At 61.9% G+C, this 243,793-nt stretch overlaps 4 protein-coding genes across 14 annotated transcripts; 3 read left to right on the top strand and 1 right to left on the bottom strand.

The window, feature by feature from the left end:
- The first annotated feature begins 5,716 nt into the window (after positions 1–5,716).
- On the top strand, positions 5,717–121,713 carry KCNH2 (potassium voltage-gated channel subfamily H member 2). 5 transcript variants are annotated; one of them, XM_074985370.1, is made up of 15 exons: positions 5,718–6,156; positions 8,399–8,629; positions 15,951–16,115; positions 16,858–17,307; positions 18,810–19,024; positions 73,567–73,992; positions 93,400–93,787; positions 94,573–94,772; positions 102,996–103,248; positions 104,176–104,369; positions 108,766–108,865; positions 109,555–109,794; positions 112,030–112,216; positions 113,025–113,147; positions 120,218–121,713. In XM_074985370.1, exons 1-15 carry the CDS (start codon positions 6,081–6,083, stop codon positions 120,522–120,524), a joined length of 3,555 nt encoding a protein of 1,184 aa, XP_074841471.1. In that variant the 5' UTR covers positions 5,718–6,080; the 3' UTR covers positions 120,525–121,713. The 5 variants fall into 5 exon arrangements, with proteins under 5 accessions (XP_074841474.1, XP_074841471.1, XP_074841470.1 ...); XM_074985369.1 differs by having other exon boundaries at positions 109,552–109,794; XM_074985371.1 differs by having other exon boundaries at positions 5,719–6,156; positions 109,552–109,794; positions 112,982–113,147.
- A 583-nt stretch (positions 121,714–122,296) lies between these two features.
- Positions 122,297–131,389, bottom strand: AOC1 (amine oxidase copper containing 1). The gene is made up of 4 exons (XM_074985538.1): positions 129,853–131,389; positions 125,374–125,662; positions 124,784–124,916; positions 122,297–122,572 (listed from the first exon to the last, which is right to left on the bottom strand). Exons 1-4 carry the CDS (start codon positions 131,387–131,389, stop codon positions 122,297–122,299), a joined length of 2,235 nt encoding a protein of 744 aa, XP_074841639.1.
- Positions 131,390–179,701: 48,312 nt separating this feature from the next.
- LOC142008974 (transmembrane protein 176A-like) lies at positions 179,702–190,519 on the top strand. 5 transcript variants are annotated; one of them, XM_074986362.1, is made up of 8 exons: positions 179,702–179,961; positions 181,355–181,402; positions 183,623–183,850; positions 186,677–186,787; positions 187,586–187,642; positions 188,234–188,440; positions 189,289–189,399; positions 190,173–190,519. In XM_074986362.1, exons 3-8 carry the CDS (start codon positions 183,635–183,637, stop codon positions 190,263–190,265), a joined length of 795 nt encoding a protein of 264 aa, XP_074842463.1. In that variant the 5' UTR covers positions 179,702–179,961; positions 181,355–181,402; positions 183,623–183,634; the 3' UTR covers positions 190,266–190,519. The 5 variants fall into 5 exon arrangements, with proteins under 5 accessions (XP_074842463.1, XP_074842461.1, XP_074842462.1 ...); XM_074986360.1 differs by having other exon boundaries at positions 181,338–181,402; XM_074986361.1 differs by having other exon boundaries at positions 181,265–181,402.
- Positions 190,520–208,159: 17,640 nt separating this feature from the next.
- On the top strand, positions 208,160–227,379 carry LOC142008206 (zinc finger protein 783-like). 3 transcript variants are annotated; one of them, XM_074985330.1, is made up of 8 exons: positions 208,160–208,271; positions 208,762–208,888; positions 211,828–211,985; positions 219,243–219,363; positions 219,792–219,887; positions 220,167–220,521; positions 225,221–225,801; positions 226,651–227,379. In XM_074985330.1, exons 1-8 carry the CDS (start codon positions 208,248–208,250, stop codon positions 226,896–226,898), a joined length of 1,710 nt encoding a protein of 569 aa, XP_074841431.1. In that variant the 5' UTR covers positions 208,160–208,247; the 3' UTR covers positions 226,899–227,379. The 3 variants fall into 3 exon arrangements, with proteins under 3 accessions (XP_074841431.1, XP_074841430.1, XP_074841432.1); XM_074985329.1 differs by having other exon boundaries at positions 220,164–220,521; XM_074985331.1 differs by lacking the exons at positions 225,221–225,801; positions 226,651–227,379 and having other exon boundaries at positions 220,164–222,058.
- The last annotated feature ends 16,414 nt before the right edge of the window (positions 227,380–243,793 follow it).

Here is a 243,793-nt window from a genome sequence, read left to right as displayed (position 1 = left end):
TGCTGAGTGAGAGTCACTCCTGGCAGCGGACAGGGTGCAGTGCAGGGAGATCCCTGAACCCCATCACAGTTGGATATTATGGAAAACTCCTTCCCAGGCGGGAGGTGAAGCCCTGGAATGCGTTGCCTGGAGAGGTTTTGGATTCTCCGTTCCTGGAGGCGTTTAAGTCCCGGCTGGCGTGGTTGAGGTGGAGCTGGTCCACGTTTGAGCAGGGCATCAGCCTGATGGCTCCTGAGGTCCCTTCCAAGCTAATTGAGTCTGTGACCTGGGCTCCAGGCACGCAGTGAACTGCGGGGGCGAGAGCTGCCTTGGCCCTGCTAGTCTCCAGGCTGCCTTGTGGCTCCTGCTAGCTCGCCAGAGACGCTGATCTTGTCAGGATTACCTGGTGCCATGGAGTGGGGGATCCCCAGGCCCTGCCCCACCCACAGGCAGAGGGGAACAGACGGGTTATGGGGCAACCGGGACCCAGCACAGAACAGACTTGTCAGCACAGGGCCCTGCCGTCAGCACCATCCATGTTGGGGAGAGGGGCCCAGAGGGGTCCCCAAGCCAGACCCTCGCACTCCCCCTCCCTCCAGCCAGAGATACTGTCCCACCCACCAGCCCAGCTCCAATTCCACCCAGCCAGGCCCCTCCTCCTGCATTTGTTGTGTTCCCTGGGGAGAGAGGGGTCTCCTGGTGGCCTGGGTTACAAAGAGCGGGTGTGGGGGGGCACTAAGTACAGGTGAGATGTCCTCACTCTCAAGCGCCCATCTCCAGCTGGGCACTGAGGCAGCCCCGGTGTTACAGGACAGTCGGAAAGACAAGCCGCCACCATGAGGAAGAGACTCCCCTCCTTGCCTGAGCTGGGCTTTGGGGGAAGCCTGTGTCCCAGCGTGCCCGGTGGGGTGCACAGTGCAGGCTAGCGCCTGGGGCTGCAGCTGTCGCAGCAGGCCCTGCACCCCGACCTGCCTCAGCGAGGGTGCGGGCGGGAGCGCTCGGCAACTCCCGCAGCTCAGTGCCCCTCGGTGCGGTGCTCCGGCTGCGGCGTGCCGGCAGCCCTGCCCCAGGGGCTCTTGGTGAACACCCAGCGCACGGACAGGCAGAGGGCTGCGGGGGAGCGGGACAGGCAGGCCTGCCTTGGGCTGGGATCGGAGCTGCCCCGGTGTTGTGGCTAGGGCCAAGGCCACGTCGCTGCAGAGCAGCATCCGCTGGCCTGTTTGCACAGCCCAGTCCCAGGGCGCTGCTGCCGTGTCCTCTGTGCAGGGAGCTCTGGCTGGTAGCAACTGCGTCTCCCCCGGGGAGCTGCTGCCATGGCTCCAGCAGCATCCCGCTGGCATAGGCCTCCCAGCACGTCGGGCACAGGACCGAGGGCACCCCGGGCCTCCCAGCGTAGTGCTTGGGCTGCTGGGGCCACATGATCGGGGGCTCTGCTGCCAGCCCCTGGGTCCCAGCTCCCAGCCCTGCACACGGGGCCTTTGCTCCTGCCTCAGCTGGGGGCAGAGGTGCACTGAGGGTCGGGGCTCAGCTCCCCACTGGTAAAATGTTCCCACACCGCTGGAGGAGGTGGTGCCTGTGGGGAGGTGCTGGGTGCCCGGGGTGGGGGCTGGGAGCTTGCGAGGACACGCTGGTTGCCCGGGGCAGAGGAGTGCGAACTTGTTGGGACGTGCTGGACGCAAGCGTAGACACATCTTTGGTTTAAGTATCAGAGAGGTCGTCGTGTTAGTCTGGGTCGTCTAAAATGACAGGCAGTCCTGTGGCACCTCACAGACTGACCGATGTTTTGGAGCATGAGTGTTCGTGGGCACAGACCCGCTTCATGAGGTGCATGAGTGGGGGGTTCCAGGGGAGGGTTTAAAGAGGGGGTCTCATCAAGGGCAGGGCCGGAGCTGACAAGGTCTGGTCAGTTGGGGGATGTGGCCCATTGTCAGTAGCTAATGTGGAGGTGTGAACCTCAAGAGCGGAGTGTGATGGGGTTCTGAGGTCCCCTAAGCTCTGCACCCTGTCCGCAGGCAGGAGAGTCTCTCACTCAGCAGGAAAACAGCAGGTTTATTAGCCGACAGGACACAGCATCGTACAGAGGAGTCAGTACAGCCGGCAGAGACAGCCAGTCCAATCCATGTTGGGGAGAGGAGGCCCCGAGGGGGCCCCAGAGCTGGGGTCTGGCCCCCTCCTTTGTCTCTCTCTCCCAGCCCAGACTAACTGCTTCCCAACTCCCAGTTCCAATTCAAACCCCTCAGGCTCCACCTCCTCCTTTGTCTGCAGTACAAAGGTGTTACCTGGTCGTCAGGGTTACCCTCAGCAGGAGCCCCACACCCTCTGTGAGCCACTCACATACACACAGGTATCCCCCACTCCATCACATGGAGAAACTGCGTTAGTAATTGGCCATTCCCCTCTCTTGATGTTCACTACTCCGCATTAGCTGCTAGTAACGGGCCACATCCCCCGACTGACCAGACCTTGTCAGCTCCGGGCCTGCCCTTGATGAGACCCCCTCTTTAAACCCTCCCCTGGAACCCCCCACTCATGCACCTCATGAAGCGGGTCTGTGCCCACGAATGCTCATGCTCCAAAACGTCTGTCAGTCTGTGAGGTGCCACAGGACTGCTTGTCATTTTGGTTTTAACTATTTTCTCACTGGAGTTTTTAAATATTTTATCAAGTCATTTTAGGTATCTTTGTATTAAGCCCTGTTCTGCAGAAATTTCGTACCTATTTCATTTAGAGGGAGCAATTATTGGTAACGGCAACAAGAAAGGAGTTTGTGCGTAATATATCATATGCATATGATGTGTTGATTGCTGTATGTGTATTGCCAATATATGTGGCGTTTTGCCTTTTCCCCCTGGAAAGATCCTGTGCAGTACTTTTCAGTACAGTGCCCGACGGCCCCTGGGGACATGCTGGGTGCAGGACATGGGGGGTACCACAAGCAGCAGGCTGAGCTCCACCGGGGCTCACCTGGCGGATGGGGGTGGCACGTACTCGGCAAAGCTGGCTGGTCTGGTCTGGGCTGGGGCAGTGCTCAAGGCCAGAGGGGCTTCGGATGGGAGCAGTGCAGGGGATGGAGTTGCTGCCTGGGGGGCTGGAGGGGGCTGGGAGGCAGTGCCTGGCTGGGGGCCAGAGGGGGTGGACAGGGCTGGTTGTCACAGAGTGAGGGGTCCCCAGGCTGGCAGACAGAGGTGACTCTCACTTAGCAGAACAGACAGGTTATGGGCAATGGGTACAGCACAGCACAGACTTGTCAGCACAGGAACCAGGAGCCATCAGTACCACCCAGCGGGGAGAGGGGCCAGAGGGGTCCTGGAGCCAGGCCTGGCCCCCCTCCCTCTCCAGCCACAGACACTGCCCCACCCCACAGCCCCAGCTCCAGTTCAAACCATCCAGGCCCCTCTTCCCACCTTTGTCCTGTTTTGGGATGGGGTGGGGTGGGGCTGGGGGGAGAAAGGGGTCCCCTGGTTGCCTGGGTTACAAGGTGCCTGGAGGACTTGTGAGAAGTCATCACAGGGAAACTCCCCTCCCCACCAAGCACTGATGCTGTGCCTGGGGAAACTGAGGCACCTGGCAGGGCAGTAGGAGACATGCGCAGCCTACCCAAGGGATAACGTCCTCACACGCCCCTGTGTGACACTGAGATGGGTTGCCAGGCTGGGTGGGTAAGCTAGGGGCAGTGCCAGGATGGGGACTAACTGGGGCATTAGGGTTCAGTGGGGGGAGATGTGGTGCCGGGCTGGGGGGTAGCTGGGGGCTGGAGGGGTTCAGTGGGGGTGGGATGTGGTGCTGGGCTGGCAGGGGAGCTGGGGGCCATAGGGTGCAGTGGGGGGCTGGGATGCACTGGGGAGGGAGCTAGGGGTAGAAGGGGGCTCAGTGGCAGGGGGAGGTGGTGCTGGGCTGGGGGTGGGAGGTGGTGCTGGGTTGCAAGGGGAGCTGGGCCCACAGGGTTCAGTGGGGGGAGGTGGTGCCAGGCTGGTGGGGTTCAGCAGGGGCAGGGGGTGCCAGGCTGGTCGGGGAGCTGGGCCTGGAGGTGTTCAGTGGTGGGAGGTGGTGCTGGGCTGGGTGGAGGCTGGGCCCGGAGAGGTTCAGTAGGGGGGAGGCGGTGCCAGGCTGGTGGGTAACGGGCCCGGAGGGTTCAGCGGGGCTGTGGGGGCAGTGCCGGGCTGGGGGGAGACCTGGGCCTGGAGGGGTTCAGCGGGGGGGGATGCGGTGCTGGGCTGGGGGGGAGCTTGGCCCGGAGGGGTTCAGCGGAGGGAGGTGGTGCTGAGCTGGGGGCGGAGCTGGGCCCAGAGGGGTTCAGTTGGGGGAGCTGGTGCTGAGCTGGGGGCGGAGCTGGGTCCGGAGGGGTTCAGCTGGGGGTTGTGGTGCCAGGCTGGTGGGGGAGCTGGGCCCGCAGGGTTCAGCAGGGGAAGTGGTGCCGGGTTGGTGCGGGGGGGAGCTGGGCCCAGAGGGTTCAGCGGGGCTGTGGGGGTGGTGCTGGGCTGGGAGGGGCTGGGCCCAGAGGGTTCAGCAAGGGGAGGTGGTGCCAGGCTTGCGGGGAGCTGGGCCCAGACGGGTTTGGGGGGGTGGAAGTGTTGCCAGACTGGTGGGGGAGCTGAGTCCGGAGGGGTTCAGTGGGGGGGTGCAGTGCCAGGCTGGGGGGTAACGGGCCCGGAGGGTTTAGTGGGGCTGTGGCGACGGTGCCGGGTTGAGGGCGGAGATGGGCCTGGAGGGTTCAGCGGGGGGAGGTGGTGCCAGGCTGGTGGGGGAGCTGGGACTGGAGGGGTTCAGCAGGGGGAAGCGGTGCCGGGTTGGGCGGGGGAGCTGGGCTGGGAGGCATTCAGCGGAGCCGTGGGGGTGGTGCTGGGCTGGGAGGGGCTGGGCCCGGAGGGTTCAGTGGGGTGTGGGGGCAGTGCCAGGCTGGGTGGGGAGCTGGGCCTGGAGCGTTCAGCGGCAGGAGGTGGTGCCAGGCTAAGGGGGAGCTGGGCCCGGAGGGGTTCAGCGGGGGGAGGTGGTGCCGGGCTGGAGGGGGAGCTGGGCCCAGAGGGATTCAGCGGGGGGAGGTGGTGCCAGGCTAGGGGGGAGCTGGGCCCGGAGGGGTTCAGCGGGGGGAGGTGGTGCTGGGCCCGGAGGGGTTCAGCGGGGGGAGGTGGTGCCAGGCTAGGGGGGAGGTGGGCCTGGAGGGGTTTGGGGGGGTGGAAGTGGTGCTGGGCTGGGGGGGAAGCTGGGCCCGGAGGGGTTCAGCGGGGGGAGGTGGTGCCGGGCTGGGGGGGAGCTGGGCCCAGAGGGGTTCAGCAGGGGGAGGTGGTGCCAGGCTGGGGGGGAGCTGGGCCCAGAGGGGTTCAGCGGGGGAAGGTGGTGCCGGGCTGGGGGGGGAGCTGGGCCCGGAGGGGTTCAGCGGGGGGAGGTGGTGCCAGGCTGGGGAGGAGCTGGGCCCGGAGGGGTTCAGCGGGGGGAGGTGGTGCCAGGCTGGGGGGGAGCTGGGCCCAGAGGGGTTCAGCGGGGGAAGGTGGTGCCGGGCTGGGGGGGGAGCTGGGCCCGGAGGGGTTCAGCGGGGGGAGGTGGTGCCAGGCTGGGGGGGAGCTGGGCCCGGAGGGGTTTGGGAGGGGGAGGTGGTGCCAGGTTGGAGGCGGAGCTGGGCCCAGAGGGGTTCGGGGGGGGATGCGGTGCCCGGCTGGGGGGTAACGGGGCCGAGGGGGAGGGGCGGGGCGGGGCCGGGCTGGGGGCGGAGCACCGGCGGCGGCGGCGGAGGGGAGGCGAAGGGCCCCGCTGTCCCTGCGCCCCACGGCCAGGAGGCTGCGCGGGGCGCGGCCATTGACTGCTGGCGCTGCGGGCTCCGCTCCCCGCCGTGCCTAAATAAGGGGCGCTGCGGGCTCCGCGCCGCGCCGGGCCGGGGCTGCACTGCAGGTGCACGGCCGCCGCTCCCCGCCCCAGCCCCAGCCCCAGCCCCAGCCCCAGCCCGGCTCTCCGCCCCGGGCCCGGCGGCGCAGCCCCAGCGCAGCGCGCCCGGCCCCGCCTCCCCTCCCCTCCCCTGGCCTGGCCGCGGGGAGCCGCCCGAGCCGAGCGCAGCGCCGCGGGGCCCCGGTTCCGCCGGGCCGGGCCGGGGCGCCCATGGGCTGAGCAGGATGCCCGTGCGGCGGGGGCACGTCGCCCCACAAAACACCTTTCTGGACACCATCATCCGCAAGTTCGAGGGGCAGAGTGAGTGCGGGGGGGCTGAACGGGGGGCGCGCCGGGGGGGGGGGCTGAATGGGGGGCGCCCCGTGTGTTCGCGTCCCGGGTGCGTCTGCTCCTGTGTTGGGGTGTGGGGGGCGCTTGGGGTGCCCCAGGTGGGGGTATACACGTGCAGGGTGGGAGCCCAGCGGGGAAGGGTGCATGTGTGCAGTGGGGGGTGCCCCAGGTGGGGTGTGTGCCGGGGGGGGGAGGTGCCTGTGCGGGGGGTGCCCCAGGTTGTGGTGTGTGCTGGGGGGGGTGTCTGCACAGGGGGTGCCCCAGGGGGAGGTGCCTGTGCTGGGGGTTGCCCCAGGTGGGTGCCCTGGGGTTGGGGCTGTGCTTGAGCGGGGTGCATCCCGCTCAAAGGGTGCCTGGGACAGAAGCGTGTGGCCCAGTGTATATGAAAGGCTGCGTCAGGGGAAATGGGGTCAGTTGTTCCTGGTTGGGCTGATGTGCCAGGGGGGTGGGGGGTGGCGCAGCGTGGCGCACAGCCCCGGTAGAGGCCCAGGCCCTGCCCCTTGGGACACTCATGCAGCTGTGTGCCAAGAGTCTCTCTGTGCCCAGTGGAGATCCCTCCTCTGCCAGCCTAGCACCCTGCATGCCAGCAGGGCGAGAGAGGCCCTTGTGGAGACTGACACTGTGGGGCTGGGTTCTGTGCCTCAGTTTCCCAGGCCGTAGGCTGGGCCTGAGCCCTGCGTGCTGTGGAGGTGCCTCTGAGGAGGGCTCTGGGGAGAGGAGGTGTCACTGGGCGGCGGGAGAATCCGTCTCTGGCTGGAGCCAGCAGCCCGGCCTTGGACATGGGGCTGGTACTCTGCCAAGAGTCAGGGACCTGGGCGTGCACCAGCCACCAGCGCAGGTGTGGGGCTGTTGGCTGCTGGTGCCCCTGGGGGTGAACGCTGCCCCCTTGTGGGGTGGGCACTGGGGCTGGGTGCCGTGTGGGGCAGCTCTGGGGCATGGCAGGCAATGCCTGGGCTGGGTGTGCATGGGGGTGTTAGTGGTGGTCCTGTGGGGGCATCTCCCTACGCCCTGGTGCGAGTGCCCTGGGGCCGGGCTGGGATTTCCGTCTCTTGGCAGCAGCGGTGCCAGGCTGGGGACATCCTGGGCCACAAGCATTTTGCACGGGCAGAGAGCTGCTGCCCCTGGGCACAGGTCGGGTGCGGCCAGAGACCCCGGGCAGGGGGAGCTGCTCCTGGACGCCTGTGTTGGCCTGCCTGCAGCTGGGGAAGCAGCTTGCAGGCACCAGGCCTTGAGCGGGTTGTTTATCCGCAGCCTGCAGCTGCTGGCTCCGAGGGGCTGGCAGGTCTGAGCTCACAAGGGCTCCTGCAGAGGCAGGGAGTAAACACGCACCCTAGATGCTGCCGTGGCCGGGGACAGCGGAGGGAAGGCCCAGAGCTGGGAAAGCCGGGAATTGGCAGCTGGGTTGGGGGACCACCAGCAGAGGGGGTGTGGACTCAAGGCTAGAGGGGCGCTAGCTGAGGCAGGGGGGCTCGGGCAGAGCTGGGTGTGTCAGGGCTGGGGGGGAGTCCTGGGGGCGCTGGCTGGGGCAGGGGGGCTTGGGCAGAGCTGGGTGTGTCAGGGCCGGAGGGTCCTGGGGGTGCTGGCCGGGGCGGGGGGCTTGGGCAGAGCTGTGTGTGTGTCAGGGCTGGGGAGGGTCCTGGGGGTGCTGGTCAGGGCGGGGGGCTCCGGCAGAGCTGTGTGTGTGTCAGGGCTGGTGGGGGGGCCCTGGGGGTGCTGGCCGGGGCGGGGGGCTTGGGCAGAGCTGTGTGTGTGTCAGGGCTGGGGAGGGTCCTGGGGGTGCTGGTCAGGGCGGGGGGCTCCGGCAGAGCTGTGTGTCTGGGCCAGGGGGAGTCGTGGGGGCGCTGGCCAGGGTGGGGGGGGCTCAGGCAGAGCTGTGCGTGTGTCAGGGCCAGGGGGAGTCGTGGGGGCGCTGGCCAGGGCGGGGGGCTCCGACAGAGCTGTGTGTGTGTCAGGGCTGGGGGGGGCCCTGGGGGTGCTGGTCAGGGTGGGGGGCTCCGGCAGAGCTGTGTGTGTGTCAGGGCCAGGGGGAGTCCTGGGGGCGCTGGCCAGGGCAGGTGGCTGAGGCAGCGCGCGCGTGTGTGTGTGTGTGTGTGTGTCAGTCAGGGCTGGGGGCTGGTCAGGGTGGGAGCCGGGCTTCTTCTGCAGGGGAGCCCCACCAGGCTGCCCTCAGGCCACGCCAGCTCTGCCCGCCCCTGACGCCCACTCCCCGCAGGCCGGAAGTTCATCATCGCCAACGCCCGGGTGGAGAACTGCGCTGTGATCTACTGCAACGATGGCTTCTGCCAGCTGTGCGGCTACTCGCGGGCCGAGGTCATGCAGAAGCCCTGCACCTGTGAGTTCCTGTACGGCCCTCGCACCCAGCGCCGTGCCGCTGCCCAGATCGCCCAGGCCCTGCTGGGCTCCGAGGAGCGCAAGGTGGAGATCTGCTTCTACCGCAAGGACGGTAGGGACCCGCGCCGGGCAGGGCAGGGCAGGGCCGTGCCCCTGCGCGATGGAGGGTGCACTGTGTCGTGGGGGGTTGTGCCGTGCCGTGCCATGCAAGCCCCCCGGCTGGACGCTGGGGTGGTGCTCCGGCCCTGCCCAGTGCTGAGCCGTGTGGTCTGGCAGGGCAGGCCCGGCTCCTTGCTGGGCACCTGGTGACCCATGTGAACAGCCTCTCGGGGGTCCGAGCGAATCGGCAGCCTTCTCCCTGCGGCCGGGGGCTCCGCTCCACCCCTGAGCCTCAGCCTCTTGGCAGGCTGTCCCCTGCCCCCCGGCTCTCCAGGCCTGCAGCTCCTCAGGCCGTGCCTCCCTGCCGCGGGCGCCGAGAGCCACCCCTTCAGCTCGCGCCGTTCTCGGGGCAGCTCCCAGGACGCGTCTGAGTGGGGTGAGGCTGGCGCTGGGCCAGGACCAGGGCTGGGTGGATTGCCCCCCTTCCTGCTCCTCACGGGCGCCCGGCCTGCGGGTTTGGCCCTGCCCTGCAGGCTGCCTGCTTGGTGTGTGCCAGGGGCCTGGGTGTGCCATGCGCACATCGAGCTGCTGATGGAGGGGTGGCAGGCCGGCTGCTTGGCTGCATGTCCACCCTGCTGGCATCTCCCTTCCCCGCCGCCCGCGCTTGTCCTGCCCAGGGTCAGGCTGCGGCTGCTGGGCGTGGCCTGGACCGTGCTGAAGTGCAGCCAGCTCTGGGTAGGAGGGCTGCCTCCGGCTGCGTGCACCTCGCCATAGCCGGGGCTCGCTGTGGAGGCTGTGCTGGCCGGGCTCAGCAGAAGGGCGCTGAGATACACACGCAGCCTGCACAGCGGGGGGCCGCGTGGGAGCTGTGGCCCAGGATCAGGGCCTTTGCTTGGGGCTGGGCCCCTCCTGCCGGCCCCATGTGAGCAGGGCCTGGAGCACGTCCCTCCCACGCCAGGTGTCTCTGCTCTGGCCCAGGCAGCTGTCTACGGCTCTCCAGCCTTCCCCGTTCCGGCCAGCCGTGTAAACAGAGCTGGGTCCCAGCTGCCGGCCCCTCTTGGCTCTGCGCCCGCGGGCGGGGCCTCAGGGCAGTGGGGCCTGGACACTTCAGCCCCATTCCTGCCCCGGGCTGGGGCGTCGGGCGCAGGCCAGGAACTGCTCCCCCTCGCCCGGAGCCCGGCTGGGACGGTAGCAGTGCCGGGCGGGGAGCTGGGGCGGCGATGGGGCGACTGGGACCTGGCACTGAAGAGACTCGTCAGCCCAGACACCGGGAGCTGTCAGTACCGTCCGTCTGGGGAGGGGGGCTGGGCCCTGCCACTGCCCCGCTTCCCGAGCCAGCTGCGAGCGCCCACGTCCCAGCCGGGCTCCCCCTCCTCCCTCTGTGCCTTGCGCCGGGCGGAAAGGTGGCACCCGCTGGCCCAGCTCCGGCGCCTCCCCGCTCCGTGGGACCCCAGCACTGCTGCACCCGGGGTCAGGAGAACTCCCAGGACGTGCCTGGGTGACTCAGGGCCTTGCTTCCCAGTGGGCTCTGGGCCACCTGCCCCAGGACACGGGGCTCAGCCTGGGAGGGTGTGTGGTGCCCCCTGGTCCCCCCAGCCCTGCAGGGGCCGGCGCCACTGTTCCCTGAGCTCTTCCCACCCGGTGTGAGCAGCCCCCTGCAGCCAGGCCGGGCCAGGCTGTGCTGCGCCTGCGCCAGAGCAGCGCAGACCTGGCTCTTGGGCCAGTGCAGCAAGGGGGGGCGGAGGGGGGCCTGAGGCTCAGGCCGCGGGCAGGGAGGGGTGACTGGGGGGATGAGACCAGGGGTGAGGCTGTTGCTGGGGACCAGAGCTGAGGGCAGGTTGGGGCTGGCTGGCACCCTCCCACCCCCCACGGGCCCTGGCCTGGGCCCTCCCCTTGTGGTCCTCCAGCCCCACCCGCTGGGGGGGACCTGTGCCCTGGCAGAGCGCTGGAGAGTGGGCTGGGTGCCCTGGGCCCGTGCGCCGGGCTGGAGCTGTCTTACTCAGGGGAGGGCAAGGCCCCGGCTGAGGGCCGCTGGCGGGGGCGAGCCGGCCCTGGTACAGCGGGTGGCGAAGGCTCGCGCGCCTGGCGGCTCCGGGTGCCGGCCGGGTGGGGGAGGCGCCGAGATGCTCCGGCCTCGGGACGGCTCGGGGCGGGGTCTGGCTGCTCGCCGACCTGGTTCGGTGGTGCCGGGAAAGGGGCTTTCCAACTTGAGCAACTCCCGCTGCAGCCGCCCGGCCTGGGGCGAGGGGCTGCCCTCTCCACCGTGTGGGGGCCCCGGGGCTCACGCCCTTTGTGCTATGCCCTGTGGGGCAGAGGGCTGGGCTGCCCCCCTCGTGCAGAGCCCAGCACTGGGCTGGGAGCTGTGGGCATGGTGGGTGGGCTCTCCCCCGGCCTCTGACAGCTGCGTGTCCAGCTGCTGCAGCTCTGGGCAGCGTTGCTGCAGCCGGCCAGGCAGGCTGCAAATGCACACGGCCTGGCGGGGGGAGGGACGGGCAGGGAGCTGGGCCCTGAGCCTGCGGCAGGGACTGGGCCGGCTCCTGGGACGCCCTGGGGCTGTGTGGGGGTGCAGGCTGCCCAGGCCAGGAGGGGAGCTCTGATCCCCGACACGAGCCGCAGGGAAACAGGCAGGGCGAGGGCGCAGTGAAGCCAGGGTGGGGTCGCCGGGCTCTGAGCGCACCTGGCGCCAGGCCTCCCACTCCTGCTGTCCCAGAACCAATGGGTGGGGCTCTGTCCCGGTTGTGCCAGGTTCCGCCCCCAGGGTCTCCTCCGCCCCCCTGAGCCCCGGTCTCGCCGCTCCCCAGCTCGGCCCTCCGGCTGCAGCCCCACCCCTCGCCCTGCGAGGTCACGTCGGGGATCGGGGCCCTCGCGCGGCACAGTGCGGTGCGGCACAGCCCGGTGCAGTCCTTGGCTGGCGCGCGGCCGGGGGCCCTTAGGGCAGCCCGGGGAAGGAAGGATGGAGCAGAGGCTGTCCTGGCCACCCACAAGCCGGCCCGGCTACAGGGAGCCCCTGGGACCCCTCCTGCCGGCCGGCCGGCCTTGTTCCAGCTCCCAGCACGCGTGCCGCTCGCCCTTTGGCGCAGCCAGCGAAATGCTGCTCGGCCCCAGCAAGGGGGTCCCTCTCCCCAGCCTGGCCCCTGCACTGAGATGGGATTGAGGCCTGTGTGCGGCCAGGCAAGGGGGCAGCTGGCCCCGTCTCAGAGGCGGTGCCACATGGTCGGGGCGTGGTCAGCCTAAGCATGGGCTGGTGTGAGATAGCAGCATCGCTCCCGGCTTGGCCCGGCCCTGCCCCTCTCCGCTGGGACGCCGTGCTGCACGTGGGGAAACTGAGGCACGTGGGCTTCAGAACCACGGTGCGAAGCATTCCCCGTTTGTCCCTGCCTCGCTCCCTGGGTGACCCGGCACAGCCGTGCTGGTGTCACGCCTCCGGGTCCCCCCAGTGCTGGCACCGCGCTGGGCTCCGGCTGGCTGAAGGGCACCGCCCTGCCCGCCGGGCTGGTGGCTCTGAAGGGCCTGGCCCTGCGGGCTGCGGGGCCCACGTGGGCTGGCTCGGCAGCAGCAGCTGCACCTGCCCTGTGGTCCCAGGAAGCGGACCCCGGCTATTTATAGCAGAGCCAGACAGAGCTGCCCTGGCGTGATTGACGGTGCCTGCCCACGCCGATTGCTTCCAGGAGCCTGAAGCACTGGGGGTGCAGGGCGTGGGGCTCCGTCCCCCCGGGTCAGCGCGGCCCTGTGGGGGGGGCAGGGCGTGGGGCTCCGTCCCCCCGGGTCAGCGCGGCCCTGTGGTGGGGGCAGGGCGTGGGGCTCCGTCCCCCCGGGTCAGCGCGGCCCTGTGGGGGGGGCAGGGCGTGGGGCTCTGTCCCCCCGGGTCAGCGCGGCCCTGTGGGGGGGCAGGGCGTGGGGCTCTGTCCCCCCGGGTCAGCGCGGCCCTGTGGGGGGGCAGGGCGTGGGGCTCTGTCCCCCTGGGTCAGCGTGGCCCTGTGGGGGGGCAGGGCACGGGGCTCCGTCCCCCGGGTCAGCGTGGCAGTGGGGGGACCGGGGAGTCGGGCTGTGTCCCCTGGTCAGTGCGGTGCTGGGGGTTTCGGGGTGTGGGGCAGGCAGCGCAGTGCTGGAGGCGTACTTGGGGGTCTGGGGAGTGGGGCTGTGTCCCCTGGTCAGCGCGGCACTGGGGGGTCAGGGAGTGGGCAGGCAGCGCGGTGCTGTGGGGCGCTGGGGAGTGGGGCAGGCGGCGCTGGGGGGGGTCAGGTCTCCGGGGGCTTGGAGTGGGGCAGGCAGTGCTGGGGGTCGGGGAGTGGGGCAGGCAGCGTGGCGCTGGGGGGGGTCGGAGCGCTGGGGGGGTCGGGGAGTGGGGCAGGCGGGGGCGCTGGGGGGGTCGCAGTGCTGGGGGGTCGGGGAGTGGGGCAGGCAGTGCGGCGCGGGGGGGGTTTGCGGCGCTGGGGGGGTTTGCAGTGCTGGGGGGGCCGGGCAGTGGGGCAGGCAGCGCGGCGCTGGGAGAGGCCAGGCTGTGGGGCAGGTGGCGTGGCTGAGGAATCGTGCCGGGCGCGAAGCATCCCTAGAAGGAAAAGCCCCACACGTCGGGCTGGTCCCCCTCCCGATGGGCCGTCCGCTCCTGACACAGGGTCACCGGCCTGCGGGGGGGCTGGTCCTGCCCCACGGAGCCTCCAGGGGGCTGGCTTGCAGCGTGTGGGCCCCAGTCCCGTCCTCCTCCCCAGCAGTGGGGAGCTGGGGCTGGTGAGGGAGGGCTGGGCTGGTGCCCAGGGGCCAGGCTGTGGCGCAGGCCCTGCGGTTGGCAGCTCCGGGCATGGCGGCGGCGGCTGCCGCCTCCTGTGTTTTGGCTGCCGCGTGCGGCACTCGGCTGGCGGGGGAGCTGCTGCCGCCGCCGCCGCCTTTCCCTGCCGAGCGCAGCGGGGAGCCCCCGGGCGCGGCCCCAGCAACCTCCTCGCACTGCAGGCAGCCGGAGGCAGCGCTCAGCCGTGGGGTGCGCGGCTCTGCCTGGCAGCCCCACCTGGGGGCCACGTGCCCTCCTGCTCCGAGCCGCGAGGACCTGGGGCTGTGCGTGAGTCCTGCTGCCCGTAGCAGCCCGAGCAGGGCCTGGTCACTGGGCACTGCCCCGGTTCCTGGCAGGCGCTGGGAGTTACCGGTGTGGCTGCCCCGGGGGGAGGCTGCCCCAGGCCCTGTGCAGCCCAGGAGCAGGGCAAGGAGTGGGGCTGGCAGTGGGGCACTCTCTGGCTCGGGCAGCAGCGGGAGGGTGGGGGCCTGGCCCCTCTCCTGGGCTGACCCGTCTGGGGTACGCAGTGTCCCTGTCGCCCCATCGCTCTCCTGTGCTCCCTGCTGGCTGCTGCCCCCTCTGGGAGCAGGGGCCGGGCCCCCCACAGCTCGCTGACATGCCCCGGGCCGGGCGTCTGGCACCGCCGACCTGCAGCCTGGGCCATGGGGGCGTTGGCAGAGACCAGCAGCTGCCGTGGGGCTGCGTGTGGGGTCGGTGCTGGGTAGGGCCTGCCATCTGCTGGCTAAAGGTGGAAGTGCTGCCAGGGTTCCCATGGGCCTGGCAGAGAGCTCTGCGGCCCCATGCCGGCCTGGGCACCAGCCAGCCATGCCCTGAGTGACTCTCCTAACGTCTGCAGAAGCCCTCATCCCCCAAACCCCACCCCAGAGCAGGGAGAGAACCCAGGAGTCCTGGCTTCCCCCCCCCCCCGCTTTAACCACCAGCCCACGCTGCCCTCCCAGAGCAGTGGGAGAACCCAGGAGTCCTGGTTCCTGCCCCACCAGCAGACCACACTGCCCTCTCCCCTGAACTGGGGAGAGAACCCAGGAGTCCTGGCTGTGGGGCTGCGTGGGGGATGGCTGTGGGGCTGGACAGGGCAGGCAGGCGCAGGTGGGCGGGGAGCCGGCTGTGGGGCTGGACAGGGCAGGCAGGCGCAGGCGGGCGGGGAGCCGGGCTGTGGGGCAGGCAGGCGGGGAGCTGGGTGTGGGGCTGGACAGGGCAGGCAGGCGCAGGCGGGCGGGGAGCCGGGCTGTGGGGCAGGCAGGCGGGGAGCTGGGTGTGGGGCTGGACAGGGCAGGCAGGCGCAGGCGGGCGGGGAGCCGGGCTGTGGGGCTGGACAGGGCAGGCAGGCGCAGGCGGGCGGGGAGCCGGGCTGTGGGGCAGGCAGGCGGGGAGCTGGGTGTGGGGCTGGACAGGGCAGGCAGGCGCAGGCGGGCGGGGAGCCGGGCTGTGGGGCAGGCAGGCGGGGAGCTGGGTGTGGGGCTGGACAGGGCAGGCAGGCGCAGGCGGGCGGGGAGCTGGGTGTGGGGCTGGACAGGGCAGGCAGGCGCAGGTGGGTGGGGAGCCGGGGTGTGGGGCTGGACAGGGCGGGCAGGCGCAGGCGGGCGGGGAGCTGGGTGTGGGGCTGGACAGGGCGGGCAGGCGCAGGCGGGGAGCTGGGTGTGGGGCTGGACAGGGCGGGCAGGCGCAGGCGGGTGGGGAGCTGGGTGTGGGGCTGGACAGGGCAGGCAGGTGCAGGTGGGTGGGGAGCCGGGGTGTGGGGCTGGACAGGGCAGGCAGGCGCAGGCGGGCGGGGAGCCGGGGTGTGGGGCTGGACAGGGCGGGCAGGCGCAGGCGGGCGGGGAGCCGGGGTGTGGGGCTGGACAGGGCGGGCAGGCGCAGGCGGGCGGGGAGCTGGGTGTGGGGCTGGACAGGGCAGGCAGGTGCAGGTGGGTGGGGAGCCGGGGTGTGGGGCTGGACAGGGCAGGCAGGCGCAGGCGGGCGGGGAGCCGGGGTGTGGGGCTGGACAGGGCGGGCAGGCGCAGGCGGGCGGGGAGCCGGGCTGTGGGGCAGGCAGGCGGGGAGCTGGGTGTGGGGCTGGACAGGGCGGGCAGGCGCAGGCGGGGAGCTGGGTGTGGGGCTGGACAGGGCGGGCAGGCGCAGGCGGGGAGCTGGGTGTGGGGCTGGACAGGGCGGGCAGGCGCAGGCGGGGAGCTGGGTGTGGGGCTGGACAGGGCAGGCAGGTGCAGGTGGGTGGGGAGCCGGGGTGTGGGGCTGGACAGGGCAGGCAGGCGCAGGCGGGCGGGGAGCCGGGGTGTGGGGCTGGACAGGGCGGGCAGGCGCAGGCGGGCGGGGAGCCGGGCTGTGGGGCAGGCAGGCGGGGAGCTGGGTGTGGGGCTGGACAGGGCGGGCAGGCGCAGGCGGGGAGCTGGGTGTGGGGCTGGACAGGGCGGGCAGGCGCAGGCGGGTGGGGAGCTGGGTGTGGGGCTGGACAGGGCGGGCAGGCGCAGGCGGGCGGGGAGCTGGGCGCTGGCAAGGGGGCGCGGGCTGGGCAGAGGCCAGGGCTGGGCCTGACCCTGTTGGTGCCCCACAGGCAGCTGCTTCCTGTGCCTGGTGGACGTGGTGCCAGTGAAGAACGAGGACGGGGCCGTGATCATGTTCATCCTCAACTTCGAGCTGGTGATGGAGACGGAGCTGCGGCGCTCCCCGGCCAAGGGCACCAACCACTGGGTGGCCCCCGCCAGCTGGTTCCCGGCAGGTGGGCCCCTCTGCCCCCGGCTGGAGAGGGAGGGACTGGGGCAGCTGGGCCTGGCACGAGGAGTGGGGAGCTCGCAGCCCCGCAGGATGGGGCCAGCCTGGCCGTGGGGTGGCACCTCCCAGCGCTTTGCTTGCCCCTGGCCTGGCCCTTCCTTAGCAGGGCCCTGTGGCACCCACGGGGGGCTGGGCACGGCGAGGCCATTGGCCCCTCGCCCTCTGCTGGGCGCTCTCCAGAACCCCCCTCAGTGGAGTGGCCCTTCTTGGGGGCCAGGCCTCCTCCTGAGCTGCCAGCACCTGGCTCTGCTGAGGGCCCCTTGGGAGCCCCCCTCCCCGGGGGAGCTGCACCCCTCCCTCTGCCTGACCCAGCGCAGCCACCCCACCCCACCTAGCAGTTCTCAGGTCTTGGGGCTGCCCCCTCCCCGTGGGCCCGGGCTGCTCCCCGTCCCATCCCATCCAGCTACCCCTCTCCCAGCCAAGCCCTTTCCGTCCCCTCCCCTGCCCTGCCCCGCCCCGTCTGAGGTCCTAGCGAACCCTGGGTCCTCCCTCCTTTGTTCCGTGGCTGGAGCTGTCTCCGCTGGCCAGAGCAGCTTCTCCCGAGCCGGACTCCTCCCGGTCACAGGTGTGTGGGTCACACCCAGCCCTCTGCACCAGCAGCCCCTTGCCTGCCCACCCCCAGCACACGAGGAAACTGAGGCACACCCAGTGCTGGTGCCGAGCCCTAAGGAAATCCCCTTCCTCCACAGGGCGCGCCAAGTCCTTCAGGCTGAAGCTGCCGGCGCTGCTGGCGCTCACGGCCAGCAAGCAGTCGCTGCCCCCGGCGGCCCCGGACGGCGTGGTCGTGGACTTCTCCAAGCCCAGCACCGAGTCGGGGGCCCCTGACGACAGCCCCTCCTCCCGGGAGAACAGCTGCCTGGGGGGCTCCCAGCCGGAGGAGCGCCAGGCCCTGGTGGAGCTGGGGGAGGGACGGTGCCCGCTTGGTGAGGCCGGCCTGGAGCCCCCAGTCACCCACTCGTCGCCCCGCGCCGACAGGGACCGCCTCCGCCTGGACGCGGCGTCCTTCTCCAACTGCAGCCTGGCGCGCAGCCGGTCCCGCGAGAGCTGCCACAGCGTACGGCGCGCCTCCTCCGTCGACGACATCGAGGCCATGAAGGGCGAGGGCGACAGGCGGGGACGCAGCCGCCAGGGCAGCACAGGTACGGCCCCGCACCCCCCAAACCCTGCCGGGCAGGGCACAGCCGCCAGGGGAGCACAGGTACGGCCCCCCACCCCCCAAACCCTGCCGGGCAGGGCACAGCCGCCAGGGGAGCACAGGTACGGCTCCCCCCCTACCCCCTCCGGGCAGGGCACAGCCGCCAGGGCAGCCCGGGTACAGCCCCCCACCCCCCAAACCCTGCCGGGCAGGGCACAGCCGCCAGGGCAGCCCGGGTACAGCCTGCCCCCACACAAGCACAGTTACACAGGTGCACCCACACACTGTTCCACAGTACACACCCAGCGCCCCTGTGCTCCAGCAGGGACGTAGGGACTGCTGTTACCTGGTGTGCTGGGGGGGGGGAGAGAGAGAGAGAGAGAGAGAGTGAGTGAGTGTGTGTGTGAGTGTGTGCGTGTGTGGCTCACACAGGGTGGGGGGCTCCTGCTGGGGGTAATCTGGCGCCCAGGTGGCACCTCTGGGCTGCAGAGAAAGCGGGAGGTGGAGCCTGAGGGGTTTGAATTGGAACTGGGAGTTGGGAGCAGTTAGTCGGGGCTGGGAGAGAGAGAGACAAAGGAGGGGGCCAGGCCCTGGCTCCGGGGGCCCCTTGGGGCCTCCTCTCCCCAACATGGCTGGGACTGGCTGTCTCTGCCGGCTGCACTGACTCCTCTGTACCACGCCGTGCCCTGTCGGCTAATAAACCCGCTGTTCTCGTGCCGAGTGAGAGTCACTCCTGCCTGCGGCCGGGTACAGAGCCTGGGGACCCCTGTACCCATCACACCTGTTCAGCCCCAGCCCCCGCATGCCTTGGGGAGGGCAGTCGTCAAAGCAGGGGCTGTGCCGCTCGGCCTGAGGGCGCAGGGCAGGTGTAACGAGCTGTTCCCACTCGCCAGAGGCTCTGCGGGGGGTCGGAGACTGGGGCAGGGAACGTGGTGGCGTGAACCCCCTTGGGTGCGGCGCGCGAAGGGGTCGCCGTGTGGCAGCAGAGGGGATCTCGGGGCTGGGGCGGTTCAGAAATGGGCCAGAGGAGCCCAGAGGGTTTTGTCAGCCGCCAGAGGAGGGCAACCGATCGGACAGGGACGCTCAGCGCAGAGCAGACGCCGGGGGCTGGTGTGACTGGTGTGGAAACGCCTGGCTGGTGCCTAGAGAAGTGACTCACTCCTGCCTGAGACACGGGGACCCGGGGTCACCCCATGGAGGGAGCAGGCAGCAGGTTCCCAACAATCCAGCCAGGTGGGGACTCCCTGCCCGAGGGGGTGAGGACTGGGACTCTGACAGGGCTCGGAAAGCTGCTCGGGGGCCGGCCCCTCAGTGCCTGGCGGCCAGGCTGGGCTGGGCTGGGCAGGGCCGGCGCCCTGGCCTCCGGCTGTCAGAGGCTGGGCACGGGGGACAGGCGGGATGGCTGGCTGCTCTCACCGGCTCAGTCCCGCGGGTGTCGGGCGCTGGGCGAGAGGGGCTGGCGCCGAACCAGGCCGGCCGGGCTCACGTCGGCGCTCTCGCCCGCAGGGGCCATGAACAACATGCGGAGCAGCCTGCTCAGTTCCACCTCCGACTCAGACCTGATGCGCTACCGCGCCATCAGCAGGATCCCGCAGATCACCCTCAACTTCGTGGACTTCAAGGCGGAGGGGTTCCTGTCGACGCCCTCCGGCGAGAGGGAGATCATCGCGCCCACCAGGCTGAAGGACCGGACGCACAACGTCACCGAGAAGGTCACCCAGGTAGGGGCTGGTTGGAGCGGCAGTGTGTTCTGGTGCCGTAGGGCCGGGCACAGGGCCTGGTGCCGTGTTCTGGTGCAGTGGGGCCGGGCGCAGGGCCTGGTGCCGTGTTCTGGTGCAGTGGGGCCGGGCGCAGGGCCTGGTGCCGTGTTCTGGTGCTGTAGGGCCGGGCGCAGGGCCTGGTGCCGTGTTCTGGTGCCGTAGGGCCGGGCGCAGGGCCTGGTGCCGTGTTCTGGTGCCGTAGGGCCGGGTGCAGGGCTTGGTGCTCTGTTCTGGTGCAGTGGGGCCAGGCGGTGCTGGCTGGGGTCAGGCGCAGGGCCGGGTGCCGTGTTCTGGTGCAGTGGGGCCGGGCGCAGGGCCTGGTGCCGTGTTGTGGTGCAGTGGGGCCGGGCGGTGCTGGCTGGGGCCGGGTGCAGGGCCTGGTGCCGTGTTCTGGTGCAGTGGGGCCGGGCGGGGCTGGCTGGGGACAGGCGCTGGGCCGGGTGCCATGTTCTGGTGCAGTGGGGCCGGGTGCCGTGTTCTGGTGCAGTGGGGCCGGGCGGTGCTGGCTGGGGCCGGGCGCAGGGCCTGGTGCCGTGTTCTGGTGCAGTGGGGCCGGGCGGTGCTGGCTGGGGCCTGGGGCCGTGTTCTGGTGCAGTGGGGCCGGGAGGGGCTGGCTGGCGACAGGCGCAGGGCCTGGTGCCATGTTCTGGTGCAGTGGGGCCGGGTGCCGTGTTCTGGTGCAGTGGGGCCGGGCGGTGCTGGCTGGGGCCGGGCGCAGGGCCTGGTGCCGTGTTCTGGTGCAGTGGGGCCGGGCGGTGCCGGCTGGGGCCGGGCGCAGGGCCCGGTGCCGTGTTCTGGTGCAGTGGGGCCGGGCGGTGCTGCCTGGGGCCGTGTTCTGGTGCAGTGGGGCCGGGTGCCGTGTTCTGGTGGAGTGGGGCCGGGCGGGGCTGGCTGGGGACAGGCGCAGAGCCTGGTGCCATGTTCTGGTGCAGTGGGGCCGGGTGCCGTGTTCTGGTGCAGTGGGGCCGGGCGGTGCTGGCTGGGGCCGGGCGCAGGGCCTGGTGCCGTGTTCTGGTGCAGTGGGGCTGGGTGCCGTGTTCTGGTGCAGTGGGGCCGGGCGGTGCTGGCTGGGGACGGGCGCAGGGCCTGGTGCCGTGTTCTGGTGCAGTGGGGCCGGGCGGTGCTGGCTGGGGCCGGGCGCAGGGCCCGGTGCTGTGTTCTGGTGCAGTGGGGCCGGGCGGTGCTGCCTGGGGCCGTGTTCTGGTGCAGTGGGGCCGGGCGGGGCTGGCTGGGGACAGGCGCAGAGCCTGGTGCCATGTTCTGGTGCAGTGGGGCCAGGTGCCGTGTTCTGGTGCAGTGGGGCCGGGCGGTGCTGGCTGGGGCCGGGCGCAGGGCCTGGTGCCGTGTTCTGGTGCAGCGGGGCTGGGTGCCGTGTTCTGGTGCAGTGGGGCCGGGCGGTGCTGGCTGGGGTCGGGCGCAGGGCCTGGTGCCGTGTTCTGGTGCAGTGGGGCCGGGCGCAGGGCCTGGTGCCGTGTTCTGGTGCAGTGGGGCTGGGTGCCGTGTTCTGGTGCAGTGGGGCCGGGCGGTGCTGGCTGGGGCCGGGCGCAGGGCCTGGTGCTGTGTTCTGGTGCAGTGGGGCCGGGCAGTGCTGACTGGGGCCGGGCGCAGAGCCTGGTGCCGTGTTCTGGTGCAGTGGGGCCGGGCGGTGCTGGTTGGGGCCGGGCGCAGAGCCTGGTGCCGTGTTCTGGTGCAGTGGGGCCGGGCGGTGCTGGCTGGGGCCGGGCGCAGAGCCTGGTGCCGTGTTCTGGTGCAGTGGGGCCGGGCGGTGCTGGCTGGGGCCGAGTGCAGGGCCTGGGGCCGTGTTCTGGTGCAGTGGGGCCGGGCGGGGCTGGCTGGGGACAGGCGCAGGGCCTGGTGCCATCGTCTGGTGCAGTGGGGCCGGGTGCCGTGTTCTGGTGCAGTGGGGCCGGGCGGTGCTGGCTGGGGCCGGGCGCAGGGCTTGGTGCCGTGTTCTGGTGCAGTGGGGCCGGGCGGTGCTGGCTGGGGCCTGGTGCCGTGTTCTGGTGCAGTGGGGCCTGGTGCCGTGTTCTGGTGCAGTGGGGCTGGGCGGTGCTGGCTGGGGCCGGGCGCAGGGCTTGGTGCCGTGTTCTGGTGCAGTGGGGCCGGGCGGTGCTGGCTGGGGCCTGGGGCCGTGTTCTGGTGCAGTGGGGCCGGGCGGGGCTGGCTGGGGACAGGCGCAGGGCCTGGTGCCATGTTCTGGTTCAGTGGGGCCGGGTGCCGTGTTCTGGTGCAGTGGGGCCGGGCGGTGCTGGCTGGGGCTGGGCGCAGGGCCTGGTGCTGTGTTCTGGTGCAGTGGGGCCGGGCGGTGCTGGCTGGGGCCGTGTTCTGGTGCAGTGGGGCCGGGCGGGGCTGGCTGGCGACAGGCGCAGGGCCGGGTGCCATGTTCTGGTGCAGTGGGGCCGGGTGCCGTTTTCTGGTGCAGTGGGGCCGGGCGGTGCTGGCTGGGGCCGGGCGCAGGGCCTGGTGCCGTGTTCTGGTGCAGTGGAGCTGGGCGCAGGGCCTGGTGCCGTGTTCTGGTGCAGTGGGGCCGGGCGGTGCTGGCTGGGGCCGGGCGCAGGGCCTGGTGCCGTGTTCTGGTGCAGTGGGGCCGGGCGGGGCTGGCTGGGGACAGGCGCAGAGCCTGGTGCCATGTTCTGGTGCAGTGGGGCCGGGTGCCGTGTTCTGGTGCAGTGGGAACGGGCGGTGCTGGCTGGGGCCGGGCGCAGGGCCTGGTGCCGTGTTCTGGTGCAGTGGGGCTGGGTGCCGTGTTCTGGTGCAGTGGGGCCGGGCGGTGCTGGCTGAGGCCGGGCGCAGGGCCTGGTGCCGTGTTCTGGTGCAGTGGGGCTGGGCGGGGCGGGCTGGGGCCAGGCACAGGGCTTGGTGCCATGTTCTGGTGCAGTGGGGCTGGGTGCCGTGTTCTGGTGCAGTGGGGCCGGGCAGTGCTGGCTGGGGCCGGGCGCAGGGCCTGGTGCCGTGTTCTGGTGCAGTGGGGCTGGGTGCCGTGTTCTGGTGCAGTGGGGCCGGGCGGTGCTAGCTGGGGCCGGGCGCAGGGCCTGGTGCCGTGTTCTGGTGGAGTGGGGCCGGGCGCAGGGCCTGGTGCCGTGTTCTGGTGCAGTGGGGCTGGGCGCAGGGCCTGGTGCCGTGTTCTGGTGCAGTGGGGCCGGGCGGTGCTGGCTGGGACCGGGCCCAGGGCCCGGTGCCATGTTCTGGTGCAGTGGGGCCGGGCGGGGCTGGCTGGGGACAGGCGCAGGGCCTGGTGCCATGTTCTGGTGCAGTGGGGCCGGGCGCAGGGCCTGGTGCCGTGGGGCCGGGCGGTGCTGGCTGGGGCCGGGCGCAGGGCCTGGTGCCGTGTTCTGGTGCAGTGGGGCCGGGCGGTGCTGGCTGGGGCCGGGCGCAGGGCCTGGTGCCGGCTGGGGCCAGGCGCAGGGCTTGGTGCCATGTTCTGGTGCAGTGGGGCCGGGCAGTGCTGGCTGGGGCCGGGCGCAGGGCCTGGTGCCGTGTTCTGGTGCAGTGGGGCCGGGCGGTGCTGGCTGGGGCCGGGCGCAGGGCCTGGTGCCGTGTTGTGGTGCAGTGGGGCCGGGCGGTGCTGGCTGGGGCCGGGCGCAGGGCCTGGTGCCGGCTGGGGCCAGGCGCAGGGCTTGGTGCCATGTTCTGGTGCAGTGGGGCTGGGTGCCATGTTCTGGTGCAGTGGGGCCGGGCGGTGCTGGCTGGGGCCGGGCGCAGGGCCTGGTGCCGTGTTCTGGTGCAGTGGGGCCGGGCGGTGCTGGCTGGGGCCGGGCGCAGGGCCTGGTGCCGTGTTCTGGTGCAGTGGGGCTGGGCGGGGCCGGCTGGGGCCAGGCGCAGGGCCTGGTGCCGGCTGGGGCCAGGCGCAGGGCTTGGTGCCATGTTCTGGTGCAGTGGGGCTGGGTGCCATGTTCTGGTGCAGTGGGGCCGGGCAGTGCTGGCTGGGGCCGGGCGCAGGGCCTGGTGCCGTGTTCTGGTGCAGTGGGGCCGGGCGCAGGGCCTGGTGCCGTGTTCTGGTGCAGTGGGGCTGGGCGGGGCTGGCTGGGGCCAGGCGCAGGGCTTGGTGCCATGTTCTGGTGCAGTGGGGCCGGGCAGTGCTGGCTGGGGCCGGGCGCAGGGCCTGGTGCCGTGTTCTGGTGCAGTGGGGCCGGGCGCAGGGCCTTGTGCCGTGTTCTGGTGCAGTGGGGCCGGGCGGGGCTGGCTGGGGCCAGGCGCAGGGCCTGGTGCCGTGTTCTGGTGCAGTGGGGCCGGGCGCAGGGCCTGGTGCCGTGTTCTGGTGCAGTGGGGCCGGGCGGTGCTGGCTGGGGCCGGGCGCAGGGCCTGGTGCCGTGTTCTGGTGCAGTGGGGCCGGGCGCTGCTGGCTGGGGCCGGGCGCAGGGCCTGGTGCCGTGTTGTGGTGCAGTGGGGCCGGGCGGTGCTGGCTGGGGCCGGGCGCAGGGCCTGGTGCCGGCTGGGGCCAGGCGCAGGGCTTGGTGCCATGTTCTGGTGCAGTGGGGCTGGGTGCCATGTTCTGGTGCAGTGGGGCCGGGCGGTGCTGGCTGGGGCCGGGCGCAGGGCCTGGTGCCGTGTTCTGGTGCAGTGGGGCCGGGCGGTGCTGGCTGGGGCCGGGCGCAGGGCCTGGTGCCGTGTTCTGGTGCAGTGGGGCTGGGCGGGGCCGGCTGGGGCCAGGCGCAGGGCCTGGTGCCGGCTGGGGCCAGGCGCAGGGCTTGGTGCCATGTTCTGGTGCAGTGGGGCTGGGTGCCATGTTCTGGTGCAGTGGGGCCGGGCAGTGCTGGCTGGGGCCGGGCGCAGGGCCTGGTGCCGTGTTCTGGTGCAGTGGGGCCGGGCGCAGGGCCTGGTGCCGTGTTCTGGTGCAGTGGGGCTGGGCGGGGCTGGCTGGGGCCAGGCGCAGGGCTTGGTGCCATGTTCTGGTGCAGTGGGGCCGGGCAGTGCTGGCTGGGGCCGGGCGCAGGGCCTGGTGCCGTGTTCTGGTGCAGTGGGGCCGGGCGCAGGGCCTTGTGCCGTGTTCTGGTGCAGTGGGGCCGGGCGGGGCTGGCTGGGGCCAGGCGCAGGGCCTGGTGCCGTGTTCTGGTGCAGTGGGGCCGGGCGCAGGGCCTGGTGCCGTGTTCTGGTGCAGTGGGGCCGGGCGGGGCTGGCTGGGGCCGGGCGCAGAGCCTGGTGCCGTGTTCTGGTGCAGTGGGGCCGGGCGGTGCTGGCTGGGGCCGGGCGCAGGGCCTGGTGCCGTGTTCTGGTGCAGTGGGGCCGGGCGGTGCTGGCTGGGGCCGGGCGCAGGGCCTGGTGCCGTGTTCTGGTGCAGTGGGGCCGGGCGGTGCTGGCTGGGGCCGGGCGCAGGGCCTGGTGCCGTGTTCTGGTGGGCTGGGAGGTGCAGCTGCCACATGCTGGCTGGGGCGAGATGTGGGACCAGCGGCTCTGAGCAGTGGGCGGGAGCGGGTCGTGTCCAGCAGTAGCTGGCCGAAGCAGAGCAGCGAAGTAAGTGGCAGAGGACAACCAATGGGGCAAACAACAGTCCTGGGATGTGGAAGGCAGCAGCTCCCTGGTGCGGTACGGACGGGGTGTGCCCAGCGCTCTGTGCTCTACGTGCCGGCTGGGGCTGGGGGCTGGGGTGCAGCGCACAAACCTGGGGTCCCCCAGACCTCGCCAGTGTCCGCGTGCCGCATGCAATGGGAGCTGGGCCTGGGACTGCGGTAGCGCAGCACTTAGCTGGTCCGTTCCCTTCGTCTTCCTTCCAGCCCAGGGATCCCACCATGCTGGGACCTCAGGGGGTCATCGAGTCCAGCCCCCTGCTTCAAGCAGGGTCAACCCCACTAAGTCAGCCCAGCCGGGACTTAGAAACCTCCAGGGATGGAGAATCCACCACCTCTCCAGGCAACGTGTCCCAGTGCCTCACCTCCCACCTGGGGAAGGAGCTTTTCCTAATATCCAGCCTACAACTCCCCCTCTGTAACTTCAGCCCATTGCGCCTTGTTCTGCCGTCTGACACCCCTGAGAACAGCCTCTCTCCAGCCTGTTTTGAGCCCCCTTCAGGAAGTTGAAGGCTGCTATCAAATCTCCCCCCAGTCTTCTCTTCTCCAAATTAAATAAGCCCAAATCCCTCAGCCTCTCCTTGTAGGTCGTGTTCCAGCCCCTTAATTGTTTTTGTTGCCCTCCACTGGACCCTTTCGAATGCGTCCACCTCCTCTCTATATGGGGGGCCCAGAACTGGACACAATATTCCGGATGTGGCCTCACCAGTGCCAAGCAGAGGGGAATAACCACTTCTCTAGCTCTGCTGGAAATGCTCCTCCTAATGCCCCCCAATATGCTGTTAGCCATCTTGGCTACAAGGGCCCCCTGTTTACTCACAGCCAACCTCTCATCCACCGTAATCTCCAGGTTCTTTTCTGCTGCACTGCTGCTGAGCCAGTCAGTCCCCAGCCTGTAACAGTGCCTGGGATTCTTCCCTCCCAGGTGCAGGACTCTGCACCTCTCCTTGTTGAACCTCATCAGATTTCTTTTGGCCCAGTCCTCCAATTTATCCAGGTCCCTCTGGATTCTCTCTCTACCCTCCAACGTAGCTACCTCTCCACCTAGTTTTGTGTCATCCACAAATTTGCGGAGGTTGCAACCCAGTCCCTCATCCAGGCCATGAATAAAGGTGCTGTGCAACACTGGCTCCAGAACTGATCCTTGGGGCTCTCCACTCGAAACCGACTGCCAACCTGACACTGAGCCATTGACCATCACCTGTTGGGGCTGACTCTCTCGCCAGCTTTCTATCCATCTTAGAGCCCAGTATCCAATCCTAACTTCCTCAGTTTACAGGCAAGAATGTAGTGGGAGACCATATCAAAAGCCTTGCTGAAGTCAAGGTATATCGCATCCACTGACTTCCCCATTCCCACAGAGCTTGTTACCTCGTCATAGAAGCTAATCAGATCGGTCAGGCCGGACTTGCCAGGAATGAATCCATGTTGACTACTCTCGATCACTTTCCCCTCTTCCAAGTGCTTCAAAATGGATTCCTTGCGGATCTAATCCATGCTTTTCCCAGGGACTGAGGTGAGGCTGACTGGTCTATAGTTCCATGGATTGTCCTTCTTTCCTTGTTTAAAGATGGGCACTACGTTTGCCTTTTTCCAGTCATCCGGGATATCTCCTGATCTCCAGGAGTTTTCAGAGATGATGGCCAAAGGCTCTGCAATGACCTCTGCCAATTCCCGCAGTACCCTGGGATGCATTAAATCTGGACCCATGGACTTGTGTATACAGAAAACAGAGCCCCTGGGGCCTGCTTGGCCTGATGGCCCAGTGTAGCATCACACACAGAGGGTCGCCTGGGTAGGGCAGGGGAGGCGGCTGGCCTCAGGGCAGAGCCGCATGAAGAGGTGCGTGTGGCTGGAGCCAGAGCAGGGCCTGCAGCCCCCCCCGTGGGCCTTGGCCAAGCCAGGCCCTGGCAGTGACCCAAAGAGTTGTATATACAGTGGACCAAGGCCAAGTGCTCAGTGGATGCTGGACCCAATACCCCAGGGTGGCTCTGTGAGCTGCTCGGCTGGAGGGATCAGAGCAGGGCTTGATGGGAAGCACGTGGAGTGGACTGGGGACTTGGCAGGGAGCACCAGCCTGCTGTGAGCGGGGCAGGGACCCAGTGGCGGGGCGGGGGGGCGCGCCCTGGGCTGTGAGAGGTGCTGGGGGCTCAGCAGGCAGTGATGACTTGTGCAGTGTTGGAGTTTTTCTGAGCACTGCTGAGAGGAGCAAACCTGGGGGAATTGAGTAACAGCGGGTTTATTAGCTGACAGGACACAGCGTCGTACAGAGGAGTCAGTGCAGCCGGCAGAGACAGCCAGTCCCAGCCATGCTGGGGAGAGGAGGCCCCGAGGGGCCCCAGAGCCGGGGCCTTGCCCCCTCCTTGGTCTCTCTCTCTCCCAGCCCAGACGCACTGCTCCCAACTCCCAGTTCCAATTCAAACCCATCAGGCTCCACCTCCTCCTTTGTCTGCAGCCCAGAGGTGTCACCTGGTTGCCAGGTTACCCCCAGCAGGAGCCCCACAACCTATGTGACACACTCTCTCTCTCCATCACATCTCTCCACCCTTCCAGACCGAACTGAGCGGGGTCACTCTGCCGGTGACCTGGCGAAGTTCAGGGCCCTTCCTGCATGAATTGGCTGTACCCTCGGTGCTCCCCTTGATGTGCACCACCTCCACGTCGTAATCCTGCCCGGGGAGGTTCCACATCGGGAGCTTGGCATAGAATCATAGAAGAGTAGGACTGGAAGGGACCTCGAGAGGCCATTGAGTCCAGCCCCCTGCCCTCATGGCAGGACCAAGCACTTTCTAGACCATCCCTGAAAGCCATCTATCTAACCTCTTCTTAAATAGCTCCAGTGATGGAGATTCTACCATCTCCCTTGGCAATTCGTTCCAGTGTTTGATCACCCTGTGCGGGGGAGGGCATGTGTGGGTCAGGCTGGATGTGAGAGACAAGCAGAGCAGCTCCCAGTGGCTAAGGATGACCCTGGGGCTACAACTGGCAGGTAACACCTCTGCCCTGAACAAAGAGGAGGGAGGAGCCGAGCTGGTTTTTTGAATCGGGGGTGGCAGTTAGGAAGCTGGGGAAAGAGGAGCTGGAAGGCAGCCAGCCGGAGGAGGGGGAAAGCTACACCCCAGAGGGGCACCCCTCGGGGTCTTCTCCCCAGGACGGGTTGGAAGGACTGTCCCTGGCTGCTGTACTGTTGCTTCTGTGAGAAACTGGGCATCTGTTGCCTCATAAACCTCCTGTTGTACCTGCTGAGTGAGAGTCACTCCTGCCAGCGGACGGGGTGCAGTGCAGGGGGACCCCTGAACCCCATCACACCCTGACAGTTAGGAACTTTTTCCTAATGTCCAACCTGAACCTCCCCTGCTGCAATTTAAGTCCATTGCCTCTTGTTCTGTCCTCAGAGGCCAAGAAGAACAAGTTCCCTCCCTCTGCCTTATGACACCCTTTTAGATACCTGAAAACTGCTATCACGTCCCCCCTCAATCTTCTCTTTTCCAAACTAAACAAGCCCAATTCTTTCAGCCTTTCTTCATAGGTCATGTTCTCTAGACCTTTGATCATTCTTGTTGCTCTCCTCTGGACCCTCTCCAATTTCTCCACATCCTTCCTGAACTGCGGTGCCCAGAACTGGACACAATACTCCAGCTGAGGCCTAACCAGCGCAGAGTAGAGCGGGAGAACGACTTCTCGTGTCTTGTTCACAACACACCTGTTAATGCATCTGTGGTGGAGTGGGGGATACCTGTGTGTATGTGTGTGGCTCACAGAGGGTGGGCGGCTCCTGCCGAGGGTAACCCTGACAACCAGGTAACACCTTTATACTGCAGACAAAGGAGGAGGTGGAGCCTGAGAGGTTTGAATTGGAACTGGGAGTTGGAAGCAGTTAGTCTGGGCTGGGAGAGAGAGAGAGAGAGAGAGACAAAGGAGGGGGCAAGGCCCCAGCTCTGGGGGGCCCCTCGGGACCTCCTCTCCCCAACATGGATTGGACTGGCTGTCTCTGCCTGCTGTACTGACTCCTCTGTATAATGCTGTGTCCTGTCGGCTAATAAACCTGCTGTTCTCCTGCTGAGTGAGAGTCACTCCTGCCTGTGGACAGGGTGCAGAGCTTGGGGGACCCCAGAACCCCATCACACTGGTGTTAGAAGTGGGATGTTCTGCACCCCGAGGATGGAGCATCCAGCAGTAAGTGACCGGGGCCCCGGAAGAAGAAGAGGGGCCTGCGAGACCCACGTCTGCTGACGGGCAGTGAGGTGCAGTTCCCCAAGGCGGAGGGGCCTGTGGCCAAACCCAAGCAACTGCGGTCGTGGTCCTCGAGAGGGGGTGTCACACCCGAGGAGGGGTTACTCCTGGGAATCTGTTGGAGTCGGTCCCAGAAGGTGGAGGGGCTGAGAGCCCAACCCCCAGGAACAAGTGACCCCTGAGGAGGCTGACGCTGAATGAGTTCTTCCCAAGACAGGGTGCTCATGGTCCCTGAGAGCGGGTGTCAGACTGAAGAAGGGGTTCCGCTGGGAGTCTGTTGGAGTCAGTCCCAGAGGGCGGAGGGGCCTACGGCCTAACCCTGGGCAGCTTGTGACCCGCAAGGAGCCTGGCACACTGAAGGGATTCTTCCAGGAATCGTGGGGTGCAGAGGGCATCAGCCTGAGAGCCTGCAACCACGCTGAGCAACTCCGCTGTGAAGTGGCAGCACCTGGAAACCGAATCGAGATTAAAGAAGCTGGACAAGGCAGTGTGGATGTGCAATGGCAGAGCTGAGGGTTAAGGAAAATCCTGCAGAGGTGAGCCTGGATCAGGGCAGGAAACCCTGGACTGCCTGGAGCTCTGAACCGAGTGGCCTGCCACAGCTCAAGGAGGGAAGGAGCGATTCCAACCCATCATCTACGAGTGGCCAAGACAGACCTGCGGAGAGTTTTCCAGGCCTGGGCCGAGGAAGGTGCCTGTGTGTCTGTGCAGGAAAGCAGCTTGTCCACTGGGAATGGCAAGTTGTCTGTGAGAGAAGCTGCTTCACCTTCTGTGTGTGTGTGGAGACCAGCCGGGGAGCTGGGACAAAGGAGAGAGTGTCTCCCATTGTCTGTCTGTGTTGAACAGCAGCAGCAGCCTGGGGAGAGAGCAGAGCCTGCGTTTCGAAAAGGTGCCAATGAGGAAACTAGCCCATTGTCTGAGGAAGATTCACCAGCCTGGGGTGGCTGGAGAAGGAACCACCAGGAAAGAGCATTCCAGGTGTGTCTCTGAATCCAGCCATGGGGGCTGGAACAGAGGGAATGGCTCTGGGATGGGCAGTGGTATCCCTGCTAAGGACACTGGTCCTTGGTGCAAGAAAAGTGCTTCTGCTTCTGGGGAAGTGAATCCTTTGCCTGAGCCTGTGGGGGCTCGAGATGGAGCCAAGATCCCAAAGCTGGATCTGAGGGCAGCTGAAGCCCGGATGGGAAGTGGGCCTGCCTCTGTCTCTCTCAGGGGGGATGATGCTTTAACTCGGTCTGATCCAGTTAGTATCATCAGGGAATCCCAGAGACCAGACGATTCTGGTACTTGTTCTTTGCCTGATGCTGAGGTGTTACTGGGAAGGGGTGAGAGGACTCTGTCCTACCAGAGTCATCCTCTCGCCAGGACACAAGAACAGATGGGCAATGGAGTTACGCTGACTGATGAAGATAAAGGAGCTGGTAGCAGAAGGGAGAAAAGGGACCCTGACCTTCTGTCCGGTGGTACTGGCTGTCTGCCTGGAGGGGGATTACGTGGGAATCTGCCTGATGGGCCAGAAGTGATCCTGGGTGTAGGTGAACCCCAGGAGCTGGTTGTGGCTCAAGGGAGCAGTGCCCCTGTGGAGCCAGACAGGGGTGAGTTATTGTTTGGGGGAGCTCTTGAGGAAGAGAATTTCCCTGAAACTTTTCCTGACCCGTCTGTGGGGACTGCAGAAAATGGGAGTGAGGTGGAGGAGAGTGAACAGGAAAGGTGCTTGTCTGTAAGAGCCAGAGCAGCCCTTTGCTTGGGGAGACGTTTGTTTCAGCCCCTGATGGCCAGGACCTGCCTGAGTGTGAAACCACTGGCTGTGCTCTGCAAGGGTCCAAAGCAGGCAGGGTAAAAGTTTCTCAGGAATTGGAAGTTGATGCAAGTAAAGTGAAAACTATCAGGGAATGTGAGCAGCCCTGTGAGAACCAAGTAAAACAGCTGCACAGTCAGTCTCTGTAGGATGCAGGAGAGGTTCAGCAATTCCCCATCTCCAGATGGTGGAAACACTTATATTCTTATACTGGACTCCACTTCTGATTCCATGGGGAGGCAGTAGTTGGAGGGGGAAGGACAAAGGAGCTGTGGTCCTGGTGGGCCAGTGAGGGATAAACAGGGATTCCTCCATGTGGATTCTGCATGTGGGACTCACAAAACAACTCTCAGAAAGCAGTTTGGTTTGCAAATTTCCAGGCTGGCTGGGAGGGGGCCGTCTCCCTGAGATCATCAATGGCCCAGCTCTTGTTAGAAGGGAGGGCACAGCCAGAGAGATCAAATTTCCACCCCAGGGGGCAAGAGAGAAGATTAGAACTTGATGGTGCTAAGAAAGGCCTCAGCCATTTATCCCCAAAATACCAGATTCTCAAGGATGTTGCACAAAGGTTGTGGTCTACCAAAGAGCAACGTAAATGTACAGTTGCAATGGGTTTGTTCTGTTACTCACGCTGACTGCTGTAACCAGTGGGTGCTGCTACCAAAAGCTGTAGAATTGTACCATGCACTGAATGTTTGGAAAGAGCCATGTGACATGATGACATTGATGTAGAAGCATGAATTGTGCGTTGAAGGAGTCTGTAACTCTAAAATGTCACCATTGTTCCCTGTAACTAGTCTTGCAACCTCTCACATGAGGAGGAACATTCCAAACTTATTGTGTGGCATGGACGGGAAAACTGAGGCACACAACCATTTTGGTGGTCTGGCTAAATGCCAAGGGTGGAAGCATTTGTACCTTCCTTTACTGGACTGTAACTGAATTCCAGACATTGGTTGAAGCAGCTGTATGGACTGGTGGGCAGGGCCCAGACCACAAAAGAACTATTTAATCTGTTGGTGCTGCAGCATCTGTATGGGCTCTGCCTGCCCGACTTGAGAACGTGGCTGATGGACCAGAGACAGAAGCAGGGAGACCAACCAACCTGAGGGAACTAAAGGGACTTGCCCAGCTGCATCACATGAAAAGGGCCAATACCAAGCTCCTGAGTTGGAGCCTCCCCCAGCAAGATTATGACGTGGAGGTGGTGCACATCGAGGGGAGCACTAAGGGTGCAGCTGATGCCCAGTCCCGAGGGGAGGGCCCCAAACTTCCCCAGGTCACTGGCTGAGTGACTACGCTCAGTTCGGTCTGGAAGTGGGAAGAGATGTGATGGAGTGGGGGATACCTGTGTGTGTGTGTGTGTGTGTGTGGCTCACAGAGGGTGTGGGGCTCCTGCTGAGGGTAACCCTGACAACCAGGTAACACCTTTGTACTGCAGACAAAGGAGGAGGTGGAGCCTGAGGGGTTTGAATTGGAACTGGGAGTTGGAAGCAGTTAATCTGGGCTGGGAGAGAGAGAGAGAGAGACCAAGGATGGGGCAAGGCCCCAGCTCTGGGGGCCCCTCGCGGCCTCCTCTCCCCAACATGGATTGGACTGGCTGTCTCTGCCTGCTCTACTGACTCCTCTGTACGATGCTGTGTCCTGTCGGCTAATAAACCTGCTGTTTTCCTGGTGAGTGAGAGACTCTCCTGCCTGCGGACAGGGTGCAGAGCTTGGGGGACCCCAAAACCCCATCACAGCATCTTAGAATCATGTTTGCTTTTTTTGCAACAGCATCACACTGTTGACTCATATTTAGCTTGTGGTCCACTATAACCCCTAGATCCCTTTCTGCTGTACTCATTCCTAGGCAGTCCTTTCCCATTCTGTATGTGTGACACTGATTGTTCCTTCCTAAGTGGAGCACTTTGCATTTGTCCTTTATTAAACTTCATCCTGTTTATCTCAGCCCATTTCTCCAGTTTATCCAGATCCTTTTGAATTACAACCCTATCCTCCAAAGCAGTTGCAACCCCTCCCAGCTTGGTATCATCTGCAAACTTAATAAGTGTACTTTCTATGTCAATATCTAAATCGTTAATGAAGATATTGAACAGAACCCATCCTAAAACAGACCCCTGTGGAACCCCACTTGTTATACTTTTCCAGCAGGATTGAGCACCATTAACAACTACTCTCTGGTTACGGTTGTCCAGCCAGTTGTTCACCCACCTTATAGTAGCCCCATCTAAGTTGTATTTGCATAGTTTATTGATCAGTATATTATGTGAGACCGTGTCAAATGCTTTACTGAAGTCTAGGTATACCACGTCCACCGCTTCTCCCTTATCCACAGGGCTCGTTATTCTATCAAAGAAAGCTATTAGATTGGTTTGACATGATCTGTTTTTAACAAAACCATGCTGGCTGTTCCCTATCACCTTACCACCTTCCAAGTGCTTGCAGATGATTTCTTTAATGACCTGCTCCATTATCTTTCCTGGCACAGAAGTTAAGCTGACTGGCCTGTAGTTTCCCAGGTTATTCTTGTTCCCCTTTTTATAAATGGGTACTATATTTGCCCTTTTCCAGTCTTCTGGAATCTCTCCCGTCTCCCACGATTTTCCAAAAATGATTGCTAAAGGCTCAGATACCTCTTCTATCAGCTCCGTGAGGATTCTAGGATGCATTTCATCAGGCCCTGGTGATTTGCAGACATCTAATTTTTCTAAGTAAATTTTAATTTGTTCTTTTCTTATTTCAACTTCTAAACCTACCCCTTTTTCACTAGCATTCTCTGTGTCAGGCATTCGTTCAGATTTCTCAGTGAAGACCGAAACAAAGAAATCATTAAACATCTCCTGGCATTTCCAAATTTCCTGTTACTGTTTCTCCCTCCTCACTGACCAATGGCCCTACCCTCTCCTTGGTCTTCCTCTTGTTACCAATGTATTTGTAAAAAGCCTTCTTGTTTCCCTTTATGCTTGTAGCTAGTTTGAGCTCATTTTGTGCCTTAGCCTTTCTAATCTTGCTCCTGCATGCTCGTGTTGTTTGCCTATATTCGTCCTTTGTAATTTGTCCTAGTTTCCATTTCTTATACGATTCCTTTTTCATTTTGAGATCATGCAAGGTCTCCTGGTTAAGCCAAGGCAGTCTTTTGCCATGTTTTATATCTTTCCTAAGCAGCGGGATAGCTTGCTTTTGGGCTCTTAATAATGTCCCTTTTGAAAAACTGCCAACTCTCCTCAGCATTTTTTCCCCTCAGTTTAGCTTCCCATGGGACCTTACCTACCAGCTGTCTGAGTTTACCAAAATCTGCCTTCCTGAAATCCATTATCTCTATTGTACTGTTTTCCCTTCTACCCTTCCTTAGAATTGTAAACTCTATGATTTCATGATCACTTTCACCCAAGCATCCTTCCACTTTCAAATTCTCAATAATTTCCTCCCTATTTGTTAAAATTAAATCTAGAACAGCTTCCCCCCGCTAGCTTTTTCAACCTTTTGGAATAAAAAGTTGTCTGCAATGCAATCCAAGAATTTATTGGACAGTCTGTCCCCTGCTGTATTAGTTTCCCAACATATACCTGGATAGTTGAAGTCCCCCTTCACCACCAAATTCTGGGCCCTGGATGATTTTGTTAGTTGTTTGAAGAAAGCCTCATCCACCTCTTCCACCCAGCTAGGGGGCCTGTAGTAGATGCCTAGTAGGACCTCATCCTTGTTTTTTACTCCTCTGAGTCTAACCCAGGGACTTTCAACCCGTCCATCTCCTACGTCCATCTCCACCTCTGTCCAAGTGTGTACATTTAATATACAAGGCAACACCTCCTCCCTTCTTTCCCTGCCTGTCGTTCCTAAGCAGGCTGTAGCCTTCAATAGCAACATTCCAATCGTGAGTATTAGCCCACCAAGTTTCTGTGATGCCAACGATATCATAGTTGTATTCATTTATTAGTACTTCCAATTCTTCTTGCTTATTTCCCATACTTCTTGCATTTGTATATAGGCATCTCAGACATTGATTTGGTCTTGCCTCCCAGTTTTGCCCTGGCCCTCTTTTTACTCTCCCAGTGTAGCCCTTACTCCCTCCCATTTCAAGTTCTTCTCCCAGGTATCCATGCTCTCCACTTACCTGCAGGCTTTGCTCCCCTGCCCCCGTCGAACCTAGTTTTAAAGCCCTCCTCACTAGGTTAGCCAGCCTGTGTCCGAATATGGTCTTCCCCCTCCTCGAAAGGTGAACGCCATCTCTGCCTAGCAGTCCTTCCCGGAAAAGGATCCCGTAGTCAAAGAAACCAAAGCCTTCCCGGCGACACCATCTACGCAACCAAGCATTCACCTCCAGGATACACCTGTCTCTGCCTGGGCCCCTGCCTCTGACAGGCAGGATTGAAGAGATGCCACCTGCACCCCAAACCCCTTCACCCATGCCCCCAGAGCCCTGAAGTCACTCTTGACCTGCTCAGCATCACACCTTGCAGTATCATTAGTGCCCACATGGATGAGAAGCATGGGATAGTAGTCAGAGGGCTGGATAATCCTCGACAACGCCTGCGTAACGTGTTGGATACGGGCCCCCGGCAGGCAGCACACCTCCCGAGAGGAAATGTCAGGGCGACAGATGGGCGCCTCCGTCCCCCTCAGAAGAGGGTCTCCGACCACCACTACTCTGCGTTTCCTTCTTGCAGGGGTGGCAGGAGACTTCCCAGCCTCGGGGGTACGAGGCTTCTCCTCTTCTGTACTGGGCGACTCATCTCCTGTATCGAGTGCAGCATAACGGTTTTCCAGTACCACGGTGGGAGGGTTCTGAGCAGGGGTGGGACACTGCCTGCTGCCAGAAGTAACCAGCTGCCAGTGTCCACCCTGGTCCACCTCCTCCAGTGGTTTATCAGCCGTCCTGTGCACTGGGACAGTTACCTCCGCAGTCTCCACCTGAATACTATCCAGGAACCGCTCATGGACTCGGATACTCCTCAACCTGGCCACCTCCTCCTGTAGCTCCCCCACCTGCTGCCTGAGAGATTCCACCAGCAGGCACCTTCCACACTGAATATTCCCCTCAGCCTGGGTATCAGTGAGTGGGAACGGCAAGCCACAGTCCTTGCAGAACCACACCAGGATCTGGGTAGAAACATACATGGTCAGGCAGCCTGTCTGGCTACAGCCACAAGTGGAGGAGGCAGCAGTAGTGCTGGCACAGGTGTTGCGGGTCTTCCTAACCATTACAGTCCTCTGTCACACTCCCTCCCAAACTCCCTCTTAAACTCCCCTGTCAGCAGCTCCCTGTCCGCTTCGCTCTCTTGGCCCCTTTCATGTGATGCAGCCGGGCAAGTCCCTTTAGTTCCCTCGGGTTGGTCGGTCTCCCTGCTTCAGTCTCTGGTCCATCAGCCACGTTCTCCAGTCAGGCAGGCAGAGCCCATACAGCTGCTGCAGCACCAACAGATCAAACAGTTCTCTGGTCTGGGCCCTGCCCCGTCTGCCCACCCGTCCATACAGCTGCTCCAGCAAAGGCTTGGAATTCAGTTACAGTCCGGTAAGGGAAGGTACAAATGGTTTCCACCCTTGGCATTTAGCCAGACCACCAAAATGGCTGTGTGCCTCAGTTTCCCCTTCTGTGCCACACAGTAGGTCTGGAATGTTCCTTCTCATGTGAGAGTTTGCAAGACTAGTTACAGGGAACAACAGTGACATTTCAGAATTACAAACTTCAACACAGAATTCATGCTTATACATCAATGTCATCATGTTAGATGGCTCTTTCCAACCCTTCAGTACATGGTACAATTCTACAGCTTTTGGTAGCAGCACCCACTGGTTACAGCAGTCAGCGTGAATAACAAGAACAAGCCCATTGCAACTGTACATTTACGTTGCTCTTTGGTAGACCCCAACCTTTGTGTAACATCCTCCAGAGTCTTGCATTTTGGGCGAAAACCATCAAGTTCTAACTTCTAACAAGAGCTGGGCCATGGATGATCCTCAGGATGACTTCCCCCTCCCAGCCAGTCTGGAAATTTGCAAACCAAACTGCTCTAAAGTGCTACTGGACTGCTTTTTGTTTTGATAGTATATAAACTAGTACGGCTCCCTCTGTGTTGCTTTCTGAAAGTTGCTTTGTGAGTCTGACTCTCATAATCCACATGGAGGAATCCCTGTTTATCCCTGACTGGCCCACCAGGCCCAAAGCTCCTTTGTCCTTCCACCTCCAACTCCTGCCGCCCCGTGGAATCAGAAGTCGAATCCAGTATGAGAATATAAGTGTTTCCACCATCTGGAGATGGGGAATTGCTGGCGCTCTCCTGCATCCTACAGAGATTCACTGTGCAGCTGTTTTACTTGGTTCTCACAGGGCTGCTCACATTCCCTGAGAGTTTTCACTTTACTTGGACCAACTTCCAGTTGCTGAGAAACCTTCACCCTGCCTGCTTTGGATCCTGTCATGGCTCCTTCCCTGCTCTAGCGAGACAAATGCAGAAGTGGGGGCCAGCAAAAGTACCTCCAAAACCTCATCTGCCAGGTTTTGGTATAAACTTCCCTCCCAAAAGCCTTAGATTTTGGGGATAAAATTCACTGCCACCACCCAAGTAACAAGGAAACCAGGGAGAGACGACTTGGGAAATCTCAGCCCCAAAAGTAAAACACCAGGACACAGACATTAACCGATACCAGGTTAATAAAAAGAAAACGAGAGAACTTTTATTATTACAGCAGTGTTCGTGCTGCGAGCCTCAGGGCTAGATTGAAGAGTCACAAAGTAAAACACATGGGGAGTCTCCACCATCAGCCTAGAACTTAGTTACAAGGAGAGGAAAAAGTGCCCAGACATCAGACCCCACTTCCTAAACCATAAAACAATAAAGCCTAATGGATTTATCTAAACTTTCCCCGACTTACAGAAGAGTGGAGGGCCTGTTCTTGGAGGGAGATACTCTGTGTCTGTCTCCCTCATGGCTGGAAGGAAGGAACAGAGGACAGAAGAAGGGAGGAGCCAAAAAATTCAATTCTTACCTACATTCCTAAAGGCCAACCCCACCTGGCTAAGGCGGTTAACCCCATTTACTCCCAGGCTGCTGGCGAACCCTCATGATCGTGACTGACCCTTCCAGAGCACAGCCAGTGATTTCACACTCAGGCAGGTCCTGGCCATGAGGAACAGAAAGAATCTTCTCCCCAGGCAAAGGGCTGCTCTGGCTCTTACAGACAAGCACCTTTCCTGTCCACTCTCCTTCACCTCACTCCCATTTTTTTGCAGTCCCCACAGACGGGTCAGGAAAAGTCTCAGCGAAATTCTCTTCCTCAAGAGCTCCCCCAAACAACAACTCACCTTTGTCTGGCCCCACAGGGGCACTGCTCCCTTGAGCCACAACCAGCTCCTGGGTTTCACCTACGCCCAGGATCACTTCTGGCCCAGTAGGCAGATTCCCACGTAATCCCCCTCCAGGCAGACAGCCAGTACCACCGGACAGAAGGTCAGGATCCCTTTCCTCCCTTCTGCGACCAGCTTCTTTATCTTCATCAGGCAGCGTAACTCCATTGCCCGTCTGCTCTTCTTGTGTCCTGGCTGGACGACGACTCTGGTAGGACAGAGTCCTCTCACCCCCTCCCACTAACACCTCAGCATCAGGAAAAGAACAAGTACCAGAATAATCTGGTTTCTGGGATGGCCTGATGATACTAACTGGATCAGACCGAGTTAAAGCATCATCCCCCCTGAGAGACACAGAGGCAGGCCCACTTCCCATCTGGGCTTCAGCTGCCCTCAGATCCAGCTCTGGGATCTTGGTCCCATCTCGAGCCCCCACAGGCTCAGGCAAAGGATTCACTTCCCCAGAAGCAGAAACACCCTGTCTTGCACCAAGGACCAGCGTCCTTATGAGGCCAGAAGCCTGGGGAACTAGCGGGAAGAATTGGAGGCCCTGACATAGTCAAACAAGTATGAGGTGTTTGGAATAACGGAGACTTTGTGGGACAATTCGCATAACTGGAGCACAGTCACGGAAGGTGTGATGGGGTTCAGGGGTCCCCCTGCACTGCACCCCGTCCGCTGGCAGGAGAGACACTCACTCAGCAGGTACAACAGGAGGTTTATTAGGCAACAGATGTCCAGTTTCTCACAGAAGCGACAGTGCAGCAGCCAGAGACAGTCCTTCCAACCTGTCCTGGGGAGAGGACCCCGAGCGGTGCCCCTCTGGGGTGTAGCTTCCCCCTCCTCAGGCTGGCTGCCTTCCAGCTCTCCCTTTTCCTAGCCTCAAACTGCCACCCCCGATTCAAAACCCAGCTCAGCTCCTCCCTGCTCTTTGTTCAGTGCAGAGGTGTTACCTGCCACTTGTAGCCCCAGGGTCATCCTTAGCCACTGGGAGCTGCTGCTTGCCTCAGACATCCAGCCTGACTCACACATGCACTCCCCCCACCCCATCACATCTCTCCCCCCTTCCAGACCGAACTGAGCGGGGTCACTTAGCCAGTGACCTGCGGAAGTTCGGGGCCCTCCCTGCGTGACAGGGCATCGGCTATGGTGTTGTTGTTCCCCTTGACGTGGACCACCTCCATGTCGTAGTCCTGCAGGAGCAGACTCCACCGCAGGAGCTTGGCGTTGGCCCCTTTCATGTGATGCAGCCAGGTCAGGGGTGAGTGATCGGTGTACACGGTGAAACGCCGTCCAAACAGGTACGGCTGCAGCTTCCCCAGCGCCCACACCATGGCCAGACATTCCTTCTCTATGGCTGCGTAGTTCTGCTCCCGGGGCAGCAGCTTCTTACTCAGGTACACGATGGGGTGTTTCTCCCCCTTGTCGTTCACCTGCATTAGCACAGCCCCCAGCCCCACGTCTGAGGCATCGGTGAACAGCAGGAAGGGCTTGTTGAAGTCTGGATTTGCCAGCACTGGGGCCCTGACCAGAGCCTCCTTCAGCGCGCAGAGGGCCTCTTGGCACTGCTCGGTCCAGACCACCTTGTCAGGCTTTCCCTTTTTACACAGCTCCGTGAGGGGGGCTGCGATGGAGCTAAAGTGGGGCACAAACCTCTGGTAGTTCCCCTCCATCCCAATGAAGGCCTGGACCTGCTTCTTAGTCTGGGGTGTTGGCCAATCTCTGACAGCCTCCACTTTAGCTGGCTCTGGCTTTAAGCAGCCGCTGCCCACCTTGTGGCCCAGGTAGGTCACCTCAGCCATCCCCACCTTGCACTTCCCTGCCTTGATAGTCAGACCAGCCTTCTGGAGTCGGTCCAGCACCTGCTTGACCTGGGACACATGGTCCTCCCACGTCTGGCTGAAGATGCAAATGTCGTCCATGTAAGCCAGGGCAAAGCTCTCCATCCCTTTCAGTAGCTGGTCCACCAGACGCTGGAAGGTAGCGGGTGCCCCCTTGAGGCCAAAGGACAGGACCAGGAACTCGTAGAGCCCCACAGGGGTGAAGAAAGCCGACTTGAGCCGGGCATCTTGGTCTAATGGCACTTGCCAGTACCCCTTGGTGAGGTCTATGGTGGTGAGGTAACGGGCTCCCCCCAGCTTGTCTAAAAGGTCATCAGGTCTGGGCATGGGGTAGGCGTCCGATACGGTGATGGCGTTAAGCTTGCGATAGTCCACACAAAACCGAACAGACGCATCTTTTTTAGGGACTAACACCACGGGAGAGGCCCAGGGGCTGGACGAGGGTTGGATCACCCCCAGAGCCAGCATGTCTTCAACCTCCCGCTCTATGTCCTGAGCCGTCCTCCCTGTGGCTCTGAATGGCACACACTTGATAGGGGCGTGGGTGCCTCTCTCTATTCGGTGGACAGCCAGGTCAGTGCGTCCGGGTCTGTCAGAGAACAGCTGTTGATGCGAATGCAGCACCTCCTTGATCTCCGTCTGCTGGGCAGGGGTCAGCTGGTCTGAGAGGGGAATAGACTCCAGCAAGGAGCCGGCTCCAGTCCTTGTGAGTAAATCCACCAAGGGATCACCCCCTGCCCCTCCCAGTGTCTGCACATGGACAGCACCAAGTTCTCCCTGTCCCAGTAAGGTTTCATCATGTTCACATGATAGACCCGGTGGCTGTGGGCCCGGTTCGACAGTTCCACCACATAATTCACGTCATTTAGCTGTTTGACGACCTTGAAGGGCCCATCCCAGGCCTCTTGCAGCTTTTTCTGCCGCACAGATACAAGGACCATCACTTGGTCCCCGGTGGCATAGGCTCGGGCCCTGGCGTTACGGTTATACCAGACCTTTTGCTTCCTTTGGGCCATGGAGAGGTTCTCCCTGGCCAGGCCCATGAGCTCGGTGAGTTTTTCCCGGAAGGTCAGTACATACTGTACCACTGACTCCCCTTCAGGAGAGGCCGTCCCCTCCCACTCTTCTCTGCGCAAGTCCAAGGGTCCCTGTACCTTCCTTCCGTACAGCAGGTCAAATGGGGAGAACCCTGTGGATTCCTGGGGCACCTCCCTGTATGCAAACAGCAGGTGGGGTAAGTACTTGTCCCAGTCATGGGGGTATTGATTCATGAAGGTTCTCAGCATCTGCTTCAGAGTCCCATTGAACCTCTCCACCAGCCCATTGGTCTGCGGGTGGTAGGCTGTGGCCCAGGTGTGCCGGACCCTGCGCTTGTCCCACAAGCTTTGCAGCAGGGCCGACATGAAGTTGGACCCCTGATCTGTGAGGACCTTCTTGGGGAACCCCACTCTGCTGAAAATGGACAGCAGTGCATCTGCCACGGTGTCAGCATCGATAGAGGTCAAGGCCACTGCTTCTGGGTATCGCGTGGCAAAATCTACCACCACCAAAATATATTTCTTCCCTGAACGCGTTGGCTTGCTGAAGGGTCCCACTATGTCTATAGCCACTTTCTGTAAAGGCTCCTCTATGATGGGCAGTGGCCTCAGGGCAGCTTTCCCCTTGTCCCGGGTCTTCCCCACCCTCTGGCAGGGATCGCAGGATAGGCAATACAGACAGACAGCTGCAAAGATCCCTGGCCAAAAAAAGTTCTGTAACAACCTTCTCCTGGTGCGGTGGATCTCCTGGTGTCCTGCAAGCGGGACATCATGGGCTAGGTACAACAACCTGCGCCGGTACTTTTGGGGGACCACCAGTTGCCTCTGGACCTTCCATGGCTCCGCTTTGCATCTTGGAGCCCATTCCCGGTACAGGAATCCCTTTTCCCACAGGAATCTCTCCCTGCAGCCCTCCCCCAGCTGTGGAGCTGGGCTGAGACTGGCCAGTTCCCTCAGCTTCTGCAAGGAGGGGTCTCTCTGCTGCTCTGCCTGGAACTCTTCCGCTGGGGCAGGGGCGGATGCTACTTCCCCATCCCTGCCTGGCTCCAGCACCCCTGGCCTGTGAGATCTGGTTTTTGGGGGCCCCCTTTCTCTCAGGGTTGGCCCCTGTGGCTCCTGTGACTTTGGCTGGGCCTGTACCCCTGAATCTGGGGAGCGCACCCCTTGTTTTCTTTGGCTACGGGTCAGGACCAGGGCACGAGGGCGTTCACCTGGCCAGTTCTCCAGGTCACCTCCCATCAGTACATCCGCCGGCAAATGGCTGTGCACGCCCACTTCCTTGGGGCCTTCCTTCTTCCCCCATTTCAGGTGCACCCTCGCCATGGGCACCTTGAAAGGGGTCCCATCAATTCCTGTTATCGTCAGGTGGGAATCGGGTATCATGCAGCCCGGTGCCACCACCCCGGGTCGGGCCAGCGTCACGTCAGCGCCTGTGTCCCAGAACCCCGTGACCTTTTTCCCGTCTACCTCGAGGTGTTTGAGACACTTGCTCCACAGAGGCATTGCCGCCCCCACTCTGTAAACTGACCTCTGAGCATTTGGTCCCCCTGAGGAGCTGGTCTGTGGGGCGGACTCGGCCTAATCCGAGTGCCCATTGTTAGCACCACCTGCCTTGGCCGCCAGCCCCTGTGGCTTCTGGGACCCCACCCAGTTGACTGCATGACCCCCCGGCCTGCTCAACCTGTCTGGGAGCCTGGGGCACTGGGCTGCTCTATGCCCCTTTCGCCCACAGCGATAACAGCCTGGGTCGTGTTGTGTCCCTCTGGCCGGCTGCTCTGTCCGGGCTCTGCTTGGCTCTCTGGGGGGTGGGTGGCCGGCCCCTCTTTCCTGGGCTTGCCCAAGAGGTGGTCCCCTCTGTCGTACAGTTAGGGACCGGTCTCTCTGAGATTCTCGGTCTCTCCAGGACTCCCTCTCCCTCCGGGACTCCCTCTCTTTGGGGGGGTCACTTTCAAACCTGGCCCGGCTGTTTGTGAAGTCATCTGCCAGTTTCCCTGCATCGTGTGAGTCCCCTGGCTTCCGGTCCACCAGCCGCACCCTCAGGTCAGGTGAGCACATCTCGTAGAATCGCTCCACGACCGCCAGCTCGATCAGGTCCTCTACGGACTGGACTCCCATTTCGAATGCCCACTTCTGGTAGTATTGCCTCAGGCGGGCGGTTGTATCTACATGGGTTTCCTCTGGCCTCTTCTGCGCCTCCTGGAACCTCTTCTTGTACATCTCCGGAGTCAGCCCGAACTTATGCAGCAGGGCCTGTTTGAACCGTTCATAGTCCCCAGGCTGCAGCCCCTCCAGCTGGCTGAGCACCGCTGCGGCCTTCTGGCCCAGCAAGGGGGTGAGGTGCCGGAGCCACTCATCTGGGGGAACCTCATGCAACTCACAGGCTCGCTGAAAGGCGGTAAGGAACTCGTCCATGTCCCCTGGGTCCTGACACTGGGCCAGCACGTGCGTCTCCAAGTGACTGGCCACCCCGAGCCGCCTGGCCCTCTCCCTGCTTACCGCAGCTGGGGCCTCTTGGCGTCTCGCCTTTGCCATGGCTCGGTCATGCTCCTGCTCTCGCTCTCTCTCCTCCCGCTGTCTCTCTTGTAGCTGGTGCTCGTGCTCACGCTCTCTTTCCCGTTCCTGGCGCTCGTGTTCCCTCCGCCATTCCTGGCGCTCGTGTTCCCTCTGCTGTTCCTGGGCTTCCGGTTCCTTTAATTTCACCTCGAGCGCCGGCCGTCGCAGCTCTGCGGCGGGGGACTCTGCCCGTGATGGACCACCGCTAGCTGAGCGCGACCTGGCGGGCACCGCGTCTGTCTGACGGCGTCGAGCCCCTGCTCCTGTCGGAGAATCCGAAACTCTTCCCGAGGCTGACCGGCCACTTTCTGCCAGGACAGGCTCTGCCCCCCCAGATCGGTCATTCTCTTCCAGCTGGGCAATCAGCTGAGCCTTGGTCTCCTTCCCCACGGTCAGGCCCCTCTCTCTGCACAGCTCCGCTAGGTCTGCCTTCAGGAGTCGGGTATAATCCATCTCCCCGCTATCTCCCGAGGTATCCACTCACCAGCAGCAGCTGCAGGAATGGCTCTGTTCCCCCTCTGGCTCTTGTGAGATTCCTTCCTTCTCTTGCGCTCAATCAGCCACTGCTGGGAGCTTATCTGTGGGTGCAGTGCATCCCACTTCTGACACCAGTGTGATGGGGTTCAGGGGTCCCCCTGCACTGCACCCCGTCCGCTGGCAGGAGTGACACTCTCACTCATCAGGTACCACAGGAGGTTTATGAGGCAACAGATGCCCAGTTTCTCACAGAAGCGACAGTACAGCCGGCAGAGACAGTCCTTCCAACCCGTCCTGGGGAGAGGAACCCGAGGGCTGCCCCTCTGGGGTGTAGCTTTCCCCCTTCTCAGGCTGGCAGCCTTCCAGCTCTCCCTTTTCCTAGCCTCAAACGGCCGCCCCCGATTCAAAACCCAGCTCAGCTCCTCCCTCCTCTTTGTTCAGGGCAGAGGTGTTACCTGCCAGTTGTAGCCCCAGGGTCATCCTTAGCCACTGGGAGCTGCTGCTTGCCTCAGACATCCAGCCTGACTCACACATGCACTCCCCCCACTTCATCACAGAAGGTTATAAATTGTTCAGGAAGGACAGACGGTAGAAGAGGAGGAGGAGTTGCGCTCTATGTGAGGGAGCAGTATGATTGCTCAGAGCTCCAGTGTGAGGAAGGAGAAAATCCGGTTGAGTGTCTTTGGTTTAAACTCAGAGGTGGAAGTAACAGAGGTGATGCTGTAGTTGGTGTCTGTTACAGACCACCAGATCAGGGAGAGGAGATAGATGAGGCTTTCTTCAGGTAGCTTAGTGAAGCTTCCAAATCACAGGCCCTGGTTCTCATGGGAGACTTGAATCATCCGGACATTTGTTGGGAGACTAATACAGCAGCACACAGACAATCCAGGAAGTTTTTGGAGAATGTTGGGGATAACTTCTTGGTACAAGGGCTGAAGGAGCTGACCAGGGGCCCTGCGCAACTTGACCCGTTGCTCACAAACAGGGAAGAACTAGTAGAAGAAATAGAAGTGGGAGGGAACCTGGGCTGCAGCGACCATGAGATCGTAGACTTCAGGATCTGGACAAAAGGAAGAAGGGTGAGTAGTAACATACAGACCCTTGATTTCAGAAGAGCAGACTTTGACTCCCTAAGAGACCGGATGAGCAGGATCCCTTGGGAAACGAAGATGAAGGGGAAAAGAGTTGAAGAGAAACAACAACCACTGTGCCAACAGCTACTGGCTCGAGCTGTGCAGCAGCATCCAGACCAGTGCTGACTCTGGTAACCTCAGGGGAATGTACGAGAGCATCAAGAAGGTGTTAGGACCCATCCAGAACAAGATGGCACCTCTGAAATCCAAATCTGGTGAAGTCATCGCTGACAAAGCCAAACAGATGGAGCGCTGGGTCGAGCACTACTCCGAGCTGTACTCATGCGAGAACATTGTGGTCAACTCAGCCCTCGATGCCATCGAACTCTTACCAGTAATGGATGAACTGGACCAGGAACCAACTGTGGATGAACTGAAGAGAGCCATCGACAGCACTGCAGTAGGAAAGGCCCCGGGCCAGGATGGTGAACCACCAGAGGTGATCAAGTGTGCCGCGGACACGCTCCTGGAACCCCTGCGTGAGCTACTGTGCCTGTGCTGGAGAGAGGGTGAGGTTCCACAGGATATGCGCGACGCTAACATCGTAACCTTGTATAAGAACAAAGGAGACAGAAGCGACTGCAACAATTACTGTGGAATCTCCCTCCTAAGCATCACTGGTAAACTGTTCGCTCGCGTCATCCTCAGCAGACTCCAGAAGATTGCTGAGAGGGTGTACCCCGAATCGCAGTGCGGATTCCGCGCAGAGAGGTCTACCGTTGACATGGTCTTCTCTCTGAGGCAGCTGCAGGAGAAATGCAGGGAGCAGCGGAAGCCACTCTACATAGCCTTCATTGACCTGACCAAGGCCTTCGACTTGGTCAGCAGGGATGGACTGTTCAAACTGCTCCACAAGATAGGCTGTCCTCCACGGTTACTCAGGATGATCCAGTCTTTCCACGAAGACATGAGAGGAACCGTCCAATATGACAGCACATTATCGGATGTTTTCAGCATCAGGAACGGCATTAAACAAGGATGTGTCCTGGCTCCGACACTGTTCGGGATCTTCTTCGTGCTCCTCTTTAAACTCTCCTTTGGATCTTCAACAGAGGGCATCTTGCTGCACACAAGATCTGACGGGAAACTGTTTAATCTTGCAAGGCTGAAAGCTAAATCTCAGGTGCGGGAAGTCCTCATCAGAGAGATGCTGTTCGCAGATGACGCTGCTGTTGTGTCACACACAGAAGACCAGCTTCAAAAACTGCTGGATCGGTTCTCCAAAGCGTGCAAGGACTTTGGGCTCTCCATCAGCCTAAAGAAGACAAACGTACTTGCTCAGGACGTTGCTGTTTCTCCATCGATCAGCATTGACAACTATACGTTAGAGGTCGTCCACGAGTTCGTTTACCTCGGGTCCACCATCACTGACACCCTGTCGTTGGACACAGAGCTAAATAGGAGAATCGGTAAAGCGGCCACAACTCTGTCCAGACTCAGCTAGAGAGTGTGGAATAACAACAAGCTGTACGCTCACACCAAAATGCAAGTCTACAGAGCCTGCATCCTCAGCACCCTCCTTTACGGCAGCGAGACTTGGACCCTGTACACCCGCCAGGAAAAGAAGCTGAACGTCTTCCACTTGCGCTGCCTCAGGCGCATCCTTGGAGTGAAAGAGTGTCCAACACTACCATCCTTGAGCAAGCTGGAATCCCAACCATGCACACCCTCCTCAGGCAGCGTCGACTCCGCTGGCTTGGCCACGTCCACAGGACGAATGATGGAAGGATCCCAAAAGACATCCTGTATGGCGAGCTAGCCTCTGGCAAAAGACCTCCTGGACACCCCCAGCTGCACTACAAAGATGTTTGCAAGAGAGACCTCAGGGAGGGAGGCATCAAGCCAGACAGCTGGGAGGAGCTGGCAGACGATCGCAGCAGGTGGAGGCAGGAACTATACAAGGGCCTTCAGAAGGGTGAGTTGAGGATCAGGCAGCTAGCAGAGAAGCGAGCCCACAGAAAGCACAGCAAGGACCTGCCAGACACCCATTACACATGCAAGAGATGCAGCAAGGACTGTCACTCTCATGTGGGTCTTCACAGTCACAGCTGACGCTGCAAATGAGGATGCCAAACAACTACGAAGGGTGCGATCCATAGTCTACATAGACTGAAGGATGCTGCTACTACTACTACTGAAGGCACAGGAGCAAACAATCCCGCTGCATAGTAAGAAAAGCAAACATGGTAGGCAACCAGCTTGGCTTAATGGGGAAATCCTTAGTCAGCTTAAATTCAAAAAGGATGCATACAAGAAATGGAAATGTGGGCAGCTGACTAAGGAGGAGTATAAACATACGGCTGGAGAACGCCGGACAGTAATCAGGAAAGCAAAAGCACAGCTGGAACTGCAGCTGGCAAGGGATGTGAAGAGTAACAAGAAGGTTTTCTACAGGCATGTGAACAATAAACGGACTATCAGGGAAGGTGCGGGGCCATTACTGGATGAGGGAGGTAACCTAGTGACAGATGATGCAGGAAAAGCTGAAGTACTCACTCAGTGCTTTTTTTTTTTTTTTGCCTCAGTCTTCACGGACAAAGTCAACTTCCCCATGACGGTCCCAGACGATGCAGTGTGGGAAGGTGGAGGGCAGCCATCTGTGGGGAAGGAACAAGTTCTGAGCTATGTAGAAAAACTAGATGTACACAAATCCATGGGTCTGGATTTAATGCACCCCAGGGTACTGAGGTAATTGTCAGAGGTCATTGCTGAACCTTTGGCCATTATCCTTGAAGACTCTCATAGATCAGAGGAGATCCCAGATGACTGGAAGAAGGCAAACGCAGTGCCCATCTTTAAAAAAGGAAAGAAGGACAATCCAGGGAACTATAGACCCATCGGCCTTACCTCAATCCGTGGGAAAATAATGGAGGAAATCCTTAAGGAGTCTGTTTTGGAGCACTTGGAAGAGGGGAAAGTGATCAAAAGTAGCCAACATGGATTCACCAGGGGCAAGTCCTGCCTGACCAATCTGATTAGCTTCTATGACGAGGTAACAAGCTCTGTGGACATGTGGAAGTCAGTGGACGTGATATACATTGACTTCAGCAAGGCTTTTGATACCGTCTCCCACAACATTCTTGTCCATAAGTTAAGGAAATATGGATTGGATCCTTGGACTATAAGATGGATAGAAAGCTGGCTTGATGGTTGGTTGGGCCCAATGGGTAGTGGTCAATGGCTCAATATCTGGATGGTGGTCTGTTTCAAGTGGTTCTGGGGCCGGTGTTTGTTCAACATCTTTATTAACGACCTGGATGAGGGACTGGGTTGCACCCTCAGCAAGTTTGCGGATGACACAGAACTAGGGGGAGAGGTAGATACATTGGAGGGTAGAGAGAGAATCCAGGGTGAGCTGGATAAATTGGAGGCCTGCGCCAAAAGAAATCTGATGCGGTTCAATAAGGAGAAGTGTAGAGTCCCGCATCTAGGGCAGAAGAATCCCAGGCATTGTTACAGGGTGGGGATCGACTGGCTCAGCAGCAGTACAATGGAAAGGGACCTAGGGGGGTTATGGTGGATGAAAGGCTGGATATGAGTAAATAGTGTGCCCTTGTAGCCAAGAAGGCTAGCGGCATACTGGGGGGCATTAGGAGGAGCATTTCGAGCAGATCTAGAGAAGTAGTTATTCCTCTTTATTCGGCACTGGTGAGGCCACATCTGGAATATTGTGTCCAGTTTTGGGCCCCCAGTATAAAAAGGATGTGGATTTGCTGGAGCAGGTTCAGCGAAGGGCAACAAAAATAATTAAGGGTCTGGAGCACAAGACCTATGAGGAGAGGCTGAGGGATCTGGGCTTGTTTAGTTTACAGAAGAGAAGACTTAGAGGTGATTTAATAGCAGCCTTCACCTTCCTGAAGGGGAGCTCTAAAGAGGAGGGTGAGAAACTGTTCTCAGTGGTGTCAGATGGCAGAACAAGGCGCAATGGTCTGAAGTTACAGAGGGGGAGGAGCAGGTTGGATATTAGGAAAAACTACTTCCCCAGGCGGCTGGTGAAGCACTGGGATGTGTTGACTAGAGAGGTGGTGGATTCTCTATCCCTGGAGGTTTTTAAGTCCCGGCTGGACGAGGTCTTGGCTGGGATGACTTAGTGGGGGTTGATCCTGCTTGAAGCAGGGGGCTGGACTAGATGACCTCCTGAGGTTCCTTCCAGCCCTGGGATTCTGTGGATGCCACTGCCCATCCCAGAGCCATTCCCTGTGTTCCAGCCCCCATGGCTGGATTCAGAGTCACATCTAGATTCAGAGTTGCACACACGTATCCCCCACTACATCACACCGGGCAACATGCAGCCCAGCCTGGAGCCCTTCACTATGTCACCATCCCCATTCCACACTGCACAGCTGTCGCCAGGCCGGGCAGCCAGAAACCACCCAGCAACCCCTTCTGACACTCCAGCTCCCTTGGGGCTGCAGCCTGGCCCCTCCTCACACAGGGGAGAGATGTGATAGAGTGAGGGGGGGGTGTGTGTGTGTGTGTGTCACAGAGGTTGTGGGGCTCCTGCTGGGGGTAACCTGGTGCCCAGGTGACACCTCTAGGCTGCAGGCAAAGGGGGAGGTGGAGCCTGAGGGGTTTGAACTGGAACTGGGAGGTGGAAGCAGTGAGTCTGGGCTGGGACAGAGAGAGAGACAAAGGAGGGGGCCCGGCTCTGGCTCCGGCTCCGGCCCCGGCTCTGGCTCTGGGGCCCCTTGGGGCCTCCTCTCCCCAGCATGGCTGGGACTGGCTGTCTCTGCCGGCTGCACTGACTCCTCTGTACGACGCTGTGTCCTGTCAGCTAATAAACCCGCTGTTCTGCTGCTGAGTGAGAGTCACTCCTGCCTGCGGCCGGGTGCGGAGCTTGGCAGCCCCTGAACCCCATCACAAGACGGGATGGAAACCAATTGCCCCCCATCTATACTGGTTGTTCCCATCGCAAAGGCCCAGCCACATCCCGGCCAGCGTTTCGCTCAGACCTGGCCCCAGCGCATGCGCTGGGCCCGTCCCTGAGACGAGCAGCTGAAGAGTTATTAATAGAAGGAAAAGGGTTGGAGGTGAATTGTTAAAACAGACAGTAATAGCCGGGGAGGCGTCAGACGCCAACGGGCTCTGAGCCCAGGGCTGCTGCTGCTGAAAATGGTTAAAGCTGCCACATTAGGTGCAGCAGTCGCACAGGCCGTGGTGCCGGCTGCGGCGGGGGGAGTCGGCGGCTCTCCTACAAGTCTCTGGATACGCCCTTCGCTGGCCGGGTCAGCCCCCCTTCCGGCGCCGTTCCCAGCAGGGGGCTCCTGCCGCCCCCAGACCCCTTCCATGCTGGGCAGAGGCCACAGGGCGATTGGAGCAATGTCTGGGGCTGCAGCTGCTGTCCGGGGGGTGGCCCAGGGCTCCTCGAGGGGGCAAGGGCAGCGCGACGTGAGGAGCTCCTGAGGGGACCAGGAACGCACCCAGCGTGTGCACACACTGAACCCCGCAGCACTTGTACACCATGCACCTGGCTGCACTTCTGAGAGCGTGATTGTGCGGTAGTGGGGGGTGCGTGTGTGCGTGTGGGGCTCACAGGGGGTGGGGGGCTCCTGCTGGGGGTAACCTGGCGCCCAGGTGACACCTCTGGGCTGCAGCCAAAGGGGGAGGTGGAGCCTGAGGGGTTTAATTGGAACTGGGAGTTGGAAGCAGTGAGTCTGGGCTGGGAGAGAGAGAGACCAAGGAGGGGGCCAGGCCTCAGCTCTGGGGCCCCTCAGGGCCTCCTCTCCCCAGCATGGCTGGGACTGGCTGTCTCTGCCGGCTGCACTGACTCCTCTGTACGACGCTGTGTCCTGTCGGCTAATAAACCTGCTGTTCTCCTGCTGAGTGAGAGTCACTCCTGCCTGCGGCCGGCTGCAGAGCCTGGGGGACCCCAGAACCCCATCACACTCCTGCCTGTGGATGGGTGCAGAGCTTGGGGACCCCTGAACCCCATCACACTGCTGCCTGTGGATGGGTGCAGAGCTTGGGGACCCCTGAACCCCATCACACTCCTGCCTGTGGATGGGTGCAGAGCTTGGGGACCCCTGAACCCCATCACACTCCTGCCTGTGGATGGGTGCAGAGCTTGGGGACCCTTGAACCCCCTCACACTCCTTCCTGTGGATGGGTGCAGAGCTTGGGGACCCCTGAACCCCATCACACTCCTGCCTGTGGATGGGTGCAGAGCTTGGGGACCCTTGAACCCCCTCACACTCCTGCCTGCAGACGGGGTGCAGAGCCTGGGAACCCCTGAACCCCCTCACACTCCTGCCTGTGGATGGGTGCAGAGCTTGGGGACCCCTGAACCCCACCACACTGCTGCCTGCGGATGGGTGCAGCTCCTGGGGACCCCGAGCCCATCGCAGTGATGCGTGCCTCTGCTGATGGCTGTGCAGGGGCAGCGCAGGAGCTGAGTCTGGAATGGGCCTACCTCTGAGTTAGCCCCACTACCAGGGCCTTGCTGCCCTCAGCGCCCCTCCTCTTCCATCCTGAGCCTGCTGCCCCCGGCCTGCTGCCCCTGCACCCACCCTCCTGCCCCGCGGGAGTGCTGCCCACCCCCCGCCACCCCTGACCTGCTGTCCTACCTGCTGCTCCCCCACCCCACTGCCCTCTGTCCTGGACCCGCTGCTCTTGTGCTGAGCTGGGGGTGTCCCCTGAGCTGCAGTGGCCACAGCAGCCCCAGGCCCTGCCTCTGGCACAGAGGGCTCTGGGCTCAGCACGGCTCTGCTGGGGTTTCTCTGCAGCTGGCCAGAGACCTCCGTCCCTCCTCCAGTGCCTTAGCTCAGCCGGCGGGGCTGGGGGGAGCTGGGTCCCGGGGGCGTTGGGTTTCCAGCCTGCCCGGGGCCGGCTCACCTCCCGCTGCGGGGTCGGGTTGCTGAGGGCAGCAGTGTGGGGCCTGCAAGTGTGGCTATTGTGCGTGAGTCAGGGATACGGCTGGCACACGCCTACCAATCCAGTTTCAGGGCAGGACAGGGCCAGCTGGTGTGGGCCAGGTGAGTGCCGCCTGGGCTGCCGAGGGCGAGAGGAGCCCCAGCCCTGGGCTGGCTGCCAGTCCTGCCGCTGGACATGAGGGCACCAGGACCTAAGTGCTGACTGCCTGCTCTGCGACGGGCATGTCTGCCCCCTGGGCACCCCATGGCGCCCGAGCTCCCTGGCCAAAGCCCTGCTCCCCCAGCCTGGGGTACCAGCCCTGCTCCTGGGTGCCTCTGCAGGTGGGTGCTGGCTCGGGGTGTGGGGTGGTCATGTGCATCTGCAGTGGGTGTTTGTGGGTCTGTGTGTGGGGGTGTGTGTGCAGGCATGGTTGTGTATCTGGAGGGGTGTTTGTGGGTCTGTGCATGGGGGGTGTGCATGGTGTGTTTGTGAGTCTGCGTGTGGAGGGTGTGCATGGTGTGGTTGTGTATCTGGAGGGGTGTTTGTGGGTCTGTGCATGTGGGGTGTGCATGGTGTGGTTGTGAGTCTGCGTGTGGGGGGTGTGCATGGTGTGGTTGTGTATCTGGAGGGGTGTTTGTGGGTCTGTGCATGGCGTGGTTGTGAGTCTGTGCGTGTGGGGGGTGTGCATGGTGTGGTTGTGTATCTGGAGGGGTGTTTGTGGGTCTGTGCATGGGGGGGTGTACATGGTGTGTTTGTGAGTCTGCATGTGGGGGGTGTGCATGGTGTGGTTGTGTATCTGGAGGGGTGTTTGTGGGTCTGTGCATGGGGGGTGTGCATGGCGTTTGTGAGTCTGCGTGTGGGGGTGTGCATGGTGTGGTTGTTTATCTGGAATGGTGTTTGGGTCTGTGGGGAGTGTGTCCATGGCATGTTTGTGAGTCTGTGCGTGTGGGGGGTGTGCGTGGCATGGTTGTGTTTCTAGAGGGGTGTTTGTGGGTCTGTGCATGGGGGGTGTGCATGGTGTGGTTGTGTAGCTGGAAGGGTGTTTGGGTCTGTGTGGGGGTGTGTGCCTGGCGTGTTTGTGAGTCTGTGCGTATGGGGGGTGTGCGTGGCGTGGTTGTGTTTCTAGAGGGGTGTTTGTGGGTCTGTGCATGGGGGGTGTGCATGGTGTGGTTGTGTAGCTGGAAGGGTGTTTGGGTCTGTGTGGGGGTGTGTGCCTGGTGTGTTTGTGAGTCTGCGTGTGGGGGTTGTGCATGGCATGTTTGTGAGTCTGTGCGTGTGGGGGGTGTGCATGGCGTGGTTGTGTAGCTGGAGGGGTTTTTGTGGGTCTGTGCATGGTGTGGTTGTGTAGCTGGACAGTTGTATGCGGCTCTGTGTGCATGTGTGGGTGGGGTGGTTGCTTGTACCTGTAGGGAGTGTTTGTGGCTCTGTGGGTGTGTGCACCCCCCACAGTCCAGTACCCCCTGCTGAGCCCCACCCCACTCTCTGCACAGCCCCAGCCTCCCCTAGTGCCCCAGCCGCCCCAGCCCTGCACAATCACAGCTTCCCGCAGGGCAGCCCCTGACTGTGCCGGGCTGGGGCGGGCGGCAGGGCACGGGGGGAGCCCCAGGCTGTGCCGGGCGGCAGGGCAGGGGGGAGCCCCAGGCTGGGGCGGGCGGCAGGGCACGGGGGGAGCCCCAGGCTGGGGCGGGCGGCAGGGCAGGGGGGAGCCCCAGGCTGTGCCGGGCGGCAGGGCAGGGGGGAGCCCCAGGCTGGGGCGGGCGGCAGGGCACGGGGGGAACCAGCGCTAGCCTGGCGCAGACGGGCTCTGGCCCATGCAGTGCCGCTGGAGCCAGCGCTATGGGGGGTTCCTTGCTCCCGCAGGCCCCCAGCTGCCCCTCTTAAAGGGATAGTGCCGTGGGGCAGCCGGTGGCAACCATGGAGACTCCTGCAGGCCCCCGGCTCTGCCCCAGGCCCCTGCCCCCTTGCTGCGACCCAACCCCCCATGTCCTGTACCACACAGACACACATGCTGCCCTGTGCCCTGCCCTGCCCCGACCTGCCCGGAGTGGGACAGGAGCCCTGCCTGGACCTCTCTGGGGACGGCCTGGGGGGGCACTGCCCCAGAGGGAGGTACCTGGAGTCCATCCTATGCAGGGCTGCCTGCAGGAGACCCCATCCTGGGACTTCAGCTGCTCAGGCTCTCGCGCACACGTGGGGGGGGCACGGGCAGGCTCTCGCACGTGGGCGGGTGGGGGAGGCTCTTATACGGGGGGGCAGGCTCTCACCTGCAGGGCACGGGCAGGCTGTCACACGCATGTGCGGGGGGCACGGGCAGGCTCTCGCACGTGGGCGGGTGGGGGAGGCTCTTATACGGGGGGCAGGCTCTCACCTGCAGGGCACGGGCAGGCTCTCGCACGTGGGGGTGTGTGGAGAGGCTCTCACATGGGGGGCAGGCTCTCTCCTGCAGGGCACGGGCAGGCTCTCGCACGCACGTGGGGAGGCACAGGCAGGCTCTCGCACGTGGGGGTGTGTGGGGAGGCTCTCTCACACGCGGGGAGGCACGGGCAGGCTCTCTCACACGCGGGGGGGCATGGGCAGGCTCTCACACGTGGGGCAGCCAGGCTCTCACCTGCAGGGCACGGGCAGGCTCTAGCACGTGGGGGTGTGTGGAGAGGCTCTCACACGTGGGGCAGCCAGGCTCTCTCCTGCAGGGCACGGGCAGGCTGTCGCACGCATGCACGGGGGACACGGGCAGGCTGTTGCACATGGGGGGGCGTGGGGAGGCTCTCATGTGGGGGGGGCCAGACTCCCACCTGCAGGGCACGGGCAGGCTCTCGCACGCACGTGGGGAGGCACGGGCAGGCTCTCGCACGTGGGGGTGTGTGGGGAGGCTCTCTCACACGCGGGGGGGCATGGGCAGGCTCTCGCATGTGGGGGGGCATGGGGAGGCTCTCGCACGCGGGGGGGGCGTGGGCAGGCTCTCACACGTGGGGCAGCCAGGCTCTCACCTGCAGGGCACGGGCAGGCTCTAGCACGTGGGGGTGCGTGGGGAGGCTCTCGCACGCCCGTGGGGGGGCACAGGCGGGTTCTTGCACTGATACACCTGGCTACGCACACACCTCTGCAGAGGTGGAGAACTGCAATCTCAGCCAGTGCTGTGAGCTCCTGGCTGGGGCAGGCACATGCCCACGGTCCCTGTGGGGCTCCCTACACACATGCCCTGTGCCCTGGTGGGGGACTCCCCCGCTGCTGCCGCACACGCGCTCTCCTGCGTACAGCCAGCTGGCCTCCTCACCCCAGCGACAGCCTGCACCAGGCTCCTCAACCCCCTTTGCCCACCCCTTGGTCTCACCCCAGACGCTCCTGGGCTGCTGCCCTGCCCCAGCTGCCAGCGGCTCTGCTCGGGCCCCTCTTGCCAGTGCCTGCAGGCTCCCTGGAGCCATCCCTCTCCCTGGGGACAGGACTAGCCTCCCTTCGCCCCAGCACCACGGAAGAGCCGGGGGCAGCGGGCCCAGGGGTGCTTCCCCAAGAGGGGCCGGGGGGCGGTCACCGGCCCGGAGCCCGGCTGTCTCAGGGTTAACGGCGGCAGGGTGGAGGGTGCCGGGTCTGGCCCAGCGCCTGCTGGCTTTTCTGCTGCTGTGAGAGCGGAGCAGGCTGGGTAAAATTTCCGCCCCAATAATTTTCCTCTGCACTCTTGGCGGTGCGGCTCTGGCTGGCTGCGGCGCTGTCAGTCGCGCCGTCCTGTCTCCCCACGGGGAGCTGCCCACAGCTGGCTCTGCACAGCCGCGCAGTGGGTGCCCCCGGGCATGTGGCTTGGGGTGAGCTGGACGCCGCACCATGGGCTCAGCCTGGCGCCCAGGGCAGACGTGAGGATGCTGGCTCCCCTCCTGCAGCTGCTCCAGGAGTTCTCCGGCCACCCCAGCGCCACCCCCCAGGCCAGAGCGGGCCCCATGCCCGCCATCTCCCTGGGTGGCACTTGCCTGTGCCTGAAAGGCGATGCCCCCTGCAGAGCTGGGCAGGGCCGGGAGGAGAAGGTAGGGCCTGTCCCCTCGAGGGGCGTGGCTCCCACCCTGGGGAGCGGCTGGTGTGGGGGGGGACATGGTAGGGCCTGTCCCCTCGAGGGGCACGGCTCCCACCCTGGGGAGCGGCTGGGGGCAGGACGTGGCCCAGGGCCTGTCCCCTCGAGGGGCGTGGCTCCCACCCTGGGGAGCGGCTGGGGGCGGGACGTGGCCCAGGGCCTGTCCCCTCGAGGGGCGCAGTTCCCACCCTGGGGAGCGGCTGGGGGCGGGACGTGGCCCAGGGCCTGTCCCCTCCAGGGGCGCGGCTCCCACCCTGGGGAGCGGCTGGGGGCGGGACGTGGCCCAGGGCCTGTCCCCTCGAGGGGCGCGGCTCCCACCCTGGGGAGCGGCTGGTGTGGGGGGGGACGTGGTAGGGCCTGTCCCCTCGAGGGGCACGGCTCCCACCCTGGGGAGCGGCTGGGGGCAGGACGTGGCCCAGGGCCTGTCCCCTCGAGGGGCGCGGCTCCCACCCTGGGGAGCGGCTGGTGTGGGGGGGGACGTGGTAGGGCCTGTCTCCTTGAGGGGCGCAGTTCCCACCCTGGGGAGCGGCTGGGGGCGGGACGTGGCCCAGGGCCTGTCCCCTCCAGGGGCGCGGCTCCCACCCTGGGGCGCGGCTGGGAGGTGGGGTGGGACCACGGCCTGTCCCCTCGGGGGGCGCCAGCTCCCATCCAGCACTGGGACTGGCGTCTGGATGGCTTTGGGTGAGGAGACTCCCCTGGCTGTGCTCTGAGTCCTGCCCAGCCCCGCGCCAGGCTCTGCACGTGCAGCTGCCCTGAGGCGCCAGGCCGGATGGGAGTGTATTCAGAGAGAGCTGCATTTGCACCCGGTTTTGGGTTGTTAGCTGAACCCGCCCAGGCTGGACTGCTGGGGCAGAGTGAGAGGCACTGGCAGAGCTGGGGGGCTAACGCCCAGGGCTGGGCTGGCAGGGACTGTGGGTCGGGAGTTGGGGGCACCGGTGGAGCAGTTCTGGCTGCTCTGGGCCGAGCCCGGCAGACCCTGCAGCAGCCTGCGATTTGCTGCCGTGGAGCCTGCTGCGTCTGCGGCCAGCAGGCGTGGGGGAAGGGGGAGCTGCCATGCTGGGGAGTTCATTGGTGAGGGGGCCAGGGGTGGGGGCAGCTTATTCCTTTTCCGGTGTGGCCAGCACCAAGGGCCGATGCTGTGTCACGGAGGGTCCTGTCGGGTGGGCTCTGATGGGGCCTGGGGCGTTTTGGGGGGCTGTAAGGTTTTGGGGGTTTCTGGGTACAGCTGAGGGCACCAACCCAGGGAAACTTGCTTAAATCTGGGCCAGTTACAGCCCGGTCTGGGATTTCCTGCTCACCGAGGCAGATCCACGCAGCCTCCACAGCCCCCCTGGCCAGCCAGAGCCACCCCAGCAAACCCCCAGACTGCCCAGCCGCTTCAGACGCCCACCCAGTGCCCCCCGCTCCTCAGGGGAGAGGTGGGTAAAACCCATTTCACCAACTCCACGCAGATTCTTCCAGCCCCCAAAGGGTCCAGCCCCAGCCCCAGCCCCAGCCCCAGCTCCAGCTCAGGATGTACACGGACCCGACCCACATCACCGTGCTGGGCCAACCTTTACAATCTAACGTCTAAAGGTTTAGTACCAAAGGAAGGAAGAAGCTGGGGGGAGACCTGTTAGTGGTACTTTACATACATCGATTGCAGCTACAGGTGCCGCCAGCGACGTTCTGTGCTGATTTCTGGAGAGTCTCTGAGGACACCCCAGGAGTGGGACCCCCGGTCACACAGGCGCAGTTCATGCAGGCCGGAGAGTGAGGACTGGCCACTGCCAGGCCATCGGTTAGCTGAGGGAAAACTCCTCTCTTCCATAGGCAGTGGAGGGTCACCTGGGCAGGTGGCCGCTGGTCGCTGCCCGCACGGCCCCAGCCGTTTCCATCGTCTGCCCAATCAAGGTCTGGGCGTCCGATCTCAACCCACTGCTCGGCCCAGGTCGCCTGACGGGGGCTGGTCGCACCTCCCATCGGAACGTTTCTGGTCCGGGTACAACGCCAGTAGCTGTAACTCCTCCTGCGAGCGGGGTGCAGACGTACAGTCACACGGACAGGCTCAGGGCGTCGCCAGCTTTCAGCAGACCCCTCACTTGGACCCCCCAGCGCAAGATTTGGCGCCGCGATGTGCAACGGTCACAGAAACAGCTTCCTAATTGTTGGGACGCTCCCGTAATGTCCCAAGGGGCCTGGGGGAGCCGCTGCGGGCCGGGTGCTGGGCAGGGGCCGTGTTTGGGGTCTGGCCAAGGGGAGCAGGGGCTGCTGGCTCTGAACCCAGCCGGGGGGAGGTCTGGGCTCCAGGCAGGGGTGGATGACATGTCCCTTCCCCTGGCTCACTGCAGGCAGGCAGCCGGCATGGGGGGGGCGCTCTCCCGCTGGGGCTGTACCAGGAGAGGCCCTCGGGGTTGTGGGGAAAGCAGTGGAGCAGGGCCGAGGGGCGCAGAGGGGCTGATGTACCTGGGCTGGGGGAGCAGGGGCTGGGCCAGCTGCTCCAGTGAGATCTGGATACTGTGGGGCCTCCTGCCGGGTCTCCCTGTACCCGTGTCAGACCCTGTACCCTGCCACTTGGCCCTGCCAGCGCCCTGCGTTTCCCCCCAGAGTTGCAGGCAGGGATCGCTCGGCCCCTGGGCCTGGCTGGCTCTGCGGTCCTGGGCTGGAGAAGAGCAGCCCTCTTTGCTCGAGCTGTTTGCCTGCTTGGTGTCCGGTTCCATGCCCTGGGGAGAGCGTCTCCGCTCCCCATGTGCCCCAGGCTGGGGTGGGGGCTCGGGTTTGCAGGGGGCTCGGGGCGGCTGGGTTCCGGGGCACTGTGTGTAGGTTTGTCTGCAGGGGGCTGGGGCTGGGCAGGGTCCAGTAACAAGTTCGAGGCGCCGCCTGTCCAGAGCTCAGCATCTGGCTCCCCTGCGTGCTTGGCACAGACCTCTGAGCGAGGGCGCCAGTGAGGAGCCAGGGCAGAGCTGGGGGGCTGTGACGGGGGACCGGGCTGCACTTGTTAGTACAGGGGGCAGGGGTGCACCCCTTCACACAGGGCCCTGCTGCGGGTATGGGGTCCCTGCAGCTCTCCCTGGCCTGGCCAACTTACTGAAGGGAGGCTGGAGAGAGGCTGTTCACAGTGGTCACGGATGGCAGAACACGGAACAATGGTCTCAAGTTGCGGTTGGGAAGGTCCAGGTTGAACATTAGGAAAAACTTTTTCACTAGGAGGCTGGTGAAGCATTGGAATGTTCTACCCAGGGACGTAGTGGAGTCTCCATCCCTGGAGGTGTTTAAGTCTCTCCTAGACAAAGCCCTGGCGGGGCTGATCTGATGGGTTTGGCCCTGCTTAGAGCAGGGGGTTGGGACTTGATGGCTTTTTTAGGTCTCTTCCAGCTCTATTGTTCTATGATTCTACGAATATCTTCATCAATGATTTAGATATTGGCATAGACACTACGCTTATTAAGTTTGCAGATGATCCCAAGCTGGGAGGGGTTGCAACTGCTTTGGAGGATAGGGTCATACTTCAAAATGATCTGGACAAATAGGAGAAATGGTCTGAGGTAAACAGGAGGAAGCTTAATAAAGACAAATGCAAAGTGCTCCAGTTAGGAAGGAAGGATCAGTTTCACACATACAGAATGGAGAGAGACTGCCTAGGAAGGAGAATGGCAGAAAGGGATCTAGGGGTTATAATGAACTACAAGCTAAATATGAGTCAACAGTGTGATGCTGTAGCAATAAAAGCAAACATGATTCTGGGATGCATTAACAGGTGTGTTGTGAACAAGACACGAGAAGTCGTTCTCCCGCTCTACTCTGCGCTGGTTAGGCCTCAGCTGGAGTATTGTGTCCGGTTCTGGGCACCGCAGTTCAAGAAAGATGTGGAGAAACTAGAGAGGGTCCAGAAAAGAGAGGCAAGAATGATTAAAGGTCTAGAGAACATGACCTATGAAGAAAGGCTGAAAGAACTGGGCTTGGAAAAGAGGAGATTGAGGGGAGACATGATAGTGGTTTTCAGGCATCTAAAAGGGTGTCATAAGGAGGGAGAAAACTTGCTCTTCTTTGCCTCTGAGGATAGAACAAGAGGCAATGGGCTTAAACTGCAGCAAGGGAGGTTTGGGTTGGACATTAGGAAAAAGTTCCTAACTGTCAGGGTGGTCAAACGGGAATAAATTGCCAAGGGAGGTTGTGGAATCTGCATCACTGGAGATATTTAAGAACAGGTTAGACAGATGTCTATCAGGGATGGTTTAGACAGTACTTGGTCCTGCCATTGGGGCAGGGGGCTGGACTCGATGGCCTCCTGAGGTCCCATCCAGTCCTAGTGTTCTATGAGTCTATGATTCTCAGACCCCAGAGCCTGGCGAAGAGCACAGCCTGGCAGTGCCGGATGCGTCACCTGCCATAGGGCCTGGCGAGTGGTGGCGGGGCGGTGCTGGGCCATCGCCCCTTCCCAGGCCTCCGGGGCGTTTGTCTCCAGGCAGTTCTTGGGAGACCAGCAATGCCCAGACAATCCAGGAAGTTTTTGGAGAAGGCTGGGGATAACTTCCTGGTACAAGTGCTGATGGAGCCGACCAGGCCCATGTGCAGCTTGACCTGCTGCTGACAAACAGGGAAGAACTAGTAGGAGAAACAGAAGCGGGTGGCAACCTGGGCTGCAGCGACCACGAGATGGTAGAGTTCAGGATCCTGATGAAAGGAAGAAGGATGAGCAGTAATATAGAGATGCTTGATTTCAGAAGAGCCGACTACGACTCCCTGAGAGAGCTGACGGGCAGGCTCCCCTGGGAAGCTGATATGAAGGGGAAAGGAGTTCAGGAGACCTGCCAGTACAGAAGCCTTGTAGAAAGCACAGGATCAAAACATCCTGATGTTCAGCCAGAAAAGCAAATATGGCAGGCGATCAGCTTGGCTTAACAGAGAAGTCCTTGGTCAGCTTAAACTCCAAAAATGATGCGTATAAGAGCTGGAAACGTGGACAGCTGACTAAGGAGGAGTATAAACATATGGCTGGAGAATGCCGGGCAGTAATCAGGAAAGCGAAAGCAAAAGTGGAACTGCAGCTGGCAAGGGATGTGAAGGGCACCAAGAAGGGTTTCTACAGGCATGTTAACAAGCAGAGGGTTATCGGGGGATGTGGGGCTCTTACTGGATGAGGGAGGTAACCTAGTGACATGATGTGGGAAAAGCTGAAGCACTCAACGCTTTTTTTGCCTCAGTCTTCATGGACAGGGTCAGCTCCCACACTACAGCGCTAGGCAGTGCAGTATGGGAAGCGGGGAGGCAGCCCTTTGTGGGGAAACAACAGGTTATGGGATATTTAGAAAAGTTACACACACAGATCTGTGGGTCTGGATTTAATGCACCCAAGGGTGCTGAGGGGATTGGCAGATGTCATTGCAGAGCCTTTGCCCATCTTTTGAAAACTCATGGAGCTCAGGAGAGGTGCTGCCTGATTGGAAAAAGGCAAATGTGGTGCCTGCCTTTAAAAAAGGAGAGAAGGACAATCCAGGGAACTACAGACCGGTCAGCCTCAGCTCAGTCCCCGGAAAAATCATGGAGGGGATCCTCAAGGAATTTATTTTGAAGCAGTTGGAAGGCTCATAAGCAGCAGACGTAGATTCAGGGAATCCTCAGCTTTCATTAGACACGCTCTGCCCCCAGCCCAGTATTTGGGCCAGTAGATACACCGGAACCATAAAACGGCCTCCGTGTCCAACGTAAAAATCCAGTCATGTGACAAGTATCAGAGAGGAGCCGTGTTAGTCTGTAGCTTGGAGAACAGCAACAAGTCTTGTGGCACCTTATAGACTAACAGATATTCTGGAGCATAAGCTTTTGTGGGCAAAGACCTGCTTCGTCAGATGCACGAGGGTGGAGAGAGGCTGTTCTCAGTGGTGTCAGGTGGCAGAACAAGGAGCAATGGTCTGATGTTACAGAGGGAGAGGAGCAGGTTGGATATTAGGAAAAACCCTTTCCCCAGGCGGGAGGTGAAGCACTGGAATGCGTTGCCTGGAGAGGTGGTGGATTCTCCACCCCTGGAGGTGTTTAAGTCCCGGCTGGGCTGCCTTAGTGGGGGTTGGTCCTGCTTTGGGCAGGGGCTGGACTAGATGACCTCCTGAGGTCCCCTCCCGCCCCAGGGTTGTGGGAGTCCATCCCCCCTCACAATGTGCTGCACAGCCTGTTTCAGACGGGGGGGGCAGAAGAGCTGCTGCACTGTGCAGGAGAGGGCACCAGCTGCCACGAGAACCCAGCTCTTTGAGGCGGGGAAGATGACCCGCGACTGCTGAGTCCGGCAGCTTCCTGACTCGCGGCACCTGGGAGCGACGGGCCTGGCCGCTTTCCCTCTCTCACCAGTGGGAGTGGAGCGGCCCGGCACGCCTGGCACCGTACTGGTGTGAGTCGGGGGTGTTGACCCCCGTGCGTGCGGAGTGAATGCCTGGCTATGCCCCGGCCATCGGTGGTGTGCCCCTCCACAGGCGGGCCCAGCCACCAGCTGGTCTGGCAATGGAGCAAACAGTGGAGGGTCCCTCCGCGGGAGGAGCCCGGCTGTCGGGGTGCAGGCGAGTCTGGCGCTAATGACGCAGCCGAGGTTTCCTGCGCGGCTGCGTGTGCTGAACCTGGTTCTGGTGAGGGAGAAGGCGGTTCTGGGAGCAGATGGCGGTTGCTGGCAGAGCCCTCGGCAGTGTGAAGAACGCGGGGGCCGTGCAGTGGCTCCCAGAGCCCGAGCGACTGGCACTTGCCAGGAGGACCGGAGCGAGGCTGTGCTGCTGTCCCTTAGCAGGGCCTGCGTGCCTCACCCTCCTGCCAAAGCCCCCAGGCTGCGGGGCCGGCGAAGGCCAGCTTGTGGGTGCTGACTGGCCGGCACCGCCCCTGCTGCAGGGCCACCATGGCTGAACTTGTCGACAGTGCCCAGCTGCCAGGCCGTGCAGTGCGGGAGGGGCCTGGGCCAGGGGAGCAGCTGCTGGGGTGTCCCAGAGCCAGGCAGCAGCTCATGCACCTCGCCTGGCAGTGCTGGGGCTCTGCTGGCCCCAGGCAGCATGCAGCACGTCACCCGCCCTCCCCAGCCCCCTCCTGCAGCAGGGTGCAGTGTCAGGTCAGGAGCTGCCTCGGGCTGAGCACAGGCTGCTGCTGGGAGCAGACAGAGCTGCAGGGACCCCCCGCAGTAGCGCCTTGTGGAAGGTCTGCTCCCCAGACCCCCCATCAGCCTCCCCTTCCTACTGCCCAAACACAGGCCAGTGAGTCGGGCCCTCGCCAGCCATGGGCACTGCTCCTGCCCACCCCTGCAGCCCTGACAGACCCGGCCTGCATGCAGCCCCAATACCAGGGGCAGCTAACTGCCCACCACACCCACCTGTCCACCCCTGCAGCCCTGATGGCTCCCTGCTCAGGGAGGGGGGCTCAGTGGGTAGCGCCAGGGAAAGGGGGCTCAGCTGGTGGTGCCAGGGAAAGGGTACTTGGTGGGTGTCACCGAGGGAAGGGGGCTCGGCGGGCGGCACTCGCGGAAGGGGACTCGGCCAGCGGCACTCGGGGAAGGGGGCTCGGCGGGCGGCACTCGGGGAAGGGCTCGGCGGGTGGCATTGGGAAAGGGGGCTCGGCGGGCGGCACTTGCGGAAGGGGGCTCAGCGGGCGGCACTTGGGGGAGGGCTCGGCGGGTGGCACTCGCAGAAGGGGGCTCGGCAGGCGGCACTCGCAGAAGGGGGCTCAGCGGGCGGCACTCGCAGAAGGGGACTCGGCGGGTGACATTGGGAAAGGGGGCTCGGCGGGCGGCACTCGCAGAAGGGGGCTCGGCGGGTGGCATTGGGAAAGGGGGCTCGGCCAGCGGCACTCGGGGAAGGGGGCTCAGCGGGCGGCACTCGGGGGAGGGCTCGGCGGGTGGCATTGGGAAAGGGGGCTCGGCGGGCGGCACTCGTGGAAGGGGGCTCGGCAGGCGGCACTCGGGGAAGGGGGCTCGGCGGGCGGCACTCGGGGGAGGGCTCGGCGGGCAGCAATCGCAGAAGGGGGCTCGGCGGGTGGCACTCGGGGAAGGGGGCTCGGCGGGCGGCACTCGGGGAAGGGGGCTGGGCGGGCGGCACTCGCAGAAGGGGGCTCGGCAGGCGGCACTCGGTGAAGGGCTCGGCAGGCGGCACTCGGGGAAGGGGGCTCGGCGGACGGCACTCAGGGGAGGGCTCGGCGGGTGGCATTGGGAAAGGGGGCTCGGCAGGGGGCACTCGCGGAAGGGGGCTCGGCAGGCGGCACTCGGGGAAGGGGGCTCGGCGGGCGGCACGCGGGGGAGGGCTTGGCGGGCAGCACTCGCAGAAGGGGGCTCGGCAGGCGGCACTCGGGGAAGGGGGCTCGGCAGGTGGCACTCGGGGAAGGGGGCTCGGCGGGTGGCACTCGGTGAAGGGCTCGGCAGGCGGCACTCGTGGAAGGGGGCTCGGCAGCGGCACTTGCGGAAGGGGGCTCGGCGGGTGGCACTCGGGGAAGGGGGCTCAGCAAGCGGCACCCGGTGAAGGGCTCGGCGGGCGGCACTCGGTGAAGGGCTCGGCGGGCGGCACTCGCGGAAGGGGGCTCAGCGGGTGGCACTTGCGGAAGGGGGCTTGGCAGGCGGCACTCGGTGAAGGTCTCGGCGGGCGGCACTCGCGGAAGGGGTTTCGGCAGGCGGCACTTGGTGAAGGGCTCGGCGGGCGGCACTCAGTGAAGGGGGCTCAGTGGGAGGCACTCGGGGAAGGGGGCTCAGCGGGTGGCACTCGGGGAAGGGGGCTCAGGCGGTGGTGCTCAGGGATGAGGGCTCGGCGGGCGGCATTCGGTGAAGGGGGCTCGGTGGGCGGCACTCGCGGAAGGGGGCTCGGCAGGCGGGACTCGGTGAAGGGCTCAGCGGGCGGCACTCGGGGAAGGGGGCTTGGCGGGCGGCACTCGCGGAAGGGGGCTCGGCGGGCGGCACTCGGTGAAGGGCTCAGTGGGCGGCACTCGGGGAAGGGGGCTTGGCGGGCGGCACTCGCGGAAGGGGGCTCGGCGGGCGGCACTCGGTGAAGGGCTCAGCGGGTGGCACTCGGGGAAGGGGGCTCAGGCGGTGGTGCTCAGGGATGAGGGCTCGGCGGGCGGCACTCGCGGAAGGGGGCTCGGCAGGCGGGACTCGGTGAAGGGCTCAGCGGGCGGCACTCGGGGAAGGGGGCTTGGCGGGCGGCACTCGCGGAAGGGGGCTCGGTGAGCGGCACTCGGTGAAGGGCTCAGTGGGCAGCACTCGCGGAAGGGGGCTCGGCGGGCGGCACTCGGGGAAGGGCTCGGGGAAGGGCTCGGCGGGCGGCACTCGGGGAAGGGGGCTCAGCGGGCAGCACTCGGGGGAGGGTTCGGCGGGCGGCGCTCATTGAAGGGCTCGGCGGGCGGCACTCGGTGAAGGGCTCGGCAGGCGGCGCTCAGTGAAGGGCTTGGCAGGCGGCACTTGCGGAAGGGGGCTCGGCGGGCGGCACTCGGTGAAGGGCTCGGCGGGCGGCACTCGCGGAAGGGGGCTCGGCAGGCGGGACTCGGTGAAGGGCTCAGCGGGCGGCACTCGGGGAAGGGGGCTTGGCGGGCGGCACTCGCGGAAGGGGGCTCGGCGGGCGGCACTCGGTGAAGGGCTCAGTGGGCGGCACTCGGGGAAGGGGGCTCGGCAGGCGGCACTCGGGGAAGGGCTCGGGGAAGGGCTCGGCGGGCGGCACTCGGGGGAGGGCTCGGCGGGCGGCGCTCATTGAAGGGCTCGGCGGGCGGCACTCGGTGAAGGGCTCGGCAGGCGGCACTTGCGGAAGGGGGCTCGGCGGGCGGCACTCGGGGGAGGGCTCGGCGGGCGACACTCAGTGAAGTGCTCGGTGGGCGGCACTCGTGGAAGAGGGCTCGGCGGGCGGCACTCGGTGAAGGGGGCTCAGTGGGTGGTGCTCAGGGATGAGGGCTCGGTGGGTGGCACTCGGTGAAGGGCTCGGCGGGCGGCACTCGAGGAAGGGGTTTCGGTGGGCGGCACTTGCGGAAGGGGGCTCGGTGGGCGGCACTCGGTGAAGGGGGCTCAGTGGTGCTCAAGTACGAGGGCTTGGCGGGCGGCACTCGCGGAAGGGGGCTCGGCGGGCGGCACTCGCTGAAAGGGGCTCGGTGGTGCTCAGGGATGAGGGCTCGGTGGGCGGCACTCGGTGAAGGGCTCGGCGGGCGGCACTCGCGGAAGGGGGCTCGGCGGGCGGCACTCGGTGAAGGGCTCGGCGGGCGGCACTCGGGGAAGGGGGCTCGGCGGGCGGCACTCGCGGAAGGGGGCTCGGCGGGCGGCACTCGGTGAAGGGCTCGGCGGGTGGTGCTCAGGGATGAGGGCTCGGCGGGCGGCACTCGCGGAAGGGGGCTCGGCGGGCGGCACTCGGGGAAGGGGGCTCGGCGGGCGGCACTCGCGGAAGGGGGCTCGGCGGGCGGCACTCGGTGAAGGGCTCGGCGGGTGGTGCTCAGGGATGAGGGCTCGGCGGGCGGCACTCGCGGAAGGGGGCTCGGCGGGCGGCACTCGGGGAAGGGGGTTCGGCGGGCGGCACTCGGTGAAGGGCTCGGCGGGCGGCACTCGGGGAAGGGGGCTCGGCGGGCGGCACTTGGTGAAGGGCTCGGCGGGCGGCACTCGGTGAAGGGCTCGGCGGGTGGTGCTCAGGGATGAGGGCTCGGCGGGCGGCACTCGCGGAAGGGGGCTCGGCGGGCGGCACTCGGGGAAGGGGGTTCAGCGGGTGGCACTCGGTGAAGGGCTCGGCGGGCGGCACTCGGGGAAGGGGGCTCGGCGGGCGGCACTTGGTGAAGGGCTCGGCGGGCGGCACTCGCGGAAGGGGGTTCGGCGGGCGGCACTTGGTGAAGGGGGCTCAGTGGTGCTCAAGTACAAGGGCTTGGCGGGCGGCACTCGCTGAAAGGGGCTCGGTGATGCTCAGGGATGAGGGCTCGGTGGGCGGCACTCGGTGAAGGGCTCGGCGGGCGGCACTCGGGGAAGGGGGCTCGGCGGGCGGCACTCAGTGAAGTGCTCGGTGGGCGGCACTCGTGGAAGGGGGCTCGGCGGGCGGCACTCGGTGAAGGGGGCTCAGTGGGTGGTGCTCAGGGATGAGGGCTCGGCGGGTGGCACTCGGTGAAGGGCTCGGCGGGCGGCACTCAGGGAAGGGGTTTCGGTGGGCGGCACTTGCGGAAGGGGGCTCGGTGGGCGGCACTCGGTGAAGGGGGCTCAGTGGTGCTCAAGTACGAGGGCTTGGCGGGCGGCACTCGCGGAAGGGGGCTCGGCGGGCAGCACTCGCTGAAAGGGGCTCGGTGGTGCTCAGGGATGAGGGCTCGGCGGGCGGCACTCGCGGAAGGGGGCTCGGCGGGCGGCACTCGGGGAAGGGGGCTCGGCGGGCGGCACTCGCGGAAGGGGGCTCGGCGGGCGGCACTCGGTGAAGGGCTCGGCGGGTGGTGCTCAGGGATGAGGGCTCGGCGGGCGGCACTCGCGGAAGGGGGCTCGGCGGGCGGCACTCGGGGAAGGGGGTTCGGCGGGCGGCACTCGGTGAAGGGCTCGGCGGGCGGCACTCGGGGAAGGGGGCTCGGCGGGCGGCACTTGGTGAAGGGCTCGGCGGGCGGCACTCGGTGAAGGGCTCGGCGGGTGGTGCTCAGGGATGAGGGCTCGGCGGGCGGCACTCGCGGAAGGGGGCTCGGCGGGCGGCACTCGGGGAAGGGGGTTCAGCGGGTGGCACTCGGTGAAGGGCTCGGCGGGCGGCACTCGGGGAAGGGGGCTCGGCGGGCGGCACTTGGTGAAGGGCTCGGCGGGCGGCACTCGCGGAAGGGGGTTCGGCGGGCGGCACTTGGTGAAGGGGGCTCAGTGGTGCTCAAGTACAAGGGCTTGGCGGGCGGCACTCGCTGAAAGGGGCTCGGTGGTGCTCAGGGATGAGGGCTCGGTGGGCGGCACTCGGTGAAGGGCTCGGCGGGCGGCACTCGGGGAAGGGGGCTCGGCGGGCGGCACTCAGTGAAGTGCTCGGTGGGCGGCACTCGTGGAAGGGGGCTCGGCGGGCGGCACTCGGTGAAGGGGGCTCAGTGGGTGGTGCTCAGGGATGAGGGCTCGGCGGGTGGCACTCGGTGAAGGGCTCGGCGGGCGGCACTCAGGGAAGGGGTTTCGGTGGGCGGCACTTGCGGAAGGGGGCTCGGTGGGCGGCACTCGGTGAAGGGGGCTCAGTGGTGCTCAAGTACGAGGGCTTGGCGGGCGGCACTCGCGGAAGGGGGCTCGGCGGGCAGCACTCGCTGAAAGGGGCTCGGTGGTGCTCAGGGATGAGGGCTCGGTGGGCGGCACTCGGTGAAGGGCTCGGCGGGCGGCACTCGGGGAAGGGGGCTCGGCGGGTGGCACTCGCGGAAGGGGGTTCGGCGGGCGGCACTCGTTGAAGGGCTCAGCGGGCGGCACTCGGGGAAGGGGGCTCGGTGGGTGGTGCTCGGGGAAGGGGGCTCGGCGGGCGGCACTCGGGGAAGGGGGCTCGGCGGGCGGCGCTCAGTGAAGGGCTCGGCGGGCGGCACTCGCGGAAGGGGGTTCGGCGGGCGGCACTTGGTGAAGGGCTCGGCGGGCAGCACTCGTGGAAGGGGGCTCGGCGGGCGGCACTCGCGGAAGGGGGTTCGGCGGGCGGCACTCGTTGAAGGGCTCAGCGGGCGGCACTCGGGGAAGGGGGCTGGGTGGGCGGCACTCGCAGAAGGGGGCTCGGCAGGCGGCACTCGGGGAAGGGGGCTCGGCGGACGGCACTCGGGGGAGGGCTCGGCGGGTGGCATTGGGAAAGGGGGCTCGGCGGGCGGCACTCATGGAAGGTGGCTCGGCAGGGGGCACTCGCGGAAGGGGGCTCGGCAGGCGGCACTCGGGGAAGGGGGCTCGGTGGACGGCACGCGGGAGAGGGCTTGGCGGGCAGCACTCGCAGAAGGGGGCTCGGCAGGCGGCACTCGGGGAAGGGGGCTCGGCAGGTGGCACTCGGGGAAGGGGGCTCGGCGGGCGGCACTCGTTGAAGGGCTCGGTAGGCGGCACTCGTGGAAGGGGGCTCGGCAGCGGCACTTGCGGAAGGGGGCTCGGCGGGTGGCACTCGGGGAAGGGGGCTCAGCAAGCAGCACTCGGTGAAGGGCTCGGCGGGCGGCACTCGCGGAAGGGGGCTCGGCGGGTGGCACTTGCGGAAGGGGGCTTGGCAGGCGGCACTCGGTGAAGGTCTCGGCGGGCGGCACTCGCGGAAGGGGTTTCGGCAGGCGGCACTTGGTGAAGGGCTCGGCGGGCGGCACTCAGTGAAGGGGGCTCAGCGGGAGGCACTCGGGGAAGGGGGCTCAGCGGGTGGCACTCGGGGAAGGGGGCTCAGGCGGTGGTGCTCAGGGATGAGGGCTCGGCGGGCGGCACTCGGTGAAGGGGGCTCGGCGGGCGGCACTCGCGGAAGGGGGCTCGTCAGGCGGGACTCGGTGAAGGGCTCAGCGGGCGGCACTCGGGGAAGGGGGCTTGGCGGGCGGCACTCGCGGAAGGGGGCTCGGCGAGCGGCACTCGGTGAAGGGCTCAGTGGGCAGCACTCGCGGAAGGGGGCTCGGCGGGCGGCACTCGGGGAAGGGCTCGGGGAAGGGCTCGGCGGGCGGCACTCGGGGAAGGGGGCTCAGCGGGCAGCACTCGGGGGAGGGCTCGGCGGGCGGCGCTCATTGAAGGGCTCGGCGGGCGGCACTCGGTGAAGGGCTCGGCAGGCGGCGCTCAGTGAAGGGCTTGGCAGGCGTCACTTGCGGAAGGGGGCTCGGCGGGCGGCACTCGGTGAAGGGCTCGGCGGGCGGCACTCGCGGAAGGGGTCTCGGCAGGCGGGACTCGGTGAAGGGCTCAGCGGGCGGCACTCGGGGAAGGGGGCTTGGCGGGCGGCACTCGCGGAAGGGGGCTCGGCGGGCGGCACTCGGTGAAGGGCTCAGTGGGCGGCACTCGGGGAAGGGGGCTCGGCGGGCGGCACTCGGGGAAGGGCTCGGGGAAGGGCTCGGCGGGCGGCACTCGGGGGAGGGCTCGGCGGGCGGCGCTCATTGAAGGGCTCGGCGGGCGGCACTCGGTGAAGGGCTCGGCAGGCGGCACTTGCGGAAGGGGGCTCGGCGGGCGGCACTCGGGGGAGGGCTCGGCGGGCGACACTCAGTGAAGTGCTCGGTGGGCGGCACTCGTGGAAGGGGGCTCGGCGGGCGGCACTCGGTGAAGGGGGCTCAGTGGGTGGTGCTCAGGGATGAGGGCTCGGCGGGTGGCACTCGGTGAAGGGCTCGGCGGGCGGCACTCAGGGAAGGGGTTTCGGTGGGCGGCACTTGCGGAAGGGGGCTCGGTGGGCGGCACTCGGTGAAGGGGGCTCAGTGGTGCTCAAGTACGAGGGCTTGGCGGGCGGCACTCGCGGAAGGGGGCTCGGCGGGCAGCACTCGCTGAAAGGGGCTCGGTGGTGCTCAGGGATGAGGGCTCGGTGGGCGGCACTCGGTGAAGGGCTCGGCGGGCGGCACTCGGGGAAGGGGGCTCGGCGGGTGGCACTCGCGGAAGGGGGTTCGGCGGGCGGCACTCGTTGAAGGGCTCAGCGGGCGGCACTCGGGGAAGGGGGCTCGGTGGGTGGTGCTCGGGGAAGGGGGCTCGGCGGGCGGCACTCGGGGAAGGGGGCTCGGCGGGCGGCGCTCAGTGAAGGGCTCGGCGGGCGGCACTCGCGGAAGGGGGTTCGGCGGGCGGCACTTGGTGAAGGGCTCGGCGGGCAGCACTCGTGGAAGGGGGCTCGGCGGGCGGCACTCGCGGAAGGGGGTTCGGCGGGCGGCACTCGTTGAAGGGCTCAGCGGGCGGCACTCGGGGAAGGGGGCTGGGTGGGCGGCACTCGCAGAAGGGGGCTCGGCAGGCGGCACTCGGGGAAGGGGGCTCGGCGGACGGCACTCGGGGGAGGGCTCGGCGGGTGGCATTGGGAAAGGGGGCTCGGCGGGCGGCACTCATGGAAGGTGGCTCGGCAGGGGGCACTCGCGGAAGGGGGCTCGGCAGGCGGCACTCGGGGAAGGGGGCTCGGTGGACGGCACGCGGGAGAGGGCTTGGCGGGCAGCACTCGCAGAAGGGGGCTCGGCAGGCGGCACTCGGGGAAGGGGGCTCGGCAGGTGGCACTCGGGGAAGGGGGCTCGGCGGGCGGCACTCGTTGAAGGGCTCGGTAGGCGGCACTCGTGGAAGGGGGCTCGGCAGCGGCACTTGCGGAAGGGGGCTCGGCGGGTGGCACTCGGGGAAGGGGGCTCAGCAAGCAGCACTCGGTGAAGGGCTCGGCGGGCGGCACTCGCGGAAGGGGGCTCGGCGGGTGGCACTTGCGGAAGGGGGCTTGGCAGGCGGCACTCGGTGAAGGTCTCGGCGGGCGGCACTCGCGGAAGGGGTTTCGGCAGGCGGCACTTGGTGAAGGGCTCGGCGGGCGGCACTCAGTGAAGGGGGCTCAGCGGGAGGCACTCGGGGAAGGGGGCTCAGCGGGTGGCACTCGGGGAAGGGGGCTCAGGCGGTGGTGCTCAGGGATGAGGGCTCGGCGGGCGGCACTCGGTGAAGGGGGCTCGGCGGGCGGCACTCGCGGAAGGGGGCTCGTCAGGCGGGACTCGGTGAAGGGCTCAGCGGGCGGCACTCGGGGAAGGGGGCTTGGCGGGCGGCACTCGCGGAAGGGGGCTCGGCGAGCGGCACTCGGTGAAGGGCTCAGTGGGCAGCACTCGCGGAAGGGGGCTCGGCGGGCGGCACTCGGGGAAGGGCTCGGGGAAGGGCTCGGCGGGCGGCACTCGGGGAAGGGGGCTCAGCGGGCAGCACTCGGGGGAGGGCTCGGCGGGCGGCGCTCATTGAAGGGCTCGGCGGGCGGCACTCGGTGAAGGGCTCGGCAGGCGGCGCTCAGTGAAGGGCTTGGCAGGCGTCACTTGCGGAAGGGGGCTCGGCGGGCGGCACTCGGTGAAGGGCTCGGCGGGCGGCACTCGCGGAAGGGGTCTCGGCAGGCGGGACTCGGTGAAGGGCTCAGCGGGCGGCACTCGGGGAAGGGGGCTTGGCGGGCGGCACTCGCGGAAGGGGGCTCGGCGGGCGGCACTCGGTGAAGGGCTCAGTGGGCGGCACTCGGGGAAGGGGGCTCGGCGGGCGGCACTCGGGGAAGGGCTCGGGGAAGGGCTCGGCGGGCGGCACTCGGGGGAGGGCTCGGCGGGCGGCGCTCATTGAAGGGCTCGGCGGGCGGCACTCGGTGAAGGGCTCGGCAGGCGGCACTTGCGGAAGGGGGCTCGGCGGGCGGCACTCGGGGGAGGGCTCGGCGGGCGACACTCAGTGAAGTGCTCGGTGGGCGGCACTCGTGGAAGGGGGCTCGGCGGGCGGCACTCGGTGAAGGGGGCTCAGTGGGTGGTGCTCAGGGATGAGGGCTCGGCGGGTGGCACTCGGTGAAGGGCTTGGCGGGTGGCACTCGGGGAAGGGGTTTCGGTGGGCGGCACTTGCGGAAGGGGGCTCGGTGGGCGGCACTCGGTGAAGGGGGCTCAGTGGTGCTCAAGTACGAGGGCTTGGCGGGCGGCACTCGCGGAAGGGGGCTCGGCGGGCGGCACTCGCTGAAAGGGGCTCGGTGGTGCTCAGGGATGAGGGCTCGGTGGGCGGCACTCGGTGAAGGGCTCGGCGGGCGGCACTCGCGGAAGGGGGCTCGGCGGGCGGCACTCGGTGAAGGGCTCGGCGGGTGGTGCTCAGGGATGAGGGCTCGGCGGGCGGCACTCGCGGAAGGGGGCTCGGCGGGCAGCACTCGGGGAAGGGGGTTCGGCGGGCGGCACTCGGTGAAGGGCTCGGCGGGCGGCACTCGGGGAAGGGGGCTCGGCGGGCGGCACTTGGTGAAGGGCTCGGCGGGCGGCACTCGGTGAAGGGCTCGGCGGGTGGTGCTCAGGGATGAGGGCTCGGCGGGCGGCACTCGCGGAAGGGGGCTCGGCGGGCGGCACTCGGGGAAGGGGGTTCAGCGAGTGGCACTCGGTGAAGGGCTCGGCGGGTGGCACTCGGGGAAGGGGGCTCGGCGGGCGGCACTTGGTGAAGGGCTCGGCAGGTGGCACTCGCGGAAGGGGGTTCGGCGGGCGGCACTCGGGGAAGGGGGTTCGGCGGGCGGCGCTCAGTGAAGGGCTCGGCGGGCGGCACTCGTGGAAGGGGGCTCGGCGAGCGGCACTCGGGGAAGGGGGCTCGGTGGGTGGCGCTCGGGGAAGGGGGCTCGGCGGGCGGCGCTCAGTGAAGGGCTCGGCGGGCGGCACTCGTGGAAGGGGGCTCGGCGAGCGGCACTCGTGGAAGGGGGCTCGGTGGGCGGCGCTCGGGGAAGGGGGCTCGGTGGGTGGCGCTCAGGGATGAGGTCTCGGCGGGCGGCACTCGGGGAAGGGGGCTCGGCGGGCGGCACTCGGGGAAGGGGGCTCGGTGGGTGGCACTCGGGGAAGGAGGCTCGGCGGGCGGCGCTCAGTGAAGGGTTCGGCGGGCAGCACTCGCGGAAGGGGGCTCGGCGGGCGGCACTCGGGGAAGGGGGCTCGGCGGGCGGCACTCGGGGAAGGGGGCTCGGTGGGTGGCGCTCGGGGGATGAGGTCTCGGCGGGCGGCACTCGCGGAAGGGGACTCCGTGGGTGGTGCTCAGGGTTGAGGGCTCGGCGGGCAGTGCTGTTTTCTGGGGGACCTGTGGGTAGAACTGCCCAGGGTCTGCTCAGGCTGGAGCACTGCCTGGTGGGAGCAGGGGTGGGGCATGCGGGATGTCGCCCACGGCCCTGCCCGGCTCCCCAGCCTTGTGTCTGTCCCCAGGTGCTGTCCCTCGGGGCTGACGTGCTCCCCGAGTACAAGCTGCAGGCGCCGCGCATCCACAAATGGACCATCCTGCACTACAGCCCCTTCAAGGCGGTGTGGGACTGGCTCATCCTGCTGCTGGTCATTTACACGGCCGTCTTCACGCCCTACTCGGCTGCCTTCCTGCTCAACGAGCAGGAGGAGGCCTCGCGGCGCGCCTGCGGCTACTCCTGCAGCCCACTCACCGTGGTCGACCTGCTGGTGGACATCATGTTCCTCATTGACATCCTCATCAACTTCCGCACCACCTACGTCAACTCCAACGAGGAGGTGGTGAGCCACCCGGCGCGCATCGCCGTCCACTACTTCAAGGGCTGGTTCCTCATCGACATGGTGGCCGCCATCCCCTTTGACCTGCTCATCTTCGGCTCTGGCTCCGAAGAGGTAATGCCCAGTCCCGCCTACCTCGCCAGGCGCCGGCCTGCCCCGCGCACATGCAGCAGGGCTGCGCCACCAGCTTCAGAACAGGCGCTGGGAGGCCCCTTCATGGTGCCCTAGCTCTGGGGGGGGGGCCTCACTCTGCCCCAGGGTGAGCCACTGTGCCTGAACCTGGGGGTAGCGGGAGTGAGTCCTGTGGAGACAACCCCCATGGGGGACTTGTCAGGGATCAGGGCCCCTCGCCCAGCCAGGAGGGCCCTGACGGCTTCCCACAGACAATGCTTACCCTGTTCAGCCCTTCCCCATCCCGAGAGCCTGAGCTGTGGGTCGCAAGGGGTGGCTCCGAGAGGCACTACTCGGAGTATTGATTCGGGGCGAGGTGCTTTGGGACACGGTGAGGCGCGGCAGGATTTTCAGATGAGGGGGAAAACCATTCTTCCAACCTAGTTGTGCACCAAAGCTTGTGCCAAGTGGGAGGCGTCTGTTGAAAGCTGGCGTTTCACTGAATCTGTTTATGCCACTCATGGGTTTGTGTCCCTTTTATACGTAAAGTTATAAGTAGTGGCTCTGGGTGTGTGTTTGAAAGGTTCTTTTCGGGGAGACCACAACAGAATCGTAGATTCACAGAACACTGGAACTAGAAGGGGCCTCGAGAGGTCATTGAGTCCAGTCCCCTGTCCTCTCAGCAGGACCCAGCACCCATTTAAGTCCTTGTAAACTAGTATCATGTCCCCTCTCGTTCTTCTCTTTTCCAAACTAAACCAGCCCAGTTCCTTCACCTTTCCCTCACAGCTCCTGCTCTCTAGGCCCTGCAGCGTTCTTGTTGCTCTTCTCTGGACCTCACAGCTCCTGCTCTCTAGGCCCTGCAGCGTTCTTGTTGCTCTTCTCTGGACCTCACAGCTCCTGCTCTCTAGGCCCTGCAGTGTTCTTGTTGCTCTTCTCTGGACCTCACAGCTCCTGCTCTCTAGGCCCTGCAGCGTTCTTGTTGCTCTTCTCTGGACCTTCTCCAATTTCCCCACATCCTTCTTGAAATGTGGTGCCCAGAACTGGACACAATACTCCCGCTGAGGTCTACTGAGTGCAGAGTAGAGCAGAAGAATGACTCTCGTGTCTTTCTCACTACACCCCGTTAACGTTAATTACGTTTGCTTTTTTTGCAGCAGCATCATGCTGTTGACTCCTGTTTAGCTTGTGGTCCACTCTGACCCCCAAATCCCTTTCCACAGTTCTCCTTCCGAAACAGTCACTTCCCATTCTGTATGTGAGGAGCAATCAGGTTCATCCCAAGTGGCGCACTTTGCATTTTCCTTATTAAACTTCATCCTGTTTGCATCAGACCATTTCTCCAGTTAGTCCAGATTTTTTTGAATTCTGACCCTATCCTCCAAAGCAGGTGCCACTCCTTCCAGCGTGGGATCATCTGCGAATTCAATCTTCTCTTTTTGCGATCACTCGATAACAAGTAGGACGTCTTCATATCACCCTCCTATTTGTGAACCTGTTGATGGCTGATCAGCCCAATTCAGGAGCCGCAGATCTTATCACAGAAGGGGCAGGTGTTGGTAGCTGTTGGAGGTGCACAGGGCAGTTTTTGGTGCTCTTTTCTTCTTCTCCACCTCTCCTCGTCTGCGCTGGGAGGGACCTGTCAAACTGCGCCACCCTCTCCCGGATTTCCGCTCTCCACTGGGGATGGTCTTGGGCAAGGTTCTTCCAAGTGTCAACACCGATGCTGCACTTTTTCACACGTGTCTTCAGCATGTTCTTATATCGCTTTTGCTGGCCCCCAGCGCTCCTCTGTCCCTCCTCCAACTAGGAAAACAGAATCTGTTTTGGGAGGCGCTGATCAGATGTCTGAACCATGTCACCAGTCCAGCAAAGCTGTTGGTGAATGATAATGGCTTCAATGCTGGTCATGTTTGACTTTTCCAGAACACTACTGATTATGCGCCTGTCGTCCCAGGAGATGTTTAGGATTCTCCTGAGGCAGCATCGATGATATTGTTCAAGTGCTTTCAGATGCCATCTGTATGTTGTCCAGGTTTCACATGCATTCAGTAGCACTGGAACAACCACAGTATGGTATACAAGGAGCTTTGTCTTGGGATCGATGTCCCATTTTTCAATGACCCTTCATCTCAAGTAGGTGAAAGCAGAGTTTGCACAGCTCAGATGGTGCTGGATTTCCACACCAATGTTGACTTGAGCAGAAAGATGACTGCCAAGGTATGGGAAACATTCCACATTGTGATGGAGTGGGGGATGCGTGTGTATACACGAGTGGTTCACAGAGCGTGTGAGGCTCCTGCTGAGGGTAACTGAGGGGACCAGGTGACACCTCTGGGCTGCAGACAAAGGGGGAGGTGGAGCCTGAGGGGTTTGAATTGGAACTGGGAGTTGGAAGCAGTGAGTCTGGGCTGGGAGAGAGAGAGACAAAGGAGGGGGCCAGGCCCCAGCTCCGGGGGCCCCTCGGGTCCTCCTCTGCCCAGCATGGATGGGACTGGCTGTCTCTGCCGGCTGCACTGACTCCTCTGTACGACGCTGTGTCCTGTTGGCTAATAAACCCGCTGTTCTCCTGCTGAGTGAGAGTCACTCCTGCCTGCAGCCGGGGGCAGAGCTTGGGGGACCCCGAACCCCATCACACACATTTTCCAGCAGTTCTCCGTTGACTGAAATGGAAGGTGCATGCGATTGTTCAGCTGGCGAGGGCTGGGGAAGCATATTGGTCATGCTGATGTTCAGTGTGAGGCCAAGATTCTTGTGTGCTTTGGTGAAGGTGCTTAAGATGGGCTGAAGGGCTCCGGGGGAGAGAGCAGCAGCCATGGTGTCATCCGTGTGTGGAAGCTCCGAGATCGAGGTCATGGAGCTCTTGCTTTTAGCCTTCGGTATCCTGAGAGTGAGAAGCTCCTGTCCATTCTGCAGACAGTCTTTGCGCCATCTGCAGCTTGTTACCGATGAGGTGAAGAGTCGTGGTGATGGAGATGCAGAACAGTGGTGGGATAATGACGCAGCCTTGCTTGACTCCTATTTTGACCTCAAAAGGGGTCACTTTGGGATCAGTTGTTGTTCAATACGGTGACATTCATGTTGTCTTGAAGCAGCCTCAAGATGCTAATAAATTTTTTGGGGCAGCCAGTCTTTGACAGGATGGTGCACAAGGAGCTATGATTGACTGAGTGAAACGTTTTGGTTGGGTTGATGAAACTCATGAGTACGGCTCGGTTTTGTTCATGACATTTCTCTTACGGTTGTTAGGTGGTGAAGATCATGTCCATTGTTCCGCGGACTGGTTGGAAGCCACACTGGGATTCTGGGAGAATTTCTTCTGAGAGTGGCAGGAGTCACTTTGCGAGATTTCAAGCTAAGATCTTCCCTGCCGTTGCCAGGAGGGAGATGTCACGATAATTTCCACTGCCTGACTTGTCTTCATTCTTGAAGAGGCTGGTTATCAGTGTGTCTCTGAACTCTCACGGCATCTGCTTCCTTTCCCAGATCTTGGGACTCAGGAGGTGGAGTTTTTTGTGGAGCTTTGACCCACTGCCTTTGAACATTTCGGCAGGGATTCCATCTAGCCTAGCTGCCTTATTGCACTTCCTCGCGTCGCTGGCAGCTGGGCCCTCGCTCAGGGTAGGAACTGTTTCAAGATCATCTCTAGGCAGTTGCTGAAGGATTTGGTCGAGGGATTCTAGGACCATGATGGAGGGGCATTTCGAGAGCTCCTTGTAGTGCTCCCTCCAGCGAGACAAATGGCTTCACTGTCATTCAAGAGTTGGCTGCCACCCTTTGATCTCCGGGGATGGGTTCCATGGATTCTCAGTTATAAACACCTTTTATGGCATTGAAGAAACGTCTTGTATCGTTGATGTCTGCGAGATGCTGGAGTTCTCGCGCCTTCTCAGCCCACCACTGGTTGTTCACATTCCTTGTTTGACATTGGACTTCTGTCTTGGCCTTGGCGTGTACTTCTCTCTTCGTTGTGCAGTTGATGTCGCTTTCCCAGGCCTTAAAGGTTTTCCATTTTGCCTCAATCAAGCGTTCAATTTCCACATCCTTCTCATCCAGCCAGTCCTGATGCAACCGGGGCTGGTAGCCAATGGTTTCTCCACAGGTGCCCATGATGGCATTTTTTCAATGGACACCAGTGTTCTTCCACATCTTCAGGGTGTGCTGTCAGCAGCTTCCTTTGGAGTGCGACCTGGAAGTCGCTTCGTCTGACGGGGTCCTTCATGCCTTGTACGTTGACCTTTCGTCACATCCGTTTGCTCTTGCACTGCAGCCACCAGACGATCCTTGATGGATAAACGGCCCAGGTCTGGTGGCCTGTGATCCATGATGACTGGGAGTCTCGTCTCCACTGCAGCCTTCATCCACCTTCCCAGCCGTTGTAGCATCACCCCAGCTATCCTCCGCCGGTTCTGCCCTTGGGACTTCTAGAGTCGTTCTTTGTCTGGACCCTCCCTCTTGACCTTGCTGCCACAGGTGACCCTGCTGGGAGCACAAGTCTCCCTGTGGCATTGCTCTCGGGGTCATTGGGGTGGACGAGCCCCTCACCACAACAAGGTGACGAGTGGGCATAGCTAATCAGCACACTCACGATGCCAATATCTGAACCATGGCATCGAGCTGTGTGATGGAGTGGGGGAAGTGCATGTGTGAGTCAGGCTGGATGTGAGAGGCAAGTAGAGCAGCTCCCAGTGGCTAAGGATGACCCTGGGGCTACAACTGGCAGGTAACACCTCTGCCTGAACAAAGAGGAGGGAGGAGCCGAGCTAGGTTTGAATCGGGGGCGGCAGTTAGAGGCTAGGGGAAGAGAGAGCTGGAAGGCAGCCAGCCGGAGGAGGGGGGAGGCTACACCCCAGAGGGGCACCCCTCGGGGTCTTCTCCCCAGGATGGGTTGGAAGGACTGTCTCTGGCTGCTGTACTGACGCTTCTGTGAGAAACTGGGCATCTGTTGCCTAATAAACCTCCTGTTGTACCTGCTGAGTGAGAGTCACTCCTGCCAGCGGACGGGGTGCAGTGCAGGGGGACCCCTGAACCCCATCGCACTGGTCTGAGAAGTGGGATGCACTGCACCCACGGATGAGCTCCCAGCAGTGGCTGACTGAGCACCAGAGAAGGAAGGAGTCTCACAAGAGCCAGAGGAGGAACAGAGCAATTCCTGCAGCTGCTGCTGGTGAGTGGATACCCCGGGAGACAGCGGGGAGATGGATTATACCCAACTCCTGAAGGCAGAGCTAGCGGGGCTGTGCAGAGAGAGGGGCCTGACCGTGGGGAAGGCGACCAAGGCCCAGCTGATTGCCCAGCTGGAAGAGAATGACCGATCCAGGGGCCCAGAGCCTGTCCCGGCAGGAAGTGGCCAGTCGCCCTCAGCAAGCGTTTCGGATTCTCCGACAGGAGCTGGGGCTCGACACGATCAGACAGATGCGGTGCCCGCCAGGTCGTCCTCAGCTAGCGGTAGTCCATCGTGGGCAGAGTCCCCCGCCGCAGAGCGGCGACGGCTGGAGCTCGAGGTCAGATTAAAGGAACTGGAGCACCAGGAACAGGAGAGAGAGTGTGACCAGGAGCGCCAGATACAAGAGAAACAGCGGGAGGAGACAGAGCGAGAGCGGAAGGAGAGAGAACGAGAGCGGGAGCATGAGTGGGCCATGGCGGAGGCGAGACGCCAAGAGGCCCCAGCTGCGGTAAGCGGGGAGAGGGCCAGACGGCTCGGGGTGGCCAGTCACTTGGAGACGCGTGTGCTGGCCCAGTGTCAGGACCCAGGGGACATGGACGAGTTCCTTACCGCCTTTGAGCGAGCCTGTGAGTTGCATGAGGTTCCCCCAGCTGAGTGGCTCCGGCACCTCACCCCCTTGCTGGGCCAAAAGGCTGCAATGGTGCTCAGCCAGCTGGAGGGGCTGCAGCCTGGGGACTATGAACGGTTCAAACAGGCCCTGCTGCATAAGTTCGGGCTGACTCCGGAGATGTACAAGGAGAGGTTCCAGGAGGCGCAGAAGAGGCCAGAGGAAACCCATGTAGATACAACCGCCCGCCTGAGGCAATATGACCGGAAGTGGGTGTTCGGGATGGGAGTCCAGTCCGTAGAGGACCTGCTCGAGCTGGCGGTCGTGGAGTGATTCTACGAGATGTGCGCACCTGACCTGAGGGTGCGGCTGGTGGACCGGAAGCCAGGGGACTCACACGATGCAGGGAAACTGGCAGATGACTTCACAAACAGCCGGGCCAGGTTTGAAAGTGAAACCCACAAAGAGAGGGAGTCCCGGAGGGAGAGGGAGTCCCGGAGAGACCGAGAATCTCAGAGAGACCAGTTCCTGACTGTACGACAGAGGGGACCACCTCTTGGGCGAGGCCAGGAAAGAGGGGCCGGCCACCCACCCCCCAGAGAGCCAAACAGAGCCCGGACAGAGCAGCCGGCCCGAGGGACACAACAAGACCCAGGCTGTTATCGCTGTGGGCGAAAGGGGCATAGAGCAGCCCAGTGCCCCAGGCTCCCAGACAGGTTGAGCAGGCCGGGAGGTCATGGAGTCAACTGGGTGGAGTCCCAGAAGACAGAGGGGCTGGCGGCCAAGGCGGGTGGTGCTGACAATGGGCACTCGGATTAGGCCGAGTCCGCCCCACAGACCAGCTCCTCAGGGGGACCAAATGCTCAGAGGTCAGTTTACAGAGTGGGGGCGGCACTGCCTCTGTGGAGCAAGTGTCTCAAACACCTCGAGGTAGACTGGAAAAAGGTCACGGGGTTCTGGGACACAGGCGCTGACGTGACGCTGGCTCGACCCGGGGTGGTGGCACCGGGCCGCATGATACCCAATTCCCACCTGACGAAAACAGGAATTGATGGGACCCCTTTCAAGGTGCCCATGGCGAGGGTGCACCTGAAATGGGGGAAGAAGGAAGGCCCCAAGGAAGTGGGCGTGCACAGCCATTTGCCGGCGGATGTACTGATGGGGGCTGACCTGGAGAACTGGCAAGGTGAACGCCCTCGTGCCCTGGTCCTGACCCGTAGCCAAAGAAAACGAGGGGTGCGCTCCCCAGTTTCAGGGGTACAGGCCCAGCCAAAGTCACAGGAGCCACAGGGGCCAACCCTGGGAGAAAGGGGGCCCCCAAAAAACAGATCTCACAGGCCAGCGGTGCTGGAGCCAGGCACGGATGGGGAAGTAGCTTCCGCCCCTGCCCCAGCCGAAGAGTTCCAGGCAGAGCAGCAGAGAGACCCCTCCTTGCAGAAGCTGAGGGAACTGGCCAGTCTCAGCCCAGCTCCACAGCTGGGGGAGGGCTGCAGGGAGAGATTCCTGTGGGAAAAGGGATTCCTGTACCGGGAATGGGCTCCCAGACGCAAAGCGGAGCCATGGAAGGTACAGAGGCAACTAGTGATTCCCCAAAAGTACCGGCGCAGGTTGCTGTACCTAGCCCATGATGTCCCGCTCGGAGGACACCAGGGGATCCACCGCACCAGGGAAAGGTTGTTACAGAACTTTTTTTGGCTAGGGATCTTTGCAGCTGTCCGTCTGTATTGCCTGTCCTGTGATCCCTGCCAGAGGGTGGGGAAGACCCGAGACAAGGGGAAAGCTGCCCTGAGGCCACTGCCCATCATAGAGGAGCCTTTCCAGGAAGTGGCTATAGACATAGTGGGCCCCTTCAGCAAGGCAACGCGTTCGGGGAACAAATATATTTTGGTGGTGGTAGATTTTGCCACGTGATACGCAGAAGCAGTGGCCTTGACCTCTATCGACGCTGACACCGTGGCGGACGCACTGCTGTCCATTTTTAGTAGAGTGGGTTTCCCCAAGAAGGTCCTCACAGATCAGGGGTCCAACTTCATGTCGGCCCTACTGCAAAGCTTGTGGGACAAGTGTGGGGTCCGGCACACCTGGGCCACAGCCTACCACCCGCAGACCAGTGGGCTGGTGGAGAGGTTCAATGGGACTCTGAAGTGGATGCTGAGAACCTTCATGAATCAGCACCCCCATGACTGGGACAAGTACTTACCCCACCTGCTGTTTGCGTACAGGGGGGTGCCCCAGGAATCCACGGGGTTCTCCCCGTTTGAGCTGCTGTACGGAAGGAGGGTACGGGGACCCTTGGACTTGCTCAGAGAAGAGTGGGAGGGGACGGCCTCTCCTGAAGGGGAGTCAGTGGTAACAGTATGTACTGACCTTCCGGGAGAAACTCAGAGAGCTCATGGGCCTGGCCAGGGAGAACCTCTCCATGGCCCAAAGGAAGCAAAAGGTCTGGTATGACCGTAACGCCAGGGCCCGAGCCTATGCCACCGGGGACCAAGTGATGGTCCGTGTAGCTGTGCGGCGGAACAAGCTGCAGGCGGCCTGGGATGGGCCCTTCAAGGTCTTCAAACAGCTGAATGACGTGAATTTTGTGGTGGAACTGTCGATCCAGGCCCACAGCCACCGGGTCTATCATGTGAACATGATGAAACCTTCCTGGGACAGAGAGAACTTGGTGCTGGCCGTGTGCAGACACTGGGAGGGGCAGGGGGATGATCCCTTGGTGGATTTACTCACAAGGACTGGAGCCGGCTCCTTGCTGGAGTCTATTCCCCTCTCAGACCAGCTGACCCCTGCCCAGCAGACGGAGATCAAGGAGGTGCTGCATTCACACCAACAGCTGTTCTCTGACAGACCCGGACGCACTGACCTGGCTGTCCACCGAACAGAGACAGGCACCCACGCCCCTATCAAGTGTGTGCCATTCAGAGCCACAGGGAAGACGGCTCAGGACATAGAGCAGGAGGTTGAAGACATGCTGGCTCTGGGGGTGATCCAACCCTCGTCCAGCCCCTGGGCCTCTCCCGTGGTGTTAGTCCCTAAAAAAGATGGGTCTGTTCAGTTTTGTGTGGACTATCGCAAGCTTAACACCATCACTGTCTCGGACGCCTACCCCATGCCCAGGCCTGATGACCTTTTAGACAAGCTGGGGGGAGCCCGTTATCTCACCACCATAGACCTCACCAAGGGGTACTGGCAAGTGTCTTTAGACCAAGATGCCCGGCTGAAGTCGGCTTTCATCACTCCTGTGGGGCTCTACGAGTTCCTGGTCCTGCCCTTCGGCCTCAAGGGGGCACCCGCTACCTTCCAGTGTCTGGTGGACCAGCTACTGAAAGGGATGGAGAGCTTTGCCCTGGCTTACATGGACGACATTTGCATCTTCAGCCAGACGTGGGAGGACCATGTGTCCCAGGTCAAGCAGGTGCTGGACCGACTCCAGAAGGCCGGTCTGACTATCAAGGCAGGGGAAGTTCAAGGTGGGGATGGCTGAGGTGACCTACCTGGGCCACAAGGTGGGCAGCGGCTGCTTAAAGCCAGAGCCAGCTAAAGTGGAGGGTGTCAGAGATTGGCCAACACCCGAGACTAAGAAGCAGGTCCAGGCCTTCATTGGGATGGCGGGGTACTACCGGAGGTTTGTGCCCCACTTTAGCTCCATCGCAGCCCCCCTCACGGAGCTGTGTAAAAAGGGAAAGCCTGACAAGGTGGTCTGGACCGAGCAGTGCCAAGAGGCCCTCTGCGCTCTGAAGGAGGCTCTGGTCAGGGCCCCAGTGCTGGCAAATCCAGACTTCAACAAGCCCTTCCTGGTGTTCACCGATGCCTCAGACGTGGGGCTGGGGGCGGTGCTAATGCAGGTGAATGACAAAGGGGAGAAACACCCCATCGTGTACCTGAGTAAGAAGCTGCTGCCCCGGGAGCAGAACTACGCGGCCATAGAGAAGGAATGTCTGGCCATGGTGTGGGCGCTGGGGAAGCTGCAGCCGTACCTGTTTGGACGGCGTTTCACCGTGTACACCGATCACTCACCCCTGACCTGGCTGCATCACATGAAAGGGCCCAACGCCAAGCTCCTGCGGTGGAGTCTGCTCCTGCAGGACTACGACATGGAGGTGGTCCATGTGAAGGGGAACAACAACACCATAGCCGATGCCCTGTTACGCAGGGAGGGCCCCGAACTTCCCCAGGTCACTGGCTAAGTGACCCCGCTCAGGTCGGTCTGGAAGGCAGGAGGGATGTGATGGAGTGGGGGGGGGGTGCATGTGTGAGTCAGGCTGGATGTCTGAGGCAAGCAGCAGCTCCCAGTGGCTAAGGATGACCCTGGGGCTACAACTGGCAGGTAACACCTCTGCCTGAACAAAGAGGAGGGAGGAGCCGAGCTGGGTTTTTGAATCGGGGTCGGCAGTTAGAGGCTAGGGGAAAAGGAGCTGGAAGGCAGCCAGCCTGAGGAGGGGGAAAGCTACACCCCAGAGGGGCACCCCTCGGGGTCTTCTCCCCAGGATGGGTTGGAAGGACTGTCTCTGGCTGCTGCACTGTCGTTTCTGTGAGAAACTGGGCATCTGTTGCCTCATAAACCTCCTGTTGTACCTGCTGAGTGAGAGTCACTCTTGCCAGCGGACGGGGTGCATTGCAGGGGGACCCCCTGAACCCCATCACAAGCTGCCCCCCTGGGTTTGTGGGCTTCCATCCCTGCGCCCATTGAACGGCCAGAGAACTGGGCTCTGTCCAAGCCAGTTGAAGCCCTTACTCTGGTTCCGTCACAGCAGTATGGCTCACTCGTCCAGGTGTGCCCAGGGCCAGAGAGCAGCACGTCGAGGGGAGGGATGTGGCCAGGCACTGGGTAATTGTGCCCTCCAGTAACATTCCCAGCAACATACCCCCAACCTACTACACCCCATGGTCCACTTCTTGCCACAGGCCATTGGGCATGTGTGATGGAGTGGGCGGGGGAGTGCATGTGTGAGACTCAGGCTGGATGTGTGTGTGACAAGCAGAGCAGCTCCCAGTGGCTAAGGATGACCCTGGGGCTATAACCTAGGCTGGCAGGTAACACCTGAGCCCTGAACAAAGAGCAGGGAGGAGCCGAGCTGGTTTTGAATTGGAGGCAGCAGTTAGAGGCTGCGGGGAGAGGGAGCTGGAAGGCAGCCAGCCTGAGGAGGGGGAAGCTACACCCCAGAGGGGCCCCCCTCGGGGTCTTCCCCCCAGGACGGGTTGGAAGGACTGTCTCTGGCTGCTGTACTGACGCTTCTGTGAGAAACTGGGCATCTGTTGCCTAATAAACCTGTTGTACCTGCTGAGTGAGAGTCACTCCTGCCAGCGGACGGGGTGCAGTGCGGGGGGACCCCTGAGCCCCATCACAGCCTGCTCCATGGCCAACTGGGAAGGCCACATCCAAGCCCCTTCTCTCAGGAAATAATTATTTGTCTGAATTATTGTCCAATTTACCTCCTCCGTTTCTTGCCCAGTGTCCCCATGAGTGAGGGAGGCATCAGGTACCAATGGGCACTGAGCCCATGGTTGATGATGATGGTCCTCATGGGTTCCCCCTTCTGGGGCTCTCGGGAGCCCCTTAGCACTGTTCCCTCTCACAACACCTCGGTCACTCAACGCAGGTGCCAGCCACCACCCGCAGGCTAGTTTTTTGTACCCCCCTGCCCACATGCCATGAGGTTCCAGTCACTACCACAGCAGTGCTAGCAGGAGGACGAGACACACCCTGACCAGCAAACCCAGTCATTGTGGAGCTGGGATCCCTGCAGTGCGCTGGTCGGCTCCTCAGCTGCTGCCAGCGTCTCCCCATTTTCTGAAAGAGAAAAAGTACCTTTTCCTGCCCGCTTTGACATGGGACATTATTGCTCCAGACTCTGCTGTCTGTCCCGTAGCCTGGCTGACTGCCAGCAAAGCTGGATTTCTTCTCTAGGCAGCTAGCGACTTATTCCACTGCTGAGTCGTAGCATTCAGGAGGTGGTGTGCCTCAGTTTCCCTCTGGTGCAGCAGAGCAGGTTTATGACAGGTTCTGTGCTGTGCCAGGCTTTACAGGGAATGACCAAGTGTCTTGTTCAGATCTCAGCACTGTGCACACACAGGTCTTCTTATTTAGGGATTACCTGCTCCCACTCTCTCTGTATTGACAAGGCTGGATGTTCTTCTGCCACCCTGGCCTTGAGGGCCATAATATGAGGCTAAGTCTACACTAATAACAAGAAGTCTTGTGGCATCTAATAGACTAACAGATATTTTGGAGCATAAGCTTTCAAGGGCACAGACCTGCTTCGTCAGATGCATGGGGGGAGGTTCCAGAGGAGGGTTTAAAGAGGGGGTCTCAGTCAAGGGCAGGGCCGGAGCTGACAAGGTCTGTTCAGTTAGGGGGGATGTGGCCCATCGTCAGTAGCTAATGTGGAGGTGTGACCCTCAAGAGCGGAGAAACTGCGTTTGTAATGGGCCAACCGCTCCCAGTCTCTGTTCAGTCCTTGGTTGATGGAGTCAAATTTGCAAATGAATTGCAGCGCTGAAGTTTCTCTTTGCATTTTATTCTTGAAATGTTTTTGTTGTAGGACGGCTACTTTTAAATCTGTTACTGAGTGTCCGGGGAGATGGAAGTGTTCTGTACATTACCGTTCCTGATGTCTCGTTTATGTCCATTTATTCTTTTACGTAGAGACTCTCCAGTTTGGCCAATGTAAATCGCAGTGGGGCATTGCTGGCACACGATGGCATATATTATATTAGTAGATGTGCAGGTAAAGGAGCCCCTGATGGGATGGTCGGTGCTAGGTCCTGTGATAATCTCGCTGGTGTAGATATATGAGCAGAGTTGACAGCAAGGTTTGTTGCTGGGATTGGTTCCAGGTTTAGAATTACTGTCCTGTGATCTATAGTTGCTGGTGAGGATTTGTTTAAGGCTGGCGGCTGTCTGTAGGCGAGGACAGGCCTGCCTCCCAAGGGCTGTGGGAGTGAAGGAGCGTTGTCCAGGATGGGTTGCAGATCACTGATGATGCGCTGGAGAGGCCTTAGTTGGGGGCTGTGTGTGATGGTCAGTGGTGTTCTCTTGTTTTCCTTGTTGGGCCAGTCTTATAGCAGGTGGCTTCTGAGTACCCGTCTGGCTCTGTCAGTCGGTTTCCTCACTTCCTTAGGTGGGTATTGCAGTTTGAGGAAAGCTTGGTAAAGGTCTTGTAGATGGTTGTCTCTGTCTGATGGATCAGAGCAAATACGGTTGTACCTTAGTGCCTGGCAGTAAACAATGGATTGTGTGGTGTGCCCTGGATGGAAGCTGGAGGCGTGTAGATAAGCACAGCAGTCGGTGGGTTTTCGGTGTAGGGTGGTATTTATGTGACCATCGCTTATCTGCACAGTCGTGTCCAGGAAGTGGATCTCTTGTGGGGACTGGTCCAGGCTAAGGTTGATGGTGGGGTGGAAACTGTTGAAATCACGGTGGAACTCTTCAAGAGCCTCCTTCCCATGGGTCCAGATGGTGAAGATGTCACCGGTGTGGCGCAGGTAGAGGAGGGGCGCGGGGGGACAAGAGCTGAGGAAGCGTTGTTCCAGGTCAGCCATAAAAGTGTTGGCATTGTCCGGGGCCATGCGGGTGCCCACGGCAGTGCCACTGATTTGAAGGTATAAATTGCCTTCAAATCTGCAATAGTTGTGGGCGAGGACAAAGTCACAAAGCTCCGCCACCATTTGTGCCTCGGTCCTATCGGGGATAATGTTCCTAACAGCTTGGAGTCCATCTTCACGTGGGATATTGGTGTAAAGGGCCCCTACGTCCATGGTGGCCAGGATGGTGTTTTCAGGAAGGTCACCGATGGATTATAGTTTCCTGAGGAAGTCGGTGGTATCTCGAAGAAAGCTGGGGGTGCTGGTAGCATGGGGTCTAAGTAGAGAGTCCACATGTCCAGAGAGTCCTGTGGTGAGAGTGCCAATGCCGGAGGTGATGGGGCGTCCGGGATTCCCAGGTTCATGGATCTTGGGTAGCAGCTAGAATAAAGCTGGTTGGGGTTCTAGGGTTGTGCCTGTGTAGATTTGTTCCTGTGCTTTTATGGGGAGGGTCCTGAGCAGATGCTGCAGTTTCTTTGTGTATTCCTCAGTGGGATCCTGGGACAGAGGCCTGTAGAATGTGGTATTGGAGAGTTGCCTGGCAGCCTCCTTTTGGTAGTCGGTTCTATTCATGATGACAACAGCGCCTCCCTTGTCGGCCTCTTGGATGACGACGTCAGAGTTGTTTCTGAGGCTGGTGCTGGCGTTGCGTTCTGCATGGCTGAGGTTAGGGGGTAAGCGGCGCCGCTTTTCCGCCATTTCTGCCCGTGCACGCCGGCGGAAGCATTCTGTGTATAGGTCCAGTGTGTCGTTTCGACCATCGGGGAGTCCATGAGGAATTCTTTCTCTTGCACCGTAGGTGGGAGGGTGCCTGTGGGTCAGGGCGCTGTTCCGTGTCGTGTTGGAAGTGTTCCTTGAGTCGGAGACGGCGGAAGTAGGCGTCCAGATCACCACAGAACGGTATCCAGTTTGTGGGGTGGTGGGGCAGAAAGAGAGTCCCCGAGAAAGGGCAGATTCTGCCGGGCTGAGTGTGCAGTTGGACAGGTTGACAGTATTGCTGGGTGAGTTAAGGGTGCCGCTCTTGTGGCCCCATGTGGAAAGTAGGAGTTCAGATAGTCTACACTGGCCCTTTACAGCACTGTCACTTTCTGGCTCGGGGGGGGGCAAAAACACTGCTCCCGCCCCCGCTTCGCTGTGGAGCGGCCGTGTGAACCAGGCTGCAGCGGGTTAGCTGCTGCCCGCGTGGAGGTGGTGCATGGCGCGTGCCTGCCCTGGCTGTAAAACACAAGTGGGCTTTAAACTGTTAAGTGTACACAAAGCTGAGTGTGTTCATTGTCCGCAGCTCCTCTGGGCAGCCAGTAACAGCCCCTGCCCCCCACTGCCTCCCCCCAGTCTGTGCCCACCCCAGGCTGTGGCTTGCTTGGAATGCAAAGCTCTTAGCAGCTGTCCTTTGTCCATCCACTGCTCCCCCCGCCCCCATCTCTTTCCGCTCTTAGCTCCCTGCTTCCCATCGCTGGCACGCAGGCCTGACAAAACGCAGCCCCGCCGGCCACCTTGTGTGGCCCTGGCAGGCTTGTAGTCGAGCACAAGCCTTGTTTGCATTGCCCCCCCATTTCCCCAAGGTACAATGATGCACATACCCTAGGAAGAGGCACGTATGTGCCTTTCCAGGAGCATTACATCAGCCACATCGATTTTTGCATAATGTGTAACTTTTTCTTTTGTGCTTGCAGACTTCTGTTGTCTGTGACAAACTGATTTACCCAGCAAAGGGGGCTTTTAATGCAAGGAAGATGTACCTGCTTCAGTTCCATGACCGGATTTTTCAAAAGCACAGTGTTAGTTTTATAAACTAAGTTTTATTTCAGATTTCTTACAAAGGGGATTGATAGTATTTTTCCATCTAATTTTTAGTAAATATTTTAAGTGGGAATTCCATCGTGTATTTTTCTGCATTCTGGGATAAACTCTTACCGTTTGCTATGTGTTAACAGGAAAGGGCTCTCGTTAATTTCCAATAACATTTTCTTCTAGTTTTCAAACCGTAAGCATTGATGTAGCTGTGCCAAACCAGAGCACTTCTCCAAATGGTTTATCTCTTTTCTGCGAGGGTCATTGAGAAGCAATCCTAGGCCGAGGTCATCCTATTTTTCTGGCTCACCCAGCTTCAGTCTCTTTCAATATCCGTCCAGTTATGTCAGTTTTGAAGACCGTACTTGATCTGGTGATCTGTGTCTTTTCTGCTTGGTTCAGTGAGAAGCAATCCCATTCCAGGCATATCCCATTTTCCAGGCACCACCCAACCCCGACTTCGCTGTAAGTTATGGCAAGAGGAAGCTGAATACTGAATCCGGTGGTCCCAACTCTTACTGTTTGGAGAAGTTCTTAATCAAACAGACAAACTCTCGAAAACAGAGTTGGTTTTGTTAAAGCAAAGCAAAGGAATCCATAATTTCTCTCTTTTCTCCTGGTTGTGGCTGCCCCTTATCGCAGACACAATTTTGGCCTACAGAAAGACTACCTATAGGGTTAAAGGATAAATCCCATAGTCGATCAAGGCTGGTTACCCTGTCTTGCAAAACGTGACAGCTTTGAAATTGTAAATTAAAGATTCAGATTACTTTTCAGTGGCATTATCGAACAGGGAATTCCAGGCCGTGTCCTCCTCAGCGGATGAAACAAGAGTTTTACAAATGACGAGCGTTAGTTTAGGTCCTTTAGAACTTTACTTAATTACACACACTCTCTCCATTGCCTAACATACCCTGGCTGGCTGCTGTTTGCTTTACGTAACTACCCTGATCACACACAGTCTTACACAACCAGAGACAGCCAAGTGCCAGGCAGAGTCCTTCCCTTCCTCTCCTGATCCCAGCGTGTCCAAGAGTCCAGTACCCTGGCCCAGAGGCTCTGTTTGCTGCCCGCCTGCTGCCGTCCTTTGCAGGCCATGTCTTGTGGGAAAGGGGCCTGTCTTCCTTCAGCATAGCTTTAACAGCTTCTGGGGGTGCCCGTGTAGCCACCCTACCAGGCGCCTCGTGGTGTCTGACTACTGAGCTTCTACCCGATGTCACTGCCAGCCGTATGAGGGGGTTGCTGGGCACAGCTAAGGGAATCAGTCCAGGGGATCCTTGCTTAGAACCAGGCCACTTGCAGCCCCAGGCTGGGATTTCCTTCTCACTAAGGCAAATCCAACCAGCCACCACAGCACCTCTGCCAGCCCCACTGGCCAGAGCCACACAAGAAAACCCACAGACTGCCCAGCCGCTCTACCAGCCCAGACCAACAACCTCCAACTTAAGATGAGAGGCTCTTAAGCCTGTTTCACCAACTCCTCACAGATTCTTCTGGACCCCAAAGAGCCCAGCCCCAGACCCTGGTCAATATATGCGTGGATCTTACCCAAAACAACATGCTCACCAGTCCTTTCGATCCCAATATCTAAGATTTATTAATAAAACAGAACAGGGCTGCAGAGCAGACTCCTTAAAGCGATACTTTGCAGGCATCAGTCACAACTAGTGATGCAGCCAATGATGCTATTTGCTGATTCTTGAGAGTCTCTGCAATGTCGTTTTGGGGGATGGGCCCCCAGTCCAGACAGGCTTAACTCATGAGGACTGAAAGAACCCGCCTGGGCCCCTCTCACAGTTTTTCCTGTGGAGGGAGAATGTCCTTTTCCCTTCCCATCAGGCTCTGGAGAGTCAGGGGCACCTGGCCAGGTGGGCAGCTGTGGCCTCTGCCATTGGCTGCAGTCCAGGTGACAGTCCCACACTCCTGTGACGGCTGGGAATCTGGTCCATTGTTTAGCCCATCGCCTGAGCTGAGGTGGTGAGCTCACCCTCTGCTGAGAGACTCAGCTCTAGAGTCAATAGCCATGACTTGTCGTACACACAGGGCACAGGCGTACAAGTCACACCGACAGACGCAGGGCATGACCTGCTTTGAGTTGGCAATTTTTCAAAGGCCCATTACTAAGGGCGCAAGAGCAAACCATTCCTCTGGGCGGGGAGGGTGGGAAGGGACCAGCCTGGCTTAACCAGGAGACCTGGAATGACCTAATAATCAAAAAGGAATTGTATAAAAAGTGAAACTAGGTCAAAGTGGAAAGGAGGAACATAAACAGCACAGGGCCGCAGGAGCGAAATTAGAAAGGCGAAAGCACAAACTGCACTCAGGGTAGCTCGAGACATAAAGGGAAACAGGGAAACGTTCCACAAGTACGTTACGGAAGAGGAAGACCAAGGACAGAGCGGGCCTGGTGCTCAATGGAGAGCGAGAAGCAAACCAGAAAGTGTAGAAATGGCAGAGGGACTTAATGATTTCTTTGTTTCAGTCCTAACCACGGTGGCTGATGGAGGCCGGAAGCCCAACATGGTGCCGGCTGGTGGGAAAGGGGTGGGACAAGGAGTTAAAATAGAGAAAGAACAAGTGAAAAGTGACTTAGAAAAGTTAGATCCCTTCAAGGCACAGGGCGTGATGAACTGCACGGTAGAGCACTCAAGGGGCTGGTAGAGGGGGCGCTCAAGCCACTAGCAATCAGCTTGGAAAAGTCACGGAAATCAAGAGAGATTCCAGAAGACTGGAAAGAGCAAATTTCGTGCCCATCTATGGAAAGGGAAGCAAGGGTAACCCAGGGGATTAGCGACCAGTCAGCTTAACTTCAGTGCCAGGAAAGATAATGGAGCAAATAATTAAGGAATCCATCTGCAAACAATCTGGAAGATAATAAGGTGATAGGTCACAGCATGGACTTGTCAAGAACAAATCATGTCAAACTAGCCCGATAGCATTCTGGGATAGGATAGCGAGCCGTGTGGATAAGGGGGAAGCAGTGGACGGGGAATACTTGGACATTTGATACTGTATCACATGACCTTATCGTAAACTAGGGAAATGCAACTGGAGAAACGGTCTGAGTCAAATAGGATGAAGTTTAATGAGGACAAATGCAAAGTGCTCCAGTTAGGAAGGAACAATCAGCTTCATACATGTAGAATGGGAAGTGACCGTCTAGGAAGGAGCGCTGCGGAAAGAGGTTTAGGGGTCAGAGTGGACCACAAGCTAAATAGGAGTCAACAGTGTGATGCTGTGGCAAAAAAAGCAAACATGATTCTGGGATGAATTAACAGGTGTGTTGTGAGCAGGACACGAGAAGTCGTTCTCCCGCTCTACTCTGCGCTGGTTAGGCCCCAGTCGGAGTATCGTGTCCAGTTCTGAGCGTTGCATTTCAAGAAAAATATGGGGAAATTTCAAAGGGTCCAGAGAAGAGCAACAAGAATGATGGAAGGTCTGGAGAACATGAGCTCTGAGGGAAGAGTGAAGGAACTGGGCTGGTTTCGTTTGGAAAAGAGAAGGCTGAGAGGGGACATGAGAGTGCTTTTCAAGTACCTCAAAGAGGGTTACGAGAAAGAGGGAGAAAACTTGTTCTCCTGGGCCTCTGAGGGTAGGACAAGGAGCAATGGGCTTAAACTGCAGCAAGGGCGGGTTGAGATTAGACATTAGGAAAAACTCCCCAGCTGTCAGGGTGGTTAAACACTGGACTAAATTGCCTGGGGAGGTTGTGGTATTTCCATCATTGCATTTATTTAAGAGCGGGTTAGACAGACTTCTGGCAGGGATGGTCTAGTCGGCGCTGGGTCCTGCCAAGAGGGAAGGGACTGGACTTGAAGACCACTCGAGGTTCCTTCCAGTTTTAATATTTAATATTCTGTGATTCCCTGGGAGTGGTTGGGGACGTGCCAGGATGTGGCCCTATGGTTCCCAGCTTGCGGCTGCCCGGCGCTGAGCGAAGGCGTGAGCTGGAGAACAAGGCCCCAGACAGTCACACACACAGGCAGACTGGGAATTTCATTGTTTATACCCTGGTGAATAGAAAAATTGTCAGAATGCCCTGAAATTGTTAAGGCATCGGCCTTTACAGGCAGGCCCGAGTGTCCTGTTTCCTGACAAGTCAGGAGGCAGCTGGCTCAGAGGCAGGGCCTGCAGGGCAGAGCCAAGCCAGGTCAGACACAGGGTGCCCATGATGGAGCCCAGCCCTGGGCCCTGCGGAGGATGAGCAGAGCAGCCCCTGCTGTGGTCCTGGCTGTTCTCTGACCTGCGCCTTTGCCCCCAGACCACCACACTGATCGGGCTGCTGAAGACGGCGCGGCTGCTGCGCCTGGTGCGTGTGGCCCGTAAGCTTGACCACTACTCGGAGTACGGGGCAGCCGTGCTCTTCCTGCTCATGTGCACCTTCGCCCTCATTGCCCACTGGCTGGCCTGCATCTGGTACGCCATCGGCAACATGGAGGGGCAGCGCATCGGCTGGCTGCACTCGCTGGGCGACCAGATCGGCAAGCCCTTCAACCAGAGCGCCCCGCTGGAGGGGCCCAGCATCAAGGACAAGTACGTCACGGCGCTCTACTTCACCTTCAGCAGCCTCACCAGCGTGGGCTTCGGCAACGTCTCGCCCAACACCAACTCGGAGAAGATCTTCTCCATCTGCGTCATGCTCATCGGCTGTGAGTGCCGGCCGGGCCTGTCGCCGCGGTGCTCCCCTGCCCGTCCTGCACTGGCGCCTGCCTGTCCTGCACCGGCGCCTGCCTGCTCTCTGCCTGTCCCGCGCCTGGCTCCTGCCCGTCCTGCACCGGCGCCTGCCTGCTCTCTGCCTGTCCCGCGCCTGGCTCCTGCCCGTCCTGCACCGGCGCCTGCCTGCTCTCTGCCTGTCCTGCACCGGCGCCTGCCTGCTCTCTGCCTGTCCCGCGCCTGGCTCCTGCCCGTCCTGCACCGGCGCCTGCCTGCTCTCTGCCTGTCCCGTGCCTGGCTCCTGCCCGTCCTGCACCGGCGCCTGCCTGCTCTCTGCCTGCCCCTGACCGTCCCACGTCTGTCCCCTGCCTGTCCTGCACTGGGCTCCTGCCTGTGCTGTGTCTTCCGGCACCTGTCCCCAGCCTGCCCCACACTTGCCCTATGCCCCTCCGCCTTCCCTGCACCTGCCTTTCATCCGCCCCCTTTCTGCCCCAGCCCCATGTGCTCAGGGAAGTGCACTGGGACACGTTGGAGTCGTGTGTATTGTATGTGTACATGTGTGCCTGTACACACCTGGGTGTTTGCGTGTACATGTGTGTGCTTGTGTGCAGCTGTGTATTTGTGTGTATGCATGTGTATGCTTGTACACAGTTGTGCATTTGGGCATGTGCGTGTGTATCTGTATGAAGCTGTGTGTTCGAGTGTGCTTGCACTTGAGTGTGCATGTGCATGTACACTCGTGTTTGTGCGTGTGCACACTCACCTGCCGACCCTCCCCCAGCCCTGATGTATGCCAGCATATTCGGGAACGTCTCGGCCATCATCCAGCGCCTGTACTCGGGCACGGCGCGTTACCACACCCAGATGCTGCGCGTCCGCGAGTTCATCCGCTTCCACCAGATCCCCAACCCACTGCGCCAGCGCCTGGAGGAGTATTTCCAGCATGCCTGGTCCTACACCAACGGCATCGACATGAACGCCGTGAGTGCCCCCCCCAGCGTCCCACCCCTGGGCCCAGTCCCCCCCAATGGAACCACACCCCCAGTGCCCCCCGATGGAACCACACCCCCAGTGCCCACCACCCCCAGCCCCATCACGTCCCTGCTGGACCCAGCACCTGGAGGAGTATTTCCAGCACGCCTGGTCCTACACCAATGGCATTGACATGAATGCTGTGAGTGACCCCCCAGTGTCCCGCCCCTGGGCCCAGTCCCCCCCGATGGAACCATGTGATGGAGTGGGGGGAGTGCATGTGCGAGTCAGGCTGGATGTCTGAGGCAAGCAGCAGCTCCCAGTGGCTAAGGATGACCCTGGGGCTACAACTGGCAGGTAACACCTCGGCCTGAACAAAGAGCAGGGAGGAGCTGAGCTGGGTTTTGAATCGGGGGCGGCAGTTAGAGGCTAGGAAAAGGGAGAGCTGGAAGGCAGCCAGCCTGAGGAGGGGGAAAGCTACACCCCAGAGGGGCACCCCTCGGGCTCCTCTCCCCAGGATGGGTTGGAAGGACTGTCTCTGGCTGCTGTACTGTCGCTTCTGTGAGAAACTGGGCTTCTGTTGCCTAATAAACCTCCTGTTGTACCTGCTGAGTGAGAGTCAATCCTGCCAGCGGACGGGGTGCAGTGCAGGGGGACCCCTGAACCCCATCACACTAACCACACCCCCAGTGCCCACCACCCCCAGCCCCATCACGTCCCTGCTGGACCCAGCGCCTGGAGGTGTATTTCCAGCACAGCTGGTCCTACACCAACGGCATTGACGTGAACGCCGTGAGTGACCCCCTAGCGTCCCGCCCCTGGGCCCAGTCCCCCCCGATGGAACCACACCCCCAGTGCCCACCACCCCCAGCCCCATCATGTCCCTGCTGGACCCAGCGCCTGGAGGCGTATTTCCAGCACGCCTGGTCCTACACCAACGGCATCAACGTGAACGCCGTGAGTTTTGTGCCCCCCGCACCCAACAGATGGGCCCCTCTGCACAAAGTGGTGCCCCTGCCCCAGCATCCCAAGTGCCTCCTGACAGACCCACTCCTCTGACAGACCCAGCACCCCAGTGGCCCCAACCCTGGGCCCAGAACCCCCTCCCCATGGACCCAGAGTCCTGTAACATTTAGGGGGTTTCTGGGCTGTTTGAGAGAACCCACCTGAGCAGATTACTTAAAACCAGGCCACATGCAGCCCAGAGAGGGGTCTCCTTCTCAATAAGACAAACCAAACCAGCTGCAAAAGCTCCCCTGCCAGCCCCTCCAGCCAGCCAGAAGCCACGCAAGCAAACCCACAGACTTCCCAGCTGCTCTACCAGCCCAGACCAACAAGCCCAAGCTAGGGCGAGTGGTTACTAAACCTATTGCACCAACTCCACACAGATTCTTCCAGCCCCTAAAGGGTCCAGCCACCTCCCCAAGGCAATATATGTTTAGATCTTACCCAAAACACCATGCTGTGCCGATCCTTTAGGATCTAAAATCTAAAGGTTTATTAACAAGGAAAGACCTAAGAGGTTGAGAGAGAAAAATCTGTTTGTGATACATTACATACATCAATTACAGCTATTGATGCTGGATGAGAACATAAGAGCAGCCACACTGGGTCAGACCAAAGGTCCATCCAGCGCAGTGTCCTGTCTGGCGACAGTGGCCAGTGCCAGGTGCCCCAGAGGGAGTGAACTGAACAGGTAATGACCTCTCTCCTGCCATCCATCTCCAGCCTCTGACAAACAGGCTAGGGACACCACTCCTTACCCGTCTTGGCTTGTTTACTGTGGAGCTATACCTATATCATAGAGCTGGAAGGGACCATCAGAGGTCATCAAGTCCAGTCCCCTGCCCTCTTGTCAGGACGAAGTGCCATCCTTCACCATTTCTTTTTTAAAATCTATTTTTCCCCAGATCCCTAAATGGCCCCCTCAAGGATTGGGCTCACAACCCTGGGTTTAGCGGGCCAGTGCTCAAACCACTGAGCTATTCCTCCTCCACAAAGCAGTTTAACTGCCCCCCATAACTTCCAGCAAACAACCCCATGTCTGCCTTCAAACTCTCAGGCTCTAACCCATGCTGACTTGACAGCTATTTCGAGCCATCAGAGCATCTGCCTGCTCTGATTATACAGTTTGCCTTTCAATTGGCTAACAGCCATTGATGGACCAAACCTCCATGAACTTGTCTAGCTCTTTTTTAAGCCCTGTTCTAGTCCTGGCCTCCACAGCCTCCTCTGGCGAGGAGTTCCACAGGTTGCCTGTGCGCTGTGTGCAGAAGAATTTCCTTGTATTTGTTTTAAACCTGCTGCCCATTCATTTCATTTGGTGTCCTCTAGTTCTGATATTATTGGAGCAAGTAAATAATCTTTGTTCACTTTCTCCACACCACTCATCATTTTGTAGACCTCTCTCATATCCCCCTTAGTCTCCTCTTTTCTAAACCAAAAAGTCCCCATCTTTGTAATCTCTCTTCATATGGGACCCGTTCCAAACCCCTCTTCATTTCAGTTGTCCTTTTCTGAACCTTTTCTAATGCCAGCGTATCTTTGTTGAGATGAGAAGACCACATCTGGATGCACTGTTGAAGATGTGGGCGTACCATGGTTTGGTGCAAGGGCAATGAGATGTTCTGTCTTAATTCTCTATCCTTTTGCTTATGATTCCTAAATCCTGTTGGCTTTTTTGCCTGCCACTGCACATTGTGTGGATGTTTTCAGGGAACTGCCCATGATGACGCCAAGATCTGTTTCCTGATGAGTTGCAGCTAAATTGGCCCCCATCGTACTGTATGTGTAGTTGGGGTTATTTTTTCCAGTGCTCATTACTTTACATTTATCCACATTACATTCAATTTGCCATTTTGTTGTCCAGTCGCTCAGATCTCTTTGAAGTTCCTCACAGTCTGCCTTTGTCTGGACTATCTTGAGCAGTTTAGTGTCGTCTGCAAACGCTGCCACCTCACTGCTCGCCCCTTCTCCAGAGCGTTTATGAACACATTGAACAGGGTTGGTCCTAGGACTGACCCTTGGGGGACACCATTAGTTACCCCTCTCTATTTGGAAAATTTACCATTTATTCCTACCCTTTGTTTCCCGTCTTTGAACCGGTTCTCAGTCCATGAAAGGATCTTCCCTCTTATCTCACGAAAACCTAATTTACATAAGAGCCTTTGCTGAAGGACCTTGTGTAAGACTTTGTGGAAATCTAAGTATACTATATCCACTGGATCCCCCTTGTCCACATGTTTGTTGACCCCTTCAGAGAACTCTAATAGATTAGTAAGACGTGATTTCCCTTTGCAGAATCCCTGCTGACTTACGCCTAACCAATTATGTTCTTCCATGTTTCTGACAATTTTATTTTTGACTATGGTTTCAGCTAATTTGCCTGGTACTGACATTAGACTTTCTGGGCTGTTACTGCTGGGATCGCCTCCAGAGCCCTTTTTGTACAGCCAGTGGTATAAGCTATGTGACGTAGTGGGGGGGTGCGTGTGTGTGATTTGTAACCTAGGCGACCCAGGTCCCTGCTATGGAGAATCTTGGTGGCTAGGCCTGGTCCTTTGTAACCTGGGTGGCCAGAGGACACCTCTCCTGGAGCCAGACAAGAGCCTTGCTGGGTCTGGAATCTGAAAACGGAGAGCAGGTGGAGTGAAAGGGTCTGGAGGCTGGGGAGGAATAAAGGCAGGCTGGGCCCGTGCCAGGGACTCCAGGCCTGCCGTTCCCTTTGGGGGGCTCCTCCCTGCAACATGGGTCAGACGGACCACGTCTGGTGTCGGTGCTGACAGGTCTGTGTCACGTGGCATCTCTGTCACCTCTTAAACCTTCTCTCCCGCCTACCGAGTGAGAGTCGCTCCTGGCTGCAGGTGGGGGCAGGGCCTGGGGACCCTGGAACCCCATGACAGCTGGTGGCATCTCTGGGACCTATTGCACCCTGCATATGGATGATCCAACAGCGACTGGGGCACAGGCAGAAGAACGGTGGCTGGCGAGGTCCCGGGGTGCTGAAGGGCAGTGAGGTGCAGTCCCCAGGGGCGGAGGGGCCCATGGCCTAACCCCTGTACGTAGCCCAGGCTGCTGTACCTAGCCCGTGACGTCCCGCTCGCAGGACACCACGGGATCCACCGCACCAGGGAAAGGTTGTTACAGAACTTTTTTTGGCCAGGGATCTTTGCAGCTGTCTGTCAATATTGCCTGTCCTGCGATCCCTGCCAGAGAGTGGGGAAGAGCCGGGACGAGGGGAAAGCTGCCCTGAGGCCACTGCCCATCATAGAGGAGCCTTTCCAGAAAGTGGCTATGGACATAGTGGGCCCCTTCAGCAAGGCAACGCGTTCGGGGAAGAAATATATTTTGGTGGTGGTAGATTTTGCCACGCGATACCCAGAAGCAGTAGCCTTGACCTCTGTCGACGCTGACACCGTGGCGGATGCACTGCTGTCCATTTTCAGCAGAGTGGGGTTCCCCAAGGAGGTCCTCACAGATCAGGGGTCCAACTTCATGTCGGCCCTGCTGCAAAGCTTGTGGGACAAGTGTGGGGTCCGGCACACCTGGGCCACAGCCTACCACCCACAGACCAATGTGCTGGTGGAGAGGTTCAATGGGACTCTGAAGCAGATGCTGAGAACCTTCATGAATCAATACCCCCATGACTGGGACAAGTACTTACCCCACCTGCTGTTTGCATACAGGGTGAACCCCAGGAATCCACGGGGTTCTCCCCGTTTGAGCTGCTGTACGGAAGGAGGGTACGGGGACCCCTGGACTTGGTCAGAGAAGAGTGGGAGGGGACAGCCTCTCCTGAAGGGGAGTCAGTGGTACAGTATGTACTGACCTTCCAGGAAAAACTCACCGAGCTCATGGGCCTGGCCAGGGAGAACCTCTCCATGGCCCAAAGGAAGCAAAAGGTCTGGTATGACCGTAACGCCAGGGCCCGAGCCTATGCCACCGGGGACCAAGTGATGGTCCTTATACCTGTGCGGCGGAACAAGCTGCAAGCAGCCTGGGATGGGCCCTTCAAGGTCGTCAAACAGCTAAATGAGGTGAATTATGTGGTGGAACTGTCGAACCGGGCCCACAGCCACCGGGTCTATCATGTGAACATGATGAAACCTTACTGAGATGGGGAAACTGGGTGCTGGCTGTGTACAGGCACTGGGAGGGGCAGGGGGATGATCCGTTGGTGGATCTGCTTGCTGACCCTGGCCCAGAAGACAGAGATCAGGGGGGTTCTGGGTTCAGTCCAACAGCTGTTCTCCGACCATCCCAGCCTCACCAACTTGGCTGTTCACCTAATAGAGACAGGCACCCACACTCCTATAAAGTATGTGCTGTTCAGTGCCACGGGGAAAACAGCCCAGGACCTAGAATGGGAGGTCCGAGACATGTTGGCAGTGGGGGTGATCCAGCATCCTCCAGCCCCTGGGCCTCACCTGTGGTGCTAGTCCACAAAAAGGATGGGTCAATCTGGTTTTGTGTCAACTATTGCAAGATCAATGTCATCACCATGTCAGATGCCTACCCCAAGCCCAGACCCAACACACTTCTGGACAAGGTTGGGTGAGCCTGCTACCTCACCTTCATGGACCTCACCAAGGGATATTGTAAGTACCACTGGACCAAGGTGCCCAACTTAAATTGGCGTTTATCACCTCGGTGGGGCTCTACAAGTTCCTGGTCCTGCCTTTCAGTCTCAAGGGCGCACCTGGCACCTTCCAGCAACTTGTGGACCAGCTACTGAGGGGGATGGAGAGCTTTGCCCTGCCTCACATTGATGACATTTGCGTCTTCAGCCAGACGCGGGAGGACCATGTGTCCCAGGTCAAGCAGGTGCTGGACCGACTCCAGAAGGCCGGGCTGACTATCAAGGCAGGGAAGTGCAAGGTGGGGATGGCTGAGGTGACCTACCTGGGCCACAAGTTGGGCAGCGGCTGCTTAAAGCCAGAGCCAGCTAAAGTGGAGGCTGTCAGAGATTGGCCAACACCCCAGACTAAGAAGCAGGTCCAGGCCTTCATTGGGATGGCGGGGTACTACCGGAGGTTTGTGCCCCACTTTACCTCTATCGCAGCCCCCCTCACGGAGCTGCATGAGAAGGGGAAGTCAGATAAGGTGGTCTGGACTGAGCAGTGCCAGGAGGCCCTGGGCAGGGTTCCAGTGCTGGCAAATCCAGACTTTGACAAGCCCTTCCTGGTGTTCACCGATGCCTCAGACGTGGGGCTGGGGGCGGTGCTAATGTAGGTGAACGACAAGGGGGAGAAACACCCCATCTTGTACCTGAGTAAGAAGCTGCTGCCCCGGGAGCAGAACTACGCGGCCATAGAGAAGGAATGTCTGGGCATGGTGTGGGCACTGGGGAAGCTGCAGCCGTACCTGTTTGGACGGCGTTTCACCGTGTACACCGATCACTCACCCCTAACCTGGCTGCATCACATGAAAGGGGCCAATGCCAAGCTCCTGCGGTGGAGTCTGCTCCTGCAGCACTACGACATGGAGGTGGTCCATGTGAAGGGGAACAACAACACCATAGCCGATGCCCTGTCACGCAGGGAGGGCCCCGAACTTCCCCAGGTCACTGGCTGAGTGACCCCGCTCAGTTCGGTCTGGAAGCGGGGAGAGATGTGATGGAGTGGGGGGAGTGCATGTGTTTGATTTATAGCCTAGGCGACTGGAGTCCCTGCTGGGGATAACCCGGGTGACAAGGTGCCACTTCTCCCGAGCCAGACAAAAACCCGTTCTGGGTTTGGTGTTTGAAACCAGCAGTTAGTGTGAGTTAAGCTGGAGGCTGGAGAGGAACAAAGTCAGGCTGGGCCGAGCCGGGGGCTCCAGGTTGGGGGTTCCCTTGGGGGATCTCCCCCCCTAGCCTGGGTGAGACAGACCATGTCTGGTGTCTGTGCTGACAGGTCTGTACCACACTGCACCTGTCACCTGATAAACCTTCTCTCCCACCTGCTGAGCGAGAGTCTCTCCTGGCTGTGGGTTGCAGACAGAGCCTGGGGACCCCGAATCCCATCATAAGCTGCTATTCTTGAGAGTCTCTGAAAACACGCTCCTGAAGGGGCGGCTCCGTAGTCCAGGCAGGCTGCTCCCCTGAGCAACGGAGATCAAGGTGGGCACTGCCGGGGACATCATTATAGACTTGGCCTCTCTCCGCAGCCCATTGTCCTCCACTGGCCGGGCTTGCCGGGCACCAGGACACCTGTCGCTGGGCTCTGCTCTGTGCTGGTCCCTGTAACAACCAGTTCCCTGTGCCCTCCCCTGGTTACACCCAGACACGCTGCACGCCCCCTCAGCCTGCAAACCCTGCCCCCCCACACACAAACCCCCCACTTGGTCACACTGGGTGACGGCAGCAAACCCGCAGATTCTCCAGCTCTTCCAAAATGCCCAGACCAACAACCCCCAACTCAGGTGAGAGGTTCTTAAACCTAGATCACCAACTCCACACCGACTCTCTGGGCCCCAGAGGGTCCAGCCACAGTCCCCAGCTCAATATATACTTGGATCTTACTCAAAACACCCCGCTGGGCCAAACCTTCAAAATCTAAAATCTAAAGGTTTCTTAACAAAGAAAGAAAATGGGGTGCGAGAGAAATCGTTAAAGTGGCACGTTGCACACATCAGTTCCAGCTACTGATGCAGCCCGCAATGCTCTGTGCTGATTCTCGCCAGTCTCTGAAAACACCCCCTGGGGGGCGGGACCCCAGTTCACAGGGACTGAGTTCATGAGGTCTGAAGCAGGAAGAGCAAATGGTGATTCTCAACTAGTCCTCTTTCTACCCTTGCCGGTGTGGCGGGAGGTTCCCTTTCCCTCCCACGGCACTGGAGTATCACCTGCCCAGGTGTCTGCCATGGCACTTGGCCATTGGCTGCCTCCCGGGTGACGAGTCCCCAATGCCTGAGATGTGTATTCGAGGTGAGTCTTTGCCCGCCTGCCCTTGTGAGCATGAGCACTCCTGATACCAGCAAAGGGCACAGACACACAGGTCACGCGGACAGGCTCGGGGCACCCCAGCTCGCATGAGACGCTCACGTGGCCCAGCACAAGGTTCGGTGCCGCTGTGGACGACAGTGAGCGAAACAGCTTTCGAGTTTCACTGAAGAACCCAGTGGCGTCCTGCTTTGCGCCGGCCGAGCAGCGTGCGCCAGAGCCGGGTGTCGGTGCCCGTGGGCTGGCCCTCACTGCCCGGCACCGCCCTGTGCCCTCCCCACGCACTGACTCTGCTCTCCGCCCGCCCACAGGTGCTGAAGGGCTTCCCCGAGTGCCTGCAGGCTGACATCTGCCTGCACCTGAACCGCAGTCTGCTGCAGAGCTGCCGGCCTTTCCAGGGGGCCAGCAAGGGCTGCCTGCGCGCCCTGGCCATGAAGTTGAAGACGACGCACGCCCCCCCCGGGGACACGCTGGTGCATGCCGGCGACGTGCTGACCGCCCTCTACTTTGTCTCCCGCGGCTCCATCGAGATCCTGCGCCGCGACGTGGTGGTGGCCATCCTCGGTGAGCGGCGGGCGGGCGGGGAGGTGCTGCTGGCTGGGGCTGGCTCGTGCTCCGCTCAGGCACCGACCCCACCTGGGGCTAGGGGAACCTAACAGCGAACCCCCGGTGTGCGCCCCCCTGTACCCCGCACACCCCGGTGTGTGCCCCTCTGCACCCCGCCCGCTGCTGGTGTGTGCCCCCCTGCACCCCGCCCACCCCCAGTGTGTGCCCCTCTGTGCCCTGCCCACCCCCGGTGTGTGCCTCTCTGCACCCCGCCCGCTGCTGGTGTGTGCCCCTCTGCACCCCACCCACCCCCGGTGTGTGCCCCTTTGCACCCCACCCGCTGCCAGTGTGTGCCCCTCTGCGCCCTACCCACCCCCGGTGTGTACCCCTGTGCACCCCACCCGCTGCCAGTGTGTGCCCCTCTGCGCCCCACCCACCCCCGGTGTGTGCCCCTCTGCGCCCCGCCCGCCCCCAGTATGTGCCCCCCTACACCCCACCCACCCCTGGTGTGTGCCCCTCTGCGCCCCACCCACCCCCGGTGTGTGCCCCTCTGCACCCCGCTCACCCCCGGTGTGTGCCCCCCTACACCCCACCTGCTGCTGGTGTGTGCCCCTCTGCAGCCACTGCCGGTGTGTGCCTCCCTGCACCCCACCCACTGCCAGTGTGCACCTCCTCTGCATCCTGCCCATTGCTGGTGTGTGCCCCCCCTTCACCCCGCCCACCGCTGGTGTGTGACCCCTCTGCACCCTGCCCACCACTGGTGTGTGCCTCCCCCTCCCCCTGCCCACCGCTGGTGTGTGCCCCTTCTGCACCCGGCCCACCGCTGGTGTGTGCCTCCCCCTCCCCCTCCCCCTCCCCCTGCCCACCGCTGGTGTGTGCCCCTTCTGCTATCCCCACCCACCGCTGGTGTCCCGCCCCCCCACTGACCCTGCCGTGCCGTCCCAGGGAAGAACGACATCTTCGGGGAGCCACTGAACCTGTACGCACGGCCAGGCAAGTCCAACGCAGACGTGCGGGCGCTGACCTACTGCGACCTGCACAAGATCCAGCGGGAGGAGCTGCTGGAGGTGCTGGACATGTACCCTGAGTTCTCCGACCGCTTCTGGGCCAGCCTGGAGATCACCTTCAACCTGCGCGATGTGAGCTGGGGGAGGGGCCTGGGGCACTTGGCTGGGGAGGCTCTGGGGGGCTCAGCTGAGGGGTGCTGGGAACAATGAGCTGGGGGGGCTCTGGGGGGCTCAGCTGGGGGGTGTCTGGGAACACTGGGCTGGGGGGGTTCTGGGGTGCTTGGCTGGGGGGAGCAGGGACACTGGACTGAGGGGTTCCAGAGGGGCTCTGCTGGGCTGGGGGGGTCCTGGGTGCAGACGGGGCCCATTGGTTGGACAAACTGGAGACTGGCTAATTGAGGGAGACCTGCTGAGAAGTGGCTGTGCCAGACCCCACCCGACCCAAGGCCTCCACTGTCCAGTCCAGCCCAGCCCAGCCCAGTGCAGCTCTTCTGTGCGCTGGTACCTGCAGCCACACCAGCGACTCCCTCGGACACAGCAGTCCCTTTACGTCACCCCCTGCTCAGCGTGCAGGGCGCGAGGGTGGGTGCGTACGAGGTGCTGGTGAAGCCAGAGGCCCAGCGCCTGCCCGGGTCCCTGTACCCGTCCGTGTCGGGAATCTGACGGGTTATTCGCAGCAGAGAACTGGAGGGAGAATTAAACTGGCTGAAGAACCCGGACGCCTACGCCCAGTGCAAAGGCCTGGCTCAGGCTGGTTGCAGGGATGGGTTCAGCTGCTGGCTCAAGGCAGAGCTCTGGTGCCCTCCTGTCAGCCCTTGGTCCCTCTGCCCACGCCGGGAGAGTTCCCGGGGCTGGGTACGGCTTGTCCCATCGCCCTGGCTGTGGGAGAGCTCAGGAACAAGCCGGTGGCCAGCCCCGGGGCCGCCCCCTGGCGAGGGTGTCCTGCCACATGCGAGCCAGGTCTCTGCGGGGGGCAGCGGTTGCTCCCAGGCTGGCCGGAATGGTCCCAGCAAAGCCCGTTCTGTGGAGCTGGGTGTCTGCCAGGCTCCACTGGAGTTGGTGTGTCCTTAGGAGCCGTTTCACGAGGATGGTCCCTCCGGGGCGGGCGGGCTGCACCCGTTGGGGGCGCCCCCAGGCGGAACGCTTGAAGCTGGGTGTCGGTAACGTCAAACCCAGTAACAACACACACACACCCCGAGCCCGATCGCAGCCAGCCAGTCGGCCCCTTCCCTGGGCACCGCCTGTCAGCACAGGCCTGGCTGCAAACGGGGAACAGGGCTTGCCAGGGGGCTGCGTGGGGCTGTTTTCTGTCCAGGCACAGCACTGGGGGGGGGGGTGCTCAGCCGAGCTGGGGGTCTCTAGGGGTGCTTGGCTTGGCTGGGGCAGTCCGAGGTGCTCAGCTGAGCTGGGGGGCTCTGGGGGCTCTCAGCTTGGCTGAGCTGGGGGAATCCTGGGGCGCTCGGCTGAGCTGGGGGGTTCTGGGGGCGCTCAGCTGAGCTGGAGGAGTCCTGGGGCGCTGAGCTGAGATGGGGAGCTCTGGGGGCGCTCGGTGAGGCTGAGCTGGGGGAGTCCTGGGGCTCTCGGTGAGGCTGGGGGGCTCTGGGGAGGCTTGGCTGGAAGGTCTGGGGGTGCTCGGTGAGGCCAGGGTTGTGTGGGCCCAGGAGCCCCACACCAAAAGTCTCAGGCTCCCGCTGCAGGGAGACTGGGCCCCAAGCAAGGGCCCCCACCACCGAGACCCTCTGGCCCCAATTCATGCCCTGCCCACACCGTGTTCTGTCCCCCAGCCCACCCCCCACCGCTGCCCCAGCCCAGCACTGTGCCCCCCACCTGATCCGCTCTGCCCCCCGGACTCCCCCAGCCCCCCACCGCTGCCCCAGCCCAGCACCGTGCCCCCCACCCGATCCGCTCTGCCCCCCGGACTCCCCCAGCCCCCCACCGCTGCCCCAGCCCAGCACCGTGCCCCCACCCGATCCGCTCTGCCCCCCGGACTCCCCCAGCCCCCCACTGCTGCCCCAGCCCAGCACTGTGCCCCTACCCGATCCGCTCTGCCCCCCGGACTCCCCCCTCCCCCCACCGCTGCCCCAGCCCAGCACCGTGCCCCCACCCGATCCGCTCTGCCCCCCGGACTCCCCCCTCCCCCCACCGCTGCCCCAGCCCAGCACCGTGCCCCCACCCGATCCGCTCTGCCCCCCGGACTCCCCCAGCCCCCCACTGCTGCCCCAGCCCAGCACTGTGCCCCCACCCGATCCGCTCTGCCCCCCGGACTCCCCCAGCCCCCCACTGCTGCCCCAGCCCAGCACCGTGCCCCCCACCCGATCCGCTCTGCCCCCCGGACTCCCCCAGCCCCCCACCGCTGCCCCAGCCCAGCACCATGCCCCCCACCCGATCCGCTCTGCCCCCCGGACTCCCCCCTCCCCCCACCGCTGCCCCAGCCCAGCACTGTGCCCCCACCTGATCCGCTCTGCCCCCCGGACTCCCCCAGCCCCCCACTGCTTCCCCAGCCCAGCACCGTTCCCCCACCTGATCCGCTCTGCCCCCCGGACTCCCCCAGCCCCCCACCGCTTCCCCAGCCCAGCACTGTGCCCCCACCCGATCCGCTCTGCCCCCCGGACTCCCCCAGCCCCCCACCGCTGCCCCAGCCCAGCACCGTGCCCCCACCTGATCCGCTCTGCCCCCCGGACTCCCCCAGCCCCCCACCGCTGCCCCAGCCCAGCACCGTGCCCCCACCCGATCCGCTCTGCCCCCCGGACTCCCCCCTCCCCCCACCGCTGCCCCAGCCCAGCACCGTGCCCCCACCTGATCCGCTCTGCCCCCCGGACTCCCCCCTCCCCCCACCGCTGCCCCAGCCCAGCACCGTGCCCCCACCTGATCCGCTCTGCCCCCCGGACTCCCCCAGCCCCCCACTGCTGCCCCAGCCCAGCACTGTGCCCCCACCTGATCCGCTCTGCCCCCCGGACTCCCCCAGCCCCCCACCGCTGCCCCAGCCCAGCACCGTGCCCCCACCCGATCCGCTCTGCCCCCCGGACTCCCCCAGCCCCCCACCGCTGCCCCAGCCCAGCACCGTGCCCCCACCTGATCCACTCTGCCCCCCGGACTCCCCCAGCCCCCCACTGCTGCCCCAGCCCAGCACCATGCCCCCCACCTGATCCACTCTGCCCCCCGGACTCCCCCAGCCCAGCACCGTGCCCCCACCTGATCCGCTCTGCCCCCCGGACTCCCCCAGCCCCCCACTGCTGCCCCAGCCCAGCACCATGCCCCCCACCTGATCCGCTCTGCCCCCCGGACTCCCCCAGCCCCCCACTGCTGCCCCAGCCCAGCACCATGCCCCCCACCTGATCCGCTCTGCCCCCCGGACTCCCCCAGCCCCCCACTGCTGCCCCAGCCCAGCACTGTGCCCCCTACCTGATCCACTCTGCCCCCCGGACTCCCCCAGCCCCCCACCGCTGCCCCAGCCCAGCACCGTGCCCCCACCTGATCCGCTCTGCCCCCCGGACTCCCCCAGCCCCCCACTGCTGCCCCAGCCCAGCACCATGCCCCCCACCTGATCCGCTCTGCCCCCCGGACTCCCCCAGCCCCCCACTGCTGCCCCAGCCCAGCACTGTGCCCCTACCCGATCCGCTCTGCCCCCCGGACTCCCCCAGCCCCCCACCGCTGCCCCAGCCCAGCACCGTGCCCCCACCTGATCCACTCTGCCCCCCGGACTCCCCCAGCCCGCCACCGCTGCCCCAGCCCAGCACCGTGCCCCCACCTGATCCGCTCTGCCCCCCGGACTCCCCCAGCCCCCCACTGCTGCCCCAGCCCAGCACCATGCCCCCCACCTGATCCGCTCTGCCCCCCGGACTCCCCCAGCCCCCCACCGCTGCCCCAGCCCAGCACTGTGCCCCTACCCGATCCGCTCTGCCCCCCGGACTCCCCCAGCCCCCCACCGCTGCCCCAGCCCAGCACCGTGCCCCCACCTGATCCGCTCTGCCCCCCGGACTCCCCCAGCCCCCCACCACTGCCCCAGCCCAGCACTGTGCCCCCACCCGATCCGCTCTGCCCCCCGGACTCCCCCCTCCCCCCACCACTGCTGCCCCAGCCCAGCACCGTGCCCCCACCCGATCCGCTCTGCCCCCCGGACTCCCCCAGCCCCCCACTGCTGCCCCAGCCCAGCACCGTGCCCCCACCCGATCCGCTCTGCCCCCCGGACTCCCCCAGCCCCCCACTGCTGCCCCAGCCCAGCACCGTGTCCCCCACCCGATCTGCTCTCCCCCCCGGACTCCCTCAGCCCCCCACCGCTGCCCCAGCCCAGCACCGTGCCCCCCACCCGATCTGCTCTCCCCCCCGGACTCCCCCAGCCCCCCACCGCTGCCCCAGCCCAGCACCGTGCCCCCCACCCGATCTGCTCTCCCCCCCGGACTCCCTCAGCCCCCCACCGCTGCCCGAGCCCAGCACCATGCCCCCACCTGATCCACTCTGCCCCCCAGACTCCCCCAGCCCCCCACCGCTGCGCCTGCTCCAGCCCGGCTCACGGCTCCCCTTCTCACAGACCAACATGGTTCCTGGCTCCCCTGGCAGCACCGACCTGGACAAGGGCTTCAGCCGCCCGCGGTGCCGCAAACTGTCCTTCCGCCAGCGCACAGACAAGGGTGAGTAGGGGTGGGGGTAGGGTCCCCCCAGAATTCCCCACGGCAGCCCTGGAGCCCCCCATGGCACTGCCCTAGAGCCCCCCAGAGCCCCCACAGCACCACCCTAGAGCCCCCCACAGCACTGCCCTGGAGCCCCCCCAGAGCTCCCCACAGCACCCCCCGGAGCCCCCCATGGTGCCCCCCAGCACCTCCACAGCACCTCCCTGGAACCACCATGACACACACTTCTGCAGTCCCCACAGCACCTCCACAGAACCTCCCACAGCACCCCCTGGAGCCCCCCACGGCAGCCACCCCTCCCAGGGCAGCAGCACCCCCAGATATCAGCACCTGCCAGAATCCCCCCATGGCAACAGTACCCCCAGCTACCAGCCCCCACAGCACCCCCAGACTCGCCAGCAGCATCTCCTGGGACTGCTAACAGCACCTGCCACTCCTGGGGCACCAGCCCCCCCATGGCACCATCTCCCCCCTGGCACCAGCCACCAATGGCACCTGCCCCCACATCGCCAGCGCCCCTCCCAGCACAGGCTTCCTGCCCCACCTGGGCGCCAGGGGCTCCACCCTGCCCCAGGCCCCAGCTGGCTCCTCTTGGCCAGTGCCCCAGTGCTGCCAGGGCCCCGGCAGGCGTCCCCTGCTCTGCCTCCCCAGCCTGGTGCCGTGGGACGCTCGCTCTGTGCTCCCAGCAGACGCAGCCGACGCCAGCGAGCCGCGGAGCAGCCACAAGCCGCTGCGGCTGGACCAGAAGCCCCCAGGCGTGGGGAGCCAGCGGGAGGGGGAGCCCTCCAGCTCAGCCTCCAGCGACGAGGAGCAGCCCCCCGAGTCCAGCGCTGGCACCGGCCGCCTGGCACCCTGCTGCGCCAATGGAGTGCTGCTCGGCCAGGACGCCGGGCAGCCGCCGGGCAGCGTGACGAGCAGCCCCCTCGCAGGTGGGAAGGGGATGGGGCGTGGTGCCAGGGCAGGAGGGGCTGGGCACCCGGGGGGCACTGCAGGGAGGGAAGGCACCGGCAGGTGGGGGATCCAGGAGCAGGGACTGGGGGGGAGGGCTCTAGGGGTGCGGGCGTGAGGGAGGGGCTGCAGCCAGCAGAGCCGGGGTGCAGACCCCTCCCGGTGCTGGGGGTGTGGCCGTGGGGCGGCTCAGGCTGGCACAGGGCACCCGCGGCGCTGCCGTCTGCCAGGCCAGCCTGGCCCGCTGTGTCGCTGGCAGGGCCGTGTGGCCCAGGCTGTGGCTCCACCTGGCACCTCTCTGCCCACCTTGGCCCCATGCAGCTCCATGGGCTGCAGCTTCAGGTCCCCCTTGGCCTCTCTGGCACTGCCTTGGCCCCACACCCACTGCACCCCCTGCCCGGCCAGGTAGGCTCCCGCCCGCTGCGGCCTGGGCCCTTCTGCTGGGCAAGGGGCTCAGGCTGCTCCCCCAGAGCCCTTTGTGCAGAGGGGCCCCCACCTTAGAGCCCCCATCAGTCGGCCCCGGCCCCACGGACACGAGGCCCCCAAGTCGGAGCTTGCACAGGACCTGTGGGGCGGGGCTGGCAGGGAGGGGTGCCAGCCCCATACAGACAGCAGTGCCGGGGGTGGGCCCCACAGGGAAGGTGTGTGGGGTACATACAGATGGGGGAGGGGTGCAGGCCCCATACAGACAGCAGGGTCGGGGTGGGGGAGGGGTGCTGCCATGTGGGGAAGGCGCGTGGGCCCCATACGGGTGGGGCAGGGACAGGAATGTGCCCCTCTAACAGTGTGTGTCCATGTGCGGAGAGGTGCTGCTTGTGCACAGCAGTGAGGGGGAGCCATGTCACCTAATTGCCTGGCCACTGGGCTGTGGGGCACAGGCTCTAGGACGGAGGGAGGAATGGGGGGTTTGGGGTACAAGCTCTAGGGCAGAGCAGGGAATGAGGGGTTTGAGCCACAGGCTCTAGGGCACAGCAGGGAATGAGGGGTTCGGGGCACAGGCTCTAGGGCAAAGCAGGGAATGAGGGGTTCAGGGTGCAGGCTCTAGGGCGGAGGGCGGAACGAGGGGTTTGGGGCACAGGCTCTAGGGTGGAGCTGGGAACGAGGGGTTTGGGGTACAGGCTCTAGGGCAGAGCAGGGACTGGCGTTCAGGGTGCAGGCTCTAGGGCGGAGGGGGGAACGAGGGGTTTGGGGCACAGGCTCTAGGGCGGAGCTGGGAACGAGGGGTTTGGGGTACAGGCTCTAGGGCAGAGCAGGGACTGGCGTTCAGGGTGCAGGCTCTAGGGTGGAGGGCGGAACGAGGGGTTTGGGGCACAGGCTCTAGGGCGGAGCTGGGAACGAGGGGTTTGGGGTACAGGCTCTAGGGCAGAGCAGGGACTGGCGTTCAGGGCACAGGCTCTAGGGTGGAGGGGGGAATGAGGGGTTTGGGGCACAGGCTCTAGGGCAGAGCAGGGAATGAGGGGTTTGGGGCACAGGCTCTAGGGCAGAGCAGGGAATGAGGGGTTCAGGGTGCAGGCTCTAGGGTGGAGATGTGAATCCCCCGACAGGCCGGCTGGCTGCTGTGGGTGTTACATGGGGGGCTGAGCCCCACTGTACCCCAACAGGCCGGCTGGCTGCTGTGGGTGTTACATGGGGGGCTGAGCCCCACTGTACCCCAACAGGCCGGCTGGCTGCTGTGGGTGTTACATGGGGGGCTGAGCCCCACTGTACCCCAACAGGCCGGCTGGCTGCTGTGGGTGTTACATGGGGGGCTGAGCCCCACTGTCCCCCGACAGGCCGGCTGGCTGCTGTGGGCATTACATGGGGGGCTGAGCCCCGAGGTGCAGGCGAAGAAGGGGGACTAATCCCGTGCAGAGCAGAGGTCGATGCTGGGGCCGGTGTGAGCAGAGCCCCACACGTGGCACCTTGTAGGAGACCTGCACACGCTGCCCAGCCTGGCCTCCGCCTGCCCCGAACCCCACCTGCCCAGCCCCCCAGCACATCCTCTGCCCGGTCCCTGCACTGCCCATGTGCCGAGTGACCCCTCCACATCGGCCAGGCCACGCACCACCCGACGCCGGGGCAGGGCCACTGGGTGCACCCCCATGGGGTCTGTGTGGGTCCCGGGGCCCACTGCTTCGTGCTGGCTGAGGCCTGCCGCCCCACACACCCCCAGTCTCCGCAGCCCCTGGATGCCCCAGGGCTTAGCCTGGCCCTGACCCATCTCTCCACTCTCTCAGGGGCCTTCTCGGGGATGTCCAACATCTTCAGCTTCTGGGGCGAGGGCCAGGGGCGCCCCTTCCAGGAGCTACCCTGCAGCACCGGCCCGGCCCAGGCCAGCCTCGGCGGGGCCCTGTCCCCCCACGCCCGCCGGCCCCGCTCCGAGCTGGAGAACCGCCTGGACCAGCTGCAGCAGCAGCTCAACAGGTAGCAGGGGGCATGACGGGGAAAGGCCCTGGGGGCGCAGTGGGGAGAGGCCCTGGGGGCTGGGGGAGCTGGGGGCACAGCGGGGAAAGCGGCTGGGGGAGCTGGGGACGCAGTGGGGAGAGGCCCTGGGGGCTGGGGGAGCTGGGGGCACAGCGGGGAAAGCGGCTGGGGGAGCTGGGGACGCAGTGGGGAGAGGCCCTGGGGGCTTGGGGCATGGCGGGGAAAGGGGCTGGGCGAGCTGGGGGCGCAGTGGGGAGAGGCCCTAGGGGAGCTGGGGGCGCAGTGGGGAGAGGCCCTGGGGGAGCTGGGGGCGCAGTGGGGAGAGGCCCTGGGGGCTTGGGGTATGGCGGGGAAAGGGGCTGGGCGAGCTGGGGACGCAGTGGGGAGAGGCCCTGGGGGCTTGGGGCATGGCGGGGAAAGGGGCTGGGCGAGCTGGGGATGCAGTGGGGAGAGGCCCTGGGGGAGCTGGGGGCGCAGTGGGGAGAGGCCCTGGGGGAGCTGGGGGCGCAGTGGGGAGAGGCCCTGGGGGAGCTGGGGATGCAGTGGGGAGAGGCCCTGGGGGAGCTGGGGGCGCAGTGGGGAGAGGCCCTGGGGGCTTGGGGCATGGTGGGGAAAGGGGCTGGGGGAGCTGGGAGCACAATGTGGACAGACCTGAGTGGGGAAGGGGGCTGGCCAGGTCCCGCTGGGGGCTCCCACCAGTGCGGGGTGCTGGGGCTGGCTGGGGGCGCCCCTCCGCAGTCCCCGCCACCTGCACCCCCCTGGCAGGCTGGAGACCCGCATGGCCACCGACGTGGGCACCATCATGCAGCTGCTGCAGCGGCAGGTTGGGCTGGTACCGCCGGCGTACAGCACCGTCTCCTCGTCGCCTGTGGGCCCTGAGTGCCGCCAGCCCCCCATCCTGCCCATCACCCCCCTCCAGCCCTGCCCGCAGGTAAGACCCTGGGCCCCCCACCCGCCCCCCGCCCCTGCCTGGCGCTGGCCGGGCTCTGCCCCTGGCCTGGGCTGGAGCTGAGCACCCTCGGGAGCCACCCGGCCAGCTGGCCTCTTCCCTGGCACCCACCTGCCCACCCGCCGGCCCTGCTGGCCCAGCCCGGGGACCCCCACCGCTTTCTGGTGCCCCTCACTCTGACCCACAGCCCCTGTTAGCCCAGCCCGGGGACCCCCACCGCCCTCCCACTGCCCCTCACTCCCACCCACAGCCCCTGTTAGCCCAGCCCAGGGACCCCCACCGCCCTCCCACTGCCCCTCACTCCGACCCACAGCCCCTGTTAGCCCAGCCCAGGGACCCCCACCACCCTCCCACTCCCCCTCACTCCCACCCACAGCCCCTGTTAGCCCAGCCCGGGGACCCCCACCGCCCTGCCACTGCCCCTCACTCCCACCCACAGCCCCTGTTAGCCCAGCCCTGGGACCCCCACCACCCTCCCACTGCCCCTCACTCCCACCCACAGCCCCTGTTAGCCCAGTCCGGGGACCCCCACCGCCCTGCCAGTGCCCCTCACTCCCACCCACAGCCCCTGTTAGCCCAGCCCGGGGACCCCCACCGCCCTACCACTCCCCCTCACTCCCACCCACAGCCCCTGTTAGCCCAGCCCAGGGACCCCCACCGCCCTCCCACTGCCCCTCACTCTGACGCACAGCCCCTGTTAGCCCAGCCCTGCGACCCCCACCGCCCTCCCACTGCCCCTCACTCCCACCCACAGCCCCTGTTAGCCCAGCCCGGGGACCCCCACCGCCCTCCCACTGCCCCTCACTCCCACCCACAGCCCCTGTTAGCCCAGCCCGGGGACCCCCACCGCCCTCCCACTGCCCCTCACTCCCACCCACAGCCCCTGTTAGCCCAGCCCGGGGACCCCCACCGCCCTCCCACTGCCCCTCACTCCCACCCACAGCCCCTGTTAGCCCAGCCCGGGGACCCCCACCGCCCTCCCACTGCCCCTCACTCCCACCCACAGCCCCTGTTAGCCCAGCCCGGGGACCCCCACCGCCCTCCCACTGCCCCTCACTCCCACCCACAGCCCCTGTTAGCCCAGCCCGGGGACCCCCACCGCCCTCCCACTGCCCCTCACTCCCACCCACAGCCCCTGTTAGCCCAGCCCGGGGACCCCCACCGCCCTCCCACTGCCCCTCACTCCCACCCACAGCCCCTGTTAGCCCAGCCCGGGGACCCCCACCGCCCTCCCACTGCCCCTCACTCCCACCCACAGCCCCTGTTAGCCCAGCCCGGGGACCCCCACCGCCCTCCCACTGCCCCTCACTCCCACCCACAGCCCCTGTTAGCCCAGCCCGGGGACCCCCACCGCCCTCCCACTGCCCCTCACTCCCACCCACAGCCCCTGTTAGCCCAGCCCGGGGACCCCCACCGCCCTCCCACTGCCCCTCACTCCCACCCACAGCCCCTGTTAGCCCAGCCCGGGGACCCCCACCGCCCTCCCACTGCCCCTCACTCCCACCCACAGCCCCTGTTAGCCCAGCCCGGGGACCCCCACCGCCCTCCCACTGCCCCTCACTCCCACCCACAGCCCCTGTTAGCCCAGCCCGGGGACCCCCACCGCCCTCCCACTGCCCCTCACTCCCACCCACAGCCCCTGTTAGCCCAGCCCGGGGACCCCCACCGCCCTCCCACTGCCCCTCACTCCGACCCACAGCCCCTGTTAGCCCAGCCCAGGGACCCCCACCACCCTACCACTCCCCCTCACTCCCACCCACAGCCCCTGTTAGCCCAGTCCTGGGACCCCCACCGCCCTCCCACTGCCCCTCACTCCGACCCACAGCCCCTGTTAGCCCAGCCCAGGGACCCCCACCACCCTACCACTCCCCCTCACTCCCACCCACAGCCCCTGTTAGCCCAGCCCAGGGACCCCCCACCGCCCTGCCAGTGCCCCTCACTCCCACCCACAGCCCCTGTTAGCCCAGCCCGGGGACCCCCACCGCCCTCCCACTGCCCCTCACTCCCACCCACAGCCCCTGTTAGCCCAGCCCTGGGACCCCCACTGCCCTCCCACTGCCCCTCACTCCCACCCACAGCCCCTGTTAGCCCAGCCCTGGGACCCCCACCGCCCTGCCAGTGCCCCTCACTCCCACCCACAGCCCCTGTTAGCCCAGCCCTGGGACCCCCACCGCCCTGCCAGTGCCCCCCACTCCCACCCACAGCCCCTGTTAGCCCAGCCCGGGGACCCCCACCGCCCTCCCACTGCCCCTCACTCCCACCCACAGCCCCTGTTAGCCCAGCCCGGGGACCCCCACCGCCCTCCCACTGCCCCTCACTCCCACCCACAGCCCCTGTTAGCCCAGCCCGGGGACCCCCACCGCCCTCCCACTGCCCCTCACTCCCACCCACAGCCCCTGTTAGCCCAGCCCGGGGACCCCCACCGCCCTCCCACTGCCCCTCACTCCCACCCACAGCCCCTGTTAGCCCAGCCCGGGGACCCCCACCGCCCTCCCACTGCCCCTCACTCCCACCCACAGCCCCTGTTAGCCCAGCCCAGGGACCCCCACCACCCTGCCGGTGCCCCCCACTCCCACCCACAGCCCCTGTTAGCCCAGCCCGGGGACCCCCACCGCCCTCCCACTGCCCCTCACTCCCACCCACAGCCCCTGTTAGCCCAGCCCTGGGACCCCCACCGCCCTCCCACTGCCCCTCACTCCCACCCACAGCCCCTGTTAGCCCAGCCCTGGGACCCCCACCGCCCTGCCAGTGCCCCCCACTCCCACCCACAGCCCCTGTTAGCCCAGCCCGGGGACCCCCACCGCCCTCACCACTGCCCCTCACTCCCACCCACAGCCCCTGTTAGCCCAGCCCGGGGACCCCCCACCGCCCTCCCACTGCCCCTCACTCCCACCCACAGCCCCTGTTAGCCCAGCCCGGGGACCCCCACCGCCCTCCCACTGCCCCTCACTCCCACCCACAGCCCCTGTTAGCCCAGCCCGGGGACCCCCACCGCCCTCCCACTGCCCCTCACTCCCACCCACAGCCCCTGTTAGCCCAGCCCGGGGACCCCCACCGCCCTCCCACTGCCCTTCACTCCCACCCACAGCCCCTGTTAGCCCAGCCCGGGGACCCCCACCGCCCTCCCACTGCCCCTCACTCCCCACCCACAGCCCCTGTTAGCCCAGCCCGGGGACCCCCACCGCCCTCCCCACTGCCCCTCACTCCCACCCACAGCCCCTGTTAGCCCAGCCCGGGGACCCCCACCGCCCTCCCCACTGCCCCTCACTCCCACCCACAGCCCCTGTTAGCCCAGCCCAGGGACCCCCACCGCCCTCTCCACTGCCCCTCACTCCCACCCACAGCCCCTGTTAGCCCAGCCCGGGGACCCCCACCGCCCTCCCACTGCCCCTCACTCCCACCCACAGCCCCTGTTAGCCCAGCCCGGGGACCCCCACCGCCCTACCACTCCCCCTCACTCCCACCCACAGCCCCTGTTAGCCCAGCCCGGGGACCCCCACCGCCCTCCCACTGCCCCTCACTCCCACCCACAGCCCCTGTTAGCCCAGCCCGGGGACCCCCACCGCCCTCCCACTGCCCCTCACTCCCACCCACAGCCCCTGTTAGCCCAGCCCAGGGACCCCCACCACCCTACCACTCCCCCTCACTCCCACCCACAGCCCCTGTTAGCCCAGTCCTGGGACCCCCACCGCCCTCCCACTGCCCCTCACTCCGACCCACAGCCCCTGTTAGCCCAGCCCAGGGACCCCCACCACCCTACCACTCCCCCTCACTCCCACCCACAGCCCCTGTTAGCCCAGCCCAGGGACCCCCACCGCCCTCCCACTGCCCCTCACTCCCACCCACAGCCCCTGTTAGCCCAGCCCGGGGACCCCCACCGCCCTCCCACTGCCCCTCACTCCCACCCACAGCCCCTGTTAGCCCAGCCCAGGGACCCCCACCACCCTACCACTCCCCCTCACTCCCACCCACAGCCCCTGTTAGCCCAGTCCTGGGACCCCCACCGCCCTCCCACTGCCCCTCACTCCCACCCACAGCCCCTGTTAGCCCAGCCCGGGGACCCCCACCGCCCTCCCACTGCCCCTCACTCCCACCCACAGCCCCTGTTAGCCCAGCCCAGGGACCCCCACCGCCCTCCCACTGCCCCTCACTCCCACCCACACCCCTGTTAGCCCAGTCCTGGGACCCCCACCGCCCTCCCGCTGCCCCTCACTCCCACCCACAGCCCCTGTTAGCCCAGCCCGGGGACCCCCACCGCCCTCCCACTGCCCCTCACTCCCACCCACAGCCCCTGTTAGCCCAGCCCAGGGACCCCCACCACCCTGCCAGTGCCCCCCACTCCCACCCACAGCCCCTGTTAGCCCAGCCCGGGGACCCCCACCGCCCTCCCACTGCCCCTCACTCCCACCCACAGCCCCTGTTAGCCCAGCCCAGGGACCCCCACCGCCCTCCCACTGCCCCTCACTCCCACCCACAGCCCCTGTTAGCCCAGCCCTGGGACCCCCACTGCCCTCCCACTGCCCCTCACTCCCACCCACAGCCCCTGTTAGCCCAGCCCTGGGACCCCCACCGCCCCCTGCCAGTGCCCCCCCACTCCCACCCACAGCCCCTGTTAGCCCAGCCCTGGGACCCCCACTGCCCTCCCACTGCCCCTCACTCCCACCCACAGCCCCTGTTAGCCCAGCCCGGGGACCCCCACCGCCCTCCCACTGCCCCTCACTCCCCACCCACAGCCCCTGTTAGCCCAGCCCTGGGACCCCCACTGCCCTCCCACTGCCCCTCACTCCCACCCACAGCCCCTGTTAGCCCAGCCCTGGGACCCCCACCGCCCTGCCAGTGCCCCCCACTCCCACCCACAGCCCCTGTTAGCCCAGCCCTGGGACCCCCACTGCCCTCCCACTGCCCCTCACTCCCACCCACAGCCCCTGTTAGCCCAGTCCTGGGACCCCCACCGCCCTCCCACTGCCCCTCACTCCCACCCACAGCCCCTGTTAGCCCAGCCCGGGGACCCCCACCGCCCTACCACTCCCCCTCACTCCCACCCACAGCCCCTGTTAGCCCAGCCGGGGACCCCCACCGCCCTCCCACTGCCCCTCACTCCCACCCACAGCCCCTGTTAGCCCAGCCCGGGGACCCCCACCGCCCTCCCACTGCCCCTCACTCCCACCCACAGCCCCTGTTAGCCCAGCCCAGGGACCCCCACCACCCTACCACTCCCCCTCACTCCCACCCACAGCCCCTGTTAGCCCAGTCCTGGGACCCCCACCGCCCCTCACCACTGCCCCTCACTCCGACCCACAGCCCCTGTTAGCCCAGCCCAGGGACCCCCACCACCCTACCACTCCCCCTCACTCCCACCCACAGCCCCTGTTAGCCCAGCCCAGGGACCCCCCACCGCCCTCCCACTGCCCCTCACTCCCACCCACAGCCCCTGTTAGCCCAGCCCGGGGACCCCCCACCGCCCTCCCACTGCCCCTCACTTCCCACCCACAGCCCCTGTTAGCCCAGCCCAGGGACCCCCACCACCCCTACCACTCCCCCTCACTCCCACCCACAGCCCCTGTTAGCCCAGTCCTGGGACCCCCACCGCCCTCACCACTGCCCCTCACTCCCACCCACAGCCCCTGTTAGCCCAGCCCGGGGACCCCCCACCGCCCTCACCACTGCCCCTCACTCCCACCCACAGCCCCTGTTAGCCCAGCCCAGGGACCCCCCACCGCCCTCCCACTGCCCCTCACTCCCACCCACACCCCTGTTAGCCCAGTCCTGGGACCCCCACCCGCCCTCCACCGCTGCCCCTCACTCCCACCCACAGCCCCTGTTAGCCCAGCCCGGGGACCCCCACCGCCCTCCCACTGCCCCTCACTCCCACCCACAGCCCCTGTTAGCCCAGCCCCAGGGACCCCCACCACCCTGCCAGTGCCCCCCACTCCCACCCACAGCCCCTGTTAGCCCAGCCCGGGGACCCCCCACCGCCCTCCCACTGCCCCTCACTCCCACCCACAGCCCCTGTTAGCCCAGCCCAGGGACCCCCACCGCCCTCCCACTGCCCCTCACTCCCACCCACAGCCCCTGTTAGCCCAGCCCTGGGACCCCCCACTGCCCTCCCACTGCCCCTCACTCCCACCCACAGCCCCTGTTAGCCCAGCCCTGGGACCCCCCACCGCCCTGCCAGTGCCCCCCACTCCCACCCACAGCCCCTGTTAGCCCAGCCCTGGGACCCCCACTGCCCTCCCACTGCCCCTCACTCCCACCCACAGCCCCTGTTAGCCCAGCCCGGGGACCCCCACCGCCCTCCCACTGCCCCTCACTCCCACCCACAGCCCCTGTTAGCCCAGCCCTGGGACCCCCACTGCCCTCCCACTGCCCCTCACTTCCCACCCACAGCCCCTGTTAGCCCAGCCCTGGGACCCCCACCGCCCTGCCAGTGCCCCCCACTTCCCACCCACAGCCCCTGTTAGCCCAGCCCTGGGACCCCCACTGCCCTCCCACTGCCCCTCACTCCCACCCACAGCCCCTGTTAGCCCAGCCCGGGGACCCCCACTGCCCTCCCACTGCCCCTCACTCCCACCCACAGCCCCTGTTAGCCCAGCCCGGGGACCCCCACTGCCCTCCCACTGCCCCTCACTCCAACCCACAGCCCCTGTTAGCCCAGCCCTGGGCTCCCCCCCAGCCCTGCCAGTGCCCCTCACTCCGACCCACAGCCCCTGTTAGCCCAGCCCAGGGACCCCCACTGCCCTCCCACTGCCCCTCACTCCGACCCACAGCCCCTGTTAGCCCAGCCCGGGGACCCCCACTGCCCTCCCACTGCCCCTCACTCCCACCCACAGCCCCTGTTAGCCCAGCCCTGGGCTCCCGCCCAGCCCTGCCAGTGCGCCCCACTCCCCACCTGCAGCCACACCCTTGGGCTCCTCCAGCCCTGCCAGCACCCTCAGGCCCCCCCGCAGCCCCAGCGGGCCCGGCCGTGCGGAGCAGAGCTGGGGGTGGTCCGGCCGGCGGCGGCGGCGGAGCTGTTGGCCGGGCAGCTCCTGACTGCGTCTTGCTGCCCGCAGGTTCCGCGCTATCCCGCGCCGTTCCTGTTCCCGCGGGCGCCCAGCCCGGCGCCCCGGCCGTGCCCTGCCTCGGCCGTGCTGCTGCTGGTGGAGCCGGTGCCCACACCGCCCCGGCGCTGCTCCCTCCCCGGACAGCTGGCCCAGCCGCCGGACTCGCAGACCTTGCAGAGACACTGCTCCGACCCGGGCAGCTAATGGGCAGGGTGGGGTCCTGCCCCACGGACATGAGCGCCGCCTGGCCCGAGGGCGCACGCCCGCCCCACGCTGCTGGGATGTTAGCTGGCCTAACGCAGCCGGGGCGGCCTGAGACGGCCCAGCACGTAGCAGAGGCCAGGCCGGCAGCGCTGCCTGCAACTCCTCGCCGGCCTGGCCCCCACGCCCCCCCCAGCGGTGCCGGGCAGCGGGATGGGCTGAGCACCCCAGGTGCACACTTCCACACTGGGTGTGGGTGTGCACAGCTGTGCAGGGCCCTGTCCTGTGCGTGTGTGTACTGGGGGAGCCAGTCCCTGTGTGACTCAGGGGGCCCCTCTGTGTGTGTGTGTGTGTGTGTGTCAAGGGCCATTCTGTGGGTGGGGGGGGTGCGTGTGTGAGGGAGCCGTTCCCTGGGTGTGTCGGGAGCTGTTCCATGTGTGTGTGCGTGCGTGTGTGCGTGTATGTGAGGGGAGCTGTTCCCTGGGTGTGTCAGGAGCTGTTCCGTGTGTGTTTGCGTGTGTGCATGTGTGAGTGTGTGTGAGGGGAGCTGTTCCCTGGGTGTGTCGGGAGCTGTTCCATGTGTGCGTGTGCATGTGTGTGTGCATGTGTGAGAGGAGTCATTCCCTGGGTGTGTCGGGAGCTGTTCTGTGTGTGTGCGTGTGTGTGTGCACGTGTGTAAGGGGAGTCGTTCCCTGGGTGTGTTAGGAGCTGTTCCCTGTGGGGGGGAGACATTCCCCGTGTGTGTCGGGAGCTGTTCTCTGTGTGTGTGTGTGTGTGTGTCGGGGGAGACATTACCTGTGTGTGCCGGGAGCTGTTCTCTGTGTGTGTGTGTGTGTCGGGGGAGACATTCCCCGTGTGTGTCGGGAGCTGTTCTCTGTGTGTGTGTGTGTCGGGGGAGACATTACCTGTGTGTGCCGGGAGCTGTTCCCTCTGTGTGTGTGTGTCGGGGGAGACATGACCTGTGTGTGTCAGCAGCTGTTCTGCGTGTGTGTGTGTGTGGGAGGTTCAGGGTGTGCCCTGTGAGCACACTGAGAGCCCTGCTCTGTGGGGGGCAGCAGGGCGTGCTCTGCTCACGTGCCCATCGGGGCCCCATGGCAGGCTCAGAGGGCGCCCTGCAGCCTGAGCGCATGGCCAGCCCCACGCCCGGCCCCCCCCCTTGCTGCCCTCCGTGCCGGGGCTCCCCCCAGCACCCCCAGCAGACTCCATGTAGCACGTGCCGTCCTTGTGCCGTTCGTAGCAGCTGCCCCCCAGCGCCCCGCATGGCGCCGTAGCCTGACCCCAGCGCCCCAGTAAACCAGCCAGTGACCCTCTGTCTGTGCGACTCACTGCGCCACCTAGGCCAGGCGGTGTGGGGGGGGACAGCCTGGGACTCCCCCCTTCCTCCAGGGACACCAGGGCAGCCTGGGACACGGCCCTTCCCCCTCCCCACTGCCTGGGCCGTGTCCCCCTCCCCCTACCTGGGGCGTGCCCCCCTGATGTGGGGCCAGCCTGGGATACGTCCCCCCGGGTGTGGGGCCAGCCTGGGATACCTCCCCCCGGATGTGGGGTCAATCTGGGCCCCCCCAAATGTGGGTCCAGCCTGGGACATGCCTCCCCCCAGATGTGGGGCCAGCCTGGCATACATTCCCCCCCCTCGATGTGGGGCCAGCCTGGGGTACGCCCCCCAAGGATGTGGGGCCAGCCTGGGGGACACCCCCCAGGGATGTGGGGCCAGCCTGGGGGACGACCCCCAGGGATGTGGGGCCAGCCTGGGGGACGACCCCCCCGCTGTGGGGCCAGCCTGGGACATGGTCCCCTGGCCTGCAGGCGCAGCCCCCGAGATGAGCATGGGCCCAGCCCCCGAGAGGCGAGGAGCCGCTGGCTGGGCACAGACTGTATTGTGGGCGCTCAGGCCGGGCCGTAGGTGCCGTTGTAGCGGAAGGGCTCGGCGGCGACGCAGGGCCCCGGGCTGGCGGGCGTCCAGCGCTGGATCTGCAGGCGGGCGAAGGCCGGGTCCAGGGGCCGCACCAGGACGGCGCCGCGCGACGCCACCGAGGGGTCCTCGTCGAAGAAGTTGAAGGGGCGCAGGAGAAAGCCCACAGCGTTGCCGGGCGTGGCCGTGTTGGGCACGTCCTCCGCGTGAGGGATGTGCAGGAAGCCCACAGTCACCCAGGCCACCAGGTCCTGCCACGGCCCAGAGCACGGTCACCGGGGCCCCAGCATCCCCTGCCCCCGGTCACCGGGGCCCCAGCATCCCCTGCCCCCCGGTCACCGGGGCCCCAGCATCCCCTGCCCCCCCGGTCACCGGGGCCCCAGCATCCCCTGCCCCCCAGTCACCGGGGCCCCAGCATCCCCTGCCCCCCAGTCACTGGGGCCCCAGCATCCCCCTGGTCACCAGGGCCCCAGCATCCCCTGCCCCCGGTCACCGGGGCCCCAGCATCCCCCTGCCCCCCGGTCACTGGGGCCCCAGCATCCCCTGCCCCCGGTCACCGGGGCCCCAGCATCCCCTGCCCCCGGTCACCGGGGCCCCAGCATCCCCCTGCCCCCCGGTCACTGGGGCCCCAGCATCCCCCTGGTCACCAGGGCCCCAGCATCTCCCGCCCCCCCAGTCACCGGGGCCCCAGCATCTCCCGCCCCCCCGGTCACCGGGGCCCCAGCATCTCCCGCCCCCCCGGTCACCGGGGCCCCAGCAGCCCCTGCCCCCCGGTCACCGGGGCCCCAGCAGCCCCCTGTCCCCCGGTCACCGGGGCCAAGCAGCCCCCTGCCCCCCGGTCACCGGGGCCCAGCATCACCTGCCCCCCAGTCACCGGGGCCCCAGCATCACCTGCCCCCCGGTCACCGGGGCCCCAGCATCCCCCTGCCCCCCCCGGTCACCGGGGCCCCCAACATCCCCTGCCCCCCGGTCACCGGGGGCCCCAGCAGCCCCCTGTCCCCCGGTCACCGGGGCCCAGCAGCCCCCTGCCCCCCGGTCACCGGGGCCCCAGCATCCCCTGCCCCCCGGTCACCGGGGCCCCAGCATCCCCTGCCCCCCGGTCACCGGGGCCCCAGCAGCCCCCTGCCTCCCGGTCACCGGGGCCCCAGCATCCCCCTACCCCCCGGGTCACTGGGGCCCCAGCATCCCCCTGGTCACCGGGGCCCCAGCATCTCCCGCCCCCCCCGGTCACCGGGGCCCCAGCATCCCCTGTCCCCCGGTCACCGGGGCCCAGCAGCCCCCTGCCCCCCGGTTACCGGGGCCCCAGCATGCCCCGCCCCCCCCGGTCACCGGGGCCCCAGCATCCCCTGCCCCCCCCGGTCACCGGGGCCCCAACATCCGCTGCCCCCCGGTCACCGGGGCCCCAGCAGCCCCTGCCCCCCGGTCACCGGGGCCCCAGCAGCCCCCTGTCCCCCGGTCACCGGGGCCCAGCAGCCCCCTGTCCCCCGGTCACCGGGGCCCCAGCATGCCCCGGTCACCGGGGCCCCAGCAGCCCCCTGCCCCCCGGTCACCGGGGCCCCAGCATGCCCCGGTCACCGGGGCCCCAGCAGCCCCCTGCCCCCCCGGTCACCGGGGCCCAGCAGCCCCCTGCCCCCCGGTCACCGGGGCCCCAGCATCCCCTGCCCCCCGGTCACCAGGGCCCCAGCATGCCCCGCCCCCCCGGTCACCGGGGCCCCCAGCATCCCCCTGCCCCTAGGTCACTGGGGCCCCAGCATCCCCCTGCCCCCCGGTCACCGGGGCCCCAGCATGCCCCGCCCCCCCCGGTCACTGGGGCCCCAGCATCCCCCTGCCCCCTGGTCACCGGGGCCCCAGCATCCCCGTGGTCATAAGGACCCCAGCATCTCCCTGCCCTGCCCCACCTCCGGTCACCAGGGTCCCAGCATCTCTCCACCCCCACCCCAGTCACCGGGGTCCCAGCATCCCCCTGCTCCACCCCACCACCCCCTGGTCACCAGGGCCCCAGCATCCTCCCGCCCTGCCCCTGATCACTGACACCCCAACACTCCCAAAGCCTGGGACCCAGTCCCCCACCCCCTTGCAGTGGGGTACCAGCTCTGCCCCCTGGGGCCCCAGCACACACACCACTGCAGCCTGGGGTGCCAGCCCCCGCCCAGGCTGTGAGGCTCCAGTCCTACCACTGCCCCTCAGTGTCTCCCCATTCAACAGGCTGCACCCAGCCCCCCACCCCAGAGACCAGGGCCCCATTGCTGCTCTGAGCCCCACAGTCACCATCCCCTGAAGGGCCCAGCACCGCCCTTCCCCCACAGTGACTACCCCCCCCGGGAACCAATCACAGCAGGGACACCCCCCAGCTCCCTCGGCTTTCCATGTACAGCAGGCCCCGCCTCCGCCCCAGGCAGGCTCCTCCCCCGGCCCAGGCAGGTCCCGCCCCCCGCTCAGGCAGGCCCAGGCCCCACCCACACCTGGTTCTCGATGTTCTCGTTATTGCGGATGAAGCTCTCGAAGTCGACGGTGGGCTGCCAGAGGTCGTGCTGGGCGTACAGGCTGCTGCTGGTGGCCTCCTTCTCGTGGTGCCGTGTCACGGCCAGGTGGTACCTGCGCACAAGGTGCCCGCCAGGCTCAGCACTGCCCCAGGGGCTCCCCAGCCCCCCCGGGGGGGCACAGCTCTGTAGCACGCACGCACTAGGGTTGCAGGGCCCCAGACACCCCTTCCCCTAACCCGCAGGCTGCCCATGACCCCCCAGGCCCAGGCGCCTGCCCCGACCCGTGCTGTGAGCAGGGGCCCTCCTGGCCGTGGGCACGTGGGAGAAAGCCTCACCGGGTGTCCTGGCCCTGGCCCAGGTGCCCATTCAGCTGCTATGTCCCACCCCTCTGCTGTGGCTCATACAGCCCTGCCCCTTGGCACCATGCTGGCAGGAGCCCTCCCCCCCCGCCTGGCACAGCCCCGCCCCTTTGCTCTGTGCTGGCAGGAGCCCCTCCCCCAGGCTGGCACAGCCCCGCCCCTCAGTGCCATGCCAGCGGGAGCTGCAGCTGGCTCTGGGAATGCCCTTACCGGCCCCAGGCCACGCCTGGCTCCTCCTTCCAGCCGCGGGGCAGCAGGCGGGCGGCCTGCGAGCTGTACTGGATGCGGTAGGCACGCGGGTGGCCCCAGCGGTTGCGCTGCGTGGGGCTGTACACCAGCAGGTAGCGCGGCAGGGCTGTGCCGACGGGGAAGGCGGCCTGGCGCTCGCTCTGGCACTGCTGCCGGCGCAGGCGAGGCTGCACCAGGCGCTCGCCCGCGCCCCACGGGTGGGTGATGTTCTCGAACCGCACGTCCAGCGTCTCGAAGCTGTTCCTGGTGCCTGCGGGCAGAGTGGCCGTGAGCGCGGGGAGGCCAGGATGACTTGGGGCTTGGCGAGGTGTGGGGGGGGACTCTGCAATGGGGCCTGCCTGGTGCCGGCATAACGCCCACGCGTGGGCATGAACCTGGCAGCTCAGGAGCTTAGTGCTGGAGCCTTGGCAGCAGGGGTCACAGCCTGCCCAGGGCAGAGTGCCGAAATTTGCCCTTTTGACTTCCGTGTACGGTCTGAGAGCTGGTGATCCATTTTAAAGGCACTGCTGGCCCTACTTACAACAGCTGCAGTAATAACTAAACAAAGCTGCAGAGCTCTCCCGGGAACATTCGCGTTTGTTAACCCACAGGGAGCATGGCTTTGAGCCACTGCAGACGGGGCACACAGGCTGGGGAACTAACGCGGAGCGGCACTGACTAGGCAGAAAGTTCTGGCCCTGGGGGGGTGCCAACTTTTGATTTCAGAAGGTGGAAAAAGCTACGGCAGGGCTGTGGAGGGGAGCAGTTCTAGATCTGATTTAACAAATAGGGCGGAACTGGTTGGGAGTTTGGAAATGGGAGGCTGCTTGTGAGAAAGTGCCCATGAAATCGTAGAGTTCATGAGTCTAAGAAATAGCGACAGGGAGAACAGCAAAACAGCGACAATGAATTTCAGGAACACAGATTTTGGTAAATTTGGAGAGCTGGTAGGTAGGGTCCCATGGGAAGCAAGACTAAGGGGAACAACAACTGAAGAAAGTTGGCAGTTTTTCAAAGGGATGTTATTACGGGCCCAAAAATCAAGCTATGCCACTGCATAGAGATGATAGAAAGTGTGGCTTTGCCAGGAAATCTTGCAGGATCTCAAAATCGAGAAGTAGTCATATAAAAAGTAGAAATCAGGAAAAATCACAAAGGAGGAACATAAGCAAACAGTACGTGTATTCAGGGGCAAGATTAGAAAGGCAAAGGCACAAAACAAGCTCAGTCTAGCTAGAAGCATAAAGGGTAACGAAGATGTACTACAAATATATTAGAAGCAAGAGGAAGACCAAGGACAGGGCAGGCCCACTGCTCAGTGAAGAGAGAAATAATATCAGGAGCTTGGAAATTGCGGAGGTGCTTAATGACTTCTTTGGTTTGGTCTTCACCAAGAAAGCTGATGCAGAAACGCCTGACATAGTGTATGCTAGTGGGAAGGGGGTAGGTTTATTAGATAAAATAAAAAAAGAACAAGTTAAAAATTACTTAGAAAAATGAGATGGCTACAAGTCACCAGGGCCTGATGAAATGCATTCTAGGATATGCCAGGAGCTGATAGAGGAGGTGTCTGAGCCTTTTATCTATCATCATTGAAAAATCCTGGAAGTCAAGAGAGAGTCCAGAAGACTGGAAAAGGGCAAATGTAGTGCCCCTCTATATCAAGGGGAATAAGAACAACGCAGGAAACTACAGACCAGTCAGTTTAACTTCTTTGCCGGGAAACATAATGGAGCATGTAATGAAGGAATTGATCTGCAAACATCTGGAAGAAAATGAGGCAATGGGTAGCATGGACTTGTGAGGAACAAACTATCCCAGACCAATCTGATAGCTTTCTTTGACAGGATAACAAGTCTTGTGGGTAAGGGAGAGGCACTAGATGTGGTATACCTCGACTTTAGTAAGGCATTTGACACGGTCTTTCATGATCTTCCTATCAATAAATGAGGTAACTACAACTTAGATGGGCCCACTCTAAGGTGGGTGCAAAACTGGCTGGATAACCGGTTCGCAGTCATGCTGGAAAGGTGTAACAAGTGGGGTTCTGCAGGGGTTTGTTTTGGGACTGGTTCTAGTCAATATCTTCATTAACTATTTAGATATTGGCATAGACACTATGCTTATTAAGTTTGCAGATGATCCCAAGCTGGGAGGGGTTGCAAGTGCTTTGGAGGATAGGGTCGGAATTCAAAATGATCTGGACAAACTGGAGAAATGGTCTGAGGTAAACAGGGTGAAGCACAATGAGGACAAATGCAAAGTGCTCCACTCAGGAAGGAACAATCAGCTTCATACGTATAGAATGGGCAGCGTCCCTCTAGGAAGCAGCACTGTGGAAGGGGCTCTAGGGGTTATAGTGGGCCACAAGCTAAATATGAGTCAACAGTGTGATGCTGTTGCAAACAAAGCAAACATGATTCTGACATGGTTTAACGGGGGTGTTGAGAGCAAGACACGAGAAGTCGTTCCTCCGCTCTGCTCTGCACTGGTTAGGCCTCAGCTGGAGTATTGTGTCTCGTTCTGGGCACCGCAGTTCAAGAAAGATGTGGAGAAATTAGAGAGGGTCCAGGAAAGAGCAACAAGAATGCTGAAAGGTCTAGAGAACAGGAGCTCTGAGAGATGACTGAAAGACCTGGGCTGGTTTAGTGTGGAAAAGGGAAGACTGAGAGGGGACGTGATGGTTGTTTTCAAGTACCTCAAAGAGGATTACAAGGAGGAGGGAGAAAACTAGTTCTCCTGGGCCTCTGAGGACAGGAGAAGCAGCAATGGGCTTAAACTGCACAAGGGAGGTTGAGGTTGGACATTAGGAGGAAGTTCCTGACTGTCAGGGTGGTCAAACAGTGGAATAAATTGCCCAGGAGGTTGTGGACTCTCCATCACTGGAGGTCTGTAAGGGCAGGTGAGACACACACCGAGCGGGGATGGGCTGGATGGTGCTGGGTGCTGCTCTGAGGGCAGGGACTGGGCCCAATGACCTCTCGAGGGCCCAGCCACTTCTGAGATTCAGTTCTCGATGCTCCCGGCTGCGGGGGGTGGGGAGGGGCCGGGGCTGAGCTTGTGCGGATGAGACGCAGCTCACGAGCTGCTCTTGGCACCAGTGCGGGGGTGCAGGACCCTGCCCTACAAGCAGAGCTAGAAGCCGCTGGCTCACTGCCCCGGGCTCTGGGGCTGTCTCTGCAGGGTGTCTGGGCCCCCAGTAGACGTGTGGGTTACACTGGGGTCAAGATGCAACCCTGGGGTCCTAGAAGCCAGGAAATGGGGCTGGGGCCAGGGCTGCAGCTCCCCTGCCCCCGTTACAGTCTCCTGCCAGACCTGTGCCGGGAGACTCCAGGCCGGGTGGATCTGGGGGATCCCATCTAGGAGCAGCCCCTAGGTGGCACTGGCCGGGGAGGGGATACAGCAGCCTGAGGAGCAGGCAGGCGGGGGAGGGGCGGGGCTGGGGGACAGGATGGAGGGAGGGGCTGGGGAGCAGGCAGGCGGGGGAGGGGCTGGGCTGGGGGACAGGATGGAGGGAGGGGCTGGGGAGCAGGCAGGCGGGGGAGGGGCGGGGCTGGGGGACAGGATGGAGGGAGGGGCTGGGGAGCAGGCAGGCGGGGGAGGGGCTGGGCTGGGGGACAGGATGGAGGGAGGGGCTGGGGAGCAGGAGGGGGGCGCCTGGGCTGGGTGACAGGATGAAGGGAGGGACTGGGGAGCAGGCAGGCGGGGGAGGGGCTGGGCTGGGGGACAGGATGTAGGGAGGGGCTGGGAAGCAGGCGGGGGAGGGGCTGGGGGACAGGATGGAGGGAGGGGCTGGGGAGCAGGCAGGCGGGGGAGGGGCGGGGCTGGGGGACAGGATGGAGGGAGGGGCTGGGGAGCAGGCAGGCGGGGGAGGGGCTGGGCTGGGGGACAGGATGGAGAGAGGGGCTGGGGAGCAGGCAGGCGGGGGAGGGGCGGGGCTGGGGGACAGGATGGAGGGAGGGGCTGGGGAGCAGGCAGGCGGGGGAGGGGCGGGGCTGGGGGACAGGATGGAGGGAGGGGCTGGGGAGCAGGCAGGCGGGGGAGGGGCTGGGCTGGGGGACAGGATGGAGGGAGGGGCTGGGGAGCAGGCATGCGGGGGAGGGGCTGGGCTGGGGGACAGGATGGAGGGAGGGGCTGGGAAGCAGGCGGGGGAGGGGCTGGGCTGGGGGACAGGATGGAGGGAGGGGCTGGGGAGCAGGCAGGCGGGGGAGGGGCTGGGCTGGGGGACAGGATGGAGGGAGGGGCTGGGGAGCAGGCGGGGGAGGGGCTGGGCTGGGGGACAGGTGGAGGGAGGGGCTGGGGAGCAGGCAGGCGGGGGAGGGGCTGGGCTGGGGGACAGGTGGAGGGAGGGGCTGGGAAGCAGGCGGGGGGGCGGGCCAGTGAACAGGGCAAGGGGGGCTTGCGAGCAGGGCGGGGAGGCGGGAGAGGGGTCCAGGCCGGGCCCGGGGGAAGGGGCCGCACCGGCGACGTCCAGGTCCAGCTTGTAGTGCAGCAGGTGGGTGTGCAGGTTGCCCAGCAGGTGGTGGTGCAGGCGGGTGCCGTAGCGCAGGCCCTGGGGCGTGTAGAAGGAGGCGTGGATGTAGCCGGTGGCGTGCACCTTGCTCTCCAGCACGCCGTTGGGGTAGAGCAGCACGTCCCAGATGTAGTCGTAGTTGTAGACGGTGGCGGTGGTGCGCAGAACCAGCGCCTGCCCCTCCAGGCCGGCGTAGAAGCGGTAGCCGCCCCGGAAGTCGCTGTCGAAGTGGCGGCGCAGGGGCACGCCGGTGGGCAGCTCGAAGACGCAGAGCGCGCGGGCATAGCGCACCGGCCCCGCTGCGTCGTACAGGTGGTGGGCGTCCAGGTAGGTGGCGACCTCGGGGCAGTCGATGCCCGGCGCCAGCTCGTAGGCCATGGTGCCCATGCCCCAGGCCACGTCCACGTACTTGGTCTGCATGGTGGCAGGGGTGCTGCCCGCGTAGAAGGCCACGGCCTCCTGCACGCTCAGCTCGTAGGCCAGCCGCTCCCCGTTGAAGCGCAGGTCGAAGAGCTGCAGGCCCGAGGAGGAGCGCAGCCGCAGCGCCAGGCGCCAGCCCCCGTACTCCACCAGGTTGCCCTGCACCCGGTAGCGCCTGCCCTGCGGCTCGCACACCTTGGCCCCGTGCACGTCCGTGCGGGTACCGGTGCTGAAGTGGCCCCGGGGCAGGTAGGTGGAGAAGAGCGGCCCAGGGGGCAGCGGGGGCAGGCGGGCCACGGCCAGTTCTCCGCGCTCGTAGCGCTGGGCCAGCTCCTGGGCGCTGGCGAAGTACTGCCCGTTGTACCAGAGCTGCTGCAGGGCCCAGCGGGCTGGGTCACGGGATCGGTGCTCCACCAGCATCTCCAGCCCCACGGGGTGCAGGTAGTGGCCCTCCACGTCGCGCTGCAGGATGAGCCAGGAGCGGCGCTCGCCAGGGCCCAGGCCCCGCGGCGCCACGTCCGAGAAGGTCAGGCACTGCCGGCTGCAGTTGTGGTACCAGAACCCGGTGGTGTCGCGCAGCAGCCGGTACAGCGGCTCCGTCACCTCCACCAGCTTGCGGTGCAGCAGCTCGTACTCCAGCAGGGCCATGGGCCGGGCGGCGAAGGGGATGGGCCGCCCCCCCTTGTAGCTCAGCGCCCGGTAGTAGCTGGGCCGGGGCAGGGGCCCCACCACCAACTCGGTGACGTTGGGCTGGGCCTGCGCCCCGAAGAAGATGACAGCCCGGGCCTGGCGCGGCGGGTGGGGGCCTCCCTTGTCCAGAAACTGCAGGGCCTGGTGCTTCCGGGGCGCCTGGAGCTCCACCAAGAAGAGCACGTTGCTGGCCAGCGAGTCGCCGCGCCCGGCTGCCAGCCCCAGCTCTGGCTGGCTCAGCAGGAATCTCTGCACGGCCCTCAGCTCCGCCGGGCGCAGGTCGGCAAAGATGGCTGCTTCCAGCTGGGGCACCGGGTTGGCACGGGCCAGGACGCTGAGCGCTGCCACCACCCAGGCCAAGGGCTCCAGCCACATCCTGACAGCAGGCACCTGGCATCAGAGAGCTGGTCAGAGCCTGGCCAGTTCCCTGCCTCCCTGCCCAGCCCCAGGCGCCCACGCGGGGACCCTGTGCATATGCCCAGCTGGGCTCTGCACTGGGCTGGGAGCAGCCTCACCAGGCAGCACCCTACACCCAGCCACAGGGCCACAGCCCGGCAGCTACACCGCACCCCCTGGCACAGGGTGGGTGCTGCCCCTCTGGGCCCAGGCAGGGCACCATGTGCCAGGGACCTTACCCCACCTCACCTGCCCTGCGGGTACCTGCTATTGCCTGTGGAGCCTGGAGCAGGGTCCAGCCCAGTTGCAGCGTCTGTGGGGACACAGGCCGGCCGGGTGCCGTGGGGAAGGCGGGAGCCGAGCAGCGACGGGCCGGCCGGGCGCCGTGGGGAAGGCGGGAGCCGAGCAGCGACGGGCCAGCCGGGCGCTGTGGGGAAGGCGGGAGCCGAGCAGCGACGGGCCGGCCGGGCGCCTTAGGTAGGATCCCTCGCAGGGCTGGGACAATGTTTGCTTTTCTCGCAACAGCATCATGCTGTTGACTCTCATTTGCTTGTGCCCCACTCTGACCCCAGCGCCCTCTGAGCTGCGCCTGCCCAGACAGGAGGGTGGTGAAGAGTGAGCCAACCCCTCTGGGGGCTCTGCCTCCGACCAGCCTGAACGTCAGCCGGGCCCCTGTGCCCGGAGCCGAGTGAGGCTTTAGCCTGTCTCCAAAGCACTGGTGCATCACTGGCCTGGGGGGACCAACCTTACACGTCCCTTCCAGGCCCAGCCTGGGTTGCCTACCTGCCCCTGGTCTGGCAGAGCCCTGTGCTCAGGACGGGCTGGGCAGAGGTGGGGGCAGGGCCGCGCCCCTCCTCCCCGTCCCTGGGTTAATGGGAAACCTGCTGGAGCCCAGCAGGGAGGTGGACCCTGTGCTGGCGCCAGCCTCGTGGCCCTTGGCCCAGCCCCAGAAAGCCAGTGATAAGCTGGTCCCCGCCGGTGCACCACTGCCCCGACCCAGCCCCCAAACACCAGAGCCACCCAGCACCACTGCAAACACCCCGCGCCTGCCAGGACACAGGCCGGTGGGACCAAAGCTGCCTGGGCCTTGGCCCCGCTGCTCGGGCCAGGCACACAGTGGGGTTGAGTGGGCCCAGGCTTGCAGGTGGGCACAGGTGGTACTGGTGCCCTGTGCTGGCAGGAGGGGTGCATGCCAGATCCAGCCTAGGCCCTGAGCCCCTCAGGCTTGGGCTGCCCCTCCTGGGCTCCCGCCAGCTCCAGCCACCAAGCAGCTGATAGCCATCCTCTTCTGTGCTCCCCCAGGGGCCTGTACCTCATCTCCTGAGCAGGGGTCCTCCACCCTCCAGCTCCGCAAGGCACGGCCCTGCAGCCTCTAGAGCTGGGCTCCTGCGCCCCCATCCCCAGGGCACAGCCCTTGTGATCCCACCAGGAGAAGGGACCTGGGCAGGGGGCTGCTCTGTCCCACATTCAGGGCCTGGGCTGGTGGCTCTGACATTGCGCACCAGGAATGGGGCACACAAGGCGCCCAGTGTGATGGAGTTGGGCGGGGGGTGCATGTGTGAGACTCAGGCTGGGTGTGGGAGACAAGCAGAGCAGCTCCCAGTGGCTAAGGATGACCCTGGGGCTATAACCCAGGCTGGCAGGTAACACCTCTGCCCTGCACAAAAAAGGAGGGTGGAGCCGAGCTGGTTTTGAATCGGGGGCGGTTAGAGGGTGGAGGGAAGACGGAGCTGGAAGGAGCCAGCCTGGCGAGGGGGAAGCTACACCCCAGAGGGGCCCCCCTCGGGCTCCTCTCCCCAGGACGGGTTGGAAGGACTGTCTCTGGCTGCTGTACTGACGCTTCTGTGAGAAACTGGGCATCTGTTGCCTCATAAACCTCCTGTTGTACCTGCTGAGTGAGAGTCACTCCTGCCAGCAGACGGGGTGCAGTGCAGGGGGACCCCTGAACCCCATCACACTGGTATCAAGTGTGGGATGCACTGCACCCACGGATGAGCTCCCAGCAGTGGCTGACTGAGCGCAAGAGAGGGAAGGGGCCTCACAAGAGCCAGAGGGGGAACAGAGCAATTCCTGCAGCTGCTGCTGGTGAGTGGATACCCTGGGAGACAGCGGGGAGATGGATTATACCCGACTCCTGAAGGCAGAGCTAGCGGGGCTGTGCAGAGAGAGGGGCCAGCCACCCACCCCCCAGAGAGCCAAGCAGAGCCTGGACAGAGCAGCCGGCCCGAGGGACACAACAAGACCCAGGCTGTTATCGCTGTGGGCGGAAGGGGCATAGAGCAGCCCAGTGCCCCAGGCTCCCAGACAGGTTGAGCAGGACGGGGGGTCATGGAGTCAACTGGGTGGGGTCCCAGAAGCCAGAGGGGCTGGCGGCCAAGGCGGGTGGTGCCAACAGGGTGTCTTCAGCTTGGGCCGAGCCTGCTCCTCAGGGGGCCCAAATGCTCAGAGGTCAGTTTACAGAGTGGGGGGGGCAATGCCTCTGTGGAGCGAGTGGCTCACACCCCTCGAGGTGGATGGGAGAGAGGCCACGGGGTTCTGGGACACAGGCGCTGACGTGACGCTGGCCCGACCCGGGGTGGTGGCACCGGGCTGCATGATACCCAATTCCCACCTGACTGTAACAGGAATTGATGGGACCCCTTTCAAGGTGCCCATGGCGAGGGTGCACCTGAAATGGGGGGATAAGGAAGGCCCCAAGGAGGTGGGCGTGCACAGCCATTTGCCGGCGGATGTACTGATGGGGGGTGACCTGGAAAACTGGCCAGGTGAGCGCCCTCGTGCCCTGGTCTTGACCCGTAGCCAAAGAAAACGAGGGGTGATCTCCCCAGGTTCAAGGATAGATACCCAGCCAAAGCCACGGAAACTACAGGGACCAACCCTGAGAGAAAGGGGGCCCCCAAAAACCAGATCTCACAGGCCAGGGGTGCTGGAGCCAGGCAGGGATGGGGAAGTAACTTCCGCCCCTGCCCCAGCCAAAGAGTTCCAGGCAGAGCAGCAGAGAGACCCCTCCTTGCAGAAGCTGAGGGAACTGGCCAGTCTCAGCCCATCTCCACAGCTGGGGGAGGGCTGCAGGGAGAGATTCCTGTGGGAAAAGGGATTCCTGTACCGGGAATGGGCTCCCAGACGCAAAGCGGAGCCATGGAAGGTCCAGAGGCAACTGGTGGTTCCCCAAAAGTACCGGCGCAGGCTGCTGTACCTAGCCCATGATGTCCCGCTCGCAGGACACCAGGGGATCCACCACACCAGGGAAAGGTTGTTACAGAACTTTTTCTGGCCAGGGATCTTTGCAGCTGTCTGTCTGTATTGCCTGTCCTGCGATCCCTGCCAGAGGGTGGGAAAGAACCGAGACAAGGGGGAAGCTGCCCTGAGGCCACTGCCCATCATAGAGGAACCTTTACAGAAAGTGGCTATGGACATAGTGGGTCCCTTCAGTAAGGCAACGCGTTCGGGGAAAAAATATATTTTGGTGGTGGTAGATTTTGCCACGCGATACCCAGAAGCAGTGGCCTTGACCTCTGTCGATGCTGACACCGTGGCGGATGCACTGCTGTCCATTTTCAGCAGAGTGGGGTTCCCCAAGAAGGTCCTCATGGATCAGGGGTCCAACTTCATGTCGGCCCTGCTGCAAAGCTTGTGGGACAAGTGTGGGGTCCGACACACCTGGGCCACAGCCTACCACCCGCAGACCAATGGGCTGGTGGAGAGGTTCAATGGGACTCTAAAGCAGATGCTGAGAACCTTCATAAATCAATACCCCCATGACTGGGACAAGTACTTACCCCACCTGCTGTTTGCATACAGGGAGGTGCCCCAGGAATCCACGGGGTTCTCCCCGTTTGAGCTGCTGTACGGAAGGAGGGTACGGGGACCCTTGGACTTGCTCAGAGAAGAGTGGGAGGGGACGGCCTCTCCTGAAGGGGAGTCAGTGGTACAGTATGTACTGACCTTCCGGGAAAAACTCAGCGAGCTCATGGGTCTGGCCACGGAGAACCCCTCCAGGGCCCAAAGGAAGCAAAAGGTCTGGTATGACTGTAACGCCAGGGCCCAAGCCTATGCCACCGGGGACCAAGTGATGGTCCTTGTACCTGTGCGGCGGAACAAGCTGCAAGCGGCCTGGGATGGCCCCTTCAAGGTCATCAAACAGCTAAATGACATGAATTATGTGGTGGAACTGCCGAACCGGGCCCACAGCCACTGGGTCTATCATGTGAACATGATGAAACCTTACTGGGACAGAGAGAACTTGGTTCTGGCCGTGTGCAGACACTGGGAGGGGCAGGGGGATGATCCCTTGGTGGATTTGCTCACAGGGACTGGAGCCGGCTCCTTGCTGGAGTCTATTCCCCTCTCAGACCAGCTGACCCCTGCCCAGCAGACGGAGATCAAGGAGGTGCTGCATTCACACCAACAGCTGTTCTCTGACAGACCCGGATGCATTGACTTAGCTGTCCACTGAATAGAGACAGGCACCCACGCCCCTATCAAGTGCGTGCCATTCAGAGCCACAGGGAGGACGGCTCAGGACATAGAGCAGGAGGTTGAAGACATGCTGGCTCTGGGGGTGATCCAACCCTCCTCCAGCCCCTGGGCCTCTCCCATGGTGTTAGTGTGATGGAGTGGGGGGAGTGCATGTGTGAGTCAGGCTGGATGTCTGAGGCAAGCAGCAGCTCCCAGTGGCTAAGGATGATTCTGGGGCTACAACTGGCAGGTAACACCTCTGCCCTGAACGAAGAGGAGGGAGGAGCCAAGCTGGGTTTTGAATCGGGGGTGGCAGTTAGAGGCTAGGGGAAGAGGAGCTGAAAGGCAGCCAGCCTGAGGAGGGGGAAGCTACACCCCAGAGGGGCACCCCTCAGGGTCTTCTCCCCAGGACGGGTTGGAAGGACTGTCTCTGGCTGCTGTACTGTCGCTTCTGTGAGAAACTGGGCATCTGTTGCCTAATAAACCTCCTGTTGTGTGAGTGTCACTCCTGCCAGCGGACGGGGGTGCAGTGCAGGGGGACCCCCTGAACCCCATCACAGTTAGTCCCTAAAAAAGATGAGTCTGTTCGGTTTTGTGTGGACTGTCGCAAGCTTAACGCCATCACCATATCGGATGCCTACCCCATGCCCAGGCCTGACGACCACTTAGACAAGCTGGGAGAAGCCTGGTACCTCACCACCAGAGACCTGACCAAGGGGTACTGGCAAGTGCCATTAGACCAAGATGCCCGGCTCAAGTCGGCTTTCATCACCCCTGTGGGGCTCTACAAGTTCCTGGTCCTGCCCTTCAGCCTCAAGGGAGCACCTGCTACCTTCCAGCGTCTGGTGGACCAGCTACTGAAAGGGATGGAGAGCTTTGCCCTGGCTTACATGGACGACATTTGCATCTTCAACCAGACGTGGGAGGACCATGTGTCCCAAGTCAAGCGGGTGCTGGACCGACTCCAGAAGGCCGGTCTGACTATCAAGGCAGGGAAGTGCAAGGTGGGGATGGCTGAGGTGACCTACCTGGGCCACAAGTTGGGCAGCGGCTGCTTAAAGCCAGAGCCAGCTAAAGTGGAGGCTGTCAGAGACTGGCCCACACCCCAGACTAAGAAGCAGGTCCAGGCCTTCATTGGGATGGCGGGGTACTACCGGAGGTTTGTGCCCCACTTTAGCTCCTTCGCAGCCCCGCTCACGGAACTGTGTAAAAAGGGAAAGCCTGACAAGGTGGTCTGGACCGAGCACTGCCAAGAGGCCCTCTGCGCGCTGAAGGAGGCTCTGGTCAGGGCCCCAGTGCTGGCAAATCCAGACTTCAACAAACCCTTCCTGGTGTTCACCGATGCCTCAGACGTGGGGCTGGGGGCGGTGCTAATGCAAGTGAATGACAAAGGGGAGAAACACCCCATCGTGTACCTGAGTAAGAAGCTGCTGCCCCGGGAGCAGAACTACGCAGCCATAGAGAAGGAATGTCTGCCCATGGTGTGGGCGCTGGGGAAGCTGCAGCCGTACCTGTTTGGGCGGCGTTTCACCATGTACACCGATCACTCACCCCTGACCTGGCTGCATCACGTGAAAGGGGCCAACGCCAAGCTCCTGCGGTGGAGTCTGCTCCTGCAGGACTACGACATGGAGGTGGTCCATGTGAAGGGGAACAACAACACCATAGCTGATGCCCTGTCACGCAGGGAGGGCCCTGAGCTTCCCCAGGTCACTGGCTAAGTGACCCCGCTCAGTTTGGTCTGGAAGGGGGGAGAGACGTGATGGAGTGGGGGGGATGCAAATGCGAGACTCAGGCTGGATGTGTGAGACAAGCAGAGCAGCTCCCAGCGGGTAAGGATGACCCTGGGGCTATAGCCTAGGCTGGCAGGTAACACCTTAGCCCTGAACAAAGAGGAGGGAGGAGCTGAGCTGGTTGTGAATCGGGGGCAGCAGTTGGAGGCTAGGGGGAGAGAGAGCTGGAAGGCAGCCAGCCTGAGGAGGGGGAAAGCTACACCTCAGAGGGGCACCCCTCGGGCTCCTCTCCCCAGGACGGGTTGGAAGGACTGTCTCTGGCTGCTGTACTGACGCTTCTGTGAGAAACTGGGCATCTGTTGCCTAATAAACCTTGTGTTGTACCTGCTGAGTGAGAGTCACTCCTGCCAGCGGACGGGGTGCAGTGCGGGGGGACCCCTGAACCCCATCACAAGGGGTTGTCCTGGCTCCTCAGGAAAAATAAACCCACTGGAATTTGACGCAACAAACAAGGCAAATAATGTAACTGCAGCCAGGACCTGCACAGCAAATGGCGTCTCACAGGTGTTACGGTGGAGAATGCTGTGGCAGAGAGCTCTCATGGAAGGCATCGGAAGACCCCCCACTGACTGGAAGGCCTGGGATGCGTAGGCCTAGGGATGGCAGTTCTGTGCCACCACTCTAAGAGAAGAAGATGGGTTGCGGTAGCTGGTGTGATGGGGTTCAGGGGTCCCCCTGCACTGCACCCCGTCTGCTGGCAGGAGTGACTCTCACTCAGCAGGTAGAACAGGAGGTTTATTAGACAACAGATGTCCAGTTTCTCACAGAGGTGTCAGTACAGCAGTCAGAGACAGTCCTTCCAACCCGTCCTGGGGAGAGGAGCCTGAGGGGTGCCCCTCTGGGGTGTAGCTTTTGGCTGGCTGCCTTCCAGCTCCCTCTCCCCTCCAGCCTCTAACTGCTGCCTCCAATTCAAATCCAGCTCGACTCCACCCTCCTCTTTGTTCAGGGCAGAGCTGTTACCTGCCAGCCTAGGTTATAGCCCCAGGGTCATCCTTAGCCGCTGGGAGCTGTTCTGCTTGTCTCCCACATCCAGCCTGAGTCTCACACATGCACTCCCCACACTCCATCACAGCTGGGGACTCCCTCTGCCACCTGCCACCCAGAGCTGGAATCTCAGGAAGTTTGCTGCTTACCAGGACCTAGAATCCAGGACGTGACAGAGACACTTCCAAACTTCCTCAGACCTGCAGATTATTACCCCTTCCTACTGCCCCATGGAGGAACTAATGGCAGAGGAAAGCACGCCCTTGAGCAGGTCACTGCCGATCATGTAACTCTGGGAAGGAAGCTCAAGGAATATGGCGCACAAGTGGTCTTGTCCATCCTCCCTGTTGAAGGAAGGGGTCCAGGTAGAGGTCGTTGAATTGTGGAGATAAATGCACGGCTGCGCAGGTGCTGTCAGAGAGCGCGATTTGGTTTCTTTGACCTTGGGACTCTGTTTCAGGAAGAAGGATTGCACAGAAGTGACGAGATCCACATTACGCAGAGAGGAAAGGTCCAGCTGAGGGAAATGAAAATGGTTAAGGGGCTGGAGCACAAGACCTGTGAGGAGAGTCTGAGGGATTTGGGCTTGTTTAGTTTACAGAAGAGAAGACTGAGGGGTGATTTAATAGCAGCCTTCAACTTCCTGAAGGGGAGCTCTAAAGAGGAGGGTGAGAAACTGCTCTCAGTGGTGTCAGATGGCAGAACAAGGAGCAATGGTCTGAAGTTGCAGAGGGAGAGATGCAGGTTGGATATTAGGAAAAACTCTTTCCCCAGGTGGGAGGTGAAGCATTGGAATGTGTTGCCTGGAGAGGTGGTGGATTCTCCATCCCTGGAGGTCTTTAAGTCCCGGCTAGATAAGGTCCTGGCTGGGATGACTTAGTGGGAGTTGGTCCTGCTTTGGGCTGGTGGCTGGACATGACCTCCGGAGGTCCCTGCCAGCTGTTGGATTCCATGGGAGGTAAGTGACCTGAGATAGTGCCTGCCTGCAGCTCAGGTGAATTCCCCCCCAGGACAGGACTCAGGTAAGGAAATGGTGAGCTATAAAAGCGCAAGCATTCCTGCAGCCGGCTCTGGATTCTGTCTCCAGATGTGATTCAGGTGAGAGTGAGCAGGCGGTGTGAGTTCTGCTCCCGCCTTGCGCCATTGTGGGGGGGTGTCTGGATTGTTGAGGGGGTGGCAGCTGGTAGTTCACCCCGGGCATGCAGGTAAGTCCCCCACACAGAACCGTGACCTATTGGCACTGTGCTGGCACACCCTTGAGCAGCCCCGAGCCCTGCCACGCAGACGGGCAGCCCCCTGGACTTCCCGAGGCAGCCCTTGAGTCAGGTGCTGCTGCTGGGCAGAACCGGGCTCACATGGCTGCCTGGTTTTCCTGCCAGAACCGAAAGACCCTGAGAGGAGGAGGGCGACCAAGCCGGCGTCCGCGCTGTTGTTTGGACTCTTACAAATGGCGTAGAGGTGCTGTTGTTTACCAGAACTTCCCTGCACCCAAGGGGCCCACTTAGCGTGCCCCTGCCCCAGAACACCAATGGGCCAAGAGCCCCTGATACCTGTGTCTCCTGGATACCTGTCCCTCGCCCTGGCACCGGCTGTAACATGGGAAGGTTTCTGGGCACCGCTGAGAGGGCCAAACCAGGGAAAATTGCTTAAAACAGGGCCATGGACAGCCCAGGACTGGGAGTCCTGCACTTTAAAGGATCAAACCAGCCACAAAAGCACCTTTGCTGCATCTCTGGCCAGAAAGAAGTAACACAAGCAAATCCTCCCGACACTGCAGCTTCCCCTGGCCACAACCTGAGCTCCCTTACACAGTTACGAAATCCAGTCGCCCACCCCCCCAATCCACACAGGTTCTTCCCATCCCGAAGGCCCAGCCACAGCCCCAGGGCGATGTGGAGCTCAGCCCTTACTCACAGGACCATGCTGGGCCGTGCTTGAGACGCTAACAGCTAAAGGCGCGGGAAGGGTAGGCTGAGGGTAAAATTGTCAAAGCAGCCCAGTCCCACAGTTCTTGGTGCAGGCGGCTAGTTTACAAGCTGCTGGTTACACCCTTTGTTAGGGCAGCTCAGAGATCCTTCCGGGCTCAGTGCATCGCAGAGCTGCTCCCGAAGTGATGAGCTGACAGAGACGGAGGGACCCCATGGATGGCTTTACTCCCTTGCCCAAGTGGAGGCAGTTCCACCGCTCGCCCTGTGAGAAAGAACATCCAAGACGGAGCCCATGACACAAACGCCTTTGTCAGGCACGTACCGATTCGCCTGACTGGGACCCTTGCCCAAGGGTGGCCAAGCCTCCTGCCGAGGGCGCCCAGAAACTAGACTTTCAAATACAAATACACAGACAAAGCGCCCAATTTCTAATACAGAAATGACCCACGCCTCCAAGCGGTGAAAGGGCTTCTTCATTGTCAGGGTCATCATGGTGGGAACATTCTCACCACCCCCTTTCACAGCCCCACAGTACAATAGGGTTAGACCAACAGTGGATTGCATCTGCCTTTGCCACGTGGTTTGTGTGTCTTACGAGGGCTTGCCAAGAGCTAAAGAAAACCGTGAACTTATCCGCACAGGTGCTGGCCCATGTTTGGACTCCAAGTGCCAGCAAATCAGTGTAAACATTCATGTCAGTTACAGTGTACGAATCGCAGCTTTTAGCCATGCGCACAATCTGGTACGGTGCCTCAGTTTCCCTTCGCAAGCTGCACATAAGCTCCGGAATGCCTGCTCGTCTGCGAAAAGTTCCCAGCCTCATGACAGACCCCACGTGGGGAAAATCAGTAATGCTAAAAAGAGCTTGTGATGGTGGCTCCTTCCGTACCGAGCACCAGGGTTTGCAGGCACCCTGTAAATCTTTGCTGGTTTTGGCATCAGCAGCTCATCAGTTACAGCAGTTAACATCAGCAGTAAGAACCAGTCCATTGCCAGGGTCCATGTATAGCTCTGCTTGTCATGCCACAGCTCTGCCTCAGCACCACTGGGCGTTCTGGCCTGTGAGGGTTAACCTGGGACTTTCGTTCCAAAACAAAACATTCTCCCTCCTCCTTGCTCTGTGGCTCATGCCCACCCAAAGCCCTTGGCTGCCTGGGTCTGTCTTGTGGGCTCCATGTGCTCCCCAGCAGGCCGGATCTCCAACACTTTCACAACTGAATCCATGTAACCTGCAATGGGCTCTCAGAGACTTTCAAGAATCAGCAAATAGCATCGCTGGCAGTGTCAGTAGTTATGGCTGATGCACGTAAAGTATCGCTGTGCCCATTCGTCTCTCTCTAGCCCTGCTCCTTCATTTGTATTAACAGAGCCTGAGATATTGAGCCCAGAAGGCTTGGAGAGTGTGTGATTTGGGTGAGATCCAAGTATATAGTGACCGGGGTCCGGGGCTGGGCCCTGGAAGAATGTGTGTAGTGTTTGGTGAAAGAGGTGTAATAACCTCTCACTGACAATGGGGGGTGTTGGGCTGGGCTGGTTTAACAGCTGGGCAGTCTGTGGGTTTGCTCGTGTGGTTCTGGCCAGCCGGGGGGCTGTGGTGGCTGGTTGGATTTACTGTAGTGACAAGGAAATCCCAGCCTGGGGCTAGAGGTGGCCTGGATTTTAAGCAGAGGTACCTGGGTTGATTACTCTAGCTATGCCCAGAAACCCCGTCCTCTCACAAGGGTCCAAGGTGGCCAGCTGGCCGGTGGGTGGCACCCAGCCACAAGACTTGTGTGGATGGAGCTAGGGAAGAGGTGTCACAGAGGGGTGTGATGGGGTTCTGGGGTCCTCAAAGCTCTGCACCCTGTCCGCAGGCAGGAGAGTCTCTCACTCAGCAGGAAAACAGCAGGTTTATTAGCCGACAGGACACAGCATCGTACAGAGGAGTCAGTACAGCAGGCAGAGACAGCCAGTCCCATCCATGCTGGGGAGAGGAGACCCCGAGGGGCCCCCAGAGCTGGGGCCTGGCCCCCTCCTTTGTCTCTCTCTCCCAGCCCAGACTAACTGCTTCCCACTCCCAGTTCCAAGTCAAACCCCTCAGGCTCCACCTCCTCCTTTGTCTGCAGTACAAAGGTGTTACCTGGTCATCAAGGTACCCTCAGCAGGAGCCCCCACACCCTCTGTGAGCCACTCACATACACACAGGTATCCTCCACTCCATCACACAGGGGCAGGAGCCCTGGGCAGACCCACTCCCCAAAGCGCTGGCCCTGCTGGGCTCTCCCCGCTGGGTGGCTGACGGCCATGCCTGGCTACCCACACAGCCACTCTTTCGCTCCGCCGTGCCCCCAGGTCATGGCCCTGCAGGGCTGCAGCCAGGCAGGTGGGGCAGCTCCTCAAGCCCCCTTTGCTGCTGGGCCCTGCCAGACCAGGAGGAGCACCTGTACCCTCACTTCGCTCCAGGCTCAGGGTGCCCAGATGCACCCCTGGACTCACCTGCACCCCCAGCCTGGCTGGCACAGGGCTCATGGAGCTGCAGCAGGAGGCCGAGGCAGAGGCTGAGAAGGGGCCCCCTGCGCTGGGTTAAGAGCAACTGCTGGGCTCCTTCATGATCCCTGGCTGGGGGCAGCTCGACAAGGGCCCAGGCAGCTGCTGAGCAAGTCCCAGCTGGAGGTGGGTGGCGCAGACGTGCCCAGCTGCCGCTTGCTGAGCCGGGCAGGGCCGGTCCCCAGGCCCCTTCCCAGCCCCAGCTGCCCCTGCGGCCGCTCTGCCCAGCCAGCGAGCAAAGTCCAGCTCATGGCAGGGAGCGGGCTGCTCCCCGGACATCAGGCAGCTGGACCCACACCAGGCGCTGGGCTGGGCAGGGCTGGGCACCGGCAGCTGGGGGGCAACAGAAACACCAGCCCCCTTCAGGATGGGCTGCAGATGTGCCCCCAGCCTGAGAGCTGCCCCCTGGGGGCTGGTTACAGAGGGACACCAGCCTGAGAGCTGCCCCCTGGGGATACAAGTTACAGAGGGACCCCAGCCTAAGAGCTGCCCCCTGGGGGGGGCTGGTGTAATGGAGTGGGGGGAGTGCATGTGTGAGTCAGGCTGGATGTCTGAGGCAAGCAGCAGCTCCCAGTGGCTAAGGATGACCCTGGGGCTACAACTGGCAGGTAACACCTCTGCCTGAACAAAGAGCAGGGAGGAGCTGAGCTGGGTTTTGAATCGGGGGTGGCAGTGAGAGGCTAGGAAAAGGGAGAGCTGGAAGGCAGCCAGCCTGAGGAGGGGGAAGCTACACCCCAGAGGGGCACCCCTCGGGGTCTTCTCCCCAGGAGAGGTTGGAAGGACTGTCTCTGGCTGCTGTACTGTCGCTTCTGTGAGAAACTGGGCATCTGTTGCCTAATAAAACTTCTGCTGTATCTGCTGAGTGAGAGTCACTCCTGCCAGCGGACAGGGTGCAGTGCAGGGGGACCCCTGAACCCCATCACACTGGTGTCAGAAGTGGGATGCACTGCACCCACGGATGAGCTCCCAGCAGTGGCTGACTGAGCACCAGAGAAGGAAGGAGTCTCACAAGAGCCAGAGGGGGAACAGAGCCATTTCTGCAGCTGCTGCTGGTGAGTGGATACCCCGGGAGATAGCGGGGAGATGGATTATACCCGACTCCTGAAGGCAGAGCTAGCGGGGCTGTGCAGAGAGAGGGGCCTGACCGTGGGGAAGGCGACCAAGGCCCAGCTGATTGCCCAGCTGGAAGAGAATGACCGATCTGGGGGGGCAGAGCCTGTCCCGGCAGAAAGTGGCTGGTCAGCCTCGGGAAGCGTTTCGGATTCTCCAACAGGAGCAGGGGCTCGACGCCGTCAGACAGACGCGGTGCCCGCCAGGTCGCGCTCAGCTAGCGGTGGTCCATCGCGGGCAGAGTCCCCCGCCGCAGAGCTGCGACGGCTGGAACTCGAGGTGAAATTAAAGGAACTGGAGCACCAGGAACGGGAAAGGGAGCGTGAGCGCCAGGAACGAGAAAGAGAGCGTGAGCACGAGCGCCAGCTACAAGACAGACAGCGGGAGGAGAAAGAACGAGAACGGAAGGAGAGAGAGCAAGAGCGGGAGGAGAAAGAACGAGAGCGGGAGCATGAGCGAACCATGGCAGAGGCGAGACGCCAAGAGGCCCCAGCTGCGGTAAGCGGGGAGAGGGCCAGACGGCTCGGGGTGGCCAGTCACTTGGAGACGCGTGTGCTGGCCCAGTGTCAGGACCCAGGGGACATGGACGAGTTCCTCACCGCCTTTGAGCGAGCCTGTGAGTTGCATGAGGTTCCCCCAGATGAGTGGCTCCGGCACCTCACCCCCTTGCTGGACCAGAAGGCCGCAGCGGTGCTCAGCCAGCTGGTGGGGCTGCAGCCTGGGGACTATGACCGGCTCAAACAGGCCCTGCTGCATAAGTTCGGGCTGACTCCGGAGATGTACAAGAAGAAGTTCCAGGAGGCGCAGAAGAGGCCAGAGGAAACCCATGTAGATACAACCGCCCGCCTGAAGCAATACTACCAGAAGTGGGCGTTCGGATTGGGAGTCCAGTCCGTAGAGGACCTGATCGAGCTGGCGGTCGTGGAGCGATTCTACGAGATGTGCGCACCTGACCTGAGGGTGTGGCTCGTGGACCGGAAGCCAGGGGACTCACATGATGCAGGGAAACTGGCAGATGACTTCACAAACAGCCGGGCCAGGTTTGAAAGTGAGCCCCACAAAGAGAGGGAGTCTCGGAGAGAGAGGGAGTCCCGCGGGGAGAGGGAGTCCCGGAAAGACCGAGAATCTCAGAGAGACCGGTCCCTAACTGTACGACAGAGGGGACCACCTCTTGGGCAAGCCCAGGAAAGAGGGGCCAGCCACCCACCCCCCAGAGAGCCAAACAGAGCCCGAACAGAGCAGCCGGCCCGAGGGACACAACAAGACCCAGGCTGTTATCGCTGTGGGCGAAAGGGGCATAGAGCAGCCCAGTGCCCCAGGCTCCCAGACAGGTCGAGCAGGCCGGGGGGTCATGGAGTCAACTGGGTGGGGTCCCAGAAGCCAGAGGGGCTGGCGGCCAAGGCGGGTGGTGCTGACAATGGGCACTCGGATTGGGCCGAGTCCGCCCCACAGACCAGCTCCTCAGGGGGACCAAATGCTCAGAGGTCAGTTTACAGAGTTGGGGCGGCACTACCTCTGTGGAGCAAGTGTCTCAAACACCTCGAAGTAGACGGGAAAAAGGTCATGGGGTTCTGGGACACAGGCGCTGACGTGACGCTGGCCCGACCCGGGGTGGTGGCACCGGGCTGCATGATACCCGATTCCCACCTGACGATAACAGGAATTGATGGGACCCCTTTCAAGGTGCCCATGGCGAGGGTGTACCTGAAATGGGGGAAGAAGGAAGGCCCCAAGGAAGTGGGCGTGCACAGCCATTTGCCGGCGGATGTACTGATGGGGGCTGACCTGGAGAACTGGCAAGGTGAACGCCCTCGTGCCCTGGTCCTGACCCGTAGCCAAAGAAAACAAGGGGTGCGCTCCCCAGATTCAGGGGTACAGGCCCAGCCAAAGTCACAGGAGCCACAGGGGCCAACCCTGAGAGAAAGGGGGCCCCCAAAAACCAGATCTCACAGGCCAGGGGTGCTGGAGCCAGGCAGGGATGGGGAAGTAGAATCCGCTCCTGCCCGAGCGGAAGAATTCCAGGCAGAGCAGCAGAGAGACCCCTCCTTGCAGAAGCTGAGGGAACTGGCCCGTCTCAGCCCAGCTCCACAGCTGGGGGAGGGCTGCAGGGAGAGATTCCTGTGGGAAAAGGGATTCCTGTACCGGGAATGGGCTCCCAGACGCAAAGCGGAGCCATGGAAGGTCCAGAGGCAACTGGTGGTTCCCCAAAAGTACCGGCGCAGGCTGCTGTACCTAGCCCATGATGTCCCGCTCGCAGGACACCAGGGGATCCACCGCACCAGGAGAAGGTTGTTACAGAACTTTTTCTGGCCAGGGATCTTTGAAGCTGTCTGTCTGTATTGCCTGTTCTGCGATCCCTGCCAGAGGGTGGGGAAGAGCCGGGACAAGGGGAAAGCTGCCCTGAGGCCGCTGCCCATCATAGAGGAGCCTTTCCAGAAAGTGGCTATAGACATAGTGGGCCCCTTCAGCAAGGCAACGCGTTCGGGGAAGAAATATATTTTGGTAGTGGTAGATTTTGCCACGCGATACCCAGAAGCAGTGGCCTTGACCTCTATCGACGCTGACACCGTGGCAGATGCGCTGCTATCCATTTTCAGCAGAGTAGGGTTCCCCAAGGAGGTCCTCACAGATCAGGGGTCCAACTTCATGTCGGCCCTACTTCAAAGCTTGTGGGACAAGCGCGGGGTCCGACACACCTGGGCCACAGCCTACCACCCGCAGACCAGTGGGCTGGTGGAGAGGTTCAATGGGACTCTGAAGCAGATGCTGAGAACCTTCATGAATCAATACTCCCATGACTGGGACAAGTACTTACCCCACCTGCTGTTTGCATACAGGGAGGTGCCCCAGGAATCCACGGGGTTCTCCCCATTTGAGCTGCTGTACGGAAGGAGGGTACGGGGACCCTTGGACTTGCTCAGAGAAGAGTGGGAGGGGACGGCCTCTCCTGAAGGGGAGTCAGTGGTACAATATGTACTGACCTTCCGGGAAAAACTCACCGAGCTCATGGGCCTGGCCAGGGAGAACCTCTCCGTGGCCCAAAGGAAGCAGAAGGTCTGGTATGACCGTAACGCCAGGGCCCGAGCCTATGCCACTGGGGATCAAGTGATGGTCCTTGTACCTGTGCGGCGGAACAAGCTGCAAGCGGCCTGGGATGGGCCCTTCAAGGTCGTCAAACAGCTAAATGACGTGAATTATGTGGTGGAACTGTCGAACCGGGCCCACAGCCACCGGGTCTATCATGTGAACATGATGAAACCTTACTGGGACAGACACAACTTGGTGCTGGCCGTGTGCAGACACTGGGAGGGGCAGGGGGATGATCCCTTGGTGGATTTACTCACAAGGACTGGAGCCGGCTCCTTGCTGGAGTCTATTCCCCTCTCAGACCAGCTGACCCCTGCCCAGCAGATGGAGATCAAGGAGGTGCTGCATTCGCACCAACAGCTGTTCTCGGACAGACCCGGACGCACTGACCTGGCCGTCCACCGAATAGAGACAGGCACCCACGCCCCTATCAAGTGTGTGCCATTCAGAGCCACAGGGAGGACGGCTCAGGACATAGAGCGGGAGGTTGAAGACGTGCTGGCTCTGGGGGTGATCCAACCCTCGTCCAGCCCCTGGGCCTCTCCCGTGGTGTTAGTCCCTAAAAAAGATGGGTCTGTTCGGTTTTCTGTGGACTATCGCAAGCTTAACGCCATCACTGTCTCGGACGCCTACCCCATGCCCAGGCCTGATGGCCTTTTAGACAAGCTGGGGGGAGCCCGTTACCTCACCACCATAGACCTCACCAAGGGGTACTGGCAAGTGCCATTAGACGAAGATGCCCGGCTCAAGTCGGCTTTCATCACTCCTGTGGGGCTCTACGAGTTCCTGGTCCTGCCCTTTGGCCTCAAGGGGGCACCCGCTACCTTCCAGCGTCTGGTGGACCAGCTACTGAAAGGGATGGAGAGCTCTGCCCTGGCTTACATGGACGACATTTGCATCTTCAGCCAGACGTGGGAGGACCATGTGTTCCACGTCAAGCAGGTGCTGGACCGACTCCAGAAGGCCGGTCTGACTATCAAGGCAGGGAAGTGCAAGGTGGGAATGGCTGAGGTGACCTACCTGGGCCACAAGGTGGGCAGCGGCTGCTTAAAGCCAGAGCCAGCTAAAGTGGAGGCTGTCAGAGATTGGCCAACACCCCAGACTAAGAAACAGGTCCAGGCCTTCATTGGGATGGCGGGGTACTACCGGAGGTTTGTGCCCCACTTTAGCTCCATCGCAGCCCCCCTCACGGAGCTGTGTAAAAAGGGAAAGCCTGACAAGGTGGGCTGGACAGAGCAGTGCCAAGAGGCCCTCTGCGCGCTGAAGGAGGCTCTGGTCAGGGCCCCAGTGCTGGCAAATCCAGACTTCAACAAGCCCTTCCTGGTGTTCACCGATGCCTCAGACGTGGGGCTGGGGGTGGTGCTAATGCAAGTGAATGACAAAGGGGAGAAACACCCCATCGTGTACCTGAGTAAGAAGCTGCTGCCCCGGGAGGAGAACTACGCAGCCATAGAGAAGGAATGTCTGCCCATGGTGTGGGCACCGGGGAAGCTGCAGCCGTACCTGTTTGGACGGCGTTTCACCGTGTACACCGATCACTCACCCCTGACCTGGCTGCATCACATGAAAGGGGCCAACGCCAAGCTCCTGCGGTGGAGTCTGCTGCTGCAGGACTACGACATGGAGGTGGTCCACATCAAGGGGAACAACAACACCATAGCCGATGCCCTGTCACGCAGGGAGGGCCCCGAACTTCCCCAGGTCACTGGCTAAGTGACCCCGCTCAGTTTGGTCTGGAAGGGGGGAGAGATGTGATGGAGTGGGGGGAGGGCATGTGTGAGTCAGGCTGGATGTCTGAGGCAAGCAGCAGCTCCCAGTGGCTAAGGATGACCCTGGGGCTACAACTGGCAGGTAACACCTCTGCCTGAACAAAGAGCAGGGAGGAGCTGAGCTGCGTTTTGAATCGGGGGCGGGAGTTAGAGGCTAGGGGAAAAGAAGCTGGAAGGCAGCCAGCCTGAGGAGGGGGAAGCTACACCCCAGAGGGGCACCCCTCGGGGTCTTTCCCCCAGGACGGGTTGGAAGGACTGTCTCTGGCTGCTGTGCTGTCGCTTCTGTGAGAAACTGGGCATCTGTTGCCTAATAAACCTGCTGTTGTACCTGCTGAGTGAGAGTCACTCCTGCCAGCGGACGGGGTGCAGTGCAGGTGGACCCCTGAACCCCATCACAGCTGGTTACAGAGGGACCCCAGCCTGACAGCTACCCCTGGGGGGCTGGTTACAGAGGGACCCCAGCCTGAGAGCTGCCCCCGCGGGGGCTGGTTACTGAAGGACCCCAGCCTGAGAGCTGCCCCCTGGGGATACAAGTTACACAGGGACCCCAGCCTGAGAGCTACCCCTGGGCGGGGGCTGGTTACACAGGGACCCCAGCCTGAGAGCTGCCCCCAGGTAACTGTATAATAAGTAGGAGTTTCCATAGCTACACTGAGCAGCCTGCAGCCTCCTCTACAGCCAGAGCGAACAGCCGCCGATGGCTGTACCACTGGGAATCGCACACTCGCCTTCCAGGCAAACGTCACTGCCGGCCTCCCCCCAGGGGACCCTCCTAATGGCAGCCCCATGCCCAGGGAAGAAACAGGTCTCAGGGTGGGCAAATAAACAGAGTGGAGAGCGTTTCGTCCGGCAAGAACCGACTTCTCCACAGCTGAGGTCATGGGACCCCATTCTACGGTGATTGCCCTCACTGTCCTGTGTGTCTGTCTGTCCATCTGCCTGCACGCCGTCCGGGGGCAACTGCTCCCATCTGCTGCAGTTAGTTCTGCTGGGCGTAAAGCAACTAGGGAGGCGGGGCTGATTGGTTGGGTAACCCTGGTACAGTCAGTTACGATTGATGTAATGGGGTTCAGGGGCCCCCAAGCTCTGCACCCGTCCGCAGGCAGGAGTGTGATGGGGTTCAGGGGTCCCCAAGCTCTGCATCCGGCCGCAGGCAGGAGTGTGATGGGGTTCAGGGGTCCCCAAGCTCTGCACCCGGCCACAGGCAGGAGTGACTGTCGCTCAGCAGGAGGACAGCGGGTTTATTAGCTGACAGGACACAGCGTGGTACAGAGGAGTCAGTGCAGCCGGCAGAGACAGCCAGTCCCAGCCATGCTGGGGAGAGAAGGCACTGAGGGGTGCCTGGAGCAGGGCCTTGCCCCCTCCTTTGTCTCTCTCTCTCCCTCAGCCCAGACTAACTGCTTCCAACTCCCAGTTCCAATTCAAACCCCTCAGGCTCCACCTCCCCCTTTGTCTGCAGCCCAGAGGTGTCACCTGGTCACCAGGTTACCCCCAGCAGGAGCCCCCCAGCTTCAGTGAGACACACACACACACACACGTATCCCCCACTACATAACACTGCCCCAGTGTCCAGCACCACCCACACTCCCTGCTCCGGTGCACAGCACCACACCATTTTATTAGTAGATGTGCAGGTGAAAGAACCCCTGACGGTGTGGTTGATGTTAGGTTGCGTTTAGAGAACCTAGAACCAGCCCCTGCAACAAACCTCGCTGCCAACTCCGTTCATATATCTACACCAGCGAGATTATCACAGGACCTAGCAGCGACCATCCCATCGGGGGCTCCTTTACCTGCACATCTACTAATATAATATATGCCATCGTGTGCCAGCAATGCCCCACTGCAATTTACATTGGCCACACTGGACAGTCTGTACGTAAGAGAATATATGGACATGGACATCAGCAAGAGCAATGTACAGAAACCTGCAGAGAACACTTCAATCTCCCTGGACACTCAGTGACAGATTTAAAAGCAGCCGTCCTGCGACAAAAACCTTCAAAAATAAACTCCAGAGAGAAACTTCAGCGCTGCAATTCATTTGCACATTTGACTCCATCAACCAAGGACTGAACAGAGACTGGGAGCAGATGGCCCATTACAAACGCACTTTCTCCTCTCTTGATGTTCACACCTCCACATTAACTGCCGATAACAGGCCACATGCACCCTGACTGAACAGACCTTTGGGAAGGAAGGGGAGGTGTAGCTCAGTGGCTTGAGCATGCGCCTACTACACCCAGCATTGTGAGTTTAATCCTTGAGGAGGCCATTTAGGGGTCTAGGGCAAATACCTTTTGTGGGGGGGGGGAAGGTTAGTTCAGTGGTTTGCGTGTGGGCCTGCTCAACTCCAGGTTGTGAGCTCAGTCCCTGAGAAGGCCATTTAGGGACTGGGGCAAATAGATGGGTGGTGCTTGGTCCTACCAAGAGGGCAGGGGACTGAACTAGACGACCTCCCGAGGTCCCTTCCAGCCCTAGGAGACGTGTATCTCCAATTATATCTGAACCCCTTGTCAGCTCTGGCCCTCCTCTGACAATGCCCCCCCCGCACTCGTGCACCTGGTGAAGCAGGTCTTTGCCCACAAAAGCTTATGCTCCAAAATAGCTGTTAGTCTATAAGGTGCCACAGGACTGCTTGTTGCTTGAGAAGATACGGACTAACACAGCGACCTCTCTGACGCTGATCCTATTCCAATCACTGCACAGTGATGGCCCTTTAACTCACAGCCCCGCGTAGTGCAGAAGAGGCAGCAGGGAGAGGCAGATGCCAGCGCTGACCTTCCTTCCACAGCCCTGGCACTTCTGGGACCATGGAGCAGCCGCCACCTCTCCTGGCCACCCTGGGAGGGGATGGCATGAGATCAGCTCCCTGCCATTGTAGGCAACGTGCAACTATCTCCCGCAGCCCGTGATGGGACACTCAGTGTGGAGGGCTTTGAGCCACAGCAGAGAATTCTCTCCCGGGGGTCTGGCTGGAGGGTCTTGCTCACATGCTCAGAGTCTAACTGACTGCCACGTTCGGGGTAGGGAGAGATCTTTCCTCACATCAGATTGACGACAACTCTGGGGCTTTTTCGCCTCCCTCTGCAGCATGGAGCACAGGCCACATGCAGCTTGAAACGGGTTTAAACTTGGAGAGGTTCGCGAAGACTGGAAATGGGCCAACATAGTGCCCACCTATACAAAGGGGAAATGAACAACCCAGGAAACAACGGAGCAGTCAGCTTAACTTCTGTGCTGGGAAAGACAATGGAGCAACTAATCAAGGAAATCATCTGCAAGCACTTGGGAGGTGGTCAGGTGATAGGGAACAGCCAGCATGGATTTGTAAAGAACAAATCATGTCAAACCAATCTGATAGCTTTCTTTGATAGGATAACGAGCCTTGTGGATAGGGGAGAAGTGGTAGATGTGGTATACCTAGACTTTAGTAAAGCATTTGATACAGCCTCGCGTGATATTCGTATCAATAAACTAGGCAAATACAACTTAGATGGGGCTACTATAAGGTGGGTGCAAAACTTGCTGGATAACCGTACTCAGAGAGTAGTTCTTAATGGTTCTCAATCCTGCTGGAAAAGTATAACTACTGGGGTTCCGCAGGGGTCTGTGTTAGGACCGGTTCTGTTCAATATCTTCATCAACGATTTAGATATTGGCATAGAAAGTACGCTTATTAAGTTTGCAGATGATACCAAGATGGGAGGGGTTGCAACTGCTTTGGAGGATAGGGTTAAGATTAAAAATGATCTGGACAATTGAAGAAATGGTCTGAGGTAAACAGGATGACATTTAATAAAGACAAATGCAAAGTGCTCCAATTAGGAAGGAACAATCAGTTTCACACATACAGAATGGGAGAGGACTGCCTAGGAATGAGTACAGCAGAAAGGGATCTAGGGGTTATAGTGGACCACAAGCTAAATATGAGTCAACAGTGTGATGCTGTTGCAAAAAAAAGCAAACATGATTCTAGGATGCATTAGCAGGTGTGTTGTGAACAAGACACGAGAAGTCGTTCTCCCACTCTACTCTGCGCTGGTTAGGCCTCAGCTGGAGTATTGTGTCCAGTTCTGGGCACCGCAGTTCAAGAAAGATGTGGAGAAATTAGAGAGGGTCCAGAAAAGAGTGACTAGAATGATTAAAGGTCTAGAGAATGTGACCTACGAAGAAAGGCTGAAAGAACTGGGCTTGTTTAGTTTGGAACAGAGAAGATTGAGGGGAGACATGATAGCGGTTTTCAGGTATCTAAAGGGGAGTCATAAGGAGGAAGGAGAAAACTTGTTCTTCTTGGCCTCTGAGGATAGAACAAGAGGCAACGGGCTTATGAGGGAGGTTTAGGTTGGACATTAGGAAAAAGTTCCTAAGTGTCAGGATGGTCACACAGTGGAATAAATTGTCTGGGAAAGTTGTGGAATCTCCCTCGCTGGAGATATGTAAGAACCGGTTAGATAGATGGCTACTGGGGACGGTCTAGAAGTACTTGACCTGCCACGAGGGCAGGGGGCTGGACTCAATGGCCTCTCGAGGTCCCTTCCAGTCCTGGTACTCTATGGTTCTATGAAAATTGAAGAGTTGGTATGGGCAATATAGCATTTCCATCCATGCCTCCCCGCTTCCTCTCAGTGGCCCACAAAGCCTATGGGTAAAATTCATTTACTCACCATGTGGCAGGTCCACATTCAATAGGCAGTCTGGTTCTTTGGACAAATAGGATAGAAGAAGCATTCCCTAAAGAAGGTGTGGGTCTCCTCATGACAGGTACAGTGAGGTACCAGCTTAACTCTTGCATGATGAGACCTTACTGGTTTGACGGTGTGAAGGGGTAGAAGGTGGCATGAACCCATGTGGCATGGAGGGTTGGGGGGTTGACTGCAGCACTTCTCCAAATGGTAGGTAGTGGTCAAATGTTGGCAGCAGTACACCCCAAGATGGTATTGTGGGAGGTGGGCTGGGCATGAACAGCAACACTCCATGTGGCACAGATTACAAAAGGAATGATGACCTGCAACGGGTGAGATATTGCCAGAGAATTCCCAGATGTGTCACTAAATAAAATTGTGGCCTGGTTCAACCCTGTTCCTGATGTCTGTCTCATGTAGCTCTGAAGAAGTAAATCGCAGTGGAATGTAAGGTCATGAGAAATATATTCATCAGTTAAGAAATTAAACTGAGATACTTTTGCCGCTATATTGTCTTTTCTCAGACGGAGAGACAAGAGACTATCAGGTTAGCTAAAAGGAGCTTACAGGACACTTTTTGGGCCTAACTGAGGCTATCGGAGCGCAACTTTGATACCAAGGTGGGCAACGTGCCCTTCTGACTAGAGTCCTAACATGAAGAGTTCTTCGTATGTGTGCAGTGCAGCAGGACTGACAGCCACTCTGGATCCTGGGGCAAGGTATGAGTGGGGGAAGGCTTGGATAGAAGGGGTGGGGCTGAGGGCAGTCAGCCCTTAGCATCACTCAGACGGCAGCACACTCCACCTCCCATGTGGAGTAGTTCTCTGGTGGCAATTCAAAGGGTCCCAGGGCTGCAGGACTAATGGTGGTGGCTGGGAGCTCTGGGATCTGGTGCAATTGCCTCCCTTGTCTCTTACCCTCTGCCAGTTGGTGGGCCTGGCACAATGAACCTCACGTAGCTTATGGCCAGGCCTCCTCAGTGAATTTGCTCTGGATCTAAGAAAGATGTGAAGATACGTGGGTTCAGAGAGAAGCAGGGCAGAGAATGCTATATAGATGGAGAAGCAAAAAAATGTGTTTGCTTTAAGGAATAAGATGCAGCAGGCTGTTGTTCAGTGTGCTATCTGGCTAAGGGTTGTTGTCAACATGTCTAGCCTCTAGGGCTGCATCTACACTAGCAAGTTCTTTCAGAAAATCTGTCCCTTTTTCGAAAGAACACATGGAGCATCTACACACAAAATATGCTCTTTCAGTCAGAAATTGAAAGAACACATCTCTTCTTCCAGAAGCCCTCTTCTGCTCCCACATCAGGAAGAGCACCTCCTTTCGGAAGCTTCTTTAAAAAAAAAAAAGGATGTGCAGATGCTCTGTGGGCCCTTCTTTCGGAACAGTGGGGGGCGTGTGCACACTCTCTGCAGAAAGAGAGGATCAATCTTTTGATCTGCTTTTTTGCATGTGGACGTGCTCTTTTGAAAGAAGTTTTTTCAGAAGAGATCTTCCAGAAGAACTTCTTTCGAAGGATCGCTGTAGTGTGTGCAAAATTACCTGGTGACCCTTAAGTGAACAGCCATGCTCAGGCATGTTAGGGTGAACTGCATGGGCACTTGAACAACGCGGTGAGGTACGTGGGGTGGAGGCAGGGTCCAGAGACCCTTTTAAATTGTGATAGGGAAATGTGCCTCAGCACAAAAGGCTAAACCACAAACTCCAGACCAAGAATTGCGGAACCAAGTGAATTGGGGAAGTCTAACCCAGTTAACAAGGGAATTTACTGAAGTGCTTGTAGGCTGCACTGTCTGCAGCCACCCCCCAGGTCTCAAATTGACAAACAGGAAAAACCTATACAGAAAAGAGCCATGGCCTCTCACCTAGCACCCCAGAGGCGCCAGCTGCATACCTTCAAAGGGAAAAAGAAGTATGGGATGTATGGTTGTGTAAAAAGGGGAGGGGGGCTGAGAGGGGCTGCAGGCGAAGAGAAGCAGAAGCAACCAGGATGTGATGAGTTAGGCCTCGGGAGGAGCCAGCAAACGGCTGATCACAAAAGGGGCAACAAAGTAAGAAGGAGGAGGAACTCCCGAATCCTGGAGAGACCGGATGCTGTCTGCAACAAGGACTGATCACCCTTTGCCGCTCCTCCCTCCTGCTCACAAGTTAAATAGAGTAGTGTGTGAAAACCTATTGGTACCACGAAGAAATTTGTGACAGTATAGCTTAGATAGCCAGATGCAGTGTTTTATTGTTTTATTCCTGTACCTGCTCAGCTACGTAAGTAAAAGTTAGCAGTTGCATTTTATCTCTGACTTTGCTTTTGATATTCTGCCATAGCTATGTGTATTGCTGTGTGTATGTCGTTAGTTTTATGAGTCTGTAAGGGCCACGTATAAGGCTGAGGCAAAGACGCCCCAGGACCCCCAAGAGGGCTTTGACCCAATGACTGGGAAGTTCTGAAAGCTGCCTCAGCTGGGAGGTGTGGTCCACTGAACCTCCGTGTTCTGCAGAACAGAGTGTTGTTTGTATCTGTACGTCACTTTCTCCTATTAATCCGTAAGTCCTATCCCCTGAAACTCAAAACTCACACTTCTTGGGGATAGATAACAGCTCTTAGAAATCAGGATAGATAACAGCCAATGAATCCCACCAACCCGTGGGCTATCTTAGAGAACTACTGGGAGTTAACAAAACCCCAGGGGGTGTTTCTTTTCCTTTTGGGTGTAATCCTATTCCTCCTGTTAGCAGTGTGGTGTAACCCACAGCTGGAACTACGTCAGTTTCGTAATAAATAGCACAATCAATCCCAGTGGTGCGGGTCATCACTGAGACACAGCCCTCCTTTTTTTTTCCCAGTTCAACACTTCACCCACCTCTCACCTCCACCTTTATTTAGGACTTGGAGCTCAGCTTATTTGCTCCTCATATGTGTAGACGTATATATATATATATACAGGTAGTTCGTCATGTCTGACGATGACATCTTGAGCTTGCACAGGCTCATCAGTTGTGGACTCACATGTGGCTGAGGAGTCCAAGCTTTGAACGGCAGGAGTGTTCACAGTGGGGGCAAGGGAATTGTCCTGGCTCCGTTGGTGCAGCTGCTGCTGTTGCTTTCTTCCTCTCACAGGCATTAATGAGGCGTACACATCGCTGCTCTTCAAAGTTGTCATACGCGTGTCGTGTGATGGGTTTGGTCCTGCTTAGAGCAGGGGGCTGGACTCGATGGCTTTTTTAGGTCTCTTCCAGCTCTATTGTTGTATGATTGTATGTATGAGAACACAAAAAGCAGTCCAGTAGCACTTTAAAGACTAACAAAATAACGTATGAGGTGGTGAGTTTTCTTGGGACAAAAGCTCACCACCTAATACATTATTTTGTTAGTCTTTAAAGTGCTACTGGACTGCTTTGTTTGTTTTGATAGTACACAGACTAGCCCGGCTCCCTCTCTGTTGCTTTGATTCTCTGATTTTAGTTCAAATGGTGGAGCAACTTGAAGTCTTTAAGCCATGATTTGAGGCCATCAGTAACTCAGCCTGAGGTCAGAAGCAGGTGTGCAAGGTTCTGTGTCCTGCAGGGTTCATGTCAGAGTAGATGGTCATGATGGCCCCTTCTGGCCTGGAAATCGACGAGCTGTGGCAGGTGCATTTCCTGAGCTGCCGTGTGCCATCTGCAGCGACCCCACCGACTTTGCCTGAATGTAAGATGCTGCATTCTGGTTTCACCACACTGATGCTGAGCGTCAGCTCTTTCCCCACTTTAGTAACTGCTCTGGGGCATTGGTGTTTTGCAGGACTTGCCCTGAGCCAGGTCTCTGCTGCCACATGGCTGATCAGGGCGGGTGCTCTACCGCCTGCCTCGTGTCACCATGCACGTCTAGGGTGCTTGCAGCAGCTAACATCATGGCTCCCTGTGGGGCAGGGCCAGGGCTCAACCCCTGCAGTGTCAGACCCTGGTGCCCAGAGAGCCAGGCTGGAGTGGGCAGAATCTCCACAATGACCAAGCAGTGGGAGGGATAGAGAGCTGGGCCAGACACCTCCATGAACATGTCCCTGGGCCCCACTGTACACAGAGCAGGGCCCAAATGACTCCATGCCTGCATGTTGCTGGGAGAGCCAGGGCACTTGTGAGTGATCAGCCTGGAGCTGCATCCGGCCTGGCAGCACAGAGCAGGGCAGGCCATGGGTGCAAGGCCTGGGAATGTGGCCATCCCATCCCCAAGGCAACAGGGCCAACCCCTCCCATCCCCATGGCAACACCACCCTCCAACCCCCTCCCCAAGGCAACACCAGCAACCACTCCCATCCCCATGGCAACACCACCATTCAACCACCTCCCCAAGGCAACACCAGCAACCACTCCCATCCCCATGGCAACAAGCCAGATGCTCCTCTCTTGAGTGCTTGCTGTCCCCATGGCAATTCCCAGGTCCCTCACCTGAGCACTTCCGGTTCTTGTAATAACGCCCCAAGCGCTCCCCATCCCCATGGCAATGCCCAGGCAGTGACCACCCCCAGAGTGCCCCACAGCTATCACCCCGCTGCCTGCAAGCCCAGCCAGAGTTGCCGCCACACAAACCAAGCCCTCCCGCTGCCCCACAACCCCAGGACCCCTGGCTGGACCACTCTGCCCACCGAAGGAGCTCAGCTCACTGATTCACAGGCCCTCTATCCCTGTCAGATGCGCTGTATGGCTCAGGGCCCTCCTCACCCCCGACGGAGACTGCGATCTATGCCTTGGACCCGCTCTGTGCCCCGGGGGAGGACATGCTCTATGGCAGCCCCAGCCACGTGTGGCGCAGGCCTTGCAGCTGCTCCCCAGACCTGCAGCAGCACTGCCCCATGGCGGTCCCAGCCCAGCCCGCCATGAGCTGCCAGGGGAGGAGCAGCCAGCCCAGGGTGGAGCCCCGCTGCCCAGTGGCACAGCTGGGTTGCCCCTTCTGGCCCCTGGAAGGAGGTGTCCCTGCACTGCCCAGTCACAGCTAGGGGACGCGTCCCCACCCGGTGCGGCCTGGTCCTGCCCCCACTTGCCAGTGGTGGGGAGTTGGGACTGGCTGGGAGCATCGGGCGTCAGACCCCATTCCTGTCCCTGTCCCGTCAGCCTGCGAGCTTTGTCCATCACTCAGGTCCCAGCACAACTTCCGCCTCCCCCATGGACGTGTCCAGTGCCTGACAGAGGTGGCAGGCGTTGGCACCACACTAGAGTGCTGGGTGACTTTCTCATTGTCTGGTCAGCCCACTTCTGGCCCCAACCTCCACAGAGCACTGATGTGTGACCTGCTTGTCACCCGTACCCAACGCACCAGGGGACATCCGACTAGTTACCACGGGGAGGTAGGACCGTGCAGCCAGCTGACCCAACACCTCCAGCATGGCCCCCGAGGAGACAGTACGGGGGTGGAGTTGCCATGCTCAGCTGGTAAGACACAACGGGAGCTTCTGACGACGCACAAACAGGATGTGGAATTTCAAAATTTCTCCATCCTTTAAAGGGGGGAGGAGGGAGCACGTCAGGCAGGGCAGCTGAGTTCAAACTGCTGCCCAGAGCGGTCAGGATGGGCATTGTGGGACACCTCCTGGAGGCCATTTACAGTGACATACCTAAGCACAGGATCTACACTGACACTGGGTCAACCTAACTTTGCTGCAAAAAGTTCTAGGCCTCTCACTGAGGTGGTTTTATTTTGTTGGTGTAGTGGGGGAGTTAAATTAGTGGGTGAAGCATGGTGGCCTGTACACCTCTGCAGGATTGTTGACAAAACAGTGATGTAGTTTGTTTCACTATCACACAGACACATCAACTCATGTATCAGAGGTAGTGAAATAGCCAACAGAAATAAAGCCGCTATCTGGTTTTCATTCCCCTTACAGCAGGGCAGAGATAGCCCTGTGAAATAGTTAGGTGCACCGGGGTAACCCCTGGACCAGCCTCCCCCTCCACCCCCCGTGTGATCTCTAGGAAACTTTCCTGCAGGATAATTTTTAATCCTCAAACAAACCTTTACTGGGAGCTGTCTGAGGCCTTCCACTGCGATGGGACTCTTAGCTGTGCCCCTTGACAGTGACTTCAGCATATATCATTTCAGCACACGGGCTGCAGCCAGACACGTGAAGGCACTGTTCCCTGTCAGCCCATAGCAGCTAACGTCAGCACCTGCAGTGGGATGCAGTGCCAATGTTCGGGGCAATTGCCCCAGCCACATGTACTGATACCCTGCCCCTAACTGCCCAATGTACCTTCTCCCCTCCAGGCTGCACTCACCATGCCTGGGGCTGCTGCCACACACTAGGAATCCCCACAGGGAAGGAGAGTATTGTGTTTGTAACTTGGGGAGATCGGGCTAGTGGATGCACTCACAATAATTCCTCTGCTATAACTCATAACTCTGAGGCTCTCTGTGCTTTTCCCTGTTTCTTTTGGGTTTTTACAAGTATGTTTTCATGGGTGTGAAATAAAAGACCATTTGTGGGAACTTCATCTTTATTTGTCTCTGACCTACAATGGCTACAGCTGTGATTCCCAGATAATAGCAACAGGCACACTTGCAGTGTTATATTAGCATACAAAACACTCATTACAAGGTTCCTATGAGGATGCAAAGGCCCTATGCTGGGCGCAGCACTGTACAGTACCACATACTACTGTGGTTCCTTGTTAAAATGCTCCTTCAAAGCCTCCCTGAGACGTACACCTCCTCGGTGAGCCTTTCTTATAGCCGTGGTGTCTGGCTGCTCAAAATCAGCAGATAGCCGCTCCACCTCTGTACTCCAGGCCTGGGGAAATTTTTCCCCCTTTGTTTCACAGATATTATGAAGCACGCAGCAGGCAGCTATGACCACGGGGATATTGTCTTCACTGAGGTTTAATCTTGTGAGTAAACAGCGCCAGCGCCCTTTCAAACGGCCAAAGGCACTTTCTACAGTCATTCTGCATCTGTCAAGTCTGCTGTTGAAGAGCTCCTTGCTGCTGTTTAGATGGCCAGTGTATGGCTTCATGAGCCACGGAAGTAAAGGATAGGCTGGATCTGCCAGAATCACTATGGGCATTTCCACATCTCCAATACGAATCCTCTGATCTGGAAAAAAGGTCCCTGCTTGCAGCTTTCTGTAAAGGCCCGAGTTCCTGAAGATGTGCGCATCACGCACCTTCCCTGACCAGCCCACATTGACGTCAGTGAAGCGACCCCGGTGATCCACCAGGGCTTGCAGTACCATGGAAAAGTAACCCTTTTTATTGATGTACTCCGTTGCGAGATGGTCTGGGGCCAAAATAGGGATATGCGTGCCATCTATGGCTCCCCCACAGTTTGGGAACCCCATTGCTGCAAAACCATCCACTATTTCCTGCACATTGCCCAGAGTCACTGTTCTTCGTAGCAGAACACGATTAATGGCCCTGCACACTTTCATCACAGCAGCCCCCACAGTTGATTTGCCAACACCAAATTGACTCCCAACCGATCGGTAGCATTCTGGCGTTGCCAGCTTCCAAAGGGCGATCCCCACTCGCTTTTCCACTGTGAGCGCCGGTCTCATTCTGGTGTCGCTGAGCTGGAGCTCAGGGGTGAGCTCTGCACACAGCTCAAGGAACGTGGCTTTGCACATGCGAAAGTTCTGTAGCCACTGTTCATCACCCCACGCCTGCATTACAGTGCAATCCCACCAATCGCTGCTTGCCGCTTTGGTCCAGAATCGGCGCTCGACCCTGTTCAGCTGCTCTGTGAATGCCAGCAACAGTCTGGAATGGTTTCTTTCCATGGCGCACAGCAAGGCGGCCTGCAGGGAGCTGTCATATTCCTCGCAGCTCTGGAAATATTGCAGGATCAAGCGTGTTGTGTTCATAATGCTGAGCGCGATACTGAAGAGCAGTGAAGGGTCCAGGCTCCTCACCGAGATGGCAGGTGCGCAGGTTTGCAGGGCTTTTGGAACGAATGTGAAACATAATATGACACCTATGGAGAAAACTGCCTCACAGAAGGCTGAACCCCTATTCCAAGTCACTCCTGCTTGAGGCAGGGGGCTGGACTCGATGACCTCCTGAGGTCCCTTCCAGCCCTAGGACTCTATGATTCTCTGACTGTTTTGTGCCCACAAGGCATTGCAAATCCTTCCCAAAACAGCGTGTGCTAGACAGTGGCACAGTGGGATAGTTACCCATGGTGCACTGCTCTCTGCAGCAGTGCAAGCACTGCTTGTTTGGACGCATGCTGCCGGCACAAGGAGAATAGTGTGGACGTGCAACAGTGGTTTAACCTCTGCAACGGCTGTATACGGACATAAACTGAACTATTTTTGTAGTGTAGACAAGACCTTGCTCCCCTGTAACTCTTCCCAGAGGTACAACCCAGCTTTGGCAGCTCTCCCTAACCTATTCTTTGCTGCCTTTCCAGCTTCACCCCCAAGTGGTCACAGCTGCACCCAGGCCCAGGGTGGGAAGCCACTGTTTAAAACATTCTTTGATCGGAAACAGGTTCCCCTGGGGCTTTGCCCATCCCACTATCTCTCCCGTGCCTGTTGCCACTTCCAGGACTCACCTGAGTAGGGGGGCTGCGGGGTGCTTTCTTCTTTCCAGCCCCAGGGCTGCCCCCCACATGGCTCTTCTTCTTCCATCAGACAGGTGATCTCGGGTTTGACACCAGGATGCCCAGTGCGGGGGCAGAGAATTGCAGTCTGGTGAGTGCCGGATGCTGGAGTGGTGACTTTCTTGACAGCCTCTTCACCCTAGTTATGAACAGCCATGTATGATCAGGAGCGTGGGCCTGATTTTGCAGTATCTTTACTGCACAAGCAGAGCAGTAAGTGAGCCCCAAGAATCTCTGCTGGCCAACACACACCTTCCAGCTACAGGGCCAGGAGCCTCTGGGGGTGCCAGGCACAGCATCTCCAGGGTCTGAGCCACAGTGGAAAGTCTGCTGACCTGCCTGGACCTCTCCTAGTTCTGATGCAGCCCGCCAGCCCCGAGCAGGAAGACAGACTCACCCAGCAACGCCACCAGCTCATAATTCTCCTTCACCACGGTCTGGTTCAGCTCCCTCTGCCATTTGGCTAACACCACCCACTCCTCTGGGGAGAAACGGACCACATCCTCAAATGCCATCTGCGCCTGCCACATCACGCACCCCTCTGCAAAGCGCAGGGAGCTGCTGGCACAGAGCCCTGTGCAGGCCCAGGGTACTTGCTTTAGGGTTGTCATCTGCAGCCCTAGCTCGGGCTCCAAATTCCTTTTAAGTCCCAGCCCTGCTCCACCAGCACAGGGCCCCACTGAGTTCCTTTCGCCTGGGTCTCCGGATTTCCTCCTGATGCATTTAATTGTTATTCGTAATAATTAGCAGTCACTAACTAAGTCTCTGACTGCCAAGCTTAGCCAAAGCACTGGGGGCAAGGCTCACCGCAGCGTTCCCAGCAAGGCCGCCCTTGCCCTGGTGTGGAATACACAGCTGGGCCCAGCCAGTCTCTGACTGTGCTGTGTTCGTGGACGAGCTTTGAAGTGTCTTGCTGAAGGTTATAACTTCACATCTCTAAGAACTCCTCGGCCCTCTCCCCCCAGCTGCCGCGGAGCAAAAGGGCCCTGGCTTCAGAGCACGGCACAGGGGCCCAGAAACCCTAAGGTGCTCTCTGGTTCCCGTGGTGGATGGAGCTGGAAGGAGGCTTTATCAGCCCTGGCTCTGGGGGCCACACGAGTAACCCAGCCTGCTCCCCTGCCCCCGGCGCGGGAAATCCCTCCGGGGGAGACCAGGTGGCACGTGGCGACTGCTCAGTGCCTGGGCTGTGTCCCTGTCGCTTCACGCCCCTCCCATCTGGCGTGCTGGCGGAGTCCTGGCTGGCGGGAGTCGGGCGCAGGCCCCCTGGCTGTCCCGGAAGCCCCACCCGAGCGGACACCCTGTGGACGAGGGCAGACCCTGGAAGTCGGAAGCTGGGTGACCTCCTTGGCCTGGCGACAGGGCTCGGAGAGGGGTACTGCCCGGAGTCGGGGCTGGCTTCTTATGGAGCAGTTCCGGAGCATCCCCTGCCAGGCTGGGCCCGAACCAGGAGACATTAAACCCCCCCGCTCAGGCACGTCTGCTGGACAGGCTCCGGCACTGGGGCCTTCAGGCAAACACCAGTGTGCCACGCAGAGAGCCTCTAGCCCGGCCAGTCAGGCTCCCCGGCGGGGGTGGAGACAGCCCCCCGACTCCTGTGGTCCTAGGGGCTTGCCTCAGCCTGACTGGGTACAGCTTCCCCACCACCCGTCCGCCCCGCACTCCGCCCCCATCATCCTCCCCGCCCCACCACTGCCCTCCTCCTCCCCCTCCCCCATCCCCCTTCTGACCTGCACTCCGCCCTCCCCACCACTGCCCCCTCCTCCTGCTCCTCCCCCCGCCCTGCACTCCGCCCCTCCCCACCACTGCCCCCCTCCCCTCCCCTCCCCATCCTCCTTCTGACCTGCACTCCGCCCCTTCCCACCACTGCCCCCCTCCCCATCCTCCTCCTCCTGCTCCCCCCTCCCCCATCTGACCTGCACCCCGCCCTCCCCACCACTGCCCCTCCTCCTGCTCCTCCCCCCGCCCTGCACTCCGCCCCTCCCCACCACTGCCCCCCTCCCCTCCCCATCCCCCTTCTGACCTGCACTCCGCCCCTCCCCACCATTGCCCCCCTCCCCTCCTCATCCCCCTTCTGACCTGCACTCCGCCCCTCCCCACCACTGCCCCCCTCCCCATCCTCCTCCTCCTGCTCCCCCCTCCCCCATCTGACCTGCACGCCGCCCTCCCCACCACTGCCCCCCTCCACCATCCTCCTCCTCCGAACTGCAGTCCGCCCCTCTGCCCCCTCCTCCTGCTCCTCCCCCCCTCACTGCCCTCCTCCTCCTGCTCCCCCTCCCCCATCTGACCTGCACTCCGCCCCTCCCCACCACTGCCCCTCCTCCTGCTCCTCCCCCCGCCCTGCACTCCGCCCCTCCCCACCACTGCCCCCCTCCCCCATCCGCCACCCCGCCCCGCGCACGGGCAGCGCACCCCACTCTCCCCGCGCTGCCCGGGGCGGAGAACGGCCCCATGCGGCTGGCGGGGGCTCGGGCCCCCTCCCCGGGTCCGGCAGCGCGAGTGGGGCTGGCGGGGGGCCGCGCCGCTCCGCCCACGCCGCCGGGCCGGGTCCAGCCGCCCCCGGGGACCCCGCCGCCCCCGCGCTACCTGCGCGCAGCCCGCCGCGGCCATCCCCGAGGCCTCCGGCCCGCCCGCCTGCTCGCCCGCGGCCCGGCGGCCAGGAAGGGAAGGGAAGGGGCGGGCCGGGGGCGGGGAGAGGGGCCGGCCGGGCTCCCGTGCGCCTCCCCGCAGCCGAGCGCCTCCCCCGCCCGCCCCGCCCCATCGCCCGTAACCCCCCCGACCCCGGAGTGAGGGCGCTAGCCAGGGCGGGCTGCACCCCGGGGTGCCCTGCGAGCTCAGCGCCCGGCGGGTGGCGGGGTGACGGCGCTAGCCACGGCGGGCTGCACCCCGGGGTGCCCTGCGAGCTCAGCGCCCGGCGGGTGGCGGGGTGACGGCGCTAGCCAGGGCGGGCTGCACCCCGGGGTGCCCTGCGAGCTCAGCGCCCGGCGGGTGGCGGGGTGACGGCGCTAGCCAGGGCGGGCTGCACCCCGGGGTGCCCTGCGTGTTCAATGCCCGGAGGGTGGCGGGGTGACGGCGCTAGCCAGGGCGGGCTGCACCCCGGGGTGCCCTGCGAGCTCAGCGCCCGGCGGGTGGCGGGGTGACGGCGCTAGCCAGGGCGGGCTGCACCCCGGGGTGCCCTGCGAGCTCAGCGCCCGGCGGGTGGCGGGGTGACGGCGCTAGCCAGGGTGGGCTGCACCCCGGGGTGCCCTGCGAGCTCAGCGCCCGGCGGGTGGCGGGGTGACGGCGCTAGCCAGGGCGGGCTGCACCCCGGGGTGCCCTGCGTGTTCAATGCCCGGAGGGTGGCGGGGTGACGGCGCTAGCCAGGGCGGGCTGCACCCCGGGGTGCCCTGCGTGTTCAGCACCCGGCCGGTGGCGGGGTGACGGCGCTAGCCAGGGCGGGCTGCGGGCTGCACCCCGGGGTGCCCTGTGAGCTCAGCGCCCGGTGGGTGGCGGGGTGATGGTGCTAGCCAAGGCAGGCTGTACCCCGGGGTGCCCTGCATGCTCAGCACCAGGCGGGGTGGCAGGGTGACGGCGCTAGCCAGGGCGGGCTGCACCCCGGGGTGCCCTGCGAGCTCAGCGCCCGGCGGGTGGCGGGGTGAGGGCGCCAGCCAGGGCGGGCTGCACCCCGGGGTGCCCTGCAAGCTCAGTGCCCGGCGGGTGGCGGGGTGATGGCACTAGCCACGGCAGGCTGCACCCCGGGGTGCCCTGCGTGTTCAATGCCCGGAGGGTGGCGGGGTGACGGCGCTAGCCAGGGCGGGCTGCACCCCGGGGTGCCCTGCGTGTTCAGCACCCGGCCGGTGGCGGGGTGACGGCGCTAGCCAGGGCGGGCTGCGGGCTGCACCCCGGGGTGCCCTGTGAGCTCAGCGCCCGGTGGGTGGCGGGGTGATGGTGCTAGCCAAGGCAGGCTGTACCCCGGGGTGCCCTGCATGCTCAGCACCAGGCGGGGTGGCAGGGTGACGGTGCTAGCCAGGGTGGGCTGCACTCCGGGGTGCCCTGCGAGCTCAGCGCCCGGTGGGTGGCGGGGTGATGGTGCTAGCCAGGGCGGGCTGCACCCCGGGGTGCCCTGCGAGCTCAGCACCCGGTGGGTGGTGGGGTGATGGTGCTAGCCAGGGCGGGCTGCACCCCGGGGTGCCCTGCATGTTCAACTCCCAGCGGGTGGCAGGGTGACGGCGCTAGCCAGGGCGGGCTGCACCCAGGGGTGCCCTGTGTGCTCAGCACCAGGCGGGGTGTCAGGGTTCCCCCGGGTGCTAGTCAGGGCAGGCTGTGTCTGTAGGGTCCTGGCCTTCACCCTAAGGCCCCCAGATTGGAGCCTGTCTCGTTCCATGGGGGGCTGGCTGGGACAAGAGGGCCAGGGCCAGTCTGCTTCCCCAGTGCGCCCATAATGGCTCTGCCACCAGCGATGCCCCACCTCTACCCCGCTGTTAACAACTAGCACGGGCACATCCCTCCCACCCTTCGCCTTTGCCCAGCTGCCTGGGACACCAGCTGTCCTGGAGTGGGGGGCCCCAGGCCCTGCTCCACCTGCAGGCAGAGGTGACTCTCACTCGGCAGGGGAACAGACGGGTTCTGGGGCGACAGGGACCTAGCACAGAACAGACTGGTCAGCGCAGGGTCCAGCCGTCAGTACCATCCATCTTGGGGAGCGGGGCCCGGGGGGTCCCCCAGCTGGGCCCAGGCTCTCCCCCTCCCCTCCCCCCTCTCAGGGGCTGAGACCACCATGCTACCTGAATGCCCAGTTCCAGGTCAGACCAGCTGGGCCCCTCCTCCCGCCCTGTCCTGGTCCCTGGGGAGAAAGGGGTCCCCTGGCTGCCTGGGTTCAAAGAGCCTGCGGGCCCTTGAGTACACATGAGAAGTCATCACTCCAACACTCCCATCGCCACTATGCACTGCTGCTGTGCCTAGGGAAACTGAGGCACCCGCCCGGGGCGATACAGGACAGTAGGAAACACACGCAGCCCAACCAGGGGATAAAATCCACGCAGGCCCCCTCGTCACCCATCCACAGCAGGTGTGAGGCTGAAACCGGGGCGCCAGCCCAGTGCACATGGAAGGCCATTGCCTCCCAGTGCACGAGCTGTGCAGGGCCCAGGGCGAGAGGGGGTGTAGCAGCCCTGCACACGCATCACTGGGCCAAGCAGGACCAAGAGATGTGTCGGGCCCCAAACCCGCTGAGCTCTCAAGCAAAAGGGCAGAGCTGGGCGTGAGAGCGTGGGTGTGGGGCGGGAAGCACAGGACAGGTGGCTGGATATGGGTGGGGAGGGCAGAGCCACACATCTGGAAGCAGTGGGGCAGGGCCAGGTGGCTGGAAGGGGGGTGGGGGTAGGGGGTCCAGTGACTGGAAGGGGGCAGGGCTGGGTGGGCTGGCAGCGGGTGGGGGTAGGGGGTCCAGTGACTGCAAGGGGGCAGGGCTGGGTGGGCTGGCAGCGGGTGGGGGTAGGGGGTCCAGTGACTGGAAGGGGGCAGGGCTGGGTGGGCTGGCAGCGGGTGGGGGTAGGGGGTCCAGTGACTGCAAGGGGGCAGGGCTGGGTGGGCTGGCAGCGGGTGGGGGTAGGGGGTCCAGTGACTGCAAGGGGGCAGGGCTGGGTGGGCTGGCAGCGGGTGGGGGTAGGGGGTCCAGTGACTGCAAGGGGGCAGGGCTGGGTGGGCTGGCAGCGGGTGGGGGTAGGGGGTCCAGTGACTGCAAGGGGGCAGGGCTGGGTGGGCTGGCAGCGGGTGGGGGTAGGGGGTCCAGTGACTGCAAGGGGTCAGGGCTGGGTGGGCTGGCAGCGGGTGGGGGTAGGGGGTCCAGTGACTGGAAGGGGGCAGGGCTGGGTGGGCTGGCAGCGGGTGGGGGTAGGGGGTCCAGTGACTGGAAGGGGGCAGGGCTGGGTGGGCTGGCAGCGGGTGGGGGTAGGGGGTCCAGTGACTGGAAGGGGGCAGGGCTGGGTGGGCTGGCAGCGGGTGGGGGTAGGGGGTCCAGTGACTGGAAGGGGGCAGGGCTGGGTGGGCTGGCAGCGGGTGGGGGTAGGGGGTCCAGTGACTGGAAGGGGGCAGGGCTGGGTGGGCTGGCAGCGGGTGGGGGTAGGGGGTCCGGTGACTGCAAGGGGGCAGGGCTGGGTGGGCTGGCAGCGGGTGGGGGTAGGGGGTCCGGTGACTGGAAGGGGGCAGGGCTGGGTGGGCTGGCAGCGGGTGGGGGTAGGGGGTCCGGTGACTGCAAGGGGGCAGGGCTGGGTGGGCTGGCAGCGGGTGGGGGTAGGGGGTCCAGTGACTGGAAGGGGGCAGGGCTGGGTGGGCTGGCAGCGGGTGGGGGTAGGGGGTCCGGTGACTGCAAGGGGGCAGGGCTGGGTGGGCTGGCAGCGGGTGGGGGTAGGGGGTCCAGTGACTGCAAGGGGGCAGGGCTGGGTGGGCTGGCAGCGGGTGGGGGTAGGGGGTCCAGTGACTGCAAGGGGGCAGGGCTGGGTGGGCTGGCAGCGGGTGGGGGTAGGGGGTCCAGTGACTGCAAGGGGGCAGGGCTGGGTGGGCTGGCAGCGGGTGGGGGTAGGGGGTCCAGTGACTGCAAGGGGTCAGGGCTGGGTGGGCTGGCAGCGGGTGGGGGTAGGGGGTCCAGTGACTGGAAGGGGGCAGGGCTGGGTGGGCTGGCAGCGGGTGGGGGTAGGGGGTCCAGTGACTGGAAGGGGGCAGGGCTGGGTGGGCTGGCAGCGGGTGGGGGTAGGGGGTCCAGTGACTGGAAGGGGGCAGGGCTGGGTGGGCTGGCAGCGGGTGGGGGTAGGGGGTCCAGTGACTGGAAGGGGGCAGGGCTGGGTGGGCTGGCAGCGGGTGGGGGTAGGGGGTCCGGTGACTGGAAGGGGGCAGGGCTGGGTGGGCTGGCAGCGGGTGGGGGTAGGGGGTCCGGTGACTGCAAGGGGGCAGGGCTGGGTGGGCTGGCAGCGGGTGGGGGTAGGGGGTCCGGTGACTGGAAGGGGGCAGGGCTGGGTGGGCTGGCAGCGGGTGGGGGTAGGGGGTCCGGTGACTGCAAGGGGGCAGGGCTGGGTGGGCTGGCAGCGGGTGGGGGTAGGGGGTCCAGTGACTGGAAGGGGGCAGGGCTGGGTGGGCTGGCAGCGGGTGGGGGTAGGGGGTCCGGTGACTGGAAGGGGGCAGGGCTGGGTGGGCTGGCAGCGGGTGGGGGTAGGGGGTCCGGTGACTGCAAGGGGGCAGGGCTGGGTGGGCTGGCAGCGGGTGGGGGTAGGGGGTCCGGTGACTGCAAGGGGGCAGGGCTGGGTGGGCTGGCAGCGGGTGGGGGTAGGGGGTCCAGTGACTGCAAGGGGGCAGGGCTGGGTGGGCTGGCAGCGGGTGGGGGTAGGGGGTCCAGTGACTGCAAGGGGGCAGGGCTGGGTGGGCTGGCAGCGGGTGGGGGTAGGGGGTCCAGTGACTGCAAGGGAAAGCAGGGGCAGAGCTGGAAGCCTGCTGGCCCATGCCCTGCCCCATGGGCTGTCCTGGAGCTGAGTCCTGGTGCACCTCCCACACTCAGCAACTGCAAATGGCAGGGCCCTGGCAGTGATAGTCAGGCCCCCAGTCTTCATGCTGGCCCCCCGCCCCCAGCTCTCAGGTGTAGGGCATGGTCTCTCCTGGGTCCTATTTCTCAGGGCCTTGGTGCCCCACAGGGGTTCATTGTGTCTGTTCCCAGCAGGCCGCCCCGTGCCTGGCCACCCTTTGCACTGACTCTGAATCGTGCTGCCGCCGGGGCACCCAGGCCTGGCAAAGAGCTGGGAGGGGGCGAGCTGCAGCTGGCTGTGCGGCTGCTCCTGCTCCACGCTAGCCCAGGCCTGCTTTACACGTCCAACCCAGATGACAGCATCATAGAATTATAGAACCTAGAACTGGAAGGGACCTCAGGAGGTCATTGAGTCCAGCCCCCTGCCTAAAGTGGGATCAACCCCCACTAAGTCATCCCAGCCAGGAGTGTGTCAAACTGGGACTTAAAAACCTCCAGGGATGGAGAATCCACCACTTCTCCAGGCAACGCATTCCAGTGCTTCACCTCCCGCCTGGGGAAGGAGTTTTCCCTAATATCCAACCTACACCTCCCCTCTGTAACTTCAGACCATTGCGCCTTGTTTTGCCGTCTGTCACCACTGAGAACAGCCTCTCTCCAGCCTCTTTAGAGCTTCCCTTCCAGAAGTTGAAGGCTGCTATCAAATTACACCTCACTCTTCTGCAAACTAAATAAGCCCAAGTCCCTCAGCCTCTCTTCAAAGGTCATGTGTTGCAGCCTCTTAATTGTTTTCATTGCCCTCTGATGAACCCACCCCAATGCATCCACATCCTTTCTATAGTGGGGGGGCCCAGAACTGGATGCAATACTCCAGATGTGGCCTCACCAGTGCTGAGTAGAGGGGAATAACTTCTCTAGATTGCCTGGAAATGCTTCTCCTAATGCACCCCAACATGCCTTATGTTTTGTAAACAAAGCTTGATGGGTAGTAGGTGAAGCAACAACTTCAACCATTGGTGAGACTCCACAATTCTCACACTGGTTGATATCATAAATTGTGACTTCACAATGGCCGTGTCTACACTAGCCCAAAACTTCAAAATGGCCATGCAAATACATATCCACCACCTCATTAGCATGCGGGCGGCCGCGGCACTTCGAAATTGACGCAGCTCGCTGCTGCGCGGCTCATCCAGACAGGGCTCCTTTTCGAAAGTACCACAGCAACTTCGAAGTCCCCTTATTCCTATCTGCTGTTAGGAATAAAGGGATTTCAAAGTAGGCGGGGTCCTTTCGAAAAGGAGCCCCGTCTGGACGAGCCGCACGGCGACGAGCCACATCAATTTCAAAGTGCTGCAGCCGCCCGCATTCTAATGAGGCGCTGAATATGTATTTCAGCGCTTCATTAGTAAACTTCGAAATGGCCATTTCATAGTGTAGACGTAGCCAACATGTTTACAATAGGCAAAACGTCCTTGCTTCACCTGCTCCCATCAGGCTTTGCTTATGATGTATTACGTATGCACACCTTTGCATTTTCATGCAAATGAGCTCTGCAGGACACATTCCCAACCCAACCCTTCAGCGGTATTGAGCTCCTGTTGGCACTTCCCTTACATCACCAAGTCATTACCCAGGAAATGATACGTCACGCTTCTCCTCTGATCAATGCTACCTGAAATACACCTATTGGCTATGGAGGCACAGCTAGGAGGAGGGAGTTACTCCACTTAGAGGCCTGGGTAGGTACCAGGGGTGATGTTGACATGCAGCAGGGGGGATGTACCATTTCTGGCGGCCTCAAGCTCCTCATGGAAGCAGTGGGAATTCAGGGGCAGTGCCTGGGAAGGCACAATAGGAGCTGGGATTTGCTTCTACTGGAGCCAGCCCAGGGCTCCCCAGCTCCAGGGAACACATCTCTGTGCAGCCCAGCTCAGATCCACTGCCTCCTGGGGCAGAGTAGAGCTGGGAACCTGACCCACCTGGAAGCCATGCTCTGTGGACAGGGATCTGGATTGTCCCAGCTCCCCATGAGAGGGACCTGACTGGGACAAAGGTTTTGGATCTGGCCAGGGCTGACACCAGCAAGTAACTGAAGACTAACACCAGGCACTGAGCGCAACGCCAGCCCATGCACAGATGGCAGTGCAGGGATCAAACCTGGGACCCTGGGAACTAAAGTACTGCTTGGACCTGGAGACAGCCCTCTTTTAGCCAAGGCTGTGGCAGGTCAGTCCTGGAGGCCTCAACCCCTCCCCCAGGGAGGCCAGAGAGCCACTCTGAGCAACCAAGGGGCACCCAAGGTGAGAGGACAAACCAGACTGAGTGCAGCATTGAGAAAAGTTAACCAGCAGATGAATTTTACATCACAAAAATGCTGTTGCAGCACTTCCACCTCCACCATGCGCCTTAACCGCAGGCTGTGTCAGTCCCCATGCGACAGGGAGAGCCGGCTGCGAGCACCTCAGAAATGGGGGACCCTTGTTTCTAGGGGCCCTGGCCAGGAGGCAGAATGAGGGGTGACATTCTCAAGGACATGCCCACAACGCAGGTACAGGCAGACTCCCACGACGAAAAAGGGGTGCCCAGAGCAGGTCACATGTGCTACTCCGTGCCCAGTGATTGAAGCAGGAGCCCCCCAGGCCCTGACACTGTCGAGGAGGAGGCCAGTGGAACTCGTATGTAGGTCTGTGTCCACGTTCCGTGTGCGCAGGTAACGCGACCGACCACACCGGTGGCTCTAACATGCCTGGTGACACAGACCCGCTTCTGTGTGTCGCAGGGTCTGGGCGGTCGCTGCCTCGGTCTGTCTGTTCCTAGCGCGTAACCCTGCAGCAACCAGCAGAAGCAAACCCCTCGGCAAGGCTGCAAACTGGAGCCCAGCCCAGGGCGGTGTAACGCCAAGGACCAAAACCCGCCTGAAATGCCAGGGCGCTGCTGGGCCCAGGGAGCATGGGAAGGAGGGCAGAAAGGACGACCGCGTCAGCCTGGGCGGGGAGGAATAAATGGTAAGAGCGATTTCGTGCCCGGCAGCGAATCGGGTGGTGCTCCTGGGAGCAGCAGCAGCTTGCTGCTCCGGTGTTTGCTGCTCTGGCAGAGCTGGCTGCTTCGCTGGGATGTTGCAATAACTGAGCACAGGGAAAAGCTCTGGAGTCAGACTGCTGCAGGGCCTGGCAATAGTGCAGGGTTCTTACTGATGACTAATATTTCCTGGAGAGATCATCGCAGAGCGGTACCGATAGACAGCAATCCTGCGGGAAGGATGCCCCGGCACTGACTTCAGCGCCCCCACAACCCAGCCCCTGCCCTGAACCCTCCTCACCCCCCAACTTCCTGCCCCGACTCCTGCACCCCATGTCCCCCTCCAACCCCCACTTATATATCTTACAGGTTCTGGAGCGGGAGCTGTGTTAGTCTGTATCCACAAAACAATGAGAAGTCCTGTGGCACCTCACAGACTGACAGTGTATGGATTATAAGCTTTCGTGGCAAAGACCTGCCTCATCTGATCACCTGCCAAAGCGGATCTTTGTCAACGCAAGCTTGAGTCCAAAAAATGTGTTAATTTAAAAGGTGCCTGTGATGGGGTTCAGGGGTCCCCCTGCACTGCACCCCATCCACTAGCAGGAGTGACTCTCACTCAGCAGGTACAACAGGAGGTTTATGAGGCAACAGATGTCCAGTTTCTCACAGAAGCAACAGCATTGCAGCCAGAGACAGTCCTTCCAACCTGTCCTGGGGAGAAGACCCCGAGGGGTGCCCCTCTGGGGTGTAGCTTCCCCCTCCTCAGGCTGGCTGCCTTCCAGCTCTCTCTTCCCCTAGCCTCTAACTGCCGCCCCTGATTCAAAACCCAGCTCGGCTCCTCCCTCCTCTTTGTTCAGGGCAGAGGTGTTACCTGCCAGCCTAGGTTATAGCCCCAGGGTCATCCTTAGCCACTGGGAGCTGCTCTGCTTGTCTCTTACATCCAGCCTGAGTCTCGCATTTGCACTCCCCCCACTCCGTCACATCTCTCCCCGCTTTCAGATCGAACTGAGCGGGGTCACTTAGCCAGTGACCTGGGGAAGTTCAGGGCCCTCCCTGCGTGACAGGGCATCGGCTATGGTGTTGTTGTTCCCCTTGACGTGGACCACCTCCATGTCGTAGTCCTGCAGGAGCAGACTCCACCGCAGGAGCTTGGCGTTGGCCTCTTTCACGTGATGCAGCCAGGTCAGGGGTGAGTGATCGGTGTACACGGTGAAACGCCGTCCAAACAGGTACGGCTGCAGCTTCCCCACAGCCCACACCATGGCCAGACATTCCTTCTCTATGGCTGCGTAGTTCTGCTCCTGGGGCAGCAGCTTCTTACTCAGGTACACGATGGGGTGTTTCTCCCCTTTGTCATTCACCTGCATTAGCACCGCCCCAACCCCACGTCTGAGGCATCGGTGAACACCAGGAAGGATTTGTTGAAGTCTGGATTTGCCAGCACTGGGGCCCTGACCAGAGCCTCCTTCAGCGCGCAGAGGGCCTCTTGGCACTGCTCGGTCCAGACCACCTTGTCAGGCTTTCCCTTTTTACATAGCTCCGTGAGGGGGGCTGCGATGGAGCTAAAGTGGGGCACAAACCTCCGGTAGTTCCCCTCCATCCCAATGAAGACCTGGACCTGCTTCTTAGTCTGGGGTGTGGGCCAGTCTCTGACAGCCTCCACTTTAGCTGGCTCTGGCTTTAAGCAGCCGCTGCCCACCTTGTGGCCCAGGTAGGTCACCTCAGCCATTCCCACCTTGCACTTCCCTGCCTTGATAGTCAGACCAGCCTTCTGGAGTCGTTCCAGCACCTGCTTGTCCTGGGACACATGGTCCTCCCACGTCTGGCTGAAGATGCAAATGTCGTCCATGTAAGCCAGGGCAAAGCTCTCCATCCCTTTCAGTAGCTGGTCCACCAGACGCTGGAAGGTAGCGGGTGCCCCCTTGAGGCCGAAGGGCAGGACCAGGAACTCGTAGAGCCCCACAGGGGTGATGAAAGCCGACTTCAGCCGGGCATCTTGGTCTAATGGCACTTGCCAGTACCCCTTGGTGAGGTCTATGGTGGTGAGGTAACGGGCTCCCCCCAGCTTGTCTAAAAGGTCATCAGGCCTGGGCATGGGGTAGGCGTCCGAGACAGTGATGGCGTTAAGCTTGCGATAGTCCACACAAAACCGAACAGACCCATCTTTTTTAGGGACTAACACCACGGGAGAGGCCCAGGGGCTGGACGAGGGTTGGATCACCCCCAGAGCCAGCATGTCTTCAACCTCCCCCTCTATGTCCTGAGCCGTCCTCCCTGTGGCTCTGAATGGCACACACTTGATAGGGGCGTGGGTGCCTGTCTCTATTCGGTGGACAGCTAGGTCAGTGCATCCGGGTCTGTCAGAGAACAGCTGTTGGTGGGAATGCAGCACCTCCTTGATCTCCGTCTGCTGGGCAGGGGTCAGCTGGTCTGAGAGGGGAATAGACTCCAGCAAGGAGCCGGCTCCAGTCCCTGTGAGCAAATCCACCAAGGGATCATCCCCCTGCCCCTCCCAGTGCCTGCACACGGCCAGCACCAAGTTCTCTCTGTCCCAGGAAGGTTTCGTCATGTTCACATGATAGACCCGGTGGCTGTGGGCCCGGTTCGACAGTTCCACCACACAATTCACCTCATTTAGCTGTTTGACGACCTTGAAGGGCCCATCCCAGGCCGCTTGCAGCTTGTTCTGCCGCACAGGTACAAGGACCATCACTTGGTCCCCGGTGGCATCGGCTCGGGCCCTGGCGTTACGGTCATACCAGACCTTTTGCTTCCTTTGGGCCATGGAGAGGTTCTCCCTGGCCAGGCCCACGAGCTCGCTGAGTTTTTCCCGGAAGGTCAGTACACACTGTACCACTCACTCCCCTTCAGGAGAGGCCGTCCCCTCCCACTCTTCTCTGAGCAAGTCCAAGGGTCCCCGTACCCTCCTTCCGTACAGCAGCTCAAACGGGGAGAACCCCGTGGATTCCTGGGGCACCTCCCTGTATGCAAACTAAGCAGGTGGGGTAAGTACTTGTCCCAGTCATGGGGGTATTGATTCATGAAGGTTCTTAGCATCTGCTTCAGAGTCCCATTGAACCAGATGTGGCAGATACTGTACTGGGAGGAATTGGTTTTGGAACAGGGATTATGAATACTGTAGATCTAGAGAAGATCAAAAACAAGTTGAGCACCTAGTCACAGCTGCAAGACAGTCTTATTCAAAAGCAGGTGCACGCCAAGATGGAGCTGGTCCGTATGGGTTCAGGAAACTTGAAAGTTAAATGGAACATGTGGCAGTGGCTGAACAGAACCACCTGGTTGCTATACAAGAAAGAGATGGAATTAGGAAATAAACTGCAATGGCGATTGGGCGTACTGAAGTGCAGATTCTCAGCTTGGTGATGCTGGAACATGAAATGTATTGGGTGTTATCTGGAAACGTTAACGTTTTAGCGCATCTCTTGAGACAATGGAAAAGGTCATTGTTTAACACCTATAAATATGAATGGATACAGTACGTCTCTAGCATTGTTCGACCTGATTTACTGTTTGGTGAAATTGTTGTTAAAATTGTTAAAATAGCTTTCAAGTTTCTGTCTGTGGAGACAGAGCTGTGGAAGGTAACCCCACTCCCAGTGGTGAGCATGGGATCCTTCTGGCTTCCCTGGGTGGTGAACCAGTGGGCTGCGAGAGAGAACAAACTATTGGACACTCAAGGGTGTACTGAGTGGAGCCCTGAGAAGCGGGTATGCCTGTCCCTGCCTGTCACCACAGAACCGTGCAGCACAGATACTTCCTTGGGAGCATGCGTATGGGATGAACTCGGACATATAACACAGGTGTTGTTTAATGGGCAGTGTGTGTGTTACCTGCTGGGAGAATGTAGTCTGGGAAGATGGGAGCATTAGCCAGGCGCCAGTGGATGAATGTAGATGCAGTGCTGGTGTGATGTACACCAGCAACCATGCTGACTATCCACCAAAGGTAAAGAAGGTCCTGACAACTATAACCACCAATGCTGTTAACTTTTCTGTAAGCCTGGGGCTGGACTTGCATGGTTCAACCGATCACTCATGCAAAGCAACAGAGGTGACTCAGTTTTTACAACAGACACAGAAGGGTACAGGGAAATGTGTCATTGAGATCCTGCATGCAAATGGGGACATGATAAGAATTGCTAAATCTGAAAAGGAAATCGCTGTATATCATTGGTCTGATATTTTCACAGGCTGCTCTCCCACATCCAAGGGCATGTTCCATCCCCTGCTAACTGTACCAGCATTATGCTGTGTTTGCTTGGTGAGTATGTGTGGTATGTGCTGTTGGATAAAAAGATTGGATTCCAAATTAAAACCACAGGCTCACATTGGCTGCGTCTACACGTGCACGCTACTTCGAAGTAGCGGCACCAACTTCGAAATAGCGCCCGTCACGTCTACACGCGTTGGGCGCTATTTCGAAGTTAACTTCGACGTTAGGCGGTGAGACGTCGAAGTCGCTAACCTCATGAGGAGATAGGAATAGCGCCCTACTTCGACGTTCAACGTCGAAGTAGGGACCGTGTAGACGATCCGCGTCCCGCAACGTCGAAATTGCTGGGTCCTCCATGGCAGCCATCAGCTGGGGGGTTGAGAGATGCTCTCTCTCCAGCCCCTGCGGGGCTCTATGGTCACCGTGGGCAGCAGCCCTTAGCCCAGGGCTTCTGGCTGCTTCTGCGGCAGCTGGGGATCTATGCTGCAGGCACAGGGTCTGCAACCAGTTGTCATCTCTGTGGATCTTGTGTTGTTTAGTGCAACTGTGTCTGGGAGGGGCCCTTTAAGGGAGCGGCTGGCTGTTGAGTCCGCCCTGTGACCCTGTCTGCAGCTGTGCCTGGCATCCCTATTTCGATGTGTGCTACTTTGACGTGTAGATGTTCCCTCGCTGCGCCTATTTCGATGTTGGGCTGAGCAACGTCGAAGTTGAACATCGACGTTGCTGGCCCTGGAGGACGTGTAGACGTTATTCATCGAAATAGACTATTTCGATGTTGGCTGCACGTGTAGACGTAGCCATTATGTCCCAATACGCAGCCTTCAAACAATTACATACAGTATGACCCTCGCACCACTGCTGTGAGTGAAGGGTCAAAAGGGGGACAACGTAGGGTTAATTAGCAGAAAAAGATTCACAGGAAACTGGAATATTGTCTTTAGGAGTTATAATTTAACTTATGCTGTAATATGTATCACTAAGGACAAAACCAGGCTCCATACTGTAACCAAGGCTCCATTTGGTAAAGCTTTGTTGAAACCAAAACGCTACCTCAATTGAGTGACGAGGGTATGAATTGTATTAGACGTGTGATTGTGTGTGATGGACCCTCAACACCAGCGGCTGAAGAGAGCAGACGGCTCCCCGAAGGTGAGAAAAAGTTTCACCCAAAGACAGAAGGACAAAGTCCCATTAAGGACAAGGGGAAAGTCACGTCTGAACACTGAGGCAGCCTGACACAGCAGGACCCATACGCTGACATCTAGCTTGTAGCCTATCAAAGAAGGGCTGAGCAGGGAAGACTCCGGGTAACGTTCCGCTGGCAACATCGGTGCCCCCAACAGAGACCCGGCACTTCCTCCTGCCTGGCTTTCCTGGCCAGTTAGCCACCACGAGCTGTGAACTCCAGCTACAATGAGGACCTGTAACTGTATAGCAGCTGCAGAACACTTGGGGGGGTGTTTGGAGTTGAGGCTCCTGCTCCCTGGTACCTCTTCCTCCTGGCCGGTCACAGTTTTCTCTCTGGAAACGACTGATGTTTCTCTGGCATTGGGCTTGTTTGTATAAGGTTGTAAAATACCAGAGTTAGCTGCATCAAGCAGCCTTGTGGGACCTGGTTTTACTGGCGTCCAGTCTGGCTCATCTGGTGCCCAAATGATATTGCTTTTTGTTAGCTGCCTAAACACTGAGAAGTCCTTTGCTTCAACACCTACCCCATGCCCAGGCCTGACACCCTCCTGGACAAGCTCGGGGGATCCCGCTACCTCACCACCACAGGCCTCTGGCAAGTGCCATTAGACCAAGATGCCCGGCTCAAGTTGGCTTTCATCACCCCGTGGGGCTCTACGAGTTCCTGGTCCTGCCCTTCGGCCTCAAGGGGGCACCCGCTACCTTCCAGCGTCTGGTGGACCAGCTACTGAAAGGGATGGAGAGCTTTGCCCTGGCTCACATGGACGACATTTGCATCTTCAGCCGGAGGTGGGAGGACCATGTGTCCCAGGTCACCGGGATGCTGGACTGACTCCAGGGGCCGCGCTGACTATCAAGGCAGGCAAGAGTGGGTGGGGATGGCCGAGGTGACCTACCTGGGCCATAGCTGGGCCCTGCGCTGACCAGTCTATTCTGTACTGGGTCCCTGTGGCCCCAGAACTCGTCTGTCCCCTGCCGAGTGAGAGTCACCTCCGCCTGCGAGGGGGCAGGGCCTAGGGACCCCCCACTCCCTGCCACATGGAACCCCCGATCCCCCCAGGCAGGACGTTCTCACCCCGCAGAGCTCAGGCAGACTCAGGGGCACCCGGAGCTCCCTGCCCGAGCCAGGGCCAGGGCCAGGGCCAGGGCCAGGGCAGAGCGGCCGGGCGGTGCAGGGCCCTGCAGCCCACTGAGCTCCCCTTGTCTGCGGGACAGCAGCAGCTGGCTCCGGCGCTGGGAGCCGAGACGGAGCCGCTTCCCCGGCGGCCGGGGCGGGGCGGGGCGGGGCGGGCCTGGCTCGGCTCGGCTCGGCTCGGCTGGCGCAGCAGTGCGGGGCGCTGGGCGGGATCGGGCCCGACGTGACCCCAGCGCTCCCACGGGGGGTCCCCGGCAGGCGGCGCGCGAGGCCGGGCTGGGCAGGAGCCGGGGGGCGCAGGGCCCGGCTGGGACCCGCGGGGGACACGGCCCCGCTCCCTGCAGCGCTCGGGGCGGCCGGGCCGAGCCCCGGGGCTGGGACCCCGTCCGGTCCGGTCCGGTCCGGTCCGATCCCGCCTCGCCCCGGGCCCCGCAGGATCGAGCCGGGGGTGGGGGCGGGGAGCTTTGTGCCGCCCCACGGCCCCAGTGACGCGCGCGGGGCGGGGCCGGGCCGGGCCGGGCTGCGCCACTCGGGCCGGAGCTCAGTCGTGGGACCGCGAGCAGCTGCCGCCGGGCGGTGAGTGCGGGGCGGGCCGGGCCGGGTTTTGCCGCTGAGCGCAGCCCTGCCCCCCCTCCCCCAGCCGCGCCCCCGGACCCCGACCCCCCGGGACTCCCCTCCCCGCCCCCCCGCCTGCAGCCCCCCCGCGACGCCCCCCCGGTACTCCTGCCCAGCCCCCTAGTCTGCATCCCCCCCGGGAACTCTCACGCGGCCCCCTGACCTGCTGCCCCCCGGCTCCCACCTGCCCGGTGCTGGGGCTTGTCTCTGCCCTGCTCCTCAGCTACCCAGGGTGTCCCCCCGTCTGTCTGTCTGTCTGCACCTGGGGTCTGTCTGAGCCTGGCAGCTGCGTGGGGTTTGTACAGCGCCTGGCACTGCTGCTAAGTGCTGCCCGTCCGCCAGGGACCGAGCTGGGGGGTGCCCGCGGCTTTAACCGGCCGCCAGGTACTGCCCGGCCTGCGCCCTGGGACCCTGCCTGCCCCGGCCCCACTGAGGGGCACTGGCCTGCCTGGGGCTCGCCCTGCCGTGCCGTGCCGTGCCTGGAGCCGGGCGTGGGGCTGGGGAAGCTGCGACAGCCGGGCTGGGCGGCTGGCGGGTTCCGGCGCCCGGGGGAGGAGCGGGGCTGTGCAGGATGTTGCAAGAGGCCTGGGCTGGAGGGAGGTGTTTTCCCAGCAAGCTCCGTCCAATCTCCCGCCCGGCAGCTGTGGAGGCAGCTTGTGTTGGGCTTGTCAGAGCACCGGGTGGCTCTTCCCAGGGGAAGGCAACAGGCCCGGCTCAGGGAGACACAGTCCGACGGCAGTGAGCATCTGCCCGCCCCCACGTGCACGCACACTCGCGCACACACACACTCACACTCTCACGCACACTCGCGCACACACACACTCCCACTCTCACACACACTCGCGCACACACACACTCACACTCGCACACACTCTCGCGCACACTCGCACGCGCGCGCACACACGCACCCACTCCCACGCTGATGTGCCGGTTGCTGTTGTGGTCCCCACTCCCACGGCTGCTGGCTTTCCGGAGTCGGCCGCACTGCTGGCCTGGGACCAGGTTCCTTCAGACCGGGCTGAGCCCCACTGGGAGTGGCCGAGGAGCCCCAGGCCTGCGGCAGAGCAGTGCCCTTCCCAGGGCAGGTTTGTGCACGGGGGTCGTCAGAGGGTGGGCAGCTGGGGGAGCGCTGGGTTTCCCCACTTCCTTACGTTTTCCTGCTCGTCGGTTGTCCCACCCTGTGGGTTCAGTCGCTGCTTTCTTGTCCTCACTGCTCTGCCTGCTTCCGTCTGAGTCAACAGCTCGCCCCCTTCTCACCCGGTAGTGCCGATGTGCGGACATCTGCGAGCCTGTCCTGTCCCCTAGCACATCTGGTGATCCTCCCTCTTCTCACACAGCCTCCCTCGCACCACAGGGCCTTCAGTAGCATAGAGGCAACAGCAGGATTTCCACAGACCATCAAGTGAGTGTTGACAAACCCTTTTTCCATTACACTCATCCCTCCCTTAACGAGTACTTCAGTTGTGAGCACTCGCGAAAATGAGGGACATATGTACCTATCTTTGTTCACTGCCATCACTGAACCTAACCAGGTTACTCACAGGATCACGGGCACTTTCTCATGCTCCTCTACTAACATCATATGTGTCATCATGTGCCAACAATGCCCAGATGCTTTGTATATTGGACAGACTTCTAACTCCCTTAGACAAAGGGTCAACGGGCACAAAACAGACATCAACACACTCCAGATCCACAAACCAGTTAGTCAACATTTTAATGGAGTGGGGCATTCTGTCAATGACCTCAAGGTATGTGTGTTACTGAAGAGAAATTATCGCACTGTTCTGGAAAGGGAAGCAGCCGAGCTGGCTTTTATATTCAAATTCGGCACATTAACACATGGTTTAAATCGTGATGGGAACTTTCTGAGTCACTATAGGGGCTCGTCTGCATACTTGGCTCAGTCTAATTCTTGACCTTCCTCCCCACCCCTCCACTCTCTGATTTGCTCACCTTGATTAGCTTTTTCTGATTTGTCCTCCTTGCTTACTGTTTTTGGTTCTCTGTGCCTTAAATATTGAGCCTGTTCTGGTCTGGCTGTCGTCTGAAGAAGTGGGTCTGTCCCACGAAAGCTCATCACCTAATAAACCATTTTGCTAGTCTTTAAAGTGCTACTTAACTGCTTTTTGTTTTGTTCACTATATGAATGAGTGGGGTCCCTGGCCAGGAGGATGGGAGACCCATGGCCCTGCGGCTGGCTCAGCTCCAGCCATGGGGTCCCTGGCTGGGAGGATGGGAGACCCATGGCCCTGCGGCTGGCTGAGCTCCAGCCGTGGGGTCCCTGGCCAGGGGTGGGGAGACCAACAGCTGGAGCCTTCTCCCTCCCTTCCCTCAGACACACAGCTGTCTGACAGCCCTTGGGCTGGGGGAGGAGGGGGAGAAGGCTCTTGGCCTGGTTCCCTCCCCTGCCATGGCGGGAATGTGAAACTGACCAGCCATGTGCTGATCGGTTTCCGGCCCCACAAGCCATGGGGAGACTGGAACCAGCCTGCCCCTGGTTCCCAGCTCCTGCCACGTTGGGAGCCAGGAAACTGACCAGCCCTGGTGGTTCCTGGCTCCCCTCCCCTTGCAGGAAAATTCGAGTCATGCAGGAGTTGCAGAAACAACCCGTGGGTAACTCCAGAGTTTACTGTATTAGACACCCACCTGCCCCGCAGACCTCACCCTCAGCCAGGTTTTAACTGCCCCCTGGGGTCCCAAACTGCTTCCAGCCTTAAACCCGCTCAGCAGCTCCAAACCTCCTCCAGCCTTAGACCCTTCCCCAGCAGCCCCAAGCTGCCCCAAAGCTTACACCCCCCAGCAGCTCCAAACCATACCCAGCATTCCACTCTGCATGCCGCCCCAAACTTCCCCCAGGCTTAGACACCCCCCTCTACATCCCCCAACATCCCCAGCCTTAGGCACTCCTCCTCCTCCTTCTGCAGGCTCTTCACTGGGGCTGCTAGGCTGGGTGGCTCCCCCAGTCCTCCTGCTCCCAGCATTTAACTCCAGTGTTCAGGTTTCAGCACCTAGGCATGAGGTAATTGCTATCCCTGGTGATAGAGATGGCTGCCATCTCCAGCAGCTATCGCTAGTGGTAGAGATCTGCCTGAGGCAGGAGTGTTAAGAAACTGCAAATGGCTCCTTTAATAGCCACATGGAGCTGGGAACTGCCCAGCTGGCGACCCTTAACAAATCTACTGGGACCCATAGGTTGGGCATCCCTGCTCTACATACACACACTGCATCCTAATTCTGGTGCCAAACTATTCAAATACATCAGACAAGTACCTAAACTCAACTGTTTATGTCAAGTTACAAGCCCTTGGTTCTTGTGCAGCTGATGAAGCGGGTCTCTGCCCACGAAAGCTTATGCTGCAAAATATCTGTTAGTCTAGAAGGTGCCACAGGACGGGTTGTTGTTCTCGGAGCCCTTGCAACGAATTGGAGACTCTTAGATGTATTTTAATGGGAATTTGGTGTCGCTCCTACGAGTTTTTGCCTCTGAGCAGTAATTTGGGTGGCTGGCAGGTGCTGGAGTCCCTGCACACTGCGTTCAGTGGGGCAGCGCTGGGGCTGGGCGAGTGGGGCCGTGTGGGCGCAGGGGGCGGGTTCACCTCTCACCCCCTCCCTGTTTCAGAGCGGGGGCAGGATGCCCAGCACCATGGTGAAGCTGAACGACGTGGAGATGTCTGCTGAGGGCTCGGACAAGACCGTCATCCAGATCCACATCACCCAGGAGTCGTGGCTGAGCTCCCTGCTCCAGTGCCTGCAGCAGCACCGGGCAAAGTCTGGGGCACGCGCCTGGCAGGGTCCTGCCAAGGGCTGTGCCCCGGGTGGCTGCTGCGGGGAGCAGAAAGTGCTGGGGGTACGTGCCAGCGTGCAGGGTGGGGGCCGAGGCTGGGGCGCCCGAGGGACACGGAGGAGCTTGGGGGCAGGGCAGGAGTCCAGCCGGCGCAGGAGTGCGGCGGACAGGCCGTTCGTACGCACCGAGGGAGCAGCCAGCCGCCGTCTGGGGCACAGGCGAGGGCCCAGCTGGGGTCCTGGCTCCACCCGGCCACCACCTGCAGGAGACGTGGCCCCGTTTGGGGCCGGCTCGTCCGTGGGACGGTTTGGGGCCCAGCGCTATGGTGGGCCCCACGTCGTCCCCCCGGCTGTCGTACAGCGGGACCCAGGCGGCCTGAGGGATTGCCAGGGTCAGGCCCCTCCTGCATTCCCCACGGTGGCTGGTCCGGAGCCCCTGGCAGCCTGTTCTGCCGGCCTCTGCCAGGCTGCCACGCTCCGCTTCACCGCAGCGCCGGACAGCCACGTGCCCCTGCCCCAGGGCGCCCCACTGCCCCCACAGCACCCGACAGTCGCGTGCCCCTGCCCCAGGGCGCCCCACTGCCCCCACAGCCATGTGCCCCCAACCCAGGGCGCCCCACTGCCCCCACAGCACCCGACAGTCGCGTGCCCCTGCCCCAGGGCGCCCCACTGCCCCCACAGCACTCGACAGCTGCGTGCCCCTGCCCCAGGGCACCCCCTGCTCCCCCACGGCACCCGACAGCCGCGTGCCCCCAACCCAGGGTACCCCACTGCCCCCACAGCACGGACAGCCACCTGCCCCTGCCCCAGAGCACCCCCTGCTCCCCCACGGCACCCGACAGCCGCGTGCCCCCAACCCAGGGTACCCCACTGCCCCCACAGCACCGACAGCCACCTGCCCCTGCCCCAGAGCACCCCCTGCTCCCCCACGGCACCCGACAGCCTCGTGCCCCCAACCCAGGGTACCCCACTGCCCCCACAGCACCGACAGCCACCTGCCCCTGCCCCAGAGCACCCCCTGCTCCCCCACGGCACCCGACAGCCGCGTGCCCCCAACCCAGGGTACCCCACTGCCCCCACAGCACTGACAGCCACCTGCCCCTGCCCCAGAGCACCCCCTGCTCCCCCACGGCACCCGACAGCCGCGTGCCCCCAACCCAGGGTACCCCACTGCCCCCACAGCACCGACAGCCACCTGCCCCTGCCCCAGAGCACCCCCTGCTCCCCCACGGCACCCGACAGCTGCGTGCCCCCACCCCAGGGTACCCCACTGCCCTCACAGCACCCAACAGCCGCGTGTCCCCACCCCAGGGTGCCCCACTGCCCCCACAGCACCCAACAGCCATGTGCCCCCACCCCAGGGTGCCCCACTGCCCCCACAGCACCCGACAGCTGCATGCCCCTACCCCAGGGTGCCCCACTGCCCCCCCACAGCACCCGACAACCATGTGCCCCCACCCCAGGGCACCCCACTGCCCCCCCACAGTACCTGACAACCACGTGCCCCCGCCCCAGGGCACCCCACTGCCCCCCCATGGCACCCAACAGCTGTGTGCCCCCGCCCCAGGGCACCCCACTGCCCCCCCACGGCACCCAACAGCCGCATGCCCCCACCCCAGGGCACCCCACTGCCCCCCCACAGTACCCGACAACCACGTGCCCCCGCCCCAGGGCACCCCACTGCCCCCACAGCGCCTGACAGCTGCATGCCCCCGCCCCAGGGCAACCCACAGCACCCGACAGCCACGTGCCCCCACAGCACCCAACAGCCACGTGCCCCCGCCCCAGGGTACCCCCCTGCCCCCCCACGGCACCCGACAGCCACGTGCCCCCACCCCACGGTGCCCCCCTGCCCCCCCACAGTACCTGCCAGCCGCATGCCCCCGCCCCAGGGCGCTCTCCTGCCCCCCGACAGTACCCGACAGCTGTGTGCCCCTGCCCCAGGGTGGCCCCCTTCCCCCCCATGGCACCTGACAGCCACGTGCCCCCGCCCCAGGGCACCCCACTGCGCCCCCATGGCACCCAACAGCTGTGTGCCCCCACCCCAGGGCACCCCACTGCCCCCCATGGCACCCAACATCTGCGTGCCCCCACCCCAGGGCACCCCACTGCCCCCACGGCACCCGACAGCTGTGTGCCCCCACCCCAGGGTGCCCTAGTGCTCCCAAAAGCTGGTAGAAGGTGGCGGGAAGGGGGAGACGACCCCCATATTCCCCAGCCCCCACGGCGTGGGGGAGGGGCTTTGGCAAGAGGCGGGGCCAGGGCGTGAGGGGGCAGGAACAGGGTGGGGTGGGGGGGCTGCAGGCAGGGACGGGGGGTTACCCCGGCCCTGCACCTGCCTAGGCACGGCCCTGGCCACGGGGTCCCGAGCAGAGGAACAAAGGCGATCCGAGAGTCGGTAAAGGAGAGAAACGTGGGCGAGTCCCTCTGAGAGTCCAGAGACGGCAGGGCCGGGAGGGGAGAAACGGGAACAGCCGCGGGGGGGAGGAGTTAATGGGAACAGCCACAGGGGTTGGGGGCAAAAGAACGGGAACAGCCGGGGTGCGGGGGGGGGCGACCGAACGGAAGCAGCTTTCAGGTGTGGTGGGGGTGGGGTGGGGGTGGGGATCGCCGGTTCCCCACGGCTGCTGAGGGAGTGGAACTGGGGGGTGGGTTGGATGCTTGGAAGAGCTCCCCCAGACTGGGGTGTCCCACCCCAGGGAGCACTGGGTCCCTGTTGCTGGAGGGGGTGAGAACTGGCTGGACTGGGCCGGCTCCCCTGGCAGTGCTGCAGGGCGGGGTGCTGCAGGTGGGGGGTGCGTGGGGGAGGGGCGCTCCAGCTGCAGGGGAGGGCACGGGGGCAGGGCAGGCTGCTACCCCCATGGCCTGACTCCGGTGGCCGATCTCGCAGGCGTGCCAGGTGCTGCTCGGTTTGCTGTGCGGGGCCTTCGGCGTGATCCTCTGCTTCGCGCCCAACACCGAGGAGTACTGGAAGGGAACCCCATTCTGGGCCGGCGCAATGGTGAGTCGCACCCAGCCCAGCCGCCCCACGCAGCCCAGCCTGGGGTCGGGGTGTCTGTGCAGGGCCCACAGCTGGGGCTCTCCCGGGGGCTCTCGCGCTGGGGTCGGGGTGTCTGGGGGGGGCCCACAGCCAGGGCTCTCCCGGGGGGGCTCTCGCGCTGGGGTCGGGGGGTCTGTGCGGGGCCCAGAGCTGGGGCTCTCCTGGGGGGCTCTCACGCTGGGGTCAAGGTGTCTGTGCAGGTCCCAGAGCTGGGGCTCTCCTGGGGGGCTCTCGCGATGGGGTCAGGGTGTCTGTGCAGGTCCCAGAGCCGGGACTCTCTGGGGGGCTCTTGCGCTGGGGTCGGGATGTCTGTGCAGGTCCCAGAGCCGGGGCTCTCTGGGGGGCTCTCGCGCTGGGGTCGGGGTGTCTGTGCAGGGCCCAGAGCCGGGGCTCTCCTGGGGGGCTGTTGCACTAGGGTCGGGGTGTCTGTGCAGGGCCCACAGCAGCCGTACGGTTCCATCCTCGGGCTTCGCCGCTGGGGACGTTCCAGGGCTGTGGCTCGTCCGCGAGTGACCTGGTTCTGGTCTCCTCCGGCACAGGCCAGGCCACCGGCTGCTCTGACCCCCCGGCTGTGCTCTACCCCCGGGGGCCCCAGGTGCTGTTGGCCGGCAAGTGCCTTCAGCTGTGGGCCCAGCAACCCCAACGCAGCCCCAGGGCTGCCGCCCGCACAGCCACCCCCTGCGCCTTGGCTGGGGCCGGGGCCGGGGCCGAGCTCTGCCCGCTGGTGGCACCCAGCGCTCCCCTCCCTTCCCTCCACAGCTCGTCCTCTCCGGTGTCTTCTGCATTGTGAGCGAGAAACGTGGCACCTGCTGCTGGGTGAGTGCGGGGGGCTGGGGCCGCTGCTGCCGGGGGCTCTGCTTTGTACCCATGGGAGCTGCCCCGGGTGGGGCCCATAGACCAGCTGTTCCCAGCCTGGCGCGGCCCCTTTCCCCTGCGGGCAGCGCACGGCCTGGCCCTGATGCCCGGTTGGGGAGCAGGCCTGCCTGGCGGGGACCCTCCTGGGAGGGGAAGGGGCCAGGGAGGAGCCCGGGGCTGTCGGGGCCCCGGGTTAGCGCCCTCAGGAGATGGGTCAGCGGTGGGGGAGGGAGCGGTAGGTCCCCGGCGGCCAGGCTGTGGGGCGGGGGGCTGTAGGTCCCCAAGGCATGCGGGGGGTGGCAGACAGCCCTTGGCTCCAGTAGGCAGGGGCCGGGTGACGGGCACCAGAGCTGAGCCTGGCCTGGCTGGGAGGAGGGAGCAGATTCTCCCTGGGCGGGAGGGAGCGTTTTCGCTCTCGCAGGAGGTGGCGTCACCTCTGTCCCTGCAGCTGTCGGCCACGTGCCCCTGCCCGGCCCTGGGGTGGGCGCTGGCCCGGCTGGGCGGGAGGGGAGGCCGGATGTCTGTGCCTCACCCACTGTTCCCCTCCCACAGGTCTCGCTGGCCTCCTTTCTGAGCCTGGCCAGCGCTGTCTCGCTGACCGTGGCTCTGGTCCTGGGGCTGGGCGATATCTCCCCGTATCCCTTTTCTGACTACAACCTGTCCTACCTGTGTGACCCCCCACAACCAGCGCCCACCTCCTGGGGCATGGACGAGCCCTGGCGAGTGCAGAACTGCAAGCGACAAGTGGGGATGCTGAAGGTGAGCAGTGCTGGCCTGGTGTGGACGGCAGGTGTAACGGGGGGTAGCTCGGGTCCTCGGGGGGGAGGCTGGGGGCGCTTGGGCCTCCCAAAGGCTCTGGCCAGCCGGAGGGTCCTTTGGCAGAATGGGGCGGGGGGGAGCTGGCCTCATCCCACTGCCCACATCCCCTGGCACCATCGCCACAGCACTCCAGCCCTCCACGCTGCAGCAACAGGTCCCTCTGCAGGCGCCAGTGTGGGTCTGGGCTGTCCCTCAGGCCCCAGCCAGGAAAGCGGCACACGGGGCCCGGGGGGAGAGACCCCACACTCGGGAGCTCTGCCTGGGCCCCCAGGGGCCGGAGCCTCGGCAGGGTGTGACCTGGCTGTGGGCCAGTGGTCACAGCCAGGGAGACTGTTTCCCGCGCCAGAGACCCCTTGCAGAGGAGGGCAGCCCCATGCTGCTGCGTGTGCCCTGGCAGGGGAGGGAGGGCCATGTGGCCGGGGGGCCGGGTCCCCCCTGTGTGTGCCGCAGCAGTCGGGGTGCCGGTGGGAAGTGCCAGGGGAGCCCTGGCTGGCTGGATCCTGCCTGCCAGCTCCGTGCTGCGCCCGGGGCAGCCCCAGCCGGGGGCATGAGACTCAGGAGGGGCTGAAAAGAGGGCCCAGCCCTAGAGCCCCCGGCCCAGCCAGGCCTCTCCCAGAGCAGCGGGTTGCTCCCCGGCCAGTGCCGCTCTGGTCCCAGGCCCCTTAGAGCCCCACTCTGCGCGCTGGCCCGGCCTGGCCCGGCCCGGCCCTCCAGCCGCCCTGCGAGCGCGAGCGCGACCCCCCCGAGCCGCCGGCTCCTGGTGACGGGTGCGTCACCCCCCTCCCCAGAAAGCGCTGCTGGGCCTGCGGCTGCTGCTGGCGCTGAGCATGGGCACCGGCCTCTGCATCGGCCTCTACTGCTTCCTCCACGGCTGCTGGGCCCTGTGCTGCAGGGCGCAGGTAACGGGCGGGGCGGCGCGTGCCCAGGAGGGGAGGGCAGGCCTGGGCCAGGGGCCGCCGCAGGGCTGGCAGGAGGGGCGGTGGCTCGGGGACATGGGGAGGTGCCCCAGAGATGTACGGGGGGGTGGGGGGGACGGAGACGTCCCGGCAGGACTCCCGGGTAGGTGAGGTGACCCTCCCCCCCGGCTGCTGTGGGGCTCCAGGGGCTCCGGCCTCCTCGGGAGTCTCCTCAGCAGGGGGCCCGATTCGGGGGTGCAGGGGGCCCCTCGCGCTGTCAGCGCCACCCACTGAAAGCTGCCCTGTAACGTGAGGTGTCCGGCCACTCGATTGGCCAGTCGAGCTGAGGGAGCCGCCTGATTGGTGGGCTGAGCTTTGCCCCCTTGAGGTCGTGGGGTAGCCCCACCCCACTAGCATCCCAGGGCTGGTTGGGATCTGGGAAGGGGTCAGGCTGGGGGTCCCTTCACGCTCCTCCCACGCCCTGTTCCTCTGCCCAGCCCAGCCCTGGGGGCATCTCTGAGCCCCGGGCCGGGAGGCTCTGCGGGCCCAGGGGAGTCTGGAGGGGCTGAGTGTGGGGGGTGCGACCCATCTCCTCCGCGAAGGGGCCCAGGCCGCGGTAGGAGGCTTCCCTGCACGGGGGCCTGTGCCAGCCCAGCCCTGGGGCAGGAGCGTGCCTGGTGCCGCTGCACAGGGCTATAACTGGGGCCCTGCCCCCCTTGGCGGGTGGGTGCTGGTGCCCTGAGCCTGCTGCCGCCGTAACCCCCTGCCGCCCCCAGGACCCGTGCGAGGAGAGCAAGGAGCCGCTGCTGTCCTCCGACTCCGTCCCCCCGCCCGACGAGGAGAGAGCCCAGGATGGGGAGGGCGTCTGAGCGCCCGGCCTGGCGCCAGCTTCGCTCCAGCAGGAACCGCTGGGCACAGCCTGCACCCCTTGACCGGCTGCGCCACGCCGCACCACCACCTCCCTCTCCCGCACCCCTGCCCGGCTGCGCCGCGCCGCCACCTCCCTCTCCTGGCACTGCGCGGACCCCGCAGCCCTCCCCTACTGACTGGGCCAAGGGCCTGCGGGGCCCTGCCGGGAACGCGCTGCTGGCTGCCTGGAAATAAACTCTCCCTCGCACGCGTCTGTCTTTGCCGCGTGGCAGCTCGTGTGACTGGGGGCCCGACCCCCCGTGTGGGCTGCACGGCACCTCCTGGCCTGGCGAGGGCAGGGCACAGCTGCCAGCGCTCTGCGTGGGGCGACGGAGGAGGAGAGGCCTCGAACCCCCAGCCCCTTCCCCTCTGCAGCCAGCTCGACCTCACGCTCCTCCCAGAGCCCAGCAGTCCTGACCCCCGTCCTTCCCGCTCTAACCACTGAACCCCACTTCCTCCCCCACCTCAGGAGAAAAGGCCAATGACCTGTGCCCTTGCCAGAAGGCCCAGGCCAGCCAGGTTACGGGGGGTGCGCTGAGGACAGAGGGGCAGGCTGGCTCTGACCCCGAGCCTGGTCTGTGCAGGGTGGGGGGGGTTCAGGGGCTCCCCCTGGGCAGCTCCCCCAGCACCGCGTTCCAGGAGCACAGGGAAAGCAGAGCAGCTCTTGACCCCACGGCACAAGGCAGTGTCCAGCCGCGACCTCGCTGTGCTGGGGCTGCTGGGCCTGTTCCCGAGGGCTCGGCCCCGACAGTGCACAGGGCAGATGGGTCTCAGCCGACACCCCCGTGGCAGCTCAGCGTGTAGCCGAGCCCCACGGCAGAGCGGTGGGGCCGGCACGTGGCATGGAGTGTCAATGGGGGCAGAGCGCGGGCGAGCCCCACGGCAGAGCGGTGTGGCCGGCACGTGGCATGGAGTGTCAATGGGGGCAGAGCGCGGGCGAGCCCCACGGCAGAGCGGTGGGGCCGGCACGTGGCATGGAGTGTCAATGGGGGCAGAGCGCGGGCGAGCCCCACGGCAGAGCGGTGTGTCCGGCATGTGGCATGGAGTGTCAATGGGGGCAGAGCGCGGGCGAGCCCCATGGCAGAGCGGTGTGTCCGGCATGTGGCATGGAGTGTCAATGGGGGCAGAGCGCGGGCGAGCCCCACGGCAGAGCGGTGTGTCCGGCATGTGGCATGGAGTGTCAATGGGGGCAGAGCGCGGGCGAGCCCCACGGCAGAGCGGTGTGTCCGGCATGTGGCATGGAGTGTCAATGGGGGCAGAGCGCGGGCGAGCCCCACGGCAGAGCGGTGTGTCCGGCATGTGGCATGGAGTGTCAAGGGGGGCAGAGCGCGGGCGAGCCCCACGGCAGAGCGGTGGGGCCGGCACGTGGCATGGAGTGTCAATGGGGGCAGAGCGCGGGCGAGCCCCATGGCAGAGCGGTGGGGCCGGCATGTGGCATGGAGTGTCAATGGGGGCAGAGCGCGGGCGAGCCCCATGGCAGAGCGGTGTGGCCGGCATGTGGCATGGAGTGTCAATGGGGGCAGAGCGCGGGCGAGCCCCACGGCAGAGCGGTGTGTCCGGCACGTGGCATGGAGTGTCAATGGGGGCAGAGCGCGGGCGAGCCCCATGGCAGAGCGGTGTGTCCGGCATGTGGCATGGAGTGTCAATGGGGGCAGAGCGCGGGCGAGCCCCATGGCAGAGCGGTGTGTCCGGCATGTGGCATGGAGTGTCAATGGGGGCAGAGCGCGGGCGAGCCCCACGGCAGAGCGGTGTGTCCGGCATGTGGCATGGAGTGTCAATGGGGGCAGAGCGCGGGCGAGCCCCACGGCAGAGCGGTGTGTCCGGCACGTGGCATGGAGTGTCAATGGGGGCAGAGCGCGGGCGAGCCCCATGGCAGAGCGGTGTGTCCGGCATGTGGCATGGAGTGTCAATGGGGGCAGAGCGCGGGCGAGCCCCACGGCAGAGCGGTGTGTCCGGCACGTGGCATGGAGTGTCAATGGGGGCAGAGCGCGGGCGAGCCCCATGGCAGAGCAGTGGGGCTGGCACGTGGCATGGAGTGTCAATGGGGGCAGAGCGCGGGCGAGCCCCATGGCAGAGCGGTGGGGCCGGCACGTGGCATGGAGTGTCAATGGGGGCAGAGCGCGGGCGAGCCCCATGGCAGAGCGGTGGGGCCGGCACGTGGCATGGAGTGTCAATGGGGGCAGAGCGCGGGCGAGCCCCATGGCAGAGCGGTGGGGCCGGCACGTGGCATGGAGTGTCAAGGGGGGCAGAGCGCGGGCGAGCCCCACGGCAGAGCGGTGGGGCCGGCACGTGGCATGGAGTGTCAATGGGGGCAGAGCGCGGGCGAGCCCCACGGCAGAGCGGTGGGGCCGGCACGTGGCATGGAGTGTCAATGGGGGCAGAGCGCGGGCGAGCCCCACGGCAGAGCGGTGGGGCCGGCACGTGGCATGGAGTGTCAATGGGGGCAGAGCGCGGGCGAGCCCCACGGCAGAGCGGTGGGGCCGGCACGTGGCATGGAGTGTCAATGGGGGCAGAGCGCGGGCGAGCCCCATGGCAGAGCGGTGTGGCCGGCATGTGGCATGGAGTGTCAAGGGGGGCAGAGCGCGGGCGAGCCCCATGGCAGAGCGGTGGGGCCGGCACGTGGCATGGAGTGTCAATGGGGGCAGAGCGCGGGCGAGCCCCACGGCAGAGCGGTGGGGCCGGCACGTGGCATGGAGTGTCAATGGGGGCAGAGCGCGGGCGAGCCCCATGGCAGAGCGGTGGGGCCGGCACGTGGCATGGAGTGTCAATGGGGGCAGAGCGCGGGCGAGCCCCACGGCAGAGCGGTGGGGCCGGCACGTGGCATGGAGTGTCAATGGGGGCAGAGCGCGGGCGAGCCCCATGGTACGCTGGCTGGCGCAGAGCAGTGGGGCGTCGCTGGCCATAGCTTCGCTCTGGTGGGGAATCCAGCACTTCACAGCCTGCGTCCCTCCTACGCCGCCTCGCCTGGCCGTGCGAGGACCCCGCAGCCCTCCCCCACGTACTGAACGCGGCCCCCAGCTGCCTGGGGATGAACCGTCCCCCCTCAGAGCGCGGGCCAGGATTGCAGTTACGCTGCCACGGCCTCCGGCACGTCTGTGGGAAAAGCCCGGCTGCCTTTGGGCCAGGAAGGGGCTTTCCAGCCATGTCACGTTAGGCTCCTGCCCTGGCCCCAGGGCTGGAGTGAGCTGGGCTGGGGAAAGGGCGCTGCAGGGCTGCCCTGGGGGAAGGGGCTCCATCCTGCCTACAGGAGGAACCGCTCCGCTCGCGGAGGCTCAGGCTCAACCCAGGCCTGGCCCTGCTGCTCCTCCTGTGCCTACAAGGGTGGCAGCTCTACCCCCCAGGTCGGCCCCTGAGCTGCCCCCGGCACCAGCTGCGGCCCTTGCTGCCCCAGCCCAGGTGGGCCCCCGCCCCAGCGCTGTGCATGGGAGCACCCCAGGGCTGGGGGCAGTGCTGCTCTCTGCAGCGCCCCTCACGCCTGCTGGTTTACGGCAGGGCCCAGCTCACAGGCTCTGCGGTGCCGGCTGGGGGATGGGGACGGCATGTCCAGAGTCAGCTCGAGGGGCACTGGGCTCCCAGCCCCATGCAGACCGCACCAGTGCGAGCACACCTGAGAGAGCTGCCCTGCCCTACTGCGGGGGGGGGGTGGGGACGGCAGCAGCCCACAGTAGGGTGATGCCCTGAGCTCCCCGTGCCCATGGGCAGACCCCATGTGGTGCTCCCCCCTGATCCCCACCCATTGATGGTCCTGAAACAGCCTTCACTGCCCTTGGTCCCTGCCCCCAACCCAAGCTAGGCAGGGGGCTGCTGGCTGCCCCTGCCCCCGGCTGGCACTGCTGCCTGCTCCTGCCCATGGGGACCTGCTGGCAAGGAATGGAGGCACCAGTGTCATGGGGTTCAGGGGTCCCCAATCACTGCACCCCATCGCAGGCAGGGGTGACTGTCACTCAGCAGGTAGAACAGGAGGTTTATGAGGCGACAGAGCCCAGCTCAGCACAGAGGTGTCAGTGCAGCCGGCAGAGACAGTCATTCCAACCCGTCCTGGGGAGAGGAGCCCGAGGGGGGCCCCCCTGGGGTGTAGCTTCCCCCCTCGCCAGGCTGGCTCCTTCCAGCTCCCTCTCCCCCAGCTTCTAACTGCCGCCCCAGAATCAAACCCAGCTCAGCTCCTCCCTGCTCTGTGTTCAGGGCAGAGGTGTTACCTGCCAGCCTAGGTTATAGCCCCAGGGTCATCCTTAGCCCTGGGAGCCGCTCTGCCTGTCACACACACATCCAGCCTGAGTCTCACACACCACCCCCAACCCCATCACACCCAGCTCTCCTCTCCTGGGGCTGTGGGGCTGTGCTGCCTGCAGCTGAGAGCCGTGGGGTTGGGATGACACCTCAGCACTGGTGCCCCACAGAGGCCAGGCCTGCGAGCGTGTCCCCGGATCACCCAGAGCCTCAGGCACCTGCCCGTTGGTTGTGGATTAACAAAGGAGCAATGGTTTATGAGCCAGCTGGGCTCCTGGGAGAGCCTCCCAGCCAGCGGGTGTGAGTGGCTGGGGCGGGAGCTGCCCTGTGTGCGAGAGAGCAGTAGGATTGCGCTGCGCTCCTGTACATGGAGGGAGAAAAGCCAGCTGAGGGTCTCTGGGTGAAGTGTAGAGGTGGGAGCATCCAGGCTGATGTCGCGGTGGGCGTCTGCTACAGCCCGTTGGATCAGGTGGACGAGGATTTCTTCAGCCAACTAAGAAGCTTCCAAATCACAGGCCCTGGTTCTCGCCGGGGACTTCACCCAGACCAGCGCAGCAGCACACCGCCACGCCAGGGAGTCTTTGGGGACAACTTCCTGGTACAAGTGCTGCCGGAACCAGCCGGGGCCATGCTCGGCTCGACCTGCTGCTCACAAACGGGGAGGAAGCGTGTGTGGCCGGCTGGCAGCAGAGACCACGAGATGGTGGAGTGCAGGGTCCCGACAAAGGAAGACAGGGGAGCAGGAGACTGACCCCTCCGGGAGCTGGGAGCAGGGTCCCCGGAGAAGCGGGCAGGAGGCAGGGGAGCTGGCTGTGTTTTAAAGGCGCAGGAAGAAACCGTCCCCGTGAGCAGGAAGAACAGCAAAGATGGCCTCTGTCCTGCTCGGCTCAGCAGGGAACTCCTCAGCAAGTGCCGATGCAGAGGGTCGCGTACAGGCCAGAGACAGGCGCGGGCCAGAGGAGTATAAAACGCTGCTGGAGGGTGCCAGGGAGTCACCAGGCAGGCCAAACATCCAGGGGCTGGGCAGGGTTGCCACCGGTGTGCTCGCTGGGCGAAGGTGCTCAGGGAAGGTTGGGAGTGGCTGGGGAAGGCTGACGCACTCCAGGCTTTTTTGGCCTCTGTCTTGACGGACAAGACCAGCTCCCCGAGTGCTGCACTGGGCGGCCTGGCGTGGGGAGGAGGTGGCAGCGCTTGGCGGGGAAAGGCCGTGTGCCCGTCCATGGGGCCAGATCTCATGTGTCTGCGGGTGCTGAGGGAATTGGCTGGCCTGCGTGCAGAGCCATTGGCACGTCGCAAACTCCTGGGCAGCGGGAGGTCCCGGGCCATTAGAAAAGGCAAAGGGAGGAAGAAGGAGAATCCGGGGGGCTGCAGCTCAGTCAGCCTCACCCCGGTCCAGGGGAGCACAGGAGGGACCGCGCATCCCCCAGTATCCACCCCCCATCAGCACTGAGCCACTTCCGGCGAGGGTGGGGGCAGCCTTGCCCCTTCCACCCAGTGGCACGGCCCGAGGCCAGTGCAGGCTACCTAGCGCGCTGGTCCGGCGAGGGCAGCGCTGCCCCCACACTCCCCAGAAGCACCATGGTGCTCCTGCAGGATGAGACAGGTGGGGGAAGATTGGGGTGGGGCTGGGAGGCATGGCGGGTGCCCCCACAGGAGCCCCTCACCAGTCGGCGTTGCCTCAGCCGCTGGAAAAATCCTGGCAGTGATCCTCAAGGAACCTACCCTGAATCTCCTGGGGGAGAGGAACGTGATCGGGGCAGTCAACATGATTCCCCCAGGGCAGGTCGTGCCTGGCCAGCCCACGTGCCTGCCGGGGGCAGGTGACTGCCTCGGGGGGAGGCAGGGGCTTAACACACCTTGACTTTAGCAGCTCTTTTGGGGCGATCGCCAGTAGTGTTCTTTCCCGCTACGTAAAGCAGTGTGACTCGGGTGGCCGCACTAGTCGCTAGATCACCGGGCTCCACAGGTGGTGACCAGCGGCTCGGTGTCCAGTGAGCAGCTGGTAGCACGTGAGAGTCTCCAGCGGTCAGTTCTGGGGCCAGACTTCTTCAACAGCTTCCTTTGGCGGAGGGGACGGACGGCACCCTCAGCAAGTTTGCAGCTGGCTCTTCGGAGGGCAGGGAGAGGGCCCAGACTGAGATGGACAAATAGGAGGATTGGGACAAGAGAAACCTGATTCTCTTCTACAAAGACGAGGGTTTGTTTGGGACGGACGACTCCCAAGCACTGCTACGGGCTGGGCACCAACTGGCTAAGCAGCCGTGCAGCAGAAAATCATGTGGAGATTGCAGGGAGCTGCACAGGATTACTGGCTGTGAGTCAGCAGAGTGGCCTTGTAGCCAAGAGGGCTAATGGCACATTGGGGGGCATTAGGAAGAGCATTTCCAGCAGATCTAGAGAAGCCATTATTCCCCTCCGCTCGCCGCTCGGCACTGGTAAGGCCACATCTGGAATCTGTCCAGTAGCCTCTCCCCCCACCACACACATTACAGAAAGGATGTGGATGCAATGGAGAGGGCCAGTGGAGGGCAATGAAAAAAATTAAGGGGCTGGAGCACAAGACCTATGAGGAGAGGCTGAGGGATTTGGGCTTGTTTAGTTTACAGAAGAGAAGACTGAGGGGTGATTTAACAGCAGCCGTCAGCTTCTAGAACGGGCTGTAAAGGAGATGGAGAGAAGCTGTTCTCAGTGGTGTCAGAGGGCAGAACAAGGAGCAATGGGCTGAAGTTACAGAGGGGGAGGTGCAGGTTGGATATTAGGAAAAACTCCTTCCCCAGGCGGGTGGTGAGGCACTGGGATGCGTTGCCTAGAGAGGTGGTGGATTCTCCATCCCTGGAGATTTTTAAATCCCGGCCCTGGCTGGGACGATGCAGTTGCAGAGAGACACCCATGTCCGTCTGTATCTTCTCTGATGTGTGACTAGATTTTTATTTGGGATATGAAATCTCTCATGCGTCCAGTGTTTCTACTGGCTCCACATTTTGTGCGGGGGGGGAGCGGGGGGGCACGTGAGGTGTCTAATGAAAGCTGAGGGTGCTCTGAATCTGTGCTGCTTATACGTCTGTATCGTGTGTGCAGGTAAAGTTATAGGTTTCAGGTATATAGTTGTATTAGGAATATTCAGAGGCAAGAGTACACAATGGGAGGTGTGATGGGTGCCCCAGCCAGGATGAATAGACTATTCTGATGGGGTTCAGGGGTCCCCAAGCTCTGCACCCGTCCGCAGGCAGGAGTGACTCTCACTCAGCAGGAGAACAGCGGGTTTATCAGCCGACAGGACACAGCGTCGTACAGAGGAGTCAGTGCAGCCGGCAGAGACAGCCAGTCCCAGCCATGCTGGGGAGAGGAGGCCCCAAGGGGCCCCTGGAGCCGGGGCCTGGCCCCCTCCTTTGTCTCCCTCTCTCCCAGCCCAGACTCACTGCTTCCAACTCCCATTTCCAATTCAAACCCCTCAGGCTCCACCTCCCCCTTTGTCTGCAGCCCAGAGGTGTCACCTGGTCACCTGGGCTCCAGGTTACCCCCAGCAGGAGACCCACAGCCTCTGTGAGCCACTCACACACACACAGGTATCCCCCATTCCATCACATCTCTCCCCACTTCCAGACCGAACTGAGCGGGGTCACTCAGCCAGTGGCCTGGGGAAGTTCGGGGCCCTGCTCCCCTGTGACAGGACATCGGCTGTACCCTCGGTGCTCCCCTTGATATGCACCACCTCCACGTCATAATCCTGCTGGGGGAGGCTCCAAGTCAGGACCTTGGTCTTGGCCCTTTTCATGTGATGCAGCCGGGCAAGTCCCTTTAGTTCCCTCAGGTTGGTCGGTCTCGCTGCTTCGGTCTCTGGTCCATCAGCCACATTCTCAAGTCGGGCAGGCAGAGCCCATACAGCTGCTGCAGCACCAGCAAATCAAACAGTTCTCTGGTCTGGGCCCTGCCCTGTCTGCCCACCAGCCCATACAGCTGCTCCAGCAGATGTCTGGAATTCAGTTACAGTCCAGTAAAGGAAGGTACAAATGCTTCCACCCTTGGCATTTAGCCAGACCACCACAATGGCTGTGTGCCTCAGTTTCCCCTTCCATGCCACACAATAGGTTTGGAATGTTCCTGCTCATGTCAAAGGTTGCAAGACTAGTTACAGGGAACAACAGTGACATTTCAGAGTTACAGACTCCTTCAACATACAATTCATGCTTCTACATCCATGTCATCATGTCACATGGCTCTTTCCAAACAGTCAGTACATGGTACAATTCTACAGCTTTGGGTAGCAGCACCCACTGGTTACAGCAGTCAGCGTCAGTAACGAGGACAAACCCATTGCAACTGTACTTTCACGTTGCTCTTTGGTAGACCACAACCTTTGTGTAACCTCCTTGAGAATCTGGTATTTTGGGGCTAAATGGCTGAGGCCTTTCTTAGCACCATCAAGTTCTAATCTTCTCTCTGGCCCCTTGGTGTGGAAATCTGATCTCTCTGGCTGTGCCCTCCCTTCTAACAAGAGCTGGGCCATTGATGATCTCAGGGAGACGGCCCCCTCCCAGCCAGTCTCGAAATTTGCAAACCAAACTGCTGCTCTGTTGTTTTCTGAAAGTTGCTTTGTGAGGCCCAGATTCAGAATCCACATGAAGGAATCCCTGTTTATCCCTTCCTGGCCCACCAGGCGGATTCCCACATAATCCCCCTCCAGGCAGACAGCCAGTACCACCGGACAGAAGGTCAGGATCCCTTTCCTCCCTTCTGCTACCAGCTCCTTTATCTTCATCAGTCAGCGTAACTCCATTGCCAGTCCGCTCTTCCTGTGTCCTGGCGAGAGGATGACTCTGGTAGGACAGAGTCCTCTCACCCCTCCCAGTAACACCTCAGCATCAGGCAAAGAACAAGTACTAGAATCATCTGGTCTCTGGGATTCCCTGATGATACTAACTGGATTAGACCGAGTTAAAGCATCATCCTCCCTGAGAGACACAGAGGTAGGCCCACTTCCCATCTGGGCTTCAGCTGCCCTCACATCCAGCTCTGGGATCTTGGCCCCATCTCCAGCCCCCACAGGCTCAGACAAAGGAGTCACTTCCTTAGAAGCAGAAGCACCTTTCTTGCACCAAGGACCAGCGTCCTTAGCAGGGACACCACTGCCCATCCCAGAGCCATTCCCTCTGCTCCAGCCCCCATGGCTGGATTCAGAGTCACACCTGAAATCCTCTTTCCTGGTGGTTCCCTCTCCAGCCACCCCAGGCTGGCGAATCCTCCTCAGACAATGGGCTAGTTTCCTCACTGGCACCTTTTCCAAATGCAGGCTCTGCTCTCTCCCCAGGCTGCTGCTGCTGTTCAACACAGACAGACAATGGGAGACACTCTCTCCTTTGTCCCAGCCCCCCGGCTGGTCTCAGACACACACCCAGAAGGTGAGGCAGCTTCTCTCACTGACAACTTGCCATTCCCAGGGGACAAGCTGCTTTCCTGCACAGACACACAGGCACATTCCTCGGCCCAGGCCTGGGAAACTCTTCGCAGGTCTGTCTTGGCCACTAGTAGATGATGGGTTGGAATCGCTCCTTCCCTCCTTGAGCTGCGGCAGGCCACTTGGTTCAGAGCTCCAGGCAGTCCAGGGTTCCCTGCCCCAATCTGGGCTCACCTCTGCAGGATTTTCCTTAACCCTCAGCTCTGCCATTGCACATCCACGCTGCCTTGTCCAGCTCCTTTAATCTCGATTCAGTTTCCAGGTGCTGCCACTTCACAGCGGAGTTGCTCAGCGTGGTTGCAGGCTCTCAGGCTGATGCTCTCTACATCCCACGATTCTTGGAAGAATCCCTTCAGTGTGCCAGACTCCTTTCATACCGGTTCACAAGCTCCCTGGGGTTAAGCCATAGGCCCCTCTGACCTCTGGGACCGACTCCAATAGACTCCCAGAGGAACCCCTTCTTCGCTGTGACACTTGCTCTCAAGGGCCACGACTACACTGTCTTGGGAAGAACTCATTCAGCGCGTCAGCCTCCTTGTGGGTCACTTGTTCCTTGGGGTTGGGCCCTTGGCCCCTCCGCCTTCTGGGACCAATTCCAACAGCCTCCTAGGAGTGACCCCCCCTCGGGTGTGACACCCTCTCTCGAGAACCACGACCACAGTTGCTCAGGTTTGGCCGCAGGCTTCTCTGCCTTGGGGAACTGCACCTCACTGCCCATCAGCACACCTGGGTCTTGCTGGCCCCCTTCTTCCTCCTGGGCCCCCGTCACTTACTGCTGGATGCTCCATCCTCGGGGTGCAGCACATCCCACTCCTGACACCAGTGTGATGGGGTTCAGGGGTCCCCAAGCTCTGCACCCGTCTGCAGGCAGGAGTGACTCTCACTCACCAGGAGAACAGCGGGTTTATTAGCCGACAGGACACAGCGTCGTACAGAAGAGTCAGTACAGCCGGCAGAGACAGCCAGTCCAGTTCACGTGGGGGAGAGGAGGCCCCGAGGGGCCCCAGATCCGGGGCCTGGTCCCCTCCTTTGTCTCTACCTCTCCCAGCCCAGACTCACTGCTTCCAACTCCCAGTTCCAATTCAAACCCCTCAGGCTCCACCTCCCCCTTTGTCTGCAGCCCAGAGGTGTCACCTGGGCGCCAGGCTGCCCCCAGCAGGAGCCCCACACCCTCTGTGAGCCCCTCACATATATGCACGTATCCCCAACTCCATCACAACTATAAACAAATGGAATGTTGGGCTGTCCTCTGGCACAATAGCCTACCTGGTCAGGTGGCAAGCCAAGGCCTGGCGGGAAGAAGAAAGGACTTTGTCCCTACTCAAGAGACAACTATGAAGTGGACCTAACAGCATCCATCTTGGACTCGATCTTGCTTCTTTGTTGTGGTCTCTATTCCAAGGATCCGTGTTCCAGCATGCTGGCTTCAGCCTGCCTGATCTCCAGTTCTCCAGTGAGCAAAGGTATGTGACCTGAAATTGTGCCCCAAATGGGGTGGACTTTCAGAGGCTTCTAAGAATCAGCATAGAACGTCACTGGCTGCAGCAATGGCTGTAACTGACGTGTGTCGGGTGTCGCTTTACCAGGTCTTCTCTCGCACTGTATTTTCTTTCTTTGTAAATAAACCTTTAGATGTTTAGATCGGAAGGACTGGCACAGTGTGTTGTTCTGGGAAAGGTCCAAGTGTATATTGGCTGCGGACTGTGGCTGGACCCTTTGGGGCCAGGAAAACTCTGGGTGGATTTGGTGAAATAGGTTTAATAACCACTCACCTGAGTGTGGGGTTGTTGGGCTCGGCTGGGAAGCAGCTGGGAAGCAGCTGGGCAGTCTGTGGGTTTGTTCATATGGCTTCTAGTTGGCCAGTGGGGCTGGCAGAGGGGCTGTTGTGGCTGATTGGATTTGCCTTAGTGAGAAGGAAACCCCAGCCTAGGGCTGTAAGTGGCCCAGATTTAAGCAGATACCTTGGATTGATTTCTTCAGCTGTGCCCTGAAACCCCATCATCTTACATTCACAGAACAAAAACAGTCCCGTAGCACTTTAAAGACTAACAAAATAATTGATTAGGTGATGAGCTTTCGTGGGGCAGACCCACTTCTTCAGGTTATTTAGTGGGGGTTGATCCTGCTTGAAGCAGGGGGCTGATCTCGATGGCCTCCTGAGGTCCCTTCCAGCTCTGGGAATCTACGATTCTCTGAGTCTGGGTGCATTTTTGGCATTGGGTTGCAGTGGCATTTCAGAGGTTCAATCCTGGCAGGGGCTGGATTGCAAGAGGAGACCAAGGAAAGGGTATTTCACAGACACCAGGATCTGACTGGGGGGGTGGTTGGTGGATGAGGGACGCTCTGACACAGGAATTCCTGTGCCTGGCCCTGTCATGTCCTTGGTTTAACACCATCAGTGTGCAAGACACCAGGGCACTGGCCTCGACTAGGGGAGGGGAGACCCACTTGGAGTCATCAGCCCAGGATACTGCCTGGAGCATCATCCTGCATGACCCTCTTTTCCCAGCAGGACACCCCCCTGCTAGCTCAGGCGATGGGAAGGTCAGTGTGCTCAGACACAGGGGAAAATCAATGGATGTGATTTATCTGGACTTTTGATACTGTCTCCCACAACATTCTTGTCGGCAAGTTAAAGGAATGTGGATTGGATAAATGGACGGTAAGATGGATAGAAAGCTGGCTAGAAGGTCGGGCCCAGCGGGTAGTGATCAACGGCTCAATCTCGGGATGGTGGTCGGTGTCTAGTGGAGTGCCCCAAGGTTCAGTTCTGGGTCCTGTTCTGTTCAACATATTTATCAACGACCTGGATGAGGGGCTGGATTGCACCCTCAGCAAGTTTGCGGACGACACTAAGCTAGGGGGAGAGGTAGATACACTGGAGGGTAGGGACAGGGTCCAGACTGACTTAGACAAATTGGAAGACTGGGCTGCAAGAAATCTGATGAGGTTCAATAAGGACAAGTGCAGAGTCCTGCACTTGGGCTGGAAGAATCCCAAGCATTGTTACAGGCTGGGGTCCGACTGGCTCGGTAGCAGTTTTGCAGAAAAGGACCTGGGAGCTGTAGTAGACGAGAAGCTGGACATGAGTCAACAGTGTGCCGTTGTAGCCAAGAAAGCTAATGGTATATCAGGTTGCATCAAGAGGAGCGTTGCCAGTAGATCCAGAGAAGTGATTATTCCTCTTTATTCAGCTTTGGAGAGGCCACATCTGGAGTACTGTGTCCAGTTCTGGGCCCCCAATTAGAGGAGGGATGTGGATACACTGGACAGGGTCCAGCAGAGGGCGACCAAAATAATTAGGGGGCTGGAGCATATGACTTAGAATCCTAGAATCATAGAACACTAGGACTGGAAGGGACCTCGAGAGGCCATCGAGTCCAGCCCCCTGCCCCAATGGCAGGACCAAGTACTGTGTAAACCATCCCTGACAGACATCTCTCTAACCTGTTCTTAAATATCTCCAGTGATGGAGATTCCACAACCTCCCCAGGCAATTTATTCCACTGTTTGACCACCCTGACAGTTAGGGACTTTTTCCTAATGTCCAACCTAAACCTCCCTTGCTGCAGTTTAAGCCCGTTGCCTCTTGTTCTATCCTCGGAGGCCAAGAAGAACAAGTTCTCTCCTTCCTCCTTGTGACTCTCTTTTAGATACCTGAAAACCGCTACCATGTCGCCCCTCAATCTTCTCTTTTCCAAACTAAACAAGCCCAGTTCTTTCTGCCTTTTTTCATAGGTCACATTCTCTAGACCTTTAATCATTCTTGCCGCTCTCTTCTGGACCCTCTCTAGTTTCTCCACATCTTTTTTGAACTGCGGTGCCCAGAACTGGACACAATACTCCAGCTGAGGCCTAACCAGCGCAGAGCAGAGCGGGAGAATGACTTCTCGTGTCTTGTTCACAACACACCTGTTAATGCATCCCAGAATCATGTTTGTTATTTTTTTGCAACAGCATCACACTGTTGACTCATATTTAGCTTGTGGTCCACTATAACCCCTAGATCCCTTTCTGCTGTAGTCGTTCCTAGACAGTCTCTCCCCATTCTGTATGCGTGAAACTGATTGTTCCTTCCCAAGTGGAGCACTTTGCATTTGTCCTTATTAAACTTCATCCTGTTTACCTCAGACCATTTCTCCAATTTATCCAGATCATTTTGAATTCTGACCCTATCCTCCAAAGCAGTTGCAACCCCTCCCAGCTCGGTATCATCTGCAAACTTAATAAGCGAACTTTCTATGCCAATATCTAAATCATTGATGAAGACATTGAACAGAACCGGTCCTAACACAGACCCCTGCGGAACCCCACTTGTCATATGCTGGATGACTTATGAAGAAAGGTTGAGGGAATTGGGACTGTTTAGTCTGCAGAAGAGAAGACTGAGGGGGGACTTGATAACAGCCTTTAACTTACTGAAGGGAGGCTGCAAAGAGGCTGGAGAGAGGCTGTTCACAGTGGCAGAACACGGAGCAATGGTCTCAAGTTGTGGCTGGGAAGGTCCAGGTTGAACATTAGGGAAAACTTTTTCCCTAGGAGGGTAGTGAAGCATTGGAATGTTCTACCCAGGGACGTAGTGGAGTCTCCATCCCTGGAAGTGTTTAAGTCTCGCCTCGACAAAGCCCTGACGGGACTGATCTGATGGGTTTGGTCCTGCTTACAGCAGGGGGTTGGGACTTGATGGTTGTTCTATGATTCTGTGACCTCAGGTAAGATCCTTTTCTGCTCTGGTTTATTATCAAGGAAAGTTTTATCCGCTTCACTGCAGTGAGAACATGAACAACCCTGTAGCAATAAAAAGGAATTGCAGTGGGTGTGCAGCTGCAGAACACAGTGAGGCGTTCGGGAGATAAGAGGTTATCAACATCCAGCACCGTGACCTCAGATTAGCCTGCAATAAGGTGCCAGCCAGGTGGGGGCAGAGAGCGGGGACATCATCCCACCAGGACGGAGCAGCTGTTCATTTCACAACTGGTTGACATGATGGAAAACCCAGCTGAGACAGACACCCAGAGGAAATCACAGGCAGCCAGCATACACTGCGCTGCAGTGAGGTTTTGCACACAGTGTAGCTAACCGGTGGAACTCACTGCCAGAAGATTTCGAGGCAAGGTGGGAGTTGGAGCATTTGGAGCCCATTTCACATGGATCCAGTGACTGTGCCAAGGTCCAGTGGTGGTGGGGCAACAGCACTGCCAGGTCCCTGGCAAGGTGCAGTGGGGGCCTGATTCCACACTCCCAGGACGGGTGGGGGTTTGGGGGCAGGGGCAGGGCTGTGACAGTTGGCCCTTAGAGCTGCCTGGAGCATGCGGCATTTCAGTGGCGATTAAAGGGCCTGGGGTCCGTTCACCACAACTGTCGCAGTAGGGGCAGCAATGGCCAGGACCCCCAGGCCCCTCTGAATGGCCGTGCCCTTGGCCAGGTGCTTCTCGCTGTTGGCCGCCCGCCCAGTGTGAATGAGGGCCGAGGTGAAGACCGCCAGTAGTGCTGGGAAGCCGCGCCTTGGATGGATGCTGGAGCCTATTTCAGGCTGTGGGCTGGCAGGACCGAGCTCACTGTGGCAAGGAACGAGTGTGGGGCACGGGCCGACTGCAGCCGCTCTGGTTGCGATGGTTTCAGGAACTGATGCAGGGGTGTCCCATACTTCCACCTGGCCGGGGCTGGCTGGTGTTTTCCTCTTAACCCAAGCAGCTCAAACACCGGCACCAGCCAAATGCCCCCGCACCCCTGTGCGCCGCACAGGGCCTGGGCTGGGTTAGCAGGAGCCTGGGACAACACAGTCACAAGCCCCCCATATATGAAAATCTTAATGGAATGCCATTATTTGTGCTTTACTGTCTGTTCCTGCAGATCGTTACTCGTGATGCGCAATCAGATGACACATCCGTTAATTTTAAAAGGGGAAGGACAGGATGGCAGAGAAAGTATGGTTCAGGAAATGCTCCAACCATATAGCATGGACCTAAGGAACAGGCAAGATCTGTGCTAGCGACAACACCCAAGAAAGGAAGTGCGCTGGAGTGCAAGAACTACAGAACGATTGCCCTAACGAGTCATCTAGGCAAGGTGCTGATGATGATACTGATGGAGAGACTGAGATCACAGACAGAAGAACACACAACAGACGAGCAAGCAGGGTTCAGAAAAGACAGAAGTACCATACAGCAGATATTGGTGCTAAGACTGATAGCGGAGAAAGCTCGACAAAAGAACAAGAACGTATGCACTTGCCTCATTGATTTTCAAAAGGCATTGGACAGTATAGATCGGAAAGTGACTTGGGCGGTGTTGGAGTCATGGGAGTGGATAGCAGACTGAGACGGTTGTCGAAGGACATCAGTGACAATGCGGAGGCAGCGGTGAGAACATGCGGGGAGTTGGGAAGTTGGTTTACAGCGAGTAGAGGTATGAGACAAGAGATCCCATATTGCCAAGTATCTTCATCACGTATCAAGACAGAGTGATGGAGAAGATCAAGGAAGAGGTAGAAGGGGTATCTGTGCCCGGGATGAGAGTTAACCACTTGAGGTTCGCGGATGATACAGTTATCATTGAGGAAGATGAGCAGACACTAGCGAAAAAGGTGCGGGTGTTAAACGAAGAACGGAAGCGGTACGGACTGATCGTGAACATCGATCAAACAAAAACAATGGTATTTGGAGATAAGGAGATAGGAAGGAAGATCAGTGTGGAGGGTATTGAACTAGAAATGTAGAGAAGTTCATGTATCTGGGGAGCAACATAACGTATGATCTAGACTGTAAGAAGGAAACAGCGACTAGAATAGCGAAAGTGAGAGCGAGTTTGAAGGCGAGGGATAAGACCTGGAAAAGCAAAGCAATTAGCTTAGGAGCTAGAAGGGCATCTTGCAAGCATGTGTATTCAGCAGCATGTTGTATGGATGTGAGACGTGGGTGACAACAAAAGACTCAAAGAGAAGGATATTGATGTTTGAGAGGAGCTGCTACAGAAAGATCCAGAGAATAGGATGAGTGCAGACGGTAGCCAATGAGGAATTACATGAGAAGATACAGTCGAAAGAGAACCTGCTGCAGAAGGTTATACAATAGAAGTTACAGCTATTTGGGCATATTTATAGAATGAACAATGAACGAAAACTCAAGACCGTGGTATTCAGCATCATGGCAGTTCGCATAGGAGAGGCCGACCCCACAGGGAATGGGAAGATGATATAGTAGATTGGTCTGGAGCTGGTCTACAGACACTAAGCCGCTCTGCACTGGACAGGGAAAGATGGAAGGAAATAGCGAGGGAGGCACCAGACATCAACGAGCGCTGAGCCCACGGTGGTTGATCGTGATGATGAAGGACAGGACGTGCTCCGACGGCCATATCCCAACAAACCAGAGCACCGGGGGTTAGGGCCGTGGTTCCCAGTTTTGTCTGGCCCTGGAACCCTGCTAAATACAACTCAGTTTTGAGGAACCCCTAAGAACAGTCTTACATATGGCGCTGAAAAAGCAGACCCCAACTCAGCAAAGAGAATAATAAACCCACATTAAACCAGGCCATGAGCTCAACATTTCCTTTAATTGCTCGCATTTAAAAACAAGTCACATTTAATGTGTACAACAAATAAATCTCAAAGACCCCCCTGCGTTCAACTGCTCGTTCTCCAGGCGCAGGGCTGCGGGTTTCTTCTTTTCCCGGCAAATTCTGTCTCTGTGTGGGGTACCGCGGGGCAGGCGGATTCGCCTAGCCGGGGGGGGGTGGGGGGGCTGTGGATTCCCTACTCCGCTTGTGTGGGTGTGCAACTGGAGGGCCCACTTTTGCACACCGGTGTGCTGGCGATGGGGAACGACCGGGGGGTGGCACGTGTCGAGGTGGCTGAGCAGCTGGGAGCTAAGCCGCCCCCAGGGCGAGCGCGGGATTTGGGCTGGCACGGACCAGGCGCCCGGCGTGGGCGCGGCGCTGGGTCGCCCCCGCGGCCGCGGGCACTGCCCGGGGAGGGACACGGCCGTGGCCAAGGCGCACGACGAGGGCTTGGATAACACGCCCCGGCGCAGACGCCTGAATTCCTGGCTGGGGGCGCCGCGAAGGCAGCGCCCGGCGGCGGCGGCGGCGGAGGGGGCCCGGGCCGGGCGGACTACAGCTCCCGACATGCCACCGAGCCGGCGGGGCGCACCGCCCCTTTCCGCGGCGCGGCGCCGCGCTCCCCGGCCGCTGTGCACCGGCCCTGCCCCAGCCCCAGCCCCGGCCCCGGCTCGCCGCGCAGCGCCGGGCGCACCCCGGGGCCATGGCCGCGGGGCCCAGCGCACGGGTAGGGCCGGGCCGGGCCTTGCGCAGGGCTCAGCTTGCGCCCCGGGGTGTGGCGAGTCCCCCGCCCCCGCCGCCGCCAGCGCTGCCCCCGGCCCAGGGGTGACCCCCGTGCGCTCGGCCCCGAGGGAGCCCCGTCCTCTGGGGGGACGAACAACCCCGGGGGCCCCAGCGGTACCTCTGCCCGGCTCTCCCCGTGGGTGGGGTACGAGCCCCGTCCGCCCTAGGGAACACCAGCTCTGCTCTGCTCTGCCCTGACCCCGGGGTGGGAGTGGGAGTGGGCTGGGGGCAGGGGACGGGGCCCGGCTCGGAATTGGCCCCAGGGCAAGGGGGCTGCTCCCGGCCCCGGGCGGGCAGAGAACTGGGGACGGGGCCTTTCCTCTGGACTGGATCTTGGGGCCCCGGCCAGCGACCGCTAACGGACCCGGTACGTGTTCTCAGTCCCTGAGCGTGCAGAGCCGGGTGGGGCTGAGCCGGGCTGTGTGTGGTTGCAGGTACCGGTGGCGTTCGAGGAAGTGGCGGTCTATTTCTCACCGGCGGAGTGGGCGGAATTGGCGGAGTGGCAGCAGGAGCTGTACTGGGAGGTGATGAAGGAGAACTACGCTCTGGTGGCCTCGCTGGGTAAAGAGATGCCCTTTCTTTGCAGCAGCACATGTGAAAATCCTAGTCTGGCCTCCTCATCCTGGAGCCCAGTGGAGTCCTGGTGCCCCCGGGACCTCCACTGCTGAGTTCATGGTTCTAAGAAATACTGAAAGGGAGAACAGCAAAGTACAGACAGTGGATTTCAGGAGAGCAAATGTTGGTAAACTCAGAGAGCTGGTAGGTAAGGTCCCAGGGGAAGAAAGATTAAAGGAAAAACAACTGAAGAGAGTTGGCAGTGTTTCAAAGGGACATTGTCAAGGCTCCAAAAGTGAGCTATACTGCTGCATAGGAAAGCTAGAAAGTATGGTGAAAGACCGCCTTGGCTTAGCCAGGAGACCTTGCATGATCTCCAAATCAAAAAGGAACCCTATAAAAAGGGGAAATTAGGATCTATTTGGAATGGAGATCCATCAACTACAAAAGATACATGTGTGCAGGGGCAAGATTAGAAAGGCCAAGGCACAGAACACACTCAAACTAGCCAGAGGCATAAAGGGTAACGAGAAGTCATTCTAGAAATATATTAGGAGCAAGAGGAAGACCAAGGACAGAGTAGGCCCATTGCTCAGTGTGGAGGGAGAAACAATACCAGGAAACCTGGAAATGGCAGAGGTGCTTAATGACTGCTTTATTTGAGACTTCACCAAGAGGGCTGGTGCAGAAATGGCTAACATAATCCATGCTAGTGGGAAGGGCGTAGGTTTAGGATAAAATACAAAAAGAACAAATTAAAAATTACTTAGAAAACTTAGATGATTGCAAGTCACCAGGGCCTGATGAAATGCATCCTAGAATAGTTAAGGAGCTGATAGAGGAGGTTTCTGAGCCTTTAGCTGTCATCTTTGAAAAGTCCTGGAAGTCAGGAGAGATTCCAGAAGGCTGGAAAAGGGCAAACATAGTGCCCATCTATACAAAGGAAAATGGAGCAAGCCAGGAAACTACAGACCAGTCAGTTTAACTTCTGTGCCAGGAAAGATAATGGAGCAGGTAATTAAGGAATTCATCTGCAAACATCTGGAAGAAAATAAGGTGATGGGGAACAGCCAGCATGGATGTGTAAAGAACAAATCATGCCAGACCAATGTGATGGCATTTTTGACAGGATAACAAGTTTTGTGGATAAGGGAGAGGTGGTGGATGTGGTATTCCTAGACTTAGTAAGACATTTGACATGGTCTCACTTGATTTTCTTATCAATAAGCGAGGCAAATGCAACTTAGATGGGGCCACTCTAAGGTGGGTGCGTAACTGGCTGGATGAACGTTCTGAGAGAATAGTTCTTAATGGTTCACGGTCACGCTGGAAGGGCATAACAAGTGGGGTTCTTCAGGGGTCTGTTTTGGGGCTGGTTCTAGTCAATCTCTTCATCAACAATTTAGATATTGGCATAGACAGTACACTTATTAAGTTTGCAGATGATCCCACGCTGGGAGGGGTTGCAAGTACTTTGGAGGATAGGGTCATAATTCAAAATGATCTGAACAAGCTGGAGAAATGGTCTGAGGTAAATAGGATGAAGCACAGTAAGGACAAATGCAAAGTGCTCCACTCAGGAAGAAACAATCAGCTTCATACATACAGAATGGGAAGTGACTGTCTAGGAAGGAGCACTGTGGAGAGGAATCTAAGAGTCGTAGTGGACCACAAGCTAAATATGAGTCAACAGTGTGATGCTGTTGCAAAAACAGCAAACGTGATTCTGGGATGCATTAACAGGTGTGTTGTGAGCAAGACACGAGAAATCATTCTGCTCTACTCTGGGCTCATTAAGCCTCAATTGGAGTATTGTGTCCAGTTCTGGGCACCACATCTCAAGAAGGATGTGGAGAAATTGGAGAAGGTCCAGAGAAGAGCAACAAGAATGCTGAAAGGTCTAGAGAACATGAGCTATGAGGGAAGAGTGAAAGAACTGGGCTTGTTTAGTGTGGAAAAGAGAAGACTGAGAGGGGATGTGATGGTTGTTTTCAAGTACCTCGAAGAGGGTTACAAGGAGGAGGGAGAAAACTTGTTCTCCTGGGACTCTGAGGACAGGAGAAGCAGCAATGGGCTTAAACTGCACAAGGGAGGTTTAGGTTGGACATTAGGAAAAAGTTCTTACCTGTCAGGGTGGTCAAACACTGGAAGAAGTTACCTGGGGAGGGTGTGGAACCTGCATCTCTGGACATATTTAAAAGCAGGTTAGACAGACACCTAGCGGGGATGATCTAGAAGATGGTACTTGGTCCTGCCGAGAGGGCAGGGAGCTGGACTCGACCTCCCGAGGTCCCTTCCATTTCCAGTGGTCTATGATTTGTGCACTGGTGTGGAGGCGACGTGGGACACATCACGTCCATAGCTGCGCACATATCGGAGCTCATGTGGCAGGTTGGGCGGAGTGGTTCAGAGCAGGGGGGACTCACGGCTGCCTCGGAGAGAGGGGGGTGAGGGCTTGTTGTGTGATTGGATTTTGGGAAAAACCTGCAAAACGTCCTGGCAACCACTGTTCTGTGTTTGCACCAGCTCTTGTGTCTGTGTCTGTGGAAAGCTGGTGAGTGACTGATGCTGTTTGTGCTCTCATAGGCCTGTGTCTTCTCTGTATCTCAAGTTCTGAGTGTTGGCTCTGGGCTTGCGTTTGCTTGTGGGGGACTGTGAGAGGAAGGGTGGGCAGCTGTTGTGCATGGGAGTCAGTGCTTAGCTGACAAACCTGTCGTCTGTATCTCTCCGCATGTGGGGGGCTGGGCTGGAAACATTCGGAGCAGCAGACAGGCCGTGGCCGATTACCCAAATGGGACATGGACAGGTGACCTGCCCACGTGACGGGCTCCATCTCGGACGTGCTGCCACCCAGCCAGAGCAATGGGATTCTCTCCCCGTGGGCAGGGGACAAAGAGGGCCCTGGGAGCTTCTCCAGCTTTGTCGCCATTTCCTGCTCCCCGCAGGCTCCGATGACATCCGGTTGGGCAGTTGGATTGGGGCAACTCGCCAAGCCAAGCCAGGTATCCGGGCTGGTCGAATTGTCGGGGCTGCTGCAGGCCCCAGGGTCCCCCTGCACCAGGACAAGGCGGGCGAGAGACAGAGCTGTGTACGACCAGCACAGGTAAGGAGTGTGACACAAAGCAGGGGAGGGCAGGTGGGATAGGTGTGCGAGATACCAAGCTGTGCACGACTGGTGCGTGTAAGGAATGTGACACGAGGGCAGGGGAGGGCAGGTGGGATAGGTGTGCGAGATACCAAGCTGTGCACGACTGGTGCGTGTAAGGAACGTGACACAAGGGTGGGGGAGGACAGGTGGGATAGGTGTGCGAGATACCAAGCTGTGCATGACTGGTGTGTGTAAGGAACGTGACACAAGGGTGGGGGACGACAGGTGGGATAGGTGTGCGAGATACCAAGCTGTGCACGACTGGTGTGTGTAAGGAACGTGACACAAGGGTGGGGGAGGACAGGTGGGATAGGTGTGCGAGATACCAAGCTGTGCATGACTGGTGTGTGTAAGGAACGTGACACAAGGGTGGGGGAGGACAGGTGGGATAGGTGTGCGAGATACCAAGCTGTGCACGACTGGTGCGTGTAAGGAATGTGACACAAGGGCGGGGGAGGGCAGGTGGGATAGGTGTGCGAGATACCAAGCTGTGCATGACTGGTGTGTGTAAGGAACGTGACACGAGGGTGGGGGAGGGCAGGTGGGATAGGTGTGCGAGATACCAAGCTGTGTACGACTGGCGCGTGTAAGGAATGTGACACGAGGGCGGGGGAGGGCAGGTGGGATAGGTGTGCGAGATACCAAGCTGTGCACGACTGGTGCGTGTAAGGAATGTGACACAAGGGCAGGGGAGGGCGGGTGGGATAGGTGTGCGAGATACCAAGCTGTGCACGACTGGTGCGTGTAAGGAATGTGACACGAGGGCAGGGGAGGGCTGGTGGGATAGGTGTGCGAGATACCAAGCTGTGCACGACTGGTGCGTGTAAGGAATGTGACACGAGGGCAGGGGAGGGCCGGTGGGATAGATGTGCGAGATACCAAGCTGTGCACGACTGGTGCGTGTAAGGAATGTGACACGAGGGCGGGGGAGGGCCGGTGGGATAGGTGTGTGAGATACCAAGCTGTGCATGACTGGTGCGTGTAAGGAACGTGACACAAGGGTGGGGGAGGACAGGTGGGATAGGTGTGCAAGATACCAAGCTGTGTACGACTGGCGTGTGCGAGGAACATGACGTGAGGGCGGGGGAGGGTAGGTGTGATAGGCGGGTGAGATACAAAGCTGTGCACGACCAGTGTGACAAAGGTGACATAAGGAGATAAGAATGGCTGTTATTGGGTCAGACCAAAGGCCCATCCAGCCCAGCATCCCGTCTGCCAACGCTGGCCGGTGCCAGGTGCCCCAGAGGGGGTGGACCAAAGACAATGATCAAGTGACTTGTCTCCTGCCATCCATCTCCAGCCTCTGACATTCAGGGGCCAGGGACACCATTCCTACCCTGGGCTAATAGCATTTTATGGACCTAACCTCCGTGAATTTATCTAGCTCTCCTTTGAGCTCTCTTATAGTCCCAGCCTTCACAGCCTCCTCTGGCGAGGAGTTCCACAGGTTGACTATGTGCTGTGTGAAACCTGCTAACCCATTAATTTCATTTGGTGTCCTCTAGTTCTTATATTATGGGAAAAAGTAAATAACTTCTCTTTATTCACCCTCTGCACACCACTCAGTATTTCATAGACCTCTATCATATCCCCCCATTTCATATCTCCTCTCTTCTAAACTGAAGAGTCCCAGTCTCTCTAGCCTCTCCTCGTAGGGGACCCGTTCCAAACCCCTCAGCATTTTAGTTGCTCTTTTCTGAACCTTTTCTAATGCCAAAATATTTTTTTTGAGGTGAGGAGAGCACATCTGCGCGCAGTATTGAAGAAGTGGGCGTACCCTAGTTTTATAAAGGGGCAGTAAAATATTCTTTGTCGTCTTTTCTATCCCTTTTTTAATAATTCCTAACATCCTATTTGCTTTTTTGACTGCCGCTGCACACTGCGTGGATGTTTTAAGAGAACTATCCTCGATAACCCCAAGATCTCTTTCCTGATTAGCTGAGGCAAAATTAGCCCCCAGTACTTGGGGTTATTTTTCCAGTGTGCATTCCTTTACACTTACGCACATGAAATTTCATTTGCCATTTTGTTGCCCAGTCACTCAGTTTGGTGAGATCTTTTTGAAGTTCTTCACAGTCTGCTTTCGTTTTGACTATTCTGAGCAGTTTAGTATCAGCTGCAAACTTTACCACCTCACTACTTACCCCTTTCTCTAGATCATTTATGAGTAAGTTGAATAGGATTGGTCCTAGGACTGACCCTTGGGGAACTCCACTCATTACCCTTCTCCATTCAGAAAATTTACCATTTATTCCTACCCTTTGTTTCCTGCCTTTTAACCAGTTCTCAGTCCATGAAAGGATCTTCCCTCTTATCTCATGGCAACCTAATTTACACAAGAGCCTTTGGTGAGGGACTGTGTCAATGGCTGTTTGGAAATCTAAGTATACTATGTCCACTGGATCCCCCTTGTCTGCATGTTTGTTAATCCCTTCAAAGAATTCCAAGAGATTAGTAAAACATGATTTCTCTTTACAGAAACCATGTTGACGTTTGCCCAACAAATTATGTTCTTCTATGTGCCTGACAATTTTATTCTTTACTATTGTTTCGACTAATTTGCCCGGTACTGATGTTAGATTTACCGGTCTGTAATTGCCAGGGTCGCTTCTAGAGCCCTTTTTAAATATTGGCTTTATGTTGGCTGTCTTCCAGTCCTTGGGTACAGATGCTGATTTAAAGGTCAGGTTACAATAATGGTTAATAATTCCGCAATTTCCCATTTGAGTTCTTTCAGAACCGTTGGGTGAATGCCATCCGGTCCCAGTGATTTGTTACTGTTAAGTTTTACTGTTTGTTCCCAAAGCTCCTCTAATGACACTTAATCCGGGACAGTTCCTCAGATTCATCACATACAAGGGACGGTACAGGTTTGGGAATCTCCCTAACATCCTCAGCCGTGAGGACTGAAGCAAGGAGATCGTTTAATCTCTCTGCAATGGCTTTATCATCCTTGATTGCTCCTTTTGTATCTCAGTTATCTAGGGACCCCACTGGTTGTTCAGCAGGCTTCCTGCTTCTAATGTACTTAAAAAAACACTTTGTTATTACTTTTTGAGTTTTTGCCTAGCTGTTCCTCAAAATCTTTTTTAGCTTTTCTTATTACATTTTTTACCCTTAATTTGACAGTGTTTATGTTCCTTCCTATTTACCTCACTAGGACTGGACTTCCACTTCTTAAAAGATGCCTTTTTATCTCTCATTGCTTCTTGTACATGGTTGTTAAGCCACGGTGACTCTCTTTAGGTCTCTTAGTATGTTTTTTAATTTGGGTTATACATTTAAAGTGGGCCTCTGTTATGGTGTCCTTGAATATTTTCCATGCAGCTTTCAGGGATTTTACTCTAGTTACTCTACCTTTTAATTTCTGTTTAACTAACCTCCTCATTTTTGTGTAATTCCCCTTTTTGAAATTCAGTGCCAGAGTGTTGGACTGCTGCGGTGTTCTTCCCCCCACAGGCATGTTAAATGTTGTTATATTATGGTCACTGTTCCCAAGTGGTCCTGTAATAGTTACCTCCTGGATCAGACCCTGTGCTCCACTCAGTACTAAATCGAGAATTGCCTCTCCCCTGGTGGGTTCCTGTACCAGCTGCTCCAAGAAACAGTCATTTAGGGCATCAAGAAACTTCATCTCTGCGTCTCATCCTGCAGTGACATGTACCCAGTCAATATGGGGATAACTGAAATCCCCTATTATTATTGAGTTTTTTATTTCGATAGCCCCTCTAATCTCCCTTAGCATTTCAAAGTCACTATCACTGTCCTGGTCAGCTGGTCGATAATATATCCCTAGTGCTATATTCTTACTAGAACATGGCTTTTCTATCCATAGTGATTGTGTGGAACATTTTGAGTCATTTAAGATTCTTACTTCATTTGGTTCTACATTCTCTTTCACACACAGTGCCACTCCGCCACCCGCACGACCTCTTCTGTCCTTCCGCTATATTTTATATCCCGGTATGATGGTGTCCCGCTGATTGTCCTCATTCCACCAGGTTTCTGTGATGCCTGGTATGTCAATCTCCTCCTTTGATACGAGGGACTCTAGTTCTCCCTTCTTATTAGTCAGACTTCTGGCATTTGTGTAGCAGCACCATAAAAAATTGCCACCATTTATTTGTCTGCCCTTCCCTGGTGTGTGAGACTCTTTTATGTGTGAGTGTTTCCTGTCTGATCTGCCGCATTCTATGTCATCTCCCCTCCTCTCTTTCTGACTAGGACCTAGCGATGGACTCTCCTCTAAGGGAAGTCGCTGGCCGAGCCACGTGCCCCTCCGCACCAATCAGCTTCCCCCACCTTTTAGTTTAAAAACTGCTCTGTGACCTTTTTAATGGTAAGCGCCAGCAGTCTGGATCCACCTTGGTTTAGGTGGAGCCCGTCCTTCCTGTATAGGCTCCCCCATCCCAAAAGCGTCCCCAGTTCCTAATAAAACTAACCCCTCCTCCCTGCACCATCGTCTCGTCCAGGCATCGGGACTCTGAAGTTCCGCCTGCCTGGCCCTGCGCGTGGAACTGGAAGCATTTCTGAGAATGCCATTGTAGAGGTCCTGGGTTTTAGCCTCTTTTCTAGCAGCCTAAATTTGACCTCCAGGACATCTCTCCTACCCTTCCCTGCGTCATTGGTACCTTCATGTACTACGACCATCGGCTGCTCCCCAGCACTACACATAAGTCTGTCTAGATGCCTTGAGAGATCCGCAACCTTCCCACCAGGCAGGCAAGTCACCGCACGGTTCTTCCAGTCATCACAAACCCAACTCTCTATGTTTCTAATGATTGAATCACCCACTACTAACACCTTCCTCTTCCTAGCAACTGGTGTTCCCTGCCCTGGAGAGGTATCCTCAGTGTGAGAGGATACCCTAACATCCTCTATAAGGAGGGCCGCAACTGGGGGATGATTTCCCTCTGCTCCCATTGACTGCTCCCTTCCCCTGAGCCTGTCGTCCCCCTTAACAGCGCTGAGGCTGTCAGGCTGGCTGGGGGACAGGGCTACAGTGTCTGAAGCCTCATCAACAAATCCGCCCCCCTGAGCTCCTCCTGTTCCTCCAGCCTGGCCTCCAAAGCCCGAACTCGGTCTCTGAGGTCAGGAGCTCCTTGCTCGGGGTGCACACACGCCACCCGCCCACAGGGCAGGTAATCGTACGTGTTACGCTTGACGCAATGAACAGGATAACCCCCCTCTGCTGCGGGCTTCTGCCTGCATTTGCCCCGAAGAATCAATCTGATCATCTGCAGGGCGTTTATTTAACCGTTTGGGATGTGGTTTTATGAAGTTTTGGTCTAACGGTGGTCAGAAGTAACTGGCACCCTCTAAACTCCCCTCCCAGAACTCCCTTCAGTTAGCAAGTGCCCTGCCTGCCAGCAGGGGTGTAAAGCTCTGGCCTTCCTGATCGTCCCTCCTCCTGGCTCTGATTGGCTCCCTCTGGCTCTGGCTACGGCTCGACCCATGAGCAGCGAGTTTTTGATTTCAAATCCTAATTAAGGCTCACAGCTTCCAACTGCCAGGCTGAGCACGCGGCCTTTCAAACCCATAAACACACACAGCTCAGCTCAAAACTCCAAACACACAGACAAACTCCAGCCCTGAACCCCCAAACAAAAATGTGAGAGCTGTGTGTGACGGGTGCGTGTAAGGAGTGTGACACGAGGGCGGGGGAGGCAGGTGGGCTAGGCGTGCGAGGTACTAAGCTGTGTGTGACGGGTGTGTGTAAGGAGTGTGACACGAGGGTGGGGGAAGGCAGGTGGGATAGGCGTGCGAGGTACTAAGCTGTGTGTGACGGGTGCATGTAAGGAGTGTGACACGAGGGTGGGGGAAGGCAGGTGGGATAGGCATGCGAGGTACTAAGCTGTGTGTGATGGGTGCGTGTAAGGAACGTGACACAAAGGCGGGGGAGGGCAGGTGGGCTAGGCGTGCGAGATACTAAGCTGTGTGTGATGGGTGCGTGTAAGGAACGTGACACGAGGGCGGGGGAGGCAGGTGGGCTAGGCGTGCGAGACACTAAGCCGTGTGTGACGGGTGCGTGTAAGGAATGTGACACGAGGGCGGGGGAGGCAGGTGGGCTAGGCGTGCGAGACACTAAGCCGTGTGTGATGGGTGCGTGTAAGGAACGTGACACGAGGGCGGGGGAGGCAGGTGGGCTAGGCGTGGGAGATACTAAGCCGTGTGTGACGGGTGCGTGTAAGGAACATGACACGAGGGCGGGGGAGGCAGGTGGGCTAGGCGTGGGAGATACTAAGCCGTGTGTGACGGGTGCGTGTAAGGAACGTGACACGAGGGCGGGGGAGGCAGGTGGGCTAGGCGTGCGAGACACTAAGCCGTGTGTGATGGGTGCGTGTAAGGAACGTGGCACGAGGGCGGGGGAGGCAGGTGGGCTAGGCGTGCGAGACACTAAGCCGTGTGTGACGGGTGCGTGTAAGGAATGTGACACGAGGGCGGGGGAGGCAGGTGGGCTAGGCGTGCGAGACACTAAGCCGTGTGTGATGGGTGCGTGTAAGGAACGTGGCACGAGGGCGGGGGAGGCAGGTGGGCTAGGCGTGGGAGATACTAAGCCGTGTGTGACGGGTGCGTGTAAGGAACGTGACACGAGGGCGGGGGAGGCAGGTGGGCTAGGCGTGCGAGACACTAAGCCGTGTGTGACGGGTGCGTGTAAGGAACGTGGCACGAGGGCGGGGGAGGCAGGTGGGCTAGGCGTGCGAGACACTAAGCCGTGTGTGACGGGTGCGTGTAAGGAACGTGACACGAGGGCGGGGGAGGCAGGTGGGCTAGGCGTGCGAGACACTAAGCCGTGTGTGACGGGTGCGTGTAAGGAACGTGACACGAGGGCGGGGGAGGCAGGTGGGCTAGGCGTGGGAGATACTAAGCCGTGTGTGACGGGTGCGTGTAAGGAACGTGACACGAGGGCGGGGGAGGCAGGTGGACTAGGCGTGCGAGACACAAGCACGGGGGCAGCTGGGACGGGAGTGGCGGGTGCTCCCGGCAGCACCTCGCTGTTGGCTGGAACGGCAGCAGAGCCAAACCGCAGGCCGGTGTCTCCTGGCACGCGCTCTGCCAGGCGCAGCCCCAGGCAGCGGCTGTTCTGCTGGGCCGGGGCAGCCCACCGGCATGTGCCATCCGTCCGGGAGCCGGGCAGGGGGGAGCAGGGCACGTCCATGCCCGGCGCCGAGGGCCGGCTGTTCACAGCTGCGGCCCTGGCCTGTCGTGCAGGTGGCCTTCGAGGACGTGGCGGTGCGATTCTCCCCGGCGGAGTGGGCGGAGTTGGCGGAGTGGCAGCGGGAGCTGTACTGGGCCGTCATGCGGGAGACCTACGAGCTGCTGGCCTCGCTGGGTGAGGCTGCTCGCCAGGCAGAGCCCTTCCCCGCCCCGCGTCCCCTGAGCGCGCTGGCGGCTGGGGCCGCAGGGGGTCAGGTAGCAGAGAGGCCGTGTCTCCAGTGGGTTTGCCCCGGGCGTTGGCGCTGCTGCACCAGGGGACCTGGCCAGGGAGGGGCCCTAGAGACATGGGCATTGCCGTGGCTGGGCTCCGAGCAGCTCCAGGGGTCCCTGGCTGCGACTCCAGCCCCAGCCCCAGCTGGCCCGGGGCCCCTTAGCTCCCAGAGAGATCCCGGCACAGCTCTGCTCTCCCCGGGAGACCTGGCTGCAGCAGCAGCCCCTGCAGGCGGGAGCCGCCCGGGACCAGGTGCGAGCCGGATGCAGCCTGGCTGGGTTTTCAGTGAACCTCTAACGCCCTCGCGCCTGCGTCTCTCCCACCCCGCACAGGCTCTGCAGACGCCCAGCCAGAGAGCGCCTGGCACACGGAGCGCCTGGCACAGCAGCCCTGGCAGCAGAGAGGGGTTTATGAGGCCCCCAGCCTGGGTGAGCAACGCTGGGGCTCCCGGCTGGGAGGGGCTTGGCTGAGGGTGGGGTGGGCTGTGAGCACCCTGGCCTGCCCCCCACACCTACCCTGCTCTCTGGGGCCTGGGGCTGTCGCCTGGAGCTCCGGGTTTGGCACTGGTCACGTTCCCCCTCCCTGCCCCTTCCTTCGGCACCTCAGAGCCCTGCTGTGTCCTGCCAGGGGCTGTGCCGCCCCGGGGCATCCCAGCCCTCCCCTGCTGCAGCGTCGGCAGTGACCGCCGCGCTCTCTTTCGTCAGCAGGAGCCAGGAGCCGGGCTGGCGACACGCAGAGGTCCCCGGGGGCCCCAAAGCCGCTCAGCGGAGCAGCTGCCGCCCCGGCGCCGCACACGTGTAAGGACTGCGGGCAGAGCTTTGCGGAGCGGGACATGCTGGTCGTGCACGTGCTGAGGACCCACCTGGGGGACCGGCGGCTGCCCTGCAAGGAGTGCGGGAAGAGCCTGTCGGGGCCGGGCCGGCTGGCGGCGCACCAGCGGGCCCACCTGCGGGAGCGCACCTTCACCTGCGTGGCCTGCAAGCGCAGCGTCGTCTACAAGCCGCCCCTGGTGGACTCGGTGCGCCTGGAGCTGGCTGGCGGGAAGCCCTTCAAGTGCACCAGGTGCAGCAACAGGCTGACGTTGATGGTGGACCCGCTGGCGGCGCGCAGGAGGGGCTCCTTCCCCTGCCCCCGCTGCCAGAGGGTCTTCCCCTCTGCCTGCCTCCTGCAGCGCCACCAGCTGCTGCACGGCGGGGAGCCCGCCTTCCCCTGCGCCCAGTGCGGCAAGAGCCCCCCGGGCCGGGGCCGCATGGGCCGGCAGCCTGGCCCTTGCACCGAGTGCACCCTGCCGGAGCACCGCGCACCAGAGCCGCCCTTCCCCTGCGCCCAGTGTGGCCGGCACTTCCCCCGGCCCGGCGCCCTGGCTGCCCACCTGCGGGCCCACAGCCGCCCGCTGCTGCACGCCTGTGCCCAGTGCAGCCAGCGCTTCGGCAGCAAGCGGGCGCTGCTGGCGCACCAGCAGGACCACGCGCCGGCCCGGCCCTGCCGCGAGTGCGGCCAGTCCTTCCACTCCAGGGCGGCCCGGGCTGCCCACCGCCTGGAGCACGAGCGCCAGAAGCCCTTCTGCTGCGCCGAGTGCGGGAAGGGCTTCCGGTGCCCAGGCAGGTACGCACTACACCAGGGGCTGCACGCGCCCGTCGCCTGCCCCCAGTGCGGCCAGCACTTCCCTCTGCCCTCGCAGCTGGAGCGGCACCAGCGCCTCCACCGGGCGTCCCGCAAAGCCGGGCTCAGGGTGGCCATGCCAGGCGCAGAGCTGGGCCCCCAGGCCGGCCCTGCCGCGCCCTCCTTGTGCGACCCTGCCCCAGGCCCCTCGCCAGCCTGCGCCATGGTGTCCCCGCCCACCACATAGGGCAGGTGGGACCACACCCTGACCAGGAGGGCGCCAGGCCTGGCAGTGTGTGGCACGGTGCAGACCTGACTTCCAGGGCAGCTCTCCCGGGGGCTGGCTGTGTGCTGTGTTGGCTGCTGCCTCCTGTTGATTTGGGGCAGGGGTGTCTGATGGTAAGTGCCTCCTTGGCAGTGCGGGGGGAGCGCAGGGGAGGGGTCTGAGCAGCCCCCGTTGCTCTGTCTGTCCATCCCCCGGCACACTGGCTAGCTGGCGCGGGGGCTCTTCCGACGGCAGCACGCTGCCTGCAGCAAGGCTCCGACCAGGCTGGCACGAGAGGCCAGACGGGAGGGAAGTGCCAGTGCCTTGGGGCTCTGGGTCAGACTCCCTGCTCACTGGGCACGGGACAGCAGCAGCTGGTCCCGAATCCCCTGTGCCCCACAGGCCACACAGGGGCACGTGTGCTGCCCCACTTGATACCAGCCGGGGGGAGCAGAGGGCTCCCTTGAGCACTGGGGGAGAGAAAAGCCAGTGGTGGGGTCGTTAAGCAGCGTTAGAGCTGCCGGGGGCTCTCAGCTACCTGCCCACTTGTGCCCACGGAAGCTCCCCCCCAGTGCCGGGCAGCAGCCAGCTAGGGCCAGGTGGGGTGGTTACGGGTGGGCTCTGAAAGTAGGTCTCCCTCCTCTGGCCTGGGCGCAGGGCTCAGCTGTAACTCCAGGAACTCGGACTTCCGAGGCTGTGGCAGGTGTCTAATAAACCCTTGTATGGTGCAGAGCCGGCTGAGTTTCTGCGGGGCGGCGCGGGGCAGGATGGGCCCCTTGCTACGTGGGAGGCCCACCCAGCCGCCCCCAGGGGCCAGGCCTGCTGTGGGGAGTGGCGGTGGGAGCAGCCAGGCCGAGGACACCAGAGGAAAGCTGGAACCCATGGACTGTGCTTGGCCTGCAGGGGAGGGGACAGCAGACAGGATCCCGGGTCTCTGGTTTGAAAGGGGAGGGCAGGAGACGGTTTGCCGCCGCCCGGGAGGACCGAACAAGCAGTGGGCTCGGATTGTGGCCGGGGAGATTCAGCTCAGCCGTCTGGAGACACTCGCTGAGCAGCACTTCACCGCTGGGATAAGTTACCTGGGCAGGGGACTGAGGTTCCTTCCAGTTCTGTGGTGCCACGGCCCTTTGCTTCTTCTGTCTTCACGTGACTTGAGATGCTGGGGCTTTATGTCAAACGCCAGATAGTGTGTGCTGTGCGCCGACGGGGCGAGGGCCAGCGGGGGGCACCGTGTGCCGATGGGGCGAGGGCCAGCGGGGGGCACCGTGTGCTGACGGGGCAAGGGCCAGCGGGGGGGCGCCGTGTGCTAACGGGGCGAGGGCCAGTGGGGGGCACTGTGTGCTGTCCGGGCGAGGGCCAGCGGGGGGGCACCGTGTGCTGACGGGGCGAGGGCCAGCGGGGGGGCTCTGTGTGCTGACGGGGCGAGGGCCAGCGGGGGGGCTCTGTGTGCTGTCAGGGCGAGGGCCAGCGGGGGGGGCACCGTGTGCTGACGGGGCGAGGGCCAGCGGGGGGGCATCATGTGCCGACGGGGCGGGGGCCAGCGGGGGGGGCACCGTGTGCTGACGGGGCGAGGGCCAGCGGGGGGGCATCGTGTGCCGACGGGGCGGGGGCTAGCGGGGGGGCACCGTGTGCTGACGGGGCAGGGGCCAGCAGGGGGGTGGCGTGGGCTGTTGGGGTGAGGGCCAGCAGGGGGCGCCGTGTGCCAACGGGCCAAGGGCCAGTGCGGGGTGAGCTGTGTGTTGATGTGCTGAGGGCCAGCGGGGGGCGCCACATGCTGACGGGGCGAGGGCCAGTGGGGGGCACCATGTGCTGTCTGGGTGAGGGCCAGTTGGGGGGTGCCACATGCTCACAGGGCACGGGCCAGCGGGGGGCGGAGGGGTGAGCCCTATGCTAATGTGCCGAGGGCCAGTGGGGGGAACCGTGTGCCGACGGGGCGAGGGCCTGCAGGGGGGGTGAGCCGTGTGCTGTCGGGCCGAGGGCCAGCGGGGGGTGAGCCATGTGCCGAGAGCCAGCTGGGGGTCAGCCGTGTGCCCATGAGCCAAGGGCCAGCGGGGGGTGCCGTGTGCTGTTGGGGTGAGGGCCAGCGGGGGTGAACCGTGTGCCGACAGGCCGAGGGCCAGCGGGGGGGGGGGGGGTGAGCTGTGTGCTGACGGGGCAGGGGCCAGCGGGGGGTGCTGTGTGCTGTTGGGGTGAGGGCCAGAGAGGGTGAGCCATGTGCCAACGGGACGAGGGCCAGCAGGGGGGAGGGGGGGCCGTGTGCCGACTGGGCGGGGGCCAGCTGGGGGTGAGCCGTGTGCCGACGTGCCGAGGGCCAGCGGGGGTGAGTCATGTGTCGAGGGCCAGCTGGGGGTGAGCCGTGTGCCGACGGGCCGAGGGCCAGCGGGGGGGTGAGCCGTGTGCCGACGTGCCGAGGGCCAGCTGGGGGTGAGCCGTGTGCCGACAGGGCGAGGGCCAGCTGGGGGTGAGCCGTGTGCCGACGGGGCGGGGGCCAGCGGGGGGTGTGGCTCCCACTGCAATCAGAACATTGCCCTGTTGTGTGGCTTGGGACTTGTGCTGGCCGGCGCTATCTGAAGCAGCATCCGTGAGCAAGGCCTGCTCGGGTGCACGTGCTGTGCCCAGCGGCAGGGCTGGGACGGAGGTCTGGCTCCCAAGGGCCTGCCTGGCTCAGGCTGTGGCTGCAGCCCCGGGCACCTGCGGAGTCGCGCAGGCAGGGAGAGGCTCTGCCAGCCAGTGGCTGTGGGGGAGGGAGGCAGAAGTGCCGTGTTTCCTCGCCCGGCCCCGGCTGGGGTGCCGACGCTGTGGGTTGGTTTGCAGATCCATCGCAGAGCACGGTGTTGCCTGGCAGTGGGGCTGGAGCTGGCCCTGGCCCTGGCCCAGCAGCCGTGGAAGCCACTGAAGTCGATCCTGTGGTCCTGGCCAAGGCGGGGAGGTCTGGGCTGTGCATCTTTGTTCCCAGGTGGCCCCCAGCACTGAGCCGGGGGGAGCAGCCCTGAGAGTGATCGGACCAGGGCAGCCCCTCCCCCAGCTGCACAGCCTGGGCGCACAAATCCACCCAGAGCTGCTGGGCCCCAGGTGCAGCCAGCTGCTCCAGTGAGCAGGACTCCCGGCGTCCCCAGCTGCTCTCTGCACCTTTGGCCCAGACCCTCCCCTTGGTCGAGTGGCTGTTTGTCCTGAGGCCACCCACCGCATTGCCCCGCTCCACTCTAAATGGGACTGACCCTGGGCCTGTCATAACGAGCCACAGCAGCCATCTCCACAGCTGGGCCTGGCCCTCGTTGGTCACTAGCTGGTCAGCTGGCTGCTCGGCTTTCCAGTGGTCTGGAGACACCCAGTGACAAGCTGCAGCAGGGGATTTTGGGTAATGGCTCGTGCCAGCTCTGTTCTCGGGCTGGGCTTTTCCAGCTGCCCTTCCGCCTGTGCTCCCGCAAGTCTGTAGCGCTGCTTTTGAGTGTTCATGGGAGCTGGCGCCCGGCCCGGGTTGCTGAGTTGTAGCGCTCAGGTGCACTCAGCGTGAAGGATGGTCCCCACCGTGCACTCACAGGCCAGGTCTACACTGGGAGATGAAGTCAAATTGAAGGGTCTAAGGCTGACTTTGTAAACCATCGGTCTACAACCCACTGCTCAGTGGGTCCACCTTAACGGGGCTGTGAGGTCAACTTCTGTAACGCTGGATTCCCCGGGAGTAACTCCTAAGTTGATTTTACAATGTGCAGACGGCGGCATTATTAAAATCAATTTTATTGGCCTCCAGAACTGTCCCACAATACCGCTCGCTGCGTCCCTTCTGGGCTCTGCTCCACCTCTGCTGCTTCCAGGGGAGCAGGAAGTGGGTGACAGGAAGCAGCAGTCATCAGCCTGGGAATTTTGATTCACTTTCCTTTCCTCTCTGGCCAGCGTGGCGAGCAGACCTCAGGAGCACACCTCTGCAGCACACCTGGTAGCCAGGAGTTCCCAGGAGCGCAAAAGAGCCCCAGCATGGAGCCATCAGGAAATCCTGGACCTCATCGCAGTGTGGGGGGAAGAACCTATTTTCCTTCAGCTCCAAGCCAGGAAAAGAAATGCCGATATTTATGCGGCGATATCACAAGGCATGAGTCGGAGGGGGCACGCCAGGGACACACAGCAGTGCCGCGTTAAAATCAAGGAGCTGAGGCAAAACTACCAGAAGTGCAAACAAGCGAACGGTCAGGCTGGGGCCCCTCCCCAGAGATGCCGATACTATGATGAGCTTCACACTCTGCTGGGGACAGAGGCAACCGCTTCCCTCCGAAGCCACCACGGCTCTGCATTAAAGCGTGCGTCTCGGGAGGGTGACGAAGCGCATCCTGATGTGGAAGAGGCGGACAACAGTGGGGTCCAGGCAAGTGCAGAAGCAGAGCCTGTAAGCCGGGAGCCCTCTCTCAACTTGGAGCTTGTCCCGTTATCCCAGGAGGCGGCTTTGAAGGCAAACCGGGATGCTGGAGAGGGCCCTTCCGGTGAGTTCGCTTTGTTTCTACTGGTAACACTGTGGTGCAGTTGTGTGTGGGCAGGTCTGTGCCCGTTTCCCTTAGACCAGCTTGTTAGCGTTTCTGGGGCTGGAGCACAGATCCTGGTCAGATGTCTCGCTGAAGGTCTTAGAAAGGTGCTCTTGGATTCTCCTCGCAAGATTTTTGGGGAGACCTGACTTGTTCCTGCTTCCACAGTAGGACACCTGGCTGCCGCGCCAACCCACCAGTGAGTCATCTGGATTCATGACCCCACAGAGCATTCCTGCAGATTTCCCAAACCTGTACCTGGGCAGAACGAGCAACCTTCCCTTATCCCCTTTCCTACTTGGAGGAGGCTGAGGGCTCGTTTTGCAGCCTAGAATGCATGGGGAGGTTGAGAGTCACTAATGCCTGTGATCCACCCAGCGCAGAACAAAACTTATGCAGCCTGACTGGCTTTTAAATCATGGCGTGGCTTTAAAATCCAGGCGCTGCAGCTGCTTTAAGAAGGCCTCACTGCAGCCATCCACTCCCCCTGGGCTGGTATCTGCTCGGACATGCTGCCTCCCACCCCCTGGGCTTGTGGGTGATCAGAACCATGGCACAGTTTTTCCCCGTGAACCGAAGATAGCTTACCGTGGTGTTGAAGGTAAACCTGAGCTGCAGAAGAGCTTAAATTGTTCTGCTTGGAATCAGGCATTCTTCAGCTGTAAGAGTCACCTGAGTGACTTGGTAGTTGCAGTATGTTCTTCCATTGAGACAGCCAGCCACTCATTGTCAGCGTGCTCATTGTTCTGAGTAAAGACAAAAATGTTCCTCTTGTCAATGCCATTAATATTTCTACATTTATTTTTCCAGGAAGCGACCTTGCAAGACGAGGTAGCGGCCCCAGTCCCACCTGTACAAGGTTGCCCCAAATGCAGAGGAGGAAGAAGTCCCGGCATGAAATATGGGAGAGTTACGTTGACATAACAAAGGAAAATGGAAAGTTGAGTGACAGAAGGAAAAATATGGTGGACCGTCAAGCACAAATGAATTCTTCACTCCTGTCAATAATGAACAGGCAGCTTGAGTTATTTGAAGCACTCATTGAGAAATTCAAATAACTGAGCCCACATCCAATACGTGCCCCATTACATGCTATCCTATCCAGAAACATTACCTGCCCCATTTCGGGGCCATGTATTCCCTGGCCGCGCAGGTACCACTGTGACATGCCACCCTTACCCTATTCATTCTCCTCCCCGGACAGGGCTCATTGTCCCCTGGCCACTCCAGGCACCAGCATTTTAGATCTCTCTCAACCTAGTCAGTCCATTCCCTTGCTTGGGGCTCTGCATCCCCCATCCAATCTATGGCCCCCCTTTCCATACCGCCTCCCTCCAGACATTTCGCCCCCTCCTCTCATCAGGGACCCAGCATGTCAGGGGAACGTCATGGAGAGCCCTGCTCTATAGCCTACAAAATCACCCCCCAGCAGTTGGCTAACACACGACAAACCACGATCTTTATTATTATTATGTTTTCCTTATGCCAACAACTCTGCCATTAGTGCCCCCTAAATAAAAACATTGTAGTTTGGGAAAAGTTTTGTTTATTATTTAACATGCTTTGGGGTTGGGTGGCTGGTGATGGTGGTCATGCAGCTGGAGGGGAGTTTCACAAAGGGCAAGGAAATAGCATGAGTGGAAGGAGATGCCAGTTAACGCCTTTCGTGCTCATTCACAGGCTTGGTTTTCAAGGCATCCCTGATTTTCACTGCTTCTTTCTGGGATTTCCTATTTTCCCTTGGGGGGTCGGTTGCTGATAATTTCTTGCAAGGAGCTCTGCTTCTGACCTCCGTGCAGGCATGAAAATTTCTCCCCTCAACTGGCAAAGGTTATCAAAAATACAGCAGGCCCCAATGACAAGGGTAGTGTTTTCTTCATTGAGGTCTAAGTGGGTCAAAAGGCACCTTAACTTGGCTTTTAAATGGACAAAGGTACTTTCTACAACCATTCTGCACCTGCTCGGCCTGTAGTTAAAGACCTCCTTGCTGTAGTCCAGGGAGCCCATGTAGGGCTTCATGAGCCCAGGGAACATGGAATAAGCAGGGTCACCAAGAATCACTATGGGCATTTCCACACCATCATTGTTAATTTTCTGGTCTGGGGAGAAAGTTCCACTTTGGAGCTTTCTAAACAGACCAGAATTCCTAAAGATTCACACATCATGCACCCTTTCTGACCGCCCCATGTTGATGTCGCTGAAATGACCTTTGTGATCCACCAAAGTCTGCAGCACCATAGGGAAGTACCCCTTGCTGTTATTGTACTCTGAGGCCTGGTTCTCCGGTGCCAGGATGGGGATGTGCATTCCATATATGGCCCCACCAGTTAGGGAACCCCAGGGCAGCAAATCCGTCCAGTATGTCCAGCACATTCCTCAGTCACTGTTCTGTAGGAGAAGCTTATTGGTCACCTTGGCTACCTGCATGGTGACAGCCCCTGCTGTAGATTTGCCCGCTCCAAACTGATTTCCCACTGACTGGTAGTTGTCTGGCATTACAAGCTTCCACAGAGCAATTGGCACTCGCTTGTGAAGGGGCAAAGCCGGTCTCGTGCTGGTCTCGCTGCACGTTTTGCAGGGAGGGGGCACTTAGTTCCAGGAATGTGGCCTTAGGCTTGCTGAAGTTTTGCTGCCACTGCCGGTCGTTCCATTACTGCAAAACGATGTGATCCCACCAGTCTGAGCTGGTTTGGCGGGTCCGGACTCTGCACTCCACACCGTGCAGTGACTCCTGTGCTGCCAACAACTCCGTGGTGCCATTCTCCACATCTTCGCCTGTTAGTGGCCCCGGGATCGACGCGCCGAGAGCGCATGGACGTTCCATGCAGGAAGTGCTGCATCGCGGTGTGGGAAGGCATCACTAAACATCGCGCGTCTCGGGACCCATGTTATTTGCAGTGGCAAGTGGCAGGCAGCGTAAGAGCCGTGTGGAAATTCCATTGTCCGTTCCTTTGCAGCGGGAAGGGAGGGACCTGCATTCTGGGCTGATGCCATCAGAAACCCAGAACCACTTGGGTGACTTTTTTCCCCACGAGACACTGGGACAAAATCCCAAAATGCAACAGCTCTGCAGGAATTGTAGGACAGGAGCCCACAACACACTGGTGCCGCAGTCGGGCTCAGGCTCGCTGGTGCGGACGCACTAAAGCGACTTTGTGAGCAGTTCCAGGCATGCAAATTCAACTGTATAAAAGCTAGTGGTACAAAGTCGGCTTTAATACATTCGACTTGGGTCCCAAGTGGAGACGTAGCCCAGGCAGCACTGCCAGGAGAGGGTCTCGCTCCGTCCCGGGCAGTGGGAGCAGACACCCAGCCAGACCAGATGCGACGCAGCCCGGTGGAGGGCAGGAATGCAGCCGGGGGCTCCGTGTCCTGCTCTCCTCTCACGTCTCGGCCTCGGTGCACTAGTCAGTGGGTTGAGTGGGGGGCAGGGGGTCAATCCACAACAGCTGCACCGTCCCTGCTGCTCTGGGGGACACAACAGGGCCAGTTGCCTGCTCCTCTGCTCCCGTGATTGGTGAGTGAGCCCAGGCTGCTTAGGGCCATGAGTGTACCTGGTGCTAGGGTCGGCCTGTGACCCAGAAAGCTCAGCCCAGCTGAAGAAGAGGTGCCTGTCTGGGTGTTCAGAAGTCCCTGTGTCTCAGGCACCAGAGAAGGTCGGGTGAGGTCTTTAAAATCAGAGTCAGGCCAGTCCTCTGCCTCCCTGTGAAGTGTCTGTGTGTGTCCTGGCAGTGGGGCGTCCTGGGTCCATACCTCGGCATGTGCCCCACATGGGGAGTTCTGGGTCCATACCTCGGCATGTGCCCCACAGGGGGAGTTCTGGGTCCATACCTCGGCATGTGCCCCACAGGGGGAGTTCTGGGTCCATACCTCGGCATGTGCCCCACAGGGGGAGTTCTGGGTCCATACCTCGGCATGTGCCCCACATGGGGAGTTCTGGGTCCATACCTCGGCATGTGCCCCACAGGGGGAGTTCTGGGTCCATACCTCGGCATGTGCCCCACAGGGGGAGTTCTGGGTCCATACCTCGGCATGTGCCCCACAGGGGGAGTTCTGGGTCCATACCTCGGCATGTGCCCCACATGGGGAGTTCTGGGTCCATACCTCGGCATGTGCCCCACATGGGGCGTCCTGGGTCCATACCTCGGCATGTGCCCCACAGGGGGAGTTCTGGGTCCATACCTCGGCATGTGCCCCACATGGGGAGTTCTGGGTCCATACCTCGGCATGTGCCCCACAGGGGGAGTTCTGGGTCCATACCTCGGCATGTGCCCCACATGGGGCGTCCTGGGTCCATACCTCGGCATGTGCCCCACAGGGGGAGTTCTGGGTCCATACCTCGGCATGTGCCCCACATGGGGAGTTCTGGGTCCATACCTCGGCATGTGCCCCACAGGGGGAGTTCTGGGTCCATACCTCGGCATGTGCCCCACAGGGGGAGTTCTGGGTCCATACCTCGGCATGTGCCCCACAGGGGGAGTTCTGGGTCCATACCTCGGCATGTGCCCCACAGGGGGAGTTCTGGGTCCATACCTCGGCATGTGCCCCACAGGGGGAGTTCTGGGTCCATACCTCGGCATGTGCCCCACAGGGGGAGTTCTGGGTCCATACCTCGGCATGTGCCCCACATGGGGCGTCCTGGGTCCATACCTCGGCATGTGCCCCACAGGGGGAGTTCTGGGTCCATACCTCGGCATGTGCCCCACAGGGGGAGTTCTGGGTCCATACCTCGGCATGTGCCCCACATGGGGCGTCCTGGGTCCATACCTCGGCATGTGCCCCACAGGGGGCGTCCTGGGTCCATACCTCGGCATGTGCCCCACATGGGGAGTTCTGGGTCCATACCTCGGCATGTGCCCCACATGGGGAGTTCTGGGTCCATACCGCGGCATGTGCCCCACATGGGGAGTTCTGGGTCCATACCTCGGCATGTGCCCCACAGGGGGAGTTCTGGGTCCATACCTCGGCATGTGCCCCACATGGGGCGTCCTGGGTCCATACCTCGGCATGTGCCCCACAGGGGGAGTTCTGGGTCCATACCTCGGCATGTGCCCCACATGGGGAGTCCTGGGTCCATACCTCGGCATGTGCCCCACATGGGGAGTCCTGGGTCCATACCTCGGCATGTGCCCCACAGGGGGAGTTCTGGGTCCATACCTCGGCATGTGCCCCACAGGGGGAGTTCTGGGTCCATACCTCGGCATGTGCCCCACAGGGGGAGTTCTGGGTCCATACCTCGGCATGTGCCCCACATGGGGAGTTCTGGGTCCATACCTCGGCATGTGCCCCACATGGGGCGTCCTGGGTCCATACCTCGGCATGTGCCCCACAGGGGGAGTTCTGGGTCCATACCTCGGCATGTGCCCCACAGGGGGAGTTCTGGGTCCATACCTCGGCATGTGCCCCACATGGGGCGTCCTGCGTCCATACCTCGGCATGTGCCCCACAGGGGGCGTCCTGGGTCCATACCTCGGCATGTGCCCCACATGGGGAGTTCTGGGTCCATACCTCGGCATGTGCCCCACATGGGGAGTTCTGGGTCCATACCGCGGCATGTGCCCCACATGGGGAGTTCTGGGTCCATACCTCGGCATGTGCCCCACAGGGGGAGTTCTGGGTCCATACCTCGGCATGTGCCCCACATGGGGCGTCCTGGGTCCATACCTCGGCATGTGCCCCACAGGGGGAGTTCTGGGTCCATACCTCGGCATGTGCCCCACATGGGGAGTCCTGGGTCCATACCTCGGCATGTGCCCCACATGGGGAGTCCTGGGTCCATACCTCGGCATGTGCCCCACAGGGGGAGTTCTGGGTCCATACCTCGGCATGTGCCCCACAGGGGGAGTTCTGGGTCCATACCTCGGCATGTGCCCCACATGGGGAGTTCTGGGTCCATACCTCGGCATGTGCCCCACATGGGGCGTCCTGGGTCCATACCTCGGCATGTCCTGTGCAGTGGGGAGTCCTGGGTCCATACCTCGGCATGTCCTGTGCAGTGGGGAGTCCTGGATCCATACCATGGCATGTGCCCCACATTGAGAGCGTTCTGAGTCCATACCTCAGTGTGTGTCCTGCATGGGGGGGGGGTTCATACCTTGGTGTGTATCCCATGTGGGGGCAGTCCTGGGGCTATACCTCAGCATGTCCCCCACAGGGAGAGTCTTGGGGCTGTACCTTAGTGTGTGTCCTGCCTGGGGGCAGTCCTGGGGCCGTACCTTGGTGTGTGTCCTGCGGGGATGCGGTCCTGGGGCTGTACCTCAGAGTGCATCTTGCAGGGTGGGGATGGGGCGTTCTGGGTCCATACCTTGGCATGTGGTCCATGCGGGGGGGTGGGGGTCATCAGTCCTGGGGCCATAGCTCGGTGTGTGTCCCATGTGGGGGCAGTCCTGTGTCCATATCATGGCATGTGTTCCATGGGAGAAGTCCTGGGCCCATATCTCAGACTGTGTCCCGCACGGGGGCAGCCCTGGGGCCATACCTCAGCGTGAGTCCTACACGGGGGCAGCCCTGGGGCCATACCTCAGCGTGAGTCCTGCACGGGGGCAGCCCTGGGGCCATACCTCAGCGTGTGTCCTGCACGGGGGCAGCCCTGGGGCCATACCTCAGCGTGTGTCCTGCACGGGGGCAGCCCTGGGGCCATACCTCAGCGTGTGTCCTGCACGGGGCCAGCCCTGGGGCTGTACCTTAACGTGTGTCCCACACAGGGCAGGCCTGGGGCCATACCTCAGCGTGTGTCCTGCACGGGGGCAGCCCTGGGGCCATACCTCAGCGTGTGTCCTGCACGGGGGCAGCCCTGGGGCCATACCTCAGCGTGTGTCCTGCACGGGGGCAGCCCTGGGGCCATACCTCAGCGTGTGTCCTGCACGGGGCCAGCCCTGGGGCTGTACCTTAACGTGTGTCCCACACAGGGCAGTCCTGGGGCCATACCTCAGCGTGTGTCCTGCACGGGGGCAGTCCTGGGGCCATACCTCAGCGTGTGTCCTGCACGGGGGCAGCCCTGGGCCCATACCTCAGCGTGTGTCCTGCACGGGGGCAGCCTCAGTACCTAATGACTGGAAGACAGCTAATATAACACCAATATTTATAAAGGGCTCTAGAGGAGACCCTGGCAATTACAGACCAGTAAGTCTAACATCAGGGCCGGGCAAATTAGTAGAAACAATAATAAAGAATAAAATTGTCAGACACGTAGAGCAACATGATTTGTTGAGGAAAAGTCAACATGGTTTCTGTAAAGGGAAGTCGTGTTTTACTAATCTATTAGAGTTCTTTGAAGGGGTTAACAAGCATGCGGACGGGGGGATCCAATAGATATAGTGTACTTAGATTTCCAGAAAGCCTTTGACACAGTCCCTCACCAAAGGCTTTTATGTAAATTAGGTGGTCATGGGATAGGAGGAAAAATCCTTTCATGGATTGGGAACTGGTTAAAAGACAGGAAACAAAGGGTTGGAATAAATGGTAAATTTTCACAATGGAAGGGGGTAACTAGTGGTGTTCCCCAAGGGTCAGTCCTGGGACCGATCCTGTTCAACCTATTGGTCAATGATCTACAGAAAGGGGTAACCAGTGAGGTGGTAAAGTTTGCAGATGATACGAAGCTGTTCAGGACAGTCAAAACCAAAGTAAATTGTGAAGAACTTCAAAAAGATCTCAGCAAACTGAGTGATTGGGCAGCAAAATGGCAAATGAAATTTAATGGGGGTAAGTGTAAGGTAATGCACATTGGGAAAAATAACCCCAATTATACATACAATATGATGGGGGCAAATTTAGCTACAACAGATCAGGAAAGGCGTCTTGGAATTATAGTGGATAGTTCTCTGAAAACATCCACGCGGTGTGCAGAGGCAGTCAGTAAAGCAAATAGGATGTTAGGAATAATTAAAAAAGGGATAGAGAATAAGACGAAGAATATCTTACTTCCCCTGTATAAAACTATGGTACGCCCACATCTTGAGTACTGCGTGCAGATGTGGTCTCCTCACCTCAAAAAAGATATATTGGCATTTGAAAAGGTTCAGAAAAGGGCAACTAAAATGATTAAGGGTTTGGAATGGGTCCCATATGAGGAGAGGCTAGAGAGACTGTGACTTTTCAGTCTAGAAAAGAGGAGACTGAGGGGCGATATGATAGAGATATATAAAATCATGAATGGTGTGGAGAAAGTGAATACAGAAAAGTTATTTACTTGTTCCCATAATATAAGAACTAGAGGACACCAAATGAAATTCATGGGTAGCAGGTTCAAAACTAATACAAGAAAGTTGTTCTTCACACAGTCAACCTGTGGAACTCCTTACCAGAGGATGCTGTGAAGGCCAGGACTCTAACAGAGTTTAAAAAAGACCTCGATAAATATTTGGAGGTTAGGTCCATAGATGGCTATTAGGAAGGGGTAAGGTATGGTGCCTAGCCTTTTGTCGAAGGCGGGAGATGAATGGCAGGAGACAAATTGCTTGATCATTGTCTTCGGTTCACCTCCTCGGGGGCACCTGGCATTGGCTACTGTCGGCAGACAGGATACTGGGCTAGGTGGACCTTTGGTCTGACCCAGTATGGCCGTTCTTATGTTCTTATCCCACAGAGCTCGCTGGGCTGGTCCTGTGCAATCTAAAGGTTTGTTAAAAGAAACTATGTCAGTACTTTGGAGGACAGGATCATAATTCACAAAGAGCTGGACAAACTGGAAAATTGGTCCAAGGACAGATGCAAAGTGCTCCACTTAGTAAAGCACAAACAGCTTTATACATCCAGAATGGGAAGCGACTGCCTAGGAAGGAGTATGGCAGAAAGGAATCTAGGGGTTATAGTGGACCACAAGCTAAATATGAGTCAACAGTGTGATGCTGTTGCAAAAAAAAGCAAACATGATTCTGGGATGTATTAACAGGTGTGTTGTGAGCAAGACACGAGAAGTCATTCTCCCGCTCTACTCTGTGCTGGTTAGGCCCCAGTCAGAGTATTGTGTCCAGTTCTGGGCACCACATTTCAAGAAAGATGTGGAGAAATTGGAGAAGGTCCAGAGAAGAGCAACAAGAATGATGGAAGGTCTGGAGAACGTGACCTATGAGGGAAGAGTGAAAGAACTGGGCTTGTTTAGTTTGGAAAAGAGAAGACTGAGATGGGACATGATCGCAGACTTCAAATACCTAAAAGAGGGTTACAAGGATGGAGAAAACTTGTTCTCCTGGGCCTCTGAGGGTAGGACAAGGAGGAATGGGCTAAAAGTGCAGCAAGGGAGGTTTAGGTTGGATATCAGGAAAAAGTTCCTAACTGTCAGGGTGGTCAAACAGTGCAATAAATTGCCTGGGGAGGTTGTGGAATCTCCATCACTGGAGATATTTAAAAGCAGGTTAGACAGACACCTAGCAGGGGTGGTCTAGGTGGTGCTGGGTCCTCCCATAAACGTAGGTGACTGGACTTGATAACCTCTTGAAGTCCCAGCTAGTTCTCATGTTCTATGATTCGGTGAAAGGCAGAAGAAGTTGAGTAAAATTGTTAAAGAAATTACATTATAGACACCACGGCAAGCAGAGGGAGAGCAGGCTGCTGTCTTACAAGTCTCTGGAGCACATCCGTTGTTAGGGCGGGTCAGTGATCCTTCCGGGCCCAAGTTCCTAGCAAAGTTGCTCCTAAAGCGATGAGCTGGAGTGGAGACAAAGACGGAGAAGCTCCCAGGGCCCCATTTCCCCTTGCCCATGTGGAGGGAGTCCCATGGCTCTCCCTGTCTGAAGGCATGTCTGAGATGGGCCCTGTCACATGACGGCGCCGGACCTTGTATGAGTCGGTCCTTTTGGCAGCCAAGGCTTTCCTGATGCTCTAAGCCTGCCCAGCAACGCTGCTCGGAAGCAGACTGGAACCTGTCATGGCCTTTGTCTGTCAGGACCTGATTCACCCACCTAGGAGGTTTTGCAACAGGTGGCCAAGACTCCTCCCAGGGGCAAAGATAAATACAAGCCGAGAGCCAATTCTCAGAACTTCCAGGACAAAACCGACACGTGCCCAGGAGCAGCACACGCAGAATCAGAGCGTATCAATTGCTGCAAGCACTGTCCTGCATGCGCCAAACTTTCTCACTGAGCATGGTCCATTGCCAGACAAGTGCTGAGTCACTTCACTAGGAGCCCACTTCGCACAAGGTTTGGTGCAAAAACAGACCACAGGGATTGCAACAATGTTCTGTGTGTGTATCTCACACTCAGGTAATGTCACAAACTTCAGTGCAAGACCCCCACCAGGGCCCATCCCTGTCCTTCCTCCAACCCTCAATGCAAACCCCACAAGGGCCCACCTCTGTCCTTCCTCCAACCCTCACTGCAAACCCCACCAGGGACTATCTCTGTCCCTCCTCCGACCCTCACTGCAAACCCCACCAGGGCCCATCTCTGTCCTTCCTCCAACCCTCAATGCAAACCCCACCAGGGCACATCTCTGTCCCTCCTCCGACCCTCACTGCAAACCCCACCAGGGCCAATCTCTGTCGTTCCTCCAGCCCTCACTGCAAACCCCACCAGGGCCAATCTCTGTCGTTCCTCCAGCCCTCACTGCAAACCCCACCAGGGACTATCTCTGTCCCTCCTCCGACCCTCACTGCAAACCCCACCAGGGCCCATCTCTGTCCTTCCTCCAACCCTCAATGCAAACCCCACCAGGGCACATCTCTGTCCTTCCTCCAACCCTCAATGCAAACCCCACAAGGGCCCACCTCTGTCCTTCCTCCAACCCTCACTGCAAACCCCACCAGGGACTATCTCTGTCCCTCCTCCGACCCTCACTGCAAACCCCACCAGGGCCCATCTCTGTCCTTCCTCCAACCCTCAATGCAAACCCCACCAGGGCACATCTCTGTCCCTCCTCCGACCCTCACTGCAAACCCCACCAGGGCCAATCTCTGTCGTTCCTCCAGCCCTCACTGCAAACCCCACCAGGGCCAATCTCTGTCGTTCCTCCAGCCCTCACTGCAAACCCCACCAGGGACTATCTCTGTCCCTCCTCCGACCCTCAATGCAAACCCCACCAGGGCCTATCTCTGTCCCTCCTCCGACCCTCACTGCAAACCCCACCAGGGCCCATCTCTGTCCTTCCTCCAGCCCTCACTGCAAACCCCACCAGGGCCAATCTCTGTCCTTCCCCCAACCCTCAATGCAAACCCCACCAGGGCCAATCTCTGTCCTTCCCCCAACCCTCTCTACAGACCCCACCATGGGCTCAGATTCTTGCGTGTCACATCGGGTGCTTTGTCCGGGTGCAGCCAGTTGAACGCTCTCAGTTACCGGATTGGTTTGGCCTTGTGTTGGGTCCCTTTGGGGGCAAAGCCCCAGGGCGTGGGTATTTCTGTGGGTTACGCACTGTGCTGGGTGTGTTGGCGAAGTGCCCAGGGCCGGGAGGTGACCCGGCCGCAGAGGACAGCACAGCCCCTCCCCAGGGCCAGCCATTGCAGGAGATCAGCCCCCCCCCCCGGCCGTTTCCCGGCTCCCCACCCTGAAGCAGACCCCGAGCCGCCCCGGGCACAGGCTTTGGGGGCTGGCGGAGGGCGCAGCACCGGCAGGATCGAGCCCCGCGCACAGAGCTGTTGGTGCCGTCCCCTCCCCCTCCGGGGCCCGGGCACGGGAGGGGACCTGCAGCCCGGCCTTCCCCCGCGCTGCGCTGCGCTGCGCGTCCCGGGCCCGGGCGGCCGCGGAACAAAGCGGGGCCGGGCCGGGCCGGGCGGGTCTGCGCGCCCCGAGCCCCAGCGCACGCAGCGAGAGCGGGGAAGATGGCTGCGGGGGCCGCGGCGCAGGTAGGGCGGGGTGGCAGTTCCGGGGGGCAGGGCCGGGCTCTGGGGGTGCAGGATGAGGCCGGGTCCTGGGGGTGCAAGATGAGGCCGGGTCCTGGGGGTGCAGGGCTGGGTTCTGGGGGTGCAGGATGGGGCTGGGTTCTGGGGTGCAGGATGGGGCCAGGCTCTGGGGGTGCAGGGCTGGGTTCTGGGGGTGCAGGATGAGGCCGGGTCCTGGGGGTGCAGGGCTGGGTTCTGGGGGTGCAGGATGGGGCCGGGTTCTGGGGGTGCAGGATGGGGCCAGGCTCTGGGGGTGCAGGGCTGGGTTCTGGGGGTGCAGGATGGGGCCAGGCTCTGGGGGTGCAGGGCTGGGTTCTGGGGGTGTAGGATGAAGCTGGGCTCTGGGGGTGCAGGATGGGGCTGGGTTCTGGGGGTGCAGGATGGGGCCAGGCTCTGGGGGTGCAGGATGGGGCTGGGTTCTGGGGGTGCAGGGCTGGGTTCTGGGGGTGCAGGATGGGGCCAGGCTCTGGGGGTGCAGGGCTGGGTTCTGGGGGTGCAGGATGGGGCTGGGTTCTGGGGGTGCAGGGCTGGGTTCTGGGGGTGCAGGATGGGGCCAGGCTCTGGGGGTGCAGGATGAAGCTGGGCTCTGGGGGTGCAGGATGGGGCTGGGTTCTGGGCCACAGGGCCAGGCTTTGGGGGTGCAGGATGAAGCTGGGCTCTGGGGGTGCAGGATGGGGCTGGGTTCTAAGCCACAGAGCCAGGCTCTTAGGGTGCAGGATGGGGCTGGGCTCTGGGGCCCAGGGCTGGGTGTTCATCCCAGAGACCAGCCAGAGCCCCAGTTAGTGGGGACCGGCAGGAGGCAGGTGGCAGGCGTGGGGCCAGGCGCCCCAGCATTAGCGGAGCCTGTAGCCAGCTGCAGGGGTTGTGCTGGGGCTGAGCATGGGGTAGCTGCTGTAGTGGGGGAGGGGGCTGGGAGCCAGGACTCCTGGGTTCCCTCCACAGCTCTGGGGTGAGGGAGGGAGTTAGGGCTCCTGGAGTGGGAGCTCTTTTAGTCCTGTTGGGTTCTCTGCCTCAGTTTCTCCCTCCATAGAATGGGGCTAAGTGAATTGCTGTGCTCGGTGCAGGGCCACCGAGAGCCAGGCCCACCCCGCGCCCCAGCTGCCCCACCCCCACAGAGAGCCAGCCCTGGTGGATACAGGAGTGGGGAAGTCTCCCCCCCCACAGCGTTGCCCAGGCATCTCACACCCGCTCAGGCTCTGCAGACAGGCTAGTGGCTGTGGCCCTCATTACTGCAGCATGGGGCCTCCCCAGCGCACCCCAGCTGGAAGGGCCAAGTTGGCCAGGCCTGTCCCTGGCTCCTGCCCATCAGCAGCAAAGGACAGCTCCTGCCCAGGCTAAGGGAGCAGACAGCCTGGGATAGGGACTGTGCTTTGCCTCCTGGGAGCTGGGCTGCCCCATTGCGCTGCCCAGAGGGTGCCAGGGCTGTGGGATCTGCCACCTCTGCTCGGCGCCATTATAGGACAGCCTTTGTGATGTGGGCACCCAGGCATGGGCAGGGCTGGGGCCCCTCGTGCTGGGCTCTGCACACACTTGGGGTGGGCGCCGTGGGCGTGGGCAGGGCCGGGGCCCCTCATGCTGGGCTCTGCACACACTTGGGGTGGGTGGCGTGGGCAGGGCCGGGTCCCCTCGTGCTGGGCTCTGCACACACTTGGGGTGGGCACTGTGGGCATGGGCAGGGCCGGGTCCCCTCATGCTGGGCTCTGCACACACTTGGGGTGGGCACCCAGGCGTAGGCAGGGCCAGGGCCCCTCGTGCTGGGCTCTGCACACACTTGGGGTGGGTGCCGTGGGCGTGGGCAGGGCCGGGGCCCCTCATGCTGGGCTCTGCACACACTTGGGGTGGGTGGCGTGGGCAGGGCCGGGTCCCCTCATGCTGGGCTCTGCACACACTTGGGGTGGGCACCCAGGCGTAGGCAGGGCCAGGGCCCCTTGTGCTGGGCTCTGCACACACTTGGGGTGGGTGCCGTGGGCGTGGGCAGGGCCGGGTCCCCTCGTGCTGGGCTCTGCACGCACTTGGGGTGGGTGCCGTGGGCATGGGCAGGGCCGGGTACCCTCATGCTGGGCTCTGCACACACTTGGGGTGGGCGTGGGCAGGGCCGGGTCCCCTCATGCTGGGCTCTGCACACACTTGGGGTGGGCGTGGGCAGGGCCGGGTCCCCTCATGCTGGGCTCTGCACACACTTGGGGTGGGCGCCGTGGGCGTGGGCAGGGCTGGGTCCCCTCATGCTGGGCTCTGCACACACTTGGGGTGGGCGCCGTGGGCGTGGGCAGGGCCGGGGCCCCTCATGCTGGGCTCTGCACACACTTGGGGTGGGCACCCAGGCGTAGGCAGGGCCAGGACCCCTCGTGCTGGGCTCTGCACACACTTGTGGTGGGTGCCGTGGGCGTGGGCAGGGCCGGGTCCCCTCATGCTGGGCTCTGCACACACTTGGGGTGGGCACCCAGGCGTAGGCAGGGCCAGGGCCCCTCATGCTGGGCTCTGCACACACTTGGGGTGGGCACCCAGGCGTAGGCAGGGCCAGGGCCCCTTGTGCTGGGCTCTGCACACACTTGGGGTGGGGCTGTGGGCGTGGGCAGGGCTGGGTCCCCTCGTGCTGGGCTCTGCACACACTTGGGGTGGGTGCTGTGGGCATGGGCAGGGCCGGGTCCCCTCATGCTGGGCTCTGCACACACTTGGGGTGGGCGCCGTGGGCGTGGGCAGGGCTGGGTACCCTCATGCTGGGCTCTGCACACACTTGGGGTGGGCGTGGGCAGGGCCGGGTCCCCTCGTGCTGGGCTCTGCACACACTTGGGGTGGGCGTGGGCAGGGCTGGGTCCCCTCATGCTGGGCTCTGCACACACTTGGGGTGGGTGCCGTGGGTGTGGGCAGGGCTGGGTACCCTCATGCTGGGCTCTGCACACACTTGGGGTGGGCGCTGTGGGCGTGGGCAGGGCCGGGTCCCCTCATGCTGGGCTCTGCACACACTTGGGGTGGGTGCCGTGGGTGTGGGCAGGGCTGGGTACCCTCATGCTGGGCTCTGCACACACTTGGGGTGGGCGTGGGCAGGGCCGGGTCCCCTCATGCTGGGCTCTGCACACACTTGGGGTGGGTGCTGTGGGCATGGGCAGGGCCGGGGCCCCTCATGCTGGGCTCTGCACACACTTGGGGTGGGCGCCGTGGGCGTGGGCAGGGCTGGGTACCCTCATGCTGGGCTCTGCACACACTTGGGGTGGGCGTGGGCAGGGCTGGGTCCCCTCGTGCTGGGCTCTGCACACACTTGGGGTGGGCGTGGGCAGGGCTGGGTCCCCTCATGCTGGGCTCTGCACACACTTGGGGTGGGTGCCGTGGGTGTGGGCAGGGCTGGGTACCCTCATGCTGGGCTCTGCACACACTTGGGGTGGGCGCTGTGGGCGTGGGCAGGGCCGGGTCTCCTCGTGCTGGGCTCTGCACACACTTGGGGTGGGTGCCCAGGCGTGGGCAGGGCCGTGGACAGGGCTCGTGTGGCAGTGACCCAAGCAGGCACCGGGTTGCCTGCTGGCGCGGGAGGTGGCGGGTGGGGATGGGCTGACGTCTGTCTGAGAAGGAGCCCGAGGAGGGCGGCGCCGGGCTTGGCACTGAGCCGGGGGAGGTGTGTGTTCCAGGGGCCCGTGGCCTTCGAGGACGTGGCGGTGTATTTCTCCCCGGCGGAGTGGGCAGAGCTGGCGGCGTGGCAGCGGCAGCTGTACCGGCACGTGATGGTGGAGAATTATGAGCTGGTGGCCTCGCTGGGTGAGCTCCTCCGCCGTCCTTTGCTCAGCTGCACCCAGCTGGGACCTCACCAGGCCCGCGCTGAATGGGACCCTCCTGGAGCCCATGGGCCAGGCACAAGGGCGGGCTGGTGCCAGGGCAAGGAAAGGGGCAGGCTGGCGCTGGGTGAACCAAGGCATGCTGATGCCAGGGGGAGGTGGGGCTGAGGCAGGGGGCGGGCTGGTGCTGGGGGGGGCGGGGGTGACGTGGGGGCAGGCTAGCACCAGGGGGAAGTGGGGGTGAGGCGGGGGGGTGGGCTGGGGCAAGGTGGGAGGTGACGGGGGGTGATGTGGGGGTGGGCTGGGGGGAGGTGGGAGGTGACGTGGGGGTGACGTGGGGGCAGGCTGGCACCAGGGGGAAGTGGGAGGTGACGTGGGGGCGGGCTGGCAGCAGGGTGAGGTGGGGTTGAGGTGGAGGGTGGAGTGGGGGGCAGGGTGGCGTCAGGGCGAGGTGGGGGGTGGGGTGGAGTGGGGGGCAGGCTGGCGCCAGGGTGAGGTGGGGGGTGAGGTGGAGGGTGAAGTGGGGGGCAGGCTGGCACCAGGGCGAGGTGGGGGGTGAGGTGGAGGGTGGAGTGGGGGGCAGGCTGGCGCCAGGGCGAGGTGGGGGGTGAGGTGGAGGGTGGAGTGGGGGGCAGGCTGGCGCCAGGGTGAGGTGGAGGGTGAAGTGGGGGGCAGGGTGGCATCAGGGTGAGGTGGGGGGTGAGGTGGAGGGTGGAGTGGGGGGCAGGCTGGCGCCAGGGCGAGGTGGGGGGTGAGGTGGAGGGTGGAGTGGGGGGCGAGGCAGGGGTGAGGTGGAGGGTGGAGTGGGGGGCAGGCTGGCGCCAGGGTGAGGTGGGGGGTGAGGTGGAGGGTGGAGTGGGGGGCAGGCTGGCGCCAGGGCGAGGTGGGGGGTGAGGTGGAGGGTGGAGTGGGGGGCAGGGTGGTGCCAGGGTGAGGTGGAGGGTGGAGTGGGGGCAGGATGGTGCCAGGGCGAGGCGGGGGTGAGGTGGAGGGTGGAGTGGGGGGCAGGCTGGCGCCAGGGTGAGGTGGGGGGTGAGGTGGAGGGTGGAGTGGGGGGCAGGCTGGCGCCAGGGTGAGGTGGGGGGTGAGGTGGAGGGTGGAGTGGGGGGCAGGTTGGCGCCAGGGCGAGGAGATTACCCCTGGGCCCTGGGGACGGCGCTGCCCAGCAGACAGCCCCCCTCGACCAGCCTTGATGCCTGGGTTGCCCCCTGCCCCGCGGCGAGCGGCCTCGGAGAGCCAGGCCAGGCCTGAGCGCGCCAGGAACTGACGGTGCCTCTCCCCACCAGGCACCGCAGGCCCCGCGCCCGAGCTCGTGGCTCAGCTGCAGCGGGGGGAGGAGCCCCACGTGGGGGATGGCCGGGAGCTGCGAGCGCTGGAGAGCCCCAAGGGCCCTGGCCCAGGTGAGCGACGCAGACCCTCTGCAGACCCAGACCCCGGTTCCCAGCACAGAGCAGAGCCCGTGGCCTGTGGCGCCCTGGCTGGTTGGGCCACGTGTAAATGGTGAAGCAGCGCGGCAGTGGGGGGCAGGGGATCCAGCCCGTGGCTACTAGCTGGCTGGGATGCAGCCGTCACCAGGTGCCTGCTGGCTGGTGCGATGGGTGTGTGAGGTTCACCACCGTGCTGTGGGAACGAGCTCTGCACGCCCGGCTGGGCTGGATGCTGCGTGGCCGCGGGCTGTGTAGGGCCATGCGGGCCCCCTGCCCAGGCCAGCACACCGGAGCCACAGCGGTTGGACAGATGGCCCTGGTGCTCAGCCCTGGTGCTGCCGGGGAATTCGGCACGCTACACCCCTCACCCCAGAGCCCTCCCGCTGCTCGGTTCCCTCGGCCCTGCCCCACCACACACCCCGGGGGGTAGAGCCACGTCATGTCTTCTGCGTCTTGGGGTGCATAACGCTTGACTGCGCCCACGCCTGAGAGTGGTCGAGGGGAACCTGTGTCTGTGCCTGGTTCCACGCCTGGCACCTGCACAATCACAGAACCTCGAGAGGTCATCTAGTCCAGCCCCCTTCTTCAGACAGGATCAGCCCCCACTAAGTCATCCCAGCCAGGACCTTGTCCAGCCGGGACTTAAAAACCGCCAGGGATGGAGAATCCACCACCTCTCTAGGCAACACATTCCAGTGCCTCACCACCTGCCTGGGGAAGTAGTTTTTCCTAATATCTAACCTACACTTTTCCCTCTTCAACTTCAGACCATTGCGCCTTGTTCTGCCCTCTGACACCACTGAGAACAGTTTCTCACCCTCCTCTTTAGAGCTCCCCTTCAGGAAGTTGAAGGCTGTTATCAAATCACCTCTAAGTCTTCTCTTCTGTAAACTAAACAAGCCCAAATCCCTCAGCCTCTCCTCATAGGTCTTGTGCTCCAGACC

The sequence above is a fragment of the Carettochelys insculpta genome, chromosome 2 (genome assembly GCF_033958435.1).
Source record: "Carettochelys insculpta isolate YL-2023 chromosome 2, ASM3395843v1, whole genome shotgun sequence".
NCBI lineage: Eukaryota > Metazoa > Chordata > Testudines > Carettochelyidae > Carettochelys > Carettochelys insculpta.
The sequence above is the reverse complement of the archived record's forward strand: the minus strand, read 5'-3'. Positions and strand labels throughout refer to the sequence as shown.

Coding starts and splice junctions, on each gene's coding strand:
- KCNH2 (XM_074985369.1), top strand. CDS start 6,081: ATGCCCGTGCGGCGGGGGCACGTCGCCCCACAAAACACCTTTCTGGAC. Junction 8,630..15,950: donor CTGCTTCTACCGCAAGGACG/GTAGGGACCCGC, acceptor GGTGCCCCACAG/GCAGCTGCTTCCTGTGCCTG. Junction 103,249..104,175: donor CGTGGTGGTGGCCATCCTCG/GTGAGCGGCGGG, acceptor GTGCCGTCCCAG/GGAAGAACGACATCTTCGGG.
- LOC142008974 (XM_074986364.1), top strand. CDS start 183,635: ATGCCCAGCACCATGGTGAAGCTGAACGACGTGGAGATGTCTGCTGAG. Junction 186,788..187,585: donor CATTCTGGGCCGGCGCAATG/GTGAGTCGCACC, acceptor TTCCCTCCACAG/CTCGTCCTCTCCGGTGTCTT. Junction 188,441..189,288: donor GACAAGTGGGGATGCTGAAG/GTGAGCAGTGCT, acceptor CCCCCTCCCCAG/AAAGCGCTGCTGGGCCTGCG.
- AOC1 (XM_074985538.1), bottom strand. CDS start 131,389: ATGTGGCTGGAGCCCTTGGCCTGGGTGGTGGCAGCGCTCAGCGTCCTG. Junction 125,663..129,852: donor GCTGGACCTGGACGTCGCCG/GTGCGGCCCCTT, acceptor CTCTGCCCGCAG/GCACCAGGAACAGCTTCGAG. Junction 122,573..124,783: donor ACGAGAACATCGAGAACCAG/GTGTGGGTGGGG, acceptor GGGCCGTGGCAG/GACCTGGTGGCCTGGGTGAC.
- LOC142008206 (XM_074985329.1), top strand. CDS start 208,248: ATGGCCGCGGGGCCCAGCGCACGG. Junction 208,272..208,761: donor CCGCGGGGCCCAGCGCACGG/GTAGGGCCGGGC, acceptor GTGTGGTTGCAG/GTACCGGTGGCGTTCGAGGA. Junction 219,888..220,163: donor TTATGAGGCCCCCAGCCTGG/GTGAGCAACGCT, acceptor CTCTTTCGTCAG/CAGGAGCCAGGAGCCGGGCT.